We start from the raw sequence: 267,009 nt of genomic DNA, 5'->3' as shown, positions 1-267,009 counted from the left end.
GGGCTGAGGTGGGAGATAGGGGTAAGATGAGGGGGTCAGGGATGAGATGAGATATAGTGAGACGGGGATGGTGAGGCGGCATAGTTGAGAGACAGGGAGACAGGAATGGGTGGTAGGAGAATAAAGATGAGAGATGGCGGGTGAGGGGGCAGAGATGAGAGAGAGCAAGACAGGAATGGTTGGTAGAGGGATACAGATGAGAGACGGAGGGTGAGGGCAGGGTTGTTTTAACAGCAGTGTGGGCCCTGGGTAAAGCAATGCACTACGGCCCCTACCCATACATTCACGGGAAAATAATGTAAATGATCTATAAAATTAAACCCTCCTGCTTGCCCATCAGACCTCCATGCAGAGAGACTCTGTCTGATAAGTCTGAAGCCGGCGGATGAAGTGAAACTGGGACTGAGGTAAGTACACGTCACGAGGGGGGGGGGGTGAGGTGGGGGAGGTTAGATCGGAATACAGTGCAGCGGCGGCTGTCTTATAATAATAACGCAAATTTACCAACTTGCCGTGGCTGCAGGGAGGGCGCATTGGCGGGCCCCTACAAGCTTCGGGCCCTTGGGCAACTACCCAACAAGCCCTATGGAAGAGATAGCCCTGGGTGAGGGAGTCAGAGATGAGATACAGGAGGGGGGGGGGGAGTTTGGAGACAGAGAAGGGAGACAGGAAAGTACGGTAGGGGAATAAATATGAGATGGCAGGTGAGGGGCAGAGATGAGAGACAAGGAGAGGGGGAGGTGAGTGGGACAGGCATTAGATACTAGAGATGTGTGGTTTGGTTTTCCTGAAATACGAACACACCAGAACCTAGGGGTTTCAAGTCGAATCGAGCCAAAGTTCGGAAACACTTTGGGGTTCAGAGTGGAACAGAGTCCTGGTTCAGTTCTGCAGTCAGTTCAAAACTCAGATTTATTGCATGTAAACTGGTGCAAATGACAAGATTTTAGCTGTGTTATCAATTTTTAATGTTTTTTATTTTTTTAGCGATTTCTAGTGATAGTTAAGGAATCCAAAAATGAACCCAGGGGCTGATTCGGCAGAAAACGCAAATGGTGATACTCACACAGACTCAAGATTATTGGGAACCTTTGCAAGCTCAGGACCCATTCTGCTCATCTGCACGCACGCCCCCCCATGCCTCTGCCTGGTTGACAGGCAGAGGCATTTACAGAGCGGTGTGGGGGGCGGCCTGCGTTCTGGGAGGCTTACTCAGCTGGCCGGTGCTGTTCAACACCGCGACCTCGGTCGCAGCGCTGGGATCGCAGATGCTGACAGGAGGTCGTCTCTACTTCTGACGCCTCCTGCGGAATTTGAATTTTAGGACGGAGTTGCAAATCCCCTTGTGTGCGGCTTTGCAATTCCGTCCAACGCTGAATCAGCTCCCAAAACCGAAATCCGAACCAAATCACTTGAGAATGGTTTTGTCAAAACACGATGATGAATTAGAACCAAAACCAGAGGGTCCGGGCACATCTCTATTAGATACAGGGAGTTGGGGAGTGAGGGGGGGACAGAAATGGGAGACAATGGAGGACAGAGATGAGAGACAGGGAGAGGGGGGGTGGTTGAGGGGGGAAGGGATGAGAGACGGGGTAAAAAGAAACCTGCTACACTGGGCACAATAACTAGCGACCCAGCGTATGACACGTCCAAAATACTAGTTTGGAATTAATCCAGAAATGCTTTTGAATAATATTTATCTGTCATTTTCAGTTCCTGTGTAACACTGTGGCCATACATCAGCAGGTATTTTATTATTTAAAGAATGGATTCAGTCATTGCTGATTCACAGAAAAACAAAATGGTAATTACAATTAATTAAGGACTTCTTTCATTGTTTAAAAGTCACTGATTTATGTATAGACGAAAGGTCCACATTAGATTGTAAAAGGGGGGAGACTAAATTCAACTCAATGTTCGGTTGTGCCCATGACCAATTAGTACAGTAGCCAAAAGTCACTCATTTTTCTGCGCACCTCTATGGATAAGGAATTAGCAATGTTACTTTAACCCAGTCTAAATATGTTCCATCTATATAACAGCCCTTTGTATCCTATCCTTCAGTCAGGTCTCTATCAACATATATAGACCGCTCATCTTATGTACAGTACCAAGTGGTTACGTAAAATATAATCAGACGTTTCTGCAACATCATATTTATTGCATTATGAAGATCTAGTCTGTAACTTAAATCATCATCACAACGTATCATACTGTACTCCCAGGGGCATTTCTAGAGAGGAGGGGGCCTGTGTGCAGTCTCTGACACGGGCCCCCTCCTCTCACTGTGGCCACTGGGCTCTAGAATGTGCCCAAAGTCTATAATGAATGCACAGGTCACCGGGAAAATGGCCGCGGCTGCCATTTTCCCTGTACTGCGCATGCGCAAACAACCAGAAAATGGCTGCCACAGCCATTTTCCTGTCGATTTACAGCGCCAGACCCCCGCGCCAACATAGGACTCTGGAGCGGTAAGTAATATTATGGGTGCAGGGTGTGCAGTGCGGGGCCCCCCTGGACCCAGGGGCCCGTGTTCCCCGCACACCCTGCACCCATTATAGATACACCCCTGTGTACTCCCTAGGCATGAATGGTTCCTCTAAAAAACATGCAGACACTGTGTTACAACTGGACCCAGGAAGGCACCTGGATTGTTTTTAATAAAACTCCCTTATGTGCGTCGTTATTCAGAAAAAGTAATCAGAATCGTGTATTAGGAGCACGGCCTCTTTCCCAAATTCACAGATGCCCCCGAAACACCGCGCTGCCTCGCCTTCCTTGAATTAAAGACACTCCTAAGGGAGCATTATGGAAGACAGAGCTGGGCTGATCAGGGGGCTGGTTCTGATTCAGACGCAATACCGATATTTGCGCAAATAGTCGATGTTTATCAGCTGCGTATGCGTTTCAGTAGTCACTCAGCGCATACGTCCCCACATTCTGTGCACACAGAGCCACAGCGCGATCTCAGAAGTGTTTTAGAAAGGTATTGGGCGTTCAGAAGCTCAATTGCTCACACTCGGACAGAGGGCCTGAACCTAGCATGGGGCTGGTGTAAGTTTCAATGGTGCGACTGATGGTTTGCGTCTAGAGGGGCGCATCAGTCCTTGCACATTCAGATGCACGCTCATACAACAGGGGAAAGGCATTAACATAAAGTTGCAGGTGTGACTACATCAAAAGATGCTGCAGCGCATCAGCCCCCATGTCTCAGGGGCACAAAGACAGGAGAAAGCGGGTATACTTTACCCAGGCCCGGGCCTGTTGGAGGGGTCCATATCTTGCAGCCCCCGCCTACTGATTTGGTATTGGCAGGGTAAGAGAGGACTGACTGCTGTTGCAGTCTCTCTCCTCAGCCCAGTACACATGCTGCTGTCACACTGTGTGCTGGGCTAGGGAGGAGCTACTGCTACAGCAGCATACAGTCCTCTCTCTCCCTGTGTGATGGGTCGGGGAGAGTGAGCACACTTGCCCATCCACCGGACACCGACGCCCCTCCCCACTTCTTTTTCGTAAGGAGGGGGTCTAGCCATACCTCCCTGAATTGGTCACGCCGCCTCCTAGTACTGGCCCAGCAGAGTTGTTGGCTGGCCTGTTTGTACCTGGTGTAAAATGTGCTTAATGCCATGCTGTAGTACATTAGAGTGCACCCTGCTCTGTATATTGTTTAGCAAATTCATTATTTTCTACAATAGATTTTAGGTAAGAACCGCTAAGAAATCCTTCAGACGTTTACCCACGACTGTAGCCAAGCACCACTGTGGTAGTGACCCAGCTATGAGGAACTCTGTAACTATGTCAGTGATTGAACCAAGGGCCCAATTCAGAGATGATATTTATGCAGATCGAGCGATTGTTCGCCATTGCACGTACGTTTAAATGCATGCGCAGCAACTGCGTTGTGATTACGCTCGTAAGGAGGAACCACTCGCAAGTTGAGTGACAGGTGGTCAGCGTTTGGGGGGTGATTAGAAATACACAGGTGTGTCAGACCATTTAAACACTGTTACATGGGGGTGCATAAATCAGCCGTAGCAGCCTCCCTCACAGCATGAGAGCTCTCTGCCTGCGAGGAGAGCTGCAGTGTTTGCGGCTGGTCAGACTAGTCTTACGTGCTCCGTGACTGGCCGATGTGCGCCGATAGTACCGCTGTTTATGCTGTTGCACGTCGTCGGACGGATATGAGAAGACATTAGAGGGTGTCCCTATGCTCAGCTAAGCTTTGGGAGGCATTACTAACATATTAGCAACCGCGATCCGTTACAGAAAGAGAATGCAGGTGCGTTTGCAATAGCGTAAATCTCTGGATCAGGTTCCGTTAGCACGAATGGATGGATGCCGTCTAGTCCAACAAATATTCTTCCATGTAACTGTACCCCCCTCCCGTCACACGAGTAACTAAATGGTGTGCCTAGGTCAATGCTACACAACACATTAATTATATAAATAAAAGGTATTTATAGGATCAGCTCTCTCTTTATCGTCAATTAACTTTTTTCCCCAGTTCAAGATTTGGAAGCACGGTTGGTTATCAGTTGTATTTTTGGTAAAGTTTAATTACTTGAAAAATGTTTTGGGATTACACCTGGAATTTTTTTTTTGCAACCCCCCCATTGGCTCTATATTTGGGGATTACCATTTACATACAGAATTTCTATACATTTCTTGGATTTCCATAATGGTTTTTTAGTCCATTTTGGTTTTAGCAATTTAAATGCCCTTTTGTTCCCTTATATCCTCGCTATAGTCTATTGAACTACATTGGCTGCTTTATATTCCTGGAAATTGTGATGTCATATACTGTATTAAAAAATAATAATAATCTTTAAAAAAATAAAAAATCCCATGTGTGTTTCCTAGTCTGCAAACTAAGGAGCTGATTCAGGCCCGCTCGCTAGGAAGCGATCGCTCGTAGCTGGCCGATTTTTGCAATCTGCGCATGCATCGCAATGCACATGCGCGAACCACTGCGAAAGATCGGGAAGCGCTTGCTCGCCCAGCATAGACAGCCCAGTTGAATGAGTGACAGGAGAGGCCGTTTGTGCGTGGTAACAAGGGCAGGCCACTAGAAACGGGGGAGTGGAGGTGCGAATGCAGGCGTGTCTGAGTGTTTCAACGCCATTTCAGAGGCGTGCATAATTAACAGGCAGCGTCATAGGACTCGTCACCTGGTTGTATTTCACACTGAAGTGATCGCAGTGCTTGCGGAAAAGTATAGTCAACCTCAAGCGCTGCTCGATGTACCAATGTTTTCATGCACTTCCAGGAGATGACGTGCGCAAGTGGGCGCCTTATGAATGGCTGGTGGGCGTCTGCATACACAAAGTGATCGCACGCCCAGACATAGGGCTGTATTCAATTTGGAGCGAAAACCCGTTATGGGCAATACTTTAACGTAATTTTCGCTATTCTCACTTATCCCCGTATTCCATTTGGATGACTTTTCGCAGGTGCAGAAAGTCAGAGGTTCAACCCCCGCGAAAAAGTATCCCCATTGAATAGGTGGCGAGAACAAGTGCTGAATTGGGGTTTTGGGGTGCAGAGTTCTAAAAACCACCGTGCACCCCTTGGACAGGCCTAAAGTACTAAAGGTATTCTGTGTCAAAAAATAAATAAATACCACAGGACACCCCAAAAAAGGTACTTTCATTTTGAGGATGAAAAAAAAAAATAAAAAATGGGGGACATACTTTTAAACTAGCGAAATAGACTCCAGGGGGTCCCCAAGTATGCCTCAGGTGTTTTTTTGGTTGCAGATGCTTGCAGCAGGTGGATTTTTCAAGATTTTTACAAGTTCACTTGAACCACTTAAAAATATGCTAGCCCCCATTTTCATGTACCCCAAATTTGAAGGGACTAGTTATTTTTCTAAAAAAAAAGTTGCTAAATGCTATTCTTCACCACTATCTCAAAGGCGCAAAAAAGCACCTATTGAGACCATTTAAAAATCCCAAATACCTTTAGCAAGGCAATTCGGGGGTACCCATAGTGATCCCCCATGTCAGACCATCTTTTGGGGGGTCTCAGGCTGATTTCCCCAAAAATGACAGGAAGATTACCTTTTCACCAGGTCCCGTTTTCGCCGATTCCAAATTGAATACGGGGATACGCAGGGACGAACTTTTCACCGGCAACGGACTTTTCGCTCAAATTGAATACGGGCCATAGTGGGCATGCTAATGCCTTGCAGTACGATCGTCTGCCTTGCTGGGCATATGCTGGATTTGCATACGCTGGGAGCGAGCGAATGCATTTCTCGAGCTTCTAAGCTCCTACAATGGAAAGGGCCAGGAGGTCCCTTACAAGATGCTTGAATTAAACTCAAGTCGTGTTACTAATGTTGTGATTCCGTTATTGCCCCCTTGCCTGTTCATTAGATGTAATATCCGCTATTATATCAGAGATCCCCCTCTATTCAGATTTTCTACCACTTGCAAAGGATAAAAACATTTATTAAAACAGTTTCAAATGATTTCTCCTTTTTCCGGAATCACCATTTTCATTGTCCAATTTATATCTGGATATTTTCCCCTACGATGGGGACATTTTTACCTGCTGTCCATTCATTCTGTAACACTAACTTTCAGTACAATCATTTATTCGGGATGCCGGCAGTCGAAATACCAACGGCGGAATCCCGTCACCCGGCATAAAGCCACCGCCGATATCCTGAAGGACATCAGGACACCAGCGTCGGCATCCCGGCTTGGAATCCTGAACGGTGGGTAAGTATGCGCGGTTAGCCAGGGATGGGGGGGTTAAGATTAGGCACCCCCCCCGGGAGGGTTAGGCTGCGGGAAGGGGGGGGGAGGGTTAGGGTTAAGCACCAAAAAGTGGGGGTTAGGGTACTTATCTGCCCCGGTCGGGATTTTGTACCATTCGGGCTTTCAGCGTCGGTATTTGGATACCGATTCCATTTATTCTACATGGCTTAGAACAACCCCTGGTCAATACTACACGTGTATTTATTCCATATATGTCAACCCATAAATACTCTACATTGCCATAAGCTTCTCCGCTATCACTCAACATTTTTACATGCAGAAAACCCCCTTCTTTTCCTATATATTCTTAGCAGATTGTATTTTTAAAACTCCCTCGACAGTCACAACTTCCATCCACGCAGGTCTATTATTCCCAGAACATCACAATTGTCTTTAATCATAATTTATTCCAGATGACATACTTTGGTTTGGATGGCTCTTAGCAATTATTACCATGCATCCAATATATTGTGTACCTGGCACTTAACGTTACTCCCTGCTTACCACCTCTTCTAACCAGCCCACCTTCTTCCACAATATGCCAAACCGAAGCCCCCTGGAGACAACAGTTAAGGAGCGTACACATTAGACCAGGGGTTCCCAACCACGGTCCTCAAGGCACACTAACAGTTCAGGTTTTAGGGATAGCCATACTTGAGCACAAGTGACTTAATTAGTGCCTCCATTATTTTGATCTAACCATCTGTGCACAATCATGGATATCACTAAAACCAGGACTGTTAGTGTGCCTTGAGGACCGAGGTTGGGAATCGCTGCACTAGACGATATGCTCCCTGAGCGATGTCGACTAGTGTGTCCCCGGCAGGGTGTGCTCAATGTCGTTCATGACATTGAGCACACCCGCTGAACGATATCATTAACGATATCGTTCAGTGCCAGGCTCTCTCCCCCATTCCTCAACATGCAACAACCTGGTGACATCGTCAGGTTGGCCTGCATGTTTACTCGATGAACGACAATGACGAACGACCTGCGGGAACACGCATGGATGATAAAGTGGACAACTGAACGATAACGATATCGTTCAGTCGTCCACTTTAATCGCCCAGTGTGTACGCACCTTTTCTGACGTACGCGACCCTGGTGTCAGATGACTTCCTAATACTCACACCCTTTCTAACAGGTAAAGCAGCGATGGACCAAAAACTTCAATGTGGAACGCAGCCGCTCCCAGCTTTATTGTTAGATTTGTCAGGGCTTGTGGCACTTGTGTAAAACGCCTGCTGACATGTAACTACAGATAGGTGTCTCTTTCTTTGATGGAATACAGCATTCATATATTATTGAGATGAAGAGCAGTGTGCGGCCCTTATACATTGTCTAATACTGACCTTTGCGCTTTCATATACCTTTATTCCGAGCAGTCATTGCTAGTGGAAGTATCCTGCTGCAGCAATGCCACTTCTGACCGGACATCACTAACATTTACTAGGGAGCATTAGATCAGGGATAACATTGGAGGCACTCTACACCTTCTTCTGTTACCCAGCCTACAGTGAAAATAAAGATAATTATATGCATATAGATCATTATAAAGAAATAGCGTATTACATACTCGTGTCCTTACCTTGGGTTAATGAACAGCCCATGATAAAGCAAAATAGTTTTTTGTTTTTCTTAAAAATCCTCATTTAAAAAAAAAAAAAAATGGAACAAGGAATTTTCTTTCTTTTCTCTGGCATCTAGTAACTATCCAAGATGGTATGTCTGTGTATAAATCATTTATTGCTATGAGAAGGCAGGAATAGCTGCTGCTTACAGTGGATATGTACACAGGGGCAGAACTAAGAGACAACGGAGGCGCCTGGAGCCAGCACTGAAGAGGCATCTTCTCCATTGCCCACAATATATTCACCCCACTTAGGGCTGTAACTATGTACCCGGAGTGTACAGTCACAGCCGCCCAATACATGGCACCTCTTCCTGCCACCTGAGAAGCCACCATACACTAATGGAGAGCTCAGTGTCAGACCATCAGCTGCCGCCTCCGTCCATCTACTGTACTCAGCAGCTTATGTCAGTGTGACACGTCCGGAGCCTCAATCACCCACAACTCTTCATCCCACTACTCCCTGGCAGCAGCCCTAGCCACTCATACCCGCGCAGCAGTCCCGGTGCACCCCCTCACCAAAAACTCCCCGCCCCACTCCTCTCTGGTGACAGCTCTAACCGCGGAGCCATATGGCAGAGTCCTGAGTGGCTGGCCTGAGCATAGGTCCGGCTGCAGATCTTCTTCCAGGAGCTGGATGTCAACATGTATGCACCAGACAGAGCTGAGGGTATGGGAGGCGGGGCCTGAGGCACCAGCGACTGAGTCTGGGGGGGGGCAGATCTTTGGTGGAGCAATCGCCAGTAGACTGGGCATTTTGTGATTTGTAGTCCCACCAAAGTGGCAGTCTTACAGTATCTTGACTTAAACTCTGAAAGCCACCAAATCAGATGGTTTTCCCCTCCATCAGGGGTATCAGGAGAGCTCCCCACCCCACATCAGGTGGCTTTCGCCAGGAGGACTCTGAGCCTCATGCTAATTGCACCATACAGGTCACTATCTTATCTGTGACTAATGCATACAGATGTGTCCACACACATCTGTCCTCTATGCACTACAAGTCGCATTACACATAACGTGTGAGCACAGTGTGTTTCGGTAGAGCCAAGCATCTTTTCGTGCAAATGTTTCTCTTCAAATGCGTCTTATTTGTACAGCGTTGCAAATACTGTAGGACGCAGAAGCAGCTTCTGCTGAATAAAATGATATGCGCCATGCCTATATTCTGTGTGTGGGTGTATCTGCATGCAAAATGCTACATTATAGTGCCAGCGGCCGTGACTGGGGGGGCACCAAATTATAACCTGCCTCCGGACGTTTGGGATGAACTTACGCCACTGTACGTACACACTGTTTTGGAAATGTCATCCACCAGCTCACTGGCTATTGTGCCTGGGATTACATGCTGCTTGTGTTCTCTCTTCAAACCCCCCCCCCCCCGCCCCGCATTCCCTGTCTCACTCATCTCTGTCACTTCTTCCTGTCTGTCTTTCACTCGCCGACTCCCGGCGCTGACAGGAGAGAGCAGTCCTATGCATCCAAACAGCACATGGGGTAGAAGAGCGGCTGCGTCCAGGAGTCAGTCAGCCAGTGAGAGCTGTGAGGGTAGGTAGGAGCGGAGCCTACGTCCAGCTCTCACTGTACTTGTGCAAGACAGACATTTAGTGGGAAACCATAATATATAACAGTCAATTTGTCTATTCAAAAAGAGAAAAACGTGTAACTTCAACTATCTGCAGGGTGAGATTTATATTACATCTGCCTACAGGCAATATTTGTCAAGCTTCAAATTATGTGTAGAATTAACGTGTCACTTTTTAGCCCTTTAATCTGCATTAGCCTACAGACAAGTGCTTTAAACATTTTGTTTTTACATTTTTTTCTAATTAATCTAAATAAATAAAAATAAATATAAAGGACAAACACATTTACAAGTGTAACCAAAATTTATTTAAAAATGACAGAATATTCCAATAAAATAAGGGTGTGGTTTCTACAATAAAGGAGATACAAACTCTCAAAATATTCCGATGGCTCCACGAGATCCCAACATCTTAAATCACTAAGCGTTAATTTGTTAGTGCTTTCACTGAATATAAAAAGTTAGCCAGAGTGATGTTCAGATTCCTGTGAAAATCTAAAAGTTTAACTTGAATTCCAAGTAGTAACAGGATATGTTCTTGGTCTTCTTCATAGCCATTAGCGGCTCAGAAAGCGTGGAGAGGTCCATGTTTTCCATAGGTCTGTAGCAGCAAAGAGTAAACATGTTAAAGTGCAATGCGGAAGTAGCCATTTTGTGGGCTGAACCAAGAAGGGCCACAGTAGTGTCATGGGTCCTAGTGAATTTATAGGCTGCATTCTCCGGGATCTCTAGTCTGGCAAACAAAATGGCTGCCTCAAATGTGTGTATGTGACAGACATCATTTAAGAAAGTCACTATTAACTCGGGGGGGGGAGGGAAAACAAAAACATGAATTATAAAAACACTAGAGTGGTAATTGGTAAATAATTTGATACGAAGTACCAACTGCATAGCAATACTCAACAACATTTATTAAACCAGCTTCCTAACAATCCCGGTTAACACTTTCCTCGGTGAGGTCTGCTGGTGTGTCATCTTTTGTAGGCAGAGTATCCTGAGGTAAGTTTCTAGCTTCTGCAATTAAACGTTTTACTCCCACCATCCACTGGCCGACTTCGTTGACGTGGTCTACCATAAGAGACCTGTGAATTTCATCAGCGGAATCCCAGTTCTGACACTTCAGCTCTGAAAAATAGTGAGATTTATTGGAATGCTACTTATTAAAAAACACATGGCTGTGGAATTACACCATTACACCAACCAAGGCAAAAATGGCAAAATGCACACCACAGTTTTTTCCTAATCCAGCCTTTACTATTATCCATGTAATAAAACCTGTAGTGTACTCACATTATATATATCAACAAAGAGTCCATTCCCTGGTGACCAAGCAAACAATATTTGGAGACCTGTAACCTGCCACCTGTACGCTCATCCAAGTGGCTCGGGCATTGGGGGCAACCAGAATGCCCATTCCTTCTGACACTGTACAGGATTCCTGCCATGTGACAGGAAGCACTGCTAGCATTGGGTGAATTGCGCAGTACTCTAGTGCAGCCAGGTGGACAACCAAAATGTGATGCAAGATTCACTCAATTCCTACAGGCAGCGCTCCCTGTGCACATCACAGGGTGCACCTCATGAAAAATACTGTACCCAAATGAGTACTGAAGACGCTAAGAGAAGGACTCAGTGCACAGGCCCATTAAGGAGTGTACCCAGGACTACGCTAGACACCAATTTTCTAAGTGTTCAAATTTACATCTCAAAAGCTCTAGACGAAGTTGGTAGATGATGTAGTGGTGGCGGTGATAATTTATTAAATTATGCGCAATGGCCGAGATGAGAGATCCAGAACCGCACACTGCAACCGCCAACATTGTTTATTTTTCCCCATACCCCATAGCGGTGCCCAGGTGCATCAGTGATGGTACTGTGCGCATCTGCACATCGTCACATAACTGAATTGCCCCCTATAGAGTTTATATGTCCAACCCTGAAGATAGAGGATTATCACTTTACAGGTAATACACTATAATGAATAGAGGATAAAAAAAAATAAAATAAAAATACACTATTGATGTAAAATACCAGTTGGCGAGGCGTTGTAGAGTCAACCGTATTTTGGGCTGTATCAATACTCATTCAGAGCTGCGGAATAGGTGTGCGCTATATAAATGACTGGTAATAAATAAATACTCATGAGAATCAGTTTATAAGGAATCGGTGATACAGAGGCTGTTGTGGCAACCAGGCAGCTTGATTGAGTCACTGAAGAATGACAAGTATGGCTGAGGGCCTAGTGTTGGAAACTTTTGGATCTCCATAGGTTCATAAAATAGATAATATGGTTTCTCCTAAAAATATTCAGCAAAAAGACAAAAGCAGCAAGCGCTCTATTCATAGGACAGACTGGCCGCTTACCTCTCACCAATATGCTCATTCTCTTGCACACAGAATGAGAAAGCTTCCCACTGGTCCACATCTCTTCCAACAGGGTCAGCCTCCGCCCAATGTCAGTGTACACTTGTTTCTGGAAAATATATTCCAAGACTGCAGTCAATAAATATACAGCGAACAACACGGTAACATGTATGACACATCTTGTGCCAAAAGGTAAGAGACACCTTGGTTGTTTATCCAGTCTATTTGTACTGGATGAAATCTCCCATCGTTACCTAGCGATGCGACAACGTAATGCCTAGTAGTCAGTATATTTATAGGTACATATGTGAGAATCAACTAAAAAAGTTAATGACTTGTCATATACGAAATGTGACAGTTCAGATTTAGGATAAGTGTGTTCACGCTAGGCCCTTCCCTGTGCCCTGTCCTTTTAGCAGCACCCCGCTATAACAGCCTGCAATGTGCCTTCCCTGCAGGTGGGAAAAGTTGCGGTGACCGATAAGTGCTGGGCACGCCCCCATGTGTGACAAATTGGGGGCATGACACAAGGGCACGCCCCCTTCCCAGTCAGCCACGCCCCTATTTGGGAGCAGAGGGGGCCCTACCCACGAGTCTGCACCCTGCCCGCATTCAAGCGGGAACGCTAAGGATAAATCTATGTAATAAAACACTGCAGCAACGGGACAGTCCACCTGGGGAAAAGGAACGGGAACAAGGGGTAAGTATAACGGGACAGGAGGGGGCGGCTTAGGTGACCTGGCAGATGTCCCAAAGACCTCACTGATGCAATAAGGTATAAAACTATCAAAATAAACAGCAGCTTTATATTAAACATCTAGTGCTTTGGTCAAACTCTGAACCTTGCACATCAATGATATATACACTTATGTCCAGTAGTAGTTTAACGGACCAGCATAATTTGACTCCCAGATGACAAGAGGAATATTAGTAATTACCTCCTTATTACTGTACATAAAATTAATTTACACAATCAGACTGCTAGACCTGTCATTTCCGTACACTTTACAAAGAATATCACTATCATTACAGAGAGGGGGGATACATACTGCTTGTCGACAGTAATGTAGTCGACTACATCAAGTCGATGGGAGATTGCTGACACATTTGTAATATTATTTAAAGCATCTTAACCCAGTCAGCATTATAACTTTAGGCACATGCATATGCATTACATAACATTACAACTGTGTTGGCAAATTCCCGTTGACATAATGCTGTCGCCAAGATAACATTCACCAGAGAGGGTGCTATTATTAGGAGAGAAAGGAATAAGATGTAACAAAAATAAAAATAATAAAACACAAATGTCAGTAACGAATGTATACTGGAGCATAGTCTTTCCTCTATATGATGAAATAACCAGATATACTTGAACAGAATTAGAATCACCTTGATTAACTCTTTGCAGGCCTCTAAGGTCTGATTGAGTGGAGGTAAAATGTCCATTAAATCTACAGGAATGTCAGAGTCGGTGTGACTGGAACACTGCTTGGAGCCGTCCGTTCTCAGGGGTGAGATTACTTGTCCTGCAGGAGAGGGTCCAGTGCCACCCCCAGTACACAGAGGCGGCATCTTTGGTGGGGTGGAAGATGAAAGGGACGGTAGTGCAGGAGGACCTAAAGTGGAAAAGGAACATGTTACAAGGACAAATAAAACAATAAAAACAACTACACAAATATAGATATGGCAGGGATGCCACCCTCCTGCATTGACCAAGCAAAGCACCACATCCGACACCATGGAGGGAAAGGAAAGAATCCTCATTATGACTGGGTGGACATCAGCATTTGATTGGACAATGGTCATAAGAAATTAGCCAATGATGAATGCAGAGGACTGACGTAGAGCCTACGGGGTTTATTTATGAAGTGTTGAGTTGTAAAACCCAACACTTCTGTTCGTGTTTTTGCCCGATAGATATTTAAAAGGACAATGCTTTGATTAGCAAGACACGGCTCGTAATAGCACTGCCCTTCTAAATATCGGGCATAAACAACAGAAGTGTCATATTTTACAACCCGACGATTTGTAAATAAACCCCTAGTAACTAGCTCTAACAACTTCCCTGTACAAGCTTCACATAATGGAGAGCCAGCAATTCAGCAGAGTGACCGATGAGGTGGAGAGGACACCAAGGGCATCACATTATATACAGTCAGGTCCATAAATATTGGGACATTGACAGAATTTCCATATTTTGGCCTCTATTCACCACTACAATGGTTTTGAAATGAAACAAACAAGATGTGCTTTAACTGCAGACTTTCAGATTTAATTTGAGGGTAATTACATCCAAATCGGGTGAACGGTGTAGGAATTACAACAGTTTTAATATGTGCCTCCCACTTTTTAAGGGGCCAAAAGTTATGGGACTATCAACTCAAAAGCTATTTCATGGACAGGTAAAAGGTCTGGAGTTGATTCTAGGTGTGACATTTGCATTTGGAATCAGTTGCTGTCGACTCTCAATATGAGATCCAAAGAGCTGTCACTATCAGTGAAGCAAGCCATCATTAGGCTGAAAAATCAAAACAAACCCATCAGAGAGATAGCAAAAACATTAGGTGTGGTCAAATCAACTGTTTGGAACATTCTTAAAAAGAAAGAACCCACCGGAGAGCTTAGCAACACCAAAAGACCTGGAACACCACGGAAAACAACTGTGGTGGATGACAAAAGAATTATTTCCCTGGTGAAGAAAAACCCCTTCACAACAGTTGGCCAAATCAAGAACACTCTCCAGGAGGTAGATGTATATGTGTCAAAGTCAACAATCAAGAGAAGACTTCACAAGAGTGAATATAGAGGGTTCACCACAAGATGCAAACCATTGGTGAGCCACAAAAACAGGAAGACCAGATTAGAGTTTGCCAAACAACATCTAAAAAAGCCATTACAGTTCTGGAACAACATTCTATGGACAGATGAGACAAAGATCAACTTGTACCGGAGTGATGGGAAGAGAAGAGAAGGAAAGGAACTGCTCATGATCCAAAACATACCACCTCATCAGTGAAGCATAGTGGTGGTAGTGTCATGGCGTGGGCATGTATGGCTGCCAATGGAACTGGTTCCCTTGTATTTATTGATGATGTGACTGCTGACAGCAGCAGAATGAATTCTGAAGTGTTTCGGGCAATATTATATGCTCATATTCAGTCAAATGCTTCAGAACTCATTAGACGGCGCTTCACAGTGCAGATGGACAATGACCCGAAGCATACTGCAAAACCAACCAAAGAGTTTTTTAAGGCTAAAAAGTGGAATGTTATGCAATGGCCAAGTCAGTCCCCTGACCTGAATCCGATTGAGCATGCATTTCACTTGATGAAGACAAAACTGAAGGGAAAATGCCCCAAGAACAAGCAGAAACTAAAGACATTTGCAGTAGAGGCCTGGCAGAGCATCACCAGGGATGAAACCCAGCGTCTGGTGATGTCTATGCGTTCCAGACTTCAGGCTGTAATTGCCTGCAAAGGATTTGCAACAAAGTATTAAAAAGTGAAAGTTAGCTAAATTGGCAGATAAGATTGAGAAAGTTCAATCCGATATATCTTCTCTTCATCAAGGTCTCCAGCAGGTCCGCGAAAGAATCGGGGAGGCAGAAACATGTCTATCTAATCTGGAAGATTCCCAGACCCCACTACAGGCTCAAGTGGCCTCCCTGACATCCCAAATGTCCACAATGCAGCATAAAATTTCCGATATGGAGGGCAGACTGCACCGCAATAACGTGCGGTTCGTTGGTCTCCCGGAAAGAGAGGAGGGGTCTTCACCTGAAACATTCCTTGAGAAGTGGTTGGGGGATACATATGGCAGACACTCATTTACTAACCAATTTGCTGTGGAGAGAGCGCATCGGATCCCTACCCGTCCCCTGCCGCTCCACCGCGCACATTTATAGCCAAATTTCTTCATTACCAGGATCGTGATACTGTGCTTCGATTGGCTCGAGTTAAAGGGCCACTGGAACGCAACGGTGTAAAAATTTCTATGTTTTCTGATTTCGCAATGGATGTCCAAAAAGACAGAGCTAAATTCCTTCCAATAAAGAGTCGTCTCCGGGATTTAAATCTTCAGTACGCTATGATTTTTCCATCTAAGTTGCGAGTGGTTGCGGATGGAGAGTCAAAATTTTTCTCTACACAACGGGAGGCTGCGGCGTGGCTGGACCGGAGATCTCCTGGGAACAGGCAAATGGCACCGGAATGACTGTACTGATTGCATTTGCTGATTATATTTGTTTATGGCCAGAAATTGCTAGGGTCATTACGACATTAAATAGGCCTTTTTCTGATATTCCAATATTTATATTTCTATAATAATATTTATGTTGTGATATTGGTTGGATATTGTTCTATGTCCCGCTCCCCTTACTGGGAATATTTCTATTTGTTGTTTATGTTGATATTTCGGTCAAAATATGGCCGGAGACTTCCGTTGCATTGGTGGTTATTTTTATTCCAGTGCCTTTTACACCTATAAGTATCGAGTAGTTGTATCCTGTGGGTTTTAGTGTAGTTTAGTTTAGTTTTGGGTTTAAGTATGCCTAAGTTCGGGTGGGTATACAGGGTAGGGGTGGCTTTGGATGGGTAGTCCAGTTTTTTTCTTACAAATGTTTTTTTTTTTTTTTTTCTTTACCACACTATTTTTAAGGTAACTTCAATTATGCTTTATAGTTTAATGTATTACAATGGTGAAACTTTTAACATGGAATGTCCGGGGGGTTAATGATCGTTTAAAGTGCTCTTTGGTCTTTAAAATGATTAAGCAATATGGCCCTGATATTTCTTGTCTAATGGAGACGCATTTGGTCGGGAGTAAGGTACTAGCTCTAAAAAGACCATGGGTGGGATGGGCTTATCACTCCTCACATACTTCATCGTCCAGGGGTGTCTCCATTCTTATTAATAAATCTGTCCCTTTTTCTTTTACTGCGGTCCAAACTGACCCTTATGGCAGATATGTGTTTCTGGATTGTGTCCTGTATTCTAAGCCCATTTTATTGTTAGCAGTGTACATCCCCCCTCCTTTTTCATATGTTTTAAAAAAAGCTGCGGAATTTGTGGCCCGTTCTCCAGATACGCCAGTGCTCTGTTTGGAAGACTTCAATAATATAATGGACCAGTCTATGGATAAGTGGCGTGAGTCTTCAAGTTCTCTTTCTAAAGGTGGTGAGGGCTTTGCTAAGTTTGTAACTGACTTGGGATGGGTTGATGCGTGGCGAGTTAAACACCCTGGAGTACAACAGTTCTCCTGTTTTTCTTCCACGCATCACTCTTTCTCTAGATTGGATTTGGCCCTGGTGTCCCCATCTATTGTACCTAATATAACTAACATTGAACATAAAGCCAGAGGAATCTCAGATCACTCCCCACTTCTGGTAGAATTGAATATGTGTAGTCCTAGAGGTCTCCGTTTATGGAAACTACACCCCTCTTGGCTTCTTCAAATGGGTGCAGGTTCAGAGCTGGAAGTTATGTGGGATGGCTATTTCACTGACAATGTGGGATCTGCCTCTGTAGCTAATGTTTGGGACGCCTTCAAGGCCTATTTACGTGGGTCTCTGATCAAAAGGGTAGCAGAATTAAAAACATTTTATAGGGAAAAAGAACGTGTTTTGGAGATGGCCTGTAGAAATCTTGAGTTGGATTACTTGGGGGACAAGTTGGAATCTTCACGTTTAAAATGGTTGACTGCACAGACAGAGTGGACTGATCATTTGACAGATAGAATGAACCGTAGACTGTTATTCCGTTCTCATTTATATTATATGCAGGCTGACAGAACTGGTAGTTTTCTGGCACACTTGGTTCATGCTGATCGTCCTTCTGCTGTTGTCTCAACTAATTGGGCCTGAGGGCTCTATGGTCACATCTACACAAGATATTGCAGAGGTTTTTAGTTTATTTTATAAAAACTTATATCAAACACAGTTGACTGAGGACGTGAATGCTTTGTCATTATATGTTGCTTCTGCTAGGCTTCCAAAATTGTCATCCGAGGCTCGGGCGTATTTAGATGCCCCGTTGACCCTGGAGGAGGTAGATGCTGCGATTAGTTCCTTTCCCGGTAACAAGGCACCCGGATCTGATGGGATTCCCATAGAGATATATAAAAAACATGCTCGTATCTTTGTTCCAAGACTTTTAGATCTGTTTAATGGGCTCTATGAAGAAAGTTTGTTCTCTCCATCTATGTCTGAAGCCATAATTGTTGTGCTCCCTAAACCCGGGAAGGACCCTAGATATCCTGATTCCTATAGGCCAATTTCTCTAATTCCCACAGATGCCAAAATTTTGGCTAAGATCCTTTCTATTCGGCTAAACACTGTTATTACTTCAGTTGTTCACCCAGACCAATCAGGATTTATGCCAGGCAAGTCGACGTCGGAGAACATTAGAAGGCTGCACACTCACTTACAGGCCTCCCATGGCGAGGAATCGTCCTCTGTTATTGTGTCATTAGATGCTGCAAAAGCATTTGACTCTGTGGAGTGGCCCTTTCTGTGGGAGGTCATGTTATGTTTTGGGTTTGGGCCGGTGTTCTTGAAATGGGTAAAGCTAATGAATGCGAACCCTACTGCCAGGGTGTCAGTGAATGGGTTTATCTCCCCATCCTTCCCCCTGTCTCGGGGCACAAGACAGGGTTGCCCCTTGTCCCCAACCCTGTTTGCATTGGCTATTGAGCCGTTAGCCTGTATTATACGTTCTCACCCTGATATTACAGGTCTACAATTGGGTAATAGAATGGACAAAGTTTCCTTATATGCAGATGATTTATTACTTTTTTTGTCTGACTATGTAACAGCTATGCCTGTGGTTCTTCAAGTCATAGAACAATTTGGAATTTTTTCTGGTCTTAAGATAAACTGGGACAAATCATCTATCCTTCCTCTTAGGGGGTTGTATCCGACTGTTCCCATTATCACTCTCCCTCTCTGTTGGGTAAATAAATTTAAATATTTAGGTATCTGGATAACTAATTCCCCAAAGGACTATATAGTATTGAATGTTGAGCCCCTTTTTGTCTACTTAAAGGGCAAACTTCAGTCCTGGCGCCGGCTCCCTCTTACCGTTACTGGTAGAATTAACTTAATAAAGATGGTGGTGCAGCCAAAATTTGTGTACGTTTTGCAGCATTCTCCTGTTTTTATTACAGATACATTGTTTAGGCATTTGAATAGTCTTCTTTCTTCATTGGTCTGTGTGAATCGTCGACCACGTATTCAATTGGCAGCTCTGACCCGATCTAGGTCTGGGGGAGGTTTGGCTCTTCCAAATTTCAAATTTTATTATTATGCGGCGCAGATGGCACATATACAGTTATGGCTTCAAGATGACTCCCCTAATGCCCTGCACGTTTTGTTGGTTTCTCACATTTTCCCTAACTTTACACCATTACAGGCCTTGCTTGTGGACAGAATTATACAGAAAGGCCCTCCCCTGTTGATGCAAGATATTAAGATATGGAAATTGGTATCTAGTATTCTACAGTTTACGGGATTAGATCCAGACACTTCTCTATGTAGTTATCGTATATTACCTGAACTGGCCTCTTTACAGCTTGAGGTGACATGGGGTTCTAACGGTGTAACTACATTGGGTCATTTATATGACACTTCAATTCTTAAATCTTTTGCACAACTCCAAGAAGCTCATCATCTCCCTCAATCATATTTCTATAGATATTTACAATTACGGCATGCTCTCTCAGCTCAATTTTCAGATGGCCCTCCTCTAATTCAAATATCCCCATTGAAGTCATTCCTTTTATCTTTAGGTCCCCGGAAGACGCTTTCTTACTTATACTCCTATATATTGTCTTCTTATCATAAGGATAGTTTACCACATCTTAGATCAAAGTGGGAGAGAGATATTGGCCTTATAAGTGATACGGACTGGGATAATGCTCTAGAAGATCCTCGTATTTCCACGACTTCTATAAGATTTCAACAGATTCAACTGTTTATTCTACACCGTACCTATTTAACTCCTGTTCGTTTACTAAAATTTGGGGGGAGAGCATCTGACATATGCCCTAAGTGTAAAATTAGTAGCGGTACTTTCTGGCATCTTCTATGGGATTGTCCGGTGGCTACCATTTTTTGGAATAAGGTTCTGAGAATTTTGTCCAATACAGGTATTGCTCCCACTTTAGCTACGCCATTGATGTGCTGTTTAGGCTCTATGGACGATGGGGTAGTGGACAGATATCTTAAGCAATACATTGTCAATATGTGTACACTAGCTAAGGTATGTGTGGCTCGGTCGTGGATGGCTCCTACAGGACCAGATTATAATGCTTGGCTGTCCTTGGTCTGTACCACTGTTGAACATGAAAAACATGTGTTTATTTGTCGCAAAGCTGAGAAGAAGTATGAACGTATCTGGAGCAGTTGGCTTACATCCTGTTATGCCCGTGCACTGCCTAATGATTGACCGGTATATTATTGTTAGGATAGTGAGGTAGATTGTTACTTTGTTGGAGGTAATGTGCTGTGTGATAAATTGAGAGCAGAATTTATTGGGATCTAGTTAATTTTGCCAATTTTTCAGGTGTTATTTTTGACAATATTTGTATAGTGTGGTATATATATATATATATATATATATATATATATATATGTGTTTATGTGTGTGTGTGTATATATATATATATATTTTTTTTTTTTTCTCTATGTTTATTGTTTTGGTATACAGATTAATATTATATTTTTTATAAGCAATGGATCTGGGATGCAGTTTGTAGATCTAGGTTTTATATTCCAGATACTGTTATTTGATTATGGGTATATGTGTGCATAATCTGCATGTGTGTATATATATTACAGGTAAAAACGCTGTATATATAGAGATGGCGGCACTCGCGACGACTAACAAACCAAGTGACAGCCCGTTGTTTCAAACAACGGGCTGTTGCTTGGTTTGTTAGTCGTCGCGAGTGCCGCCATCTCTCTATATTATATATATATATATATATATATATATATATATAATTATATTTTTATTTTATTTTTTTCTATTATTATTATATATTTTTTATTATTTAATTTGTTTGGTTATTTGTTGATGTATATCTATAAACCAATAAAAATGTACTCAATCTAAAAAAAAAAAAAAAAGTGAAAGTTAGATTTAGGATTGTTTAGTTTGTCCCATTACTTTTGGCCCCTTAAAAAGTGGGAGGCACATATAGAAATCGTTGTAATTCCTACACCGTTCACCTGATTTGGATGTAATTACCCTCAAATTAAATCTGAAAGTCTGCAGTTAAAGCACATCTTGTTTGTTTCATTCCAAAGCCATTGTGGTGGTGAATAGAGGCCAAAATATGAAAATTCTGTCAATGTCCCAATATTTATGGACCTGACTGTATATATTGCATATACCTGCATCTATCGTTTGATGTCGTAAGCATTGGTCAGCCCGGCGCACAGAACATTTCAATGGACTGGCTCTGTTTTGTCATTTAAACATAATACTACAAGTGAAACTTTTTTTTATTTATTTTTTTTTTTTTTATAGTTTCCTCCGCAATCTAAATAATGTTTAGCATAAAAAAAAAAATTCTGATAAAAGACTGGAACTGGCAAACTAAAATGCCTAATGAGATCTAGATGAAAGGTGGCACTCACATAAAATGTTTTGAAATGATCAAATAAGGATTTTTCCTTTATAAATAACTTTTATCACAATCTTTTTCTTTATTCCACAATGGACAATTATCCACTTTTATGGGGCAAATGGACAATGGCACCTAAATCTGGCTGGTTATTATGCATCAATGGCCATAGACTGCCATAGATAACGTAGCCGACTGACACAGATGAAAGTACCCGATAGAAGTTCCTGCATTCACTACAGGATGTAGCCAGGAAGCCGACGGTCTAAATGCCAACCGCCGGCTTCCCGACTGTCAAATCCTGCGGGGGGGGAGGGTTAGGTTTTAGGGCTCCTGGTGGGACTCAGGGTTAGGCAAACCCCGAGAGGGTTCGGTTTAGGATAGTTGAAGGGGGGAGGTTAGGGTTAGGCACCCCCCCCGGGAGACTTAGGTTTAGGCTGCGGGGAAGGGGGGGGTTAAGTTTAGGCGCTAGGTGGGGAGGTTAGGGTGTAGGGTTAGCAGCACTTGCCTTAATTAGCGATCGGGATCTTCACCCCTGCCGTGCTTCTGCGGTCGGGATTTCAACCGCCATCCGCATACTACTACACCCTTCACTACACTGGAGGCGATCTCCATACACAGCCTGAAGTTGGCTGAACAATAGTTGGGTGCATTGATCACATATGATAACCAAACCCGTTTTTCAGCTGTTTCCAGGCTCTGACAATTATCAAATGTATCAAGGGATTGGGAAAGGGAAAAAGAGAACGCAGCACAGGTAAATGTAAATACGCCCTGTAAGATAGGTATAACAATAATTGATATGGTTATTGTGTGGATGACGAAGGTGCTGCCTGGGAGTAACTGATATGTACTAAGGAAAAAAGAAGAGAAAGAACAACTCCCTAGTTTGGGGCACACTCAGTCGTATTAAAAATGTACTTTTATTTTTATATTTTAAAAAATTATTTTAATTGGAACTCTGAAAACCAAAAAACTTGTTTGGATCCTTGAAAAAGACAAAGTTGTATTCCACCATAAATATAAGAATTGCTTCTCAAAATAAACACATGTAACGAGATATCCGCAATTTACAAACAAACATTAAAACATGTGAGACCATTAAATAATTATAATAATATTTCAAGAAGAACAATGATAGCAGCAAAAATACAATAATGCAATAATGTTAATCAAATATCACCATTTGATATTTATATAATGTAACGACAAATAATTTACATGACACCACGGACAAAGTTTAAATAACTCTCTGATATAGTAGCATGAGGCGTCCCTCTGCATGGACCTTATAATAAGGTGTCCCCAATAAGAGTGTGCTGAGAACATGTTTTCTTTGTCTTATAATGGGGTCTTCACATTCATATTCACAGGTCGTCATACCGATTTTCACAATCATTAAGTATAATTTGTCTTTACTTGATTACACAATGACTCACTTGGAAATCACATTGCATTGCACTGGGATTATGATTCACAATGTTTACTCTGAGTCAGAGCTGGTGACTCTACACCTGACTACTGAGGGCTCCTACCTGCCAGAGGACCTTGAATGGGAGCAGGCGCTCTCTTATTCAGAGGGGCGCGTTTTCCACTGCCCGATGTTTGCAAGCCATATGAGAATTGGGGAGGGTCATTCCAACCCCGCTCTTTGTTGCCTGTTAGAATAAAATACAAAAAAAAATAAAATTACTAAAATACTAAATAACAACTGTACTTTGCAAATAGATATTTTTTCCAATGAATCACTAACTCCTGTGGAGAAATTCAACAAGGCGCTACTGTATGTTTCATCAGACATCACCACGATATCCTTCTACGCACATTGTTGTCTGTTACGGTAACCAATGCGCAGAATTCCCCCCCTAAAGACATTTCTTTAAAGACATCATCCTGCTGTTTACTTATGAGACATGGAACTGCATTTAATAAGTCATTAACATCCTTATTGTACTGTACTTTTTGCTTGTTCATCAATAGAAATCGGTATATTCATTATTTTACCAACTAAATTTGCACAGGGTAGGAAAGGCAAATCCAATTAGCCACGGGTTAAAACTGGACACACACTATATGATGTATTGTATGATATAGCGTTCCATCACGGATCGGAAAGATAAATCGTACACCTCATATAGCGTGTAGGCCTGATCCATCGTTCATCGCATCGTCTCATCTGCTGCTCTGCGCAGCTGATGGGACGATGCAATGAACGATGTGGTACAACATGCAGCATGTAATGATACATCACGCCCTCGTACACCGAATCGTGCAATGACGTGCATGGTTACATCACATCGTTCCATCACTGGGTCGAACAGTTGTACGGTGTGTACCCAGGTTTACTGTAGACTTTTAGCAGTCAGGTTAAGTGCCGGGACCTATTCAATTATATCCCGCGGTAAGCCCTGAGGTTACCAATTGGTAAGGCATAGATTCTGGGTTAATTACCTGGAGCTATGCAGTTACCATGCACATTAATCCCACGAGGATGCACGCAACGCAGATTTTTATTGGCACCTTCCTGAGGTTCAAGCAAAAATCTGCGTTAAGTTAACTTTCGGGGCTTACGGAGGACAGTAATTGAATTGGTTCGGGCACTTACCCTGAGCTTTTAGCAGTCGGGTTAAGTTCCACGACTAACTGAATATGCCCCAGAGAGCGGAAGCAGCTGGATTTTCCTGTCAGCATCCTACATTTTTTGAAAACCTTCTATAAACCTCAATGTTGATATCTCATCCTTGCCTCCCCACAAACACTTACAGGCATGTACATTATAGATGCGATTCTGTAACACGCGTGCTGGTCCATACGCTGCTGCATTCGGAATACGGATATTTTGCTAACGGTATGCCAATGCGACTATAAGCATGCCTTCACAAGGACGCGGCGGGCTGATAATATTTGCAAGCCGTCATCCCTAGTATCGGCACTTACACCTACCCTATGCTGTCCACAAGGGACCTGTCTGAAACAGGCAGCATGCGTACGACACAGAATAGAACGCAACTGTGATTCGTCCAACTCAGAATCAGCCAGAATACGCAAAGATGCGCAGTTTGCTAATATGTGCTGCAGGTGGCCGGGTATGGAGCTACGCGCGACTGAGATCAGACTTTACATATGCTTAACACGCCACATCCGTACAACAATGCAGCCGGTCCCCAAAACTGACTACACACTGGGCACTGAAAATGCAACATAGATTAGATGGTAAGTTCCTCAGAGCCCCTCGGCTCTACACAACGCAGATCCCCAATTTCCTCTTATTACTGTATTACTGTGTTGAATGAATTTCCTTAAGCTAACCACTTTTCTCTTATACATGACACACACACTTATATATATATATATACACACACTCACACATACACATATATATATATATATATATATATATATTTTCACACACACACACATATAATATATATATTCACACACACACATATATTATATATATATATATATATATATATATATATATATATATATATATTCACACACACACACACACACACACACACACACACATAATTATATATATATATATATTCCCATTAAACTCTATTATCAGCTTAAACCACTTGGGTGAGTTAATCCTGAAGTTACCTGAGTCCCCATATACAGCTATAAATCACATTACCACCATTATTGGCACCCCTCTCTCCCGAGTCTGACCAAATGTAGGTGTCCTCCCCACTGTCCCCTTCCCCCAGCTCGGGTCTTACCTGGCTTGACATACAGCTCAGCCATGTCTCCCTCCCTCCCCGCTGCTGGTGTTGCGCCTGCGCAGATGATGACGATGAGCTGCCAGGCTGGAAGCCGCATATGCAGCTGCTGCTGTGCTGTCACAATCTCTTCCTGTTTTTTTTTTTTTTTCCTTCAAAGCTTTATTTGTGCCGTAGAAAAAAACATGTTGCTGAGTTTCTGATGATCCTTGCAATGTATACTACTCACTGTACTACAGGCAATGGCTTCAGCAGCACCTTGCTGACTATGTTATTGTTTAGATTAAGCATATAATACTGTAAATATAAAGGAAATTAAAATACATTTGTCTACTCATATAAGTCCAACAATTTGACAAGACAGGGCAACTTGTTTAGGATGCTCAGTCCAGTTTTCTGAGGGTTGATGCTAGATCATACTTGCTTTACTTTTGAAAAAGCATTTCAGGGAGATAGTGAAAGCAACACCCACAGTATGAGCGCGGCTGTAAAGTGGACGTGTACTGCTACATCTGAGAGGCGTGTCGTAAAATTGATGTACATCCATATGTCAGGTTTGCCTACCCTCCCGATTTGGCCGGGACCCTCCCGATTTTCAGGTGCCGCTCCCGGCCCCCGGAAAGGCAGGCAAGCCTCCCGGAATCCCCCAGCCCTCCCGACCTCCCCCCAGAATAAACTTGAAACCCCCGCTGCAGGGGGGCCGATGACGCGATTCGCGCTGAATCGCGTCATCGTAGCCCCGCCACCTGCTTCACAATGCTGAAAATAACGGCATTATGAAGAGCTCCTCCCCCCAATGTGATGTCAGTGACCAGCCACACCCCCAGTGTTAGCCTACAATCAGCTCCCTCCCGGAAGGAGGGAGCTGATTGTCGGCAAGTATGCCATATGTAAATGAGCCCCAAAGCAGTTGGTAAATTCAACTTATTGATGAAAACACGCTCATTGTGCCCTATAACCAATGCAGGGAAATGATAATAATGATCCAATTTGAATGTATACTCTATATATGTTTTATTTTAATATAACAGCTACATAATGGGGGTAAGGTGCAATCAGGAAGATTACTAGACTCTTCAGGGAGTCAGGGTGATTGCTGCTATTTCAGGCAGAGTTGGTAAGTATGATATACATTCATATTGTATATTCAGTATACCTCCCAACTGTAACGATTCCCGCAGGACAGTCCCGTTTTAGAGGCTTTGTAACGTTGTCCCTCCCGCGGGCCGCAGTGTTCCGCAGGCAGGGGGGAGTTGGGGAGAACACTGTCACACCGTTGCTCTGCAGAGCTGAGCAGAGGTGACTGGATGATGCGTACATGCGTGCATCTATATACACAGTGCCGGCTATGTTAGAGACTGGCGCCCTGTCCAGCAGGTCCCGGAGTGCTGGGCAAGTCCCCAGCATAATGAAAACAGGGGCGTGGCTTGTGAACACTGCACTTCTCGTGAGACAACACCCCTTGTTGACAGGCCACGCCCCCAATTTTCAGGCGTGCGCCTTTGGCACGAGCGATTGTCCCTCCTTGCTGGCTTCAAATGTTGGGAGGTATGCATTCAGTGCCATTTCCCTGCATTGGTTATACGGCACAATGATCCCTATGGCTACATGCATTTTCACATAAAGCTTCTCGTGGCCACTTATGCCCCTTTCACATTGCAAATGGCGGGTCGCACCCGCCCCCCACTGAGGGGGCTTCAAAAGTAATTGCGGGGGGGATAGGAGGGGTGGGCGGCAGCTGGGAGGATTGCCTGCCTTCCCGGGAGGTCAGTACCGGCACCCGATTTTCGGGAGGGTCCCGACCAAATTGGGAGGATAGGCAAGTATGACACTGCACCACGAGCCGAGTTGAAATGCCATTTACATTTGGATGTACGTCAGTTTTATGACACTCCTCCTCAGATGTATCAGTACATGCTCACTTTACCGCCACGCTCATAGGTGTTGCTTTCACGATTTCCCTGAAATGCCTTTTCAAAACTAGGTAAGTGACAGAAGGACCTCTGATGTCACAACCATGTGACCCGCGATGGCAGGGGGAGGGGCAATGCCTGTGAGCTAGCAGTTTTACTATCCACGTGGACATAGAGTGGGAATAGTAACCTATGGAGAGCAAAGCGAGCCTGCAAGGGTGCACTTTGGGTCCCATGTTTTGAACTTTGCTCCAGCCCCTACCATTGCAGGTCACATGGTAGCGGAATCACGGCGATGCCTATGTTAATCCCGATGGTGTAATGCCGAGGACGCTAGCCCGAACAAAGGTAAGTCCGAGGGGTCCCTACCTAAACAGCCGACGGCATTTCAATCCCATTCCGTCAGATGTCCTTAAGCCCACTTCACTTTAGACCTAACTGAGTCATCAGTGTTACTTGTACCATTGTGCCAGAAGCAGCAACTGAAATGTGGCCCTGCTCACCAATTGAGGTGATATCAGACAGATGCCTTCAATACTAGGGATGGCCACCAATTGATGGTTAGCACCCATAGATGGCATGATTCCGATGGTTTTGCCATCACTGGAGGAGGTTTGATGTTTCTGCCATTAACGGTGATGCAGCAATGTTTCTTTTTCTGTCACACAGCCCTTCTCTGATTGAGCCACTGCAGTCAGTGTCCTAATGACTGACTGCTAGGCAACTTGTTGTCATGGCGATGGTTGTTAGGCAACTGGTTGCCATGGCGATGGTCATCATTGCAATGGTTGCCAGGGAACTGGTAGCCATGAGGGCCGTTGCCAAGCAATTGGCTTTTAAGGTGATCGTTGTCATGGCAACTTGTTGTTATTTATACTGTTATGATGATTTTATAGAGAGAGAGAGAGAGAAAGAGAGAGCTCAAAGTGTGCCAGTATACAATGGTATGACATACCTGAATTTCACTTTTATTTAATGAGCTGACTGCTTCTTTGATATAATGGGACTGTCTTGGTCTGTGTGCCTGTTTACTGCAGCCTTTTCTCCTCAACCAAATTTCTAGTACATCTGCACGTCCTTATATATCCCTTTATACCATGAGCATTTAAGATTAGGGAGATCATTTGAATTTTGCTTGTATTCCCCTAATATATCTCTTCCCCCACCTCATGCCAATTACATCCACTGATTGCCATATTTGAACCATGCACGAAAGACCACAAACTCCATATCAATTATGATCCCTTTGGACAAATGACAAGGTAATTTGCATATATGGAAATGATTTGCCCACAAAGCACCAATGTTACAATTTATGCAATGTTTGCACTTTGCACTGTGCAGCTGATATTCATGAACCAAGAAATAAGGATCAGCACATAGCAAGAGGAAACAAAAGCATATAAAAGAGGAAATGTACCCATAAAAACAACAACAACAACAACAACAACAAAAAAACGGTCTCCCTAATACTACTGGTGTGTGATTTAAACTACCCCCAATGTTGTGTATTGGTGTTTTTGTCAGGTTGTGGGTTTTACCTTTTTGGGCTGTTCTGTATCTAAATCACTGATGTTGTTTCCTTTTTTTGAAGAGTCAAAGTGCTTATGTTGTAAAATGAAAGACTCTTGTTTTATGTAGAGTGTAAACAAATGATGGCTTGTAGATATAATGTGCAAATAGATGCATAACACGCCCTTATTGTGCAACTGGTTTCTATGGTGACCTTTGTCATGGCGATGGTTGCCAAGGCGATGGGTCGTCATGGTGATGGTTGCCATGGCGATGGTCATGATGGTGATGGTTGCCATGGTGATGGTTGTTAGGCAACTGGTTACCATGGTAACGGTTGCTAGGCAACTGGTTGCTATGGCGATGGTCATCATGGCAATTGTTGTAATGGCGATGGTTGCCATGGTGATGGTTGCTGGGCAACTGGTTGCCATGGCGATGGTCATCATGGTGACGGTTGCCATGGCGATGGGTTGTCATGGTGATGGTTGCCATGGCGATGGTTGCTATGGTGACCATTGCCATGGTGATTGTTGCTAGGCTACTGGTTGCCATGGCGACGGTTGCTAGGCAACTGGTTGCCATGGAAATGGTTGGCAATAGTCGACATGGTGATCTTTGCCATGGCAATGGTTGCTGGGCAACTGGTTGCCATGGCAATGGTTGCTAGGCAACTGGTTACCATGGTGACGGTTGCTAGGCAGTGGTTGCTAGGCAACTGGTTACTATGGCGATGGTCATCATGGCAACTGTAATGGCGATGCTTGCCATGGCGATGGTTGCTAGGCAACTGGTTGCCTTGGCGATGGTCATCATGGTGATGGTTGCTATGGCAATGGGTTGTCATGGTGATGGTTGCCATGGCGATGATTGCCATGGTGATGGCTGCTAGGGAACTGGTTGCCATGGTGATGGTTGCTAGGTAACTAGTTGCCATGGCGACAGTTGCTAGGCACCTGGTTGCTATGGTGATGGTAGCCATGTCGATCGTTACCATGGTGATGGTTGCTAGGCAACTGGTTGCCATTACGAGGTTGCTAGGCAACTGGTTGCTATGGCAATGGTTGCTAGGCAATTGTTTGTCGTCATGGCAACTGTTGTAATGGCGATGGTTGCCATGGCGATGGTTGCTAGGCAACTGGTTGCCATAGCGATGGTCATCATGGTAATGGTTGCCATGTCGATGGGTTGTCATGGTGATGGTTGCCATGGCGATGGTTGCTTTCGCGATGCTTGCCATGGCGACCATTGCCATGGTGATGGTTGCTAGGCAACTGATTGTCATGGCGATGGTTGCTAGGCAACTGGTTGCCATGGCAATGGTTGCTAGGCAACTAGATACTATGGCAATGGTCATCATGGCAACTGATGTAATGGCGATGGTTGCCATGGCGATAGTTGCTAGGCTACTGGTTGCCATGGTGATGGTTATCATGGTGACGGTTGCCATGGCAATGGGTTGTCATGGCAATGGTTGCTAGGCAACTGGTTGCTATGGTGATGGTAATCATGGTGACGGTTGCCACGGCGCTGGGTTGTCATGGTGATGGTTGCCATGGCGATGGTTGCTATGGCGACGATTGCCATGGCGACCGTTTCCATGGTGATGGTTGCTAGGCAACTGGTTTCCATGGTGACAGTTGCTAGGCAACTGGTTGCCATGGCAATGGTTGCTAGGCAACTGGTTGCCATGGTGACAGTTGCTAGGCAACTGGTTGCTATAGCGATGGTCATCATGGCAACTGTTGTAATGGCCATGGTTGCCATTGTGATGGTTGCTAGGCTACTGGTTGATATGGTGATGGTCATCATGGTGACAGTTGCCATGGCAATGGGTTGTCATGGCAATGGTTGCCATGGCAATGGTTGCTATGGTGATGATTGCCATGGCAACCATTGTCATGGTGATGGTTGCTAGACAACTGGTTGCTATGGCGATGGTCATCATGGCAACTGTTGTAATGGGAGTGGTTGCCATGGTGATGGTTGCTAGGCAACTGGTTGCTATGGTGACAGTTGCCATGGTGACCGTTGCTAGGCAACTGGTTGCCATGGTGATGGTTGCTAGGCAACTGGTTGTCATGGCAATGGTCATCATGGCAACTGTTGTAATGGCGGTGGTTGCCATGGTGATGGTTGCTAGGCAACTGGTTGCCATAGCGATAGTCATCATGGTGACAGTTGCCACGGCGATGGGTTGTCGTGGAGACTGTTGCCATGGTGATGGTTGCTAGGCAACTGGTTGCCATGGCGACGGTTGCTAGGTAACTGGTTGCCATGGCAAAGATTGCTAGGCAACTGGTTGCTATGGCGATGGTCGTCATGGTGATGGTTGCTAGGCAACTGATTGCCATGGTGATGGTCATCAAGGTGACAGTTGCTTTGGTGATGGATTGTCATTGTGATGCTTGCTAGGCAACTGGCTGCCATGGCAATGGTTGCTAGGCAACTGGTTGCTAAGGCGATGGTCATCATGGCGATCGTTGCCATGGTGATGGTTGCTGGGGAACTGGTTGCCATGGTGAGGTTGCCATGTCAATGGTTGCTATGATCATAGCTGTTGTAATGGCGATGGTTGCCATGGCGATGGTTGCTAGGCAACTGGTTACCATGGCGATGGTTGCTAGACAATGGTTGCTATGATGATGGTCGTCATGGCAACTATTGTAATGGCGATGGTTGCTAGGCAACTGGTTGCCATGGCAATGGTTGCTAGGGCAATGGTCGTCATGGCGACTGTTGTAATGACGATGGTTGCTAGGCAACTGGTTGCCATTAAGATGGTGATCATGGCAATGGTCACTAGGTAACTGGTTGCCATGGCAATGGTCATCATGGCAACTGTTGTAATGGCAACGGTTGCCAGGGTGATGGTTGCTAGACAACTGGTTGTCATGGCAATGGTTGCCATGGTGATGGTTGCTAGGCAACTGGTTGCCATGGCGATGCTTGCTAGGCAACTGGTTGCTATGGCGATGTTCATCATGGCGATGGTTGCTAGGCAACTGATTGCCATGATGATGGTCATAATGGTGACAGTTGCCATGGCTTGTCATGGCGATGCTTACTAGGCAACTGGTTGCCATGGCAATGGTTTCTAGGCAATGGTCATCATGGCGATCGTTGCCGTGGTGATGGTTGCTATTCAACTGGTTGCCATGGTGATGGTTGCCAGGCAACTAGTTGCTATGGCTATGGTCATCATAGCAACTGTTGTAATGCCGATGGTTGCCATGGCGATGGTTGCTAGGCAATGGTCGTCATGGCAACTGTTGTAGTGGTGATGGTTGCTAGTCAACTGGTTGCTGTTAAGATGGTCATCATGGCGATGGTTGCTAGGCCTCATGTTGCTATGGCGATATTCGTCATGGCGATGGTTGCTAGGCAACTGACTGCCATGCTGATGGTCATCATGGTGTCAGTTGCCATGGCGATTGGTTGTCATGGCGATGCTTGCTAGGCAACTGGTTGCCATGGCGATGCTTGCTAGGCAACTGGTTGCCATGACAATGGTTGCTAGGCAATGGTTATCATGGCGATTGTTGCCATGGTGATGGTTGCTATTCAACTGGTTGCCATGGTGACGGTTGCCAGGCAACTGGTTGCAATGGCTATGGTCATCATAGCAACTGTTGTAATAGTTGCCATAGCGATGGTTGCTAGGGCGATGGTCGTCATGGCAACTGTTGTAATGGTGATGGTTGCTAGGCAACTGGTTGCTGTTAAGATGGTCATCATGGTGATGGTTGCTAGGCAACTGGTTGCCATGGCAATGGTCTCTAGGTAACTGGTTGCCATGACAATGGTCATCATGGCAACTATTGTAATGGCAATGGTTGCCATGGTGTTGGTTGCTCGGCAACTGGTTGCCATGGCTATGGTCATAATCATGGTGATGGTTGCTATGGCGATGATTGCCATGGCGATGGTTGCTAGGCAACTGGTTGCCATGGTGATGGTTGCTAGGTAACTGGTTGCCATGGCGACGGTTGCTAGGCACCTTGTTGCTATGGTGATGGTAGCCATGGTGATGGTTGTTAGGCAACTGGTTACTATTGCAACAGTTGCTAGGCAACTGGTTGCTATGGCCGTCATGGAAACTGTTGTAATCACGATGGTTGGTAGGCAACTGGTTGCTATGGCGATGGTCATCATGGCGACTGTTGTAATGGCGATGGTTGCTAGGCAACTGGTTGCCATGAAGATGGTCATCATGGCAATGAGTTGTCATGGTTATGGTTGCTATGGCAATGGTCACTGGTTGCCAGGCATTATTGCCAGTGCCAAGCATTTGGTTGCCAGGGAACTGGTAGCCATTAGGGCCGTTGCCAGGCAATTGGCTTTTAAGGGGATCGTTGTCATGGCAATGTTTGCTAGGCAACTGGGAGTTATTTACACTTATTTTTATGTGATTTGTATTGGGATGATGATAAAATATATATATATATAGAGAGAGAGAGAGAGACGAACATGTGCTTGTATACAATGGTATGACATACCTGAATTTCACTTTTATTTAATGAGCTGACTGCTTCTTTGATGTAATGGGGCTTTCTTGGTCTGTTTATTGCAGTCTTTTCTCCCCACCCACATTTCTAGTACATCTGCACGTCCTTATATATCCCTTTATACCATGAGCATTTAAGATTAGGGAGATCATTTGAATTTTGCTTGTATTCCCCTCCCTAATATATCTCTTCCCTCACAATACCCACCTCATGCCAATTACATCCACTGATTGCCATATTTCAACCATGCATGAAAGACCACAAACTCCATATCAATCATGATCCCTTTGGACAAATGACAAGGTAATTTGCATATATGGAAATGATTTGCCCACAAAGCACCAATGTTACAATTTATGCAATGATTGCACTTTGCACTGTGCAGCTGATACTACTGGGGGCACTGCAAGGGGGGATTACTACTGGGGCACTACAAGGGGGGGAATACTACTGGGGGCACTACAAGGGGGAGGAAATACTACTGGGGGCACTACAAGGGGGGGCTACTACTGGGAGCACTACAGGGAGGCTACTATTGGGGGCACTACAAGGGGGGATTACTACTGGGGGCACTGCAAGGGGGGATTACTACTGGGGGCACTACAAGGGGGGGATACAACTGGGAGCACTACAAGGGGGAGGAAATACTACTGGGGGCACTACAAGGGGGGCTACTACTGGGGGCACTACAAGGGGGGATTACTACTGGGGGCACTGCAAGGGGGGATTACTACTGGGGGCACTACAAGGGGGGGATACTACTGGGAGCACTACAAGGGGGGGAAATACTACTGGGGCACTACAAGGGGGGATTACTACTGGGGGCACTACAAGGGGGGATACTACTGGGGGCACTACAAGGGGGGGGAAATACTACTGGGGGCACTACAAGGGGGGATTACTACTGGGGGCACTTCAAGAGGGGGACTACTACTAGGGGCACTATATAAAGGGCACTGCATAGGGGGTACCACTACTGGGGGCACTGCATAGGGGGGGAGTACTAATGGGGCACTATATAAGGGGTTTTCTACTAGGGGCACTGCACAGGGGGGACCACTACCGGGGGCACTGTAAAAGGGGCACTGCATAGGGGGTACCACTACTGGGGGCACTGCATAGGGGGACTACTATTGGGGGCACTATATAAGGAGAATACTACTGGGGCACAATGGGCACTGCAAAGGTGGGACCACTACCGATGGCACTGTAAAGGGGGCACTGCATAGGGGGGCACCAAAAAATATACTCCCTTACCAAAATATTTGGGCTAGGGCCGGCCCTGCGCCTATACAAACTGTATGAAAGGCAGTAGTGCAATTAAGGAGGTGTGGTGTACCATTAAAAAATTAGTAGCCGGTACACCGTACTGCCCGACTACCTTACCGCCGCTCAGCCCAGCAGCTCCTGGAGCACTGGGCATGCCCTAGAGAGCAGAGAAACGAGGCCGTGTTGTGCGGACAGGAACCCATGCTGCACAGCAATGCCCCTCGTGACGTGTGGCCATGCCCATTTTGCGTGTGCGCTCCTTTGGTGGGCGCACATAGTACCAGAAAGTAAAGATTTTACTTGCACCCCTGATGAAAGGGAATGTCAAGTAGACTTATTCTTTATTTTCAGTAGCCTGGCACCTTGGCATGTATTTTCCAGCAGGCTTTACTAAAACTGGGGCTCTCTTGCGAAAATCAGGACTATTGGCAGGTGTGGCTGTATTTCCTCACGACGTGACCTGTCATCAGCTTTAGTACCCTGTCTGGAAAAAGGGCTTCAGTTAATCCAGTTAATAGCACATTTATTTTCTTCTGCGTCCCTCTAAAGTTCGGAAACCATTATCAGCTTTTTTTATTCCTACGTGTATTGTCGGAATTGTTCCCCTCTGCAGTAATTAAATTAAGTGAACTTTTTGCTCTCCATTAGGCGAAACATTAATTTGACCGGAAAGCTGCCAGATTAAATTAAGCAAAGGGTTTGTCAGCATAAGAAAAGAATAAAGTGTCTTCTTCACCTAATGGTTTTCAATAAGCAGACAGGACAAATTTTATTGCAGAAGACTTTACTCTCTAATGTTTCTATATAATTGGGTTTCTAATAGAGCGCTCCTCACTGCTGCTGCACCTGACACCTACACCTATCAGCCAGGTGCTTAAAACATAAAACAAAGTCACAACTTGTATGTCATATAGCAGTGCTGCGCATGTGATGTTCAAAAAAGGCACAGTGCGTATTAAACAGGTAAGTGGTCGTCCTGAAGAAATCCTATAACACCTGAAAAAATCAGGATGGTATATCTCCCGGACAATAATAAAAATAAAATAAAAGCAAGAACTAGGGGACCAAACCACTTCTTCCTCTCCTTCTTCTGTGCTACTTGCCAGCAGTAAGTAAAATTTACTGACAACCGCTAAAAAAAAGTGTCATTGTTTGTTTTAAACATAGGGAAGAGTATAAAAAGTTGTAGTGTTGTTAAACTTTTATTCCCAACTCAATGCATCCTTGTTAGCTGCAGGGGGGTAGGGTTAGGTACCCCCAGGGAGACATAGGGATAGGCTCCCCCCCCCCCCCCCCCGTGAGGCTTAGGCTAGGGAAAGGGGGGGTTAGGTGCCACTGGGGGGGACTTAGGGTTAAGCACCACCCCAGGAGTTTTAGGGTTAGGCACCACCACGGGAGGGTTAGGGTTTTAGGATACTTACCAGCTGGCATCAGGATCTCCTCCTGTCAGGCTTCCACAGCCAGGATTTGAACCGGCTGCCAGTATTTCAATCCCATTCCCATAATTATATATCCAACCTTAAAATTATCATCTTATGATCTAATTATATATATATATATATATATCTATATATATATATATATATATATGGTATATATAAATGTGTAGTGTATACTGCACCATGAAGACATCTGGGTAAATTCTGATCTTGTCACTGTAAAATCATTGGTAAGTATGCATATGGTCTTATGACAAGTAGAATCTATAATGAGGTCCATATATCTACACTCGATGGGTTCATATATTTCTTTAGGCGTATGTCATTGATAACTTCTGGGTGGATCTGCTTTAGTTTCAGATTATGTAATTTGTCCATCTAGCCAACAGAGTAACAAGGTGCATGAAGTATGGTACTGCAGCCCTAGAGAGAGTAACACAGGGCATGAAGTATGGTACTGCAGCCCTAGAGAGAGTAACACAGGGCATGAAGTATGGTACTGCAGCCCTAGAAAGAGTAACACAGGGCATGAAGTATGGTACTGCAGCCCTAGAGAGAGGAACACAGTGCATGAAGAAAGGTACTGCAGCCCTAGAGAGAGTAACACTGTGCATGAAGTATGGTACTGCAGCCCTAGAGAGAGGAACACAGCGGATGAAGTATGGTACTGCAGCCCTAGAGAGAGGAACACAGTGGATGAAGTATGGATACTGCAGCCCTAGAGAGAGTAACACTGTGCATGAAGTAAGGTACTGCAGCCCTAGAGAGAGGAACACAGTGCATGAAGTATGGTACTGCAGCCCTAGAGAGAGGAACACAGTGGTTGAAGTAAGGTACTGCAGCCCTAGAAACCTCCAGAAACCCTGCCTTCTCTCTCAAGAAAACACTGAACTAAACTACATACATTTAACAGTGCAATGAAACACAGACATGACATACTGCACACAGCACTAAAGCTGTGTACGTCAATCTAAACCATTCCCAGATTCAACTTTTTTGCTTCCATAAATGACTTTTGCTTCCTCCTGCCTCTTCTCCGTCACCATAGCGATCCGAGGTGCCAACCTTCCCCATGTATCTTCATACATAACAAAAAAAAAAAAAAGGGGTAGGATAATAGAACAGGGAGCAGATTGCTGGCCCTATGTTTTGGCCACACTCGGCCCAGGCCAATGCAGCCTTTCAACAGATTTTTGGTTGGATCCTAGACACACTGGACAAAACACTGACAGGAACATTTCAATAAGACACACACACAAATGTAGGACAATGGTTTATTCGTGAATTATACACATTGGTCAGTTGCCACTTTTGCCGTTTTATTTTGCTCTACAAGTAGCACTTGGGAACATTTTGTTTTGTAGCGGACATTGCTCTTTGCTATATTTCTATGCTGTTCTCTTATTTTGCATGGGAAATGTCACATTCCTTGATGCAGCATGCCACCCCCATTGGTATACTTCTCCATGCTAATAACTTAGTGATCAGGCATGTTGTCCCTTAGGTAAAGTTATTATTTAATAGTTTACTTAAATACACTGCACTCCGAGACAGGTTTCGAAATATTAAAAGAAAAGTAATAATCAAGAACTAGATTTTTTTTTTGTACTGCCCCAAAATTTATTAAGAACAAGTCCAGTGAGAAACTAGCGGTGCTATTATTTACAATTAAACCATATTTTACAGTGCAGCTCTGCTTCTTAGATATCTAGCAGGGATTAAACAACAGTTGCATTAACTATTATTCACTATATATTCTTATTAACATGAGTTTATCTTACATCTACTACTTCATACGCCAGGGACAGTCATCCTTCAGGGGGTGGTTATGTGGGATCAAAAGTCACTACTGGGTAGATGTACTAAGCTTTGGCGAGAGATAAAGTACCAACCAATCAGCTCCAAGTTGTCATTTTTTTCAAACAGAGCCTGTACAGTGACAGTTAGGAGCTGATTCATTGGTACTTTATCTCTCTCCACAGCTTAGTACATAGGGCCTGATTCAGAGCCGCTCGTAAGCGGCCGCTCGTTCGCACTGAGCGATGTTCGCACATCTGCGCATGCGTACGGTTTGTAATACGCATGCGCGAACCAGTCAGTGCGGCCGAAAATCATTTGTTCGCTATATAGCGAATGCCTGCTACTTTGAGTGACAAGATGAGGCGTATGTGGGTGGTAACAGGGGAAGGTGCTTGAAAACGGGGAGTGGAGATCAGAACGCAGGCGTGCTTAAAGGTCAAAACAGGTGTTTTAAGGGTGTGCATAATTAAAACAGCAGCGTCATTGACCACGTCACCTGGTTGTTTTATAGTCAGAACTGCTCGCAATATAGTGGTAGGAAAAACCAACCACAAGAATAGCGAGCAGTTCATACGCTGTTCGATGTACTCGATTAATCTAATAAATAGCGGACATGACGTAAGGTGCGAGCGGCAAGGGGGCGTATTTTTCTAAATTTCGACCGCAAGTTTTGTTCGCTCGTTCAGACTTAGAGGCGTGAACAGACCGCAATGAGCGAACGGTTCATTTGAATAGCCACCCCTTGTTTTTGAACGAACGACCGCAAATAGCGAGCAGCTCTGAGTGAGGTCCATAGACCCCTATGTTGGCAGTAGCTGTATTGACCCTGGAATACAGGCGCCTGCATGTGGACGCGGCTAACATGCAACTTACACCATGTTAACAGGATCGGCATTACAACTGTAAATATCTGGAAAAGCAGCATGTTTAAAGCTGTACTGGCGGTACGGATAGCATGTTGTAAGTAGCATGTTGACCTTGTTGACATGTCAGCGGCTGCATTCCGGGATCGACATTGTCACTGTCGACATAGTGACTGTCAATCCTGTGACTACTTGCCGTTTATTGGACCTTGACCTCATGCACAGCCAGTTTTTGACACAGCATAAAACGACACTTGTCACCTACACTGGAGGCAGCCATTTTATAGGTGTAACCTATATTCATCTAAATGCAGACTATAAATTCACTTGGAAGTAGTGATGTCATTGAGGCATGAACTGTAGTCCATTCGGCACTAGTTAACGGATGGACAGATTTTGAACCCAGTGATCGCTTACTTTAAGATCAGAACATCTTTAGCAATCTACCTTAATTTCCTCAATAAGTAGAAGGATGTTGGTTGTGCCAGGGCCGCAACTAGGGGTGGGCTAGAGGTGCACGTGCACCGGGTGCCGGAATGCAGGGGGAGAAAAAGGGATAACTCACGGTGGCTTGGGGGCTGGAGAGTCAGAAAACGGCCATCCAAAAATGGCCGTCGCCTCGGAGGAGGCAGATGCTAGAGGTCCTTACTGGACCTCTAGTGTCTGTTAGGCCAGAGCAAGTGCCGGGAGAAGATGCTGAAAGCTGCATCTTCTCCCATGAAACCCCCTGGCAACGAGCATAAACCCCATGGCAATGAGCATGTAACCCCTGGCAACGAGCATAAACCCCCTGGCAACGAGCATGTAACCCCTGGCAACGAGCATAAACCCCATAGCAATGAGCATAAACCCCCTGGCAACGAGCCTGAAACCCCCTGGCAAAGAGCATGAAACCCCCTGGCAACGAGCATGGAACCCCCTGGCAATGAGCAAAAACCTCTGACAACAAGCAGGTAATTTTAAAGTAATTAGAAGCCTTTCTGTGGGGTATAAAATGGTGTCGGGCAAATATGTAAGTGGCACTTTGGTAATAGTCATTATAGTGTGTGGCATAATGTGTAATGCGCATTATTGTGTGTGGAATAATGTAAGTCACTATACCAGGGACGTTTGACTAGTGCACTGCCTTATGGAGGAGCAAGGACAAAATCCAGGTATGGGAAGGGAGGGGGCTCAAAAGTACTACCTTGCACCGGGTGACAGATATCCTAATTTCGGCCCTGGTTTGTGCACAGTCTTGATGGTATCGCTCGTGGATGTACTTCTCCAGATCACTCCTAGCACATTTTCCAACCAGCAAGTAACAACGGTTTTTAGATGCTGCTATGACTACGTTAAAAGGGGCGCACCTTGGCAACTAATGCTGCGAGCGACCAAAGATCAGGGCCACGATCTATTGATCTATATTTTGAACACCCTTGCACTAGTCTGCAGTGGAGGAACCCACAACATGGCAGCTCCCACAGGTACACTTTAAAAACTGTTGACTGAGAAAGTTTGACGATCTCTCATAATAACGTGTAAAAAAACATAAAAGAACACAATGTTCTAGGCTGTACATGACCAAGGAACACAGCAAAAGACTACCTGTTGGTAAGAAGGACTGCAAGGCATTATGGGGGAGATGTATCAAGCCTTGGAGAGAGATAAACTGGAGAAGTTGCCCAAAGTAACCAATCAGCTTCTAACTGTCATTGATCTAATGCAGTTTTTGAAATGAGTTAGAAGCTGATTGGTCGCTTCGAGCAACTACTCCACTCTATGGGGTCTATGTACTAAGCCGTGGAGAGTTAAAGTGGACGGAGATAAAGTAACCAACCAAAGTGTCACTTTACAGGCTGTCGGGGTTATGCATCAAGCAGTGAAAAGAGTGGAGAAGTGGATCACTGGAGAAGTTGCCCATAGCAACCAATCAGCTTTGAAGTAGCATTTATCAAGTACATTCTATAAAATAATAGGTAGGAGCTTATTTGTTGCTATAGGCAACTTCTCCACTGGTCCACTTCTCCATGCTTTTCACTGCTTGATACATAGGCTTTACAGTTAGGAGCTGATTGGTTGGTAGTAGGGATGTGCAGGCTCGGATAGGTTCGAATTTTCCAGCCAAGTTCAGATTTTTCCCGTCAAAAATCGGGTCTCAGAAAGAGGCCAAATGTCATCTTTCATGGACAGATATCATCATTCCTGGACAAAAGTCCATGGAAGATGAGGTTTGTCCATGAAAGATGATGTTTTGCCTCTTTCTTGATATATCTCCCCTTATGCATGTTTATATCCTTATCCACGATTGTCTTAAGATATTGGAGCTTATTTATTAATATTGCAAAAATCAATAATGTTATGTGGCCCACGTCAACAAATCAATATCCAGATTGCCCTAATCTGTGTATAAGAAAGTGCTCAATGCAAATAGGCCTGATTCAGAGATAGACAACGGGACTGCACATCTATGCTAATGCCGCAGTAGATGGAATTCGTACAGAAATCCCCACCGGCTGCATTGCTAATCCCCAGCTCGTGCACTAAGAAGCATCATCGTCCGCACATCGGCCCCACCATGGAAGATTGCACCAGCCCTATGGAGGCGCAGAATGTCCGTCTGAACATGGCCTCCGAAATCAAAAGCCGCAGTTGCTGCCCGCGACACGCCCGCGTCTGGAAAGCCACCCGCCTCTTACCTCACAGGAATGCCCACTGTAACTGCCTCTCACTGCGACTAAATTCATTCTGCGTCTCCCGGCTGTAACCATCGGGGTGAATGCACAGACTGAAAACATCCCCGCTTGTGTCCAATGCAACAACAGCGTCAGCTTTGGAATCAGGACCAATATCTGATTGGTTGCGATGGGCTATACTGCAGCATCCACCTTTGCGACATGTTATTATATGAACCCACTGTATTCTATCTTTACATTACCTGTAAGCAGCACAATATAATCTCAGCACCTGGATTGTCCCAGAGTTAAGTAGATATAATAAAGTAGTTAGTTGTGAAATTACAGTAAACAACAAACTGTCTAAAATATCTAGAAAACAGGCAAGTAATCAAAAAGGGGGGTCTGTCCTGGATCGTTAGCCTAGTTTAAGGGGCATGCCTGACATGTTTCTGTTTAAATGCTTCAAAGAAAGCCATGACTCCTCTTCTTCTACTCGTCCCCCCATTCTTCTGGAGCGTGTGACCTGCCGAGTTGAAAGAAGAAATTGGGGAGTCCACGGATGCAGTCCTCTTTATTTTCAAGAGAGATTTTCCAGGCCCACCTTTTGCCTTCATCCGTGATGATGAGGCCACCACACATTTTTGATACTGGACCTGAAAAGTAAAAAAAAAATCAGATATACATCATTAGGAACCAGGCACATTTTGCTGCTGAGGGTTTATTCACTCCTGTGTTGAGCCCATTATTCAACGTCCGCCCTTGTCACATTCCAATATCAGTATCACTTAATTATTCTATGCAGTACCCAGGAGGGTTAGGGTGCGAGGTGGGGAGGGTTAGGGTGCAAGAAGGGAGGCTTAGGGGGAGAAGGGGGGGGTTAGTATACTCACCCAACCCGTCGGGATACAGAGCATTGGGATGCCGATGTCGGCATTTTAACAGAAGGCATCCCGACTGCCGGGATTTCATACTCAACCCTGCAAATTATACCTTGCTATTTTCAAAAGACTTTGAATTTCAGAATAATATCTGCACCAAAATGACCATAAAATTTTTTTTTTTTTTTAATTTATTTAAATTTAAAGACGATGAACTAAAATTGTACATATATTCTTTATATGCTCATTTTCACTGTCTTGATTTAACGCTTACAATGTATAGTAGGAATAATTTGGTACTATACTGTTTCATGAACTAGAAGACCTACAGTACTTTTAAAAGAGGGGAGCTCTGTTTTTATATTTTTTTGTGTTCTTTGAGCCATGCTTGGAGAGCAATAGACTCTACCTACCAAAAGGGCACATAGGGCCTGATTCAGAGCCGGACGCTATTTGCGCTCGCTCGTTCAGAAAAAGGGGACGGATATTTAAATAGAGCGCTCGCTCTTTGTGGTCTGTTGACGCCTCTATGTCTGAACGAGCGAACGAAACATGCGCTCGCTATTATTTAAAAAACGCCCCCTGGCCGTTCGCATCCTACGTCATCTCCGCTATTTATTAGATTCATCGAGTACATCGAAAGGCGTCTGAACTGCTCGCAGTGCTTGTGGTAGGATTTTCCTACCGCAATCATGCGAACAGTTCAGGCTAAGAGACAACCAAGTGACGTGGTCGATGACGCTGCTTTGTTAATTATGCACACCCTTAAAACGCCCGTTTTGACCGTTTGGCACGCCTGCGTTCGGATCTCCACTCCCCGTTTTCAAGCACCTTCCCCTGTTACCACCCACAAACGCCTCATTCTGTCACTCAAATTAGCAGGCACTCGCTATTTTGCGAGCACACAATTTCCGACCGCAATGACTGGTCGCATGCGTATTACAACCCATACGCATGCGCAGTTGTGCGAACATCGCTCGGAGCGAATGCTTATGAGCGGCTCTGAATCAGGCCCATACAGTAGTTTGAAAGAGGAGATTCTTTTTCAAACGAGGAAATGAGGGTGCCTCCATTTGTGTTTGGGCAAGTATGGGATAAATAGGCCTTTCCCCTTTATGCAGCACCTCTATTTTCATATCAGGCAGGGGCGTACTGGAGCTTGCGTTCCAGGCGCCTTACCTACCAGAGGACGCCCTGCAGTCAGACTCCGGAGCAGCTATCAAAAAGCCGACAGCCTGTGCCGGGTCCGCAGCAGCAACAGCAGCTCCTGTCCTGCCTTTCTGCTCTAGTGAGAGACTCCTGGTCACTAGAGGAGCTTGTGCTGAGCCCTGATTGGTGGAGCTCAGCACATGTTCATCTAATCCCAGAAAGGGGCGGGGCTACAGCAGCATGTAGAGGAAGAAGCTGCAGGATCCACATTAAGGTAAGAGAGGATATAGGGCCTGATTCACAGCCGTTCGCTATTTGTGGTCGTTCGTTCAAAAACAAGGGGTGGCTATTCAAATGATCCGTTCGCAAATTGCAGTCTGTTCACACCTCTAAGTCTGAACGAGCGAGCAAAACATACGCTTGTTTATTTAATAAAAACGCCCCCTGGCCGCACGCACCATACGTCATGTCCGCTATTTATTAGATTAATCGAGTACATCGTACAGCGCATGAACTGCTCGCTATTCTTGTGGTTGGTGTTTTCAACCGCTATTTTGCGAGCAGTTCTGAGTTAAAAAAAAACAAGTGACGTGGTCAATGACGCTGCTGTATTAATTATGCACTCCCTTAAAACGCCCGTTTTGACCTTTAAGCACGCCTGCGTTCGGATCTCCACTCCCCGTTTTCAAGCACCTTCCCCTGTTACCACCCACATACGCCTCATTCTGTCACTCAAAATAGCAGGCCCTCGCTATATTGCGTACCAACGATTTTCAGCCGCACTGACTGGTTCGCGCATGCGTACTAAAAACCGTACGCATGCGCAGATGTGCGAACATCGCTCGGAACGAGCGTACTGCCGCTAGCGAGTGGCTCTGAATGAGGGCCATATACCACAGTAGTGATGTATATCACCACCCTGCCTGTATGTACTGTATGTGTGTATGTATGTATGTATGTATGTGTGACCCTCCCTGCCTGTATGTACTGTATGTGTGTATGTATGTATGTATGTATGTGTGACCCTCCCTGCCTGTATGTACTGTATGTGTGTATGTATGTGACCCTTCCTGCCTGTATGTGTGTGTGTATGTATGAATGTGTGACCCTGCCTGCATGTGTATGTTTGTATGTATGTGTATATATGTAGCGGTTATATTATATAGCACACATCTGTGTATAATATATATAATATGCATTATATGCTACACCTCTGATATCAGGGTGATATTGTCATAGGGATGGCCATCAACCATCGATGATTCGAAATCATTGATGGTTTTTGGCCAATGTTGAATGCTTTTACCATCAATCGCAGAGAGCCAATGGTTCTTAGCCATCGATAGACGAGTGGGAGTGGATTTTTTATTTTTTTTTGTCTGGACGGGACAGAGCTTAGCTCTGCCCCCGGCACCCGATAAGACCCACCTCTGTTTTAGATTGGCCCATGGCCTGCTGCTCCCCTCCGCAGCGGTGGCCATCGAATGGTGCAAACCATCGATGGTTCACCATAGACGGTTTTTGGACCCATCGATGGTAACCATTGATGGACACCCCACCGATTGCGTTCCCTATATTGTCATGTGTGTTACTGTCATTATAGGAGTGATAGGTCACGTAGTGACTTCATACTAATATTTGGATATGATCACCAGACAATGGCTGAGGGGCCCCATCATTTGAAACAGGGGAACCCACTGTTTCTATTGTGGGTGTCCATGAATATATGGAAGCCAGGAAGGGGGTGGGGTGCTCCCCATTTTTTTTTTTTGCACAAAAGTAAAAAGGGCATTGTGTGTGCCAATGTCACCTACCTGATCCTCACCCCAGACACCCGCAAATCCACACTAGTCACCAGGAGAAATGGGGATATGGTCATTTTTTGTTACTTTCTCTTTCATGTGACCCGTCTATGGTGACAAAGAGTCTTACTCACACTTGAGATGAATAAATGTTTCAATCATTCTTAACCCCCAAATAGGACCCTGATATAAATCCCGGAGATTCTAGCCCCAGTGCTTTCCTATAGATTGTTGTCCTTTCACTACGGTTTTTGTTTCACTGTTTGTATATGTCAATTTGAAATATGTCTCTGTACCTTTGTATCCCCCACTCCTTCCCTATCTCTCTGTTTTCCTGTAAAGGCCCCCATACATCAGCAATCTGAAAACCACAATTGAACAATTTGAAGATTTGTTTCCCGATTTTAGGATTTCCCAATCTAGCAATCTGCACCCATACACTACAGATCTGTTTCAGTGATTTGCAGATCATTTTCAGCAAACACAGGGCCTAATTCAGACCAGGTCGCAAGCGGTGAGCGCTCGCAACCGGGTCGATGGTGGCCCACAGCGCATGCGCATGACGGAGCCGGCTCCGTCGTGTGCATGCGCGAGACCCGGCTAGCGACAAGGCACTCCGTCGCTTCGGGTTTCGCACCAAAGTGGGCGAGCTGTCGATGTTGATTGACAGCTCGCCCCCTTTGGTGGGCGGGCCGGGGGGGTGGCTGCCCAAAGGGAGGTGTTCCCATGAGAACGCCTGCCGTTTGGAGGACGGCCCCACTGACATCACAAATGATGTCAGTGGAGAACTTCCGGCTCTGTTAGAGCCGAAAGCTCTCTGGGGCTTGCGACGAACGAGACCCTACCACAAGGGTCTCGTTGCAAGCCCGATGGTCTTGACCATCGCGACCATAATCATGGCCGCTCGCTATAGCTGTGGGTGTTCACCCACAGCTATGCGAGCGACCGAGAGGCCGCTCCAAAAATAAAAAAGCCCGGCCCTGATTCAGAGCGAGCGCTCTGTCAGAGCGACCGGGTCTGAATCAGGCCCACAGATCTGCCAATCTTGAAAGGCCCATCATTTTACTAGTAACGGTCTGCAAATCTGCTGATAATCTCCATGCACTAGCAATATACAGCCCCAATCCCTCTGTGAAATTCAACATGTTGGACGATCTGATTTAAAAAATTCCAATCACTTTTTGGTTGCAGTCTGCGATCTGTGAAGCCCATACATTGCAGATTTTTATACACGATCATCTGCAAATTGCAGAATTGCCACAATCGATTGCTGATGTATGGGGGCCTTATCTCTTCCCCATTTTTGCAAAATTCTCTCTAAAATTTAATGAGGAAAAAAAAAACCCTTTTAATTTATTTCGGCTGTATTTGTCGAGAGAAAACTGCATTTTATTCCAAACTAATTGCTGCTTAATGATTGGTGGTCTTCACCATTACATGTGTTGTTCTATTGTTCATTTTTTTTAGCATATGCATGTGATATTTAGGGGGAAAACAATTGTTTTAGTACTGATTCATTTATTTATAGTGAATAAATATTTGTGTACATATGATCATGTTTTTTTTGTTTGCATTTTTTTTATTGTGCCCGTAGCATTCTGACTGCAGTTTGTGGGACTGTTAGTGTTAGTGTCACACTCCCCAGTGACTCTTAGGAAAAAGAAAACCAAAAAATACAGTGTTTTTAAATTATTGCTGTTGTCCAATATCTGTAAAAAAAAAATAATTATGACCATCATACAACTGCACTTTCATTGGAAATCGCTGCTATTTTTGGTACAAATAGAGGGTGATCTCTAATACCTCTTTTCCACCTAAATTCCGGGTCTGACCCGGAGTTGGAACAAAGTTCCTATCCGGATCAGACCCGGAATTTTGCCGGCGCTGACTCGGGATATTCCCGAGTCAGCGCCGCTCACACCGCAGTCGGGTCTGCATAGACCCGGCTTTTGCGGAGTGAAAGTGGACGCTTGGAGATGACGTCATCTCCAAGCGCCACTGAAGCCGGACCAATCGGCCGGCTAGCAGCGCACTCCAGGTCATCGTGACCCGGAGTGCGCTGTTCCCATAGCAGGGTTTCACGGGCTACGCCCGTGTTAAACCCTGCTAGTTACCTGGGTTGGATTGCCGGGTTACTCGACCCGGCGATCCAACCCTCTGCCCTTTTACACCAGGGAGCTGCCCGGGTTAACCCTTCAAAAACCCGGGTTTTAGCTCCGGTGTAAAAGGGGTATTAGTGTCACACTAACCAGTGACTCTTATGAAAAAGAAAACCAAAAAATACAGTGTTTTTAAATTATTGCTGTTGTCCAATATCTGTTAAAAAAAAAATAATTATGACCATCATACAACTGCACTTTCATTGGAAATCGCTGGCTATTTTTGGTACACATAGAGGGTGATCTCTAAATAATAAAATGGGAATTTGTCTGGAAAAAAAACACTCTAGGATAGATTTACTACAGCTTCCAAAACATTTTCTCCAAAAATGGTTATCGGGCTATCCTATTTGCCGCGGTTTTCGCATATGTGAAAACTTGTATAGGAATTATTAAAATGTATTTTCACCACCTCTGAGCAGGAAATAAGTTGTGCAAAACCTTATTTTTGGCTACAAATGTCGGGACATGGTGCAGAACCACTGCAACACTCCCCTTAATTACTAATTATGTAACAATAAAATTTTAATTAGCTTAATTTGGCCAATTGTAATTTGTGGGATGGGACAGGTGTTTTAATCATTGTAGGTGCAAGTGACAGGTGTATTTTTAAAAATGTTTAAAAATCCCCTATAATGACACAAAAATATACTTATACCTTTACTGTACCCCTAATTTAACTACAGCATTTATTTTGGCCAAAGAATATTGCTTTCTATCATTTTTGCATTGTTATAGAAAAATGCATATAACAGCCATTTGACACAATTTAAGAACCCCAAACCCATGGATTATGGCCACTCTTACCTCTTTTCCACCAAAAACCCGGTTCCGATCTGGGTTTTCAGACATGATTCCAACCCAGGTCAGACACCGTTTACGCAGCACCATCGATCTGGGTTATTCTTAGGACAGCCCCGTTCACACTGAACCCAGTTCTGCCCTGCTGAACTTGTGAGGTCATAAAAGTGGGAGGTGACTGCTCCACAACCACCAATCAGCTAATTTTAGGTATGACCCAGGTCGTATAACTCAGGTTGCACTGTTTACACTGCACCATTACCCAGGTCCATCCTGGGTCAGACCCTGGTAGCTACCATGATTGCTGGGTCACTTGACCCGGGTTATTTTTCAGGGACCCTTTTACACTGAGCTGCGACCCGGATAGATCCAGCAATAACCCAGGTTTTTGCTCAGGTGTAAAATGGGTATGACACACTTCTATACCATTACCCTACCTTAGTTTACCTTTATTTGGGGTTTAGGATGATTTCCCCATTATCACCTGTACTTACCGCCTGTCATCCTTGCAAGAATTATTCTGCAAATTTGTAATTTCTGGTTTTGCAATAGAATAAAATAAAAATGCGAGAAGCGGCAAATGCGGGCGAATGGATCGAAAAGTTTTCTCCCGAGAAAACTTATCGTAATCGCGGCTAATTGGATACCCCACTATGTCCATCATTTCCTTCTGCGCATGCGCAGAAGGACGCGGGCCACAGGGGCTCATGGCCGTCGCGCTAAGAAGCCCATAGGCTTCTATTGGGTAACGCCACCTGCATTCTGCTGCTTAATACATACGGGGAATGCGGGAAAACCCCGAAAACTGCATTTTCAGGGGTTTTACCGCATTTTTGCCAATGATACATCTCCCCCAAAGTACCAACCCAGTCTGCTGCCGGCCACCAGGGAGAGAGGAGGGAGCCTCAGACGGGGAATGAACAAGGGCCCTCTCCTCTCTTAAAATGACCCTGACACACACACACACATATATATATACATATATACATATATATATATACAGTATATATACACATATATATATATATACATACACACACAGCGCCTGTATAAGACCACAACACTCAGCGCAGAACAGCACCAGAAATTACACTAACCTGTGGGATGCATATGGACTTCACATCACAGATGGTGACAGCTGCCCAGTGTCCAGGTGTTCCTCAGCCAGGTATCATCCATCACTCTACTTCTCTAAAGCTCATACTTTGTGGCTCCTTTTTTCTCATAAACTCAGTGGCCGAGGTACTCAGGAGGGATTGGGGGAAATTAATGCGCAGGGCTATAGGCGACATGAAGGCGGGGCTTAAGGTGTCACGGGTGGCCGCAGCTTTGGCAGCTATGAATGAATGGGCGAGGCTTCTGACTGCTCGATGAATGGGCAGTGCAGCCAGTGCATTGGACCTCGCAATGCCGCTGGTGGTGACAGGATTTTTGTTTCCTGTCATCACTGTCTAGACTACAGAAGATCCTGTGGGCATATTTTCAATGAAGAGCCTGGAGCTGGAGCTCCACCCTCCCCATTGTTAATCCGGCCCTACTAGGACGGTGTGGGGCTCAATGGGATAAAGCCGCCTGAAGATGGCACTACTTTCAGCAGTCAACTTTCAGTTTCGGGAGCTTGATGAATGGACTGCGGGAACATTGGGGCACTGATGATGAATTAAGGGGTCTATTTACTAATCAGTGTTAGGAGACAGAGTGAAAAGTGATAAGAAAGTGATAAGGTGCCAGCCAATCAGCTCCCATCTGTCATCTCACAGGCTGTGTTTGATAAATGACAGTTGGGAGCTGATTGGCTGGTACCGTATCACTTTCTTATCACTTTTCACTCTGTCTCCTAACACTGCTTAGTAAAAGAACCCTAATGTGTCTGTTACATAAAACATTCGGACGCTCATTCACTTGATGGACGGGCCCCTTAATCTGATCTACTTCTCCTTCCATAGTAATAACAAAAAAAAAAGAACAAAACTTACCACACACGCGGCCTGTAAGGCCTCAGATACATGTCCAGCGTCTGGCTCACACCAAAATACTGTGCACTGGAAACACTGCTGACCGACATCCACGATCAATGCGAATGTGTGAGGGTCTTTCCCAACCCCCATAAATGTCACATACCGAACCTGACACTGCCAAATAGGTTCCTCTTCAGCAGCCTAGAAAAGACATAGCACGCAATGTTACCTTATACAATATGTGTATGAGCGTTTTACATGGAGTGAGTCTATAGTCTATACGGACAATACAGAGATAATAAAATGGATGGCTAAGCAGATTGTTTTTGCTGTTTTATAGGAGGACTGCCAACCTTTACTTTACAACATTGGCCTACAGCAATGGCCTACATGCCATTAACCATCGCTTTTGTTTAAATGCCCCTGCAGAAAGTGGACCACTCACTGGTGTATTTAGTAGAGACATGCGTCGACCCCCCTTTTTTTTATCTGGATTTAACTTCATGTTTTGGTTTTTAAATCCGAGTTCCAAACCGGCAACAGATCCGAACCGGGTCACAAAAGTGAATCCGAACCTTGACCCGGTTCACCTCGGAACCCCTAAATTCGGGTGTGTTCAGATTTCAGAAATCCCCCACCCGCACATCCCTAGTATTTAGGGTACCAAACTTATGACAAAATAAATAAAATATTAAATGTAAAAAGAATCAGCCACTAGAAAACTAAGCTCTGGGGGTTAGTATTTATATTCCAATAAAGTGACTTGTGTTGCCTGGGTTCCATTTTGGTGAATTGTACTTGGGCATATATACAATTATATAAAGGGCTGCAATATAAACTGAAACATTGCAAATGTCCGTCGCCCGTAACCAAGTACCAACCAATCAGCTCACAACTGTCATGTTACAGGCTGTGCGCCTAATTCAGCCAGGATCGCACTTCTGCTTATAGGCACACAATGCAGTTGCTAATATCAGCGGTGATATGTAAATGTTTGCATTTGTAATGCGATCTCAGCCTAACATAAGGACGCCCACTCCCCCTTACATCCGTATACTTTTGCAATATAGCAAAACAATCGGTAACATCGAATAACATCGGACCCATACGCACAGTTAAGGCAGGTCAGACCTCACTCAGGAATTGCTAATTTCAGTGCACACTATGAGGCTTCATGCTGCGTGTGGTATCGTAGTGGATAATTTATGTACGCCCCTGCAACGCCGTCCCACCGCACTGGCACGCCATCACCACCCACAAAAGGCACTTCCTGTCAATCACTCTGCGATGGGTCTGCATACACACTGCGATCTCATTCCCGATTGCAGCACGAAAAATCATCCGACTGCGTGCGTCTTAGCACTTGTGATCCTTGCTGAATCAGGACCTGTGTTTAAAAAATGACATTTAGGAGTATATTTACTAAAGTGCGGGTTTTTAGAAGTGGAGATGTTGCCCATACCTGGAGTGCACCGTCGAGCTTGCACCAGCCCTACCACAGGTGCAGTTTCTCTGTCTGCGTATGGCCTCCTCTGCAAGTGGTTCAGCGTCTATGGACGCAGCCGCTTTCAGTGACACACCCGTGTCGGCTTAGCTGCCCCCCTGTTACCTCCCAGGGAAGCCCACTAATATCCACAGACCCTGCGCCCGATTCTGCGCTGCGTCTCTGAGCGGTAACAATCGGGATGTATGTGCAGAGCGACTCAGACGTCAGCTCAAACTTACAGCATCAGCCCCCTTGTGTGATGCAGGGGCAGCAGGGCCGTTTCTAGAGAGGAGGGGGCCCGTGTGCAGTCTCCGACACAGGCCCCCTCCTCTACGTCCGGTGGCCGGCAGCGCACTGAGCTGTGCGCAGCCAGCGGTGGAGTTATAGACTCTGGGCACTAGAGTGCGTCCAGAGTCTATAGAGTATGCACAAGTCACAGGGAAAAGAAAATGTCAGCGGCGGCCATTTTCTCTGCAGTGCGCATGCGCAAACGACGGGAAAATAGCTGCAGCAGCCATTTTCCAGTCATTTTTACAACGCCGCACCCCCGCTCCGACGTAGGACTCCGGAGAGGTAAGTATGCTATGGGTGCAGGGTGTGCGGTGCGGGGCACACGGACCCAGGGGCCCGTGTGCCCCGCACACCCTGCACCCATTATAGATACGCCCATGAGGGGCTGTATGATAATGAGAGGTGGGGGTACTGGAGGCAATCAGGAAGCGACAAACTGCAATTACACAATGGAACAGAGCAATGTGATGTTGTTGTGTACTTGTGGTTACAGTAGTTGATATATTGAAAATTTCACAACAGACCAGAGGCCAATTTGCAGAGGACTGAGGGCCCGATTCAGACCCGGACGCTAAGCCACGAATGCACACTATGGGCGATTGTCAACCATCTGCGCATGCGTTTGCATCGCAGTGCATGTGCGCAAACCAGTCATTGCAATCGGGAATCATGCGCTCTTAGCACAAAGACTCTAAGCTACCCTGAGTGACAGTTAGCGCCATTTGTGGTGGTAACAGGGGAAGGTACTTGTGAATGGGGGAGTGGTGCTGCGAACACAGGCGTGTCTGGGCGTGAAAACAGAGTTTTATGGGTGTGCATAATTAGCATGGAAGCATCATTGTACACGTCACTTGGTTCTATTTCAGCCTGCAGTGATCGCAGTGCTTGCGGTGGGGTAGGGTCTACCTCAGGCGCTGTGTGCAGCTCCGATGGCTCTCGATGGTTCTGATTAATCATACACTTCCTGGAGTTGACGTGTGTTAATAAAGAAAAGTGGGCGTCTTTATACCGACGTACACTCACTCTGCCGTCGCTCTCTAAGACATAGAGGGCGTCCTTACACCAGACAGTGCGGTCGCGGAATTTGCATACCCGGCCCCTTTTGGCAGCGAGAGAGCGCAGCTTAGTGTCCGGGTCTGAATCGACCCCTGAGCTCTGCTTATGCTTTGCCATTTCTATGAATAGAGCTGAGACGCCAATGGCCAACCCCTGTTTGCTGTGTTGCGCGGTTGGTTTGAGAGCAATTGGGCAAAATTTTGTGACCAAATGCAGCATGAGGCGGATACTTTACAGTTTTGGAATGTTAATTAATCTTTCATACTAAAGATGTGTAGATGTCTGATAAACTAGGAACTCCTCTCAAATGTGCGCAGTCACAAAATAAAACACCAATGTTGTATCTAAGCACACAATCGGGAGCAGTATTATTCATGTCATGTCCTTTGCCTAAGGACCAGCCACCATCTTTAAAAACCGTCTTATGGGCGTGTTATGGGACCCACCCCAGAAATGGATGAGACATGTCTGCATTTCTGCCACCACTCCCTCGTTATCTCCCCGACTGTCAATCATCCTGCGTGAAAATAGTCGCTACGAGCGACTACGGTAAAGCTGGCCACACATCTAAAGATTATCTGTCCAACCAGCCAACTTGTTGATTGGTTGGAATGAAAATGTGGTAAGGATGAAAGCAAATGACAATCAGCAATTTGCTCCCAAATGCCAGAAAATGGACAAAAACTGGTGTTTGAACAAATTGTTTAGATCAAACATTTAACAAACTTGTCTGACGACTATTTTCATCTGTTTTATGGCATTTAGGAGCAAATTGCTGATCATCAGTTACTCCCATACGTTACCAGATTTTCATTCCAACCAATTAACAAGTTGGCTGGTTGGATGTAAGTTGCTCTAGTGTGTGGCCAGCTTAAGGGACCAAGAGATATGTGCATTGTGACTCGGATGCATGCGCAGATTGACGATCATCGCTCAACTGCGTAAACAACAGAATAGTGATCATCTCTAAATCAGGCCCACAGACACATGGGGCTGGCGCAAATTTCAATCAATGGTTGCGTCGAAAGACGCGCTAAGCATGATAGCAGCATCTAAAGACACTGACAGTGGGCATCTCAGTCCTTGCACATGCAGACGCACGGCCGTGCACCGGGGAAGTGCTTAGCATAAAGTCGCACACACTACAGCTGCAAGAGACGCAGACACGGATGCTGTAGCATCGGACTGAGAATCAGCCTCTATGTCACAATGCAGGAAGCAACGGCTTTTGTTCTGTGCATCCACTTATTTCTGTATCTGTCTCAATGTGTGTTAGATATTCCAGCACTCTGCAGTCCTGGTCCTCCATCACTCGCAAGCCTACACCGCAATCTTGAAAAGGTTCCCAATTAATTTTAGTAATGGCATTGACTTTGGAAGAAGGATAAGTGTATTTGCAATTACACAAGACATTTTTTTATGAAGCTTACTTATATGAATCTAAGACAGTACCACCAAAGTGACTTTCCATTCCAGTAACTGCCTGCTGCCCTGTATCTAGAGGTACATAAGGAGCTGTTCGATATAACATTATGGAGCTGTCATTGTAACAGTTTCAGTTTTCCTTTGTAGCCATAGATATGCTGGTTAGGTTTCATGCAGCAGTAATTGTGTGCAGAATCATTTACTAACATCAATATACCAGAACTGAATTATTGGAATGTAGTTAGCTTATTGACATTCAGAATGTCGGCAAGCACAAGGGGGGCAACGGAATGCCTAGTACTGAAATGTAAAGCAGTTACCAGTTTGGCTTTTTTTTTATTTGATGCTTTACTATCTTATATAGGGGTCTATTTACTAAGGAGTCTGTTTACTAAGCAGTGTTAGGAGACAAAGTGAAAAGTGATAAGGTGCCAGCCAATCAGCTCCCAACTGTCATCTCACAGGCTGTGTTTGAAAAATTACAGCTGGGAGCTGATTGGCTGGCACTTTATCACAGACATCACTTTTCACTTAGTAACTAGACCCCTGAGTTTGAAAAATTACAGTTAGGAGCTGATTGGCTGGTACCTTATCACTTTTCACTCTGTCTCCTAACACTGCTTAGTAAATAGACCCCTAAACCTTGGAGAGAAATAAAGTACCAACCAATCAGCTCCTAACTGTCAGTTTATAGACTGTGCGGTCTATTTACTAAGCAGTGTTAGGAGACAGAGTGAAAAGTAATAAGGTGCCAGCCAATCACAGAAAATGACAGTTGGGAGCTGATTGGCTGGCACCTTATCACTTTTCACTCTGGGCCTCGCGACCATAAATATTGGGACATTGACAGAATTTTCATATTTTGGCCTCTATTCACCACCACAATGGCTTTGAAATGAAACAAACAAGATGTGATTTAACTGCAGACTTTCAGATTTAATTTAAGGTTAATTACATCCAAATCAGGTGAACGGTGTAGGAATTACAACAGTTTCTATATGTGCCTCCCACTTTTTAAGGGGCCAAAAGTAATGGGACAAACTAAACAATCCTAAATCTAACTTTCACTTTTTAATACTTTGTTGCAAATCCTTTGCAGGCAATTACAGCCTGAAGTCTGGAACGCATAGACATCACCAGACGCTGGGTTTCATCCCTGGTGATGCTCTGCCAGGCCTCTACTGCAAATGTCTTCAGTTCCTGCTTGTTCTTGGGGCATTTTCCCTTCAGTTTTGTCTTCATCAAGTGAAATGCATGCTCAATCGGATTCAGGTCAGGGAATTGACTTGACCATTGCATAACATTCCACTTTTTAGCCTTAAAAAACTCTTTGGTTGCTTTTGCAGTATGCTTCGGGTCATTGTCCATCTGCACTGTGAAGCGCTGTCCAATGAGTTCTGAAGCATTTGACTGAATATGAGCACATAATATTGCCCGAAACACTTCAGAATTCATTCTGCTGCTTTTGTCAGCAGTCACACCATCAATAAATACAAGGGAACCAGTTCCATTGGCAGCCATACATGCCCACGCCATGACACTACCACCACCATGCTTCACTGTTGAGGTGGTATGTTTTGGATCATGATTAGTTCCTTTCCTGCTCTTCTCTTCCCATCACTCTGGTACAAGTTGATCTTTGTCTCATCTGTCAATAGGATGTTGTTCCAGAACTGTAATGGCTTTTTTAGATGTTGTTTGGCAAACTCTAATCTGGTCTTCCTGTTTTTGTGGCTCACCAATGGTTTGCATCTTGTGGTGAACCCTCTATATTCACTCTTGTGAAGTCTTCTCTTGATTGTTGACTTTGACACATATACATCTACCTCCTGGAGAGTGTTCTTGATTTGGCCAACTGTTGTGAAGGGGTTTTTCTTCACCAGGGAAATAATTCTTTTGTCATCCACCACAGTTGTTTTCCGTGGTCTTCCGGGTCTTTTGGTGTTGCTGAGCTCTCCGGTGCGTTCTTTCTTTTTAAGAATGTTCCAAACAGTTGATTTGGCCACACCTAATGTTTTTGCTATCTCTCTGATGGGTTTGTTTTGATTTTTCAGCCTAATGATGGCTTGCTTCACTGATAGTGACAGCTCTTTGGATCTCATATTGAGAGTTGACAGCAACTGATTGCAAATGCAAATGTCACACCTAGAATCAACTCCAGACCTTTTACCTGCTTAATTAATAATGAAATAACGAGGGAATAGCCCACACCTGTCCATGAAATAGCTTTTGAGTTGATAGTCCCATTACTTTTGGCCCCTTAAAAAGTGGGAGGCACATATTGAAACTGTTGTAATTCCTACAACGTTCACCCGATTTGGATGTAATTACCCTCAAATTAAATCTGAAAGTCTGCAGTTAAAGCACATCTTGTTTGTTTCATTTCAAAGCCATTGTGGTGGTGAATAGAGGGCAAAATCTGAAAATTCTGTCAATGTCCCAATATTTATGGACCTGACTGTATATATATATATATATATATATATATATATATATATATATATATATTGTGTGTAAACTACTGTGCAAGCACATGTTCAAATCCAACAGTGGCACTGCTTGTTTTATTTTTTCCTTCAATAGTCCCCAATATGCTGACCAAACTCTCTCGCTAGATACACATCAGGGATATGTGGACGGTGCCATAATATGGTCATGCTGCGGGTGCCATAGCACTACGCTACGCCTCTGCCTACCACAAGGGTCTCATCGCAAGCCCGATGGTCGCGATGGTCTTGACCATCACGACCATCGACCTGGCCGCTCGCTATAGCTGTGGGTGGTCACCCACAGCTATGCAAGCGACCAGGAGGCCGAACAAGAAAAAAAAAACACCCTGATTCAAAGCGAGCACTCTTTCAGAGCGTCCGTCTCTGAATCAGCCCTCTGTCTCCTAACACTGCTTAGTAACTACACCCCTGTGTTTGAAAAATGACAGTTATGGTGCGTACACACGGTACGATTTTAATGAACGATATGAACGATATCGTTCATATCGTTATCGTTCACTTTTTTGCAGTCACCAACCTGACATCGACCAACGTTACGCGTTCCCACAGGGATGATAACGATATCTATGGTCTTCCGTACATGCAGACCAACTTGGATGATTTCAACACGATTTGCATGTTAAGAGATGACTTCACTGAAATATCTAACATAGATATCTATTGGTGCATACACATGTAGCGATTTTAAAGGACGATTTGAACGATAATGATATCAATATCGTTGTCATTACCGTTATCTATCAAATCGTCCTTTTAAATGGTACCTACTAACTTACCTTCGACCAGCGATGATCGGGCACGCATGGGCGATATCGATATCGAGCAGGTTACTATAGAGACGGGTCTCTATAGTTGGTGGTGTGTTGGATGATCTATATAGATCATCCAACACACCAGACAGGGGTGTATCTATAATGGGTGCGGGGTGTGCGGGCCCCGCACCGCACACCCTGCACCCATAGTATTACTTACCTCTCCTGAGTCCCAGGCCGGTGTGGGGGTCCGGCGCTGTAAAAACGACTGGAAAATGGATGCCACAGCCATTTTCCCGTTGTTTGCGCATGCGCAGTACAGGGAAAATGGCCGCCGTGGCCATTTCTCCCGGTGACCTGTGCAAACTATATAGACTCTGGGCGCACTCTAGTGCCCAGAGTCTATAACTCCAGCGCTGGCCGCGTACAGCTCAGTGCGCTGCCAGCCGCAGGACATAGAGGAGGGGGCCCGTGTCGGAGACTACACACAGGCCCCCTCCTCTCTAGAGACACCCTGACACCAGGGAGGGTGCAGTACGATCTGCCAGTGATATTGTATCGCTGGCAGATCGCTGTGTGTATGCACCATATCAGTGTGCAGGGCCAGCTCCAGGGTTCTGAGCACCCTGTGCCGGCTCTTGAGAGAGCGCCTTAACCTCGCGCGCGGCTTTGGGGGCGTGGCCTAAGTACCATAGGCCAAGCCCCCTGTGTGACGTTATTTGGAGGCGTGCCCGCATGGCACGCCTCCAAATAACGTCAGGCTGGGGGTTAAGCCCAGCACTCCGTCACTGGCTGTGCTTCCCCCAGCCCTCTCCCGTTAGTGAATGGTTGCCGCGCACCGCCGCACAGCTGCGGCGGTGGGGTCCCCAGCCCCCCGATTTGACCACCATCGGGCCACTTCGGCCCGCGGGTGGAACAGCGGGACAGTGCTGTCCTGCTGAAAACGGGATGCTGAGGAGGGGTGCCGCCCTCTATGGGTGGCGCCCCTGTGCGACCGCTCTGGTCGAACACCCCTAGAGCCGGCCCTGTCAGTGTGTACAACCAAAATCGTTTACCCTGCACTACAGAAAGTTGAAGGGAAATCTATCAGCGATATAGTTGGTTGTACAGGTTGTACCGTGTGTATGCACCATTAGGAGCTGATTGGTTGGTACTTTATCTCCGTCCACTTAATCTCTCTCAAAATTATATAGACCTCGAAAAGTTGTAAAGTCAAGACAGATAAGACACTTCACAACGCACTACCGCCATGTTGGAATGTCGGGTTTGGCATACTGCTGCCCTACTTGTGTTTGCCAACATTCTAAATTTCAGCAAGTGATACCCACTCCGAATTATTTACTACAGAGGCTCTAAATCACAAGTTTCAGTATAAAGCACATACTGCATATTATTACAGAAGGTGAATTGCATATTAACAGGTTGAAATTGTGTGATCACAATGCCTGCCATGCTAGGATATTGGATATCGGTATTATATACCTACAATATGATGCAGAGCTGGACGCAAGCCGGCAGTAATTACTCCCGCTTTACATGCACACGTACAATCACCTGTATGCAGAGTTGGGAACATCCTGTTGTGCCCCCTCCCCGTCCATATGCTTGGTTTGATACCCATAATCATCACCCATAATCATCATCACTGCTCACCAGGAGGGAGTGTTAGGGTTAGACAGTTAACCCAATGTTAGGGTTAGGAACTAGGAGGGACAGTTAGGCACTTACCGGAGGGTTAGGCACTAGGAGGGACGGTTAGGGTTAGGCAGTTACCGGAGGGATAGGCACCAGGAGGGAGTGTTAGGGTTAGGCAGTTACCCCAACGTTAGGGTTAGGCACTAGGAGGGATGGTTAGTCAGTTACCAGAGGGTTAGGCACTAGAAGGGAAGGTTAGGGTTAGGCAGTTACCGGAGGGTTAGGCACCAGGAGGGAGTGTTAGAGTTCGGCAGTTACCCCAACGTTAGGGTTAGGCACCAGGAGATAATGTTAGGGTTAGGCAGTTACCCCAACATTAGGGTTAGACACCAGGAGAGAGTGTTAGGGTTGGGCAGTTACCGCAACATTAGGGTTAGGCACCAGCAAGGAGTGTTAGGGTTAGGCAGTTACCCCAACGTTAGGGTTAGGCACCAGGAGGGAGTGTTAGGGTTAGATGGTTACCCCAATGTTAGGGTTAGGCAGCAGGAGGGAGTGTTAGTGTTAGGCAGTTACCCCAATGTTAGGGTTAGGCACCAGGAGAGAGTGTTAGGGTTAGATAGTTACCCCAATGTTAGGGTTAGGCAGCAGGAGGGAGTGTTAGTGTTAGGCAGTTACCCCAATGTTAGGGTTAGCCACCAGGAGGGAGTGTTAGGGGTAGGCACCAGGAGGGAGTGTTAGGGTTAGGCAGTTACCCCAACGTTAAGGTTAGGCACCAGGAGGGAGTGTTAGGGGTAGGCAGTTACTCCAACGTTAGGGTTAGGCACCAGGAGAGAGTGTTAGGGGTAGGCAGTTACTCCAACGTTAGGGTTAGGCACCAGGAGGGAGTGTTAGGGGTAGGCAGTTACTCCAACGTTAGGGTTATGCAGCAGGAGGGAGTGTTAGGGTTAGACAGTTACCCCAATGTTAGGGTTAGGCACCAGGAGGGAATGTTAGGGTTAGGCAGTTACCCCAATGTTAGGGTTAGATAAAAAAAAGTGTTGACCATATTTTTTTGTTTGGAAATTTTTTGTTTCGCCCTTTTGACCCTGTCGACCTTCATCCCTGTCGAGCTATTGCCTGTCTACCATCTGTGGTCTATCTAGACACTGTCTATCATTTTCTTGCAGATCTTTTATACTAAACCTGGTGGAATCTATTGGTACAATATGAATGGAATCTATTGGTACAATATGAATGGAATCTATAGTTACAAATTACAATATGATTATTCGGTAATAAAAGGAGAATGAGACAGGGTTACCTCTCTTTGGTGAACAGCCACCACTGTGTCTGTTACTTCGATGGTAGCTGCTGTCCACTGTTCCCTGAGTGTGGTGCTGGTCATGTTTTCTATTGTATCATTGAGCACATCCATCCCTACATGGCAGAGGAGACAGGCTGCTGAACATCCGTATTGTATTCACAACAGTATATGCACCTTTTATCCAAATGCTTAATTCTAATCAGTACAATCATAACAGGTTGGATGTAGAAGCTTAGCTTCACACAGGGGCATTTACAATCCCACAATATCCTGCTTCCATTTGGCAGGTATCAATACTCTCTGCTGTCGGGGAATTTGTGAATCTGTCAAACACAATGGCACAATCACAGGAGTGGACAGGGCCAGGGCCGCAACTAGGGGGGGGCTAGAGGTGCACGTGCACCGGGTGGGTATTGCGAGGGGGTGAAAAATCTGGCTCGGCCATCCAAAAATGGCCGCCGCCAAAGAAGAGACAGATGCTAGAGGTCCTACTGGACCTCTAGTGTCCTTTAGCAGAGCGCAATGCGCACAGCATTCCCGGAAGTGCCGGGAACGCTGGCGCTGCAGGGAGAGGATGCCGAGAGCTGCATCTTCTCCCTTCAAACCCCCCTGGAAACGAGCATAAACCCCATGGCAACGAGCATGTAACTCCTGGCAACGAGCATGAAACCCCTGGCAACAAGCATGGAACCCCTGGTAACAAGCATGAAATCCCCTGACAACAAGCATGAAACCCCCTGGCAACGAGCATAAACCCCATGGCAACGAGCATGTAACTCCTGGCAACGAGCATGAAACCCCCTGGCAACGAGCATGTAACCCCTGGCAACGAGCATAAACCCCCTGGCAACGAGCAGGTAATTTTAAAATAATTAGAAGCATTACTGTGGGGCATAAAATGGTGTTGGGCAAATATGTAAGTGGCACTTTGGTAATAGGCATTGCAGTGTGTGGCATAATGTGTAATGGGCATTACGATGTGTGGAATAATGTAAGTCACTATACCAGGGATGTCTGAGTAGTGCACTGCCTTATCGAGGACAAAATCCAGGTACGGGAAGGGAGGGGGCGCAAAATTGCTGCCTTGCACTGGGTGACAGATATCCTAGTTTCGGCCCTGACAGGGCAATGCGCTAATATACTATGTGCTGCTTTAGACATGTTGATGTTTGGCTACAAGTTCTATCCCAAAATCAGGGACATATTGTATAAGCAGGAGATATATACTGAATTCAAGAAGGGAGATGTAGTTAATATCCCTACGATCGGGATGCCGGCTGCCGGAATCCCAATCACTGAGAAAACACCAATGCCGGAATCCCGATCACTGAGAAAACACCACTGCCGGAATCCCGACATGACGTGGTATGCCGACGTCGGAAACCCGGCAGCTGGCATCCCGATCGTAAGGAGACCGGGGCAAGGTAAGTATCAGCCACGGGGGAGGAGGGATAGGTACCCCAGGGGGACTTAGCGTTAGGCTGTGGGAGGGGGGTGGTTAGGGTTAGGCTCCAGACAGGAGGGGTTAGGTTTAGGCACCACCGGGTGGAGGTTAGGGTTAGGCACCACCGGGTGGAGGTTAGGGTTAGGCACTAAGGGGGGAGGGGGGAGGTTTAGGCACTTACCAGAAGGGTTAGGGTGTGGGGTAGGGAGGGTTAGTATGAGGGTACAAATAAGGAAGGTTAGGGAGTAAATAGGACAGGAGAACACTACTAACCGTTCCCATGTCGGTATTCGAACCATCGGGATGCCGCTGTCAGTGTACTAACAGTCGGCATCCCCTTGGTCGGTATTTCATACTGATTCCCAAAAAGGTTCTATATAAATGAAGCGGATGTATAGTGTTGGAAGCACTGCCAATAGACTAGCCTGGAATTTAGTGTTTGTGGATATAATATTTAACTTTAAGAGTCAAGAATGGCAGATGCTCTTCAAGAAAAGGTATGGTGCAAGAATGAACTTGTGTGCAAAAATAAAATAAAAATGTGTAGTGTGTTTATGGACTTATATATATCCATATGTCATACAACGTTCCATCACTTCAGTATTGCTTGGAGAAATGTGTATAATGTAAGGAATAACACACTCCCTACTGTAAATTACAGATGTGTCCACATACATCTTACTTCCTTGCGCGTTAAACAGCCCTTCTAGTCTCGCCATGCCGTGGCGAGACTCGGCAGCCCGAGCGTATTTCGTGTGACTTTTTACCTTCAAATACGTCTGACTGATATGCAGAATGTCTGCATTCTATGTGTGCAACTGCGGGTCTATCCGCAATCAAAATGCTACGTCACAGCCGCTGATACTGTAACGTAGCATTTCGCATACACTTGCAGTTGCACACAGAACATAGGCATGCTGCATATCATTTTTATCAGCAGAAGCTGCTTCTGCATCCTCTTCGCATCACTTTGCGAATAAGAGAAGGGGAGGTTATGGTTAGGCTGCGGAAGGGGAGGTTAGGGTTAGGCACTAGGGGGATGGTTAGCGTTAGGCTATGGGAGGGAAGGTCAGGGATAGGCTGCAGGAGGGGACGTTAGGGTTAGGCACTAGGGGGATGGTTAGGGTTAGGCGACGGGAGGGAAGGTTAGGGTTAGGCTGCGGAAGGGGAGGTTAGGATTGGACACTAGTGTGAGGGTTATGGTTAGGCTGCAGGAGGGGAGGTTAGGGTTAGGCACTATGGGGATGGTTAGGCGACGGGAGGGAAGGTTAGGGTTAGGCTGTGGAAGGGGAGGTTAGGGTTGGACACTAGTGTGAGGGTTAGGGTTAGGCTGCAGGAGGGGAGGTTAGGGTCAAGCACTAGGGGGATGGTTAGGGTTAGGCGACGGGAGGGAAGGTTAGGGTTAGGCTGCGGAAGGGGAGGTTAGGGTTGGACACTAGTGTGAGGGTTAGGGTTAGGCTGCAGGAGGGGAGGTTAGGGTCAAGCACTAGGGGGATGGTTAGGGTTAGGTTACGAGAGGGAAGGTTAGGGTTAGGCTACGGGAAGAGAGGTTAAGTTTAGGCACTCCAGGTGGGTAGGATTAGTCATACTTACCACCGGAAGACGTGAAGGATCCGCAGGAAGACTGCTGGTCCTGGAAGACACCGCTGGTGCGGCCAGACCCACCGTACCATGTAAGTCACCATTAGGCCACCAGGGATGCTTTGTCGACATTCTAAACATGTCAACACTTCATCAGTGATGACATGATGATTATCTATGTGGTAAGTCGACATGCTCCATGTTATCATTCTCATGTCGACACAATGAATGTTGACAAAATATACCACACCCCACACCTCCTCTCTGTGACTTATAATATCTGTATAATTTACAGCATGGAGGTCATTATGCCATATACAGTATATGACTTCACCAAATGTACGCATATTAGTGTACCCATTATCTGCAGCCATATCTTCCTACAGCAGTTACACAAGGGGCCTAATACAGTATGCCTAAGTTAGGAGATGTCTCCCCAATAACTGGGCAAAATGTCATTATGTGCAATTACAGTTTTCACAGATTCAGCTGAACACAAGAAGTCATGCTAAACTCAGAGGTGGGTAGGACAAGACTGACAGGCACACGTTGTTTCTAGGTATTTTGTTAGTATATTGCAGTATAAAACTCTGTGGCGTAGCTGGTGCAGCACAGTCTTTTGCAATAACTCACCCATTGGCTTTGAGACGGGCAGGCTGCCAAGATAAAGCACTTCATATTTCTGAATGGACTCCCGCACTGTATCCAGAATATTAACTAGAACAACAGTGCACTTGAGATTGTCATCCAGCACTTATGCAATCATACAGAACATCATACAAAGCACAACTGCAGTCCTGTAACAGATGAACATTATATCTCCCCCATTATAGTTTGCAGGGCTTTATGGGTAATTATTTGATTGCAAAAGTTCCTGCACTCCAAAACTATAAAAACTATTTTCTCGGGTGATGTAGGCAGCAGGCTTTTAAAGACGTGGATATCTTTATATATATTTTTATACATTCTATATATATATATATATATATATATAGCAAATAACTGGATCACAAGACTGGAAACATTACTATATGTTTCCAATGGGGAAATGTGCTGATTGAGAAAGAAAATGTCCATCCATCTGTTTGTGCTAATAAGTGTGAAACTGAAGCCAATGTTCCCTGGTTAACTTTGGGCAACTTCCCAGTTCTAACAAGAGAGGAATAAATAATGTAATCATATTTTTTCCCCTAAATTTAGCGTTAAATATCTGTAATGCGGCAGCTATGGGTTTGCTTTAATAGCAGCGAATCTAGGCGCATGCTTGTAGTTTCGTAGTTTCATTAACAAAATAAACGTTGCCTATTTGACCAGTATTTCATACATACAGATGTGTCCTCATTGCCTAGCATTTTTGCGCTATATGACGCGAGATGTTTGCTACAACAGACGCTCCACCATGTGTTAAATTCATGCTTTTTCGTGAATTTGGCATTTTATTTGCATTGTGGCCGCATACAAAGTGTATTAGTCACACTAGATTAGTACTTTTCCGCAAAGGAATTGGTATGAAGTCACTGTTTAAGCATAATGGTACATGGGTGATAAATGGCGCCGTCGCCTCTGGAACTCTGGGCATGATTTATCAACGGGTTTTATCACTCACAACAAGTGATAAAACACATTGCGTATGATAAATGGAACTCCACCCAATCAGCTCCCAACTGTCATCTGTTTCAAAAATGACAATTGGGAGCTAACTGGCTGGAGCACCGTTTATCATATGTAACAAGTTTTATCACTCATTGAGCCTTTTTTTCCTGTTTAGCGACTGAGGGCCTGAATCAGAGATGTATGCTATTCCGATGTTTACGCAGCTGAGTGATAATCGTTAATCTGTACATGGGTCTTAGTCACACGGTGCATGCGTCAAAGTCCATTACCGTAGTCGCTGGCAGCGACTATTTTCACGCAGGGTGATTGACAGTCGGGCACCGTTTGGGAGAAGTGACGGGGGAGTGGCAGTAAAGATGCAGGCCTGTCGCAACTGTTTTCAGGGTGGGTCGCAGCCTGTGACTGTAATCCAGTACGCAGATAACATTGCTCTAGTGTCTCTGGGCCTGATTCAGAGCCGCTCGTAAGCGGCCGCTCGTTCGCTCCGAGCGATGTTCGCACATCTGCGCATGCGTATGGGTCGTAATGCGCATGTGCCAACCAGTCATTGCGGTCGGAAATCGAGCGCTCGCAAAATAGCGAGTGCCTGCTAATTTGAGTGACAGGATGAGGCGTTTGTGGGTGGTAACAGGGGAAGGTGCTTGAAAACGGGGAGTGGTGATCCGAAGGCAGGCGTGCCTAACGGTCAAAACGGGCATTTTAAGGGTGTGCATAATTAACAAAGCAGCGTCATCGACCACGTCACTTGGTTGTTTCTTAGCCTGAACTGTTCGCATGATTGCGGTAGGAAAATCCTACCACAAGCACTGCGAGCAGTTCAGATGCCTTTCGATGTACTCGATTAATCAAATAAATAGCGGAGATGACGTAGGATGCGAGCGGCCAGGGGGCGTCTTTACAAAATAGCTAGAGCATGTTTTGTTCGCTCGCTCAGACATAGAGGCGTCAACAGACCGCAAAGAGCGAGCGCTCAATTTAAATAGCCGGCTCCTTTTTCTGAACGAGCGAGCGCAAATAGCGTCCGGCTCTGAATCAGGCCCTCAGTGCACAAAGGCCATTCTGTGCCACCATAGGGTTACTCAGATGTATTATAAACGGGGGATCTGCCATCGATGCTGCATCTTTGTATCTTTGCTTGAATTTGCGACATTTGTACATTCTCTCATAATAGCTACGGATAAATATATACGTATGTAGGTGTGTGTATACAGTCAGGTGCATAAATATTGGGACATTGACAGAATTTTCATATTTTGGCCTCTATTCACCACCACAATGGCTTTGAAATGAAACAAACAAGATGTGCTTTAACTGCAGACTTTTGGATTTAATTTGAGGGTAATTACATCCAAATCAGGTGAACGGTGTAGGAATTACAACGGTTTCTATATGTGCCTCCCACTTTTTAAGGGGCCAAAAGTAATGGGACAAACTAAACAATCCTAAATCTAACATTCACTTTTTATTACTTTGTTGCAAATCCTTTGCAGGCAATTACAGCTTGAAGTCTGGAACGCATAGACATCACCAGACGCTGGGTTTCATCCCTGGTGATGCTCTGCCAGGCCTCTACTGCAAATGTCTTCAGTTCCTGCTTGTTCTTGGGGCATTTTCCCTTCAGTTTTGTCTTCATCAAGTGAAATACATGCTCAATCGGATTCAGGTCAGGGGACTGACTTGGCCATTGCATAACATTCCACTTTTTAGCCTTAAAAAACTCTTTGGTTGCTTTTGCAGTATGCTTCAGGTCATTGTCCATCTGCACTGTGAAGCACTGTCCAATGAGTTCTGAAGCATTTGACTGAATATGAGCATATAATATTGCCCGAAACACTTCAGAATTCATTCTGCTTCTTTTGTCAGCAGTCACATCATCAATAAATACAAGGGAACCAGTTCCATTGGCAGCCATACATGCCCACGCCATGACACTACCGCCACCATGCTTCACTGATGAGGTGGTATGTTTTGGATCATGAGTAGTTCCTTTCCTTCTCCATACTCTTCTCTTCCCATCACTCTGGTACAAGTTGATCTTTGTCTCATCTGTCCATAGGATGTTGTTCCAGAACTGTAATGGCTTTTTTAAGAGTGTTCTTGATTTGGCCAACTGTTGTGAAGGGGTTTTTCTTCACCAGGGAAATAATTCTTCTGTCATCCACCACAGTTGTTTTCCGTGGTCTTCCGGGTCTTTTGGTGTTGCTGAGGTCTCCGGTGCGTTCTTTCTTTTTAAGAATGTTCTAAACAGTTGATTTGGCCACACCTAATATTTTTGCTATCTCTCTGATGGGTTTGTTTTGATTTTTCAGCTTAACGATGGCTTGCTTCACTGATAGTGACAGCTCTTTGGATCTCATATTGAGAGTCGACAGCAACTAATTCAAAATGCAAATGTCACACCTAGAATCAACTCCAGACCTTTTACCTGCTTAATTGATAATGAAATAACGAGGGAATAGCCCACACCAGTCCATGAAATAGCTTTTGAGATGATAGTCCCATTACTTTTGGCCCCTTAAAAAGTGGGAGGCACATATAGAAACCGTTGTAATTCCTACACCGTTCACCTGATTTGGATGTTACTACCTTCAAATTAAATCTGAAAGTCTGCAGTTAAAGCACATCTTGTTTGTTTCATATCAAAGCCATTGTGGTGGTGGATAGAGGCCAAAATATGAAAATTCTGTCAATGTCCCAATATTTATGCACCTGACATATATATATATATATATATATATATAAAATAAAAAATCAAATGTCCTGACTAACTCATCAACGAACAGCCCAAACCCCTGGACCTAGGGACATGAAAATCGGGGAGGGTATCCCTTCCATGCCATAGGTGCCCAAAAAGAGGGGATTTTTTGAAATTCGACTCCTAAGGGGGTGAAAAGGGCTAAAATGTGTCCTCCCCCTGTGCAATGTCCTGCCTGACTGTGTCATCGTGGCTGCCTGCATGCATGGTGATGTCACAATGCAGGTCACAGCCCTATATAAAGGATACCCAGCTACTGGCAGCCATTTTGGAATGACATTTTGTCCTATATTGATACCCTCTGAGTAGTTCCTGCCTATATTAAGTGTCATTGGATAACAACCATCAAAAAGGTCTTTGGATTACATCTTTCAATAAGGTCCTAACCGAAAACATCATCTTCAGAAATCGACTTTGAATAAGATCTTAAGGTATGGACTATATAACAACTTAACAACTTTAGGGCTGTCATCCTTACCTTTTCAGACAGATCCCCCCATTTTTTTTATGTTTTTTAATTTAGAAACAATGAATAAAGCTAATTATTCATATAAGGTGACGCTGCATAACTAAGATGGTCACACACTTGTCTATCTATTAACGCCCAGCCCAAACCCCTGGAACTGGAAACATGAAAATCAGGGTGTATATTCCTTCCATGACGTAGGTGCCCATTAAGAAGGGATTTTTTTGAAATTTGACTCCTAAGGGGGTGAAAAGGGCTAAAACGTTTCCTCCCCCTGTGCAATGTCCTGCCTGACTGTCTCATCGAGGCTGTAGCACAGATCATGTTCAAGCACCAACTGTCACCCCAAGTGCTGCCAAACATCACTGGCAGTTGGTGTGGCTCCTCTATTTGTATAGTGAGGGAAGGGAATGTGTTACTACACACCTGAAAGATATCTGCAGATGATGGTTGTTCAAACAAACTGAAGAACTATCACTGCCATCTGGCCAGTAGTAATCCAGGCTGGTGGTCATATTGCGCCCCCCTCCCCGGCAGCAAGTGTACGAGCAGTCGTCTGACCGCCCATATACACAGCACAATATGCAAATATATCCGCCATTGGCTGTGCTACAAAGCCGATGCGATATGTCTGTGAATGACGTAGTTCACTGGCAAATCGTCTGCGCACACTGGCTGACGCACACACACGATGCACGCACACCCGATATGTTGGCCAGTGTGTGCAACAGCAGTGAGAGGGGATTGTGTTACTATGGGGTGAGGGAAGGGAATGTGTTACACACAGATGAGGGAGGGGAATGTGTTGAGTAGGGGTAATGTGTTACTCCAGAGGTGAGGGAAGGGAATAAGTTAATACAGGTGTGAGTGAGGGTAATGTATTACTACAGGAGTGAGGGAGGGATTGTATTTCTACACAGGTAAGGGAGGGGAATGTTGAATGTGTTACAATATGGGTGAGGGAGGGAAATTTATTATTACAGAGGTGGGAGTGGAATGTGTTAGTACACAGGTGTTGGAGCGTGATGTCCTACTATAGCAGTGAGGGAGGGGCTGCAGTACTATAGAGGTGAAGGATTAATGTGAAGGACTAATGTGTTACTGGAGTTGTAAGATGGAAATGGAAACAGTAAATCACTCTATCTATCTATCTATCTATCTATCTATCTATCTATCTATCTATCTATCTAATAAACTCATATCTATCTATCTATCTATCTATCTATCTATCTAATAAACTCTTATCTATCTATCTATCTATCTATCTATCTAATAAACTCATATCTATCTATCTATCTATCTATCTATCTATCTATCTATCTATCTATCTATCTATCTATCTATCTATCTATCTATCTATCTATCTATCTATCTGTCTGTCTGTCTAATAAAATCATCTATCTTTCTATCTATCTATCTATCTATCTATCTATCTATCTAATAAACTCATATCTATCTATCTATCTATCTATCTATCTATCTATCTATCTATCTATCTATCTATCTATCTATCTATCCCCACCCCTGACACCTTATTTCTGTAAAGAAAATTGAATATATTTAATATCTCTCATGTACACAGGCACATAATGTGGAAATTCTGTATTAATCAGGAGTTCCTACTCCCCCACCCTGTTTCACCCATCAAAATAGCTAAGATGAACTCATCCCATAGCTGCAGCCTGCACATGTAACAACATGGCCTGCAGATGATAACTAAGGGCGTCCATTCCCTCTGTATTCTCTTGGTAAATGACCCCTGCTCTGTGGCAGGAAAGCTATTGCACACATGGAAAAAAATATTAGACATTGACTAATAAATTGTACTAGGGCACATATATGCATTCAGCTGTATATGGGACTGCAAGCTGCTGCTTCGTCCTAAGCTGTTCTGCATGTCGGCTGTACAGTTATGTAGAGAACACATCAGAAAGTTTCATTCTTGTGGCTCCGCAGCAAATAGAGTTTCCTTCATCAACCTAGGCTCTCAGCAGAACTACAGAGGTACAGTAACTAAATAGCTGACCACCACGCACAGGCAAAATGATTCAGTTTAGACTTTGTTGATAGTAATTCCACATACCTTGTACGGGCAAGTCTTCCGGTGAGATGGTGTCTAGAGTGATGGACCGAGCCATAGTGTTATGGGCTACTGCTCTCTCTGCCATAATCTGGAAGGACACAAAACACAGATGATGGTACTGCAACCTATCTGCACCTTTTAGTCCATTGCAGTCAGAAACACAAAGTCATTAGAAAATTCTAGTTCTAGTCATAGATAAAGATAGATCGTGCATCTAACTGTGCAAGGACTGGGACGTCCACTTTGTGCCTCTTTAGAATCAATAATCCCACTTCTGATGAAACCATCGGATGGACCATCGAAAACTTGCACCTGCCCCATGTTTAGGTACAGATTATCGGTCAGAGTATGGCCTCCAATGTAAGCCATTAAGCGACTGAGGGCCTGATTTTAGGTTAGTACATAAACCCGCTGGTTTACGTACTAACCCGATGGTGGGAGAACTGCGCATGCGCAGGATCCGAGTATTGCGATTACACTGACAGCGCCTGTCAGTCAGGCACCATTAAATGGTCGTCACAATGTTTTAATATTCACACCATGTTTTAAACATAAGTAAGTAGTGACAGAAGTGTAAGGAATGGTGCATACGGTACCTTGGAGCACATATCATGGAGGGCGCCGGCGATGGCTTTGGCTGGGACGTCACAACGGAACACGTGGCACTTCAGCATGCATGTATCTTTGTCGTTAGCTACAAAGGCAAAGTCCCTAGGACAATATTTACACATATTTATAGGTCTATGGTTTGAAGGAAGGCATACTGGCGATCAACATACAGTAAGCTCATGGTAAAGGGCGCAATATATGTGGGATGTTTATATATCTATATAATAATTGTGTAAGGCTGCCCCGTCTCCCCAGTGCGCATGCAGTGGAAGTGTGGGCCTGCACCCCAATGGGTCCCACTGTGAGCGAGGGAGATGCTAGCTGCCAGTGTATGGAAGCGGGGAAGGGAGGAGGAGGAACTAAGCGACAAATGGGGGAGGGGTGCAGCCATGACACAGAGGGGGAAGATAGGTTGCAGCAGCAGCAAAGGAGTGGGGTCGGGGAGGGCAAAAGAGAGGGGGGCAGGGCGGCCATAGAGGGAGCAGGGCCAGACGGGGGTCGAGATTTGAGGTGCCGGGTCTGTTATACTAAGATAGATAGATAGATAGAGTTTGAGGGCCCCTCTCCTCGGCCCCGAGCAATCCCAATGCCTACACAAGCAGAGCTTGCTATTTATTTTTTACGTTTAGATTTGTTGAATGCAAATTTCAGTCTCTTCTAATGCTGTCTGTAAATTGGACAGCGACAATATTTTGCAGGCCCACCAGTCCTACATTTCATTTGTATATACTGTATGGTATGACATAGGGAGTGGAGGGTTATCACAATGTACTATTAGCAGGTAGATATGTCTGGTAGATGGTGGCTTACCTGTCCCTGCAGTGTCCAAGGATGAAAAGGGACAAGATAAAAATAGACAAAAAAAAAAAAGTTTTCAAAAGCTTGTCAGTGTACTCATACAGTCATAATTCAGTTGTCATAGCCCCTGAGCGTCACCTCTACGCAGAACATTTACTGTATATACACTACCAACAGGCTTCTGTCCGTCTATCTACAGTAAAACATGGTAGATAGTGAAATATATCTACATTAATAGTTGGCAAAGCACCAAAAGTTGTCTTGGCCAAACTACATGCGATCAGGAGTCGTTTCCCAACGACCACTCATTTAACAATTTCAAGATTAATGTCAATTTTATCCCAAATCCTATGTCTACAGTTATGTTATACGGACGTAAAGGTGCATTTGTAATAGGAAAGTGCAACACTATTCAAGTCCAGCCATTGCGACCAATACAAGTACTTCATACCTTCCGTTATTGCAGCCAACTCCCCACACTCGGATGTTGATAATGGGTTGCGAATGTATCAAACTATGATCTAGTGGATCCAACAGTGTCATTGTATCTTTCTTCAAAATCATGACCATAGTTTGCCCCTAGAATACAAATAAAAGAAATACTCGTGTGTGTAGCAGAAAAAAATAAAAGATCGAGACTAATAGGCTCAGATGTAAAAGTTTGCGAGTTGCGGCAAGTTACTGTATTTGCTTTTCATTGCTGTCCTGTGTTAAATTCATGAGAATTAGGGGACATTGCAGTGGCGTAACTAGAACATTGCTGGACCCATCACAACATTCTGAAGGGACCGGCAAGGCTTATAGGGACATCTCTCTCCCCCGCGCTCCACCGGAGTGGGCATGATTAGTACGGCCCAGGTTGGCGTGCTTACAGCCGCCTATCACTTTGATGCATTATCATCCTCTAGCCTTTTTATTGATCGGGCAAAACCGCCTTTTAAGTTATTGGCGATTTTAAAAATACGAGCAGTCTGGGCAGAGTTACACCCATGCCAGCGTTATCCAGGCTATTACATGAGGTAAGATCCGCTGGAGTTTTTGAAAAATATCATCCCACAATATAATATCCCTACACATAGAGAGAATGGGATGTAGTTTATAGACCGCCGGCATTTAGTCCGACAAGGGACTTGAGATAGGCGTCGAAATACTGACGCCTATCTTCATCCCGGCAGCTATTGAGCCGCCGGTATTTCATACCCAACCCAGAGAGAATAATGTGATATCTTGCCTTTAACCCGCGTTCAGTCGGGATCGCCGCAATCTGCCCAACTGCATCCATAACGGGACAAACTTATACACCACAGGTTCTTCAACTCGGTCCTCAGGACTCCAAGCAGTGCATGTTTTCCATGTCTCCTCACAGAATCACAAGTGAAATAATTATCTCCACATGTCTTTTAAAATGTATCAGTGAGTAATGAGTGCACCTGTGCACCTGCTAGGTGACCTGGAAAACATGCACTGTTTGGGTTCCTGAGGACTGAGTTTAGGAACCACTGTTATACACAATCAACAGGATTTTCACTAAACCAAGGCATGAACCTATATATACACAGACATGTGCAATTGTGTGACAACAGGTAATTACATTTGTACTGCTGGGCTACATCTCTGCAGCCTCATAAAAGACCCTTTGTATGTCTTTTGCATGACCATCGCAGAGACACCACGTGTGTCCCGTAAAAACACGCTGTAATAGTCTGACCCTCGACAGCATATGGGTATAATAGTTACTTACATCATTAGCTGGCATATCAACACCGTCACATTTAGTATGAGCAAGCTGCTGAATGCAGTTGTTAACAGTGATGCTGCTTTTCCCAGGGGCCAGGTCTTCTTCTGGGATTTCCACCCAACCGAGACAATGAACGGCAAAACTCTAAAACAACAGAAATCATGTCATTCAATTTAGTCTTTAAAATTATTGGTTTCTTTTAAGAGAAATCATAATACTATTAGCTACTGTCCTTGGACCATTTGCTTCTTTAAAAAAAAAAAGTTAGTTAAAAATATCAACAAGTCGCCCATTTTTTTGCTCAAACGTGGGACATTCTGCATAAGCCGACAGACCACACACATACAGTAAAGAGAAGCAAAACCACACAGGAGAAATCCACTGATCTGTCTGCTTTCGTGTAACTTACATTCTGCATGTGCTTAAGTGTGAAACTTGCACACGCGCAGAATACTCGGCAGCCGACTTTAGATGCTGGATGGAATGGTAAGTATACTAAACACCGCTTCTCAAAGTTTAATAAATTGAACATACTTTGCAGTCCCCATAGCAATCAAAGCTCAAATGGATGTGTGATATCTTAGTGATTTCCCTCTTCTTAAATAAAGAGAAGCAATGACAACCTCTTTTTCTGTGAAAACAAAAAAGTATTACGTCAGCTTGGTAAATAACCCCCCTTAGCGTTGCATTTGCACATTGCAGTGCTGCGCTTCATGTACAATTTGTACATGGGTGCAATTAGAGCTAATGTTTTGAGCTGTATTTATCTGGTATTCAGTCAGTATGTCAACATGCATAAAGCCGACAGCAGAATGTGTAATGAAGAAAATAACAACATTAGCATTAGGGTTACTGTAATTACTGACTGTCAACATGATCGCCATGTCAACATTTTGTCTGTGTCAGTGACAATAAATATGTCGACATGCTAACCACGTCATCATTCTCATGTCTGCATTATGAATGACATGGTGAATGGCGACATTATATATCAAACCCATTTTTCTAACACTATTCTGAGCAGCATGTATCTAACACTATTCTAAACTGCACGTATCTAACATTATTCTGAGCTACACGTATCTAACATTACTCTGAGCTGCACGTATCTAACACTATTCTACACTGCACGTATCTAACACTATTCTACACTGCACGTATCTAACATTATTCTACACTGCACGTATCTAACATTATTCTACACTGCACGTATCTAACACTATTCTACAATGCACGTTTCTAATACTATTCTACACTGCACGTATCTAACACTATTCTACACTGCACATATCTAACACTATTCTACACTGCACATATCTAACATTATTCTACACTGCACATATCTAACACTATTCTACACTGCACATATCTAACATTATTCTACACTGCACATATCTAACACTATTCTACACTGCACATATCTAACACTATTCTACACTGCACGTATCTAACACTATTCTACACTGCATGTATCTAACATTATTCTACACTGCACGTATCTAACACTATTCTACAATGCATGTTTGTAATACTATTCTACACTGCACGTATCTAACACTATTCTACACTGCACATATCTAACACTATTCTACACTGCACATATCTAACACTATTCTACACTGCACATATCTAACACTATTCTGAACTGCACGTATCTAACATTACTCTGAGCTGCATGTATCTAACACTATTCTACACTGCACGTATCTAACACTATTCTACACTGCACGTATCTAACACTATTCTACACTGCACGTATCTAACACTATTCTACACTGCACGTATCTAACACTATTCTACACTGCACGTATCTAACACTATTCTACACTGCACGTATCTAACACTATTCTACACTGCACATATCTAACACTATTCTACACTGCACATATCTAACACTATTCTACACTGCACATATCTAACACTATTCTACACTGCACGTATCTAACACTATTCTACACTGCATGTATCTAACATTATTCTACACTGCACGTATCTAACACTATTCTACAATGCATGTTTGTAATACTATTCTACACTGCACGTATCTAACACTATTCTACACTGCACATATCTAACACTATTCTACACTGCACATATCTAACACTATTCTACACTGCACATATCTAACACTATTCTGAACTGCACGTATCTAACATTACTCTGAGCTGCATGTATCTAACACTATTCTACACTGCACGTATCTAACACTATTCTACACTGCACGTATCTAACACTATTCTACACTGCACGTATCTAACACTATTCTACACTGCACGTATCTAACACTATTCTACACTGCACGTATCTAACACTATTCTACACTGCACATATCTAACACTATTCTACACTGCACGTATCTAACACTATTCTACACTGCACGTATCTAACACTATTCTACACTGCACATATCTAACACTATTCTACACTGCACATATCTAACACTATTCTACACTGCACGTATCTAACACTATTCTACACTGCACATATCTAACACTATTCTACACTGCACGTATCTAACACTATTCTACACTGCACGTATCTAACATTATTCTACACTGCACGTATCTAACACTATTCTACACTGCACGTATCTAACACTATTCTACACTGCACGTATCTAACACTATTCTACACTGCACTTATCTAACACTATTCTACACTGCACATATCTAACACTATTCTACACTGCACGTATCTAACATTATTCTACACTGCACGTATCTAACACTATTCTACACTGCACATATCTAACACTATTCTACACTGCACTTATCTAACACTATTCTACACTGCACATATCTAACACTATTCTGAACTGCACGTATCTGACACTATTCTGAGTTGCACGTATCTAACATCAATCTGAGCTGCACGTATCTAACACTATTCTGAGCTGCACGTAAATAATATTACTCTGAGCTGCACGTATCTAACATTACTCTGAGCTGCACGTGTCTCATATTACTTCGAGCTGCACATATCTAACACTACTCTGAGCTGCACATATCTAACACTACTCTGAGCTGCACATATCTAACACTACTGAGCTGCACGTATTTAACACTATACTGAGCTGCACATATTTAACACTATGCTGAGCTGCACGTATCTAACATTACTCTGAGCTGCACGTATCTAACCCTGGGCCTGATTCAGAGCCGGACGCTCTGACCAGAGCGCTCGCTCTGAATCAGGGCCCTCCTACATGAAAATGGAGCGGCCTCTTGGACGCTCGCATAGCTGTGGGTGACCACCCACAGCTATAGCGAGCGTCCGTGATGATGGTCGCGATGGTCAAGACCATCGGGCTTGCGACAGAGACCCTGCGGTAGGGTCTCGCTGCCGCAAGCCCTGGGGTGATTTTGGCTATATCAGAGCCAAAATCACTCCCACTGACATCACTATTGATGTCAATGGGGCCGGCTTTAGACGGTAGGCGTTCCCATGGGACCGCCTCCGTCTGGCAGCCACGCCCCTGGCACGCCCACCAAAGGGGGCGTGCTGTCAATCAACATCGACAGCACGCCCCCTTTGGTGTGAGACCTTGAGTGACGGCTACCCCGTCGCTAGCCGGGTCTCGCGCATGCGCACGACGGAGCTCCCTCCGTCATGCGCATGCGCAGTAGGGCACCATCGACCCGCTTGCGAGCGTCCTGCGCTCGTGAGCGGGTCTGAATCAGGCCCACTATTCTGAGCTGCATGTATCTACATTACTCTGAGCTGCATGTATTTAACACTATACTGAGTTGCACATATCTAACACTACTCTGAGCTACACGTATCTTAAGGCCACCATACATCAGCAATTGATTGTGGCAAACCTGCAATTTGCAGATGATTGTGTAAAAATATCTGCAATGTATGGGCTTCACAGATGCAGATTGCAACCAAAAAGTGATTGGAATTGGTAAATCAGGTTGTCCAACATGTTGGATTTCACAGTTCAATTGGGGCTTTAGATTGCTAGTGTATGGAGATGATCAGCAGATTTGCAGACCGTTACTACTAAAATGATGGGCCTTTCAAGATTGGAAGATCTGTGTTTGCGGAAAATGATCTGCAAATCACTGAAAAAGATCTGTAATGTATGGACGCAGATAGCTAGATTGGGAAATCCTAAGATCGGGCAACAAAGTTGTTCAATTGTGGTTTTCAGATTTCTGATGTATGGGGACCTTTACACTATTCTGAGCTGGACGTATCTAACACTATTCTGAGCTATAAGTATCTACCACTATTCTGAGATGCATGTATCTAACACTATTCTGAGATGCATGTATCTAACACTATTCTGAGCTATAAGTATATACCACTATTCTGAGATGCATGTATCTAACACTATTCTGAGATGCACGTATCTAACACAGGGCCTGATTCAGAGCCGGACGCTCTGACCAGAGCGCTTGCTCTGCATCAGTGCCCTCCTACCTTAAAATGGAGTGGCCTCCACAGCATATGCAAGCGGCCAAAAAGATGGTCGCGATGGTCAAGACCATCGCGACCATCGGGCTTGCGACGAGACCCTTGTGGTAGGGTCTCTTTGCCGCAAGCCCTGGGAGTGATTTTGGCTCTATCAGAGCCAAAATCACTCCCACTGACATCACAGTGGGGCCGGACTCAGAGGGAACGCCTCCGTCTGGCAACCACGCACCAGCACGCCCACTAAAGTGCTGTCAGTCACCAAGTGCTGTCAGTCACCATCGACAGCACGCCCCCTTTAGTGCGAGACTCATAACGACGGCTTGGCCGTCGTTATTCGGGTCTCGCGCATGCACACGACGGAGATCCCTCCGTCGTGCGCATGCGCATTGGGGGAACATCGACCCGCTTGCGAGCGTCCTGCGCTCGCAAGCGGGTCTGAATGACCCCCACTATGCTGACATGCACGTGTCTAACACTATTCTGAGATGCACGTATCTAACGTTATTCTGAGATGCATGTATCTAACACTATTCTGACATGCACGTATCTAACACTATTCTGAGCTATACGTATCTAACACTATTCTGAGATGCACGTATCTAACACTTCTGAGATGCACGTATCTAACACTATTCTGAGTTGCACGTATCTAACACTATTCTGAGATGCACGTATCTAACACTATTCTGAGATGCACGTATCTAACACTATTCTGAGATGCACGTATCTAACACTATTCTGAGATGCACGTATCTAACACTATTCTGAGATGCACGTATCTAACACTATTCTGAGATGCACGTATCTAACACGATTCTGAGTTGCACGTATCTAACACTATTCTGAGATGCACGTATCTAACACTATTCTGAGTTGCACGTATCTAACACTATTCTGAGATGCATGTATCTAACACTATTCTGTGCTATACGTATCTAACACTATTCTAAGATGCACGTATCTAACACTATTCTGAGATGCACGTATCTAACACTATTCTGAGATGCACATATCTAACACTATTCTGAGATGCACGTATCTAACACTATTCTGAGATGCACGTATCTAACACTATTCTGAGATGCACATATCTAACACTATTCTGAGATTCATGTATTTAACTATTATGAGATGCATGTATCTAACACTATTCTGAGATGCACGTATCTAACACTATTCTGAGATGCACGTATCTAACACTATTCTGAGATGCATGTATCTAACACTATTCTGAGCTGCACATATCTAAGACTATTCTGAGCTGAACGTATCTAACACTATTCTAAGATGCATATATCTAACACTATCCTGAGCTATATGTATCTAACACTATTCTGAGGCTGCACGTATCTAGCACTATTCTGAGCTGCACGTATCTAGCACTATTCTGAGCTGCACGCCTGCGTTTTTCTTCCCACCCCCCTGTTACCACCCCCAAATGCTGGCAACCTGTCAATCACTGTGCAATATATTCTGATATGCATCCATAATCGCAATGCGATCGCAGCGCATCGCTCGATTTGCTTACGTAATCGCCATTGTGTTCATCTCTGAATCAGGCCCACACCTATTCCCAGATCTGAATCAGGCTCAAAGTGCATTAGTTACGTCTATATTTAGTTATAGAATAATCACATGCGGATATGGGCCCTCATTCAGAGCCGTACGCTCTGAGCAGAGCGCACGCTCTGAATGAGGGCCGGGCTCCATGAAAATGGAGCGTCCTCCTGGACGCTCGTATAGCTGTGGGTCACCACCCACAGGCTATACGAGAGTGCATTGTGATGGCCGCGATGGTCGTGACCATCGCGACCATCGAAATTGCGAGCCGGAGCCTGCGGTTGAGGTTTTCAACCGCAAGCTCCGGAGTGATTTTGGCTCTATCAGAGCCAAAATCACTCCCACTGACATCACTAGTGATGTCAGTGGGCCGGCTTCTGACGGGAGACGTTCCCGTGGGAACGCCCCCGTCAGGGAGGCACGCCCCCGGCACGCCCACCAAAGGGGGCGTGCTGTCAATCAACATTGACAACACGCCCCCTTTGATCGGACACAACGAGCGAAGGACTTTCCTTCGCTCGTCGCGTCTGGCGCATGCGCACGACGGAGCTCCCTCCGTCGTGCGCATGCTCAGTCCATAACATCGACCCACTTGCGAGCGGACAGCCGCTCGCGAGTGGGTCTGAATCAGGCCCATAGTCATTTAATTTGCATCCATGCATATTTGAGAGCACAAACCCTCTTAATATTAAATTTATTTATTCATTCAAATTTATTAGTTAGAATACTAAAGGATTTATACAGTCAAGAACAAGGAGATCCTGGCTTCCTCTTTTGCTCCCTTCTGACCACAATGTTAGAGGCCGTCTTTGTCTCCGTGAGGACAGCTGTATAAGGCTGCAGGTTCAGGCAGATGTGAGGAATAAGTAAAACATTTTCTGTCTTTTTTTTGGAAAGTGTAATTTTAAAGATTTGGGGGCTCTATTCATCATCACTAAATTTCCACAAAAGCAGGTGAAAATGTGCAATTGTAACAATTAAGGGCCATTCATCAAGAAGGTATGGAAGGAGATGGCACAGATATCTCCTACTTACCTTCCTTTGGCGGAATGGCCCGCTGTCCTCATACACTAGTATAGGGACAGAATTCATCAAGCTCCGAAAATATTATATTTTAGGAGCTTGACTGTGGGAGCATTCACCATCTTCAGATGGCGAATGCTCCTCCTCTGGCATCGCAAACCCGCTCCCTCCCTATGGGAAGGAGGTCCGGGTTGCCATGAGGGATCCTTTCAAGTCCCTCCGCCCCTGTCCGGCTCCTTTCGCTGGATGTCGGTGCACTTGTGCGCAAGCGTGACTTGTAGGTCGTGCATGCGCAGTCCCTTCACTTCTCCGAAAAGGAGCAGGAAAGAGGCTCACTGGGACAGCTGATATCGCATCAGCTGTCACCGCGCCGAAGCAATGAGGAATTGCTCCGGTAGCTGCGGCGAGTCAGAGTGTTAATTATCGGGGTCCGTTCGGACCCCGAAAATAACATCATGAATAGGCCCCTTGATCTTGCTTATTAATCTAATAATGTAATGGACTGATAATATTTGCCCTTTTTGGAAGTGACAGGCAGCTGCACCTAAGAGCTACTGAGTCTCAGACGCACAGGCGGACGGATTTCGGAGCGCGCACCTTTCATGTAACAGTGTTATTGAATGAGATTTCTTTACAGTTGTAGATATCAAACAGATGGATAAAATATTGCAGCAACTCATTACCTTACTGCCAGGTTCATTAATATTGCGGAATAAATCCTCATCGTGCCACTGAAGAGAAGACCTAAAAACAGAGATATTTAATCAACTTGTACAGGTCTAGTTACTAAGCAGTGTTAGGAGACAGAGTGAAAAGTGATAAGGTGCCAGCCAATCAGCTCCCAACTGTCATTTTTCAAACACAGCCTGCGAGATGGAAGTTAGGAGCTGATTGGCTGATACCTTATAACTTTTCACTCTGTCTCCTAACACTGCTTAGTAAATAGACCCCTACAGTATGGTAAGTATGGCAAGTATGGCAATGTTGGCTTGTTACAAGAAAATATGTTAAGTTGTTTATAAAAAAAAAAGTTATAACCTATATCATTATCATCCCACCAGTATCAGGCAGAGTGCTCTACAGCAGTACAGGCATTGAGTAGATGTAAGGAACATACATGTAGGAAAGTTATCTATATAAATAAGGACGGGTTTCTTACCTTCTGTCTGAAACGGACGCTGTTCCAGGAAATGGCTGAGCTGGAAAAACATCATTCACTGAAATCCTATGGACTTTCTGAGCATGAGAAAAGCATTATATTCATATTACAACAATATCACAGATAAAGATAGATATCTAACACAGAAGTACAGTATGGTAGTATGGTGCACTGTGCAAGTGTGAAAGTGTTTTCTAAGCTGTATTCCTGGGGGGCAAGCGTGGAATAGTGAAGGCTTCATCTATACATCACTCAGACAGGAGTAGAAGTGGGTATAAAAAAAATACACAAGTCCGTGGCGCGATCAGGCAACGAGGGGGGCGAGCTGAGGTGCCATTAGCGGTGTTTCCACGTCGTTGCGACAGCAACTGGTGCCCCTCGCAGCTAATTTAATTGATTTACTTATATTAAAAAGCAATGTACTTTTGAGTTTCTACACAATCAGTTGCCTTTTTAGAGCTGGTACATCATAAGCATATATTGTATTTACAGTATATGCAATATCTTGAAGGAACATGAGCTGTTTGGAATATTGATTGAATAGATTCCAGGATCTCTCATTGTAGATCTAATATTGTGTGCAATTTTTGGCATTCTTTGTATGATTTTTTCATACATTGGGGGCGATTCAATGCAGCGCAATCCTGGGTAGCCCCCTGGAAGGAGTTCTCGGAGCTATTCAATTCAGTGTGCTGTTATGTCCGACTACAGGATTCCTGCTCGCACCCTCCGGAGGTGCAAGCAGAATTCCGATTTAAGTGCTGGCCGCGATGCTGTTTTCCCCGGCTTAGAGCTGCGCTAACAGCCACGCGGTTGACACTTTAGTTGGAGAATGCCAGTTACCGCGATCAAACACTCAGCTTATGGCGCAGTAATCTGCATTCTCCGATTTAAGTGGTTCTAGATGAAATTAACACCGCACTGAATTGAATAGCTCCTGAATCTCCTTCCCGGGGCTATTCACCCATTGTTTTATGCTTTTTATTTAGTAATATAGATATTTTATTCTACAACATGTTGGTTCATTGCTGCAAACTTACTTTATAAGCTGAACCAATATTCATGAGAATTAAGTTTTCAATTGTGATCCAGAGACGTCACTGAGCCAGCAGCCAATGGATTAACTGGGAATCAGTGATGCTACTAAGTCGATTGGTGATGTCATTGGTTCCTTGTGAGTGATAGGCGCAGGGGCGGATTAGAAGAGGAGGGGTCCCGTGTGCAGCAGCTAATTGGGCCTGCTCCTCTCTCCACCTCACAGTTTCTTGTAGACTCTGGCACAGTTCTCAGGAAACATGGCATCTACGCCCTGTTCCAGTTGATTTCTGTTCTGTGCATGCACAAATCTCCAGGCAAATGGCGGTTGCTCCATTTTCATAGTGATTTATGGAGTGCCGACATGACACTCCAGAGAGGTAAGTATAGTAAATGGGTAGTTTGGGTCCCCCTGGACTCAGGGGCCCGTGTGCTCCTCACACCCTGCAACCATTATAGATATGCCGAGACAATAAAAAATTCTTAGGGCGCTAGTCTATCTGGTGACAATACTTACTAGTCGAACTGCAGCCTTCCAAAGGGTATTGCTCCCCTTAAATAGTACAATCAAAAAAGGAACTTCAATAAAAAGAAGTGAAGGCGCTATTCAAGTAGTAGGAATAAGATATTCAATTTATTAAAATAAATAAACTAAAAAACAAAAATAAATAAACTAAAAAACACACACATTTCACATATAGGAATAATACGTACCAATAACTGAATTTTAGCACAGCACTTCCAATATAGATATAAATTAGTGCTCAATTTCCAGTGAAAACACTACAATTTTATAAACACTTCTGTTCACAAAACCACATAATCATTTCCAATCACTTATTAAGATGGCTTAAAAATTAGCATTCTTATAATTGATTATAAAAAAGAGAGCACTAAATGATTATCTATATTGGAAGTGCTGTGCTAAAATTCAGTTATTAGTACGTATTATTATTCCTATATGTGAAATGTGTGTTTTTTTTTTAGTTTATTTTTGTTTTTTAGTTTATTTATTGTAATAAATTGAATATCTTATTCCTACTAATTGAATAGCGCCTTCACTTCTTTTTCTTGAAGTTCCTTTCTCATTATAGATATGCCACTAGATAGGCGGCCTACTCATGCGCGTTGCTTCACCCTACACAGAGGATTACCCACTTTAAAGAGACAAACCTCTATAGTAAGAGCTTGGCGGTAGGAAAAGCACTGGAAATCACACCCGCTAATTGTCTATACCTAATGGTTAAAGCTAAATTACAAGAAATTTATATACCAGCTGGTATCCTACCTTCTCCTGAATGGTGCTTAAACTATGAGATTTTCCTGAATTGTACATTGGGTGCTGCCATTGAGTGGTTCCTGTTGGTACATGCCAGTAATAGGTCCCGGAAGAGTCATGGATTGTCCTCCATCCTGGAGGAAGGTCAGGATCAGCCTCAAAGTTCTGGTCACTCCATAAGTTATCTGTGCAAAGCAAATACAGGTATGATGGTACATCAGTGTGGGTAGCATAGGTGGGAGTACGGTAAGCCTTGATTAACATATAGATTTTCAGAGAGCATTTGAAGACTGTGGGAGAGCTTGATTGGATGTGGCAGGGAATTCTATAAATATTAAAAAGTATTTGAGTCTCATTTACAAATAAGGAAGTGTAACACATCACCACCTGCAAAATAAATAATCCCTACAACTTCCACCAATTAAAGCCACTTTAGCTTGTTTAAAGTGGACCCAATGTCTATGTGTTAGAATTTTGCTTTTCAGATAATTCATTGTGCTAGGTCCTCTTTAAGGCAGAGATGGATCAAGCCTTGGAGAGAGATAAAATAGAGAAGTTGCCCAAAGCATGCAATCAGCTTATGTCATTTCATAGACTGTGCTAGATAAATGTGAGTTATAAGCTAATTGGTTGCTTCTGGCAACTTCTCTGCCTTATCTCTGTCCAAAGGCTTGATACATCTCCCCCTAAGTAAGAGATATGCCAGTTCATGATTGTAAATGAACTGTATATGTATAAATTAAGCATTATTGTCATTTGTTAATGTCAGTAACTAGGTCTAATGGGGAGGGCAGTTGGTGCTACAAACTAGGCAGGATAATTGGGGAAGAGTGCAAACACTGACCCCCAGATTGTCTTGGCACTTGTTCGGCTACAGTAAAATGGCAAACTCCCTGGAATGCAGGAACCAAGACTATAGGGGACACGTATTAGTGGGATGAGGGGCTTAGTAAGGGTGACAATAGATATGTCTTTTACCACTTTTACACCTAAATTCCGGATCTGACCCGGAGTAGGAACAGGGGGCCTGATTCAGAGCCGGACGCTATTTGCGCTCGCTCGTCCAGAAAAAGGGGCTGGCTATTTAAATTGACCGTTCGCTCTTTGCGGTCTGTTGACGCCTCTATGTCTGAACAAGCGAACAAAACATGCGGATATTTTTTTGTAAAAAACGCCCCCTGGCCGCTCGCATCATACGTCATCTCCGCTATTTATTAGATTAATCGAGTACATCGAAAGGCGAATGAACTGCTCGCTATTCATGTGGTTGCATTTTCCTACCGCAATCATGCGAGCAGTTCTGGCTAAAAGACAACCAACTGACGTGGTCGATGACGCTGTTTTTTTAATTATGCACACCCTTAAAACGCCCGTTTTGACCGTTAGGCACGCCTGCGTTCGGATCTCCACTCCCCGTTTTCAAGCACCTTCCCGTTACCACCCACAAACGCCTCATTCTGTCACTCAAATTAGCAGGCATTCGCTATTTTGCGAGCACATGATTTTCGGCCGCACTGACTGGTTCGCGCATGCGTACTAAAACCCATAAGCATGCGCAGATGTGCGAACATCACTCGGAGCGAACAAGCGGCCGGTTACGAGCGGCTCTGAATCAGGCCCAGGGTTCCAATACGGGTCAGACCCGGAATTTAGCCAGCGCCGACCCAGGACATTCCCGAGTCGGAGCCGTTCACACCGAAGTCGGGTCTGCATAGACCCGGCTTTTCCGGTGTTGAAGTGGACGCTTGGAGATTACGTCATCTCCAAGTGCTACTGAAGCCGGACCAATCAACCGGCATGCAGCGCTCCAGGTCATTGTGATCCGGAGCGCACCGTTCACACTGCAGAGTTTCACGGGTCACTCCGGTGTTAAACCCTGCAAGTTACCCGGGTTGAATTGGGTCGAGTGACCCGGCAATCCAACCCTCTCCCCTTTTACACCAAGGAGCTACCCGGGTTAACCCTGCAATAACCCGGGTTTTAGTTCCGGTGTAAAATGGATATTTGATAGTCTAACTGGGCAGTGTGTGTGGGGGGGGGGGGGGTAAGGGAATTAGAGTAGAGGTTGATAACTAGGCCAGAGTTTCCCAAACTCCGCCATTACAGTCCAGGTTTTAAGGATATCCATGCCTGAGTCCAGATGGTTAAATCATATTGTCTGAGGTACTAATTAAGTCACCTGTGCTCAAGCATGGATATCCTTAAAACATGGTCTGTAATGTCGGTGCTTGTTAACCTCTGAGCTAGGCAAATAGTTGCTTATATTTGCAGTGTTTATTAACACAAATGTGACATTGCATTATTAAGGCTCATGGAATTATTCCTAGTATGAGATTGAAATGTTATTTATTATCCCATTTACTGTATACTAGTTCACTCCATTACAAAATAGACAATTTTTCATTATGGTAACAATGAGGGTTCCTCACTCCAAAATATCTCTAACATATCTGTAAGTCATGTAGTCCACCTTGTATGTTTCTCTGAGAACTGTAATTGTATCAGAGCATCTATTGAAGGAGGCTAAAAATATACAAAGGTTATAGCCTGCCTTCCCTGCTAAAGTGAATCACGCTGACACTCTGCAGCTTAAACCCTATCAGAAAATTGGAAAAACCGTCTCCTAGCGACAGGACAAGTCATGTCACTACCACACTGTGCAGAGGTTTGCTATGTTATATCACATATACCGCTGAGAGCAATGCACAGATGTGGGTCTTAACTAGGTAACAAGAGAATAGATATATGGGCAAATAGTAACACAGAGGGACATTTATAAAACCAGCAGCTGGTGCTCTGGGAGCAGGAATTACTAATTTCACTCATCTCTGGAAAAACATTTACAGTATTGCAGCAGGTATCATTTACTAGATCATGCACAAATTAAATAAACATTATGTACAAGCAGAGCAGAAACAATGATGTACTGCTACATTTTGGGCTTTCAATGTACCTCAGGGATGCCGAATGTGTGTCTTTAATGCCAGTTGCTGGGGTCTTGGTATCTGTATAATTATTTTAACTATTTGAATGTGAAGACCAAGCTGCAGTATTATAAGGGTTTGGGAACAGGATGCCGGTGGTCAGAATCCCAACGCGGACATCCCGACAGGGTTAGGATCCCTACACCTGTCGGTTGGTATCCTAACCCTCCCCCTCTCCCTACCCTCCCTTCCTGGTGCCTGAACCTAACCTCCTGCCTAGTGCCTAAACCTAATCTCCTGCTCCCCTCCCCGCACCCTAACCTCCCCCTCCCCTCACCACACCCTAAACCTCCCTCTCTCCCTAACCCTCCCTTCCTGGTGCCTGAACCTAACCTCCTGCCTAGTGCCTAAACCTAATCTCCTGCTCCCCTCCCCGCACCCTAACCCCCTCCCCTCCCCACACCCTAAACCTCCCTCTCTCCCTAACCCTCCCTTCCTGGTGCCTAAACCTAACCTCCTGCCTAGTGCCTAAACCTAACCTCCCCCTCCCCTCCCCACACCCTAAACCTCCCTCTCTCCCTAACCCTCCCTTCCTGGTGCCTAAACCTAACCTCCTGCCTAGCGCCTAAACCTAATCTCCGCCTCCCCCTAAACCTAACCTCCCCCTCCCCGCACCCTAAACCTCCCCCTCCTCCTAACCCTCCCTTCCTGGTGCCTAAACCTAACCTCCCCCTCCCCGCACCCTAAACCTAACCCTCCTCCCCTTAGTGCCTAACCTTAAAGCTCCCCCCAGTGACTGACCCTAAGGCTAACCCTCCCCCTAACCCCGCTACTTACAGTCAGGATGCCGGCGCCGGGACTCTGACATGCATTCTGAGCACCGGAATCCACGCAGTCGGTATTATGACCACACCCCCATTATGAGTACATTACAATAATGTGCCTAATTCACAGTGCCTGCTGTTGGCAAAGTAAATTCACGCACTTATAAATAAAGAGCCACAAACCCTACTATAAGTGTAACACAATTATTAAAGGTCTCTTTGAGGCATATTTACCAAAGGAATTACTGCATATCTCCAGGATTTAAAGGGAGGGGGGGAATGCGGTAGATATCACATGTCTTAAGCTGGGTACACACCTGAATGATTTTATAAACGATGAAACAGTCCTTCCACTTTCACTCACACACGATTTTGGGCGTACTCACACTGCAATCATCATTCCAGTCACACAATATATTGTGTCCCAGGATCGTAAGCAATTAATTAGTTCAGACGACATCTTCAAAGGATTGTCCAGTATATTGTGCGGTTGTGCGTACACACTACTATTCTTACAAAATATAGTACATCACATCTTCCCGTCTGACGGGCAGAACATCCAGTAGGACAATGTGACCTGAGCAATATTTACACAATTAATTGGTTGTACACACTATGAGATGGCTGATTGTATGATTGTCCAATATATATTGTGTAGTGTATACCCAGCTTTAGGCCTTTGCCCCTCTCTTAGAGGGTGGGATGTACTAAGCTCTTCCAGCCGTTACACATGACCTTCTCCCTCAAGGATACTTACAGGGTAAATATATATCCTTCCTGATTAGAGGTGTGTGGCACGCACTGTGTGTTAGCATGAAAGGGATATGATCCATCATTGAAAACATTCACATGACTGATGGTTTAGTCAATAAGAAATAAAAGTAGCATTACAACATGGGCTCAAATGGCTTATTCTGTGATTTAGTGCATCCTCATAGACTTGTACAGTATAGCAATTCCCACCATGTCATTTAGTGGTGCTTGTTCTATACATGCTGGAATTGATATCTGCCATACTTGAACTGATATATATATTTGTACATCTCTGTTGACAGGGGGGCAGGGCCAGAGTGTATATGTTAATTATCGTGATTCACGTTATTTTAGCCCCGTCGTACTCACGGACCAGAAAATTCCTAATAAAATCTCCCCATCATGCCCACTTTTCTAGGAAGTGGGTGTGATACGGGAGATTTGCATACTCTTCCGGGGGTGCGAAGGGTTACCCGAAAAATCGGCAGCCTCCCGCACTTTCGGGAGAGTGGGCAAGAATGGAGTGTGTGCGCATCTGGAATCGCAAATGCGACTCTGTAGGAACACAATCGGGAGGCGCGTGCGGTGCAGCTTAGACTCATGCACTGTAGCAAGAAATCCTTCAACTCCATCAACATCGGCAGTGTGTGCGGGTTAAAGAGTCAGGCCCTTTGTGGCTGATGGATATCACTGGTTTATTTGTGGCTCAGCTCATGCTCGCCTATTCTCCCGAAATTTCAGAGAGACTCCCAAATTTTGGGGACTTCCATCATGCTCCTGGGAGAGTAGATCAGTTGCCTAGGCTGTGGCACCACCACCCAATGTCACAAATCATGGCATTGTACCGCTGCACTGCAATGGGGTGATGAGGCGGTGTGCCGGGAATCGTGTCATGGTGCCACATAGAAATGTCAGGTGGCATGGACCACTCTTACCCTTAATCATACTTGCCAACTCTCCCTCATTATCAGGGAGACTCCCTGCAATAGCAGCAATCTCCCTGACTCCCTGAAGAGTCTAGCAATCTCCTTGATTGCACCTTAGCCCCATTATGAAGCTGTTATATAAAACATACATTCAAATGTGATCATTAGTATTGTTTCCCTGCATTGGTTATAAGGCACAGTGATCAGTGGCGTAACTACTGCCCCCGCAGCCCCCGCGGTGGCTTGGAGGCGCCGGGTAGCTTGGGGGCGACGGGGGCAGTGGTTACGCCACTGCATTACTGTGAGCGCTGGCCTCTGAAATGATCGGAGGCTAAGGAAGCCTCCGATCACTTCAGAGGCCAGCGTTCCCAGTAATGCAGTGCGCGGGTGACGTCATGACATCACCCGCGACCTGGGGAACCTGCGCGGCCGCGTCTGCTGGATCTATTTAGATCCAGTCAGCGTGGCAGCGGGAGAGACAACGCGGATGACAGCGCGCAAAGTCAGGTAAGTGAGGGGGGGGAGGGGAGGGAGAGAGGTTTGGGGAGGCCACAACTACAGTGGGGCACAACTAAAAGGGGCACAACTACGGGGGCACTACTAGAAGGGGCACAACTACAGGGGGCACTACTAAAAGAGGCACTACTGGAAGGGGCACAACTACAGGGGGCATTACTAAAAGGGGTACAACTACAGGGAGCACTACTTTAATGGGCACAACTACAGAGGGCCCTGCATAATTGGCACTACTACAGGGGGCATTGCATAATGGGCACTATTACAGGGGGCATTGCATAAGGAGCACTAGTATTGGGGGCATTGCATATGGGGCACAAATACAGGAGGCACTACTTTAATGGGCACAACTACAGGGGGCCCTGCATAATTGGCACAACTACAGGGGGCCCTGCATAATGGGTGCTACTACAGGGGGCATTGCATAAGGGGCACTATTACAGGGGACATTGCATAAGGGGCACTAGTATAGGGGGCATTGCATATGGGGCACAACTACAGGGGGCACTACTTTAATGGGCACAACTACAGGGGGCCCTGCATAATGGGCACTATTACAGGGGGCATTGCATAAGGGGCACTATTACAGGGGCGCATTGCATAAGGGGCACTAGTATAGGGGGCACTGACTTGATACACGCAGTTTACAGGTTATAAACTATGTTCCCAATAATCTGGTTCTACACGGACATAAAATCTGTGCAACCTGTCTTGAGCTGAGGTTTCAGACTGGCAGGAGCAGAGAGGAGGGTTGGTGAAGTAGATCTGTCAGGGTGGGATGTAATGGGCATTACTGTTTGGCATAATGTGTATTTGTCATTACTGTGTGCACAATGTGCTATTAGGGGCATTACTGTGTGGCATAATGTGTTGTATGTGGCATTACAGTGTGGCATAATGTGAAACGGGCATTACAGCGTGGCATAAATTTGTTATAAGGGCATTACTGTATGTCATTATGTGTTATACATGGCATTATTGTGTGGCATGTGTAAGGGGCATTGCTGTGTGGCATAATGTGTTGTAAGGGGCATTCCGGTGTGGTACACTGTGTTATAAGTGGCATTACTTAGTGTGTCATAATGTGTAAGGCACGTTACTGTATCATGTAACCACACACCTTTAACGTCATCTTTGGGAAGGGGGGGGGGGGCGCCTGAAACTTTTTTTGGCATGGGGGAGCAAAATTTATAGTTATGCCACTGACAGTGATCCCTATGGCTACATGCGTTTTCTGAAAAGTGTCAGTGTGTTTTCATCAACAAGTAGATCTTACTTATCGCTTTGGGGCTCGTTTACATATAGATGTATATCATACTTGCCTAATCTCCTGGGAGTCGTGGGAGGCTCCCGATTTTCCGGGCAACACCCCACACCCCTGAAAGAGTAGGCCGATCTCCTGCATCCCACCCACTTTCTAGTGAAGTGGGCAAGATGGGGAGGTTTTACGAGAAATTTGCGGGTCCGTAGGGAGTGAATTGCATCATTTAGACCCGCCCCCCTACCCGCAGCCCTGCGAATCGCAGGCTTTTCCCGTAAAGGGGGTGGGGCCTAATAATGGCTATAGTCTGGCTCCACCCCCTGAGGCTGAAAGCGGCTCTCCTTTCCAAGCTGCTCCCGGGAAGGATTCCTAAAAAAGTCGGTAAGTTTAGGTAAATCAATTTTATGATTCGCTTCCCAGATGTAGCAGTACACGCCCGCTTTCCCGCTGCGTTCATAGCATACTTGCCTACTCTCCCGAAAGTTGCGCAGGGCTCCCGATTTTTCAGGTAATCCTCCGCAACCCCCGGAAGTGTAGGCATATCTCCCGCATCCCGCCCACTTCCTAGTGAAATGGACAGAGAATGGGGAGATTTTACTGGGAATTTTCGGGTCCATTGAGGCTAAAATTACTTAAATCGCATAATTTAGCTGCAGACCCACAAATCGCAGCCTTTTCCTGTGGTGGGGCGGGGCCTAATGACATATACAGTCCGGCTCTGCCCCCCCCAAATTCAACATAATCTCCTCTCTGGGCTTCTCTCAGGAGGCTCACGAAAATCGGGTGACGCTCACAACCACCCGGAGGAGTACGTAAGTCTCCCGGAACAGGCTGCTGCCGGCCCGGACCAGCCTCACTGCTGCTCATCGTAGCTCCGCTCACCGCTGTACAGGGAGGGGCCACAATGACGCGGATGAGCCCCCCTGGACGTAGACCTGGCTGGCCCCTCTCCGAGGGGGCAGCCAGAACGTAGGTAAGTCTGCGGTAAGTATGGCATCATAGGTGTTGCTTTCACAATCTCCCTGAAATGTTTTTTCAAAATAAGGCAAGTATGTCCTTAATAGACCTAATAGAGGCTTGCTTCTTATACGCAGGTACAGAAACTTCCTTTCTCAATTAGCACAGCAATGATTTTGGTTCTAATATGCATCAGTGACTGATTATGCAAATTGTGTGCACTTCAGTATAATTTCCAGCAGCTAATTAACACATTCATTTTGCTTCAGTCTATACTCATTTACCTTCTTTATTTTACAATGTGTGAAGCAAGCACTGCATTATATAATACTGTAAATGTGTACCCCCAGGTCATGCGCCATGCCCCTAACAGTCCATTGATCCCTATCGTTACAGGAATCAGGATGTAGCCAGATTGTTAGTGACCTTTTCTCTTTAAAAACTGATCTGTTATGTGTTTAACTGGTGCTGGAAAGACAAAGAGAAAGCTGAATTATCACAGTGTGTAATATATTATGGTGAACCTGCCAGATTCTGGACTTGATTCTTTGTCGTCATCAGCTCTATTTATGGCGGCACCTAGCGAAACTTAGCAAACTGCGCATGAATACACGCATCTTTGCGTACTCTTAGCGAGCTAGACGGATATTGGCCGCTTCCCTTCATCTGTGAAATGGACGATACTGAGTGGCAACTGGACGGAAACAATGTTGATACACACAAAACAAGCGTCATGTCAGAGCGTCAGAGTAGCCAGAGTGCCGCCCCTTTCTGAGTTGCGCGAATGCCGAGGGGCAGCCTGTTTCAGACAAAGTGCTGAAATTAATGATGACCGCCGAGACTGTGGGCGTAAAAACAGTGGGCGGAGCATCTAAAAGCAGGAAGAAGTGAGCATATTCGCATCATACTTGCCGACTGTTTTTTACTCCTCCCCGCCCCTTCGCCGTTGGTGCAAATAGTGGCGGGGCTAAATTATGCTATTCTTGCAGAATCACTTCATTAAGCTTTTGTCCCTACATGGGGACCCGTGATCACCGTGGAAATTCTCCACATTCTGCCCACTTCACGAGGAAGCGGGCAGAATGCGGGAGAAATGCCTACTCTTCCGGGGGGTGCGGGGGATTACCCCAAAAATTGGGAGCCTCCCGTGACTTCCGTGAGAGTTGGCATGTATGACGCTACCACTATCCGCAACACGCCTGTAACACCCCATAACACGAGGATAAGATGCACCATCTCCGTGCGTTCGCTAAGCCACCTCCCAGTCACCGCCCACTGCGCCCAGGAACGCCCCATACACTTTCAAAACATTTCTGAGACAATGGGGTATATTTACTAAAGTGAGAGTTTTTAGAAGTGGAGATGTTGCCCATAGCAACCAATCAAATCCTGGCTATTATCTTCTAGAAGGTGCTAGTTAAATGTTAAGTAGATTCAGATTGGTTGCTATGGGCAACATCTTCACTTCTAAAAACTCTCACTTTAGTAAATATATCAACCTGCTTCTCCAGTGCACCTCAATTGCAACTCCGGCTCTTTGCGCACGCTGCGTGGATGCATGCGCAGTGTGGCTTAGACGCATGCATCCGTCATCGTCAGTGCGCCTTACTTATTATCAGGCCCAAAGTTTATTTTTAAAACAAATTCCTTTCTCCTGGCAGTAATATATGTCCTTTGCACTGAGCTAGAAATGAGGAGAAATAAATATGTGAAGCTGATAGATTTCTCATAAAACAGCACAAACAATACATAGGATTTTAGGGCAGCACTTAGGACAGGGAATAAATCTGCTCCACATTTCTGACAGTATAGAGGAATCAATCAAGAAAATGAAGGCTCTTAGCTGGAGGATTACTATGTAAAAATGCCATGCTTTAGGGTTTAGAAGTGGCCCTGTGTGTGTGCCCGAGCGTGTGGCGGAGTAATCAGATTGGGGTGGAAAACAGCTTCACATCTGTGCAGGAGAAATGGTAACTCACAGTAAGGGGGATATTTACTAAAGTGAGAGTTTTTAGAAGAAGAGATGTTGCCCATAGCAACCAATCAGATTCTACTTAACATTTAAATAGTATCTTCTAGAAGATAATAGCTACAATTTGATTGGTTGCTATGGGCAACATCTCCACTTCTAAAAACTCTCACTTTGGTAAAAATACCCCTAAGAATGAATTAAGTCCAGTTTGAGCTGTATTTTTTTAGCTATAAATTTGAGAACTGTAGACTGGTGTTGATATATGCAAAAGCTGTTATTTTTTTTATCTGCTCCAAAACGGTGGTAAGAGCGGCTACTTGTGCTTTTTCAAGGGATAGCCGGAAACAATAAGTATCCCCTGTATGTATCTGCTGCTTTCCTCTCTTTCTTGACAGCAAAAGCAGCCCCCACAGAAACCTAAAGGGGCTGCTATCTTGTCGAACTTACCATAGGCTACAGATTTGCAAAAAGTACCTGGAGATTGATCAATAGGACCCATCTCCCCAGCATTCACCACCGGTCAGCAGACCGCATGGCGCACATGTGCAGTAGTGCGGCAGCCACCGGCAATTCAAAGTAAAGGGATCGTTATTGCAATCAGTTTACTTTTACACATCGCAGGGTCGAGCCCCTGTTCCAACAATTGTTTATGATGATATATGCCAGCGGTAGATCCTGTCTTATTGCCACGAATAGTGGCGATAAGAAATTAGAATTATCGGGTCAAAAGCCTGTTAATTAGTAAATGAACCCCTTAGTGAAAAACCCCATAGCTGCCTATATTTACAGACCTAACAAACATTATGAAAGAAGGAATCAGGATATGAGGGCATGGCAGGGGCATTTCTAGAGAGGAGGGGGCCCGTGTGCAGTCTCCGAAACGGGCCCCGTCCTCTCTGTCCGGCGGCCGGCAGTGCACTGAGCTGTGCACGGCCAGCGCCGGAGTTATAGACTCTGGGCACTAGAGTGTGCCCAGAGTCTATAGAGTATGCGCAGGTCACCGGTAAAATGGGCGCGGTGGCCATTTTCCCTGTACTGCGCATGTGGACATTTTCCAGTCGTTCTTACAGCACCGGACCCCCGCGCTGATGTGGGACTCCAGAGAAGTAATACTATGGGTGCAGGACCCAGGGGCCCGTGTGCCCCGCACACCCTGCACCCATTACAGATATGCCCCTGGGGCATGGCCATGACATTCTGTGAGCATGACTGCATAATAATGGGCATGGCTCGCTTGGCACTTCTCTAATGCTAGCCTGCTCCCAACCTACATCCTCTCTCCCTAATACACCCTTAAACTGCTGCACGCACCTGAGACACCTGCTTCTAATATGTCTAGCACCTGGTCACTAAAAACACGCCTCCCAATTTACTGTAAGCACCAACAAACCAACCAACCGCGGGGCAGCGGAACATTCCAATCATAGTGGAACTTTCCCACCAAAATTGGGATGGTTGGGAGGTATGTAATTGGATCCCTGTCAGGGCATAAGAGCTTGCTGAAGTTTAGATATTTACAGTAGGTTCTATGGTACTGTGGTGTTGGACTACAATAGCCAGATGGGAGCCATCTGTGAAACATGGAATTGTTTGCATCTCTGCAATGTATTACAGTGGAAGATATCTGCACACTATGGGGCCTATTCATCATACCTAAAATGGACCGTTAACTATGCGGAAACGCTAGTTTCCCCATATTTTAGTCAACTAGCCATTCATCATCAGGGGTCCGATAGGACAACCTGACATTCAGAAAACTCTGAAAACGGAAAGTTTTCGGAGTTTGCCTGAGAGAACAAGCATCATCTTCAGATGGCGCTTGTTCTCGTAGCCCCGGTCCTTCCTATTGGAAGAAGTTCCAGGGATGCGAAGAGAGATCCCTCAACTGCCTCCTGACCGGTGGCTTTGTGCATGCATGACCTCAGGACAGACATGCGAAGAAGCCAGCGATGGGGATAGGTAAGTAATGCTGCTACTTGTGTAGCTGCGCTACTAATCGCGGGGACAAGCTGCTTTTCAGAGCAGTTGTCCCCACACCGGAGCAATGATGCATTGCTCTGGTGATAAGTATCCCCCGCTGCGAGGTGGATACTTACAGTCAGGTCCATAAATATTGGGACATTGACAGAATTTTCAGATTTTGGCCTCTATTCACCACCACAATGGTATTGAAATGAAACAAACAAGATGTGCTTTAACTGCAGACTTTCAGATTTAATTTGAGGGTAATTACATCCAAATCGGGTGAACGGTGTAGGAATTACAACAGTTTCAATATGTGCCTCCCACTTTTTAAGGGGCCAAAAGTAATGGGACTATCAACTCAAAAGCTATGTCATGGACTGGTGTGGGCTATTCCCTCGTTATTTCATTATCAATTAAGCAGGTAAAAGGTCTGGAGTTGATTCTAGGTGTTACATTTGCATTTGGAATCAGTTGCTGTCAACTCTCAATATGAGATCCAAAGAGCTGTCACTATCAGTGAAGCAAGCCATCATTAGGCTGAAAAATCAAAACAAACCCATCAGAGAGATAACAAAAACATTAGGTGTGGCCAAATCAACTGTTTGGAACATTCTTAAAAAGAAAGAACGCACCGGAGAGCTCAGCAACACCAAAAGACCCGGAAGACCACGAAAAACAACTGTGGTGGATGACAAAAGAATTATTTCCCTGGTGAAGAAAAACCCCTTCACAACAGTTGGCCAAATCAAGAACACTCTCCAGGAGGTAGGTGTATATGTGTCAAAGTCAACAATCAAGAGAAGACTTCACAAGAGTGAATATAGAGGGTTCACCACAAGATGCAAACCATTGGTGAGCCACAAAAACAGTAAGACCAGATTAGAGTTTGCCAAACAACATCTAAAAAAGCCATTACAGTTCTGGAACAACATCCTATGGACAGATGAGACAAAGATCAACTTGTACCAGAGTGGTGGGAAGAGAAGAGAAGGAAAGGAACTGCTCATGATCCAAAACTTACCACCTCATCATTGAAGCATGGTGGTGGTAGTGTCATGGCGTGGGCATGTATGGCTGCCAATGGAACTGGTTCCCTTGTATTTATTGATGATGTGACTGCTGACAAAAGCAGCAGAATGAATTCTGAAGTGTTTCGGGCAATATTATATGCTCACATTCAGTCAAATGCATCAGAACTCATTGGACGGCGCTTCACAGTGCAGATGGACAATGATCCAAAGCATTCTGCAAAAGCAACCAAAGAGTTTTTAAGGCTAAAAAGTGGAATGTTATGCAATGGCCAAGTCAATCCCCTGACCTGAATCTGATTGAGCATGCATTTCACTTGATGAAGACAAAACTGCAGGAAAAATGCCCCAAGAACAAGTAGGAACTGAAGACATTTGCAGTAGAGGCCTGGCAGAGCATCACCAGGGATGAAACCCAGCATCTGGTGATGTCTATGCGTTCCAGACTTCAGGCTGTAATTGCCTGCAAAGGATTTGCAACAAAGTATTAAAAAGTGAAAGTTAGATTTAGGATTGTTTAGTTTGTCCCATTACTTTTGGCCCCTTAAAAAGTGGGAGGCACATATAGAAACCGTTGTAATTCCTACACCATTCACCTGATTTGGATGTAATTACCCTCAAATTAAATCTGAAAGTCTGCAGTTAAATCACATTTTGTTTGTTTCATTTCAAAGCCATTGTGGTGGTGAATAGAGGCCAAAATCTGAAAATTCTGTCAATGTCCCAATATTTATGGACCTGACTGTATATATACTTAAATATCAACTGTGGTGCCCTGAAGATGAATAGAGCCCTATATGACTAACAGGCCTATTTATTAGTGTAATTTCCCTCAAAAATCATGCAGAGATCTCAGTAATACCCCTTTTACACCAGAGCAAAAACCTGGGTTTTTGCTGGGTCTACCTGGGTCGCAGCTCAGTGTAAAAGGGTCCCTGAAAAATAACCCAGGTCAAGTGACCCAGGAATCCAACCTAGGTAGCTATCAGGGTTGGACCCAGGATGGACCCAGGTAATGGTGCAGTGTAAACGATGCGACCCAGGTTATCCGACCTGGGTCATGCCTAAAATGAGCACATTTTTTTTTATGACCTCACAGGTTTAGCAGGGCAGACATGGGTTTAGTGTGAACAGGGCTGACCTGGGAGTAACCCAGATCGAAAGTGTAGTGTAAATGGGGTCTGACCTGGGTTTTTAGTGGAAAAGAGGTATTACTAATGCAGTAATGCAGTACTGACCATAATGGCTAGTTCGCGTACACGCACTGCGATGCATACGCATGCGCAGTATGCAACAATTGGCCGATTGCATGCATATTAGCAACTGCGTTCCTTGCTGAATCAGGCCCATAGTAAACTAGTTGATGTATCCGGTTTCACCCGGGTAGACCTTAGATTTTTACTGTTTCCATTTCCATCTCACATCTCCAATAACACATTAATCCTTCACCTCTATAGTAATGCATCACTGCTATACTAAGACATTACCTTCCCTCACCTGTGTACTAATACATTCCACTCTCTCGCCTCTGTAGTAGCAAATTATTCTCCCTCGTCCATGTAGTAACACATTTGACATACCGCTCCCTCACCTGTGTAGAATTACAAACTCTCTCTCACACCTGTAGTAACACATTACCCTCACTCACACTTATAGTAACTTATTCCCCTCCCTCACCTCTGGAGTAACACATTCCCCTCCCTCAACTCTATAGTAACATATTACCCCTGCTCACCCTTGTAGTAACAAATTCCCCTCCCCACCTGTTACCACCGCTAACCCCTGTAGTAGTAACGCATTCCCCTTGCTCATCCTGTAGTTACACATTTGACATTTCCCTCCCTCACCTGTGTAGTAACACACATCGTTATCGCTCAATCGTTCAAAATATTGGCTAGTGTGTACGCGGTCTAACCCTAACTGTCCGCTTTGTCAGTCTAACCCTAACCGCCCCCTACCGCAGCCTAAGCCTAACCATCCCCCTAGTCCCTAACCCTAATACTCACCGTTGAGATCCATCTGTATTTTAACCCGTTGGGATTCTGCTGCCGGTATTGTGACCGTAGGAATCCTGACTACATCCTACCATAAGAAGGGATGCGTTATGCAGCATTATCATATTAATATGTAAAATACCTGCAGAGATTTAGCTCACAAATAAATACAGATTAATGGACCCCAAAACTGAAATGACACCGATTAGTGATAATTACTGCTACCTGTAAACCAATAAAATACAGTATTACCTCCTCATTACATTACCGATAGCAGAAGCCAAAGATTGCCTTTATGTGCCCTAATGGAGTCGATATATAGTTTTTAAAAAGATTATTCTGAAGGCCTTTGGGTTTCTGTGACTCTCCTTTCCCCTGTGCATAAATCAACCAACTATCACAGTGCAAGGCTGCCAAGATGCCAGTCACTGTCTGCTTTTGTACTTAGAGGAGCACCTTCCTCCCTGTAGCGGGCACTACCAGGTCACTACTAAGGAGGCAGGAAAGTTACAAGCATATGTGTTTTATTGTAAGAGATAGAGGAATATTGTGATTCATTTGTATTATTTTTGTTCATTCTTTTAGGAGGTTTAAATTTTTCCCAATATCCTGTCTCATGCCAAGTGGGCAGGACCACCAGCACTAGGAGGTATGGAATTGCCTGGAGCGTCCTGAGGACGTTTCGGGCAGCTCCGGTACCCTGCCAGCCAAATGCAGGTGTCATGAAGCGATATAGAGGCCGATCCGACGAATCAGAACGATATCGCAGCTATATCATTCTGTGTGTGGGCATAATATAATCCAATGCACGCTCCCGTGGGGTCGTCCGTCGATCCAACGGATCTTTCTGCATGCACAAGAGATCTGGAGAAGCGATGAACAATCCCATGCTGATATATGCAAGTTCGGCATATTGTGCGGTCAGGCACCAGATCGCTCCGTGTGTAGGGTCCGCCCGATATGTCGGCCTTCAGATCGTGGATCAAATCGCTGGGTACACATCGTACCGTGTGTACCCAGCTTTAGTTATGGCCCTGTCATAATACCTGGTTATATTTCCAGATACAGTATATTGTAAATTTTCCTCTCTCTATCCAATGTATATTAGAAATAACAGTAATGGAGATGATGTTTTAGAAAATAAGCTTACTCTTAGAGGTCAATACAATCAGGTGCGAGTTGGCTTGTACAAGTCGTTTTCACGGCAAACTCGCACTGCTAAGTGCAGTTGCAATCCAATTCCAAACTCGCATTTTTTTTCAGAGTTTTTTGCACAAACCCCCCTGAGGATGTGCGATGGTAGAGAAAATCTTTTATTTTAAGGTAAAAAAGTTGACTAATTAGATATTTAGAAGTTTTCAATTAGCTTAATTGGCACAATAAAACCATGACATGACTGGGTGTTAAAAAAATGGCTTAAAATTACCCCCAAATCAACTTTATTGGTGTACCACTTTCACACAGAATATGTAAAATATCCCAGCATTTAAATGCTGGGTGGGTTTGCCGGTAAAAGACTTACCCCCCTTTCACACAGAAAACAAAATTACTGGGTGAACCACTTTTATACCCCTTTTACACCAGAGCTAAACTCGGGTTATTGCAGGGTTATCCCGGGTAGCTCCTTGGTGTAAAAGGGGACAGGGTTGGATTCCCGGGTCGAGTAACCCAGGAATCCAACTCAGGCAACTGGCAGGGTTTAACACGGGAATGAGCCGTGAAACCCTGCAGTGTAAATGGCGCGATCCGGGTCACGATAACCTGGAGTGCGCCGCATGCCTGCCGATTGGCCGGCTTCAGTGGCACTTGGAGATTATGTAATCTCCAAGCGTCCACTTCCACGCCGTAAGAGCTAGGTCACTGCAGACCCGGCTCTGGTGTGAAAGGCGCAGACTCAGGAATATCCTGGGTTGGCGCCAGCTAAATTCCAGGTCTGATCCGGTTTGGAACCCTGTTCCAACTGTCGAAGCTGGATACTTGGCTGAGACAAGATCAGTTTAAAATTGGATCGCAGCGACGCCATCTTGCGACTGGCCGCAAGACGCCATCTTGGAAATGAGATCGCAAGACGCCATTTTGCGAATGGCCGCCTAAGCACCATTTTAGATAAACTCACACTCTAGTACATGTGGCAATATTACTATTAGCATCATGCGATTGCATCTTTCACCATTTCTCATACACACATTAATAAGCACAATTGCGCTGTTAACTAGTCGCATATTAGCGAATGCATAAGACCCTGTATGAAAACGCTGAATATTAGCTTCATGCACATGCATCTGCCCCAAGTTAACTAGCGTCTTTACATCAAACCCCACATACTCACACATTACATATTCACATACAAGGTTCCATAAGCTTTAAGGTATAAGATTCAAGTATGCACATTTACTATAATTGCTATGAAATAAAGATTATTTCGTAACTAAGGTTTTATACGTGATAAGTAAGCCATGTTTGGTATTGTACTGATGCGTACTCTCTCAACAGTATTCCGGTAATATCGATGGAGAGATCGCAACATGCATTCTCAACTTATGGACCGCAGAGACTTCAAGCAACAAAATGTACATTATATGAACAACTGTTAGGACTTGCATGAGGCGGGAAACCAGAGACCTCCAGTTGTTAGAGGCTGGACTGTGTCTATTTGAACCAACCTGTTAAATTCCTTGTAACATATGCCCTCTCCTTTAGGACCAATGGTATTAGCAACAAACTTCTCTATTGTGTTGTTTATTCCTGGGGGGTATAAATATGTGTGCTGACCCTGGGTTCCTAGTCTTCGTGCTGAATGCTGATTGATGAGGGGTTTCTTGCTGATGCCTAACATCTGGACCAGAGAGCGCTGCGTATGTATAATTGTACTTGGGTCTGTATAATCTCTTTGCACTAAGATTATATGAAGATCATAGTGTGTAACTGTTGTACTTTTACTTGAATAATACTTTGTGTTTGGAACCACAGGTTCTAGGTCTGGAGTCTTTATTTACTGTATGACTGCGTACGCAAATTAGCGTCATCCTTAGAGGTTTATAGGCAGGATATTAGAAGGTATAAGCAGGGGTATATAGAGGTTCAAAGGCAGTAACGTTAGTTGGGGGCTCGTAGTGAAGTCACTTACCCGCTCACATGGCACTTACGGTTACCGATTTCTCACCAAAGGGTGGAGTGGCCACATGCAGGGTTTACCTGCAACTGCTCGGTGCTGAGAGATCGCTACCCATTTTCGTGTGAGCCAGGGACGCTGACTAGAATCCAGGGACAAGAGAGGAAAAAGTTTGTTTTCCTTTGTCGATAGAACCTAACATTTAAAGGGGTGCCGCAGTATTAAACACGCGGCTGAGTCGCAGTTGTCATACAGTTGTGTGGTAGTCGCATTATTGTGTATGCGACTGGTCGCACAATAGCGTATACGTACTTCCGGTCGTGATGCCATGTGTTTAAACAAAGCCGTTGAGGTTTACATTCTTTTCAATTGTTGTCAATATCTGGGTTAACGTGTATTTTTCTGCGCAGGAAAAAGTGTGTAACAGTGAGTATTTGTTGGTAGGGGTAACTTGTTCCCTAAAGTTAGAGGTACCGTATGACCTTTAAGGGCTAAGTGCTAGCCGCTCGGTAAGCAGCTTACCGTTCTATACACAGTAGCAGGTGTACATGTTGTCTTTGTTGTAGAGAGGTGCGTGGAAGTAGCCGACTTAAACTTCCATAGGTGTGGAAGTTGCCTTCTTAAATCTTATCCGGGTGGATGGAGTAGCCTTCTTCAAATCTTCACAGGTGTGTGGGCGCTGCCGTTAAATCGTCCACAGGTAAGTGAAAGTATCTTGAGTGTCTTTCACCAGTTTAAATCTTTATTGAAAAACATAGGAGTTGTCTCAGAATGGGGGCCATGCAAACAATAGAGATGTTAGACAATGATGTGCTGCTAATGGAAGCGCCGTTTGGATCGGCCCGTCGTATTATGCATACTAAGTACGGTACTTATGCAATAAGGTATTGTGATGTATGGTTTAAAATGACGATGAAGAGTGTTAGACCGTTTCCCAGAATTGGTAGTTTTGATAAAGATGTATTAGATAATGTCTGGGATCACATCAGTCTGATGCGCTCCAGAGAGAAGAAGGTCAAATATTATGAATGTTTAAAGTTGTGGCAGCATGAAGGGGATGCGTGGCTTTAAAATGCGCAAGCGACGCAAACTAGCATTGCGAGCGCATTGCCAGAGAATACATCCGCGACGCTGAATTGCAATGCGGGTGAGCCGCAAAATGGCGCGCACGTGCAGTTCACACGCACCACCCCCACCTTATGTGGATGGAGGTGCAAGTACAGTTATCAAAAATACCCATAAAAATGTAACAAGCAATTTGTACCTTCTCTTAAGCAACTGTAAAGAAAATGTTCATGATGTGGATGATGAGCCTATTGTAATGTCTGCCATTTCCCATGCTGTACAAATGATAGATGCTACGCCACGACAATCACGAGTGGTGCCGCCATCTCCATCGGTAACAGCAAGGGAAGTGCTAACACCCTCTGCACCCGTAGAGGAAGTTGTTAATACCATACGTAGCAGCAACAGATTAAACCCCGAGCCAAGTAACAAGGTCAAAGGTAGCAGCGCTACCGGTCTGCATCCCATTCGGACAATAACTGTTCCGAATGGGAATGCAGATGCAAGCGGTGTAGTGCCCACGAGGGAAGTGGTAATGCATTGTCCTTGGACAAGAGCAGAACTAAATTCCATCATAAATGATTTCCCCGATCCCAAAAAGGAACTAGCCAAATGTCAGAGATTTTTGAGGAATTTGGGTAGTTCTCATGAGCCAACTAATAAAGATTGGCGTGTGGTGTTAAGGGCCTGTCTACCACGCAATACCGACGTGACAAAATTTATCACGGATTGTGTATTGGATGGTGACGTTCCCTTAACGGACCAAGTAAACCAAGGTAACATTTCCCGCATTGTAACTCAATTGGTTATATATTTTCCAGTAGTAGTTAACTGGAACAAAATTTTCACCATAAAGCAAAAGGAGAGTGAATCTGCAGAAGAGTATTGCGACCGGGCTCTGCAGGCTATAACCCAGTACCCTGGGATAGAAGATATTAAAGATAGCACTCACCACAGGGGAATGATAGTCACGGTACTCATGGACGGTCTTAAGGAAAACTTAAAGACTCGGGTTCAGACCTCACAACCTGGCTGGAGGGGAGTCACAATAGATACACTCATAGAATCTGCCATAGAACATGATAAGAACATCTCAAAGAAGAGGTGAGACCCAGAGCGAAAAACTAATGGCTGTCAGTATTCAAGCTCTGGAAGGAATGACGGTAACATCACAACCAACAGACACACTTGCATCTACACACACACCTACACCTGAACAGTTATATGCCCTCACTAATCCCACGCAACAGCAAACACAGCTCTATTCTACTAACCCTACACAACCACAGGTCCCACACTACTCACAAACTTCATATCCCCCACAATACCCTTATCCTCCATATCCCTACCCATATCCACCACCTCTTCCCCCTGCTCAAACCTCACAACAACCCGTGTCTTCATCCGATCCATGAATATGTTTTAATTGTAAGCAGCCAGGACATTTAAGCTGAACCTGCAGAGTAAAAAGGGTAGGACCCCCAAACCAGAGAGTACCTGGATATCCCCATAAGGGATACGCACAGAGACCAGCAAATATCCAGCAAGCACCAGCTCCAATTGTGGGCGTTAATGCTTTATTGGAGAATGGTAGCCAACGCTAGGGGTCAGGTCATACCTGTAGTCTACAGATAGTCAGGTTAACGGGAAGTACTAGGGAAGAACCGGTCATGATGGTTGATGTAGCTGGTACTGAATATCCTTTTCTTGTAGACACAGGGGCGACCAGGTCAGTGATAAAATCTCCCGTTAATTTACAGGTGACCAACGAGACAGTACCAACAATGGGTGTAACAGGTAAAGTGCAACATTATCCTTTAACAAAGTCCACAGAGGTTACTATTGGGCCGTTGCATACCAGGAATTCTTTCCTTCTGGCTGCTGCGGCTCCGACTAACCTGCTGGGTAGAGACTTGTTATGTAAGATGGGATGTATTATATATTGCACCCCTGATGGTGTATTTTTAGACATCCCTGAGAGAGTTGCGCACGAGGTGCGGTATAAGTTGGACACTCCCCAAAGGATAATGTATCACTCTACCAGTGTAAATGAAAATCCATCCCAGGTAGATCAAATGTTGTCCCAAATTCCAGATTCCCTTTGAACTAAGGATGGACAGGACACTGGATTAATGGCAAACGTAAGCCCAGTAAAGGTAAATTTAAAAAGCGGTAGGCAAGCTCCAAAAATTCCCCAGTACCCACTAAAACAGGAGGTAGAATTAGGGGTTTTTCCAATAATTGAGCGATTATTGCAACAGGGAATTTTAGTTCGTACAGCTAGTGTAGCCAACAGTCCCATCTTTCCGGTGAAGAAGAGTGGTGGGCGGGGTTATGGGCTGGTACAGGACCTTAGAGGTGTTAATAAGGTAGTAGAGAGCCAATTCCCCGTAGTGCCAAATCCAGCTATCATTCTTATGCAGATCCCTCCAAACGCAACCCATTTCACTGTCATTGACCTCTGTTCTGCTTTCTTCTCTGTGCCTCTCCACCCTGACTGTCAGTATCTATTCGCATTTACATACAGAGGTGTGCAATATACATGGACACGGTTGCCCCAAGGTTTCATAGACAGCCCCAGTATCTTTTCTCAGGCATTGCACAACTGTTTACAATCTTTTCAGCCTGCAAATGGATCTGTTCTAATTCAGTATGTGGATGACTTATTGCTGTGTTTTGATTCGTTTATGTCATGTTTGAATGATACTAAACTTTTGTTGCTTCATCTCTCGCATACAGGACACAAGGTGGCTAAGGACAAACTACAGCCGTGCCAATCCAGAGTAAAATATTTGGGACACTGCCTAACCCAGGGGTTAAGACATCTCACAAATGATAGTATCCAGGCCATACAGAACATGACACTGCTGCAGAATCAACAGCAAATTCGTACCTTCTTGGGAATGTGTGGATATTGTAGAATGTGGATCCCAGGTTTTTCTATTTTGGCCTTGCCTTTACAGGACTTAATCTCTTCCTCAAAGCCTGATCGTGTCATACACACAGAGGAGTCAGAGCAGGCTTTCCTTAATCTTAAGGATAGTCTGACCAAGCACCTGCATTGGGAATACCCGATTATGAAAAACCTTTTGATATGTATTGTACGGAAGCCGATGGTTGTGCTGCAGGTGTCCTCACACAAAAACATGGTGATGCCAGTAGGCCCGTAGCATACTACAGTGCCCAATTGGACACGGTGGCGAGATCACTCCCCACCTGTTTGAGAAGTGTAGCAGCTACCGCTCTATTGGTGAGTAAAAGTGAGGACGTAGTATTGGGTCATGATATGATTGTCTATACTCCCCACACTGTATCTACTCTGCTGAACTCTGCTCAAACCAGACACGTCTCTTCGGCTAGGTTTACCAAATGGGAACTAGCTCTAATCGCACCTGCGAACATCACTGTTAAACGTTGCAGCACGCTGAATCCAGCAACGTATTTACCATATGTACAACATGATGTACAAAGGGTGGAAGGAGACGAGTTGCTGGCGGAGGGTGAGTTCAGCGGACATAATGATACACACGATTGTATGGAATATCTGAATCAGACCTTTACTGCTAGACCTGACATACACAACACACCTTTAGAGACTGTAGATGTGACTTTTTACACGGATGGGAGTTGTCATAGACAAACAGACACAGGTGAATTATGTACAGGTTATGCTGTTGTAAATGACACAGACATCATAGAAGCCAAACCTCTTGGTCCTCCTTACTCAGCCCAAGAGGCAGAGTTAGTAGCACTAACTAGAGCGTGTGAACTTGCAGCAGGCAAATCTGCTAACATTTACACTGACTCGAGGTACGCGTTTGGGGTGGTGCACGATTTCGGGGCTCTATGGCATCTGAGAAATTTCATGACAGCAGCAGGCACACCAGTTGCACATTCCCGACACATAAAACATCTTTTAGAAGCAATCCAACTGCCCAAAGCGGTGGCAGTAATCAAGTGTAAAGCCCATACATGTGAGGATGACCCGGTGTCACTGGGCAACAACAGAGCCGATGAAGCTGCAAAATGGGCAGCAGGGTTAAAAATGTTTTCTCCCACTGAAAAAATTATGTCTTTCCAAACAATTGATATGCTGAAATTAATTGAGATGCAAAATTTGTGTTCAATTCAGGAAAAGTCCATTTGGAAGTCCAAGGGATGTGGGCAAGAGTCCTCCGGGCTCTGGAGGGATGGACAAGGTAAGCCAGTAGCCCCCAAGGCATATTACCCCAGCCTGGCTGAGGCAGCAAACGGTCTGACTCATCTGGGAAAACAAGGTATGTGCAAGTTGGTGAAAGCATACTGGTGTGCACCAGGTTTTTCTTCACAAGCAGAAAAGATAGCAATGTCCTGCCTGACCTGCTTGAGGAAGAACATAGGGAAAGCGATCCCTACCGAACCATCCCACATTCCACCGACTGATGGACCTTTCCAGGTGATACAAATTGATTTAATCCAATTACCACCCTGCAGGAATCTTAAGTATGTATTAGTGTGCACTGATGTATTTTCTAATTGGGTTGAGGCCTACTCAGTGGCCACTAATACTGCTGCGTTTACTGCCAAGAAACTAGTTCAGGAATTTGTATGCAGATATGGTATCCCTAAAATCATCGAGAGTGACAAGGTTACTCATTTCACAAGTGATGTTTTTCAAAATATGTGTAAGCTGATGGGTATTAATAGTTCACTTCACACCCCCTACTGACTGCAAGCCAGTGCCAAGGTAGAGAGGATGAACGGGACTATTAAAAATAAGTTAAGTAAAATCATGGCAGAGACTTGACTTGGTTGGCCAGAAGCATTACCGTTGGTCCTGCATAGTATAAGGACCACTCCCAGACCCCTCTAAATCTGTCTCCCTTTGAAATACTGTTCGGTAGACAACCTCATTTGATTATAAGTCCACAGGAAGACTTGAAAGGTAACAACGAGGTAACTGTAAAGTATCTTATATCAATGAGTAAGCAGTTAAAACAACAGCAGCAGAAACTGAAATTGTTGTCCAATGATATGCCTGAAACTAGCTGTCATGTTGTTGAACAAGAAGAATATGTTATGATCAGAATTTTTTTGCGTTCAGGTTGTTTGACTGATCGGTGGGAAGGTCCGTACCAGGTGCTGCTGACAAGTACTATATCTTTGAAGGTGGCTGAGAGAGATACCTGGGTCCATTCCACTCACTGCAAAAAGGTCAATCAACCGGTGGAGAAACAAGTTGGAGACAAGGCTGATAGCGAGGACCTGTCACTCGCGAACTTATTCCGGGAGGATTGAAAAGGTTGTAGTGAGATACCTGAACTAAAAGAAATCTGCAGGTCTTGTTGTGGCAATGGACGGGTCTGCTGTGTTCATTATCATGTTCTCTTTTAGAGTGTTCATCATCCTGGTCGGTTCGGGAATGTCCAGTTTCTGTGAAGGGGGACCGATTGTGGAGAGGAGAGTTGATGGCAGCGCTGATGGAGTGGAGTCAGAAGGAGTGCAATGTCAATCAGGGGAGTGTCTGACCAATCTTAGTACTGTTATTGTTAAGAGAGCTGTCATTCCGGATACTCTGGGACGTTGTGGAGGTTTATCGTCTGAAGATTCCTGTATTTGTGAGCTTTGTGGGTCCCTAGTTGATGAGAATTGTATCCAGCGGTGCCAGCCTAAATATAACCCGTACTGGGGTGGGTATCCTTTAGAGTATTATCATAGCATGGTAGGCAAAGTGTTAAATCAAACTGATTGCTGGGTGTGTTCACATGTACCACAGGGACAGCATAATGTAGGGTTGGTGCCATTTCCGCTGAATATCATGGAAATTTTAGAATTACAGACAGGGAAAACCTTGGATGGAAAATTCCTCTCATCCAAACCACCTCATTTCAAACTCTATCAATTCCAAGTAGATAGACCACTTTTGTGTTTAACATAACCAATCCCAATAAACCAGGGAGTTGGGAAGTGACAGGGAATAATCAGACGATGACCTTCTTACAAAGAGCTGATAATGAGTCCATAAACCATGATCTGTTACGCTCAATTAAATCTAGTGGGAGACATTTTAGGTACCGGTATGCATTGATTTCCACCAAAGAAATGATTGGTAAGGTGCCAGATGGTTATTGTGCTAAAATAATACAGCCAGAAACTTGCATGTACCAGATGGAAGACCTAGAAATAGGATTGTTTGCAAGGGAAATGTGCTTAATGATAATGATGCATACAATTCCTTATGTTCTCCCTGATAATGTATATTTTATATGTGGAAGAAAAGCGTATAAGTGGCTCTCCCCGAGTTCCGAAGGTTTGTGTTACCTGGGAAGAGTAGTCCCAGAAGTTATGACCCTCACACATGTTGAAATGCTTGGTATACATAAAAACACACCGTCACCATATCTTCACACACAATATGAACACAGAGGTAAACGAAATATGATACCTGGTGACATGCAGAAAGCCACTCAGTTAATTAGTGAGACAACTGGCTTTCAAGTTTTAGTCGCATTGGATCCCACCAGGATCGCTCGGGGTACATTAAACTTTAGATATATTCAGGAACTTGCTAAATTGATAGATAATATCACCGAGATGTACGATGACACATTCAGGTATACAGGGAGAGAATTGCAAGCATACAAGAAAGAACTGGTGCTACACAGGCTAGTGTTAAATTATTTAACTGCTGTTACTGGAGGGTATTGCGTAACGTTGGCCACCCAATTTGGAGTAAAATGCTGCACCTATGTCACCAATGATACCAGCGACCCCAAGGAGGTGATAGACCGAAAGATGTATGAAATTCTGCAGCTGAAATGGGAATTTCGTAAGAACCATAATGCTTCAGTGGCTGAAGTAGGGGAGAAGATAGAAGGATGGGTTTCATGGCTGAACCCAGTGAAATGGTTCTCAGGTCTAGGGGAATGGGTCCAGGAAGTGATCGCCAGCATCGGCAAATTCTTAATCCTTATACTGATTGTCATCTTAATAATTGACATATGTGTCCGGTGTGTTCCTATTGTTTTGAAGTGTGGAAAATGTAAAAATAGAGTAAAACGAAAGAACGAAATTATGATGGTGGTCAGAATGAATACAGAGGTAAATACAGAACTGCATTACAACCCTGAACTAGGAAATACCATCATTTAATGTATTATATTTAGACATGCATAGAATGTATTATTTAAATGTTATTTTAAAACACCTCAGATAATGTAAAGTCTCAAATTTACCCTTCAAGACTGCCTTTATAGGAATGGTGTATCCCCACACCTTTCACATGATCTTCCAAGATCTGCGGTGTGCATATAATAGTAGTTTTATGTCCCCACTCAGAGACACATTATTGATGGATTAAGAACCACCGTGTGCCATCCCATAATAACACTAAATAGTATATAAATGTAAGCCTAAATTATATTTTTAAATCAGATTGTGATAGCATGTTGTTCGCTATCAAAGGGTGGACTGTCGTAGCTGGATAATTGGCTGAGACAAGATCAGTTTAAAATTGGATCGCAGCGACGCCATCTTGCGACTGGCCGCAAGACGCCATCTTGGAAATGAGATCGCAAGATGCCATTTTGCGAATGGCCATCTAAGCACCATTTTAGATAAACTCACACTCTAGTACATGTGGCAATATTACTATTAGCATCATGCGATTGCATCTTTCACCATTTCTCATACACACATTAATAAGCACAATTGCGCTGTTAACTAGTCGCATATTAGCAAATGCATAAGATCTTGTATGAAAACGCTGAATATTAGCTTCATGCACATGCATCTGCCCCAAGTTAACTAGCGTCTTTACATCAAACCACACATACTCACACATTACATATTCACATACAAGGTTCCATAAGCTTTAAGGTATAAGATTCAAGTATGCACATTTACTATAATTGCTATGAAATAAAGATTATTTCGTAACTAAGGTTTTATACGTGATAAGTAAGCCATGTTTGGTATTGTACTGATGCGTACTCTCCCAACAGTATTCCGGTAATATCGATGGAGAGATCGCAACATGTATTCTCAACTTATGGACCGCAGAGACTTCAAGCAACAAAATGTACATTATATGAACAACTGTTAGGATTTGCATGAGGCGGGAAACCAGAGACCCCCAGTTGTTAGAGGCTGGACTGTGTCTATTTGAACCAACCTGTTAAATGCCTTGCAACATATGCCCTCTCCTTTAGGACCAATGGTATTAGCAACAAACTTCTCTATTGTGTTGTTTATTCCTGGGGGGTATAAATATGTGTGATCTGACCCTGGGTTCCTAGTCTTCGTGCTGAATGCTGATTGACGAGGGGTTTCTTGCTGATGCCTAACATCTGGACCAGAGAGCGCTGCGTATGTATAATTGTACTTGGGTCTGTATAATCTCTTTGCGCTAAGATTATATGAGGATCATAGCCTGTAACTGCTGTACTTTTACTTGAATAATACTTTGTGCTTTAGAACCACAGGTTCTAGGTCTGGAGTCTTTATTTACTGTATGACTGCGTACGCAAATTAGGATCATCCTTAGAGGTTTATAGGCAGGATATTATAAGGTATAGGCAGGGGTATATAGAGGTTCAAAGGCAGTATCGTTACAACCTCCGGGTCAGACCCGGATATTACGTATGAGAGCGGTATTACACGGAAATTTGCAGATCAACATGGGGTTTTTTTCTGTGTGAAAGGGTCAACATGAGTCAAAATTGCCAGGTCTCGACCCGTGATGACCCTTTCAGACAGAAAAAAAACCTGTGTTGATTTGCAAATTATAGGGTAATACTGCTTTTATGAACAATGAAAAAAAGAAAGGACCTGCGCAGTGGAATTTAACACATTACCAGGGTGTCTCACATATAAAATTTCATAAATAACAGTTCTAAAAAGAATATATACTGTTACAATACCACACTATCTAAGATAAACATTGTATCTAAAAAGTATCTAATTATGAATAGTCACAAAGGTAATGCACATTTAGATCAGGAATAGTCTATTTCATTGGACTTTGAGAATAAAAGGGAAGGAAATGTCCAGTTTGAGTCTTTAAATAGATAATCCACCATAGAGGAATCAAAAACAAAGTTCCAAAAAATTCAGCAATCTGCTAAAACAGGGATATCCCTTATTCCAGTGTTCAAACGACCATGAACCAATTGTTAATGAAGTATCATGATACCATCCAAGACAATGTTATAGATATATAATTCCGTAATTAGATTGGGAGGTGTTAAATCGTTGGTCTATAGCAGTGGGGAGATCTAAGCCCCGTAAATAACAAGTAGCGGCAGGTAACCAATAACTCACAGTTCCTCCGTATGATCCCGGAGTGCCGGTAATAGCAGCGAGCAGCCCGGCACTTGCTGTAGCAAGAAGGAATCTGTGCTGAGTGTTTCTTCAGCTTTCGGCTGCAAAGAACTTGGGGAGTCAGGAAGAAAGACAATCTGGTCTCCCTAAGGGCTCCACTACCTAAATACCCCGCACACCGGAGAACCAGATTGTCTTTATTTATTTATCAACAAGTAGCTCTTACTAACTGCTTTGGGGTTCATTTACATTTGGATTTTATGACACGCCTCTAAGATGTATCAGTACACGCCTACTTTATGCCGCGCTCATAGGTGCCTGAAATGCATTTTCAAAAGTAGGCAATTATGGGGTAGGCAAGTATGGCACAGCCTCGGGCGCCCTGTGTGTGTGTTCTCATAAGCAGCAGCTCTAGGGAACTGCCTCTGAGAGATGCACAGACAGTCTCGAGAGATGTTATCATTTCGCAAAACAGCAGCGCAGTGAGCTCCACGGCGGCCTCTGTATATGGAACAGCTGAGCCGCCGAAGAGAACCAGAGTGCAGGCAGTAATATGCTGCTCTGCCCACCTGTGTGACCACCCCCCATGCCCCAATAATCTGGCCCTATCTGAATCTTGTTTGATAGGGAGTGTGACACAGTTTCCTCCAGCCTTGGAAGAAGCTACATACACTGGGAGGAGGCGGAGCACAGGGGGGAGGCAGCTGCAGCACTACCCGTTGTAATGTGTTTAGAGAAGCAGCCGGGCACACTGCTACTATTATACATCTTCGGGCAGCCGCAGTAGATGAGAGACAAGCTAAAAGGGGGTGATCACGGATGGATGCGCCTGGTTCCACCCACAGGGTATGTGTGCTCTGTGCGGGTGCACCAGCTGTACCACCTTAGTTATGGCCCTGCCGTGGCGCAGCAATGGGCCACCACAGGGCCCTGCACTTACACAACCCTAGTTATGGCCCTGTCGTGGGGCAGCAATGGGCCACCACAGGGCCCTGCACTTACACAACCCTAGTTATGGCCCTGCTGTGGGGCAGCAACGCGCCACCACAGGGCCCTGCACTTACACAACCCTAGTTATGGCCCTGTTGTGGGGCAGCAATGCGCCACCACAGGGCCCTGCGCTTACACACTCCTAGTTATGGCCCTGCCGTGGCGCAGCAATGGGCCACCACAGGGCCCTGCACTTACACAACCCTAGTTATGGCCCTGTCCTGGGGCAGCAATGGGCCACCACAGGGCCCTGCACTTACACAACCCTAGTTATGGCCCTGTCGTGGGGCAGCAATGCGCCACCACAGGGCCCTGCACTTACACAACCCTAGTTATGGCCTTGACTGTGCCAGAGTCTTTGCTTCTCTCCTGCGCATACGCCATCTTTCGTGGTTCATCTTGCGACTTTACCTGTCTAAAAGTCGTAAATGTGATATCTCAACTTTTAAATGGCAACGAGACTCTTTTTAAAATTCCGTCAGGAAAAGTGTTAGATTATAAATATGTTATGATTACACTGATAACAACACATTGGGAAATGACGGCCTTTTGGGGCATGATACAAGAAGTACTTGTGAAATTATAACATTTTTCATAACTAGGACACCCACGCAAAGTGACACATTTGTAATTAAGTACTTGGAAGATGCTAGAAACCTAATTATTGTCTAACTACCAGTGGGATGTTTTGTGTGTTTTTTTAATTTGTACACTACAGGGAAACTCCAGGAAAGGTTATAACTTTTACTGCTAATTCCCTCTGCATCTAAATGGTAGAGCTGCAGGAGCACCATAAGCTGCAGCCCCTGTAATTGGTGCTTAGCCCGTGACCATCCGGAGTAAGATACATTTCCGAGTTTTGCGCAAGACCAAATGCAGCCGCATCTCACAAATTTTAGCAAACTGCGCATGAGCCACAGCCGACAGACCATACCTGCCTACTTTTGAAAAAGCATTTCAGGGAGATTGTGAGAGCAGCACCTATGAGTGCGCTGTAAAATGCGCATGTACATCTGAGAGGCGTGCCATAAAATGTATTTAAATCCAAATGTAAATGAACCCCAAATCAGTTAGTTGATGAAACCATGCTGATACTTTCCAGAAAATGCATGTAGCCATAGGGATCATTGGCCCTCATTCAGAGCCGTTCGCTATTTGCGGTCGTTCGTTTAAAAACAAGGGGTGGCTATTCAAATGATCCGTACGCACATTGTAGTCTGTTCACACCTCTAAGTCTGAACGAGCGAGCAAAACATACGCTCGTTTATTTGTTAAAAACGCCCCCTGGCCGCTCGCATCCTACGTCATGTCCGCTATTTATTAGATTAATCGAGTACATCGACCAGCGTATGAACTGCTCGCTATTCTTGTGGTTGGTGTTTGCTACCACAAATTTGCGAGCAGTTCTGGCTATAAAATAACCCAGTGACGTGAACAATGACGCTGCTGTTTTAAATATACACACCCATAAAACGCCCGTTTTGACCTTTAAGCACGCCTGCGTTCGGATCTCCACTCCCCATTTTCAAGCACCTTCCCCTGTTACCACCCACATACGCCTCATTCTGTCATTCAAAATAGCAGGCACTCGCTATATTGCGTACCAACGATTTTTGGCCGCACTGACTGGTTCGCGCATGCGTACTAAAAACCGTACGCATGCGCAGATGTGCAAACATCGCTCGGAACGAGCGTACTGCCGCTAACGAGCGGCTCTGAATGAGGGCCATTGTGCCTTATTATAACCAATGCAGGGAAATTAAACTAATGATCCCATTTGAATGTATATATCTCTGGGTTTTTTTTTATATGACAGCTTCATAATGGGGGTAAGGTGCAATCAGGGAGATTGATGGAGTTTTAATGAAGAAATGGAGATTTCTACTATTTCAGGGAGTCTCCCTAACAAATGGGACAGTTGGCAAGTATGCGACATACACAACTGAGACCAGTTACGAGCAGGTTGGATGCAACTTATTTGCTGCTCACCAAATGAGTGTCACTGAGTGAAAACTGGTGCATTTGCACATAACAGAAGCAACCTGTGGACATGTTATGGGCATGTAGTCAGCCAGAGTTGCAAACTGTTCTGAATTGAGTGCACACCATTTTTTTATTGACTAACACTACGATGGTAGGTGGCAGCGATGGAGGTTAGTGTACACGGCAGATCAACTTAACCAGGGGATGGTTTATTGACCAGGTAGAAGCAGGTAGCAGGATCTTACAGGGTTAACAGTAATATTCAAGGAGTTCCCAGTTGCAGCCAGGAGTGTATAGCCTATGCTGGGACTTATGGTGCGCTAGTAGTACACACTGTAAGCAGATATATGCACGGTGGTGGCAGTGGGATCTTTAATATAAAGCGAGGGCAGGGGCTATGATAACCACCCAGCCCAACACTTCCTCCCCACCTCTCCTTCTGTGATACCCAGGACTCAGTGGCCTTTCCTACCGACACAAATTGTTGTATTTACCAGTTGAATAGTAAGAGGTCTACTTTACCTCAGAGACAGACGCAATTGGACTTTACCAGTGAGAACTCAACTTTATTGTCACAACACTTCTATATTGCAAAAGTTGTTTTGAAAGTCTCACAAAACACTTAGGGCTCTATTTATTAACATTATTTTTACTAAAATAAAGTGAAAAAGGGTGTTTTCACACCCTTTTCACATTATTTTAGTATCACCTATAGTTATTACAGGGCAATTGGAGTAGAATTTGTAAAATTCTACTCCAACCCCTAAATATCACTTATTTTTAGTAAGCAGATCGCATTTCCCATAATTGTAATGGGAAATATGATCCGACCAAAGTTACTAAAAATAAATAGTAAAAAAATACCGGGGAAAGCCCTGTGATAATAACGGCACCTGGAGGTTGCGTTATCCAGGGCCACCCCCGGTTACCGGGCTCCTACTCTGCTCTAAAAAACACAGGAGATATCACTGATATCTCTTGGTTAAGTCCGCCTGTGTTAATTTCCACACTCCCCATACATTAGTACATTAGTACAGGGATGTAAAAATTAGGCTATTCATCAAATTCCGAAAATTATGTATTTTCGGAATTTGATGGTGTACTATACGTCACTCTCGGGATCTAACGCGTATATTTGACGGCTCCACTACAAAGGAGTCACTAACAAATTTGGATATTACCTACCTAGACATAAAATTGTGTAGATTAAAACATTTGAGGACATTAAGACACACTACATAATAGTTTCATCCATACTTCTAGACACCACAGAGCGCTTTCCTCCTTTTCAATTTCAATTTATGCTAAGGAAGTAGGGACACTTCCCGAGGTAGCAGCTAGTGGTAACCTTTTATCGCCCTTCTGTGAGCGCTGACCGACTACTCTTATTATACTACAGTTAGGGAGTCTCTGGCAGTTTAACTGTCCTCTCTGCTGCACATGCCCACCAAACCCATGCGCAGAATACCAGGCGTCCCAAATAGTTAGCATTAGTGCAGAGTCCAATATTTCCCTTTAAATGCAAACAGTCCCCTTTAATACAATAAATGAATGCTTAGTTATTATATAGTATGGGCAGTTCAAGACAACCCAACAGACTAGTGAGGTACCACGCTTCTCCCACTGTCTCTCTGTCACTGCCCTCTTATTCTCTCCTGTGCATCACTGACGCTGCTGGGAGGTGTCAGAGGTCAGACCGACTGGCATTCGCACATTCCAACCTGTTGGAAATATATCTGCTATCAGGGCCGGCTCCAGCAGGAGCCGCACCCTGTGCCGCACGAGATGGAGGCGCCCATTGTCCTTCGCTGCGCACGACCAGAAGGGGGCATGGCCTAATTAACATAGGTCACACCCCATAAATGATGTTATTTGGGGGCGTGCTCGCACGGCACGCCTCCCGTGTAGCATCAGGCTGGGGGCGAGCCCAGAACTCCGTCACTAGCTGGGCTTCCCCCAGCCCTCTCCTGGCACTGAATAGATGCCGCGTGCATGCGCGTGGCATCCATTCCTGAGTTTCTCCGGGGTCCGGCACCGCCGCAGCTGGGTGCCCAACCTCCCGACCACCCGCGGGACACTTCAACCCACAGGTGGAACAGCGGGACAGTGGCCGAAAAGTGGGACTGTCCCGCTTAAATCGATGGTTGGGAGGGGTGCGCCCACTATGGTGTGGCGCCCCTGTTTGATCACATTGGTCGAACATGCCTCGAGCCGGCCCTGTCTGCTATATACCCTCAGCTAAACCGAACAATGCAATAGCATTTTGCAAAAGGTATCAATGTGAAAACCTCACCAATTCTACACCAGAGTTGCCTACCTTTGAAGATCTCTTCCCGGGAGAAGCCCGGGTAAGAGAAGCAGGAGGGAGGCAATGGGGGGCGGGGCCTGACAATTCACGCCATTAAGCCCCGCCCCCGCGATTGGCTACAATTTGCATAGGGGGCGGGACCAAGTGACGTGATTCATGTACAATCAAATTTTAAGCCCCGCCCCCTACCGGGAGACCCGCGATCGCCGCGGGTATTCTCATTCTGCCCACTTCACTAGGAAGTGGGCAGAATGCGGGAGAAATGCCTACCCTTCCGTGGGTGCGGGGGGTTACCCGAAAAACCGGGAACCTCCCGCGAAAACCCGGAGGGTAGGCATGTATGTTCTACACTATGTAGACAAAATTGATTGGACACTGGGCCTGATCGCGGCAGCAAGCGTGTACGCAGTTCTGCTGCGAAATTATGCAAATGACTGTGATCGCAATGTCGCCGCATCACAACATAAAGACCCCCACTTCCCTTACTAACATCCATAATACCTTGCAAGTCTGTGAAAACATTGGTACCATCGAGTACCATCGGAGCCTCATGCACAATTAAGGCAGGTCAGACCTTACCGAGAAATTGTTAAACTTCCTGTACGCAGCTAGAGCTACTGCTGTGTATGCCGACGCTACGGCTAATTTATGCACGCCCCTGTAACAGCGTTGGAACGCACTGGCACGCCTGCGTTTCTCCGATCACCCCCAAGCGGTACTTCCTGTCAATCACTCTGCAATAGGTCTGTGTAGTCACTGCGATTGCAGTCCCGAGTTAAACTTAAACGATTGGAAGCATTGGGTTGAGTACCAGCTAATACAATTTTGTGTAGGGCAGATATTGTAAGCCTATACACTTGTACACCACACACAGAAGGCACTGATGCGGTTAAACAACTCATACAAGGTAATGTGTTATGATAACTGGTTCTTACAAGAAACAACTTTATCTTTGATGGTAGGTTTTACCTACAGAGGCAGGGCTGTGCCATGGGGTCCAATGTGCAGAGGTATTGAGAGGGGGAGGCGGGTACAAATTTCCCGGGCCCGGACTGCTGAAGGGGCCCGGCGTGGGGCCCGGTTCCGGCACTGCTCCCTCTCCCTCTTAAATCACAGCAGCCCAGCACACGCTGTTGTGTGCTGGGCTGCAGTGGGAGCAGCCACGGCAGTCTCCTATGCCTGTGGGGAGGAGCGATCATGCCCCCCGCGCAGCTTTGTGTCGGGCTGGGGTCGCCCCCCTCCCCAGCGCGCAGTGCCGCAAAAGTCTTTTATTTTTTGTTTGTTTTTAAAAATGTAGATACACCCTCAGACGCACAGAGAACATAGGCATGCTGCATATCATTTTAATCAGCAGAAGCTGCTCATGCTATCCACTATAATATTAACGCTGCAATACTAACATTTCAATTGGTGTTAAAAGAGCTGTGCTACTATCTTCACATTCATTAACCCTCTATTAACTGGGTATAAGTGGATACAAACACTAACAAGCCATTAAATCTATGCTGATTAGTTGTGACCAGTGACTTTTACATACGCTTCATTTCATCCTAATGTGTGTATTATAGAAAGACTAACTTGCATAAGTTTTTGGAGGAATTTTTTAATAATTATTATTATATGGTGGAGCCGGCTCCATGCTCTAAAAAATTGTGGCATTTTAAGCCTAATTAATTATTTCCATCTGCATTTCCATATTTTGTTGTTTTAAATGTATTGGGACTAGTGTTATATGCAATATAAAAATATTAAAATAATTTTTTAAACCAGCAGCCACTGTCAGCGCTCCCATTTCTCTTTTATATTTTGACTGGTAACAACATTGTGTGAGACCGTCCTGGCATGTGGCCATGTAGTAACTTGGGTTGTCTACAAATCGGTTAGATTTTATATAGCTGAATGTAACAGGGCCACGGGTCACATATTACCATTGATGAAGGACAGTTGGGAAGCTAAGTTAATGAAGTTAACGGGCCAGCTTGGTCTAACTCTCCTTATCCGCCATTTCCCAGGAAGGCCTGCAATGCTTCCCAGCCACACACTCACACGGATGATTGGTTTGGCACTAATAAGATAAATAAGAGCACAGCTATAAACTAGCAGCAAGGTGCTGTAAAATAAATGAGCCTTAACAAATCCTTTGAAACCTGCTCAAGAGCTGATTGCATTAATAGTGCCCACAGTCATAAAACTCCTATCACAATGATTATTACAGTAAAAATACAACACTGACTTGTGTTTTTACCTGATGATTCCCTATGGCAGTGATTTTCAACCTTTTCAACTCGAGGCACACTACACAAGATTTTAAAATTGCCAAGGCACACTGGACCTCATTCAGAGTCGGTCGTTGCGGCCGCACGGTCGTACGGCCAACGACCGCAAATTCCGATCGTACAGCAGGTCGATCGTAAACAAAGTGACACCCATTCGTTAGCACTGCACCTCTAGCTACCGACTGATCTGATCGAACGAACGAAACAATCGTAGTCAGGCGCTGTCAGTCGCTGTATGCTAATTATGTTCTGATGTTTGCGGCCATATGTGTTGTTTTGATGGTCACATGTCATGTTTTCATGGACTATCGATCAGCTTGTTATGAGCTTGTTGTCAATTATTTAATTAAGAGTGTTTAACTCTTGCTGTTCTTGAAAACGAGTTTTTTTATCATGTGTCAATAAACTTTATTGTTCAATAGGTGGGTGTTTTCTCCGTTCTCTTTTTTTAACACAATTTAAAAAACAAAGTAAGATTTATTATCTGTGACTGTACTGTTGATAAGTGTGTTATCTTTAAAAATACATGTGCATTTTGCGTTAGGATCATTTTCACTCTTATGTTTGCAATTGCACACTGCGTGTTGTAGCCAATCAAATGTGACCTTATTTTTCGGGCCACATGATTAAAGGATTGGCCAATAGTGGTGTTTTTTTGGAAAATGTGTAAATATTTTAGCCAATCATCTTTTTTTTACCACATGTATAATTCATGTTTTCTGAAAAATCGGCCATTGCCATCATGAGAGCCGCGGCCTTTACCAGGAGAGAATTGTTGGTCCTGGTAAATATCCTGGACAGGCGGATTACGTCCGCAGAGCCGCCCATTTCAACCGCATAAAGCGGGCGGCCTATGCGGAGTTGAGGCGAACGCTGAGAAGTGCGGGCTACAGGCGCAATATTGCGCAATTAGAAAGGCGCTGGTCTGATCTGCGCCGCCGGTCGCCTGCACTTCTGATGGATTTGCGGACGCAACTATGCAGCCGTAAGTATGAGTTTGTTTAAAAGTAATAATTAGTGGACTGTTAAAAATGTATGTTCCTTTGCCAATTATTTTAGTCAATGTTATAAAACCCTCCTGTATGTTGTCCCTATTGTCCTGAATGTGTAAAGTGTACTTGTATTGTGTAGCCGAAATTCAAAACTAAACTTTTTTTTTTAATGTTTACATTTTAGAAGCACAGCGGAGACAGAGAAGGGCACGCAGAATGCGAAGAAATGCAGGTGCCAACCTGCAGCCCTCACCTTCACCATCTCCTCAACCCAGCCCTACCTCCCCACCACCATACTCCCCCAGTAACCCTCCCTCCCTCTTCCAATCCTCCACGAGTATTCCTCCCTCCCTTGCCCACTCATCCCAAATTTCCCAAATATCCCCTCCCTTGGATCTTTCCTGCTCTATTTCCCCTTCCACCATTCCCCCAACTCCACAGTATTCCCCTTCTCCGGAAGCATCTCCGGGGACATCTGTGGTTGTGCCCGACCACTCTGAGGGTATGTTTTTTTTTTTTTTTTGGGTGTTGTTGTTATCCATGTATTTGTTCAAATTTTTTACTGTTGTTTTTTTTGGTGTAATGTCAGTATGGGTGTCAAAAACATTGCGCAGTAATGCAGTTTTTCATAATTGCGACCTTAGGTTTTGTGCCTGGGCCTTTTTTTTTATTGTGGGCCACAAAAATATAAGTACTGTGGCCTTTAAAAAATGTTTTGTATTTTTAGTAAATAATGATTACATTAGGATTAGTATTTTACAATGTAAAAAAACATGTCACACAACTTGGCAAGGTGCTAGGAACCAGACTACCCTTGTTGATGTTGTGTACACTGTGTTTAAAATGTATTAAGATGTAACTTCATTAGAAAAAGTGATGTTTGCCATAGCAAACGAACACATTGTATTTTAGGATTATCAAGAACATTCTAGAAGTGAATACGTGCATTGTGTTTTAAGGATATGGCCATCATGACTTAAGAATACACCTCCCATTATTTTTAACATCATCATAGTGGTTTTTGGCTTATGCCACATAGTGTTTCAAATTATTTTAACAACATAAAAGTATAAACCTATTAATAATGTTGTGTGGCTGATACTTTCAAACACACCGTTAACATCGTTGTGTTTAACCACTTTTTGGTACATTGAATAATGTGTAATGTTCAAATGTTTGTAATTTTAATGAAGCATTTAATCCCAAAAAAAATTTTTTTGTCCACAGATCTAACCCACATCCTGAGGGAAATAAGGGAGGAGCTTAGAAACACATCTGGCTATTTAATGCAGGCCTACTGCTGCCTCCAAAGAATTGTGGGGCGTTTGGAGGATTTTTAGTTATTTTGTTTACATACAGTCAGGTCCATAAATATTGGGACATTGACAGAATTTTCATATTTTGTCCTCTATTCACCACCACAATGGCTTTGAAATGAAACAAACAAGATGTGCTTTAACTGCAGACTTTCAGATTTAATTTGAGGGTAATTACATCCAAATCCGGTGAACGGTGTAGGAATTACAACGGTTTCTATATGTGCCTCCCACTTTTTAAGGGGCCAAAAGTAATGGGACAAACTAAACAATCCTAAATCTAACTTTCACTTTTTAATACTTTGTTGCAAATCCTTTGCAGGCAATTACAGCCTGAAGTCTGGAACGCATAGACATCACCAGACGCTGGGTTTCATCCCTGGTGATGCTCTGCCAGGCCTCTACTGCAAATGTCTTCAATTCCTGCTTGTTCTTGGGGCATTTTCCCTTCAGTTTTGTCTTCATCTAGTGAAATGCATGCTCAATCGGATTCAGGTCAGGGGATTGACTTGGCCATTGCATAACATTCCACTTTTTAGCCTTAAAAAACTCTTTGGTTGCTTTTGCAGTATGCTTCGGGTCATTGTCCATCTGCACCGTGAAGCACTGTCCAATGAGTACTGAAGCATTTGACTGAATATGAGCACATAATATTGCCCGAAACACTTCAGAATTCATTCTGTTGCTTTTGTCAGCAGTCACATCATCAATAAATACAAGGGAACCAGTTCCATTGGCAGCCATACATGCCCACGCCATGGTACTACCACCACCATGCTTCACTGATGAGGTGGTATGTTTTGGATCATGAGCAGTTCCTTTCCTTCTCTTCCCATCACTCTGGTACAAGTTGATCTTTGTCTCATCTGTCAATAGGATGTTGTTCTAGAACTGTAATGGCTTTTTTAGATGTTGTTTGGCAAACTCTAATCTGGTCTTCCTGTTTTTGTGGCTCACCAATGGTTTACATCTTGTGGTGAACCCTCTATATTCACTCTTGTGAAGTCTTCTCTTGATTGTTGACTTTGACACATATACATCTACCTCCTGGAGAGTGTTCTTCATTTGGCCAACTGTTGTGAAGGGGTTTTTCTTCACCAGGGAAATAATTCTTTTGTCATCCACCACAGTTGTTTTCCGTGGTCTTCCGGGTCTTTTGGTGTTGCTGAGCTCTCCGGTGCGTTTTTTCTTTTTAAGAATGTTCCAAACAGTTGATTTGGCCACACCTAATGTTTTTGCTATCTCTCTGATGGGTTTGTTTTCATTTTTCAGCCTAATGATGGCTTGCTTCACTCATAGTGACAGCTCTTTGGATCTCATATTGAGAGTTGACATCAACTGATTCCAAATGCAAATGTCACACCTAGAATCAACTCCAGACCTTTTACTTGCTTAATTGATAATGAAATAACAATGATAGTCCCATTACTTTTGGCCCCTTAAAAAGTGGGAGGCACATATTGAAACTGTTGTAATTCCTACACCGTTCACCCGATTTTGATGTAATTACCCTCAAATTAAATCTGAAAGTCTGCAGTTAAAGCACATCTTGTTTGTTTCATTTCAAAACCATTGTGGTGGTGAATAGAGGCCAAAATCTGAAAATTCTGTAAATGTCCCAATATTTATGGACTTTACTGTATATTTGCATTTTTCATTAAAAAAAATACATTAAAGTTTTTGTGTTTCAAACATTTGTCCTCTTTTTTGCCACATATTAAAGGGTGTAATTCTGCATTTTAAAAACTTTGTGAACAGAGGTGGGTGCCTTTCTATAGTGTAAGATCTGCAAAAATGTATTAGTAAACCTTAAGAACATTTGCAGTAATGTTGTATATTTTTTATTTAGGGGTTGGCATACATTATCCACCTCAAAATGGCTTTCATTTAAAAAAAAAAAAAAAAACACCATTTGTATTTAATTGAAAACATTTATTAAATAACAAACATGTTGCCAACAGGCTTTTACTCATAAAAATAATTTCATAACAGATTCACACATAACAAATGTCCTCAGGGTTTGGCCAAATAAAACATCTGGCTTAGTCAAACATAAACAACTATAGTAAAAAACAAACAGATTTTTGAATGGGAAACATACAAATTAATAAAACAAAAGGCAAATTAACTAAACATGTTGGGGTATATCCGTGCAAAATGTGTTAGTTGTCCAAAAACATACAGGGTATTGCCAATGGGTTCCATTACTTTTGCAGGTTTTGGAAAGTGTTGTGATTTGGTTGGTAGGAAAAGAAAACAAAAGAAAAAGGTACACATTAAAATACATTTGCAATAAGTGTTTTGTTTAAAAAAAAAGTAAATATTCCTACCTAAAAAAACGTGAAACAACATAATCGCGTCTGGCCCCCCCCAATAGCATCACAACACCTTCCTCCGGGGGGCCATCCTCTGGCAAGTCCTCCTCTGGCTGCATGGGTACTCGACTCCTTATTGCAATGTTGTGTAAAATCCCACACAGGACCACAATGCGAGAAACCATACCCGGCGAGTACATGAGTGCACCACCAGAGTGATGGAGACACCGGAACCGGCCCTTTAAAAGGCCGATACAGCACTCCACCACCTGCCTGGTGGAAGTAAATGCGGCATTATAGTGAGTTTGGGCCCTGGTGTGGGAGTCAAATAAGGAGTCAGCAGCCAGGGAGTGCAAGGATATCCACTGTCACCTGATGGAAATGGGACACCAAAAGATACATATATTTACCATGAAAACATGTTTACACTATTACTAGAGAAAAATACTGGATTTTTACTTACCAATAATCCACGCGTCACCAGCTTGCAGTGTGCTTAATTTTGGCCAAATCCCTGAATGCTGGATCACATACGTATCATGGCTGCAGCCTGGGAATTTGGCATTCAGGGAGAGGATCTGGAGGGAGGCATCACATAGCACCATTACATTTAGGGACTGGAAATGTTTTTGGTTCCTATATATTTGTTCCCTGCATGCAGGGGGCTGAAGTGCTGTGTGAGTGCCATCCACTACCCCTATGATGTGTGGAAAGCCTGCAATTTAAAAAAACTTCTGCTTTACCATATCAAGGGCTTCCGTATACAAAGGCATACTAATAAAATGTGCTAGATGATTGAAAAATGCATCTAGCACACGCCTCAGGATCCGTGAAAATGAGGGCTGGGAGAGGCCACCCACCAGCCCCACAGTGGCTTGAAGGACTCTGAGGCGCAGAAATGTAACACCGCCAACAACTGTGTAAGTGGTGAGATTGCTGTTGGAATGTGAATCTGACTTTCTAGATCATTCTTTATTATTGAAAGAGTGTCTAGGATAATATTTGGAGGCAGGCGATAAGTGGTTACAACCACATCATCAGGCATTCCAAAAAGGGTGACACGTGTTCTATATATCTTGGCCCTTGCACGCCTCCTATGCCTGCGCCCAGGAGGAGGCTGAGGAAGGTTGGTGGGGGGCAACATGGCCACTATTAGCTGTCCAACATCGCTCTGTAAAGTTAAATTTATATTTAAAATTGGTTCTACAGAGTGTTTTTTGATTATTTGTTTAAAAATACTTAGCTTTATAATAATGGTGCATATTCTTACAGGGTCGGGCAGTGCCATCTTCAGAAATCCCTACATGTGTATTTATTGTACGGTTGTTTTTTTTATGGAAGACAAAAATTTTTGAGAATTTTTTAGTCTAAACAAATATTACTACTATTATTGTTAAAACAAAGCTTAACTTTAAAATTGGGCAATATGAATTGTTTTTAAATGTACGAATTTACATTTACCAAATAGAAAAAAATAACATTATTAAAAGAAAAAAAGTAAAAAAACAAACAAAACATAATTGTAGGTTTTAATAAATAGACACTTACCTGATCCAAGTACATAATGGACTGTTAAACACCTTTAATAAATTAAAAAAAAAAAAAAAAATTAGTAACAAAAAATGTTATTTTTTTAGGATTGTAGAACAAAAAGAAAATAAACAAAATGCAGTAGGCTGCCACACTTACTTGAGTCTTCTAATCAGGTTGTTTATTTAAGGCTACAAAAGCCCGGCCACCCAAACAGAACAAGTAACCGGCTCAAACACAACAAGTAACGGGGTTTTGTAACTGTCTGCACCAAACAAATTAAAAAAAAAAAAAACACCACCAAAAAAATAAAACTATAAAAAAACCACCACCAAAAAAATAACACTATAAAAAAACCACCACCAAAAATAAGGGAACACAAAAAAACCCACCAAAAATAAAGGAAAAAAATAAAAAATAAAGGAACAAAAAACCACCACCAAAAATAAAGGAACAAAAAAAACACCCACCAAAAATAAAGGAACTAAAAAACCACACAAAAAATAAAAGAACAAAAAAACCATCCACCAAAAATAAAGGAACAAAAAAACACCCACAACCAAAATAAAAAATAAAAATAAAAAACACAACCAACACACACACAACACACACAAGCACCTCTTAAACAACTCACACAAGCACCTCTCAAACAACTCACACAAGCACCTCTCAAACAACTCACACAAGCACCTCTTAAACAACTCACACAAGCAACACTCAAACAACTCACACAAGCACCTCTCAAACAATGTAACCACTAACAATCCCTTCCTGCACCACAAATCACTCCAACTACAACCCACAAGTAAGGGAACATTTGGCTTTGCCTTAAATAAAGAAATAAAACACCAATTATTGAATCATTTAGGAAAGGTGTGCATTTGTAGTTAGGTAAATAAGGATGCACGGGTAACCAATCTAGGGATGCGCTCACATCTAGCACAACCCACGCAGTAATTACGGAATGCAGGAAAGGTGTGCATTTGTAGTTAGGTAAATAAGGATGCACGGGTAACCAATCCAGGGATGCACTCACATCTAGCACAATCCACGCAGTAATTACGGAATGCAGGAAAGGTGTGCATTTGTAGTTAGGTAAATAAGGATGCACGGGTAACCAATCCAGGGATGCGATCACATCTAGCACAACCCACGCAGTAATTACGGAATGCAGGAAAGGTGTGCATTTGTAGTTAGGCAAATAAGGATGCACGGGTAACCAATCCAGGGATGCGCTCACATCTAGCACAACTCACGCAGTAATTACGGAATGCAGGAAAGGTGTGCATTTGTAGTTAGGCAAATAAGGATGCACGGGTAACCAATCCAGGGATGCGATCACATCTATTAAAAAGTCTGCACAAGCAGTATTCTTTATGCTCTCTCACAGGTTAGCAGAATGTCAAGCGAGGAGCATGGTGAGCAGAGGCCAACTGAGCCAGGTAAGTGCGAATCACATTTCTTCGACAACACAAGAACTGTTCATATTTCCCTTAAATTTTTTTTATAATTTTATCTAATTTAAACAATGTTGTAGGTGCTGGGAATCAAATTCCACCAGTAGAGGAGGAGGAGGCGGGCCCAAGCAGGCCAAGGCCAAGAAACCCTCCGTTTTCACGGATCGAGCTTGAGACATTGGTGACAATGACAATGGAGAACCTTGTCAATGCCCCAAGAAATATGGGGGATGGAGCCAAAGACAGGATTTGGGAGGAGATATCCAGGGTTGTTAATGCTGTGGGGACAACCTACAGAACCATGAAAGTCGTTAAAAAATGGTAAGAAAATTATATTGTGAGTGTACTGAAGTCCAAAGCTTGATCTTATTTAAATAAACTAACCCTTAAAATTTCTAAAATCACATTGACAGATGGACGGATTTCAAGTACCAACTGAAGAGGAAGCTACGGAGTTGGGTGGACCATGCTGGGGGACAGGTGGTGGTCCCATCCCTGAGGAGCTGGCCTTGACGAGGTTGGAGACGTTGGCTCAGGGATGTGTGACGGAAGAGGAGATAGTTGGCGTGTCCACTATGGACACTGACATGGCCGACTTCAACGCTCCACATGTGCAAGAAGGTAATTTTTTTCTGGTAGCCAAAAAGTATAAAGCTCAAATGTCTATGCATTTTTTTTTTTATGAAAACAAATAAAAAAAAAAATTTTTATATTCCAGACTCAGAGGAGGTAGTGCCTGCTCCTGAGGTCAGGTCTGGGTCCAGCACAGATGGAGACTCTGCAGGGGAGGATCCAAGTACTCCATCTGGGGACCCTGTGGAGTCTACTCCAGGGCAACCATCAGACCGAGCAGTGCCTCTCCTCACCAGGTTGGTCTCCCAAACTCAGGTGAACAGATGTGTTCTTCTGAGGATGGAGACCACTCTGGTGAGGGTGGCGGTGGCCCTGGAGACCATTGCTGGGGCCCTAGATCGTTTGGCCAATACCCAGGAGCAGGCCAACCCACCTGCCATGATGGAGCGAGACTCCCTTCCTCCCAGGACCACCACCTCTGGCAGCCCAACAGCCACCCCCGCAAGTGTGGAGAGCCCTATGCCTAGGCCAGAGGAAATCCCATCTACCTCTGGCCAGGCCAGTCGGCGTGTTACACGCCAGTCAGCTGTCCGTAGCTTACCTCTTCCTCCGAGCCAGCCCAAACGACGAAAGTAGCCCTGGATATCTCCTCCCTCACCTGTTGTCCAGTCCCCATATTTCTTGTCACCAATGTCTCGAGCTCTTTTTTTTTTTTTTTAATTTATGTTTTTTGTTTTTTTTAAATTATTTTAATTATATACAAATGTTGCAGTAACAATTATTTTTTAAATTGTGCTGAAAGGCAAATTTCCAAAAAACAAAAAAAGGTCTATCTTTAACTATATCAATGTATAAAAGGTTTAAAAAGTGTGGTATCTGAAAAGGCTGCTACGCAAACACAATGCTAGATGTTTTAAAAACCGTTTTACAAAAAAAAGGTTTAAAAAGCACAAATAAACATTTGTGTTACGAATTCCCTAATGCACACGCAAGTGAAATGAGTTACAGGGTAATTAGCAGTGTTAATAGTTACAATGCAGCAATCTTAGCTGCTTGGTTTGTGTGGTTCCAAATCGAAACATCGCAGGTAACATCAGATTAACGATTGTACTGTTGTGGCTTACGGACGCTTCTTGCCTACCTTAGGCTGGACGATCATCCTGTTTGTAGAGTGACGTTTTCATGTATCCGCAATTCTTGGTCGTACGAAGCAGGTAATTTATGCACTCCCCTAAAACGCATGGAAACGCTGAAGAACGCCTCCGTTTGCAGACCACCACCCCCGTTTACTCCCACAAATGGTCTTACCTGTCAATCAACTTTAGCAATCCACTTCCGTGTCGGAAGCCCTACGACCGTCAGTATTTTTCATCGGTAGACCTCGTACGCACATGCGCACTGCTAGCCGTGCGCAGGCGCAGATAGAAAAATGGCCGCAACGACTGACTCTGAATGAGGTCCTCTATCCGGCTATACGATGTGCGTGACCAATGAATAAACATAACCATTAGCTCCCACTTAAAAATATACACACATATTGGCCTCCACAGGAATAAATCACACTACATTGGCCTCCTCAGGAATAAATCACACTACAGTACAAGTGCGCTGAGCTGACCACCGCGGCACACTTGACAGCCGCTCGCGGCACACTAATGTGCCATGGCACAGTGGTTGAAAAACGCTGCCCTATGGGAACACCATAAAGCAGGTGTGGGCAATAAGCAACCCGCAGCTGCTGTGGGACTACACATTCCACCATGCACTGCCACAGTTTTGCTTTCAGGGCATGCTAAAACTGTGGCAAGACATGCTGGGATGTGTAGTTCAACAGCAGCTGTTAGGTCGCTTATTGCCCACCTCTGCCATTGAGTAATACTACTTGCTATATAAACATGACTAATTTCCACTTAAATAATATATCCATAATATTAACTCTTACACATAATTCCTGGGGTTTTATGACCGGTCATCTGTACTGGTGTTGTTGACATCCATGCCTTTCACTATATAAACCAGCAGAAGCTCCATGCTGAGGTCACGGTGTAGACCCGCTTGCCTTTACACCAGGGTTTCCCAAACTCAGGCCCTGATTCACTACGGATTGCTATTGCGATTGCAGCTACGAATACGCACGGAGGTCTGCTGTGAAAATACACTAATGAATGCACAATCGCAAAGCCGTCGCACAGCCAGCATAGAGATGCCCACTACTGCTCACATTCGTACTACCCTGCAGTCCTGCGTATACATCGAGTAACATCGGCCCCACACGCACAATTACAGTAGCCCTGACTCAGAAATTGCTAAGCTCGTTGTACGCAGTGAGTACTCAAACAGCGTATGCCGCTGCAGTAGCGAATTTATACACGCCCATGCAACAGCGTTCAAATGGACAGGCACGCCTGCTTTTCTCCGACTACTCCCACTTCACCACCCCCAAACGCTGACCTTCCGTCACTCTGAGATGGCTTTATTTCTGCGTGAGTGATCGCAGTGCAAATGCTATGTTAACTCACGCACGCTCACTGCAGTGGACATACACATGCGCAGTACGCACCATCGACCGATCTGCGTACGCTGTTGCAGTTGCGATCTGTGTTGAATCAGGCCCTCAGTCCTCAAGGCACCCTAAGTCCAGGTTTTAAGACTATGGGCCTGATTCAGCAAGGATCCCTGTTGCGATTACACACGGAATCAGCCCATTGTTGCGTTCTGCGCATTCGAACAACCCACTGCGATAGGGACTTCGATCGCAGTGACTACACAGACCCATATCAGAGTGATTGACAGGAAGTACCGTCTGGGGGCGGTCGGCGAAACACAGGTGTGTCAGTGCGTTTGAACTCCGTTGAAGGGGCGTGCATAAATTATCCACTGCGATGCCATACGCAGCCTGGGCTCTCACTGCGTGCGATGAGGTTAGCAATTTCTGAGTAAGGTCTGACCTTGTGTAAGTGTGCGTGAGGCTCCGATGGTACTCGATTGTACCGATGGTTTCGCAGACTTGCAAAGTATTACGGATGTGTGTGAGGTGAAGTGAGCGTCCTTATGTTAGGCTGCGGTGGCATTGCGATAGCAGTTATTAGCATATTTTCGCAGTGGGACTGTGTGCGTAACCGCAACTGCGATCCGCAATGAATCAGGCCCTATATCCATGCTTGTGCACATAAGGTCTAATCAAATTGACTGAAGTATTAAGTCATCTGGGCTTAAGAATAGTAGTGTTAAGGAGCTTTTAGGACAGAGGTGCTCATTCAGACCCTCTCGCTATGATGCGAACGCTCGTAGCTGACCGATAGTTGTGATCTGCGCATGCATATGCATCGCATTGCACGTGCGCGAACCACAGCGAGAGATCGGGAAGCGTACGGTCGCCCAGAATAGACAGCCCGGCTGGATGAGTGACAGCAGAGGCCATTTGTGGGTGGTGACAGGGGCAGGCCACCAGAAACGGGGGAGTGGAGGTGCGAACTCAGGCGTGTCCCCGAGCGTCTTAACGCTATTGCAGAGGCGTGCATAATTAACAGGCAGCGTCAGTGTACACGTCACCTGGTTGAAATTCACACTGAACTGGTCGCAGTACTTGCGGCAGGGCATGGTCTACCTTAAGCGCTGCGATCGCATCCGATGGTGCTTGATGTACCAATGGTTTCAAGCACTTCCTGGAGATGACGTGCGCAAGTGGGCATCTTATGAATGGCTGGTGGGCGTCTGCATACACATAGTGATCGCACGCCAAAACATAGAGGGCGTGCTAATGCCTTGCGATCGCCTGCCATTGCTGGGCGTGCGCTGGATTTGCATCTAGCGAGAGGGTCTGAATGAGCTCCAGAGTGTGGAAACCACTACTTTAGACTATGCGCTTTGTAATAACTAGCAACATCGGCTAACAGAAAAGTAGGTATACTGTATAAATCATCCTGGCTATTATATTCAGCTTGCAGGAATGTGCCAATATGTAACATTTTTGGAATATGTTACAGTGTTACCTATGATTTAGCATATGGTATATACTTTTGTTGTTGCTTGCAGTAGATCAGCAGTATTGGATGTAACCTCTTTTGCGATATCTTTAAATAAGCAAAGTCATTTATCTGGAATGGGCAATCCGGGGCACATAGGACGAGATTCACTGCGAATCACGTCAACGTGGCCCCTGATGCCACAGGTGGTGAGACGCGATGTAGGACACCATACGCTACGCACCCCCCTATTTCTACCTCCCTTCTTGGTATCTCCTAGAGGGGAGGATTTAAAAGTCGTCAATTAAGGTTAATTTAATTAAAGAGTCATCTCTGCTCATACTCCATATAAAATTCAAAGAATTGCAAAAACTGGGGCTAATGCAGAGTTAGTACCATATCGGTTTGGACAGCACCACTTGCATGAAATCGCTCTGCATACGTTCTTAAAGCCAAAGCACAAATATTACCTATGCTCTTCTGGCTCTTATGATCTCTAAAGATTATATAGGCCGGAAGGGACAGTACAGAATGGGCGTGCTAACTGAAATGTCGCTCATGCAGGCACGTAGAAACAGCTAGAGAGCAGGTGCTATAATACACGCTCACAGTGATGACTTGGTGTAGACCTGGTGCATGCAGAACCAGATGCATCTTACTGGATGCAAACTGCTGCATATGAGCCGTAATAGCCTATTTTTTGCAAGAACTTTTTTTGTAGAGTAATTTGCTCCCATTTTGCAAACAACTTTGTATGAGCCGCACTGTAACTGGGCTGAGACTTCGTGCATGATTCAGAGATGGACGGTATACTGCACAGCTGAAGTACGCCACCTGGCCGGGTCCTGGTCACTTTCAAAGTTAAGAAATCTGCGTCTGCCGATGTAGACCCTGGCCTCGTCCCTCCCGGAAAACGGGGGGCAGCACTCCCAAACCCTGCCCCATCCCCCAAACTATGCGGCATGTCAATCAAGCTACGGTTTAGTGGGATCTGTGAGATCACAGGGCCCGTTCTGCACATGCGCGGAACCCTAAACATCGAAGATGTGCACTTACCATCGGGTTAGCGTACAATCTGATTCAGGCCCTTTATTATTACCTACACAAGATTCTAGGCCCCAAATAAATATGCACAGCAAGCAGTAAGCAATCTTCAGCGGAATGGGTATGAAGTCCCGGCGGCTGAATAGCCACCGGTTCATATCCCAACGCCGGCATCCCGAAGGGAGAAGATGCCGACAGGGCAGGTAAGTACCCTATCCCTACCACTCTCCCCCCTAACCCTCCCTTAGTGGTGCCTAACCCTAACCTCCGCCACTAGAGCCTAACCCTAACCTCCCCCACTAGAGCCTAACCCCCCCTTGCCACACCCCCTCCTGGGGGGTGTCTAACCCTAAACTCCCTGGCCGGGGGTGCATGACCCTCTCCCCTAGGGGTGCCTATCCCTAACCCCCCCAAAACCTAACCCCGCTACGCTCCCTAAAGCTAACCCTCCCCCCCAGGGGCTAACGCTAAGGGACACTCAGCTTGCACACGGTACATGGAGAAAGCACAGTATTTTATAGTGCTGGTGGCCCCCCCTCAGCATAACATCACAATGTCACCTATTGGGGGCAGGGCCGACACACGGCGCAAAATCACTTAGCTCTGGCACTGTACTGCGCAAAAGAGCCTTTCAAACTCCATATACATAAAAGAATACGTCCAGAGAATCTATATGAAATGCTGTGATCATCTTCGTCAGTCACCTGTTAGATATTCTCAATTTCATATGCACAAGAAAATAGGTAGAATTCTGTATTGTGCTCTGGAGTATGGAGTGAGACTTTTGCATGACTAATCCACAGTCTAGCTGTGACAATGTCCTGCTCATCTACTAGTTATTTAATAGTTTTGGCGCTGTGTGCAGAAAATAACCCACAAAATATCTCCTATTAGAGTATTCTACAGTGAAATTTAAGTATTTAAAATACATAATTAAATACAATACATCTGTAGATGAGGATTACATCACATAAACATTGTGTTAGAATTACCACATTTACTAAGGACAGACCTTCATAACTGTACAATTGATATGATTGGTGGCAAGATGTAAATACAGTAAGTACTTCGCAAAGTAAAACTTATATTATTTACATACTGGCTATATTAGTCTACACTATTGTATCCTGTTGTCAATGTTATCCCCTTGTACGGCGTGACAGAACCCTTGTGGCACCTGATAAATAAAAGATAATAATAATTATAATAATAACTAACTAAAGCTATACAAAAATCATATGCAGAATGTAAGAATGCCATCTTTACTAATGCAATTTTTCTATAAACCATCCATCTGGCTGTCCTTATGTACTCAGTCACAGTGTCATGACTAGCATTGGTAAATGTACGATAAAGATTAAAGAGCACATCACTTACAAGTAATATACATAACAATTATGCTGCATAAAGTCATTAAAAACCAGAGATCCCCCCAAACGTACTTTGGGCCAGATTAGCGTATGCAATAGCAATTACGGTTGCAATCATGAGTATTGATCGCATTGCAATTACGGTCGCACAAAGGAATCTATCGCAAAGTGAGTGACAGCCTGTCAGCGTTTGGGGGTGATGACGGGGGGGGGGGGGTTGGAAAAACGCAGGTGTGTGTCTGATTGAGCGCCGTTTCATGGATGTGCATAAATTAGCCACTGCGATAGCATATATGCCACTGCGATAGCATACGCGGCATGAGAGCTCTCTACGTGCGATGAGACTTGCAGTGTCTGTGGCTGGTCAGACCTTGTGTAAATGCTGCATGACTGGCCGATGTGCGCCGATGGTACCCATATTTACGCAGAAGAGCGTCATTGGACGGATATGAGAAAGCAGCAGTGGGCATCTTCATCATAATTTCACAGCTGCTTTCTGTACGAAATCACAGCTGCGATCACAATTGCGTAAGCGCAGGAATCAGGCCCTTTATGGCCAAATATTCATGAGGAACTGGTACCTAGTGAGTTACTGTAACATCTCCTGGATATTATTTCGATGTGTGTAGATAACAAATTAACTTTTATCTATCACATTATTTTGTGTCATTTCTTTTATATTTGACTTTTCAAAACCTGTTATTATTGCAGTAAATAATACAATACAAAGACACCACATACTGACTGATTTACCATTTAGCAGACTTTTATTCATACACTACAACATTTTGCTACATTTTTGCAGCTCAAGAAAAGCACAAAAATTATTTCCTCTATCCCTCCGAAAGCCAGTCTGACAATCTGTCCCAAAGCCTATCTGTTGCCATTAAGTTTTATGCATCAGAAATATATAACCGGCCATTTAGGACAACAAGCAACTTCCAGATTTTCTCTCTTTTTTTGGGCTTTGACATTAGCCAGCTAATTCTAAATTATTATTTTTTTTTTTTTTTAAACTCATAGTGCACATAAAAATATCAACAATTCCTCCTTCTCTGTGTAACTGAGCGCAAAAGTGAAAATAATCTATAAAGTTTGTATTACGTATGAGTATTAAATACTGTCAGGTGCTGAAAATGCATTTACAAACAAACAAATAAACAAAAAACCCTAAACAATCAATGTGACCTACATATAACGCGATCTTGCATTACACTAGTAATTATAAAATGATAACTGAACATGGGAAAACTATTATGCTATTGTGAAACAGCATTAAAGCGTGAGCCCATTAAATTGCAATTGAAGTGCATTAGTCTAATTAACATGATCTCTGCAACATAAACAAAATAAAAGTAGGTGTCTATATCCATCCTTTCTTTGGTGCTTATTTGGGAGCCATCATGAAAGTCTGCATAGATACAGCAACACCTTTAACTACTAATGACCCTCATGCCTGGCAATGCAACTCTTTCTGTGCTTGTGCAGGAAGAACCTTGTGTGGGAGATGGCAGGGAATTCAGGGCTGTAAAAAATCAAAATCAACTTACCATCATAATTCACAATGATGATAGCCAGCATGTAGTCCTTCCCCAACATCTTCAGGGAGCCAGGGATGCAGCTGACCTCCACCAAATACTAGTGTGATGTTTAAAAACAAATCAAGCTGAGGGAAATAAACAGAGATGTCAAATGTGGTTTGTCAGGTCAGCCTGCTAAGCAGCACCCATTTGTGTGTTGGTGGTTGTGACATGCACACTAGACTGGGCAGGGAGGAGAGCCAGCAATGTAATGTAAGGTGGGGGAAAGGCTGGGAGAGCAGGAATGAGCTATTGGTGGGTGTGTAGCATTGTAGGAGGAGCTGTCTAGTGCTGATGAATGATGCTCTCAGTACAGTAGCTCAGTGTAACAGACTGTACTTATTCAATCAGGCACTGCTACAGTACATCCTGTACATTCAGACAATGCTGCCTTATGCAAATAGCAGCAGTCTTTAGAATATTAATTTTTCAATCTGCTCTTCACACTTTATAGCAACTCATCTTAACAACAATATCCACCTCTGGAATTTTTAGGTTTTTTTTAAAGTTACATATTTTTACTGAGAAAAATAAACCCCCCTCCGCTATTGAAGACATGGGCAGATCCTTCCTTGGGAAATGTGCTATATTTAGAAGTTCACCTGCAGGATTCCCTGGGCCAGCACAAGCGATATATACACAGTATAATGATCGGGCTAAAGCAACTGGCGCTACCCGTTGAGTGATGGGATTTTTTAATGACTGGAAAAACTATATGTAGGTCGTAGAAGGATTTAGAAATGGAAAAAATAAGCCAGTTCCTTATTCTGAATTATACTGCTATTTCTTTACTGAGACTGAATTGTATACATTTGTAAGTGTCCTACATTGTAATAAAAAAAAATCTTTGATGCTGCACAGCCATCGATTGCGGAGAACCATCTGATAGCCAACATTAAGGGCAAAACCATCAACCATTGGAGGCAACCCATTGGATGGTTGTTAACCATCGATGGTCAATGGCCATCCCTAGTTGTTAATTAAAATATATATTAAAAAGAATAAGTTCAGGTGATAAAAGAAAAAGTATTGCATGATAAATCATCTATGTATCCATGAGACCTAGGGGATAATGTAATAGGTTCAGAGCGTGATTTCGGCGAGTTTGACACTAAATTTTTTAAGCAACAATGAGTTATAAGGCAAACTCACTGGAATCACGCCAGTTCCTTTATCTCCGAACCTATTATCCCCTGTTCTTGTGCTCCATATGTCTCAGTGCCCACCCCCACTTCATGTGACTTCATGTGTGCTTTGTTTTTCATTATACATACTTTGTGATTGGGATTTAGATGTATGTACGTGTATGATCATACACAAAAACAGTTAAATGCTACAGTACTTGCTGATTGGTTACTATAGGTTACTGGGTTTTTCATCCTTGTTACGAATTAACCAGTCGTTGGTGTCAAAATGGTCTATTTACTAAGCTTTGTTAGGAGAAAAAGAGAATGGAGATAAGGTACCAGCCAATCAGCTCCTGACTGTCATTTTTCAAACACAGCCTGTGACAAGACAGTTAGGAGCTGATTGGCTCCTTACCTCCGTTCGTTTTATCTCCTAACAAAGCTTAGTAAATAGACCCCAAAGTATTTTGTGAGTGGCTTTCAATACTTTACTAAAAGTACAGATGAGATAATTGCCCACCGATTGCCTAGATGTTACTTTCACAATCTCCTTGAAATTATTTTTAAAAATAGCCAACTTTTCATTAACCTGTTTTATTTTACTTTTTATTATTAATTATTGTTATTATTATATGTCATTTTTACTGACAAGTATTTTTGGTGGTAGGTCCTCTTTAAATTGATAGGTGCATTATGCTTACTTGTCATTACTAAACACACCTTTATTATTTAGGACCATTTTGATTTTCTCCCAAAATTGTGCACATTTTGAAGACTTAGGGGTAAATTTACTAAGAATCGAGATAGGTCGAGATGACCATCTCGGGTGATTTATTGATTCTTTCCCTGCTTGCAAATTTACTGAAGGCAAAGTCGGGTGAGTTAGAGAGAGATTTCTCTCATCTCACTCGTAAAACTCGGGTGAGATTGCAATCTCGAATCTTATCACCATCGGGCCAAATCGGAAGTACTTTTCACCTAAAACATACATCTCTCAAATTTACCAAAAATCAGGATGACAAGCTCGGGACTGGTGCCAGAGCCAGGGGTGCCCTTTCACCGGGCCCCACAGCCGCATCATCAGCCGTGACCGTTAGTCAGTCCAGGCCAGGGATTCCTGGGGAGTTGGTAACCCCCCCAATAAAGGGGTCACCCTCTCCAGGGCACCCCTGGCCTAGGCTGATAGCCCGGGGCTATCCCCGCCACCCCTGGGTGGGAGGAGGTGGGTAGAATGTGTTAGGTGTAGTATAAAAAATAGATTTATCATCATTGTCTTTACAGTGGAACTACAGGTCCCAGCAAGCCTTCCCCGCATGCTGGTACTTGGAGAACCACAAGTACAAGCATGCGGGGCATTAAGGGCCCACTGGTACCTGTAGTTCACCTGTAAAGAAATGGTTAAAAAAACACACAACACACCGCGATAATAAAGCTTTATTACATACATACATACACATACATACTCACCTGTTTCCAGATGTTCACGTCCACTTGTCAACGTAAAGTATCCCCACGATTTACCTGTAAAAAAGATCCAATACTCACCATTACGTCCCATGATGTTCTCCGCAGGAATCCAAGACGGGCCCTGATACAATGCAAAAGCATGTTACTGCATGCTGTTACATTGTGCTACTGTCTGCTCGTGGGAACAAGCAGACTTCAGTCCCGGGCCACCGGCAAATCAGCGGCGGCTAACATTAGCGGCCGCTCATTGGCTGGGACCCATGTGGGCTTAGCCAATGAGCGGCTCCTCCACGTGGGTCCCAGCCAATGAGCGGCCACTAATGTTAGCCGCCGCTGATTGGCTGGAGGCCCAGGACTGAAGTCTGCTCGTTCCCACGAGCAGACAGTAGCGCAGTGTAACAGTATGCAGTAACATGCTGTTACATTGTATCCGGGACCCCTCTTGGATTTCTGCGGAGAACATTGTGGGACATTAAGGTGAGTATTGGATCTTTATTTACAGGTATTTCGAAGGGATACTTTACGTTGACAAGTGGACGTGAACATCTGGAAACAGGTATGTATGTGTATGTACAGTCAGGTGCATAAATTTTGGGACATTGACAGAATTTTCATATTTTGGCCTCTATTCACCACCACAATGGCTTTGAAATTAAACAAACAAGATGTGCTTTAACTGCAGACTTTCAGATTTAATTTGAGGGTAATTACATCCAAATCAGGTGAACAGTGTAGGAATTACAATGGTTTCTACATGTGCCTCCCACTTTTTAAGGGACCAAAAGTAATGGGACAAACTAAACAATACTAAATCTAACTTTCACTTTTAAATACTTTGTTGCAAATCCTTTGCAGGCAATTACAGCCTGAAGTCTGGAACGCATAGACATCACCAGATGCTGGGTTTCATTCCTGGTGATGCTCTGCCAGGCCTCTACTGCAAATGTTTTCAGTTCCTGCTTGTTCTTGGGGCATTTTCCCTTCAGTTTTGTCTTCATCAAGTGAAATGCATGCTCAATCGGATTCAGGTCAGGGGATTGACTTGGCCATTGCATAACATTCCACTTTTTAGCCTTAAAAACTCTTTGGTTGCTTTTGCAGTATGCTTCGGGTCATTGTCCATCTGCACTGTGAAGCGCCGTCCAATGAGTTCTGAAGCATTTGACTGAATATGAGCATATAATAATGCCCGAAACACTGGTATGTTTTGGATCATGAGCAGTTCCTTTCCTTCTCCATACTCTTCTCTTCCCATCACTCTGGTACAAGTTGATCTTTGTCTCATCTGTCCATAGGATGTTGTTCCAGAACTGTAATGGCTTTTTTAGATGTTGTTTGGCAAACTCTAATCTGGTCTTCCTGTTTTTGAGGCTCACCAATGGCTTACATCTTGTGGTGAACCCTCTATATTCACTCTTGTGAAGTCTTCTCTTGATTGTTGACTTTGACACATATACATCTACCTCCTGGAGAGTGTTCTTGATTTGGCCAACTGTTGTGAAGGGGTTTTTCTTCACCAGGGAAATAATTCTTCTGTCATCCACCACAGTTGTTTTCCGTGGTCTTCCGGGTCTTTTGGTGTTGCTGAGCTCTCTGGTGCGTTCTTTCTTTTTAAGAATGTTCCAAACAGTTGATTTGCCGACACCAAATGTTTTTGCTATCTCTCTGATGGGTTTGTTTTGATTTTTCAGCCTAATGATGGCTTGCTTCACTGATAGTGACAGCTCTTTGGATCTCATGTTGAGAGTCGACAGCAACTGATTCCAATTGCAAATGTCACACCTAGAATCAACTCCAGACCTTTCACCTGCTTAATTGATAATGAAATAACGAGGGAATAGCCCACACCTGTCCATGAAATAGCTTTTGAGTTGATAGTCCCATTACTTTTGGCCCCTTAAAAAGTGGGAGGCACATATAGAAACCGTTGTAATTCTTACACCGTTCACCTGATTTGGATGTAATTACCCTCAAATTAAATCTGAAAGTCTGCAGTTAAAGCACATCTTGTTTGTTTCATATCAAAGCCATTGTGGTGGTGAATAGAGGCCAAAATATGAAAATTCTGTAAATGTCCCAATATTTATGCACCTGACATCTATCTATCTATCTATCTATCTATATATATATATATATATATATATATATATAAAATAAAAAATCAAATGTCCTGACTAACTCATCAACGAACAGCCAAAACCCCTGGACCTAATATTTATGCACCTGACATCTATCTATCTATCTATCTATATATATATATATATATATATATATATAAATAAAAATGAAAATCGGGGAGTGTATCCCTTCCAATGTCCCAATATTTATGCACCTGACTGTATGTATGTAATAAAGCTTTATTTTCCAGGTGTGTTGTGTGTTTCTTTAACCATTTCTTTACAGGTGAAGTACAGGTACCAGTGGGCCCTTAAAGCCCCGCATGCTGGTACTTGTGGTTCTCCAAGGACCAGCATGCAGGGGAGGCTTGCTGGGACCTGTAGTTCCACTGTAAAGACAATGATGATAAACCTATTTTTTACACTACACCAAACACTATCAACCCACCACCCACCACCCAGGGGTGGCGGGGATAGCCCCGGGCTATCAGCCTAGGCCAGGGGTGCCCTGGAGAGGATGACCCCTTTTTTTGGGGGGGTCACCAACTCCCCAGGGATCCCTGGCCTGGTCTGACTAACGATCAGGGCTGATGCTGTGGCTGGGGGGCCCGGTGAAAGGGCACCCCTGGCTCTGGCATCAGTCTCCCGCTAGGGTCCAGGGCCGGTATTAAATATACGGTGGAACTCAAGTAATTTTTTTTCTCCGTATATTTAAAACCAGCTCTGTCCCTGCTGCCTTGTGTTGGTTCTTACATTACAGGGGATCCATACACATTTTTTTCCCTGTAATGTTAAGAACCTGGACAGGCTGGAAAGCCCGAGGCTGGTTAGTGTTTTGGGGGGGGAACTCACGTCATTTTTTTTAAGACATTTTCTAATTTTTACAAGGGAAAACAAGCAGCAAGCACATATCTCACTGATATGTGCTGGCTGCTAGCTCGGGAGAGATTTGCAGAGAGAAAACACTGCAATCTGGGGTGAGTAATCTCCTGCAAAACGAGTTACTCGGGAGAGATATCTTGTTCTGCTTCACCATCGGCTAACTCGTTTAGCCTCAAATTGCCTGTTGGTAAAAGAAAAGGGATTAAATCACCCGAATTTTGGCGAATTCCAGCTAGATAAATCACTTTGAAAATCGGGACCATCTCGAATCTTAGTAAATTTACCCCTTAGGGCCTGATTCAGAAGTGCATGCGATGTTTGTGCAGTTGAGCGATTATTTGCTACTGCACTTGCTCAAAAAGCCCTGGAAACCCCTACGGTGCATGTGTTCTCTTGAGTGTAAGCCGAGTCTGTTGTTGTGTATGAAAGGGCTGGCATTGGAACCGGCAAGACAAAACCATGGGCGTTTCAGGGCAGAGTCTGGGAAGTGGCCTGAAGTGTGTGCAAAAAAGGCCGTCTCACGGGTGTGATATGGGAGTGTCACAAGCGTGTTAGTGAACGCGGCTGTGTACCCAAATGCGGAGCCGCAGCCACAGAGGCCATTATGAGCCGGAGTTCAGAGTGAGACCCTGTGCCAGCCATAGGCTGGTGCAAGTGTCAACAGTGGACGAGATGGTGCACCAGGGGTGGATCTAGACTTTTAATTTAGGGGGGGCAGTTTAATGATAATAACAATGACTCCTCCTCTTTCCTATCCTGGCACCTCCCCTTTTGGGTCCGGTGGGAGCACACCTTAGTGCAATTGTGAACAGATGCATGGAAAGGTATGTGTTCATTATCCCGGCGGAGGTGATGCCGACGCTTACAATACAGGCATCAGAATACCGACACCGGTCAGTATACCGGCGCCAGCATCCCGTCCGCCAGGATGCCTAAGGTAATTAGCGGGGTGGGGGGGGGTGGTTAGGCACTAAGGGGAGGGTTAGGTTTAGGGTGCAGGGAGGGGTACGTTAGGTTTAGGCACTGAGGGGAGGTTAGGTTCAGGCACCAGGGAGGGAGGGTTAGGGTAGGAAGAAGGTTAGCATACCGACCAGCAAGTGTCGGTATGTTAACCCTGTCGGGATCCACATGTCGGGATTCTGACTGCCTGGATCCGCTCCCCATGGAAAGCACTTATTTATATACATACTGTACATATTTATATAAACACACACTATATATATATATATATACTGTGTATACTATCTATGTATACATACATACACACACACATACATATATACTGCCCCCACACCTCCACAGTTGCTGGAGCCGGCATGCACATCACAAAGTGACACACACAGTTTTTCGTCAAACCCTCCCCAGGGCTGCAGACACTGGCTGCTCCCACAGTGTGCGGCACTAATACCGGGGGGGCAGAGTGGCGGGAGGAGGATGAGGGTATGCTCTGAAGTCTAGCAGGAGGGATAGAGAGGTGATAAACGGGGAGGAGACGCTCTCACTCATGGGTCCTTTTGTGGAGCCTTCTTTTACCTCAGAGGCAGAGCTGCTTCCCTTGCTAATGCCTGGCCCCAGAGCCGCTGTCACGTCGCGATAAACAGCGAGCATCAGCAGTGCATTGTGCCCGGAGTTGGAAACAGACAGGAGCAGGTGGTGGAGGAGCAGAGCTGCAGGTGGGACCACCAGCCAACACTGCAGCACTGCCACTGAAGTTACAATACTCTGTGGTCGCCACTCGTAGCTGGACCATGAGGCTGCACACTGTCTGGGGGAGTGTCTGGCGCTCGTGCTAGGGGGGGTCGATCGCTCCAATCGCCACTGTGGTGCAATGATGGTGGAGTGTTTGGAACCACCGGTGGATGTGCACTGTCCATGGGCATTGAAAGTGGATGTCTCAGGGCATTTAACTGTCTGGCACACACTAGTACACAAGGGGAAGGCTTAAACTACAAATTGCTAAATCACTGCTGCAACTCTGCAAAAAAATTGCAACTGCGGTGGCATTAATGAACCTTTGAATCAGGCCTCATTGTGCAGAACGGGTCCTGCGTGATTGCATGCAAAGCACCAGCAGACTGTCAGATAATCCGATGTTGCGTCCATGGACACAGCTCAGATCATTAATGCATGCCGAGGCATGGTGCCTCCTGCTGCATTACCATAATTGCAAGGACGGAATTGAAAAGTTGCTTGCGTGCAGCTTTGCAATTCCATCCACTGCTGAATCAGGCCCTGAATGCAATACAGATTATCATTAATACATTTGAACAAACTGAAGATGTTTATAAAGTAAATCAGGTTGCAGATTGATAGGACTTGGTGGCCCCTGCCATGGAAGTCATTCAGCAGCCATTTTGTAAGCCACTCTGTTGTTAGTATTCCCACAGTAAAGACGCGTTTTGCTCAGCTGCGCATCCTATCATTTTTTTAGGTGATCCGGTATCATCTACATGGTGTCAGAAGAGTGGGTGCAAGATCTCCGCCGCATCCATCCTCTGGTCTTCTATGAGCACATATTGGGCTTTAGGTTGAAGGAGCAGTGCATGACCTGCTATACGGGATTGGCGGGCCGACACATCAAAGATAAAGGAGAGTTATGTTAAAAGTACCTTCGTTAATTCTCTTTCTTCGAAGTCCATAGGTCCACAGGGAGACATTGTGGTGTAGGTGGGACCAGACACCAACAGCAAAGCTTTTCAATCCCAGGATGCTCTAGTCCAAACTCAAAATACCAACTGGGCCGAATATTCAAGGTCTACAAGTGTGTGGGCCGCAACAAAAAAAAAAGCCTTATACACAATTATTAAAGGCTTATTATTAATAAAAACCAAAGCAGTGCCCCCTGTTGTAGTGCCCCTTATGCAATTCTACCCTGTATTACAGTCCCTTTTGCAATGCCCCCTGAATTTGTGCCCCTTATACAGTGCCCTTAGTAGTGCCCCTTTATGCAGAGCCCCCAGTAAAGCCCCTTTATGCAGAGCCCCCAGTAATGCCCCTTATGCAGTGCCCCCAGTAATGCCCCTTTATGCAGAGCTCCCAGTAATGCCCCTTTATGCAGACCCCCCAGTAATGGCCTTAGCACTGCCCCTTATGCAGAGCCCCCAGTAATGCCCTTAGTAGTGCCCCCAGTAAGGACCCTTATGTAGAGTCCCCAGTAATGCCCCTTATGCAGAGCCCCAGTAAGGCCCTTAGTAGTGCCCCCATTAATGCTCCTTATGCAGAGCCCCCAGTAATGCCCTCAGTAGTGCCCCCAGTAATGCTTCTTATGCAGAGCCCCCAGTTATGCAGAGCCCTCAGTAATGCCGTTAGTAGTGCCCCCAATAATGTCCCTTTTTGCAGAGCCCCCAGTAATGCCCCTTATGTTGTGACCCCAGTAATGCTCCTTATGCTGTGCCCCCTCTCAGTATAGAAAACGCCCCATTCACCTGTCTGTGTTGTACTTACCTTTCTTCATGATGGCCGTCCTCGCTGTCCCGAGTAGATGCTGCCGCTGACTGGATCTAATTAGATTCAGAGCGACAGGTGAAGGCTCCGCTCGTCACGGGTGACGTCACCCGCGCGCTGTATCACTGAGGCTTCTGATCGCTTCAGAGACCACTGTTGCCAGCCTGCACTGCCCGATCGGAGCTGTGCCGTGCTGATCCACGCTAGGCCACACTAGAACCTGTGTTTCCATTACTAAGGGATCGTGATAGCATCCTCCACAGGTACACCTATGGCTCCCATCACCGTATGAGCTCTCAGGTACTTACATTTGTGTCTTGCAACACATTTCAGGAATCTACATTATTTCCTGATACAGACCTGCTCGTGGTTCTTCATGCTTAAAATTTGTTGGGGATAATCCACGGTATCCGGGACTTTGTTGCACGTGTTGGACTTAACACCAAAGACCTTTGTCTTCTTTAATGGGGAGAGCTACCATTAGCTAGATTGTGTCAATGTTTTCATTTCACTTGCATTGCTAAATACACCTGAATTAGGTTACTTACCTGCAGCAATTAGCATTGCTTTTGGCACATATTTTTTAATCAATATATCTTCAGTCCGATGGATTGAGATACTAGTATCGGAGGCTGATCATCTCCTATATCTGTATTCACAATCTTTATTATCCTTCATTGTTTACATTCTATATAGCTTTCTCAGCTGAATTTATGTGATTATTATGTGTTTTTATATGTAATTTTTTTATGTGTGTCTTTTCATCATTTTAATATCTTCTTTATAGATAATACATTGAGCCTAATATACTAAGGTGTTACTCATATGTTTCCACTTAATTATCAGAGCGCAGTGTATTTTTCATACAGCCTGAAGAAAGGCAAGAATTCGAGAAACCTTAAAAGACTTGCGGGTCATGGTTTCTTGGAGCACACCATTGGAAATACGTATGCCATATTCTGTGGTAAATCCTGGCTGAGGCCGGTTTACGTGCTCTAAGCATGGTCTGGACCACAGAGCTGGAGAAATCCTTAGCCGTTAGGAGGGATGTCTCAAGAGCCAAGGTCATTAAAGACAGACAGGCTAGGTCCGGATGTAGACATGGACCCTGAGACAACAGGTCTCGTAGAGGAAGTTAAAGGGGAACGTCTATGGAGAGCCTTTGAAGATCGGAGTACCAATGACATCTGGGCCAAGCTATGAACAGGACTGTGCCCCCCTGCTGTTTGAACTTTGGAAGCACTCGAGGAAGTAGGGATATTGGAGGGAAGAGATATGCCACATGGAAGTTCCATTTCACCAACAATGCGTCTATAAAGGCCGCGTTGGGGTCTTGTGTTCTGGCTCCATAAATTGGAAGTTTGTTGTTGTGTGTTGAGGCCATGAGATCCACTTCCAGTAGACCCCATTTGTCCACTAGAAGTTGAAAGACTTCTGGATGTAGAGACAATTCTACTGCATGCACGTCGTGACGGCTGAGAAAATCTGCTTCCCTATTGAGAATCTCCGGATTGAACACTGCAGAGATGGCTGGGAGATTGCTTTCGGCCCATGTGAGAATGTGGGACACTTCTGTCATTGCTGACTGACTTTGAGTGCCCCCTTGGCGATTGAGGTAGGCCACTGCCATAGTGTTTTCAGACTGAATTTGTACTGGCCTGTTTTTCAGAAAATTCAGAGCCAGAGTGAGAGCTCTGTAGATGGCATGAAGTTCCAGGATATTGATTGGTAACACTGCCTCGACTGAGGACCATTGGCCCTGGAAGGAGTGCTGGCCAGTAACTGCACTCCACCCTTGGAGGCTTGCGTCTGTGGTGAGGAGAGCCCAGTCCGAGATCCAAAAGGGATGACCCTTGTTCAAATGGGAAGTCTGTAGCCACCAGGTTAGGGACAGGCAAACCTCTGGGGGGGGGAGGCTCATCATATGGGATATGAGCAGATGGGGTAGCCCGTTCCACCTGGAGAGGATCAGGTGTTGTAGGGGCCTGGAGTGAAACTGGGCGAACTCCACCATGTTGAAGGTGGTCACCTTTGATCCCAAGGCCTGCATTGCAGAGTGAATTGACACTCTGCACTTGTGAAGCAGTCTGCCTAGTCTGTGCTGGATTGCTGAAATCTTGCTGTTAGGAAGATTATCTGAACTCGAGAGTCCAGGAGGGCTCCCAAATGTACCATCCTTTGAGATGGTGTTAGAGAAGATTTATTTCCAGTTGATCAGCCAACCGTGCGCTTGAAGAAAGGCAACAGTTACCTGTAGATGGTGGTGAAGTGTCTCTGAGGAGCTGGCCAACAGCAAGAGATTGTCCAAGTATGGGAGCAGTTTGATCCCTTGATGGCGAAGAGAGGCCGCCATAACTGCCATGATTTTGGTAAAGACCCGGGGGGGGTCTTTGAAAGGCCGAACGGCAAAGTCTGAAATTGGTAATGTTGCTGTAGTATAGTAAACTGGAGATATTGTTGATGAGAAGATGCCATACGTACATGTAGGTAAGCATCCTGAATGTCTAGAGATACCATAAAATCCCCAGGCTCTATAGCTAGGATAATGGAATGGAGGGTTTCCATACAAAATCTGGGCACACTGATAAACTTCTTCAGAGATTTGAGGTTGCGTATAGGCCGGTGAGACCCATTGGGTTTCTGAACTAAGAAAAGGGTAGAATAATAGCCCTTGCCCTGTTGTGAGGAGGGGACCCAAATTATTACTCCTGAATTCAGTAAAGACTGAATGGCTTTTTGGAGCAGTAGGGCCTTGGTTGGGTCTGATGGAGGTCCTGTGCAAAAGAACTGCTGGGGTGGTCGCTTCAGGAATGAGAGGGCGTATCCGTGGGAGACCACTTTCCTTACCCAGGCATCTGACGTGGTTTGATGCCACACCTGGGCAAATTGAAGAAGTCTGCCTCCCACCCTGGGAGCCCCCAGGGAGAGGCCCACCCTGTCAGGCTGTAGTCTTGTCCTCAGACTTGGCAGGTGGACGTCTAGTAGCCCAGGCCTGTTTGGCCCTAGGTTTGGAGGCCTTGGCTGATGTCTGCTGTCGTGGAAAAGACTGACCCTTGGCTTTTCCTAGAGGGTGAAAGGACCGTAAGGATGTCGTTCGAGGCTTTGTATTATATGCAGAGGGCAGGAACGCTGTTTTGTTAGCCACCAAAGTACGTAGTCACAATTTTATCCAAATCTGGACCAAATAGGATGTCTCCTGCATAAAGCAGAGACTCTAGAGCCTATTTTGATTCTGAATCTGCTTTCCATGAATGTAGCCAAACAATACAGCGGGCCACTACCGAAGTGGCAGATATCCTGGAGGCCAGGAGAGCCGTATCCCTAGCTGTTTCACCTAAGTAGGAGGCTGCATCTCTAATGTGAGATATGTAGGACAGCTGTTCCCTTGAAGCATCAGGGGGAAATATCTCTTCTAGGACCTCTGCCCAACTCTCAATGGCTTTTGCCATCCAGGGAGTAGCCATAGCACGACAAGTAATAGCTCCTGTAAGAGAGCATATAGATTTATGACTAGCTTATATACGTCTATCTGTAGTCTCCTTCAAGGAGGTTGCAGTATGAATGTGGCATTTTTAACAAGAGGTGTTACATGAGAATCCACTGCTGGGGGAACTTCCCCTTTAGTACAATCAGTAGCAAGAAGAGGGTAAAAGGAACTGAACCATTTTGGAATTTGAAACCTTTTATCGGGCATATTCCAAGCTTCACTCATGGGATCAGAAAGCTGGTCAGAGTGAGGAAACCCTGGTAAAACAACCTTTTGTCACTTAAAAAGTGCGTGTTTTTTCTTAGGAATGGGTTCATCCTCTTCTATTTGTAGAATAGTTTTAACAGCTCTCACAAGAGCAGGTATATTTAGTTTAGAGGGTGGCTCCTCTTCTCCTGAGTCAGAGTCAATGACTAGAGAGATCTGCGTCTTTTGCCTCCCCAGATGATATATCAGAATCAGATAACTGTGGGGATTGGGAAGTTATCATAGTACGTTTAATAGGCTTAGTAGGTAAAGGCTTTTCTTTTTGCAGCATTTGCTGAAAAACTGTAGAGATATTAGTCAAACTCTGTACTGAGGTAGACAGTACGTCTACCCATGGGGGAGGCAAAGGATTGCAGAGAGTACCTGCTGTGACCATCCCATAGGGGGAGCTACAGTACCACTGGGAATGCTACTTGGTCCGCAAGTTTTGCCAGCATTTGTGAAAAGGCAGCCCAGGGTGAGTCCTGAGGGAGAGACACTGGGGCTGATGGGCCTGGGGCTGTGTAACAATTAATACAGAGACCATCCTGAATGAGGTCCTCTGTGGCTAAGCCCGCAGAGCAGGACTTACAAGACACCAGAGTAGGAGGATCAGCATCAGGCTGATTGTTATTCTTTCCTCTGCCAGCCATAGCCACAAGAATAACAAAATACACAGTATGATACAGTGCAGTGAACACCCTGGATAATATGGCACAGTGTAGCGTGCAACTGCATTATAAAGTATGGGATAGCCCTCACAAGTATATGGGAAATGTGAGGTACAATGAACCCCCTATACCTTAGTATGTCAAGGTATAGTAGAATAAAGGGAAAGATATAAGCGGACAGTATAGAACGTAGAGATTACCGCCAGCACAAGTCACATACAAATGCAGAAAATCATTACATGTTTACAATGGGCACTAAAATCAACTACACAGACCACAGTGACTGGTAGGATATAGCGCTGTATGACCAGTCCCATTGTTGGCCAGATTCAATTATCCCAATTGTGGTTTTAGCGCGGTCCACCCGCTCGCTTTTTGCGAGCGGCTCTGAATGAGGTCCTAAGTCCACACTCGCCTACTCTCTTGGAATGGCCGGGAGGCTCCCGAAAATCGGGTGGTGCTTCCGGCCACCCGGAAAAATGGGCAAGTCTCCCACACTCCCTCCACCCGCTCGCAACACCCAGCTGCCGCCCACATACAGAGCACTAGTGGGCATTCAGGGAGGAAAGACGTGTAGTGCGGACGGGATGGGGGGGGGGTGCCATGATGTGATTTGCGCTGAATGTAGTCATTGTAGCTCCAACCCCTGCTATACAATGTGTGTTTTCTCATCACTGTATAGCAGGGGGGGGGCACTACCACATCCCCTCTGTGCCGGCCTGGCTGCCTCCCGCAAAGTTGGTAAGTATATTTAAGTCACCTGTGCTTGAGCTTTGATAGACTTAAAATCTGGACTGTACGGGTGCCTTGAGGCTCGAGTTTGGGCACCACTGTATTAGTACAACACAGCAAACAGTACTTGCCGACATTCTGGCCGCCCCCTCTGGAAGAGGGCTGTCAGGTGTCAGGTCGGTGCAGCCTGTGTGGAGGCGGCTAAAGTGGGCTGTGCAGGAGCGTTCTGGCGTGATCGCGTCATTGCCCCTCACTTTATAATGCCGATATTACCAGCATTGTAAAGTTGGGTGCGGGACTACGATGACGCGATTCAGTGCGAATCGCGTCATCACACCACCCTGGACCGCCCACTTTCATGTGTGGGCTGCGGCCATTCCGGGGGACTTACCTACTCTTGCAAAGGAGGGAGGTGGTACCCCATTTTTGGGAGGCTCCCGGCAGTCCCAGGAGAGTAGGCAAGTATGCAACACAGGTGACTGCAGGAAGGTAGTGCAGGAACAAAGCATCTTGCACACGATGGAAGGGGTCATGTTGGAGGATTTGCATTATGTTTGGCTAAATAAGTGATAATAACAGTAACTGCAATAACATTCAGGCTATATATACCACTTGCACTTGCTGTATGTTGCATTGCTGTAGTAGCATTGCTGTAAGCAGCAGCATTGGTGTAAGTAGCATGCTGTAAGCAGCATTGGTGTAAGTAGCAGGTCAGTTTTCCGAGCATAACTTGTTATTGTTTAAAAATGAGCTTCAATTGTAGTTTGTGACTGATATACAGCTCTGTATGATTGACAGGCCAAATGGGAGTCCAGGGAACTTAAACGATCCCCAAATCGTAGCTCGTCACAACACTTGTGCAATCTATCTCAGAGTTAATCGATTCACCGGCAGTGCTGTTGCAGCCGTCTTTCTCTCACTGCGCCTGCGCTGGCCGGACAAGATGTCGGATGACAAGGTGAGTGGGAGAGAAGCGCAGAGGGGGAGTAGTGACCCGTGTGGTAGTTGGTATGGTATCTGCGATTTGGGTTTTCATACGATTCTTTCAACTGGGTGCTCACATGGAGTTATAACGCGGCCGAGTTAGCAGTTGAGCGACTTTCATGTAACTGTTTTGTGAATAAGGTCCCACGGCGTGGGGGCCGCCATCATCCTGTAGTCCAGGGGGGTCTAAGCCCAATAAGGCTCTCTCTGATGACTGTGCTGTGACTTGTAGTTCCTAAGGATCTGCGGGCACACGGGTCACATGTCTGTAGCCATGGTAGGAGCTGGATAATGTCAGCATACAAACCGTGTGTGTGGGCCCACATCATGGCTCATCACTGTATTATGTCTCTGGGGGTAATGAATGGCACCTTCTGCAATGATTGCTACTGCGTGTGCTGGCAGGTTACATCCCCTATAAACCCTTAGTCCACTGCTTGAGCTGGATACACACTACAAGATGGTGTACCCAGGCGACGGGACGACATGATATGATATATTGCGCCGTCCGTATACATTGCGCGATGCAGTGGCATGCGGCCCGATGTATCGTTATATGCCGCGTTTAGCAGCATGGTGTTTGCAGCATCGCTCCCAGCAGATGGGACGATGCGATGAACTAACCGTGGGCATGCCCAGTTGGGTGTAGGCACCATGCGATCAGCGAAGTATATCGTTCTGATTTGCGTCGGGATGATATATTGTACAATGGATCATATAGTGTGTACCCAGCTTTAGTTGCCCACATTCTGGAAGTAAGGTGAGGGAAATTATATTTCAAAAAATATTATGAGTCATTGCCATGCCGACATGCGCCTATTCAGGAGGGTTCATGTCCGAGCTCTCCGCCATGCTCTGGTGACACAGTACATCTCCCCCTCTCTTAAATCGACCACCACACTTTCTCCTTGCTAAGCCTGATACATGTAGTATGGGATAAAGCTTACTGGTGACTGTGCAGAGACCTAAGATCGGTACATGCAATGCAATAATCTGGCTAAAATCAAAATAATCTCAAGAGTGTGTGCACAACACCCGGGTTGACTATAATTCCAAAACCTGTTGGATGTGGCCTGCTGCACAATGTTTTGCCAAAGCGATGAGCAGTTGTCGTAGTGTGCGGGAGATGTACTAATCTCAGGAAAGTGATACATTTGTAAAGTGATAAACTACCAGTCACTCCGCTCCTAACTGTCATGTTATAGTGGCATATTCAATTGGGTGCGAGGTTTAGCAAGGAAAAAAAACAAATTTGGATTACCCCGTGTATGCGCACTCCCAATACCTGCGGTATTTAAAAAAAAAAAAAAAAAAAAAAAAAGCGGTCACTGGGTTTTCAGAGCTGAAAACCCTGCGCCGCATGAAAAAAATTCTACACTTACCTGCCCGGGGTCTCTGCGGCTCCCGATGGCCTCCTCTCACTGGAGAAGTATCTGCTGGGAGCCTCCAGGGGCTGGTGGGAGGAGCAAGGGCTGCTGGGAGATCTAGTTCTCTTAGCGCCCATTACAGGAGGGTGGCACACAGACACTGGGAACACACACTGGGGGTCACACATACTCACTTGGACACACTAACACTCACACACACTGACATACTCACCCTGCTGCAGAAGACCCTGCTTCCAATGCTGGATGCAGAAGACAGCGCTGCAGAAGGTAAGTAATTAAGGACTAAGTTAATTGTAAACTTCCAGTTGCTTAATTAGTCCTCAGGGGGGGTGCCGCAGGGGCCCCAGAGAAAGTTCCACTGATTTTTTCCTAAAATTAACGATTTTAGAAAAAAATCAGACTTGCTCTGGAGGTGCGAGAATAAAAACCTCCCGGTGCTCAAAATATAAAGAAAAACACGCACCTAATTGAATAGCAAAATTCCTGCACCTGCAGGAAAAACCTCACAGGTGCGGGATTTATGCTTTTCTTGCCCCCAATTGAATATGTCCCCATAGGCTTTATTTGAAAAATGTCAGGAGCTGATTAGTTGGTAGTTTATCACTTTCCAGAGCTTAGTACATCTGCCCTGTGTGTGAATTTCCGATCTGTCTGACATTTTTGCTGATAGTTCTTTTAAAAATGTCACCTTTGTGGCGATCTAAGGACCGATGATCATTCGGAATGATAAATCACTAGTGTGTACGCTCGAAATTGTATGTTCTCAAGATCGTTTCTACGCTCAGGAAATTGTCGTCAGTCGGATCATGAATGGAATGCTTCAGGTGTCCATCTAGCATTACTCTTTTATGAGAAAATACGGTCTGCTCTGTTGTGCTGGGAATTAGCTCTACCGTGGGATAGAAATCGTACCGGCAGGAGATAAGAATTGGCTTGCTAGTGAAAAATCTTTAATATTAACCAAAATATCTAAACATCTCCAATAAAATAAATTCACGCTAATTAGTTTAGGACCTCTCTTCTGTCGGGACACATAAATAAAGCTAATGTAGTCTCGTCAGGAGCCTATCTTGGCAGCTAGAATTCCCATACAGTAAGATTGTTGGTAGCACAATCAGGTACATGAGTTGTCCGCACTGTCATCAGCACACATTCCTATATAATGGTAATTCTGGTCTGCCGTACCCAGTGTCCCTCCAGCCCCCCCCCTGACTGCTGCAGCACTTCCTCTCTCTGCAGGGTCCCCTCTCCTCCTCTGGGTGCGAGCTTGTCTCGTCTGTCACGGCAGTGGGCGCTGTTGGGGGTGCACCTGTGGCACGCGCCCTGGCTCCAACTGCACATGACGGAAATGGGATACATCGGGATTATTATATAGATACCTTCCCAGAACATGGCTATTATCATACTATGCTTAAAGGTAACTTTAGATAAATCTATACATCCATCGCATACGGCCATTTTAACTGGATGTAGTCACAATCCCGCCACATGGGATGCTGGCGCTTAGAATACCGGTGCCAGAATCCCGACACCTGTCAAATTTCTGGCGCCTGCATCCCGAAGGTAAGTAGTTGGGGGACAGAGAGGGTTAGGGTTAGGCACTGGGGGGGAAGGGTTAGGGTTAGACACTGGGGGGGAAGGGTTAGGCCCTAGGGGAGGAGGGTTAGGGTTAGGCACTGGGGGGGAAGGGTTAGGGTTAGACACTGGGGGGGAAGGGTTAGGCCCTAGGGGAGGAGGGTTAGGGTTAGGCACTAGGGGAGGAAGGGTTAGGCACTAGGGGAGGAAGGGTTAGGCACTAGGGGAGGAAGGGTTAGGCACTAGGGGAGGAAGGGTTAGGCACTAGGGGAGGAAGGGTTAGGCACTAGGGGAGGAAGGGTTAGGCACTAGGGGAGGAGGGTTAGGCACTAGGGGAGGAGGGTTAGGCACTAGGGGAGGACGGTTAGGGTTAGACACTGGGGGGCAAGGGTTAGGCCCTAGGGGAGGAGGGTTAGGGTTAGGCACTGGGGGGGAAGGGTTAGGGTTAGACACTGGGGGGGGAAGGGTTAGGCCCTAGGGGAGGAGGGTTAGGGTTAGGCACTTGGTGAGGAGGGTTAGGCACTAGGGGAGGAGGGTTAGGGTTAGGCACTAAGGGAGGGGGTTAGGCACTGGGAGGAAGGGTTAGGCACTAGGGAGAGGGTTAAGGTTAGGCTCTAGGAGGGAGCTTTGGTGCAGGGAGTGAGAGTTAGGATACCTACCGACAGGTGTCTGTACCCTTAGCCTGTCGGCGTCAGGATTTTGACCGCCGGCATCCCGTGCCCCAACCCATTTTAACATATTTGTTCTGATGTTGTATTGGTGTTAGGAATACATTTGCTTTCATGGTACATGATTTGCTAACCCTGCATTGAAAGTTATATCTGAGCAGCTAGATACTTGGCTGGACAAGACTGGGGACTATTATAATAGCCTGCAATTTATATTTAAAGCGCCAATTAAACTAATTGCCGCTTTAATGTAGCAACTAAATTGTTTTCGGCTTCCGCAAATTTCGGGGTGTTACATTTGGCTCTGGGAGTGATTTCACGAAGAGGAACCGGCAGCTCCTCCCAACGCAATGCAGGAAAGAATACGACTTCACCCAGATCAGTGTTAGCCAGACATATTGTTCACATATATCCAGTGATAACTCATAACATACAGGTGTGAAATTTAGTTTTATGTTGTATATTACAGGTACATACATACCAGTGTAATATAAATCTGCCACCACCTCCCCCTGTCTTATTACTTATTCCCTTCTATGTGGATTAAGGTTGTGTTTTGGGAGATAACGAGTAATACAGATCACTGCTGTCTGCCAGCGAGTATCGAACTGGAGCTTAATCAAATCTCGTCCTCCAATGATCTCCTCCACCACAGTTTGAGTTTACCCATCTGCTTTGCTCCTTGTTATCTACACAGGAATGATAGATAAGCCGGTTGATAGGGAGTTAATAATATGCTGTAAATGTAACTACTTGGCAACTGAGATTGGTGGTTGCTGTATGTTGCCGTAATCCCAGGTTGTCCTGAACTAAAATAAAATAGCTGGTCTGCAAATGAAAGCTCAGTCCAGCTTCAGCCTCCTGGCGATCGGATGCTATTGGTGATGTCTAACCCTGTACTGTTCCTGTCTCTGTACACGCTGATGATTTATAGAGACAATGGATGTATAGCTGGGTACACACCTATACAATCATTGGGCCGTTCCTCCAATATCGAGAGAACGGCCATTGGATTGTATAGGTGTGTACGCTGTCCCGATGCAGGAGCATTAGCCGATAAATGGCTTTTAACGCTCCTGCAACGGTCGGGATCGGGAGGTCGCAGCTTATGTACAGTTTAATGTTCATCGGGTCGACCTCCCAATCCCATAGAAGCCCGTACACACTGAGCTATGTCTGCACAGTGTGTACGCTGCTAACGGGGTCACACTGGGGACAGACTGCACGGCTGATCGGGACAGTTTTAACCGATCAGCTTGCAATCGTAAAAGTGTGTACCCAGCTTATCTCAGCAGTTTCTTGCATTAGCTGAGTGTGCTAGAAGCACCAGAGCAGTGTGTGACACCCCAGGCAGGAAAGAGGAACTGCACGGGTTGTGACAAGGCAGGTTCCAATGTTGGCATCGTCTGCACTATTCGATGGCCATCCCTACCATAGAGTGAACAGGCCTCCTGGGAGGAGTACTATAAATCTTCTCGGGAGGAGCTACACCACAAAAAGACACTAGATTCTCTTCAGCCTAGCTTATAAATAGCCAGGCAGCCAATAAGGAGAGGTCTCTTATGACAGCCAAATACTGATAGTTACACTTTGATTGGTTTAGCTTAGCCAATGACAGATGGCAACTCTCCCTTTAGTTAATATAAAGTGATACTTGCATACTTTTATATTTGTGTTAATGTTCAGTTGAAAAGTATACCTCTGTGCAAGGCTATAGAAATTATTGAATAGATAAGGGGCCGGAAGCCTTTGACACTCCAGCTGCTGTAGAACTACACTTTCTAGCATGCACTGCCACAGTTTAAGCATACTCTAACAGCAAAACTGTGGCAGGGCACGCTGGGATATGTAGTTCCTTTTATCATGACTTTAATCCCATGGGCCATTTTTTAGATTATTGAAATAGGAAATCTGTGAAAAGTTTAATATGAACTCCGACGTACCTTTCTCTTATCAAAATTCTCCCCAGATTTGTCAGACAATAATTGCTCCATCCAGCACTTTAATCTCACACACTAGAGCATGGCTGAACAATTCACCACATTTATAAAACTTAGAAACTCATCATATCAAGGGAACAGTCCCCTAGAGTCCCATTTGATGAGCCTTTTCATGTTTTCTCTTTGCTATTCCTTTGTGCTACTGTTTAATGTTTTTTTTCGATCTCCTCAGTCTGCTGGCATTACCTTGTAATGGACAGTACAAAAGTGCAGTACAAAACCATTCTGCTGAATACCGTTTTCATTGTGTCCTTTTGTATCATAGACTTCTCTCATGAAAGTTCTGACTTCAGATTTGTGGCTTCCAGTTTCCTTGTTCAGGGCTGGATTCTACCTTCGGAGCTCCTCTGAGTCTTCACTAGTTTTCCTGTTCGTACTTCCTAGTATTTAACTTGAATTTTCTGTTATCAACAGGGTGCCCCAAAGTTAAAGGATCTCGCCTTTCTGAAAGATCAGCTGGAAGGTCTGCAACGTAGAATAGAGACTGAGGTCCAGTCTGGAGTATCTCAGGTAAATTAATATTTTATCCTTTGTCTTTTGAGAAATTACAAATGCAAGTACTCCCATTTAATTGTTTTCTGTTTTGTTTTTTCTTCAAATTAATCCCCCATATAGCAGAACCGTGGAGTTCTACTCCCAGTGACACCAATGGTTTGATAGATCCTCACCTTTGCCATTGGTCTGCATCCAATGCTTTGGAAAAGTTTGAATGTAAACTGTGGGCAAGGGAAGTTTGCTTGTCCGACTATCGGCAGCATTAGCTTTCCTTTGCCAACAACTTCCACTTCTGAGATTCTGGGGGGTAATGCAGTAGCCTTTGAGATGCCGGCACCGTTGCGGGTCTGCCTGATGTTTTAGAGAGGCAATCATTTAAAAAGCAAAACAGGGTGTTTTTGCCTTTTATATTATATGCCGCTTTAAAACATTGGGCAGATTCGCCCTTATCGTTCCGATGCCGGCACCTCGCAGGTAATTCCACCTCTGCCCTGGAGAAGCTTCATGTGCAGGCGCTGTTAGGGGCGGAGTAGCTATTAAACGCCTGGCGCCTTTTCTGCAGATTGTGAAGTTTGTACCTGAAGGACCTGAATCTGCGTAGGATGCAGCAGCCTCCGACGCCAAATGCCACTGCATAGCCCTTCCCTGATGTACATCTGTGTGTGCGAATGTACAAGGACGGAGACGCCCACTTTCAGAGTTCTTAGACGCTCCAGTAGCGCAACTGCGACTCTGGGCGCAAGCGCAGAAATTAAAAAATTGCTTTACTGCGTCCGACATCGGCACTGTGCCTTATTCCGAATCGCCCATAAAAATGAATTTTAATTTTTTTTTTTTTCATTTGCGGCTCAATTGTACAGTCTTTATAATACTCCAACGTATGTTTTCTACCGATAAAGGTTTGTGCTCTCTGGGGAGGGGGGGTATATTTACTAAAGTGCAGGTTTTTAGAAGTGGAGATCTTGCCCATAGTAACCTGTCAGATTCTACTTATCATTTATCTAGCACCTTCTAGAAGATAATGGCTAGAATCTGATTGGTTGCTATGGGCAATATCTCCACTTCCTAAAACCCCACACTTTAGTAAATCTATCTCTGGGTGTATATTATTACGTTATATCCTACCTTACATCTTATGATTTGATGCTGAGATAAACACACCTCTTTGATATAAAGCTGTCGGATGAGGTTATATAACATTACCAGGGGACTAAAAATAGTAAAAAAAATTGATTTGCCTTAATAAACACGGTTGTAGATGTTGCTTATTTTGCTCTCATGCACTGTCTGTATTCCTTTAGGAAGCATATATGTGAATTGTAGTCTTATGATCAGCATTATATATCATTTCCTGAATAGCTTTTCAGAAACCACCTCTTCCCATTTCCGCTTGTTCAGTTTGCCATATTGCGCTTCGGTGTGTTACTGTAAGAGGAAGGCGACGGGTTACTGAGCGCCATCTGCTGCCTGTCGTCGTCTGATAAGACTGACATAAGAGAAGTTACTGTCCGTGCTCTGCTGAGGCCGTAAATGAGCAATAATAACAGACTTAATACCACCTTATTAGTTCTTGTTTGTGATCCCGGCATCACTCATGGGAGTCTTTGACATTTTGCTGATGTCTGTTGCTGGTTTATTTAAGACGTGACCGCAGCAACAATAGAAAAAGTTCTGTAGGTGGGTTTATTACTGTATTATTTTTATTGTCTTGTTGTTTTATCATTAACCGTTACATGCCCATCCTGTGTCAGCCTTACCGCGACTGCCCTCCTCACTGCTAGGATACTGGAATCAGGATGAAAGGAAAACGTTTCAATTGTTCTCAATCGTGAAGGAAATGGGCTTAGCTGTTTTTGTCTATTTTATGGTGAAGCTGCATATTATTCATTTTTATACTGACTGCTTATGTATGTTATAGTCGCCGGTGCTATTTTCTGTCGGGCAGGTGGCACAAAGCATTCCAGCGATAACAAAACAAGTAGCATTATATACGTTCTATTCTAATCTTCTCCAATGCAAACGTGCATTAAAGATGTCTCCCCATACACCTAGCCTTGATCCGCACGTGGATGTATGGTGTAGCATCTTTTTTGCCCGAAAACTCGTCTTCGTCGCAATTCGATGCGACAAACCGCTTCTCGAGACTGCACTGATTAATTTGATTTGCGAGACTTGCATATCTGTGTGAGTCTGAATCCGTATACGATGCACAACGGATCCTGGCGCGGAAAATAGCTACGAGCACTGCATCGGAGCACTTCCTATACAGATTCAGACCTGGTCGCCCACAGATATACATAGTCTTCATTCTAGCACCTGGTACAACCCATGCAGTTCCTCTTTCCTGCCTGGGGTGTCACTCTCTGCTCTGGTGCTTCTAGCACACCCAACTGAGCAACAAACTGCTGAGGTCCTGACCAGAGTGTGATGGATGCAGTAGAGCAGAGAGCGACACCCCAGGCAGAAAATAGGAACTGCAGGATGCTAGAGTGAACACTAGATATACAAGTGTCACACATCAAATTAATCAGAGCAGTCTCGTGAAGAGGTTTTGTCGCATTCGATTGAGACTAAGATGCATTTTCTGGGTAAAAAGATGCAAAAAAGAAGCTCTGCACTAGAAGAGTCGCAAGGGATCTGATGTGCCGAGAAAGGCTGTTTTACCCGACCTCAGCAATAGTGTATGAGGACACATCTCGCATATGAATAACCATATATGACCGATTTTGCTTCACACCTAAAGCCAAACTACTGAGTGACTGGATCAAAGCAGTCATGTGGCTGGCGGAGGACTGGCAGCGCCAATTTGTGGTTGTATTCAACCAGGTTTTCAGACCAATCAAATTCTAGTTATAATTTTGTAGCCTGTACTAGATCAGGCATGTCAAACATGCAGCCTGAATAAACATTTTCTGCGGCCCCAGAGTGTGGGCTCACATAAATGTATGCGGCGAGCATATTACCCGTGACGAGCGGAGCCTGCGCCTGCCGCTCTGGATCTAATTAGATCCAGTCAGCGGCAGCGTCTACGCGGGATGGCGTGGACTGGAGCGGTGCCCAGCTTCCGTCGTGAAGAAATGTAAGTACTGCACAGACAGGTGAGTGGGGCCTGTTCTATACTAGGAGGGGGCTTTACTTGGGGGCACAACATAAGGGGCATTACTGGGGGCTCTGCATAAGGGGCATTACTGGGGGCTCTGCATAAGGGGCATTACTGGGGGCTCTGCATAAGGGGCATTACTGGGGGCTCTGCATAAGGGGCATTACTGGGGGCTCTGCATAAGGGGCATTACTGGGGGCTCTGCATAAGGGGCATTACTGGGGGCTCTGCATAAGGGGCATTACTGGGGGCTCTGCATAAAGGGGCATTACTGGGGGCTCTGCATAAAGGGGCATTACTGGGGGCACTAAGGGCATTACTAGGGGCTCTGCATAAAGGGACATTACTGGGGGCACAACGTAAGGGGCATTACTGGGGGCTCTGCATAAGGGGAACTAAGGACATTACTGGGGGATCTGCATAAGGGGCATTACTGGGGGCTCTGCATAAGGGGCACTAAGGACATCACTGGGGGCTCTGCGTAAGGGGCATTACTGGGGGCTCTGCGTAAGGGGCATTACTGGGGGCTCTGCGTAAGGGGCATTACTGGGGGCACTGCGTAAGGGGCATTACTGGGGGCACTGCGTAAGGGGCACTATTAGGGACATTACTAGGGGCACAACATAAGGGGCATTACTGGGGCACTGCATAAGGGGCATTGCATAATGGGCTCTAATACGGGGTGGAATTGCATAAGGGGCACTGCATTGGTTTTTATTAATAATAAACCTTCAAAATTGTTGGGGCGCGCACACACTCATAGACCTTGAGTATTCGGCCTGGTTGGTGTTTTGAGTTTGACATGCCTGTACTAGATAAATGACATCTAAAAATGAATTGGCTGCAATGGACACCCCCCTCCGCTTATCCTCTTTTCTCCCTATTGGTCTATTAAATAACATTTGGTTTGGGACGACCATCACTTTGGAGCCCACACATTGTAGTGGTTGATGGTCATATTTATGGACATATTGTGAAAAAAGTATCTTGCACCCTACTTTATTTAGCATAATATCCTAACAAATGTGTATTTTATAAGTGATCTCTTCCTTTAAAATGTATATCTGTTTCCAGAGCTGGATTAAGGGGGGTACGTGCCCTCGGTGCCCCTGGACCCAGGGACGAATTGTCACGGTACAGATGACCACTGGTTGTCATCCCTGCCTGTTGTGTGATAATCAGGATCGAATAATCCGCTATTTTTGCACTATTGTATTGGGGTACATTTTCAATAAATATTCCCTTTGGAACTTGTCTAATTGTTACTTACCTACTTTTTCTCTCATGCATAATGACACTATGCACCTTATTTTGGACCATTGGGGTATTAAGCGCCCCTTGCGTCCCCTAAGTCTTAGTACAGAGTTGTCTGCATTCAATATAGTTTTTGTTAATGAGATTTTAACATTGATCTAAAAAAACCAAAACTAAACTACAACTTCTTTGACATTTGCAGGAAGGCTCCATTCTGAGTTCCCCATTCCTGAAGGGATTCGTGGCCGGTTATGTTTTTGCCAAGCTCAGAGCCTCCGCTGTGCTGGGCTTCGTGGTGGGTACCTGTACCGGAATTTACGCTGCTCAAGCCTACGCAGTACCAAATGTGGAGAAGACCATCAAGGACTACCTAAATTCTTTAAGAAAGGGACCTGATTAGACTGGAGCAAAGGTGCTGACAGTCTAATAACTGCACCTTTCATGCTTTAAGTGCTATATTGGAACTCTATACAGTATTGGGTACCTCCTTTTACAAACTATGCAATTGTCTCACCTGGATCTGCCGTGAGTAGCAGGAATTGGCTCAGCAGGCCTGTTTAACTGTTTTCTCTGTATTTACTTATGTTCATTCAATGCAAATTGTGTTTTAGATTTATCGTTTAAGCGCAAAAGTGATGAGGACATCACCCCTTATTTGCACACACTGCACTTGCTGAGCAATCAGTGAGCTGAATGGGCTACAAGACTTTCATCTCTGTATTGTTCATTTAATTTTAAATAACACTGCAGCATCTACATTAGACTATATTGCTGGTCAAATTTCATATACATATATAACCTTCGCTGCTGGGAAATGGCTTTCATTTAGCAGATATAGCATAGTAACCAAGCCTAGGACCTTTTTTTTTCCTGTATCTTTGAATTGTGCAAACATATTTTAATGCAATATGAATAAACTCAACTTGATGCCAATTTTGTGAGCATCTGCATAACTGCCTTTATGTAGCTCGCTGGTTCTGCAGGGATGTTTATTATTGATAATGTGGGGCCAGTGGAATCGCTGAGTTCGTCCACTGGTAAGATACTCAGGCGAGTGATATGGGGACTGATGTTAGTAGTGTCTGTCTTCATCTATGGGTCTCATGCCCCTTTGATAACCCTGTGTAGAGTGGGTGGACAGATCCCGTTCAGTTCATCTGCTGTTGTCCTCCTTATTGAGTTGTCCAAATTCTCAGTGTCCATCGTCTTGCTGCTGATCTGGGATCGGAAGCCGTTGCAGATATCCGTCTCATGGAGGCTGGCTGCTCCCTACGCCCTGCCTGCTATTCTGTATGGCGCCAACAATAATTTAGTGGTTCACCTGCAGCACTTCATGGACCCCAGCAGTTTCCAAGTCTTGAGCAACCTGAAGATTGTCAGTACGGCCCTGCTTTACAGCGTCTTCTTACGTCAGAGGCTCTCTGCCCGCAAGTGGTATGCCTTATTTCTGCTGATGGCGGCTGGCGTGTTCTACAGCTATGGTGGGATTCAGGATATAGAGGAGCGTGCTGCCGATACCCACTTATACGTCAGTCTTCCAGGTCTGCTGCTAATCCTACTCTATTGCGTGATCTCGGGACTGTCCGCTGTTTACACAGAGGTCACGCTAAAGACTCAGAAAATCCCACTGAACTTGCAGAACATTTTCCTGTATTCCTTTGGCATAATCATCAACTTGCTGGTTCATGTAACCGGAGGTCACAGCCAAGGCTTCCTGGATGGCTTCTCCATTTGGGTCCTGGTAATCATCGTCAGCCAGGCCCTCAACGGCTTGATTATGTCGGCTGTAATGAAGCACAGCAGTAACATCACCAGGCTCTTCATCATCTCCCTTTCCATGCTCGTGAACGGGCTTTTGTCATACGTGCTGTTCCAGCTGCAGCTGACCGTCCTTTTCTTCTTGGCTGTCCTGCTCATTGGCTTCGCTGTCTATTTGTTTTACGGCCTTAAATGAAATTGCAAGATGCAGCTTGGCATTTACGCCCGTGTGATCGCTCCCTCTCTAATTCCGTTTGCCAGCTCCTCTACTTCACTGTGCCAGCAAAATCTCCATATCGTCCCTGTTTATTTTTTACTTTGTATTTTCGTGCTTTACTCCAAGATAATTGATTTTCCACAAATGACTAATATCACTTATAACAATTCTCCATTTAAGCTGGTTTATTATTAATGGGGATATCTCATTCGCTATAACTATATTTCTATTATTCCAACTGTTGCCGACTGCAGCTTTAATGGAATTTACCACTGGTGCAAATAAAGTACGTGTCCACCCAACATTATACTATACTACCAGGAATTTCAGTTGATGGTTACGGGGCTGTTATAAGAGAGAAGATTTCTCAATTACATTAGGCCAGGTTCAGTTTTTTTTATCGGAGAATGAACAGATCGTTTTCTATTTGTTGGTTTATTTCATGTACAGTGAATAAATGTTGAATGATTGCCATTGATTCATAGTTATTGTCTTGTTACGGTGCTCTCGCTGTGTAATCTGCAGATGTCGCTGTTCAATCAGGCAGTTTGTAGTCCGTAACTCCTCCATTAATAGCAGACAAATCATCATAACAAAAGACATACAATAAATCACATATTAAAAATAATAAATCAGCCTGGCAGATCACAGCGTTGACCGTGATTGGGTTTGGCTACAAGAATCAAGTACTGGCTGCATGTTGTGAGTAAAATTATAAATCAGATGATGAACTCTGGATGTTCCAACACCTAAGTCCATAAGGATATATATTCAGAAATACCCAATAAAATGTATTTTTCTAAATTCTCTTACTGTGCCCCATTGATTTTATTTGTGTTTCAACCCACTTTAATAAAGTTGATGGGGGAAATGTGAATTTATTGCACTAAAGCTACCTGTGCACACCTCAAGAACCCAATCACGTTTGCTTCGTTTTTAGGGGTGTTTTTCTGTGATCATACGGGAATGCCCCACGTGCCTCCTATAGGAGCTGATGACCCCTATGCACCTATTCTCTGCATTTACCGCAATGCTTCAGAAGCTCAGGTGTAAGTGTCAGGGTTTCTCAACCTTCAAACGAGCGCTAAGGCTTGTGAGTTACTAGTGCTAAGCTAAAAAGTGCACATGTGACACCATTCTTACAATGAAAGTAAAGCACCGTTCTGTATGTGTATACTATAGGGCAGGTGTGAGCAAGAGACGGCTCTCCAACTGATGTTGAACTACACATCCCAGCATGTCCTGGAACAGTTTTGGCGTGGCCAAATAGCAAAACTGTGGCAGGGTACCCTGGGATGTGTAGTTCTACTGCAGCTGGGAGGGTGCACTTATTTCCCACTCCTGCTATAGGGGCACGAAAAGCGAAGGGCCTTAGTTCATTTTAAGGATAGATTGTAAATCATTAAAAGCAAATATAAACTAGCTGAGAAACCAATCAATAGTTACATTCAGTTATATATGTATCATGTACAGTACTGTACACTAATGATTCAATCATTTTGTAATTCGGGATGTAGTTATGAAACTGGCGGACGCGGACTCAATACCGACAGGGGAGCCGGCATTACATACCCATTCCTATAATACATCACAAGAAAGCGGTGGCCATTTAATAGCAGCAGAATATCATGTGACAAGTAGGAACTGTTCGTTTATATATAAATATACAGCAACAAAACAAAACCCATAAAAGTTTTTTATATGCATTATAACGGGGACAAAAATCTTAGATAAAAAAAAGTTGACTATTTAAGCTGCTCCAATTCAGGGTATAAAATCCTTATAACCGTTCCAAAACTATTACACCAGTGGTTCCCAAACTTTCAGTTGAATGCACCCTTAGGGTCTCCTTCATTTTTTTTCAAGGCACCCATAAGCCAAATTACGTGTAGTACTGCCCTTTAAGTAGTGCCCCCTGTAGAACTGCCCATGATACAATGGCCACTATAGTAGTGCCTGTTATGCAATGCCCTCTGTGGTAGTGCCTGTTATGCAATGCCCACTATAGTAGTGCCCCTTATGCAATGCCCCCAGTAATAGTGCCCCTTATGCAATGCCCCCAGTAATAGTGCCCCTTATGCAGTGCACCCTGTAGTAGTGCTCCTTATGTAAAGTCCCCTGTAGTACCGCCCATTATGCAATGCCTCCTGTAGTTGAGCCCATTATGTAGTGCCTCTTAGGCAGTGCCCCCACTAGTATCCCCCACACCCCTGTGCTGAACTTACCTGCATGAAGTTCACGCTGGGGACCGCTCCACCTGCTGTGTCTGTCTCTGCCGCTGCGCTGACTGGGTCAAGCTGGATCCAACAGGCGCGAAGGATGCTTATAAGTACCCAGTGATGCATTGCACGGGGCCGCGGGTGCACAGATGACGTCACCTGTGCCCCCACGCACTGCATCACTAGGAATGCTGGAGCGATCAGAGGTTTCTTTAGTCTCATAGATTCAGAGGCCAGCGATCCACTCTCTGAAGGAAAGTTGATCGCGATCTACCGGTGCGGCTCTGCGAGCTACCGGTAGATCGCGATCATCATTTTGGCCAGGCCTGCTGAGATGACAGCAGGTTCCTTCCGGCTGCGGCACCCTGGCGCACAGTTTGGGAACCACTGTATTACACATCAAAGTGCCCCCTCGCTCTCTTGTTTCACATATAGTATTATTGTTTATTTAGAAGACCTTTATATTGGACCTATGGGTGGTAGTTAGAACTTTTTATTTTTTTTACATATTGAAGGATCTGCAAGTGGAAATGTAGTATTAAGTTATTGTCACTTTCACTGGAAGCTTTATCACATGGTACATGCAGGTCCTGCATTGTTGTCTATTGGTCATGAAGCCATTGACCCTGGATAGTAACATCCAGCAACAGAAAACAGACAAACAGTAATTAGCGGAAAGTCTGCAATTGCAGAACCAATGACATTGAGCTGTTTTCTTGCTTGTTTTGTGTGTTTGTTTTTTTTTTTTTTTTTTTTTAGTTTTGTTTTTTATAGCTTCTGATGTGACCTATACTGATGGTGCTGCAGTAAAATTAATATATCCAAAGGCTTTTTTTTTCATCCAATTATCTGGGCGTTTATGTAATAGGGTGCGAGTCGTGGAAAAGATCACAATTTGGGTTGCAGATTTAAAGCGGCAATACCGGCATGGCTTTGCCTTTTAAATTATTGCCGCTTTAAATCTGCAGTTGGGATTGCTGCTTCACACAACTCGCGCCCTGTTACATAAACCTCTGGTGTTTGCATGTGTGAAATTTATCATACAGTTCCAATATGCCGAAATGTTTTAAGACTGTTCATGTCATACACCTACCTTCATGCTTGAGAAATTGCATTCTTGAAATTAAAAATAATTGAGCTAATTCCAAATATATAGCAATGCAATGATAAGTATACTTGGCCACGTTGTAAGATGCAGTCTTACACACAGGTTGCGTTCCAGATCTGTATAAAGCCTGTTTAGCGTTTAAAATGGCAATACACTGGTATGTCCTCACAACTGCCCCAGTCCCCACTCTGTGACACACTCACTTCTCTGGTTGCAGCTGTGCCATTCACTGGTAGAGCCGTATTCAACTTGAGCCGAGCCGCAATACTTTTTCGCGGCCCGGACTTTCCGCCTACTTCGCCTGTTTTGCAGGCGGAAAAGTATTGCGGTCGTCCCTGCTTTATCCCATATTCAATATGGAAGTACGTGAAAACTGGACCCAGCATATAACCTCAACAGGCGGAAAGTACTGTCAAATTTGTGGAAATCAGCCTGACACCCCCCAAATGATGCTCTGACATGGGGGTTAGCTATGATACCCCCCGATTTGGCTTGCTGAAGGTATTTGGTGTTTTTAAACGGGCTTAATAGTCGCTAAATAGCATTTTTTAATAAGTAGTGCAGAATAGTATTTTGGAGGTTTTTTTGATGAAAATAAGTTATCCCAGCAAATTTGGGGTACTTGAAAATGGGGGTCAGCATATTTAAAAGTTGCTAAAGTGAAGTTGAAAAAATTGTGAAAATTCCACCTTCTGCAAGCACCTGCAATAAAAAAAACACTTGGGGTATACTTGGGGACCCCCCTCCAGAGTCTAGCTAGCTAGTTTTTAACTTTGACCCCCAACATTTTTTTTTTTTCGCCTCCAAAATGAAAGTGTTTTTTTTGGGGTGTTCAAAAGTGTTTTTAAAAAATTTTTTGACGCAGTTTACCTTTGGGGGACTGTCTGAAGGCTGCAGGGGGGTTCCTACAATGTTGCACCCCAAAACCGCAATTCTGCACTTTTTTCCGCCCGCTATTCATAGGCAAAACTTTTCCGCCTATTACATTGCATTGACTTGACTTTCCGCCTAGGCGGAAAGTCTTTCAAGTTGAATACAGGGTAAAACCAAAACAGGCGAAAATGACGTCATCGGCGAAAAGTTTCCGCCAAAAACACGTGAAAACTGACTTTTCGCCTCATATTGAATACGGCCCTTAAATTGTAAGCTCTGCCATGAGCAGGGCCCTCCATACTACTTGTATGTCTCAATTCTATTCATGTCCTGTAATCCTCTTTTGTCCTATCTGGGGGACACTGCAGAGTGGATTTAGAGAGGAAGCTGAGGAGTTGGCACTAAATAAAAAAATCAGTGATTACATTCAGCCCACTGAAGAGCAACTCAGGGCAGATACATGTATCTGTTAGGTACTCTCAGCTAGATCAGAGGTAAGGTGTTTTTTATATGAAAATAGTGATTTTGGGTCTCTTGCATACTTAAATCTCACTTTCCTCATCAAAAAAGTTAGAGGGCAAGGACTTTCTTACCTTTACCCAGTAGGTGTATGTAATGCGGTGCAGATTTTGTGGGCATCCGCCAAAAACCAAAATGACGTGCAATTCTAATTTTTGACAATCGCAGTTTTAAACTTTACTTTGAGAGGCAACTTTTTTGTTATATATCTTTTATACCCTTTCTTTCCATGTCTCCTTTTTTCCCATCTTCGCTGTAGAATTTATAGCGTTGTTGTGTCAGAAACCAACCGTGTTTAATAAGCCAAAGTGTCCAAATGTAACTCTGAGAACCAAGATTTGTAGTGATGAGCCACGTTCTCTCTGCAATAAACCTGCTAGTGAGAGATCTATTGTCTCGTCAGGGCCACATGCAGAAGTGCGAGACTCGCTCTAAATTTCCAGTGTTGTTCTCCTCAGAAACAATTGTCTCAAGGGAAAGAGGATAAAACAAACTTGTAAACAAACCTGGAGGAGTTTCTTCCTTTTGTAATCCCGATAATATAATATAATAGCAATAAATGAGAGAAAAACTGTACGGAACTACAATAAAAGATGGCATGATAGAACTTTCAGTTACAAAAGAAACTTGTGCTCATGCTAAATACAATAAACATATATTTCAATGAAAGGCCACTGTATGTGAAGTCAGGCCTCCATTAAACTTCTAGAATAAACCTATCAGAGTACTGCATTTAAAGGAATCAATTCGGGGGTGAGCTGCTGTTGTAACGGGGCATAAATGCCAGCAACGGCATCAGAACTCACATCCCTCGCGACCTCAGATGAGTGGATTTTTGTACGCAGCCCGCAAACAAATCTTGTGGTACTCTAGAGCCGCATACACACTAGACTATGTGTGTATGCGTCGATATAGCCTGCGGTGGGGCCCAGCGGGGGTGCCGACATTGGTAGGTGTATACACACTATCTGCCACGATGAAGGACGGCGTGGGGGAGGAGGGCGTGCTGTATTCGGCATCATTAACCAAATCCCCAGATCGAGCTGGTCGTTAAGTGCAAAAACACTGGGCGATGTGAGCGATAACGTTGTCATTCATAAAAATCATCTACTGTGTATGCCCCATAAGTGTGTCTCATAGTCGCCCTTACTTGCAGGGGCAAGAACACCGCATCTAATTGGATTGAGCCCAAAGTGTTCCTGTTGCCTTAAAACAGCTGAGGCTCTCATTTTGTTGGCTGACCCAGTAGTTATGAGTGTGCTTACTATTAATATCAACCGGTGATAACCCTGAGACATGAGGCACTTCGGTCTTAGTGAACAAAATGTCAGCCTTCACTGTGAGTATGCTATAGGTATACTTAAAGGATTTCACCGCTGAGTAGTGTCTGTGTGCATCATCAGTATCCTGTTGCTGTGCAGTACTCTGGTTATGATGTCATAACAGGGGCCAATAGAGAAGAGCCAATCACAGCTGCTGATTACTTGGTTGGCCGAGGACCTGCTTTGAGGGGTGGAGTACAAAATGTTGACATGTCAAATGTCAACAGTATGAATGTTGACAGTCTGCATAATGACAGTGATTTTAGGGCGATTGTTACCCTAACATTCACAATTTCGATATGTCTGTCGACATTCTTACTGCTGACATAATGACTGTATACTGTCAGCTTTGTTGCTTCACCATACTGGATTTATACTACTAATGTTTGCATCTGTATTTCTGCTAAGGGTGGATAAGGGGTTATGTGAAGGCAGATCTACATGTCAGTCAAAAAAAAATGTTTAACATCGATTACTGTAGGAATACATTCATTGATATATTACAGAAGGGGATCGGTGGAGGATAAAGCCACGCTCTAAGGCGGCACAGCAAATAGGGGCAACAAATCAAATGTAAATCTGTAGGTGCTTGCACCAGTTATCCCGAATGGTATCTAATGTTATCACAGATAGTTGCCTCTGAAACCATTGGCCAGGCTACATTCCCATGTATAATTTCAGTGGCTTATTTTTTGGGGTAATAAGATTGGAGGCTAGATACTAGTGAGATCAATGAAATAACCAAACTGTTTACAATAAACTATCATACACCTATGCAAACCAGGAACAACTCTCTCAGTATTGCATCAGTTTGTGCTAGTGCAGAAGACAAAGTATAAATGATAGTTGTGTAGATTACAGGGATTCTGTGTAGACTGTTAGAGGTTATTAGGTGCGAGGAGACGAGTTGCTATTGCACAGGCGTGGAATGGTCGGTAACGGCACTGCAACTTGCCCCACTCGCGGCCCGAGCCTGCCCGGACTCTCAGATTTCTGTACACACCCCTAGCATAATAGTTATATAGCACTCTACAGTACAGTCTGGATAATTTTTTCTCCCAAGTATCCCATCATCATCTTCCTTGTTCCAATCCCGCAGATGTGCATTTATTTACTTGGTTAATTTAACATTGTGTATGTGTAGATAGATAGATAGATAGATATATATATATATCTATCTATGTAATAATTGTCTTAGATCCGCCCATCATATTAGTACTTTTGTTTACAAATGTTGGTTAGAGACACCCATGCTGGGTTCCTATTGGAGGTTAGATTGAAACCCCGTAATGCGATTGGCTTGTTCTCCTGATAGTCATGCATGTTGTGTTTGCACGAGCATGGGAATGTGGCGCTGCGGTTACGTGCTTCGTTATGCCGCTACCGTGGTGCGTGATGGGGTGGATTTGTTATTGGTGCTGTTAGGCTGCGTGGTATGCAGGCCGCTACTGTTGGTGATGACATTTTACTATAAATTGTATTGTAAGGTGACGTAGTGGGTGCCCGCCCCACGTGACCTCAACAACATGTGACTGTCCTCTCCATTGATTGGTTGTCTGATAGTGAGGCTTGGCTGCATTTCCTCCTAAGTGGGTTGGGCTACTCGGGCGTGCGTTCCAGTACGGTATGCACGCTGGGCAGCAGTTACATGGCTCTCACCTGGTAAGTAGTGCTCATGGTATTTAAATTGTGGTGATTATCTGTGACGTCTTTCAACCTTGACAAAGATACCACATGGGACCGAAACGTCGGACATAGCCTGAATATTATGATACTGGTGGTATGTAACAAATAAAGGACTTGTTTACTTTAGTGATGGTGAATGCCCTACAAATTTGGATTTTTTTGTTGCATACAAGTGAACCTAATTTTTTGGTGGTCACATAGAGGTTGCACCCCAAATGGATGAAAATGCTGCAGTGAGTGCCGGCTTCAATGGATTGTTTAAAAAAAATAAAAATAAATTATATATATATATATATATATATATAATATTTATTTTGTGGCAGTATCACCAGAGGTGGCACTGGTGGGCAGCAGATTGTGTGGGGCAGGACAGATCCGCCCACACACAGTAGAAAAGCATTGTGGGAAGATGTATAATGGCTGCCGTATGACCAGAGCCCAGGTGAGGCTGCTGGTGGACACAGCCAGACAGTCCAGGTGGGGCTGCAGTGTGAGTGAAGCAGACCAGGTGGTCAGGATCATACCTGCAAGGAGGCAGGCAGATCCATATACCTCTGACACTGTCCTTGTGAGAGGCGGCAGCAAACAAGCTGCGAAAGCTATACCAGGCCAGGAGGCCAGTGTCCAGACCTGCATGTGGCAGGAAGGACCACAAATCTCAGAGACTGTGAGAGACTTTCATGCAGATTAGCTGCTTCTATAGAGAGGGCTCAAGAAGTGAGCTAGTGCCCTAAGAAAGGGCTAGGTTGTTTATTATTTTATTTCTGTTTCCTGATGACCATGCTGAAGTAAAAGCACCATTTATCATTTGTTTTACTGGAATGCAATGTGTGGACTCTAATTCTGCATCTAATCACTGCACCACTAACACCAATCTACCAAGCTAATAACCCCAAGTGTGTGTGTGTATATATATATATATATATATATATAATATATGGCATTTCCTGCAACAGCATTCAGTCGTGTATTTTTTTTTTTTTATTATTATTATTTTTTTTATTTTGTTTTTATATATAAATATTTGCTTGTATTATAATTCTCGCTCTTGTGTGCTATATTTCAGCAGCAGGGATCTGCAGCTCTCTGGTCTCTGCGGGATGTAGTTAGGAGACCTGCGGAATGTAGGCATCTGGGTCTCTGCATACAGATTGCATCCTAGGATTTCTTCAGATCTTTTCTTCTTAGTTCTGTGATAGCTGAAATCAGAGAGTTTGCATTAATTACAAAGCGAAACCTGATTCATGTTTGAGAAAACTGCACAAAAGTTCTACATCGCAAACTTCAACAATCCCGCAGTACGTGTGTACCTGTGTGCAAATCATGAAGCCGTAAGAAGTGCAATGCAGGACATTTGCCAAAGATATGGTATCTTTAGATGTACATTGCTGTGATCATACGGCTTCATGGCTAGATACCTGTGAGTAAACTACCTGAAATGTGACACATGTAATCACCATGTTCGTTTTACCTGGAACTTTTCATATCATGACCATTTTCAATTTCCAGATTAAACACGCTGAGAAGAGGTGGGTTCCAAAATCCCCCACTTAGTAAATTTACCCCTTGGAGGTGATAAGGGCAAATTAGAATAGAACTAGTTTCGTAGGTGCCCGGCCAGGAGTCTGTTCACCATTACAGAGTGGGGCTTTTGCTGCACATCTAGAGTAGGACAGCATGGAACGTCTGTACAGACGTCCATGCCGTTGCTCCTTCACCCCGCCGGACCAGACCACCGTTACTGATCCGGGGAGCCTGGTGGGTGTCCAGGGTCCCAGCTAGCGGTGTCCCCAGAATGTCCCTGACTGTGGCCGGATTCACAGGGGTTCAGGTAAGCGGCGGGGCCTTGCAGAGGGTACCCGCCGATTCACAGTCATTTAGTCCTCAGGCAGGAGGCTCCCTGGGGACAGGCTGCGCGTGGATACAGGTACTAATCCTGCGCTTTCCACTAGACCACCAGGGACAGCGGGCTGTAGCATTAAGGACATGTTCCAGCATCCATGCGGTTAATAGCATGCCAGTGGAAGAGTGCCTTCCCTGTCTGACAGGCGGCGCCTCCCCCGCTGCACAGTGCCTCTCCATTGCGGTCTGGCTGCCTGTGTAAGCGCTCCTACCACAGGCCCGCCTCCTTTCAGTTCCTTGGTGGCCATTTTCTTCAGGAAAGTGCGCGAACGCTGCTGGATAGTGATGATGGTGGCATCGTGGTCAGGGTCCCCCGCATACCTCTCCTCTGATTTAAAGGTCAGAGTATGCTGCTCTGTCTCCTACCAGGCTCTGTGTCTGCGTAGTTGAGGGAAGTGCTATTAGTGCAGGTCATTATTCTGCATTATATGTGACTGTGTGCTAGTGCTGTCTGACTGTGTGTATTTCTTCTATCAGCCTTTTTACTATCCCTGTTCTTTCTGCTACAAGCCCTTGTGGTGCGGTTTTGCAGGGTGCTTATTGCCTCACAGTAAACCAGTTTTTCTGTGTGGGGAGTCACATTTAACCCTTCATTGGCATCATGTCTGCGAGTGAACAGGATTCCCCCCTCCAGCCTATGTGTACTTTATACAAGATACATACAGCAGAGGGGGAGGGAGACCATGAATGGCTGTGTAAAGTGTGTGCAGCTAGCCCACGCACTGTGGTAATCAAGGAGAGCAGCAGTGGCAGCTCGGTACAGGAGCCACCCTGGGCTAGTTTTGCTACTGCACTGTCTGCCATTATGGGTCATATATCTGCCCCTCCTACACTTTCCCAGGTGGGGCCCGCGCAGCAGGTGTTTGCCTCCTCACCCATGCAGGGGTTCCTCAGGCAGTTGATTATACCCCAGTGTCTCCCATTATCGCCCCCTCAGGCTTCTCAGGAACCTGTGTGGGTTAACAAATTGTCCAACATGGTACAGCACCTGACGGACATTTTACAGGGAGAGTCACCTTTGTGGCCTTATAAACGGCCATTGCAATTGTCACAGACTGCTCAATATGATGATGACATGACGTCTGATGATGGTGAAATGCATGACTTATCTGACTCAGAGCTCCTTCAACCTAAGGAGGTGGAGTCCAAGTCTAGAAAATCTATACCAAGCCTTATACAGGCAGTCCGTGGGCCTTGGTTATTGATGATTTGGATCCCCCAGTGGCTAAATCCCAATATGCCTTCTTTGAGGATGTTAAAGGAGAGGAAATACCGTGGCATCCATCAGGTCAATTGATGGATCATTTAGAGGAGGCGTGGAGAACTCTGGGTAAGAGATTCCAGCCTCAGAACAGGTTGGCAGTTGCATACCCTTTTGCGGAGGATTATTTCTCAAAATGGGAAACTCATTCCTAGGTGATTCTCATGTTGCACGCCTAGTGAAGAGTGCAACATTACCCATGCCCTCCATGTCTTCCTTAAAGGATGTTACGGATCGCAAAGTGGAGCTTTGCTTCAAATCCATTTATTCCCTTGCTGGCGGGGCTTCCAGACCGCCTATGGCCATGAGCTGGGTAGCCAGGGCATGGAAAGCTGGATGGATGCCATGGAGGCGTCTCTGGACACGGATCTCAGAGACACGGCTACATATGTCAATGAGGCAGCCTTAGATATTGGTCTCCTCACTTATAGGATTTCTTCGGCAGCAGTGACAGCTCGCCTCTCCCTGTGGTTGCACTCTTGGAGAGCAGATGCTGACTCCAAGAAAGGGTTGGAATGCTTGCCCTTTAATGGCGAGGTCTTGTTTGGCACTGATCTGGATAAGATCGTGAGCACATTGGCTGCAGCCAAGTCTGCTTGTCTGTCTTCAGCCGCGGTTGCTTCTGGGTCTGGTACTCAGTCCTTTCGGCCCTATCGGGCCCAGGGTAAGTCCAAGGTAAAGCCCTTTCCTAGATTGTCAGGTGTCTGTAAGACCACCAAGCCCAAGAACAGGCTTGGAGTGCAAGACGTCCGGCTTAAAATCTGATGATAAGCCCTCCGCCTGATGGGTCGGGCCTCCCCCTGGGGGACCCCAGGGTGGGACGCCGGCTTCTTCATTTGGCCCAGTGCTGGTATCAGACTACCACAGACACTTGGGTAAGAGAAGTGATCTCTCACGGGAAAGCCCTCTCCTTCTGCAAAAGGCCTCCCAGACGGTTTTTCGCCACAGGCCTTCAGTCAGATCTAGACAAGGCCCTGGATTCCAGAAAGTTGTGCACTCTATGCTCCAAGCTGGGGTTATAGTGCCAGCCCATCTACAGGGCTTCGGGGTATTATTCCAACCTCTTTTCTGGTTCCGAAACCCAATGGGTCCTACCGGCCTATTCTCATCCTCAAGTACCTCAACAGGTCTTTGAGGGTCCTGAGGTTCAGGATTGAGACCCTGCGTTCCATCATATTGGCTAGGAGCCTGGGGATTTTATGGTGTCATTGGACATTAAGGATGCCTACCTGCATGTCCCTATAGCTTCGACTCACCAGCGTTTCCTCTGGTTCGCAGTGGTCAATCAACATTTCTAGTTGCAGGCACTGCCCTTTGTCCTTTCCACAGTGTCTGGGGTGTTTACCAAGGTCATGGCAGTTATGGCAGCCCACCTGTAAATGAAGGGGGCCCGCCTTACCCTATCTGGATGACCTTCTGCTGTTCGAAAGGTCTCCAGAGATGCTTCAGCGCCATCTGCAACTAACCATATCTGTGTTGCAGAATCACGGCTGGCTGATCAACTGGAAGAAGTCATCCCTGTACAGGATGTTCAATCTCGGAGCCCTGTTGGACTCGCAACAATTGATGCTCTTTGTGACAGAGGATAAGATCTCTGCTTTGCAGGCAAGGGTACGCACTTGCCTTCAGAGTCGTCGAGTGCCCATTCACTCGGCAATGAGGCTACTGGGATCCATGGTGTTGACGTTCAACATGGTGGAGTTTGCCCAGTTCCACTCCAGACCTCTGCAGAAGTTGATCCTCTCCAGACAGAATGGGTTACCCCATCGGATAAAGGCACAAACAATGGTGCTTTCTCCGGAGGTGCGTCGGTCTCGGGCCTGGTGGATGCAGACATCTCACCTCAACAAGGGACGCCCCTTTTGGATCTCGGATTGGGTCCTCCTGACGACGGACGCCAGTCTCCGAGGTTGGGGGGCAGTGACAGGTCCACACCTGTTTCAAGGCTGCTGGACATCAGAGGAATCTGCTCTTCCAATCAACATATTGGAACTTCGGGCAGTATACAGGGCTTTTCAGCAAGCAAGACTTGAATCTTCATGGAAAACCTGTGCAAGTCCAGTCAGACAACGCCACCACGGTGGCTTACATAAATTGCCAAGGAGGAACTCGAAGTCAGGCGGCACTGACAGAGGTGTCCCGCATTCTGACTTGGGTGGAAGGCACTCCCCCAGCCATCTCGGCAGTGTTCATTCCAGGAGTGTTCAATTGGGAAGCAGACTTTCTCAGCTGTAAGATGTCCACCCAGGGGAATGGCCTCTTCACTAGGAGGTATTTCAATCTCCTGGACAAGTGGGGCCTTCCGGAAATAGACCTCATGGCATCCCGTCACAAGCAAAAGCTGCCTGTGTACGGGTCAAGAACAAGGGACGCGGAGGTTCTCCTTGTCTACGCTCTGTCGGTCAGGTGGACCTTCCAGTTGGCGTACCTATTTCCTCCATTCTCCCTTCTTCCTCGAGTGCTGCGAAAATTCAAGCAAGAGGGAGGCACGCTTCTGCTGATCGCTCCAGCGTGGCCCAGTCATTACTGGTACTCAGATCTTCAGAGTCTCTCCATAGACACGCCGATGCTGTTGCCTCAACGTCCAGACCTGTTGTCTCAAGGTCCTTGCCTTTACCCGGTCCTGAGTCGGCTGTCTTTGACGGCGTGGCTCTTGAGACTCCCCTCTTAAGGTCCAGGGGATTTTCTGGCTCTGTGGTTAACGCAATGCTCAGGGCTTGATCTGCCAGAATTTACCACAGGGCGTGGCATACTTTCTTTGAATGGTGTCGCTCTAAAGGTTGTGATCCCCAGGTGTTTTGGATATCCAGGATTTTGGCTTTCCTGCAAGCAGGCTTAGATAAGGGTCTTCGCCTGGCATCCCTCAAGGTGCATGTTTCTGCCTTGTTGGTGTGGTTTCAGAGTAGGTTTGCTCCTTTTCCAGATGTCCGCACCTTCCTGCAGGGGGTGCTTCGCATTCAGCCTAAATTTGCCCCTCCTATGGCTCCTTGGGATTTGGCTGTGGTCCTGAGGACTCTCCAAGGACCTAAGAAAAGAAGAGAAAAAAGTGGGCGCTACCAATGTAAGTCACCAATTATGCTAAAATCGATACCATTCCTGCTGCCCCCACACAGTGGATCTGGAAGTCCACCTAATTAAAATAAAGACAAAATAGAAAAAGAAATGGGAGTGCTGACAGTGGCTGCTGATTTAAAAAATTAATAATTTTATTGCATATAATACAATTCCAACAATTATTTAAAACCTCAAAAATTGAAGGTACAGATGGATTTAATTAATTAGGCTTCTAGTGTCACACTAATAAAGATGGAACCGGTTCCACCATAAAATATTAATTAATATCAATATATAAATTCCTCCAAAGACTAATACCAAATATCTTTTTAAAACACACACATATTGGAATAGAGCGGAGCGTAAATAAGTGATTAGTCACAGCCTGCCAGCATGGATTAATTGCTGTTAGTATTGATATCTACTTATACCCGGTTAGTATAGGGTTAATGAGTGTGGAAAAAACAGCACAGCTCTTTCAGCACAGTTTAGAATGTTAGTACAGGTTGAGTCTCCCATATCCAAAATGCTCGGGACCAGGGGTATTTTGGATATCGGATTATTCCGTATTTTGGAATATTTGCATACTATAATGAAATATCTTGGGTATAGGACCCACAACTAAACACAGAATGCATTTATGTTCTATATACACCTTATACACACAGCCTGCAGCTCATTTTATACAATATTTTTTATAATTTTGAGCATCAAAAAAATGTTGTGTACATACATGAAATTCATTTATGTTTCATATACACCTTATACACACAGCCTGAAGGTTATTGTATACTGTATTTTAATGAATTTGTGCTTTAAAACAAGTTTGTGTACATTGAACCAACAGAAAGCAAAGGTTTCACATTCTCAGTCATACTAAAAATATTCCGTAATTCGGAATATTCCGTATTTCGGAATATTTGGATATGGGAGACTCAACCTGTATTGCAGTGGTAATATTGCAGTGGAAAATAGGTAATTCCTATAATAAATACATTACCATCCAACCATTTGGGTAGAAAGAACAGGATGTATTGTGGCAGTTAACCTCTACCCCAGTCCCAGGGGGAGGATGCTTATGCAATGGTCGCCTGCTCACAAATTTAGAATAATATCAGCCAAAAGTTTTACCACTTTGTGCACCATGTGGTCCAGTGGTGCTTGTGTCCTCAGGCAAAGGGACCTCTACTCCTGGATCCTGGCACTTTTTACCGCTCACGATGAACCAGTAGGCTGTATAGACAGGCTGCTGCACACTGGCTGATGACCGCTCCGTCACTTCCGGTGGTGAACTTCCGGCTTTCGGTATGCGTACCACCTGCGTTCCACGAGTCAACTGATGCATTTCTCCGCCCAATGACGCGCCGGTTTCATTAGAGGATTTTTCTATTCTTCTGGCCATGGCTTCGGCCAGAAGGGTGTCAGACTTAGGGGCTTTCTCATGTAGACCTCCCTTTCTGATTTTTCACCAGGACAGGGCAGTGCTTGGGACTCGCCCTGGTTTCCTACCTAAGTTGGTGTCTAGCATACACATTAATGATGAAATTATAGTGCCAGCCTTTAATTCCCCAGACCTCTCAGCTGGTGAGGCCTCATTATATGTGGTGTGGTATGTACTCTCAAGATATATATCGACCGTACCAGTTCTCTTCGGAAATCGGACTCCTTGTTTGTCCTCTATGGCTTCACAAGAAGTGATGGCCTGCCAATAAGCAAACATTGGCTAGGTGGACTCGCATGGCGATATCTGAGGCTTATCGTCATGAGGGTCTGGCTGTGCCAGCCTCTGTAACTGCTCATTCTACTCGGTCTCTGGGTCCTTCATGGGCAGCTCGCCGTGGCGCCTTAGCTATTCAGCTATGCAAGGCGGTCACGTGGTCTTTTGTCCATACCTTTGTGAGGTATTATGCATTTGATACTTTCGCCTCTCAGGATGCTTCCTTCGGGCAGCGGATTCTCCTTTCTGCACAGGAGCTTCCCCACTCTTAAGGATACTGCTTTGCGACGTCCCCAATGTATCCTGTGGATACCCTATGGACTCTGCAGTAGAAAATGAGATATGGTAAGAACTTACCTTTGTTATCTCTATTTCTACGAAGTCCATAGGGTCCACAGGACTCCCGCCCTGTCGCACCTGTTCTGCAGATGGGTTTGTTTCTGGGTGAGAGTGTGATACTTGTGTGTTCCAGACTTTCTTCTCTCTCTTTGTTCTCCTCCGATGACCTATGGCTTGCTACGTAACTGAGGTGCCTGGGCTCGGGGGCGGGGTATAGGAGAGGGCCCCGGTGCATCCTGGGAGATGAAAATGAACTCTGTGGTGACCGATGTCTGACGTCATCCGCCTATACCCCTAGGTATCCTGTGGACCCTATGGACTTTGTAGAAATAAAGATAACAAAGGTAAGTTCTTACCATATTTAATTCTTTTTTTTTTTTTTTTTTCCGGAAGACTTTATATTTTCAGAAAATGACATGAGTCGTCTTGTTTTTACATATTCTAACACCTCAAATAAATTTAACCCATATGGCCAAAAAAGTTTTTATTGAAACTTCAAGAATGGTAACCAAAAGCAAACCTGTATTTTGTTTGTGTGATAAACACCACAAACAAATGCTTTGTGGTTCTTGTTTTGCCAATAATCCACTTTTCCTAAATAGTAAAAAGCAGGATTCTTATGTGTAGGTTTTGATGAAAAATAATCTGCACTTTACAATTTAACATTTTCGCTGTCTCTATTTAAATACTTCCTATGTGTGGGAAGAATATGGTAGCCCAGCAAGGCCTGTCATTTTAAAAACTAGACAAACTACCGCAATAAGGGCCTGACTTAGAAGTGCACGGAAATGGCCAATGTTTTTAGCCTGCGCGTGCATCCCAATGGGTACGGGGGGTGGTTTGCCAGACATGGACGTGTCGGTCATAGACTGCTTTATGCCACAGTTCTACTGATTTGGCGGCCATGTTCAGATGGACATTCTGCACCTCTGTAGGGCTGGTGCAATGATACATTGTTCGACCGATGGTGCGTTTTAATACGCACAGCGCCGCAGTTGGTGGGTATCTTTGTAAGATTACCATCGTCTGGGGCATTAACATAAAGACGCAGGCAAGGCTGCATTAGCGTGCACCTCTGTATCAGGTTCTAAATGAGGGATTACTTCTTTTTTTTATTTGACATAAGATGGGGGAGATGAGGGCTTTAGATCCCCCACCCATTGGTGGAAAATGTTATTTGTGTTTAGGGAGGCCAATCATGAGATTGGAATCCCGGGATTTTGAGTTAAAAATGGCCGGGATTGGAAGCCTCCAATCCCGATCCCCGAACTGGCCATAACTCTTTTTTTTTTTTTAAATGCCAGGCAGCGCTGAGCAGCTCCAGCGGAGTGCTCAGATGATATATGGCTCCCCCTTCCCCCCAGCTGGCACTGTGAGGTCACGCTGCTCAGCCCGACACCAGCTGGACCAGACCCACCGCAAGCCCCACCGGTAAGTAACTGTGGGGGCTGGACAGGGGGCATTTTTTTTTTAAACCAGGCAATCCCGGGTATCTCGGGAATCCCAGAATTTTGTTTTTTTTCAATCCCGAGTCCCAGGATTTAAAAAAAAAAAAAAAGCCCCGGGATTGGCCTCCTTATTTGTGTTCTGTTATTGGTACAGGTGATAACTAGACAATAGCTGCTAAGGAGGCCACAATTTGAAATCGGGGTCTCCCATCTTTCATATGTGGATTACCCCACATTTACAGATGTTTTTATGGGTGTGATAGGGCATATCTGCTTTAATTAGCGCTGGGTAATTTTGTTTTCTGATTTCCAAACAATAGCTTCTAGTGAACCCATATGATGTGAACGTGGGGACTCCTCACTTTCAAATATGGATGCCCCCTTGGTTGCAGTAGTAATTATGGTGGGATGTGATGGGGCACGTTTTCAGTAGCTTGGGGGTAACAATAAGTACTAAGGGGCCCCAATATATGAAAGAGTGGACCCCTCTCTCTAAAATAGGTGCCCTAAAATAATCGAAGTAAGGTTGAGGGAGATTGTCCAGGCTAAGAGCCACTAAATTGGCAGCTGTCGCTGTGTCATTGCCGTACCAATTTACATGCTTTTCCCAGCATCAACAACCAGAGCCGTAGCTAGACTTTTTGGTACCCTGTGCCAGAAAGAGCATTGGCGCCCCCCTCATTTTTCAAAGGGATATAATGCAACCAAAAAAGAGCCATGGCTTCATGGGGAAGGGCCAGGGCAGAGATAGGGGAGGCCAGGAGATGCTGGGGATGAAATAAGAGGAAGCTACAAGTGAGAATGATAATAAACAGAAATTTGACACACCCAAACAGCGCCCCCTGACCTGTGGTGCCCTGTGCGATGGCACCGGCCGCACTACCCTAGCATGTAATGTGACACGTGTGATGAAGGCTTATGTAGCCAGCCCGCACAACATTTCATTTTCAGTGTACTGTTAATTTGTCTTCTCGAACACACGTGATAACAACTGGTCAAGTAGACACATGAACCCCATCACTCACTGTTCTGCAGATATTTGTTCTCTGTTTCCAGCTCCTGGTTTCTAGCGGAGAGTTGTACAGTGTCCTGAATGGTCTCCTCTAGGAGTTTCCGATACCGGTGTTCCTGCGCATCCATCTGTTCCTCTAGCAATCCGCGGTAAGCGTGAAATATCTGATCACACAAGAATCACGGATACACAGTAAACACTAAGCCAGAGAGGATACACTTACCTAGCCCAGAGCAGTATATGTACATGGCTTACTATGGCATGATTCCATGGTGTGACGATACGCCTTATGCAATGGCATAAAAACTGAATGTACCATTGTTACCTATGGACTCACAAAGTACTATACAGTGTCCACTTTCAAACATCATCAAATGTCAAAGTCGTTCATCGGTTTAACAAATGGGTTCTCAAACTCGGTCCTCAGGACCCCACACAGTTCACGTTTTGCAGGTCACCCAGCAAGTGCACAGGTGTATTCATTACTCAATGACACATTTTAAAAGATCCACAGGTGGAGCTAATTATTTCACTTGTGATTCTGTGAGACCTGGAAAACATGCACTGTTTGGGGTCCTGAGCACCGAGTTTGAGAACCTGTGCTTCAACATAAAGTGGACAAGTGGGCACCTGTGTTTGTTAACCATTGTTGGCACATGAAAGTGTTGTCCACATGATACCGGGTATGGGGAACTATTATCCAGAATGCTTGGAATTCTGTGATTTCTCCTAAGTCGCAGCCCTACGTCTAAGATTTCATAAATTAAACTTAAATTATTACCCCAGTAAATGTCTGCCTTGTGCCTGACACTTATCTCCTCATTTAATTGTGTGTAGGGCTCCTCACAGTGACTATGTATTTATCAAGCCTAAAACCAAGCAGAAATGACTGTTTAAGCAAACTAATGCAACGGGCCTCTGAGACGGGTTGGGTACGGGATGCCGGTGCTTGGGATCCCGGCGGTCAAAATCCGACGATGGCATCCTGACATAGTTAGGATGCCGACACCTGTCGGTAGGTATCCCAACCCTAACCCTCCCTGGTGCTTAAAACTAACTTCCCTAAACCCAACCTTCCCCCCTTAGTGCCTAACCCCAAACGCTTACCCTAACCCCGCTATTTACCATCGGGATGCTGGCACCGGGATTCTGACAGGTGTCGGGATTCCAGCGCCGGCATTATAATAATAATTGAGGCATTTCATTCACGAGTCCCGACTAGTCTGCTAGTATTTAATGGATGCTGGTATCTTATGAATATTAATTCAGCCCACACAAAATGGCTGCCCTGACTTTATCTAGGGTTTGTACTACAGGGTCCATAGGGTATCCACAGGATACCTTGGGGGTATAGGTGATGACGTCAGGTAGCTGTTAGAGGGGGGCAAGAATTAGCCCCTGAAGTTTTCTACAAGTTGATAGGCAATCTCCGGGATTCGGCCACTTACATTAATGAAGCGGCTTTGGATATCAGTACCCTGACTTCTCGGAGTTCTTCGGCAGCGGTGGCGGCTCGTCGCACCTTATGGTTGCGATCTTGGAAGGCAGACGCTGATTCCAAAAAGGGCTTGGAAGCATTGCCTTTTAATGGAGAAGTCCTATTTGGTCCGGATCTGGACAAAATTGTAGCCACGCTGGCGGCAGCCAAATCGGCATGTCTTCCATCTGCTGCAGTTCCTTCCAGTTCAGGTACCTTGTCCTTTCAGCCTTACAGGGCCCAGGGTAGACCGAAGGCTCATTCCTTTCCCCGACAGGCTGGCCCCAAGAAATCGGCCAAGCCCCAGGGATCCCAAAGTGGGAGGCCGCCTGCTACGGTTCGCCCAGTGTTGGTTGGTCACCACGACAGACAGTTGGGTTCACGAGGTGGTTTCTCATGGTTATGCCCTCTCCTTCCGGCACAGGCCCCCGTCCCGATTCTTCACCACGGGTCTTCCATCAGACTGGAACAAAGCCACGGAACTGCGGAAGGTTTTGCACACTATGCTCCAGGCTGGAGTTATAGTGCCTGTTCCTTTCTCCCAGAGGGGCCTGGGTTTCTATTCCAATCTGTTTTTGGTGCAGAAACCCAATGGGTCGTACCGTCCGATCCTCAACCTCAAAGCACTCAACAAGTTCTTGCGGGTGCCGAGGTTTTGGATGGAGACCCTACGGTCCTCCATTCTGGCGCTGGAACCTGGGGATTACATGGTGTTGTTGGACATACAGGACGCCTACCTGCATGTCCCTATTCTTTCGCGCCATCAACAGTTCCTCAGGTTTGAAATCCGCAACGATCACTTCCAGTTCCGGGCGTTACCTTTTGGCCTGGCGACAGCACCACGTGTGTTCACCAAGGTTATGGCGGTCATGGCGGCTTCCCTGCGGCTGCAGGGAGTCCGCATGTTGCCGTACCTAGACGACCTACTGTTGGCGCAGAAGGAGCTCCGGAGATCCTGCTACCATTTGGATCTGACGATTGCAGTACTGCAACGGCATGGCTGGTTGATAAACTGGCAAAAGTCCACCCTGATCCCGTCTCAGAGGATTCTGCACCTCGGAGCCTTGTTGGACTCCAGTCAGCAGCGGATCTTTGTGACGGGGAAAAGATCTCTGCCTTGCAGTTGAGGGTGCGCAGTTGTCTGCAGAGTCGCCGGGTGTCTCTTCATTCGGCAATGAGGTTACTGGGCTCCATGGTGTCCGTATTCGACATGGTGGAATATGCCCAGTTTCACTCCAGACCTCTGCAGCAATTGATCCTGTCCAAATGGAATCGACTGCCTCAGAGTCTCAAATCCCAGACGATGGTGCTCACTCCGGAGGTCACGGGTCCACACTTGTTCCAGGGCAGATGGACTCAGGCGGAAAAGGAGCTTCCAATAAACATCTTGGAACTCCGTGCCGTTTTCAATGCTCTCCAGCAGGCCCATTGGGTTCTCCAGGGTCATCCCGTACAGGTCCAGTCGGACAACGCCACCACCGTGGCTTACATAAATCGGCAAGGAGGAACCAGAAGTCGGACGTCACTCGTAGAGGTGTCCCGCATCCTGATCTGGGCGGAGTGCACTCTCCCGGCCGTATCAGCGTATTCATCCCGGGAGTCCTCAATTGGGAGGCCGACTTTCTCAGTCGCCAGGACGTTCATCCGGGGGAATGGTCTCTGCACCAGGACGTCTTTCAACTTCTGGTGGAAAGGTGGGGTCTTCCAGAGATCGACCTCATGGCGTCACGGCACAACAACAAGTTGCCGGTGTACGGGTCTCGCACATGAGACGAAAAGGCAACTCTGGTGGATGCTCTGTCCGTCCGGTGGACGTTCCGGTTTGCTTATCTCTTTCCTCCATTTTCCCTTCTTCCACGGGTAATCCGGAAATTCAAACAGGAAGGAGGGACGCTCCTGTTGATAGCTCCCGCGTGGCCCAGACGGCACTGGTTCTCAGACCTTCAGCGTCCGTGGACATTCCTCTGCGGTTACCGCAATGACCCGACCTACTGTCGCAGGGTCCTTGTCTTCACCCGGACCTGACTCGGCTGTCTTTGACGGCGTGGCTGTTGAGACGGCCATGTTAAGGTCCAGGGGGTTTTCCAGCTCTATAGTACGCACTATGCTGAGAGCTCGAAAACCGTCTTCTGCAAGAATATACCATCGTGTGTGGCATTCGTTCTTCCAATGGTGTCGACCGAGAGGTTATGCACCTCAGGAGTTCCGTTCCATTTGTCTAGAGTGCTAGCCTTCCTACAGGCGGGACTAGACCATGGGCTTCGCCTTGCTTCTTTGAAGGTGCAGGTTTCTGCCCTGTCTGTCTGGTTCCATCGTAGGATTGCTACGATCCCTGATGTGCGCACCTTTATGCAAGGTGTTCTTCGAATCCAGCCGCCATTTGTTCCACCGGTGGCGCCTTGGGATTTGGCGGTGGTCATGAGGGCTTTCCAGGGACCGCCGTTTGAACCACTGGGCTCAGTGGATCTTAAATGGCTGACAGCCAAAACAGTTTTCCTTCTGGCCATCGCTTCGACCAGACGTGTTTCTGATTTAGGGGCTCTATCTTGTAGACCCCCTTTCTTGATTTTTCATGGGAACAGGGCGGTGCTGCGCACTCGTCCTGATTTTCTTCCCAAAGTTGTTTCCCGGTTTCATATCAACGAGGAAATCGTTGTGCCGGCTTTTAACTCACCTGACCTTTCAGTGGGTGAGGCCACTTTGGACGTTGTGCGGGCCTTAAAGATTTATGTTGACTGCACTTCTTCGTTTCGGAAGTCTGACGCCTTGTTTGTCCTCTATGGCTTCCGTAAAAAGGGTTGGCCTGCTTCAAAGCAAACTTTGGCAGGCTGGATCCGTATGGCAATTTCAGAAGCTTATCTTCATGAAGGCCTACTGGTTCCATCTTCGGTGAGGGCTCATTCCACTAGGTCTGTGGGTCCTTCATGGGCAGCTCGACGTGGTGCCTCTGCAGTCCAGATCTGCAAGGCGGCCACATGGTCCTCTGTCCATACCTTTGTGAGGTATTACGCGTTTGACACCTTTGCCTCTCAGGATGCTTCCTTCGGGCGGCGGATTCTCCTTTCAGCACAGGAGCGTCCCCACCCTTGAAGGATACTGCTTTGGGACATCCCCAAGGTATCCTGTGGATACCCTATGGACCCTGAAGTAGAAAATATGAGATATGGTAAGAACTTACCTTTTGTTATCTCTATTTCTACGAAGTCCATAGGGTTCCACAGGACTCCCGCTCTGTTGCACCTGTGCTGCAGATGGGCTTTGCTCTGGTCACCGGTTTTTCCGTCTCCCTCTGGTGAGAATGTGATTCTTGTTTGTGTCCAGATCTTTTTTCTCTCTCTTCCTTCTCCTCCTCTGGCCTATGGCTTGGTACGTAACTGAGATGCCTTGGCTCGGGGGCGGGGTATAGGAGGGGGCCCTAGTGCATCTTGGGAGGCTGAAAACTTAACTCTATGGTGCCCAATGCCTGACGTCATCACCTATACCCCCAAGGTATCCTGTGGAACCCTATGGACTTCGTAGAAATAGAGATAACAAAGGTAAGTTCTTACCATATCTCATATTATTTATTTTAATGATCTCCCCACAGTCAGGCCTAGTAAGTATATATGATATACCTGCAAGATATGCTGCTTATGTGCCTGAGCTTCTTCCTTGTAAAAGTGACAAAGTAATTCCAGGTCCTTCTCTGCTTCATTCCTTTCCCTCCTCAGAGCTTCCAGCTGCAGAACCAAAACTGATTTCTCCTTTGTCAGCTGCTGCACTTCCTGCTCTGAGGTGGAAATCTGCAAGAAATAACAATATGGCAGGTGACGATAAATTCATGAGGAGAAAGCGTCTGCTTCTAACCTGGTTATGTAAAAGGCATAATCCTTTTAGCTCAGAATCCCGACCTGCAGGTCACGTTGCCTCTTTATTAATGCATGGATGGATTGGCTCTGTCATTTGGTGTGATCTCACTGCTTGGCACCATTTCTAATTCCCCAGTGCCTTCACACACTATTTTATATATGTGAGATTATTATTATCCTTTCTTTATAATCCCCAAGATATTATGCAACGCTGCACATTGAGAGGATCGTGATACAATTTAATATTGTATAATGACTTTAAACAGAAGGTAAAAACTTTCCTACCCCAATGAGTTTACAATCTAAGAGGTTTATTTACTAAGCAGTGTTATGCTGCCCATCCACTAGCAGACCATAGAAATGACAGCACGATTACGACATTGTAATCGTGCAGTCGTTTCTATGTCTGTGATAAGCCTACACTGAACGAGCAGTCGTTCAGTGCAGGCTCATCAATCATCTAGCAACATGTTTAACCTGACGTTATCGTCAGGTTGACCAGCATGTTGGAAAGATGATAGATGTCTAAACGACCAGCGGGCAGGCGCATCGCTGTTCGTTTTAGACATTTTTGCAAACGATTGAACGATCGTTATCGTTCAATCGCTCAACTTAATCGTCTAGTGGATGGGCAGCATTAGGAGACAGAGTGGAAAGTGATGAGATGCCAGCCAATCAGCTCCTAACTGCCATCTCACAGGCTATGTTTGAAAAATTACAGTTGGGAGCTGATTGGCTGGCACCTTATCACTTTTCACTCTGTCTCCTAACACTGCTTAGTAAATAGACCCCTAAAAGATTATGTGGAAGGTTGGGCAAAGAGCTGATGTAAAGTGCAGACGTAACTAACTGCATCCCTCATGTTGAAAGCACAACTATAAACAGTGGCATTAGCATACACTGTTTGTACGGGATGCCGGTGCTCAGGTCAAGGATCTCGACGCCAGCATCCCGACAGGGTTAGGATACCGACACCTGATGGTAAGTATCCTAACCCTACTCCTAACCCTCTCTCCCTGCAGCCTAAACTTAATATCCCCTCCCCCTAGTACCTAATCCTAACCCCAATACTTACCGTCGGGATGCCAGTGCCGGGATTCTGACTGGTGTCATGATTCCGACGCCGTTATTCTGAGCGCCAGCATCCAGACTGCCGGGATCTAAACTGTATCCCATTTGTACAGATATTATTTAGGATAGTTTATTAATACTTTTGCATCATTTACAGTATGTGTTGCATAGCCCTCCGTAAATGACTGAAACTATGTCACCACACCCCCCACCCATACCACAGCATAGTAACCGTGATTTATGGCATTGGGCAGCAGGGTACAGGGCCACAATGAACCATTACACCACATATTACCTCATGGAAAGCTTCATGAAATGCGGGAGAGTAGGCAAATATGACATATTACAGCATAACCTCATAATAGAAATGTAAAGATGGTGTCATAGTTTTGGCCAATGCTGCATTTTGAATAGCCAATGTTTCCAGTTCACTCAAAAATCCATAACACTCCCATTCCACAAAGCAGTGGTGACCCGCAATAGGCTAGCACTGTTGGTCTACAAATACTTCATATGTAGGTTGGTCCTGCAGCGATAACGGTCCAGCCCATGGGTCTCAATGCCATTCCTGGCTTCACAAGGCCGGCACGGTTTAAAGTACAATAAATAAATGGTTAAAAACAGTTCCAATGTATACTATGCTATGTGTAAAGAAATATTTTAGAAACCCGGCAGCACCACCTTTTCCCCTTCTCATACCTTTTCTATGAAATACTCATCCATGCTCAACAGTAGACAGACTGGGCTGGTTTCCACCATAACAGAGAGACCACAAGCCTTGGTTCCACTTGCTTAAGTGAAAACCAGTCCCAGAATCAGAGCCGTAACTAGACTTTTTGGTACCCTGTGCCAGAAAGAGCATTGGCGCCCTCCTCATTTTTCAAAGGGACATAATGCACCCAAAAAAGGAGAATGACATCATGGGGAAGGGTTAGGGAAGATAAAGGGGTGGCCAGGAGATGCTGGGGATGAAATAAGAGGAAGCTACAAGTGAGAATGATAATAAATAGAAATTTGACAGACCCAAACAGCGCCCCCTGCCCTGCGGTGCCCTGTGCGAAGGCACCGGCCACACTGCCCTAGCTACGGCCCTGCCCAGAATAGTCAGTACAGGACTGGTATGTATCTGGACCCCTACTAGATGGGTGGCATTTACTTCAAACAGCATGGGTCCCGTGAAATCAGGTCAGGCAGGGCCAGGGGCGGTTTGGAAACTTAAAGTGGCCCTGGAAAAAATTCTGAGTGGCCTCTTTCAAATTTAAACTGTAGGCACCCCAACATTAACCTAAGTAGTGCGAGCAAACAGCCAACTTGACAACCATACAATACAGAGAGCATCTTTGTGCCTGCCATACGGCACGAACAGCATTCCAGTTAAGGACGTAGTTATAGTAGGTTCTGAGAGTGCGGCTGCTCTGGGGCCCAGACTGCCTCTGGGACCCGGCCCTCTCCCTGCACTGAGTTGCACTGCCATCTCTTAAGCCTTGGCTTTTCTATTCTCACCAGAGTGCTGCTGCAGTGCATCTGTGCCCAGAGCTGATCCCAGCTACAGCCATCTCCAGCTGCTGCCTGCATGCATTGTGATGTCACAATGCAGGTCACAGCCTATATAAAGGATGCCCAGCTACTGGCAGCCATTTTGTGGTGACATTTTGTCCTACATTGATACTCTCTGAGTAGTTCCTGCTTTATTTAGGCCACTTTGGATACCAACTACTGATATGAACTTTGGATTACATCTTCCAATAAGGTCCTGAACAGCAATGTCTTCTGAAAAAGAATCTGAACAACATCTTCAGGTAAGGGCTTTACAACAAATTTTGGCCTGTTGCCCTTAACCCTTCAGATATCTTCCTCCATTTTAGCTGCAGTTTTTTAAAAATATATATTTTATTGAGTTTTTCACATAGATAACAAAGTACAAAATATAGAGTACAGTCCCACTTGTCAAATGTTCACGTATCATCATATAAGAACATGGAATGTATTATTTTGCCAGAGGCAACAGCAAAGTATAACTAGCAATGACTGTAAAGTTCTTACAATCTGGGTTGATCAGAATAAAGTGTTTCAGAAGAGAAACAGAAACAACAAATATTTTTAGATCTCTCGTATTTGAGTATAGAAAGCAAAACACAACTATAACATATACATGACTTAGATAGACCAAATCGTTCAAGGATGGAGATGCAATATCAAAAATATCATAAATTAGACATACAGTCAGGTGCATAAATATTGGGACATTGACAGAATTTTCATATTTTGGCCTCTATTCACCACCACAATGGCTTTGAAATGAAACAAACAAGATGTGCTTTAACTGCAGACTTTCAGATTTAATTTGAGGGTAATTACATCCAAACATACCCCATTTATGTTCAAAACAGATCACCCCTTTTTCAATGTCTGGGTGAGTAGAATATCTGTCATAATATATCAATCGCAGTAAAAGTTGTTTTGCCAAATTAATGGCAGGATTCGAGTGGGAAGTCCGCTTCTGCAAAATCACCTTCTTTGCCCTAGTGACAGCCACTATAAGGAAATAAGTCAGCATTTTTTATCTGGCCCTAAATTTCATGCTGTGAAATTAGCACATAGAAGAGCCAATGGATCTAAAGTAAGTTTCAAATTAAATAAAGCGCTAAAGTATACTATTAATTGTTCCAAAGCTTTTTAATAACCCCACATTCCCACATGCAATGGATAAAAGAAGCAAGCCCATAACCACATTTAATACAGGCTCCTGTTTCAGTATGTATCATATGACGACGGTTACTGTAGATGGAGCAATGTATGCTCTATTATTTGTTTTGATATGAACCTCTTGTTACATAGACGTTTGTACCCAGTGGAAACCCACGCAAGCACAGGGAGAATATACAAACTCCACACAGTTAGTTAATCCTGCATGTAGGCAGTTACCATCAAAATGGATAAACTGCAAAATAATTTGCACGGGGCTTTGGAAATTTTGGTATGGGGCTCCCATAAGTCTTGCTACGCCCCTGATCCCAGTGATCATCATACAGTACAGAGAGCATCTCAGTCACTGCCACAAGCATAGAGACCAGCTTTGTTACCATCATAAAGTACAGAAATCATTCCAGGGACTGCCACACATTAAATTGAGCATCTTAGTGACAATACAGCTCAAACAGCATCCTAGTTACCACCATACAGCAATAACTGTATCCCATGATCACCATACAGCACTGACCGCATCTCAGTGACTGCCATACTGTACAGACAGCATTCCATTGAATGTCATACAGTACATTGAGCATCAAGGTGATGCCATACAGTACATCATAATGTACAAAGCACCCCAGACGTAATTTGATCACTTCTGGATGACAGGCTCATGGAACAACACTCCGGCCCGTGTTCAACAGACTGGAGACCAGCAAGGTGGACCGCCATGCTTGAGTGTCTGCTGATTTGGACCCTTGTTGCCCAATTCCTGTTACATATTGGACAAAACAAATTACATACATCTACCAGTGAAGCCTACGACCAATCCGCCCTGCTGTTTAGGTGTGCATAGTAATTCTAGTCTGCATCAGTAGTTTAAGTAATTGTTTCCTATAGTTTAGAAAACTTAACCAGTTATTTTGGTTTAATTATTATATAGAGGTACGTTTTCTCATAACTTGCCACTAGCTAGTTTTATGCAGACTAGAGTACCAGAAAGCCAAATTAAGTATCCCTGAGTTGGTTTAATCACAATTTTATTTTGGTTGCTGGAAATCTAAATAGTGTGTGTTTGTTAGTTTGATAAAGGGATCTTCATATGTGCGCTGTATGTCTGATTATGTAACATTTTCACTCAATCCATTTATGAGAGAAGAGGAGGAATCAATTAAATGTTGAGGAGGGGAGGTCTTGTTGGCTGGGACCCAAACTGTTAATTCCCTGAGGTGCATCCTCTAGCTGGTTGGTAACCGAGCAGACAGGACTTTCCTCTCTGTAAGGGAGTTTCCCAGCTGCTGGACTTTCGGCATTTGTTCTCCTCCTGTCAGCAGGGCCAGATTAACAAGGATGTGGATAGCCACAGCTCCAGGAACAGGCCTCCACATAAAAATAGGCCCTTCATCATGGCAGTATGATAATGACCAGCTGCCTCAAATAGTCGGCCATAAATCTTAACTATTAAAATGGTATTTCTATTTTCTTTCACAAAATTCGGCAATTTTTCTATTTTTATGTATTTATGGAGACAGTGGGGCTGAGAGTGTAGGGGGTGGCCACACCCACAGAGCACTGGCCACACCTACCCAACACTGGTCACAGATTCTCCCCTTCTCAATATAAGCCATTGAACATTTACAACCCCAGGCCCATTTAGCCCTTAATGTGGCCCTGACCGTCTGCTATGGTTAGGAGAAGCAAGGCTGTTTTGGCATCTTATTCTTCAAAGGGGGCTGGGCAAGTGGTGGAACTTCAGCTGGGGTGCCGGGACCGGGCAGAGACATTTACACAGTAAGTGCAGACTGTGTTATACAGCCTATTTGAATGGCGGCACACAGGGGAGTTATACCACTGGGCAGCATAAAAATATTTACACTATATACAAAATAAAACACAAAGCAGCACACTTGGAATTACTGGTGAAGCTATCACCAATCTGCCCATGTCCTCAGCAGTGAGTGTACAGGGGCCTAACCCCAGTGTAGTTACCCCCTCAGCAGTGTGTGTTCAGGAGGCTGCCTCAAGTGTAGTTGCCTCCTTAGCAGTGAGTGCCTCACTGACTGTCCCACCGGAAAAACTCCCGTTGAGGTCTATGGCCAATCCGCCCCAGGCAGGGCCGTAACTGGTTGTGGAAAAGGTACCATTGTGCTGGGCCCTGGCAGTGGCACTGTCGCTGCCGCATGGTATCTGCATATGGCTTGCAGGGTGCTTGGAATGGCACCCTGCAGCCAGTAGCTCTACTGTAGAGCCACCGAGGACAGGCACTCTGCAGCCTGTGGAGGTCTGCAGAATATCCTTAGGACTCTCCAAACCAGGCATGTCAAAATCCCAATCGGCCCGAATATTCAAGGTCTAAAGCTGGCCACAGACTAGACCAACTTACATCCAACCATCCAACTAGTTGATTGGTTGGAATGAAAATCTGGTAAGATATGAAAGCAAATGACAATCAGCAATTTGCTCCCAAATGCCGGAAAATGGACAAAAACTGATGTTTGAACAAATTGTTTAGATCAAACATTTAACAAACTTGTCTGACGACCATTTTCATCTGTTTTCTGGCATTTAGGAGCAAATTGCTGATCATCATTTATTCCCATACATTACCAGATTTTCATTCCAACCAGCCAACTAGTTGGCTGAAGTTGGTCTACTGTGTGGCCAGCTTAAGAGTGTGTGGGCCGCAAGAAAAAAAAGAAGCCTTATATGCAATTTTGAAATGTTTATCATTAAGAAAAACCAACAATAAATTTTAAGCAAAGACATGTCAAGTATTAACTTTAATGTTTTCTTCCCGATATTTGACATATTTTTGTTATCACCAATTTTCCAGTCTCAGTAGAGGGGACACAGGGGGCATGTGGCTGAATAGATATATGTTCAAGGCTTACCTATATGGTGGTTTCTCGCTAACATGGAACATGTGTCCCTTCCAGCCCCCTCTGTCCCTCCAGCCACATGCCCGTGTCCCCTCTAGCTCCCTGTGTCCCCTCCAGCCACATGCCCCGTGTCCCCTCTAGCCACATGCCCCGTGTCCCCTCTAGCTCCCTGTGTCCCCTCCAGCCACATGCCCCGTGTCCCCTCCAGCCACATGCCCCGTGTCCCCTCCAGCCACATGCCCCGTGTCCCCTCCAGCCACATGCCCCGTGTCCCCTCCAGCCACATGCCCCGTGTCCCCTCCAGCCACATGCCCCGTGTCCCCTCCAGCCACATGCCCCGTGTCCCCTCCAGCCACATGCCCCGTGTCCCCTCCAGCCACATGCCCCGTGTCCCCTCCAGCCACATGCCCCGTGTCCCCTCCAGCCACATGCCCCGTGTCCCCTCCAGCCACATGCCCCGTGTCCCCTCCAGCCACATGCCCCGTGTCCCCTCCAGCCACATGCCCCGTGTCCCCTCCAGCCACATGCCCCGTGTCCCCTCCAGCCACATGCCCCGTGTCCCCTCCAGCCACATGCCCCGTGTCCCCTCTAGCCACATGCCCCGTGTCCCCTCCAGCCACATGCCCCGTGTCCCATCTAGCTCCCCGTGTCCCCTCCAGCCTCAAGCCCTTTGTGCCTCCTGTCCTGTGTCTATTTAGCTTCCAACCCCTGTGCCAGCCCCCTCCAATTTACCACCTTCTTTAACAGCCTCTGCAAGGAAGCTCCTCTTCCTTGCAGAATGCAGAGGAGTCCTCCTGCTCTTTGCGGGCAGCTGGACACACACTGAGGACGTGGACAGCGTGACGTGATGAGTGGTCCTGAGCAGGCTGGCTGCGGTGGGAGGTTTGTGAAGTTGGAACTGCAAATGCCCATGGGAGTAGCTGTTGCAGCCAGGCAAGCGCAGGCACAGCAGCACCCCCCGCAGACAGTTTACCGTCTCTACATATAGCTTCTGCACATGCACAGATGCTTCCTCTGCAAGCAGAAAGGTGAATGCTGCCCGATCAGAGCTGTGGTCTATTTGTGGCAGCCGAGCCTGCAACAGTGTGAGTATACCGGCCCAGCAGGAACTCACCCGGTTTGCCACATTCCACTTGTTTTATAATAGTAAATGTGGGGTCGCAAACATATGCGTTTGGGGCCGCATGCGGGCCATGAGTTTGACCAGTCTGCTACAAACAATGCTCCACTTCCAACAGCCAGCGACCCCGTCCCTCAGGCGTGAAATCATGAAGTCACGGGCTTAGGGGGTGGAGCTGGAAGAGTGATCACTGCTGCCCCGGGACGGTGCTGAGGACAGGCCCAAAGATCAGGAGAGTTATTTTATTTTTGTTATTATTTTCCAATCTAAACATAATTTGCAGTGAATTGTGACTTTTGAGCCAAATTGCGGCTGATTGACAGTGCACAGAATTTCTGTGGCTTCAAACAAAGCCATAGAGAAGTACACGATGTGCATATGTTCAATTTTAGCTATGTTCAGTCAACAAGTCCTGATGGGGAATGTACTCCACCCAGGACTTCCACAGCGGTGCTGTATATTTTATATATTCCAAATACGTAAATGAGCACAGGCATCCTATGTCTGTATCACACACAGTCAGTATTCCCTATTGCAATTTTTTTGTTTTTCTTAAATGTTTATTTAATGGTCTGCTCTGAAGCAAGTGACGATACTTCATGATGGCTCTTTTGGTGTTTCGAGACTCTGAGCCTCCATCTAATGTCACAGATTATTTCAAGATGTATCGTGCTGAGGTTCTGTGGTGACTGCGTTATGTTTCCCAGATTTTATATAACAATGCTGCTCTTTTCAATGTGACTAACATTAAGCACAAGTTTATGACAGTGTTGACAAAATACCAGCTTCCTGTTTATATATTAATAGCAAACATTTTATACAGATAGCTTAACTACCAGAAAGCATTGTAAAATGATTATTCTGTTTCATTCTTGCCTAAACTCCAGGAATGTCCCTTAGACTTTCACATACCGTTAACGTCTACAGGGAGGTCGGCAGGGCTGTGATGACGCGTTTCGCCATGAATCACATAGCGCACCTCCGGCTGCAAATTGCACCCTTTTACAGGAAAATTTCTATACTCTTGTCAATCATTCCAAACTGCAGAAAAAAAGTGCCATGATCCTGCCCTTCTGAAATAACTCGTGTGCCTCATGTAATTTTAAAACCACCTAAATAATTCAACATTTCCCTTACCTCTGCTATATAATTAGATTCTTCTCCAGACAATTTGACTTACATGTTGTGCAGAGAACCAGCTATGGCTTTTTCCCTTCTGTCCTTATGTAAATGCCTACTGCTTCTAGCACTAAACTTGGCCCTGCTTCCAGGAACTCATTAGTAATGCTTTAATTGCAAGTGTTTTATTAGCATAGCTTTCTTACACAGATTGAAATGTCGGATACTAGAAACCAGTGTCTTTCCTTCAATATTCCATGGCAGCTGTTACAATGGGTCGCTTTACTTCTAAAGGCAAATTCAGTTATCCGCAGTACTATTTTTGTTTACCGAGGCTTGATTTAACGCTCCTATTGTCTGTTAATTTCATTTAACGTGTCTGTGCACGCTTCTGATTTACTATGACCAATTCAATTGGCAAAAGCACTCACCTGTACTCTAAACAGTTCAAATAAATATTGGCTAACATTATAGAAGTCTATTAGTGGCCAATAGCAAAATATTTGGGGCTCTAAAAAGGTATCAATTGGCTGATTTTTTGCTTATTTAATAACCGTTTAAATATTATTGTAAGCAAGTGTTTTTCTCTAAATGCATTAGATTAATGTAGGGTGCATAAAAATGCATGTAAAGTTTTTTTTTTGTTGTTATGTTAAGCAAATTTTGAAACATTTGTTTAAAAACACCTGTAACTCCCACCTGCAATTTTAAAAACACCTGTCACATCCATATAATGCGTACATATACATGTTCCACATCTTTCAACCCATTATTCTACACTTTGCAAAGATATCATCCCAAAAATGACATGTAATTATTGGCCAAATTCAGCTAATAAAAAACTAATAAGTGCCTAATTAATCATTAGAGGGAGGGTTATTGGGGTTCTGCAGAAGTTCTGACATTTGTAACTTTAAATATCGATTTTCCTAAAGTTTTCACCTGCTCAGGGGCGCGGGTCAACTTGCGTGCCTTATTGAATAGCAAAAAATTTGCGCCTGCCTGCGGTAACTTGCAAAACGGGTTAACACAGCTAATTGAATATGCCCCTTACTTGGGTAGAGACAGGCAGATAATAAATGCAACCGGATGGAATACAATGCAGCTCTTCTTCTCGTATGTTTTTATTTTCATTTGTGTATTTATCTGGTCTCTAATAGGTAGGGTAGTGTTTGCTATTTTTCTGTAGTGCTGGAGCTTACCTTCTCTACAGTCCCGGCGATGCATCACCTGATGCTACAAGCTCGGAGAGGGCTGGCTACCTGGGAGGCACCAGTCTGCTAACACTAAAGCTGCATACACACACACAATGATTTGTTACCAACGATTTTATGAACGATTATCTGTCATATTATCTGTCAGATTTTTTTAAAGTGTAATGAACGATTTTTTTGAACTACAAACGATTTTTGCATATTCCCTTAATGAAAATAGTTGAGTTGACAAGTCTGACTGAACTACAAACTACCAACGTGAACGCGCATGAACGCAAATCGTTCATCGTTTGACTCAGAAAGTGAACGATTTTTTCAAACTAATATCGTTAAACGATATCATTTAACGATAATCGTTCAGAAAATCGTGTGTGTATGCAGCTTTAGAGCAGATCTGGTTGTAAAATGTGAAAGAGTGCATCTACAAAGGTGCCAGCGTCTTTTCCAGCATGCGCGGGTACTGTTTCTTTTGAGAAGCACTGAATATGGGCTGCGCAGGTGAGGATGGATCCTTCTGTGCATTGTCTTCTCATAGTAATGGAGTTGGACTCTGAATTTTTGCCTTTTCGAAATGTGCTGATTGGATTTTCCCCACCTAATCTATTAAGTATGGTGCCAGAGAGTTCTCTATGCGTCCTTGTGATTATTTGCTATAATATAATATAGTTGAGAGAGAAAGAGATATTATCCCTGGGCTAATGCCAGATACGGTTCTTAAAACCTGGGACAAAGATGCGTCTTTAATTTCCTAGTTTGTGGGTGATACCCAAAGATTAATATAGACATTGTACAATGATTGGTAACTCATATAAAAAGCAATTACACTATAAAATTTATATAAAAAGGTCTGCTAAATACTTTTATTTAAAATTATATATACAGTCAGGTGCATAAATATTGGGACATTTGACAGAATTTTCATATTTTGGCCTCTATTCACCACCACAATGGCTTTGAAATTGAACAAACAAGATGTGCTTTAACTGCAGACTTTCAGATTTAATTTGAGGGTAATTACATCCAAATCAGGTGAAAGGTGTAGGAATTACAACGGTTTCTATATGTGCCTCCCACTTTTTAAGGGGCCAAAAGTAATGGGACTATCAACTCAAAAGCTATTTCATGGACAGGTGTGGGCTATTCCCTCGTTATTTCATTATCAATTAAGCAGGTGAAAGGTCTGGAGTTGATGCTAGGTGTGACATTTGCAATTGGAATCAGTTGCTGTCGACTCTCAACATGAGATCCAAAGAGCTGTCACTATCAGTGAAGCAAGCCATCATTAGGCTGAAAAATCAAAACAAACCCATCAGAGAGATAGCAAAAACATTAGGTGTCGGCAAATCAACTGTTTGGAACATTCTTAAAAAGAAAGGACGCATCGGAGAGCTCAGCAACACCAAAAGATCTGGAAGACCACGGAAAACAACTGTGGTGGATGACAGAAGAATTATTTCCCTGGTGAAGAAAAACCCCTTCACAACAGTTGGCCAAATCAAGAACACTCTCCAGGAGGTAGGCGCATATGTGTCAAAGTCAACAATCAAGAGAAGACTTCACAAGAGTGAATATAGAGGGTTCACCACAAGATGTAAACCATTGGTGAGCCTCAAAAACAGGAAGACCAGATTAGAGTTTGCCAAACAACATCTAAAAAAGCCATTACAGTTCTGGAACAACATCCTGCGGACATATGAGACAAAGATCAACTTGTACCAGACTGATGGGAAGAGAAGAGTATGGAGAAGGAAAGGAACTGCTCATGATCCAAAACATACCACCTCATCAGTGAAGCATGGTGGTGGTAGTGTCATGGCCTGGGCATGTATGGCTGCCAATGGAACTGGTTCCCTTGTATTTATTGATGATGTGACTGCTGACAAAAGCAGCAGAATGAATTCTGAAGTGTTTCGGGCAATATTATATGCTCATATTCAGTCAAATGCTTCAGAACTCATTGGATGGCGCTTCACAGTGCAGATGGACAATGACCCGAAGCATACTGCAAAAGCAACCAAAGAGTTTTTTAAGGCGAAAAAGTGGAATGTTATGCAATGGCCAAGTCAATCCCCTGACCTGAATCCAATTGAGCATGCATTTCACTTGATGAAGACAAAACTGAAGGGAAAATGCCCCAAGAACATGCAGGAACTGAAGACATTTGCAGTAGAGGCCTGCCAGAGCATCACCAGGGATGAAACCCAGCGTCTGGTGATGTCTATGCGTTCCAGACTTCAGGCTGTAATTGCCTGCAAAGGATTTGCAACAAAGTATTAAAAAGTGAAAGTTAGATTTAGGATTATTTAGTTTGTCCCATTACTTTTGGCCCATTAAAAAGTGGGAGGCACATATAGAAACCGTTGTAATTCCTACACCGTTCACCTGATTTGGATGTAATTACCCTCAAATTAAATCTGAAAGTCTGCAGTTAAAGCACATCTTGTTTGTTTCATTTCAAAGCCATTGTGGTGGTGAATATAGGCCAAAAAATGAAAATTCTGTCAATGTCCCAATATTTATGCACCTGACTGTACAACATATAGTTGACTAACTGAGACTTTAAATTAGGAAAAAAAGACCAAGGATAAAATAAATGAAAATAAAATACTTCCCTTCTGCTCCAATTGCTCCACGTTTCCAGGACACACTGTCCTCTTCCTCGGGCAAGTCAGGACTACTTTCTCACAACTATATATAGCGACACTTTGCCTGACTCAGAGGTGCACCCAATCTGCGTCTCTTTGCAGCGGCGATAATATGCAAGTGCTAGTTTCAGCCCTCCCCTTGTCTACCAGAGTGCGTCAGAGTATGTAAGCCCTGTGACACCCACTTTCACTGCATTTGCACGCTGCAACACTGTTTGTCATTCTGGACAATCCACCATCGGTGCATCAACACACCTGCTCCTCTATGGCAGGTGCAGTGTCTACGTATGAACATGTGTCTACATGGGTAATATGTCGACATGGTCTGTGGACAAACAGTCCCTGGTGATCTAGTGCTGTCTCATCTTGTCCCGGTGGCTGTGACGGCTCCAGCTTCTTCTGGGTCCCAGCAGTCACATGCTTATCATGGTCGGCGGTGATGTCTCAACAGCAGAGTTCCAGTGAGTATTTTTACCCAGTGTCCCTAACCCTCCATCTAATGCCTAACCTTCCCTACCTCCTGCACCCTAACCCTCCATCTAGTACTTAACCTACGCCCCACTCCCCTGCAGCCTAACTCTAACCCTCCAGCTAGTGTCTAACCTTCCCTTCACCCCCACTCCCCTGCAGCCTAACTCTAACCTTCCCAGTGGTGCCTTTCAAACTGTCCACAATTCAGATGTCGACATTGTGAATGTTGACATGTTTACTATCGACCTTCTGACCGGATACCATGATGTGGGGGTATGGAGATGACAGCCTTGTGATTGGAACATGTTGTAAATGCCAAGGCAGTGCATAATCATTTTGTCATAGGCATGGCTGGATTGCAAAGAGGACAAAGAGTTCTTTGTTTCCTCACAGTAAATTAATGTCCTGGGTGTACAAATAAATGCCATGCAAACAAGATAACTCTGTTAGAGGAAAACTGTTTCAAAATCCAGTACTTGGCAGGTAAACTACAGATCCATCAGCGAACAGTAGTAAGGAAAGTGTTGGGGATGTTTGCTTTCACCATAGGGGTTTGATGGCATATGTGCAGTCTTCAGTTAGTCGCTAGCCCTATGGGCCTCTGCAGACCACCATATCCAAAACCATCAATAGTTCTCACACTTGGCAAAGCCCAGGATTACAGAGACAGGGAATGTCATACTTAGATCCAGAATGGCTAATACTGACATATTCCAATGCTACAAGCTAAGGAGCTCACCTCCTCACAAAAACAGCATAAGGCACCTGGTCAGTAGAGTAAAATAAATTTTGCATAAATGTCTTGAAATAATAGCAGTAATGGTTTCAGGATTAGATACTGGGAAAGCATCTCAGAGTGTTTTCAGGCAACAGGGCAGTGGGGGCCTTCATAAATTCTGGAGGCATCAGAAGAACAGCTTTGATGCTGGAGGTACTTTCTGCATTCCGTGTAAATTGACCAAGAGGAATGTCTTCCAATATTGGAGACAAAAACTTGGGCATCCTCAGGTGGACCTTACAGCAGTAAACCAGAATGCCACTGTTCCCTGAACCTTCTTTCTTACCTGTCTTGATAAAGTATAGAATGAAATGCGATGACACATTGTAGAGCCCACTGTAGAGAAAGTCTTTGAGTGAGCAGTGTCACATGGCAGAAAGAGGACTTTATATACTTATCCAGGACAAAGAATATTGAGAAAACAGGACACTTCATACAAGGATGCCCACCGCCTGCGGCACAGATCCTCACCATCGGACATAACACCAGCCCCATGTTTGTCCTAATATGGCCGCACAAATCATTGCAGCTGCAAAAAAAAAGTCACAGTCGCTGACTGCAACACTCTCGCGTCTGGGTATCCACCCCAATTGCTACCTCCCAAGGAATGCCCGATGCGGCTAATTTATTTCTGTGTCCCTTGGCGGTAACTATCGGGACGCATGCAAAATGCGGCTCGGATGCATGCGCAGACTGAAAACATTGCCTGCTTGCGTCCGATGCCACAACAGCGCCCAACTCTTAACCGGGCCCAGTTTAAAAATCTAAGCAGTCTCCTAGCACTGACTGAGGTTATATTGTATAACATTAGAGGGTGGAGATTCAATTTAGAATGGCTGCCAGCTAACAGCGCATGCTACAGTAGTTTACAAGACACCAGAGACTGGGCCTTCACACCAATCGATCCAAATAGCAGAGACCCATATTCGGGGACTATTTAGTCCCGATTTGTCATGTGTAAATGTGGGGAGGTGGTGGATAGATCTAGTAGTAGCATTAGATACTTACAGTGAAATAAAGATTAAAGTTAATCCAAAGCGCAGAGGTTGTGCATTCATATAAGCTATAACTATGGACAGATTGACCAACCTCTCGTGCCTGCTTGTCTTCCTCTAGGCCCATCTGCTCTTTCTGGATCAGCGCTCTGTGCTGCTCCTTCAGCCACTCCCTTCGTGCTTGTGCCATGGAGAACTCCAGCTCCATCCCCAGACAGTCGGACAATACGCTCTGCCAGAAACAAGCTGCTAATTGTAATGAAATGAGTCACACAGATATAGAACTGTAATACTTTTCTAATATACACATAATACAGTAGGCTTCGTTCATTTCTAGTGTGAGGAGAGCACTGCCACCTCCTCCATTATGGACTAGCGGCCTCTATTATGTATTTTCCCTCATTCCACCCTGATTTACCTCGTGTTTACCCCTTTGTCACCTCAGGCTTGTCTTGCCTGACTATGTATATTTTTTCTCCTGGCTCTCCTGTGCCTGTCACCATTTTTCTAATGTTTGCTGCTCCCTTGTCAATTGTTTGCTACCCCTGTCTACTGTTCCCCCCCACCCCCCACACAACTTTCCCTACTTATATAGAACCATGTCCATGACGCCATTCTATACACAATAAGCACTATTTATTATACAAGCCTGAGCCCATCACATTATACTGCAGAACCATTATGCAGGCCTCATGCCTGAAACGGATTATACCAGCTGTATGACGCCACACATATCATCTGTGCTAATCACACCCACCCTGAGATGGCAATACCAATTAGAAGACAGCAATTGTATTTGTAATGTTGCTGTCTGACAAATGGCTTCTTCAAGGGGAAGCATAACCGCAAACCCCCATTGAAGGCTACCATGGCCCAGAGCCGCAAGTAGACTTTTTGGTACCCTGGGCCAGAAAGCGCATTGGTACCCCCCCTTATTTTTCAAATAGGGACATAAGACGTGCTCCCGAAAAAGGGGCATCTGAACTCACCAGTAAGGGTACTCAAGGGAATGTAGTGAATATGCTGGTGGACGGGATGTCGGCCGTCCATATAACCGATGCCGGAATCCCGCTGCCTGACAAAATGTGACGCCGCTATCCTGAAGGGGATCAGGATACTGGTGTCGGCATCCCGACTGCCGGAATCCCGAGCAAAGGATCCGGGGTAAGTATGTGTATTAGCCCACAGGAGGGAGGATTAGGTTTAGGGGCCCCAGGTGGGAATTAGGGTTAGGCACCTCCTGGAGAGGGTTAAGGTTGGGCACCCCCATGGGAGAGTTAGGTTTAGGGTACGGGAATGGGGGTAAGGGTTAGGTACCACTAAGGGAGGGTTAGGGGGGGAGAGGGTTAGGTTACTTACCACCGCTGTTGGAATTCTGCACCTTTGGGCTTTTAGCATCGGTATTTAGCCAGCTGCCGGTATTTTATACCCAACCCTACTCAAGATATGCTAGTAACACCTGGGTCGGGAATCAGTGGCTGTGTTCAGGGCTGCCATTAGAAATTGTGGGGCAGAAAGCTGTGTGTGTTAAATAAAAGGATGTGATTAAAGGTGCTTGGGGAGGTGGCCACATGAAGGAGGAGTTGGCCAGATAGAAGATGGGGATGACTAAAAGATGCCGGGAATAAAAGAAAAGGAATCTACAAGTGAAAATTATTATAAACCAAAAATGACAGGCCCGAACAGCGCACCCTGCCCTGCAGTGCCCTGTGTCATGGCACATTTTGCACCACCCTAGTTACGGCCCTGGCATGGCCTCTCTCAACATTTGACATGTGCACGAAAAGTGGGTGTGGTTTTGCAGTATGGGGGTGTGTCCTCATTGGGGGCCTGATTCAGAGGTGTGCGCAGTACCAATGTGTGCGCATTTGAGCGATTTGCTACTGCGCATGCCCAGAAATTCTAGAGATCCCTTACTGCGCAAAGCAATGTGTTCGATAGTGTACGCATTTGCGCATGACATCGCTATGACTTCAGACGGCATCTGTGATCCATGGGCGTTTCAAAGTGGAGACTGGGAGGTGACCTAAAGTGATTGCAAAAAGAGGAGGTGGCATGGGGGTGTTATGTGAGTGTCATGTGGCTGTTTCGGCATGGGGCTGCATTCTCTTATGCAGCACCGCAGCCATATTTTGAGAAAGTTACGAGGGAGGCTCTGTGCCAGGCAGGGGCTGTTTAAGGAGTCAACGTTGTGACTGATGGTGCGTCGATGGTGGAGATCGTATCCACCCCGCACAGTTCAGCATTGATCGGCTTTGCAAAGTGGCTGTTGCAGGGTTTGCTCAGTCCGGTGCACGGAAGTACACAAGGAATGCTCAAGCTGATATTTGCATATTTTCCCACTTGCGAATCCATGAGAAATTGCAACCACGTTTGAGCTGCGGGCACCTCTAAATCAGGCCCTGGATGTATTTCATCACACTGACATGTCCAGCTGTTGTGCTGCCCCAGCCTCTCTCTAATGCTACAGTATGCAGAGCAGCAGGTGAGAGAGACATCTTCCACCCTTTCCCCACCGCCGGATACTACAGGTGGGACAGTGCCCAAATAGCTGGACTGTTGGGAGGTTCTCCATTGGCAATAGTCATCACTAGTAGAGGAGCGTCATCACTAAGGACAGGAGAATCGTCATTAAGGAGAGGGACTTTGATAAATAGGCAGAAGCCCTAAATGCTGTGGAAACTGGATGTTTTCATTTCCATAGAATTTAGGGCTTATACATTTCGATAAAAAAAAGACCCTGATGCCTGAAATGCACTTTAATGACCAACGTTGTATGCTGTTATTTATGGTTGTTGTTCCTCAAGGACATTACATGATTGTTAGTCTTTTTCTGCTATTTAAGTACTAGTTATGCCATAAAGGTGATTGCACCAGAGATTGTACTTCTGCTTTTTGGATCAGTACAGCAAGCCTCCCAACTGTCCTATTACAACAGGTCATCCTGATCTGAGGGGGGCCTGTGATACGGTTGTCACCGGCATGCCCCCCGCTGTTCAGACACATGTATTGCGAAGAGTGATTATATAACAGAGGGTTGTTACTGTAGGTCAGCAGCTTAGTGCTTCGGAAGTACATGGTACGTTACCCGCACTGATCAATGCTTTACAAGCTGTACTGACTGTGCCTCTCCTCTGCTGCTTTTTTTTTTAAATACATTGTGTCTTTATGCTACTCTGTATACTGGGCCTGGTTCAGACGTGGACGCAAATGCCATCTCTCACGGATTCGCAATTGCGAAAACATGCTAATGAGTCACTCACCGTCCAGTTCTTAGAGACGCCCACTGACAGCATCTCACCCACGACGCTCACACAAACAAAACCGGAAACATTGGAAACAAACACATATCAGACGGCCACTAGCCTTCTGAGCAAGTTAGCGGCCACGGACATAGCGGGTCTCCAGACACACAGTGGTCTCTGGGCCTGATTCAGAGCCGGACGCAATCAGCCGTTCGCCCGCAGTAGGTACGACCGTCCAAATGTCAAACCAAGCTCTCAAAAATTTGCATGGTATGTTAACTATTTTTATTTGTAAATCATACTGTTTTTCTTTTATGTTTTATTTAAAAAATTCACATTTAATTAAAACACATATTTGTCTTTCAACAGACCCAAAGAGGCGGGATCAGGAGATTTTGGCCCATATTATGGAGATGAGGGGCCATTTGGTCCAGCTGCTGGTGTCAATGGACCATTTAATAGTATTTTTGCCCCATTAATATGTTGTTTTTTTTGTTTTTGTTAATAAAATGTGTTTATTTAAACAAATCTAATTTATTGACTCAAACATTAGCTCACAAGGTCAATCAATGTGTTTGTTTTTGTTTTTTTAATTTGGATTTTTTGAATTTGCATATGAAAATGGAAACGATGTGCCAGACTAAATTTTTTGATTAATTATTCTTTAAAAATTAAAAATAAAAAAAACAAAGAGTGGTATCCAAGAATTTAAAGACATATTTTGTCATTCAACTAATTTGGACAATTAACATTAACTCCATAATGTTTCGCTAAAATACCCTTATGTAGTTATTTAATTTCTTAAAAATTATCAATGCAACTCCCAAAATAGGAAAATAAAGAAGAAAAAAGGCTGGGCAAACTATGCAAACATGTTGTTAATTGTTATTTTGTTTAAAATAAATAAATAAATAAAAACACTTGGAAATTAATTTAAAAGGTACTGTCCATTTGCTGGTTTTTCATGTTAAAAAAAAACTATTTAATATCAAAATTGTTTATTACACATTATCTCACAATCCAAAAAATATACACACAAATAGTTGAAAATCAATATCAAGAACTGGTTGAAGATGGTGCATGCCAACATGTTGTCCCAAATCAGGTAAGAAACACATTTGTCCATGTGTAAAGGTCATTTGTGAGTCATTATTGTCACAGGCGATCAATTTCATGAAGTAAGCAGGTTGTTGTTTGGATTTTGCAAAAAAAAAAAAGGTTAAAATTCAAAACATAGGATAGTTAACACACATAATTTTCATTATTCCCAATGTCAACAAATGAAAAAAAAAGGAAAATCAAATACCTGCAAAAGCGTGTAACTACCTCATCACGTATGGCCCCCCTGACACTCTCCTCTGACCAACCTCGGGGGGGCCATCCTCAGGCAAGGCATCCTCTGGCTGCATTGGGACATCACTCCTTATGGCGATGTTGTGAAATATCCCACACAGGACCACAATTTTGGAAACCATAGCTGGCAAGCACATGAGGTCGCCACCAGAGCTGTGGAGGCATCGAAATCGGCCTTTTAAAAGGCCAATGCAACGCTCCACCACCTGCCTGGTGGCATTAAGTGCGGAATTATATTGACTTTGTGGCCCTGGTGTAGGAACCAAATAAGGAGTGAGCAGCCAGGGTGTGCAAGGGTAACCACTGTCTCCTGTGAAAATAAAAAAACAGTCAGTACCATTTCTAAGTAAACAGTGTTTGTTTTAAAAGTTAAGGGTACCACTTACCCAGAAGCCACGCATCACCAGCTTGTAGGTTGTTTAATTTGTGCAAAAGCCCTGATTGCCGGATGACAAAGGAATCATGTGCACTTCCTGGAAATTTGGCATTCAGGGACAGGATCTGGAGGGAGGCATCACATACCACCATTACATTCATTGAATGGAAATGTTTGCGGTTCCTAAATATTGCCTCCAGCGCTGCTGGAGGCTGAAGTGGTATGTGAGTGCTGTCCACAACCCCTAAGATGTGTGGGAAGCCTGCAAATTCGAAAAAATTTTGCTTAACCACATTAAGGGACCCCATATCCAATGGCATATTAATAAAATGATGGAGGTGCTTAAAGAGTGCATCCATTACCGCCCTCAGGATCCTTGAATAGGAGGATTGGGAAATGCCTGCAATGATGCGAACTGTGGTCTGGAAGGATCCTGAGGCGCAAAAATGTAACACCGACATTAACTGCGTAAGTGGTGGTATTGCTGTTGGATTGTTAATTTGCCTTTCAAGATCACTCTCTATTAATGAAAGATGATTTGGGGTGGTAGGCGATAATGCCTTAAAACCACATCATCAGGCATTCCAAAAAGGGTGACACGTGTTCTAAATATCTGGGGCCTTGCACGCCTACGATGCTTACGCCTAGGAGGATGTTCAGGTTGGTCGGGGTCGTGGACCATCGCCACTATAATTCGCCCAACATCAATCTGAAATGTTAGACAATGTAGTTATTTTTCCAACATTTAACAATGAGAAAATATACTTATCTTTTTTACACATTAAGAAGAATCTTTCAGGGTTAGGCAGTGACATCTTGAAGTAAACCTACGAATTAGATTTTCCATACAAAAAATGTAAAAATTAACAAGATAAAGACAGCCTAAGGCTAAAAGATAAAGAATGCATGCACTACACAGATGATGTTGTTATTCTAGGTTTTTACAAGAAAATTAAAATGTACGCTAAAGCCACAGACAGGAGATGAGCAAAATATACGCAATAGAGGTGATAAAATAACGCTAAATGGTACGCTAAAGCCACAGACAGGAGATGAGCAAAATATACGCAATAGAGGTGATAAAATAACGCTAAATGGTATGCTAAAGCCACAGACAGGAGATGAGCAAAATATATGCAATACATTTTGCTTTTATTATTGGAAAAAAAACATTGGCAAAAAATAAAAAAAATTAACGTACACCTATCTGCATAGTGTGACCCCTTAAAAAAACATGATAAATTAATAAAAATAACAGGGTCTAATGTATGTCAAAAAACACTTACCGCACAAAGACGATCACAACAAAATAAACACGATCCACAACACGAAAGCAAAATAAAATAAAAAAAGGAAACACGTATTAACATTAAAAAATAAAAAAAAAATTGCAATATTAAATCGACCCAAAAAGCGAACCACAAAACTTACTTCAACACACAAAAAAAAACTGTTAGAAAAAAAACGCAAAAATGCGAAAGAAAAAAAAACCCAGAAAACTCGCACCAAATCCAACGGGAAGCAATCGGGAAGCCGACTGCCTATATAACGGCAGCCAGCTTCCCGACTGTCTTATCCCGGCAAGGGTGAAATGCCGGGCGTCTAGATGTAGACGCCCGCATTTCCCCGACGGGCGTTCTACATCTAGACCGGCGCCCGGCATCACGATCGTAGTGATGCCGGGCGCCGCGAGCGGACAGCCGCGGGGGTTGAGGGTTAGGTTTAGGGCTCCCGGGGGGGACTTAGGGTTAGGCACCCCCCCGGGAGGGTTAGGGTTAGGCTAGGGGGAGGGAGGGTTAGGGTTAGGCACCCCTGGGGGGGACTTAGGTTTAGGCAGCGGGGAAGGGGATGGTTAGGGTTAGGCACTTAGAGGGGGGATTAGGGTTAGGCACTTGGGGGGGAAGTTAGGGTTAGGCACCCCTAAGGAAGGTTAGGAGGTTAGGTTAGTGGATACTTACCTATCCACGATCGGGATTTCCAGCGCTGTCGAGCTTCCGCTGCGTCGCACTCTGCTCCTGTCGGGCTGCCGCTGACGGAAATTGAACTCCCGGCCATGCGGCCGGCGGTATATCATACCCATTCCAATCCAACAAACTCCGCAACCAACCACTACTCCGCAACAATCTCAAACTCCAACCACTTCAAACAACCCACCCCGAAACAAGGCCACAAAAAAGCCTTAAATAGACCAAACTTTCCCGCTCAAATCAATGACGCACAATAGATGCGCCCGTATAATGCACACGCATCTATAAAAACGTCACGAGAGCCCACAATGGGTCTGCTGAATTCAAGGGTTTAATCATGTCCACTGAACAGCAGCAAAGCCAAAATCCAGGACCTCACAGTAAGTAGCTCCAAAATTAAAGTTACCACAAAAAAAATATATATATTTTTAATAATTTTTTTGTAAGGTGTTGAGACTGACAATGAGGAGGCTGCGGGGCCAAGTACCCAGGCCAGGGCCAAACTCAAAAGGCAGCCGCAATTCACAAGAAAGGAGATGGAGGCTTTGGTGCAAAAGTGCCTTGATAACCTGGCACAGGCACCCCAAAATATGGGTGCAACCCAGAGATGGAAACTGTGGGAGGAAATAGCCAGTGCTGTCAATGGGGTTGGTGATTTTGTCCGTTCAACCAAAGAGGTCAAATGCCGGTACGTAAATGCTGTAACCTATTTCCAAATTTCAAAAAACTTAGTAAAAAAACTAACCATACATTTTTAAACAACATGGAGCAACTTCAAATATCTAAAACAAAAACAAATCAAAACAAACAAAAAATTGCTGATAGGGGTAGGCATGCAGGGGGGACAGGTGGTGGACCAACCCCTGTGTCATTGGAGCTAACAGATTTGGAGGAGCTGGCACAGGGGTGTGTGCAGGAAGAGGAGGTGTTTGGCGTGTCCAACATGGACACAGACATGCCAGACTTTGCGGCTCCAGATGTTGCTGCAGGTAATTTAGTTATAAATGATTGAAAAACTTGTTTGAATAAATATACAAATGTACTAATATTTTTATGATCTCTCTTTTTCACACAGGCACAGAGGAGGACGAGTCTGCTCCAGAACTGAGGTTTGGCCGCAGTAGATCTGCTGGCTCCGCAGGGGAGGAAGCAGTATTTCCGGCTGGGGACCCTGTGGCGGACAGTCCAGGGCCTTCCCCCTCGCAGGCAGTGGCCCTTCTCAAAGATCTCAATGATAAAACGGATAAAAACACCGAGATTCTGATGAGGATGGACGCCAATCTGCTACGGGTGGCGGACGCCCTGGAGGCAAACGCTGCGGCCAATGTCAGAATAGCTAATGCCCTGGAGCAGCTCATCCGCCTGCGCATGTTGGAGCCTGTCTCCCTTCCTGCTGGAACATCAGGGCCCTCCACCTCTGGCGCAACATCGGCAATCCCTCCAAATGTGCCTAGCCCTATGCCTAGCCCAGAGGAAACACCAGCTACCTCTGCCCAGGCACGCCGTACAACCAGACAGACAAAGTCATGCTCCCTCCAACATCAAGCCAAGCGGGGGAGAAGTCGTTGACAGCACTGGCTAATTGCCCCAAATTCCATCTCTGTGTTTGCCCCATATTTTTGCTACACCAAACCTCCCTCTCCTTTCTTGTGAATTGTTTTTTTTTTACATTCATTTATTTTTTGGATGTAAAAAAAACAAAACATTTTGCTGAAAAAAAAGCCACATTTCTAACAAAATGTGAACATTTAATTTTTGAAAAATAAAAATCCCTAAAAAAAAAAAAATGTGTGTCAAATTCATTAGCAAATGGCTAAAAGGGACTGGAACAAACATACTTAAATACATAAAAAAAATGTCATATACTTTAAAAAAAATTTAAATCCAAAAAACATAAGGTAACAGGTAGGTAAACAATAACACAAGCAAAGCAGTTAGTAGCTGATTGTCTTTCTGTATTGTAACCAAAATGTAAAAAAAATGTGTTGGGCTTTTTAAAAACAAAATAAATCTGACAACAAAATGCATACGGAATATAGCAAAAAAATCAAGCATTTTTACCTTTATTTAGACATTTATTTTGTGATTGCTGTGATTTCAAAACACAAACATAGGAACACAACATGCGTTCCAAATTTAGCTAATAAATCATGGACATTGAAAATCACCTTCTCGCAAGTGATCCACTTATTAGGTGATTAGTCTTGTGCCTTGTAAAGGAGAATAGCAAAACATCGATTCGCTAAGGGAGCTACGAAGAGACCATCGTCTTTGCGAGATCTAATACCCTACCACAAGCTGAACGAGCAGTCATAATGGAAACTGGATCACACGGTGATGTATCCAAAAGACCTTCCAAATTGGACGTTCGCACAAGATAATACATGTATGCCCACAAAACGGCTTGCCACGCTTGCGTTTTCTCATCTCCACCCCCGTTACCACCCATAAATGGAACATTCTGTGAATCAAATTACATAGGTCACTTCCTGTTCATTGTGTATACGAGCGAACGAAAAATGACCGCAATGATCCGGCTGCACATGCGCAATGAGAACCGGACGCATGCGTGGTTTAAAACAATCGAATGCGTACGAGCGAACGGTTGATTGTGTCCGGCTCTGAATCAGACTCTCTGTTCCTACGAGCAAGAACGCAGCGACTAATTTATGGACACTCAGAAAATGGCATTTAAACAGTCCGACATACCTGCGTTTATATAACCACGGCCCCCTTACCTCCCCCACACACTGGCTACCTGTCACTTTGTGAATAAATACTCTGTGTGAGCGTAATCGCAATTCAATCACTACTGGTATGCAGGGTGGCTTACACGCATGCGCACTGGCTAACAGTCGCTCAATATCGACACCGCGTCCACAACTGAATCAGGCCCACTATACAGATATTGTGCTGCCATTACCGGTAATAATTTCTGTTTGGAACCTATGGCCTGATTTAGGCCCGCCCCCTAGGCTGCATTCGCACGCAGCCAGCCGATTTTTGCAATCTGCGTACGCATTGCAGTGCGCGAACCAGACCGAGCGATCGGGAAGCATTTGCTCGCTGCGCATAGACACCCCGGCTTATTGAGTGACAGGAGAAGCAGTTTGTGGGTGGAGACGGGCTGGCCGCTAGAAACGGTGGAGTGGAGGTGCAAACACAGGTACGTCTGAGCGTCTTAATGCCGTTTCAGAGGCGTGCATAATTAAGAGACAGCGTCATAGTACATGTCACTTGGCTGAAATTTACAGTGAAGTGCTCGCAGTGCTTGCGGTAGGGTATGGTCAGCCACAAGTGCTATGAACGCTTCCGATGGTGCTCGATGTTACCGATGGTTGCACACACTTCCTGGAGATGACGTGCGCAAGTGGGTGTCTTAAGACAGGCCGATGGGCGTCTGCATACACAATGCGATCGCACGTTAAAGACATAGTGGACGTGCTAATGCCTTGCCTTACGATCGCCGGATTTGCATATGCTGGCTGCGTGCGAACGCATCTAGCAAGCGGGTCTGAATCGAGGTCCTAGTTTTATACACTGATGCAATTTATTCAGTATATTTTGTGCATCATCGTATTAAATATATGTATTGCTAATTATTTATCATTGATTATTTAATCATTGCTATTTTTATTTATATAATTATATATTTGTTATTATTTAATCACCATTAGGAAGCTTCTTGATATTTTCTCCTTTGCTTCTTTGAGTTGTAGGCAGACACTAGAAAACATTCTAACGAGTTTAATTACTAATATACAGTTCTGTCTTTGAGACTTAAAAGGGCAATAACATTAAAGGTGGGTACACACTAGACGATGCGTGTACGCAACGATATCGACATCGGTGGGACCCAGCGGGGGGGTGCCGATATCGGTAAGTGTATACACACTTGCCGATGCCGGCAACGAAGAACGCACCTTAAATGCGAAAGACTCCTGGCTTAGTAAATATACCCCTAAAAACATTTTTTTTATTAGTGAATTTGAATACAATTCGATTGTTAACATAAAGTATTGCCTCAATTTTACTTTTTTTCCCCAGTGTGTCATATGTATTATATGTACTGTATGTTTTCAAGTATTTCTATATACAGTATCTATGGTTGGAGAATCAACTGTATAAGTGTATATAATACTGTCTTTAAATGTACAAAATGCAGCACTCAGGCTACTGGCCGAATCCGACCCTGGACCACTGGAGTGTTTCATTTGGCCACATGGCAAGCGGCTGGCACAACTGTATATACTGTATGGTAAATTTCAATGTTCCTTGTACCCCAACTATTTTGCAATAACCAATAAATACATCTCCCTACGATAACTGTAAAATTAAAAAAACAACCTAACTCAAAGCTATTCTTCCTCTTATGAAACCGTATGTATCATTGGGGAAGTCCTTCCAACCACATGCAATATGCCACTCTAAAGGTGCCCATCCACTAGCCGATAATACTGAGCGATTGCCCGATTACGACCTCGTAATCGTGCAATCGCTCAGGTATCGGCTGCAAATCGGGCATTTAAATGTTTAAAATGACCAGCAAGGCGTGCGCCTGCTGGTCGTTTCCGACATCTATCATCACCCGAACAAGACGGTCATCCTGATGACCGTCGTCAGGTTGCCCATGTTCGGGGATGATTGATGTGCATACACTGAATGTCTGAACGTTCAGTGTATGCACTTCACCCCGCGGGAGACGACGGCGCGATTACGATGTAGTAATCATGCTGTAGTCCCCACATCTACAAGTGGATGGGCACCTTTTGGGGGGAGATTTATCAAACCTTCTAAAGAGGACAAGAGCAGATCTTTCCCTTAGCAACCAATCAGCTTCTAGCTTTCATTTATTTAGTAGATTCTATAAAATTATAACTTCTCCTCTTTAGAAGATTTGATAAATCTCCCCCGAAGTAGGATTTTTATTTCTATACATGTTCACAAATATAAGAGCAATGTTATATTTGTATCTCACAGCATGATCGGAAGCTAACATGCTGCATGTTAGAGGTATATACGGACATTAATGAATACGTAACTGTGCAGATAATGAATTCCTATGATGGATAGCAATCTCGCACAAGACCTGTCTATATAAGCTCAGTAGAAGCATACTGTACCTTTTTAGGTGCTGTGTGTTGGGTGCAAGGATCCCCGGCATTGGACTTTACATTGTCTCCTTGTGTTAGATTACAGTTCCTTCTGGATTGTTTCGGGTCTGTCTCACCTTGATTGACAAGTTTGAAAAAGTATTTGTCAGCTGTTGCATTTATTTTCTAGAAGCTCAACACATTGCCTCAAACAAGATTCCAGCCAACAGGTGAACAGATATAGGGCCACATTCAATTAGCCGCAAAAAATTTATGTCTGATCATTTTTCACACAATTTGTGCGTGTGCGTTTTGGTGCAATATTTTTGCGTCCTTTACAAAAGATGCAAAAACGCATTTGTGTGAAAACTGCACATGGTAAAACAAGCGAAAAGTATAGCACATTATGGGAAAATCAGTCTGTACCCCATAAAAAGCCTAACTGACATAGGAAATCAATATAGAAGTGTATTAGTGGACCTAATAAAACTAATTTGGGGTTTTAAATTGTGTCAAATGGCTGTTCTATGCATATTTGTATAAGTGTGGGAAAAATGATAAAAAGCTATATTTTTTGTAGAAATGTATTGCTGCAGTTAAATTGCGGGTGCAGAAAATGGGTGCAGGTATATTTTTGTGTCATAAAAGTGCACTTGTAAAATGTTTTAAAAATACACTTGGTGCAGCCACCTGCAATGTTTAAATCACCTGTCCCATCCATACAGCACCCCGAAGTACCTCACCCAGTACTTTAAACCCAATTTCAAACACTTTTTAAATGTAAAGGTTGGCCCCGTTTTCTGGCCGTGCTGACACAAGTGACTTGGATACAGTTTCACTGACCCCGGCAGCCTAGTTTTACCGACCATCCTGAGCAACCTGAGGGTTATTCAGATTTCCGATGGCCGCCCAAAGTTCACACAGTGGAGCTGTTTTCGCATCTTTGGACACAGCTATAGGATCACAGAAGCCGGCAGTGGGCGTCTTTTTTACACAAGATGCCTCCCGCGGCTTTCGCATAGCACAAAGGTGTAGCAGCGGTGCCCTGTACCGAACATCTCAGAAATGGACCCCTAACCCACATTTACTATATATAGATCTACAGATGCTCAAAATGTGTAACCAGTTCAAAATGCAGGTTTGACGGTCGCAAACGGGTCAGCGGAATGATTGCCTCGGCCATGCTGGCTCAGTAAGGGTTAACTGCCTGCATCACCAGCCATAGTGTAAAGATATAATTGCATACGTGACCCGGCTAGCCGATTCCTGGATGTGCCATGGAACTGAAAGCAAAGACTTCAGCTTTCAGTTCCTCTTAGCGAACAACAAAACTAGTAATTGTAAACACTTTTATAAAAAAATAAAAATACATTTTAAATACTTGCCATTAAAAAAAATACCTTGTTCAAAGAATATTGGAAATTGGCTACTGCGCACGCGTCAAAGTCGCAGCGTGCACGCTTCCCAATTGTATCCATGTAGAGTGGCAGTTGTAACTCTACACACCTATCAGTCTTACTGCGTGTACGGACGCTGACAGTGGGCGTCTCAGTCCTTGCACAGTCAGACACACACATGTACACAAGGAAAGGACTTTGTATAAAGTCGCAGACGAGCGAGCGCCAATAGACGCAGCTGGGTGTCTCTGAATTAGGCTCCTTGTCACGACATTGTTCCTGTTATATAACTGTACGGTACAATGCATTTTGATCTTGTACAGTACGTCACTCTTTTGTCATGCTCGTATAAGGTTTATCATGCAGTTAGAATATACCAGATTAGATTTCGCTCATGCCTCTTGGTTATTATACGTTAGCAAGTATAGTGCTCCTGTTGTATTACATGTACTGTAATGTGATTTAATTGTATTGAAATGTAGGTTACTATGGCACGTCAACAAAATATTGTTTTTAAATAAGTTGTCAAGTTAGAAATATTGTTTTACCTGTTGCTCTGTGCTTTCATACATTCATGCAGAGTAAATACCATCTTCTTTTGCATACACTCCTCCCAAATCTTAATCTCTCTGTACATTTTACATCTGCCCCACCTATAGTGCAGCCTGGTTTTACCAACACCAATCAGCCCCAGTATTTGTAAAGCACATTTTAGTGATACCTGTACATTTGTCCTTTCCGGCCAATTCACCATCTTTATTAAGCTGTTGTTTTCTACTCTGGTTAATGAGATGGATAAGCCGCTGGTGGGGAGACTGGTCATATCTGGACTCAGACAAGCCTTCTGATATTCTGTTACACAAACAGTTCTGGCATTCCTAAATAATATATAGCACATAGCATATCACTGCACTCATTCTGCAGAACAGACAGGTAAAATGAAATTATAATTTCCATTATTTTTCTATTTTAACATTAATAAATAGCTAAAACACACATTATCTGGAATCCAACAGACAGGATGAGTCCATACTCTGGGCAAAAGTAGACACAGTAATAAAGATGGTCTAAGTTATCCTTGTTTAAACACAGCTTCATCCTGTGCTTTCCACCAAGGCCTTGACATCATCCAGACAATAACTCTGGTTGATAAAATGGACATTTACAGACAATTAAATAAAGTTTGTCTGGATGTTGGAGGCTGTCTTTAATCTTAACAGACACTCATATTACAAAGTGGCGAGTACTTTATGTTGGGTCAACCAGATATCCTTAAGGTTTAAGTGATGAGTTGCAGAGACAGCTTGGGGTATATTTACTAAAGTGAGAGTTTTTAGAAATGGAGATGTTGCCCATAGCAATCAATGCCATTAAAAAAAATACCTGTCCTCTTTTATCAAGCAATCTAAAGAGGACAGGTGGAAAGTTACCCACAGGAACGTAGTGAGCTTTGCTGAGCCTGGGAATAAATAGGGGCATGGCCTAATGAATGTAGGTGTGGCCACAAAAAATTTATTCACTCTCCACAGAGGGGCGTTGTGTGCCCCTCAGCCAGGGGAAAATTCCGGTGGGTGGGGGTGGAGTGATTACACTGACACAGGCAGAGGAGAGTGCTAGCAGCCTGTCTACCTTTTCCGCACATCACCAATCAAAACTCAGCACATTTCCAGCACTGTATACTGCTGCACCTTTGTATAATGGCCCACATGAACTCTCGGGTTCATATATGTATGTGTAAACCTGGCTCTGATACTAGCCAGCGCCTCCCGAGCCATTTACCTCACCACACGTCACTGGTATAGGGGAGGGGTTAGGATACCTACTGACAGATGTCTATTTTCTGACCCGGGCCGGGATCCCAAGCGCAGGCATCCTGTACCCAACCCGTATTATTCACGTTGTATGCGTATAATAGTTTTGTGAGGGGTGTAGTTCAAAAGGTCAACAGTATAATGGTTAACATTCAGAAGGTTGACACATTCTGAATATCAACAGTAAAAAGAAAGGTCGACATGGTCATTCTGTCAACTTGTATGTAGGCCGACGGGGTCAAATGGTTGAAAAGGTCAACATAACATGTCAACACTACAATGCAGACACATTTTTTTCTTAACCCTAAACCTAACCCCTAACTCTAAACCTAACCCCTAACCCTTAAAATCAGAAAAAATCATGTGTCAACATGTTAAATGTTGGCCTTTTAACTGTCGTGCATTTATCCATGTCGGCCTAAATACACATCAACAGAATGAGAGTCGACCTATTGATGATGTCGACCCTTTTACTGTCGACTTTCAGAATGTGTCGACCATCTGGTGTTGACCTCAATGTCTGCATTTTTATTGTGGACTAATCGACCGGTATCCCTTTGGGAGTGGGACTCTCAGTAAGGTCCAAAATAGGCAGAATATAGGACCCTCATGCATTAAAATAAGTTTGACTCCAGAAAGTGTATTTGAGTGATAAGCAATAGAGGGGCTGACATTCCAAGTCAGACATGAAAAGTTCATGCATGGACTCTGCAATTTTTCTCCCTTATTGGGCATGAGTCCTTGTCCGAGATCTTGCTTTGCACATGCATCAACTTAGCAGTCCAAAGTCACATGCATCTCTATCCATGTGCATTCGCGAGCGATAACAGGTTTACGTGTTTTGGGAGTGCCATGGGGGTATCCTGGATGGGTATTCAAATATTGTTGCGTCTTTGTACTTCTAGTGGTCTCTCTGTAATCTTGACTCCTTTTCTGATAAATAGTTTATAGCAAGCATGGGACTGGCAGAGATTCAGATACTGTCATAACAGAGTACATGGACGCTAACACAGCAGGTGGGATGGGTTTCTCTATTTAATTGCACAGACTACCGACACACCATGTCGGATTGTCGCATTGTCGTACAAAGGCGCACGAATGAAGAATCGCAGATGCATCTCGCTCAGAAGCAGCCGCAGAGTGAGGAGAATTGAAGGCTTTGTACATATGTCTAAAGTCCATGTACCCACTTGGTTCTAAAATACAATGGAGAAGACTTTCATAAAGCTGTTCCATCTCCTCACCTCATGGTGGCACTTTCTCTTTTCTCCTAGTTGTTTGGAAACTTCTCGTTTTTCGTTCCAACTTTGCTTTTTCACCATCTGTGCAGAAAAATAGAAAATCAGAGGAAATGTATTTTTATCTGCATTTTATGGATGCGCTGCCTGGCTGCGACCAAGCCAGAAGTAAGTTATTTCCTCAATAATCTGTAATGTACCCCGAGTATGGGGAATTGAAGCGCAGAGAGCAGAGAAATGACTGTATTATCAGTCAGACTAGTCTCTAACAAGTGTTAGTACCAAGCCGTGTGTATATTGGCCACTATAAACAGCTTCAAGCAGATGCTGCTTTTTAGAGGCTTGCGGCAGAGGCGACCTAAATGTATTGGCTGAGTAGTATCTTGGGGGTTTATACAGCCACCGTCTACAGATTTCTCTTTATACTTCAGCAAGCACTATACACATGTCTGTATTTCTTAATATACACCTATACTCACAGATACGTGCAGCATGGGTAAGTCACCTAATGCATCTAGGTGACATGTAGAGAGCAATTTCCTCCCAGTCCTCTCCCACAATATGCCACTCAAGCTGGGTACAATGTGTATCCAGCGATGCGACACAAGACCCCCGCCAACGGGCCAACATATCGGGTGGTCAGTACACACTGGGTGATCCGGTGCCCTGCCGCTCTATATGCCGGCCCCCGCCGCATCGCCTGATTTGACTGCATGTACAAAAGATCAGGTGATGCAGATGACGACCCCATGGGAGCGCTCACTACATGACGTAGTGCACACACACTGCACAATATTAATGATTTGTCCTTCCGATGCATCGGAATCAGCCAAATCATTAACAATATAATGTAGTGTGTATCCAGCTTTAGTTTATATCCCTGCCCCCACCACCCCACCAATATAACTGAGAGGGGCTACCAGACTGTACTATTTTAGGGCTAGAAAAACAGGGTGCTGTCAAACCTAGTGGCAGGCCAGTGCAACTAAATACAATCTGTTAGAGTGAGAGATGTATACAGGTTGAGTCTCCCATATCCAAAATGCTTGGGACCAGGGGTATTTTGGACATCTGAATATTCCGTATTTTGGAATATTTGCATACTATAATTAAATATCTTGGGAATAGGACCCAAATCTAAGCACAGAATGCATTTATGTTCTATATACACATTATACACACAGCCTGCAATTATTTTATACAATATTTTCGATAATTTGGTGGCTCAAACTAAGTTGTGTATATACATGAATTGATTTTATGTTTCATATACACCTTATACACACAGCCAGAAGGTACGTTTATACAATATTTTTAATGTTTGTGCCTTAAACAAAGTTTGTGTACATTGAACCATCAAAAAGCAAAAGTTTGACTATCTCAGTCATGCTAAACAAAAATCCGTATTTCGGAATATTTGGATATGGGAGACTCAACCTGTAGTAGATAGGGCAGTAAATGAACATAACCAATAAAAATAATATCCAGTACGTTATCACACATTAGGGGGAGATTTGTCAAACCTTCTAAAGAGTACACATGAAGGAGGTGTTGCTATAATTTTATAACATGCTAGATAGGTCATAGCTATAACATGATTGGTTGATATGAGTTACACCTCCATTTGCCCTCTTTAAAAGGTTTGATAACTATGCCCATTGGAATAAAGCAGATACCCAACACCATCTGGCATTTAAAACTCACTGCCCCGAAACAGCACAATCTAGTGTCTCTTCTATGGTCAACTAGGGCGGGTGAGGTTAATGTGGCTGGTGTAGAAACACATGGAAAGCTGAGGCCATGGATAAACACGCAGAGAGGGGCTGAGGCCATGCAGAAACACCAGATGGTGGGGTGAGTTGAGGGAGGCCATGGAGTTACATAAGGGGGGAGGGGGGAGCTGGTGTCATGGAGATTCATGTAGGAGAGGAGGAGACAAGGGGGGAGTTGAGGCTATGGAGAGACACAGGAGGGAGGAATCTGATGCTGCTGGAGAGACACGGGGAAGCTGAGACTGCTGGAGACACAGGGATGGGGCTGGAGATTTTTCTCAACTATTATGATTAGCAGGAAAAGGCTGGGGCACAATAAACCATATTACATCTGTTGTAAGATTATGACATTGGTTATATTCCTATGCAAAAAAATGACTTCTGGTTCATGTGATCGCCTACATGAATAATGAATACCAACTGAAATTAATGTCAGCCCATGAAGGATCATTGCAGAGAAAACACCATAGAGGTAAGAAAAGTTTCAAGCTGACCTGTACCTAGAGGTGTACCACACCCCAAGATATCTGTTGCCGGCTATTTTACTATATTACTCTAACCCGGACACTACATCACCCATCCTCTACCATCAATGGTGTTCCTGTAATATGAGCTCTACACCATCATTTTCACTGTATGCTCTCCCTGTGACAAATCCACAATAACACTTGTTTATTTACAGACACATATTCCAGTTCTGCTCTTCCAGTGCACTCAGGGCCATAACTAGACTTTTTGGTGCCCTGTGCCATAGAGAGCATTGGCACACCTCTCCCCCCCTTCATTGGGGAAGGGTCAGGGAAGAGATAGGGGAGGCCAGGAGATGCTGGGGATAAAAGAAGAGGAAGCTACAAGTGAGAATGATAATAAACAGGAAAATTGACAAGCCCAAACAGCACCCCCTGCCCTGTGGTGCCCTGTGCCACCCTGAGTGCACTATTTTATTCTACATCATAATTCTGTGCAATGAAGAAAGTGTGCAGTGTGCCCACAATGACTTACACTGTGAATGCGACAGTTCTGCTTAGCAGAATGTATTAATTGAAATTCTGTGCACTAACTACAGGGCCAGGAGAGTATGGGCATGGCCCAAGGCCAAGACACTGCTTCCTAGACTGTAAATGACACTCAGGGGATCAGGTGACAGTTTTGCTACTGACTGCAGCCAGAAAATTCTAATTTTCATATGTTTCTTCCTCTCTTGGTAACTGGTCGCTAATTATGACGCCACAAACTGGAAGCTACTTTGGCATGTTGACGATCCCGATTCATTGTTGATCCATAAAACTTCCAAAACTGCCCACAGGAAGCGTGGGAGCATTTACCACATTAAAATTAATTTAAGCGTAATTAAAAAAAATAAAATATTTCAATATATCAATTTGATATTTTTAAAGTGAATGTCTATGGATCTAAATAAAAGGAGAATACATATCAATTGCCCTAATTAGGTCTTTCTTTGTATTTCTCCATACAATTAGTGCTTACAAGATAATAACAGGCTCTGCAGTACACATAATTTATTTACCTTCTGTAAGGGGGAGGGTGCTTTGAACTAAAGCTATATATGCCATTTTCCTTTTGCCTTAGACAGGCTGCCATGGCAACTAAACTAGATGGCCTTTTGTTTAGGAACAATGTCCCCCTTAGGGACATTTCAGAGCAAGCAGGAATTCAGAGATTTATGATCTCAGGAACTATGCTCCCAATAAAACACCTGAAAACAATGAAAGGGGAATACAAGTTGTTATATGTGATTAGCAACCTTAATGCTTGTGCACAGCGGAGTCAGTATTCAAAAAGAATTGATAGTCTCAATTCTTATACCTCAGTGATGTCAATGAGTTCTAGAGGATTGAAAGCCCACGTTCTAATATGTATTGGCTCAAGCCACTAAATAGCACAAGGTTCCCTTGATGAAGCTGAACTATAGACGAAATGTGGACGCTTCAATCTCAGGGGCGGATCTAGACTGTTCTTTTAAGGGGGGGGGGGGGTGTGATTTAATGATTAACTTCCAACTCCTGCTCTTTCCTGTACTGGCACCTCCCCTTTCTGGTCCTAGCTCCTCCCCTTCACATGTTTTTATTCCACATTGATTATTACAATTCATATGTGTTTATGTATTCACTATGTGTGAATACACCGTTTTAGCACCAGCAGCCATCTCCCTGCTCCCCCCTCCATCTGTCTGGGCGCAACAGAAGCAATCCACCCCCTCTGTGCAGGGGCAGAAACAGCCATCTCCCTGCTCCCCCCTCCTCCTATCTGAGGGCAGCAGAAGCCACCCCCCCTACCCTCTGTGCGGGGAAGGAGCAGGCATCTTTGCAACTGCGATCCTTGCAGATATGGTAATGCACAGGAGGCATCACGCCTCCAGGCCATAATTGCTGCCAACATTGCTATAGGATGGGATCATGCAGCCTGCCAAGTCCTAGACTTGAGGAACAGAACTGAAGCTTCTTTTGCCCCCAGGTACCTCTTTTAGAGAAACAACACGCTAAAGGCAGCACACAAAGGGCATGACATTTACTGAGTGTCCGAGGGGTAAAGCTTTATAAAAAAAAAAACTAAAATTTTTATATATTTTATACATTTAACCACTAAAAAAAAACAAAAAAACACGAGGCTTCATTCTCTTGCTATGAAATACAAAACGGCTGTCAAAGCGAAAGACAAGGAAGCCCTTTCTCATCCATGATGAGATTTGGCCAGCCTTAGCACTGAAATCTCCAGCCATTCAGATAAACTACCGTATATACTCGAGTATAAGCAGAGTTTTTCAGCACATTTTTTGTGCTGAAAAAGCACCCCCTCGGCTTATACTCGAGTGAAGTGTGTAGCGCTGACCGGACGGAGCCGGCAGCTGTGTGTTTGTTGTAATCAGCAGCCGATGAGAGTCTGTCAGACTCTCATTGGCTGCTGCTGCTCCCACTGCGGGAGCCATCTTCCGGCTCCCGCAGTGGGTAATGGGAGAGACGTCATGAGTAATGACGTCTCTCCCATGCAAAGCAGCCGGAGGAGCTGTTAGCGGCGGGACCAGGAGCGGGGGTTTCAGGTAAGTGATTTTTTTTTATTTTTTATTACGTCTCTCTACTGGGAGGGGGGGCTACAGGGGGCACTACCAGGGGGGAATTACTACAGGGGGCACTAAAAGGGGGGATTACCACTGGGTGTACTACCAGGAGGGGATTACTACTGGGGCACTAAAAGGGGGGATTACCACTGGGGGCACTACCAGGGGGGATTACTACTGGGGGGCACAACCAGGGGGAATTACTACTGGGGGCACTACCAGCTGCTGCATTTCCCACCCTAGGCTTATACTCGAGTCAATAAGTTTTCCCAGTTTTTTGTGGTAAAAGTAGGTACCTCGTCTTATATTCGGGTCGACTTATACTCGAGTATATACGGTATAAATCCGAAGGGAGCTTCATAGGATTTTGAAGATTGAGGATCCCAATGATGGGGATCAGCATAAGAAAGTCTTACTATCTTGCTTGCAATAAAGTCATCACTCACCTCTAGTTCCCTCACCGCTTCTGCCAGTTGCCTCACTGTGCTCTCTTCCAAAGCGTTGTCTGAGAGAAGCTTGGATCGCTGACTTTTAATTTGTCCTCTCAATTTTCGAACACTTTCCTCGGGATTCCAGAGATTTGCTGAAACCTTTTTGGATAGTCCCCTGACACGATCAGCAACGGAAAGGGCAGAGAGGATTTCCTTTCCAGAGAGTTCTATAAACATAAAATATTACAAGCATGTCAGATTGGACAGCACACAGGGTAGTGAGAAAGTAATCTAGTAGGGTCGGTCAGTGTATCAGCCATACACTAGTACGATCAGCATAAGATAAGATTCATCTTACCGTTTTCCCTTGAACTTCCCGGCAGCTCCCTGGCAGTCCCGGCCACACACTTGACACACTCTGACATACAATCCCACCATACGATGCATCGTTCGTCATTCGTCTGAGTGGCGTCATTTGTAAGAAAAATATTAAAAAAAGACTGATGCACGCACAGGGAGATCCGTGATACATGCATCTGTCTGTAGTGAAATAAGCACAGATGCAGGGATGGTTCAATGAGAACATCCGTGTATCTGTGAAAAAAAAAAAAAAAAGGTTTAAAAAAAAAAAATGTGTCCCCCCCAAAAGAGCAACCAGCCCCTGGCTTTTAGGGACCTTGGCTGGTTGGGCACCATACGGGGGACAAACGATGTAGGGGTCCCCCCGTATGTAAGCACCAACCGGCACCGGGCTAGTCAGAACCAGCCCTGGTTGCCAAAATTTGGGGGACAAATGATGTAGTGGTCCCCCGTATTCTGCGCAACCAGCACTGGGCTCTGACCTGGTCCTGGTTCTGGAAATACAGGGTAAAAAATTAGTAGGGTTCCCCTGTATTTTCCAGAACCAGCACCGGACTTTTTCTAGCGTGGACTGATGCCACAGCCACGGGAGCCCTTTCACTGGGCCCCCAGCCACAGCATCAGCCCTGAACACTAGTCAGCCCAGGCCGGAGATCCCTGGGGAGCTGGGGACCCCCCAATAAAGGGGTTCCCCTCTCTAGGGCACCCAAGGCTGATAGCCCGGGGCTATCCCTAGCACCCCTGGGCAGTGGGTCCCAGGTTGATTATGTGGTGTAGTATAAATAAAGAATAGCAAACATTGTCTTTACAAGTAGAACTGCAGGTCCCAGCAAGCCTTCCCTGCATACTGGTACTTGGAGAAAGCGGGGCATTAAGGGCCCGCTGGTACCTGTAGTTCACCTTCAAAGAAATGTTTAAATAAACATAGGAGTCGGACACACACACCGTACATAGTATAAGTTTATTAAACATACATACACACTCACATATACTCACCTACATTACCTGGACTGGTCCCTTTCTCCCTGTAGGCATCCAAGGTCTTCTTAAAAAAAACAAAACACGAAAATCCCAATCCACGCAACAGGTAACAACCAGGATGGTTGTTACCTCCTGACTGAAGCGCTCAGATGCGGCTTCTTTCTTTGAAAGGCCGCGTATGAGCGGTCATTGGCTGAGAGAGGTCAGACCCCGTCTCCCAGCCAATGAATGCTCCCTCCATTGAAGTCAACGGTGGGAGCTGCAGAGTAAACTTTAATAACCCTGCGGCTCTCCATTGACTTCAATATAAATGATAGGTATAAGCTGATTGGTTGCTATGAGCTACTTTTCCACTTGTCCACCTCTCCATCCTTTAGAAGGCTTGAGTCCACTACCCTTTTCCATTTGCCAAGGTACTACATTTTTTTCATGAAAGATCCAATAGCCCAATCTCTTCTACAATTAATTCATCACATCCCTGAATCCTGATGGAACTGAGTTGTATGAAGATGTCGGCGATGCTGGATTGAATTCTGACACAAGGAATACAGGGTAGACACTGGACACTAGGCATAGTAGTGGAAAGATGAGGTGTGATGGTGATGGTTAGGCTATGACAACAAAAGGTCCAATAAATCTGTTGGCAAATGTAGGTGATGGCAGTCCTGTACTGAGGTTGCTTGTTGACATCTTGACAGAGCTATTAAAGCCTATTTGCTTGACCTTGAAGTGTAACTTTCTTGTGAGTCATGACATTTTATAAACGGTTCCAACTGTCTTAAAATCTCTTGTGAAGATACGTGGACATAAGGACATCACAGTCCGAGTTTGTAGAAGGGATGGAACAAGGATGACACCCCCAGTTGGCATAGATTTGGCTCTGTTTGGTTGAAGTATGTATAACAAGGTGGTATGCTAATTTTTCAGTGGGGATCAAAGCAATATATCAAAACTGACATGAGGAGACTTCTAAAAAAAAAACACCACATAACTTAACCTAAGGATGACAGGTAAGCACAAATTACTTAATCTTTTTTTTCTGAATTTCTGAATAACAAACTTTTGGCTTAGGGGTGCCAGGAAAAAAAAATGTTGATACTCTAGGGTGCCGTGATTCAAGAAAGTTTGGGAACCCCTGCCTTAAGGGGAAAATAATTTGCTGTCTTAGTAAAATTATTGATTGATTGTCCTAATTAGGTCTTTCTTTGTCATTCTCTAAACAATTAGTATTTATAAGATAATAACGGTGTTTGCAGTACACAGAGTCTGAATTCCTTTAGTAAGTGGGACGGTGCTGTACTCTAGAGCTATTCACATATACTGTATATGCCACTTTCTTTTCTCCTTAGATGGGTTGCCATGGCAACTAAACTAGATGGCCTTTGTTTAGGAACAATGTCCTCCTTAGAGACATTTCAATTCAGTACCAAGCAGGAATCCAGAGATTTATGATCTCAGGAACTATGCTCCCAAAAAACACCTGAACACAATGAAAGGGGAAAAAAGTTGTTATATGTGATTAGCAATCTTAAGTGAACCTGTTGCTTGAACACAGCGGAGGCTGCCATTTTGTCAGTATTCATAATGAATTGATAGTCTGCATTGTTATATCACAGCGATGTCACCGATTTCTACAAAACTGGAAGCCTACAATTTTATGGGGTGTGGTATATTTTGTCAATATTCATCATGTCGATATTTGTAATGACAACATGAGAATATTTACATAGACGTGCCTGTCTTGTCAAAATTGACCGCGTTGAGTTTCGTGATGACACAGATGAAGTGTCGACATGATTAGAATGTTGACAAAATGTCCTTGGTGGTTCAATATCAACTCGCCAGGTACGGCAGCTCCAGTGATGTATTTTGGGTCCAGCAGTGACATCAGAATGACTTCTGTATTCTGAGTCGCTTCCAGCTCCAAATATGAGTAACCCTAATCCTCCCCACCCCTAGCCTACCCCTAACACTCCCCTCCCATAGCATAGCCCTAACACTCCCCTCCCATAGCCTACCCCTAACACTCCCCTCCCATAGCCTACCCCTAACACTCCCTTCCCATAGCCTACCCCTAACACTCCCCTCCCATAGCCCATAGGATTAAGCTAATACTAATCCTCCTCTCTCGTTGCCTAACACTAATCCTCTCCTCCCGTAGCCTAACACTAATCCTCCCCTCCTGTAACCTGACCCTAACCCTCCCCTCCTGTAGCCTAGCCCTAACCCTTCCCTCCCGTAGCAAAACCCTAACCCTCCCCTCCCATATCCTAACCCTGACCCTCCCCTCCCATAGCCTAACCCTGACCCTTCTCTACCGTAGCCTAACACTGACCCTTCCCTCCTGTAGCCCAACCCTGAACCTCCCCTCCTGTAGCTTAATTGTAATCCTCCCCTCCTGTGGCCTAATCCAAACGCTTCCCTCCCATAGCATAACCCTAACCCTCCCCTCCCATATCCTAACCCTGATCCTCCCCTCTCATAGCCTAACCCTGACCCTTCCCTCACGTAGCACAACCCTAACCCTCCCCTCCCATATCCTAACCCTGACCCTCCCCTCCCATAGCCTAACCCTCCCCTCCCATAGCCTAACCCTGACCCTCCCCTCCCATAGCCTAACCCTGACCCTTCTCTACCGTAGCCTAACACAGACCCTTCCCTCCTGTAGCCCAACCCTGAACCTCCCCTCCCGTAGCCTAATTCTAATCCTCCCCTCCTGCGGCCTAACCCTCCTTGCAGAATGTCACGTCTACATTGTGAACTTGTCGACATTCTGCAGATGCCAATGAGTTAAATGTCAACGTTTCAACAATGTTAACATCATACTGTCGACATTGCAAATGTCGACATTACAACTACTGTACATCCCGTTTTTATATATATTTGTTCAGGTTATATTGTCTTAGTGATATCCATGCTTAACAGGATAATACTTTTTTGTTTTAGAAGTTCAGTGTCCAAAATAGACCCTTTGTCTAATCATTTGCTACGAATGGTTCTTTGTCCCTCTCCACCCACTTTGCTTTATCTACATATAAAGGCCACCTAATTGGGCAGCCCTGCTTATCCCAAATGTCACTCCGCAAACTCAGATCTGTCCTTCTGATTTCAGGTCTGGACATTTGCTACTAACATGTTAGTAAATTATGCCCTATTTACCCTGGACTATGCTATTCTGGGGATTCTACCACCTGGCATTACAGTAGCTAAAGTTGTAATAATTTATGTGGCATCACGTAAGAATGTTCTCCAGATATGGATCGAGATGTTTCCTCACTTCTTTTGAGTTGTTTCGAAATTAATTGTATTTAGCTTTTCGCATGGATTGGCTTCATGACACTTGGCAACTCCATCATACATGGGTAACCTTAACCACTCCAACGTCCAAACTGTGGTCTGATCAGTGGGCCAAATAGAAGTAGATGACAGGTGATAGTATGAACACCCCCCGTACTAACACATTACTGCTCTTTAAAGGAAGGTCTAGCTATTGTCCAAATGGTGTCCGCAGACGGGTGTGGAAGCATTGGTATATTGTACATTACAAAGTAATATAGATATAATAAAATATAAAATTGCTGATACTTTCCCTTAAACGATTTACCTTCAATGTTCACACACTGTGGGGGTGATACAGATCAGCAATGTATCACAGCCACAGTGTGTAAAGTTATTGACAGAAAGGCACCAATCATCCCCAAGCGAGCGCCGTATAACCCACCTTCAGTGTTTAAGCAGGTCAGCAAAACAGTCAGACTGTTCCCCTCTAAGGCCTCTTTTAGGAGCAGTGGAAGTAACCTCTCATTCCTTTCCAAATCAACTCTCTCTATCACATTCAATAGCGACCACGTACTTCTAAAACGGAAAGTACCCAGTTAGTAAAAGTAAGCACCATTTCACTGACTTGTCATGAGCAATCATACATTGGGGTCAGCTGTATACACCTGAACTAGCATCACACAAGAGACAAGGATGCATTAAGATCTATTAAGCGTCAATCCCTCAAAAAATGCAGTTTTCAGGGGTTTGCCAGCATTTCGCACATGCATCAAGCTTTGGAAAGCAAAGCTTTCCGCAGCTTGGAGCCAGGTGGTAACGTCATCTTTAGATGGCGTTGCCCAATAGAAGCCTATAGTCTTCTCTTTACAAAGTTCACTGAGAGGGTTGCAATTGCATCCCTCCCAGTGTCCCTTGCGGTGCACGTCATTCGCAGAAGGACACCAGAGGGACTTCTGGGTCATAAACCCAGGAGTCCCTCTCTCGCAGAGGACAGCTCTTATGGGGAGATGCATGCAATGAGTGGCGATATGCATTGCATTGAAACTACGAAGCTTGATGCATCCTGCCCATTTTATTTAATGTTGAATGGTACTTGATCTTGAACATTTTATATGGCCTGATTCTGAGTTGGGAGTAAAGTACCAGGTAATCCGGATCTCCCAAAGCTGTAAATGGGACCGGGTTACCCGTTTACACTGCAGGGTTCCTGTGTTAAACCCTGCAAGCTACCCATGTTGAATTGTCGGGTCACTCAACACACGTATCCGACCCTGGACCCTTTTACAGCGAGCAGCAACCAGTATTATCCCGGCATCAACCTGGGTTTTAGCTGCGGTGTAAAAGGGGTATTACTGGGCACCTGGACAAACCACGTTACAATGCAAAGTGTGCAAATACATTTATTTGTTGTGCATGCGGGGTAAATACTGCTTTTGCATGTAGCCGACAAATGTTGGACAGCTTTAGTTTTACACTGCAATCTAGATCTGCGTTTGGACTAGAGATGAGCGGTTCGGATTCTGTGGAATCCGAACCGCTCCGAACATTGGGGATCCGAGTCCACCCGAACCCTGTTCGGGTGTTCACCGCCTGACTCGGATCCCCGTTCGGGGCCGAACGGCGGCCGCCTGATGTCGGATTCTCACTAGAGAATCCGACATCATGTCTCCTCGCGTGTAGGGCAGAGCGCAGTGATAGCGCTCTGCCCTACACAGACACAGACACACAGCCGCCAGCGGCAGCTGTGTGTTTGTTACAGCAGCCAATGAGAGTCACACAGACTCTCATTGGCTGCTGCACGGAGGGAGCCGGCTGGAGCTCACACATGAGCTCCGTCTTCCGGCTCCCTCCTCAGCGTGTGACAGAGCGGACGGCGCGGGAGCGGGGATACAGGTAAGTTTTTATTTTTTTATTTGTGCAAGGGCCGGGGGCGCTACTGGGGGGGGGGGTCTGCTACTGGGGGTGCGGGGGGGCCATACTACTGGGGGGGTCTGCTACTGGGGGGGCTATACTACTGGGGGGGCCATACTACAGAGGGGCCTGCTACTGGGGGGGGCTATACTACTGGGGGGGTCTGCTACTGGGGGGCCATACTACTGAGGGGCCTGCTACTGGGGGGGGCCATACTACTGGGGGGGCTTACTACTACTGGGGGGGGGCCTGCTACTGGGGCAGCCTACTACAGGGGGGGCCCATACTACAGGGGGGGCTACTACTGCGGCAGCCTACTACTGGGGGGGGCCTGCTACTGGGGCAGCCTACTACTGGGGGGGCCATACTACTGGGGGGGCCATACTACTGGGGGGGCATACTACTGGGTGGCATGCTAATGGGGGGCATACTACTGGGGGGGCCTGCTAATGGGGGGCATACTACTGGGTGGCATGCTAATGGGGGGCATACTACTGGGGGGGCCTGCTAATGGGGGGCATACTACTGGGGGGCATTCTACTGGGGGCACTGCATAGTGGACCCTACTACTAAGGGGACTGCATAGGGGGCACCACTGCTGGGGGACATTGTGTAAGGGACACCGCTACTGTGGGCATTGTGTAAAAGGGTCACTACTGTGGGCATTGTGTAAAAGGGGCACTACTGTGTGTCGTAACATAAATAAGAGACACTACTTTATGGTGTAATGTGAATCAGGCCCTATGTGCGGTGTAATGCGAATAAGATTGTGCACTGTGACTCCTAGGGCCGTAGCCCACTTTGTAAACAAGTACTGTGACTCTGCTGGCCGTACCCCACTGGGTGGGTGCACTACTTTTCATTTCTGCCACTGCTGTGTTGCAATGTGTCATAGATGTGCTTTATACTGTGGTGTCTGTGTCGTTGTGCCGCTGCTTTGTCGCTTAGTAACCAGTCAGCTCACTGCAACCTTTGGCCAATAATGTTGAAAACAATATTATAAGCTGTGATATGGTCTAAATTGACTGGAAATTAATGTTATTGAGGTTAATAATACTCTAGGAAGAAAAAAAAGACCAATTTATGTGATTTTAGCTTTTTTTGTCAATTTTTGTAAAAAAATCCAAATCCAAATCTAAATCCAAAGCCAGTCACCGCAGTTTGGCAAATCCAAATCCAAATCCAAAGCCGGACGACGAATTAGAACCAAATCCAAATCCGGCAAAAATGGTCCGGCGCACATCCCTAGTTTGGACACACCCCTCTTAATTCTAGTTCTGCCTGCGGATTTTACATCTGCCCCACTTGCAGTGCATGGTTTTAACAAGGTGCAATGTTACTTGCTCTACTCCCAACGCATAATCCATTATCTATCAGAAAATATTGTGTTTTTTTTCTTTAGTACATACACACTGCTATTTCGCATACAGATATAAATATTAATGATTTCAATAAAGATTACAATCTGCATTTTTGGCAAACCTTACTCATGCATTTCCTATAAAGAGTATAATTTACAGATTTGCCAAACATGTTACTATCCATGTGAACTATGTGAACAGTAGCACAGGAAAAGGATTGTATACAGTATTTGAGTGAAAAAATTTATAATGTTCATCCTACCATATTACAGAAATGACACACTCAGGAATGACCAACAAATATAACCCATTAAAAAATACAGGGCAATAATCAGCAGAAGCATTACACTTTGGTGACTCATAGACAATAATAAAGTGAATACTATGCTCTCCGCAATTTGGTTTTGGTTTCAGTTCTAAAACCCTTTTTAGGTTTTTGTTTTGGCAAACCACCCTTGAAAACGGTTAAAACAGGTAGAACTGTGTATTTTTGTTCATCTACTAATATATCTGTCATTAACATTTATGCAAAGTCATTTAGGGGCACATCTACGAATTATCAGATCCTATAATATATCGGGTAAATAATTATCATTTATTTTTGCCATGGCAATAATAAATTAAGTTACGCCAGGATGCGCTATTGTACACATGCAGGGACAGGGGCTTAGATGGGAACCTGTCGCTGAGATGTGCAAAAGTAAAGTGGTCGCATTTAGGAGAAAAACTTTAAATTTCGAATTAGTGAAGGAGGTGAGAAAGTAGGTAGCTTCTCAACAGAAAGTAGGTAGCTTCTAAACAGAAAGTAGGTAGATTCTAAACAGAAAGTAGGTAGCTTCTAAACAGAAAGTAGGTAGATTCTAAACAGAAAGTAGGTAGCTTCTAAACAGAAAGTAGGTAGATTCTAAACAGAAAGTAGGTAGATTCTAAACAGAAAGTAGGTAGCTTCTAAACAGAAAGTAGGTAGCTTCTAAACAGAAAGTAGGTAGCTTCTCAACAGAAAGTAGGTAGCTTCTCAACAGAAAGTAGGTAGCTTCTAAACAGAAAGTAGGTAGATTCTAAACAGAAAGTAGGTAGATTCTAAACAGAAATTAGGTAGCTTCTAAACAGAAAGTAGGTAGCTTCTAAACAGAAAGTAGGTAGCTTCTAAACAGAAAGTAGGTAGCTTCTAAACATAAAGTAAGTAGCTTCTAAACAGAAAGTAGGTAGCTTCTCAACAGAAAGTAGGTAGCTTCTAAACAGAAAGTAGGTAGCTTCTAAACAGAAAGTAGGTAGCTTCTAAACAGAAAGTAGGTAGATTCTAAACAGAAAGTAGGTAGCTTCTAAACAGAAAGTAGGTAGCTTCTAAACAGAAAGTAGGTAGCTTCTAAACAGAAAGTAGGTAGCTTCTAAACAGAAAGTAGGTAGTTTCTCAACAGAAAGTAGGTAGCTTCTAAACAGAAAGTAGGTAGCTTCTAAACAGAAAGTAGGTAGCTTCTAAACAGAAAGTAGGTAGCTTCTAAACAGAAAGTAGGTAGCTTCTAAACATAAAGTAAGTAGCTTCTAAACAGAAAGTAGGTAGCTTCTAAACATAAAGTAAGTAGCTTCTAAACAGAAAGTAGGTAGCTTCTAAACAGAAAGTAGGTAGCTTCTAAACAGAAAGTAGGTAGCTTCTCAACAGAAAGTAGGTAGCTTCTAAACAGAAAGTAGGTAGCTTCTAAACAGAAAGTAGGTAGATTCTAAACAGAAAGTAGGTAGATTCTAAACAGAAAGTAGGTAGCTTCTAAACAGAAAGTAGGTAGCTTATAAACAGAAAGTAGGTAGCTTCTAAACAGAAAGTAGGTAGATTCTAAACATAAAGTAAGTAGCTTCTAAACAGAAAGTAGGTAGATTCTAAACAGAAAGTAGGCAGCTTCTAAACAGAAAGTAGGCAGCTTCTAAACAGAAAGTAGGTAGATTCTAAACAGAAAGTAGGTAACTTCTAAACAGAAAGTAGGTAGCTTCTAAACAGAAAGTAGGTAGCTACTAAACAGAAAGTAGGTAGCTTCTAAACAGAAAGTAGGTAGCTACTAAACAGAAAGTAGGTAGATTCTAAACAGAAAGTAGGTAGATTCTAAACAGAAAGTAGGTAGGTAGCTACTAAACAGAAAGTAGGTAGCTACTAAACAGAAAGTAGGTAGATTCTAAACAGAAAGTAGGTAGCTTCTAAACAGAAAGTAGGTAGATTCTAAACAGAAAGTAGGTAGCTTCTAAACAGAAAGTAGGTAGCTACTAAACAGAAAGTAGGTAGCTTCTAAACAGAAAGTAGGTAGCTACTAAACAGAAAGTAGGTAGCTTCTCAACAGAAAGTAGGTAGCTTCTCAACAGAAAGTAGGTAGCTTCTAAACAGAAAGTAGGTAGCTTCTAAACAGAAAGTAGGTAGATTCTAAACAGAAAGTAGGTAGCTTCTAAACAGAAAGTAGGTAGCTTATAAACAGAAAGTAGGTAGCTTCTAAACAGAAAGTAGGTAGATTCTAAACATAAAGTAAGTAGCTTCTAAACAGAAAGTAGGTAGATTCTAAACAGAAAGTAGGTAGCTTCTAAACAGAAAGTAGGCAGCTTCTAAACAGAAAGTAGGTAGATTCTAAACAGAAAGTAGGTAACTTCTAAACAGAAAGTAGGTAGCTTCTAAACAGAAAGTAGGTAGCTACTAAACAGAAAGTAGGTAGCTTCTAAACAGAAAGTAGGTAGCTACTAAACAGAAAGTAGGTAGCTTCTAAACAGAAAGTAGGTAGATTCTAAACAGAAAGTAGGTAGGTAGCTACTAAACAGAAAGTAGGTAGCTACTAAACAGAAAGTAGGTAGATTCTAAACAGAAAGTAGGTAGCTTCTAAACAGAAAGTAGGTAGATTCTAAACAGAAAGTAGGTAGCTTCTAAACAGAAAGTAGGTAGCTACTAAACAGAAAGTAGGTAGCTTCTAAACAGAAAGTAGGTAGCTTCTAAACAGAAAGTAGGTAGCTACTAAACAGAAAGTAGGTAGCTTCTAAACAGAAAGTAGGTAGCTTCTAAACAGAACGTAGGTAGCTTCTAAATAGAAAGTAGGTAGCTTCTAAACAGAAAGTAGGTAGCTACTAAACAGAAAGTAGGTAGATTCTAAACAGAAAGTAGGTAGCTTCTAAACAGAAAGTAGGTAGATTCTAAACAGAAAGTAGGTAGCTTCTAAACAGAAAGTAGGTAGCTTCTAAACAGAAAGTAGGTAGCTTCTAAACAGAACGTAGGTAGCTTCTAAACAGAAAGTAGGTAGATTCTAAACAGAAAGTAGGTAGATTCTAAACAGAAAGTAAGTAGCTTCTAAACAGAAAGTAGGTAGATTCTAAACAGAAAGTAGGTAGCTTCTAAACAGAAAGTAGGTAGATTCTAAACAGAAAGTAGGTAGATTTTTTTTTCCCCATAATTTCTACCATGGGCATTTTCCAGAGCACAAGAAAATGAGCCCTTGTATTTGGGGCTTTCCAAAGCCGGGCAAGTGTGTGCGTGCATTTTGAAGTGCACCTCTCAGAATTTTAGGGGCTTTAAAGCAAACAATGAAGCTGTGCAGGCCTGCAGTTTGACAGTTCTTGAATGAGCCATAAGATAACAAGATGGGGAAAAATATGGTCATAAAGCACACAGGCTTAGATTTAGCAACAAGTGATAGTCTTGTGTTCACTTTAACCTTACAACCTTAAATGATGCTCCAACCAATCAGCTGTTAACTGTTAGGAGCTGATTGGTTGGAGCACCATTTAAGATTAGTAACTAGTAATAACAAGAATATAACTTGTTCTCCTTCGGATATTGTGACTTACTCTTCCTCTGAAGATGCTGCCATGACTATAATATATTAGAGGTAGGTACTGCGGTGGTCCTGATAAATGCTTATTTCCTACCTAGATTCAGATACAGATAATGACATCTGGGTTTATTTCCTATTAATTTGAAGGAGCACAGGCACAATGTATAAAGAGATGGTTCTCTGTGTGCACTTTGTATTTATTTTCCTTGGTTTACAAGAAATGTGTAAATTTAAACCAAGCAGTGTACAAACAGTCGCTGTCTGTACTGGAAGCCCCTGGGATGTCTCAGCCGTTTATGGCTGCTGTCTGTCAACCTTTCAGTGACTTCAAGGGTAAGTATAGAGGAAGGTCTGCTCGTTCATTAGGCCGGGTACTACGAAGTGATCAGCCGTTTGGGCTGAGACAAGCACCAAATGTGATTTCCATAGTGATAGTCTGTGTTGCAGTATTTTATAAATAACATTGTACAAAGGATTTATATAGTAAAATATATTTCGCATTTGGGGTGATTGGGGATGGGGTGAAGGTGATGCTCTGTATTCTCGCTGACATGCTCTAAATGAAACCAAAGTTCCTGTTTGTATTTTCTGCTCTTCAATTCGGAGTCACGATTGGGCAGAGAATTGAGGGGAGACACAGGCAAACTAGCCATCGTTCACCCCTATAAGAAAACATGCAGCCAGTTCACACAGGCCTCTTAACAACCTGCAGTACAGACGTCAGACGTACAGCGCAAAATATAGACACAGAATAGGACATACTATTTATTTTATTTTTATTTTTTGCATTCTCTCCGGGCCAGTGCTTTATAAAGAAACGCTAGTGAATATGATGAACGTCTTCTAATAGGGATTCATGATCCTTATAGAGCCTGTACCACTCCTCCTGCAAACCAGACGAAAAATAGGACATCATGTAATAGTTTTTAAACTCGGCCAATGTAATAGAGTCTGAGAACATGCAAACTCGCATGTTTTTATACTAATAAAAACCTCACGATTTAAACTCTCATCCAGATGTTTTCCCATTTTGAAGATAAAACTCGACCAATGTGAGAGTTTATTGCTGATGTCACAGTTTCTAAACTCTCAGCCTATTACATTTGGCCCAACATAGGAAGATTAAGGTCAGTTACCAACTGCCATTAAAACAGTTTATACTAGCGTTTTTTAATTTATAGTGCCAGCTTGTAAATGGGTATGGTGGTGGAAGTTATACCCGCTTTTACTTGCACCTGTGGTAGGGATCTGTTGTGGCACAGCAGCGCCTTCTGATGCTGGCCGCTGCAAATGGCAGTTGCAGCTGTCATGTGCAGTCACTGGAGTTTCCTTAACGCCATTGGGATGCAGACTAAACAAACTCAATTGTGCTTAGCCTATGGTCATTTACACATAGAGAATTAACCGTCTCAAAATCAGGCTGCTGAATATTTTTTTAACCGCACGTTGAACTTCTCTCAGTTTATCGGGTACGGTTCGGATACCTAGATAATGGAAAACAGGAGACCCGTAATGCTCGCCAATAATACACTCGGAATGCTACGTAACACCATTAAGCACATTGCCTGAAATATAATTACTAATGGGTTGGTTCAATTAGCTCTGAATTGGCTGAAAATTGCTTAACGTGGCTGCAACTTTTTGATATTCAATTAGAAATCTGATAGTTAACGCACGCCACAGTAGGAGTTAACGCGTATTTTTGCTCACACCTCCTAGACTATGTGAAAAGTAGGGAAAAATCCTTAATTTAAGGCAACAATGTCCAGACACAGCATAGTACCCCCAGGACATCCTCCTCAATGAATATTAATATATTTAAAAGTTTTAAAATCAACCATTTGACACCATTTAACTACTTCCAGTACTTATGGCCACTAACAGCCTTATACACTGTCCTGCTATCTTATTTGCCACTTTTATGGGGGCTGCAGGATTATTTGCCCCTCTTCCATGCACTTCAAAGGTCGCACACTGCATAATTATTGTGCGACATAGGTGACTTGGTGTTTGTAAATGAATTGCAATGTAATCAAGGGTACATGTCACAAAAACATCCCACAAAGTACGTGACATGGTAACCCGTGAGCACAGGGCACGGAAACCTCTGCTAATTGATTCAGCCCCTAAATGTAACTCGCCATATAGCAGAGGCCTTTGCATCTGACATAACAGTTGGAGGCTCCCAGCTGAGCAATACTCAGATATAAGGTACAGTACATACATATTTTCCGTGGCCTGCAAAGACTTCTCACTTAGTTCAAAAATCTTCACCACAGAGCGCACGTAAAGGGACCTTCCGCTGTTTCCTCTGTCGCATCTTTCTACTGTGATCTTAAATAGTGTACTGCAAAGGAAGAAAACACCTGCTCATAGCAAGACATGTACCAATGTCTATTATTTCACCATCACATGTTCATAAAACAAATCAGCAAGAATAAAAAAAAAATGTTTGAACTTTATAGGGAAGCTTACCAAAAAATACATCACCGATACTTATATCTCCAATACATGGTCTTGCACTATTGATTTGTATTACTATTGCCACATACAGAACATGATCCTTTTTTTTTTTTTTTTAAAACACATTGGAATTTCATATTATCTTCTATCTAGAGAACGTTTTTTTTCAATAACAGTGCAAAGAGCATTGCACTCTAACCAGGGCTGTTTTTAGGTGCATATAATTTTTTTTAAATATCTTTTCATTTAAAAATTTTGAAATATGAAGGAAGGGCTACAGAAAGAAAAAGAGGGGTAGGATAAGGGGGGTGGGTCCATCGTACAAGCAGATAAGTAAAGAGTACAATAAATTTGCTAAAATGCACCGTTTAACGGAAATAAAACCAATTGTGATATACAGAAGTCAGATATAGGGCTCTATTTACTACAATCCTCATTGGTAATGCAGATTGTAGTGTGATATTACCGAGTGAATTCGCATTGCGAATTCAGGCAATATCACAGGGATTTACTACAAATCCCTTACAGGGCATACTTGCCTACTTTTAAAAAATACTTTCAGGGAGAGTGCAGCAGAATGCGCAGTGCGCCGTTGAGGGGGCGTGGCCTGCCCCAAAGGGCGTGTCTAGCTCCACCCATGGGACACCCTAAACTGACACCCTAGTTCCCCTACTGACATTAATATATTCCTGCCCTACCACATTCACATTACTAGATGCCCTACACACACACATTCACACATACATACATACATACATTCACACACTCACACATACATTCACACACACACTCACGCATTCACACACATATATACATTCACACATTCACACACATACATTCACACACACACTCACACACATTCACACATACACACATTCACACACAGGTTAGTGCACTCACCTTGGGACCGGGCACTTCTCCAGCCTCTCCACCGAACAGCACTGTCTCTGCCAAACCAGAGCTTCTCTCTGCTGCTCCAACAGGTCTCCACCATGTCTCAGTCGTAGCGGCTCCCATGTGCAGGTAGGACTCGGAGAGGGGGAGGGATCCGCTGCTACGGCCACTGCCGCTGGAGCCAGACACTGGTGTGTGGTCTGAGTCTCCATGTGGCTGCAGTGCTCACAGATGCCTGACACCTGCGCTGCTACCAGGCTCCGCCCGCCACCGTTGTCGTGCCCAAGCACACTCTGTGTGCGCACTTCTCACTAGCGCCGGCCACCTTTAAGTAAAATGTCGTGCCGTCATGACGTCCCCCCGCAGGCCCCGCCCCAAAACCGGGAGTTGAAGTACACTTTGCGGGGGAGCGGGAGGCTTCATTAAAAACCGGGAGCCTCCCGCTAAAATCGGGAGGGTAGGCAACTATGTTACAGGGACAGAGCTTGCGATAAAGCTCTGTCCCTGCTAATCCCCTTCGGAGCCTTATCACGGTATTTTCGCAAAAACTACCACGCATGTGCCGAACGGTCGCCGCTGCTACCCCCCCTCAGGCGCTAAGCACCGCCCCCCGGTGCTAAGCCCCGCCCCCGCGATCGCGGACCCGCGATCCCCCCTCTCCCTTAATTACACTTACACTTACCTGCATGCTCCAGGCCTCCGGTGATGTTCTCCATTCCTCCGGTCAGGTGATCTCCCATACTGCACTGGGGCCCGATCACCTGATGACCGGGCAGCAGTGCACTGTGGGAGACCAGCTGACCGGAGGGGAGTCATCACCGGAGGCCCGATCACCGGTCCCTGGAGTCAGGTAAGTAATTTTTTTTTTTTACTATTTTTTTTTTCTTTTTTTTACAGTAATCAGCTTGCGGTCTGTTTAGACCACACAGCTGATTACAGGGACCGACTCCCGGCTCTGCTCTCCACGTTAGAGCAGGCCAGGAGTCTGGTAACCGGGGGAGACCCTGGACAGCGCCACCTCCAGGTGGCGTTAGTATCACAGGGCTTTCCCCGATATTTTTTTCACATTTATTTTTAGTAACTATGGTCAGATCACATTTCCCATTACAATTATGGGAAATGCGATCTGCTTTACTAAAAATAAGTGATACTTAGGGCTTGGAGTAGAATTTTATGAATTCTACTCCAATTGCCATGTAGTAAAAATAATGTTGATAAATAGAGCCCATAGAGAGATCTGGGAGAACTTGAGACCCACACGACAGTACAGCTAATCAAGGAGAGGAGCCTGCAGTCATAGACACAGGGAAAAGGGAGGAGAAGCATCATGGTAGACTAACCGCGACTACCATATGGCTGAAAAATCCAGATGACTGATTGTCGACAATACAGGTAATATGTTGCATTTGGTATGCAAACCACACCGCCTCCTTAATAGAGGAGAGGGTGGTTGGGGATGTTGATTTTCACTTTAGAGCAATACAGATCTTTACTGCATTTAGTATATAAAGCAAAAAGGGGGAAATGGCAGAAGACGTGGTAGGTGGGCATACATCTTTGGCCACAACATGTACTAAGTACCTTACTTGAAAAACCATGTTAATTGTTGGAGTTTATTATAAATATTTTGATCATCAGAATTCTTAGTGCTTAGAGTGTGCATCTGCCATTTGCCCCATTTTTCTGCTGTAGTACTACAGGTCTCAGGCATGGTAGCGCCTCATATTTTGTTTAAAATTAGGATGTGCCGCCCAGCCCCTTTTTCCTGCATTTAGTATATGCCAGATACATTTTTGGGTGTGTTTGGTTACCCCTGGGGCCGCCCGTGGCAATAGAGAGTATGTAGAGATGGAAGGCATAGTGATGCCAGTAATCTGAGAAAGCAGAGCATGCACGGTTATTGCACGCTAGGCCACATGGGCGTAAGTTTAGGGCAAGTCCAGAATATATGGTGAAACTAACCAATCTGTCTGCATACTTGCCAACACATTTCTGAAGAGGTGGGGAAAATTCTATGCAATCACTGAGGCACCAAATACCATCGTAGATAGACTTTCAATCTAGGGTTGTCCCATAATGAGTGGAGAGAGGGGGGAGACAATAAGGAATACGCACAAATAAGCCTATCCCAAACCAATATCGTAAAGGCCACCGTAGGATCGTCAACTAGTCGGGGTCTCTCTAGAGGCCTGAAGTTCCACAACAAGGAAGACACAGAGATAAAGTCAAGCAATTCATGCATCTATCTGGACCCAGACTTTGGAGGAAGGGGCCGAATGCCATAGCACAGCTTGGGTAAGGTGGGCGGCATAAAGTTGAAGATTGGGCACACTCAGACCTCCTTCCTTAGCTGATTTATATAGCACTCTCATTTTTTTACACTGGGACGTCTACCAGCCCATAAAATATGAGATATGGTAAGAACTTACCCTTGTTATCTCTATTTCTACGAAGTCCATAGGGTTCCACAGGATACCTTGGGGTATAGGTGTGACGTCAGTCGCAGGGCACCAAAGAGTTAAGCTTTCAGCCTCCCAGGATGCACTAGGTCCCCCTCCTATACCCCGCCCCCGGGCCAAGGCACCTCAGTTAGTTACCAAGCCATAGGCCGGAGGAGGAGAAGGAAGAGAGAGAACAAAGATCTGGACACATACAAGAATCACATTCTCACCAGAGGGAGACGGAGACCAGAGCAAAGCCCATCTGCAGCACAGGTGCGACAGGGCGGGAGTCCTGTGGAACCCTATGGACTTCGTAGAAATAGAGATAACAAGGGTAAGTTCTTACCATATCTCATATTTTCTACTTCAGGGTCCATAGGGTATCCACAGGATACCTTGGGGATGTCCCAAAGCAGTATCCTTTAAGGGTGGGGACGCTCCTGTGCAGAAAGGAGAATCCGCCGCCCGAAGGAAGCATCCTGAGAGGCGAAGGTGTCAAACCTGTAATACCTCACGAAGGTATGGACAGAAGACCACGTAGCAGCCTTGCAGATCTGAACTGCCGAGGCACCACGTCGAGCTGCCCACGAAGGACCCACAGACCTAGTGGAATGAGCCTTCAGAGAAGGAGGGACCGGTAGGCCTTCATGAAGATAAGCTTCAGAAATAGCCATACGGATCCAGGCTGCCAAAGTTTGCTTTGAAGCAGGCCAACCCTTTTTACGGAAGCCAAAGAGGACAAACAAAGCGTCCGACTTCCTAAACGAAGAAGTGCGGTCAACATAAGTCCTTAAGGCCCGCACAACATCCAAAGAGGCCTCACCCACGGAAAGACCCGGTGAGTTAAAGGCCGGAACAACTATTTCCTCGTTAATATGAAACTGGGAAACAACTTTGGGAAGAAACTCGGGCCGAGTGCGGAGCACTGCCCTGTTCCCATAAAAAACCAAGAAAGGGGGTCTACAAGAAAGAGCCCCTAACTCAGAAACACGTCTGGCCGAAGCAATGGCCAGAAGGAAAACAGTCTTAGCTGTTAGCCATTTAAGATCCACTGAGCCCAGTGGTTCAAACGGCGGTCCTTGGAGAGCCCTCAGGACCACAGCCAAATCCCAAGGCGCCACAGGTGGAACAAAGGGCGGCTGAATGCGGAGAACACCCTGCATAAAGGTGCGCACATCCGGGATTGTAGCAATCCTACGGTGAAACCAGACAGATAGGGCCGAAACCTGTACCTTCAAAGAAGCAAGGCGAAGCCCATGATCTAGTCCCGCTTGCAGGAAGGCGAGAATCCGAGACAGACGAAACTCCCGCGGTGCATAACCTCTCGGTCGACACCACTGGAAGAACGTATGCCACACGCGATGGTATATCCTCGCGGAAGACGGTTTCCGAGCTCGCAACATGGTACGCACCACAGAGCTGGAAAACCCCCGGGACCTCAGCATGGCCGTCTCAACAGCCACGCCGTCAAAGACAGCCGAGTCAGGTCCGGGTGAAGGCAAGGACCCTGAGACAGAAGGTCCGGTCGTAGCGGCAACCGCAGAGGAATGTCCACGGACAGACCCTGAAGGTCTGAGAACCAGTGCCGTCTGGGCCACGCAGGAGCTATCAACAGGAGCGTCCCTCCTTCCTGTTTGAATTTCCGGATTACCCGTGGAAGAAGGGAGACCGGAGGGAACAGGTATGCGAACCGGAACGTCCACCGGACGGACAGAGCATCCACCAGAGACGCCCCTTCGTCTCTTGTGCGAGACCCGTACACCGGCAACTTGTTGTTGTGCCGGGATGCCATGAGGTCGATTTCTGGAAGACCCCACCTGTCCACCAGTAGTTGAAAAACGTCCGGGTGCAGGGACCATTCCCCCGGATGAACGTCCTGGCGACTTAGAAAGTCCGCCTCCCAATTGAGCACTCCCGGGATGAAGACCGCTGATATGGCCGGAAGATTGCGCTCCGCCCAAACCAGGATCCGAGAGACCTCTACGAGAGCCGCCCGACTGCGAGTTCCTCCTTGCCTGTTTATGTAGGCCACGGTGGTAGCGTTGTCCGACTGGACCTGCACCGGGCGACCCTGGAGAAACCGCTGTGCCTGCTGGAGAGCATTGAAGACCGCACGGAGTTCCAAGATATTTATTGGAAGCTCCGCTTCTGTCGGCGTCCACCTGCCCTGGAACAAGTGTGGACCCGAAACTGCTCCCCAGCCCCGAAGACTGGCGTCCGTTGTCAACAGGACCCAATTTGGAACCCAGAACGGACGTCCCTTGTTGAGGTGGGTCGTCTGTAACCACCACGTAAGGGACAGGCGAACCTCCTGGGTGAGCACAATCGTCTGGGACTTCAGAGACTGAGTCAGCCCGTTCCACTTGGACAGGATCAGGTGCTGCAGAGGTCTGGAGTGAAACTGGGCGTATTCCACCATGTCGAACACCGACACCATGGAGCCCAGTAACCTCATCGCCGAGTGTAAGGACACCCGGCGGCTGTGCAGACAACTGCGCACCCTTGACTGTAAAGCAGAGATCTTGTCCTCCGTCACGAAGATCCTTTGCTGTCCCGAGTCCAATAAGGCTCCAAGATGCAGAATCCTCCGAGACGGGATTAGAGTGGACTTCTGCCAGTTGATTAGCCAGCCGTGCCGTTGCAGCAGTGCAATGGTCAGGTCCAAGTGGCGTAACAGGAGCTCTGGAGATCCTGCCACCAATAACAGGTCGTCCAAATACGGCAACATGCGGACTCCCTGCAGCCGCAGAGAAGCCGCCATGACCGCCATCACCTTGGTGAAAACACGTGGTGCTGTTGCCAGGCCAAAAGGTAACGCCCGAAACTGGAAGTGGTCGCTGCTGATTGCGAACCTGAGGAACTGTTGATGGCGCCAAAGAATAGGGACATGCAGGTAAGCGTCCTGTATGTCCAATGACACCAAGTAGTCCCCAGGTTCCAGCGCCAGAATGATGGACCGTAGGGTCTCCATCCGAAACTTCGGGACCCGCAAAGACTTGTTGAGTGCTTTGAGGTTGAGAATCGGACGATATGACCCATTGGGTTTCTGTACCAAAAATAGATTTGAATAGAAACCCTGGCCCCTCTGGGAGAATGGAACCGCCACTATAACTCCAGCCTGGAGCATAGTGTGCAATACCTTCCGCAGCTCCGTAGCCTTGTTCCGGTCTGATGGGAGACCCGTGGTGAAGAAGCGAGCCGGGGGTCTGTGCCGGAAGGAGAGGGCGTATCCGTGAGAAACCACCTCCAGAACCCAAGTGTCTGTCGTAGTGGTCGACCAACACTGGGCGAACTGTAGCAGGCGGCCTCCCACCCTGGGATCCCCCAAAGGGAGGCCCGGACCGTCAGGCCGCAGGCTTGTCATCTGGCTTGGGGGCCGGACGTCTGGTACTCCATGCCTGCTTCCGGGGCTTGACCGATTTCTTAGGGCCAGCCTGTCGAGGAAACGACTGTGGTTTGGGCCTGCCCTGGGCCCTAGATGACCGAAAGGACGATGGTCCCGAACCAGAAGGAGCAGCGGCCGACGGGAGACAGGCAGATTTGGCTGCCGCCAGCGTGGCCACAATCTTATCCAGATCCGGACCGAAGAGAACTTCTCCGGTAAACGGCAACGCTTCCAGACCTTTCTTGGAATCTGCGTCCGCCTTCCAGGATCGCAGCCACAAGGTGCGACGAGCAGCTACCGCTGCTGAAGAAATTCTAGACACCAGAGTACTAATGTCTAGAGCCGCCTCGTTGATGTAGGTGGCCGAATCACGGAGATTGCCAATCAACTCCGCCTGATCGGCCGGACAGTCGGATTCAAAAGAAGCCTCTAATGAATCCGCCCAGCGCTCCATCGCTCTGGCAACCCAGCAAATGGCCACAGCCGGCCGTGCTGCCCCCCCTGCAAGGGAATAAGCGGACTTCAGGCAGATTTCTACCTTGCGGTCCGTAGCATCCTTAAGGGAGGACATGGATGGCATCGGCAATGTGGCACTACGGACAAGACGGGTCACGTGAGAATCCACCTGTGGAGGGGATTCCCACTTCGCGAAATAATTATCCGCGAACGGATAAGCCACCGCCAGGCGTCTCTGCGGCTGGTATCTTTTGCCAGGTTGTTTCCACGCCTCCTCTAAATGGTCCACCAACTGACCCGAAAGAGGAAAGACTGTGGCATCGCCCTTCACATCTTTGAAAAAGGCATACTTAGATTTAGCCGCTGGGGGAACTTCGTCCTCAATCACCAAGGCTGTGCGGACCGCCCGAATAAGTCCAGGAATATATACTTTGGACTTAGCATCAGCGTCCTTAGTATGGAGAGGTTCCTGATCGTAAGGATCTAGAATCTCCCCATCATCAGACGTCCCTTCGTCATCCTCATAAGGAGCGGACAGAGACGCCACCGGCCTTTTATGAGACCGCATCACAGACTCCCCTTGCAACACATCCGACAAGTGCTGTACAGAACTCGTCAGGGAGTTAACCCACGCTGGCTCCTGAGAACCCGGGAGCGGGGAAATAGGGAGACTGTGGGGTACCACCAATTGTCGTGGGAACCCCTGCATGGGTGACGACACCACAGACTGCTGGGACAAACCCATCGGAGTAAACGCGGGCTGCGGAGCTAACTGGCCCACTAAAGCTGTTAACGCCTGAGCGAAACAAGCCCAGGGCGGCTCCTGTACCGGTGCTGTAACCGTAATAGGCCGCGCCATGGACAAACACTGCCGGCAAAGGCCCTCCGCGCTACCCTCCCCCTCCGCTAACGGTACTTTGCACGTGGTACACTGTAGCCGGAGGGGAAAATCACTTTCAGACATGATGGCACCACGTATGTGACCTCTCTCACCAATTAAGTATTAAATAGGCGAGAGACCACCCTGCAGCACCGCACCGCAAGGGCTTTAGCAGAAAGAACAGGGACAGTAATAAAGCTGACAGTTTAGATGAAGAAAAGATTACAGGCAGCAGCGCTAGCACAGTCACATACAATGCAGAGAAATAACAATTCCTGCACTAACAGCGCTGATCACTCAACTACACAGACACAGGGCCTGGTAGGACACAGCGCTGCATACACAGACCTGACCACAGCGGAGGAGAGGTATGCGGGGGGACCCAGACCACGATGCTTCCGTCCAGCGCTTCCAGCAGCGTTCACCATGCGTTCTGGAGAAGATGGCCGCCGAGGAGCAGAGAGGAGGCTGGCCTGGGGGAGGAGCGCTGCCACAGGACCAGTCGGCAGCATGCAGAGAGGGCTGTGTGCAGCGGGGGAGGCGCCGGCTGTGAGACAGGGAAGGCGCGCTCCCCTGGCATGCATTTAACCCCTGGGACGCCGCAGCGCTACCGCTCTGCTGCGGTCCGCTGTCCCAGGGGGTAGTGGAAGCGCAGGTTGGTCGCCTGGCTCCACGCTGCAGCCAGTCCCCAGGGAGCCCCCTGCCTGGGGACTTAGGACCATGTGATCAGCGGGGACCCACCGCGGGACCCCGCTGCTTACCTCTGTCCCCCTTGAATCCGGCCATGGTCCGGAGCATCTGGGGTCACCGCTAGCTGTGACCCCAGACGCCCACCAGCATCCCCGGATCAGTACCGGCGTTCTGGTACCGGCGGGGTGTAGGGAAGACAGCATGGACGTCAGGACTGACTGTCCATGCTGTACATCCAGTTGTGCAGCCACAGCTGCATGAAGAATAAGCTTCAGGGGCTCTTCTAGCCCCCACTCCAACAGGTGCACCCGACTCCGGCCGGGCACCAAACTAAACTGAGGTGCCTTGGCCCGGGGGCGGGGTATAGGAGGGGGACCTAGTGCATCCTGGGAGGCTGAAAGCTTAACTCTTTGGTGCCCTGCGACTGACGTCACACCTATACCCCAAGGTATCCTGTGGATACCCTATGGACCCTGAAGTAGAAAAATTGTTAATGCTTATGCTGCAGAGAACGGAGAGCCTTAGGAGGAATCCTTACTGAAAGGGCTTGAAAAACATATAGGAGTCTGGGAAGGACATTCATTTTCAATTCATTAGCCCTACTGGACACATGAGATCAATTGCGTCATCTATTTGGAAGGATCATATATGATGTTGTAGAATAAGTCGGGATAGTTAGCAAAAAAGAGGTCAGAGTATTTTCTAGTCAAGTAGACTCCCAAATATTTTGTACAGTATCAAATTAAAGATAATTTATGATAATATCCTGAATTCCTTTAAGATTATTTGGGTGCAATGTACATATCAACATGTACTGTACATATTTTCTTGCAACAAATGATCCATGTGGAAATTTGTTTTACTTCTAATGTATTATTTTAAATAGTCTTCAAAGAAACAGGAACCACATCCTGGCAAAAAGTAAACTTTTACTATCCGCGCAGACTCCCTAGTACCACTCGGAAAGGATTGCCATGACAGAACATCCAATTATGCTGAAGATTATATGTTCATATTGTTGACATTTAGAATGTCGACACCACAATGTCAACATGGTCTAAATTCCCATAACCAGAATGTCAACATTGACAGAATATCGACATTCAATATGTTACCATTCACCATGTCAACAATGACAGAATGTTGACATGACAAAATGTAGACATTGTAAATGTTAATAATAATATAATGTCAACAGTCACTTTTTCCCCAATGTTAGGATTAGGCTGCGATTAGGGTTAGACTGCGATTAGGGTTAGGATGCGATTAGGGCTAGCTGCGATTAGGGTTAGACTGCGATTAGGGTTAGGCTGCGGTTAGGGTTAGGATGCGATTAGGGTTAGCTGCGATTAGGGTTAGACTGCGATTAGGGTTAGGCTGCGGTTAGGGTTAGGCTGTGGTTAAATTTAAGGTTAGAGATACTCACCTCACCAATGCAAATCTGCATGGTCGACATGCTGACTGGATGTTGACATTGTGAATGTCTAAATGTGTACATCCAGAAAATTTCGACGTTCTAGTGTCAACAGTCTGAATGGTCGACGTTCTGAACCACACCCTGCAGAACAGGTAACTTTCTCTTCCAATACTGGTGCAGTTATATGATGAAGCAGCCAGTCATGCCGCTTTAACAGCATAATGGGAGGTAAAAAACACTGGTGGTCACAGTAAATGGACAATTCCTATCTAGATACAGTTAATAACATTTGGGTTATTTTCTATTACATTATCGTATGAAGAGATGTTTCTATGGGCACTTTTGTATTTATTTTCCAGGGATGACATAATGTGAGAAATGTGTCTTTTAAACCGAGCAGCGTAAAAATAATCGCTGTCTGTACTGGAAGCTCCTGGGATGTCACAGCCGGTTATGGTCGCTGTCTGCCAACCTCTCAGTGACTTCAAGGGTAATGCTCATTCATTATCACTTCCAGATAAAAAGCAAGTGATAAGTAATTTGGCCAGAGCCAAGCACCAAATATGTTTTTCTAAGAGATAGTGTATGTTGCTGTATTTGATATATAACAATATAATGAGGTTTTATATAGCAACATATACCAGGTGCTTGTGAAGTGAAATTGTCTGTATCCTTACTGATGTGATCTAAGAACACCCTGTATGTTTAAAAGAAAAAAGTTCTCACATTTACTATTCCCTCTTTATAGTTTAGAATAACTAGTTATTATATAAGTATGTGTTACTACTTACTAAGGGGTAGATTTACTAAAGTACGGGTTTTTAGAGGTGGTAATGTTTCCCATAGCAACCAATCAGATTCTAGCTATTATCTTCTAGAAGGTGCAAGATAAATGATAAGTAGAATCTTATTGGTTGCTATTGGCAACATCTCCACTTCTAAAAACCTGCACTTATATAATATACCCCTAAGACTTCTGTGTTTCATTTACAAATAGAAATCATCTTTTTTACTGGTTGAAAGAATGTTGTAAACTAATATCTTGTTGACTAAAACCTGACAAGATGAATGGTTTCCAACAGTGCAAAAACATGCCTTCAGCATAAATACTTTTTGGCTGGATTTACGAAGCAGCGGCTTTTGCAAATTGCAGCCCCCAGGCCGATCTGACATGGAAATCTAAAGTGACAATGATATTAAGTGCTAAACACGACATTCTTCGAACTTAGGGCCTGATTCAGACCCACTCGCAAGCGCTATGCGCTCGGGAGCGGGTCGATGTTTGGTCACTGCGCATGCGCACGCCAGAGCCGGCATCGACATGCGCATGCATGAGACCCGGCTAGCAACGGGCGCTCTGTCGCTCTGGGTCTCGCACCAAAAAAAGGGGGCGGCTGTCGATTTTGATCGACAGCTCGCACCGTTTTGGAGGCGAGGCTGGGGGGTGGCTTCACAAACGGAGGCGTTCCCAAGTGAACTGCCGTTTGTGGGCGGCCCCACTGCCACTAGTAATGTCAGTGGGATAGCTTCCGGCTCTATTAGAGCCAGAAGCTCCCTGGTGCTTGCGGCATCGAGACCCTACCACAAGGGTCTCGTCGCAAGCCCGATGGTCGCGATGGTCTTGACCATCGCGACCATCATCCTGGCCGCTCGCAATAGCTGTGGGTGGTCACCCACAGCTATGCGAGCGGCCAAGAGGCCGCACAAAGAAAAAAAAGAAAACCGCTGTGATTCAGGGCGAGCGCTCTTTCAGAGCGTCCGGCTCTGAATCAGGGCCTTAATATTATTGGCACTTCAAATTTCTGGGACAAATTCGCTAGCTTTGCAATATAGCCATTCATATGAAGCTATGGCCCTGATTCAGAGCTGGACACTCTGAAAGAGCGCTCGCTCTGAATCAGGGCATTTTTTTTAAGCGGCCCCCTGGCCGCTCTCATAGCTGTGGGTGACCACCCACAGCTATTGCGAGTGACCAGGATGATCGGGCTTGCGACGAGACCCTTGTGGTAGGGTCTCGTGGACGCAAGCCCCAGAGAGCTTCTGGCTCTAATATAGCCCTATGTTCCTGTTTTTTTTTTTAGTGAACCACATTGCTTAAATAGTGCAACTGCAGGAGGTTCAAGATTTGATGGAAGGAGCTCAGCAAATATGTCCTGAATTTTGGATAAGTGCATGCAGTAAACTAATATAGTGCTTTGCAAGAAGAGCTATCTAAATAAGACTAAAGGGGGGGGGAGACGTACATTTAGAGGGGTGTTTAGTGTTTAACAAGTGGCTGTAGACTAGAGGCTCTTTTCTTCCTCCTCAAAAGCGCCACATTTTTTTATGGGTGCCCTGGAGCTGTTGGAAACCTTGTGCATCACACAACCACATACGATGCCAAGTGTATTTCTATGCACAGAAATATCCATGTTGCTATTCAATCAGTATAGTGACACACTGCCCTAATGGACCCTCATTCTCATAAATCATAATTTATTTACACTTTCCACCATGCACAAATTGTAGGACTACACTGTGGCACGATCACACCCACCTGGGCGACATGGCCATGCCCATTATGACAAAGTCACACCCACCCACAGCCGCAACCCCCAACTCGATTCACCACGTCCAACAGTTTGGAGGTATGTACTGGTGAAATAGTACTTACAGTTGATTAAAGGGTGCCATCTTTGGACAAAGTGCTGGTTACTGGCCATATGGTGCTGATTATGATCATAAGGGGTTCAAATGGTGCTGCATTACACATATATTGTATTTTATCATTGCAGTTTTAGCAAAAAGGAGCAATAGCGTAAAATAAAAAAAGAGAGCTGTCTAAAGAGACGTGTTACAATAATGCAGTAGGAGCAGTGGGAATTTTTTCTTGAGAACCACTGGTTCATCAGAGATACCTGCTGACTAAGTAGAGCACAGACGAAACTTAACATAGCAAATAAGACAAAGTAAAACAAAATACATCTTTCAAGTATATTTGATTTAGACATTACATCCAAAAAAATTTTTTTAAAGTATATGTCACCGTAGTATGTTGTGAGTGTGCTATGCTATAAATGTGTAACACATATACCCTATGCCATCTGAAACAGATTTATTTCTTACGCACCTGTAACTTTGGTCCTCTAGCTGTTCCCGTCCACAAAGATACAAACTATAGGTATCCTCTGGGCTGGTTACAATGATTTCACTGGCTCCATCAATTGTCCTGGAATGGTGTATCAAAGAGTTTACTGGTTATTTTATTTGAAGTGTGGTACTCCCAAGTTTGTTCCCAAATAGGGGTCCCCCAATATTTTTTTTATGTATGTACACATAGATATACTGCAGCCCTATTCCACATAATAGGCAGGTATAGTGAACTTTGACTGACCTTGTTCTCCCTAAACCCCACTGAGCATGTGCAGACAGGGAGGTAGAAAGTGCCCCTTGGTCAGCGACCCATTTTTGGAGGGAAAATCCTGCCCCATTGATTGGTAGCCTAGGTGTCCAGGCAGAGATCCCTGTAGGCGGCCTGTTGCTGGATCCCCTCTGTCCACTCATAGATGCCAGACTGACAGGGAGGAGAGTGAGGGAGAGCTTATATAATACCTTCCTCAGGGCTGTCAGTGCTGAGTCTGGGAGGAATTTCTGAAAAAGGATTGTCTGTGAGGTGCTTCTGTGGAGTGTCCCTGGATATGTACAAATAGGGGAGCAGTAACCCCTCTCATTTACCCTGGATTACAAATACTGCACCTGGTATGCTGTCTGTAATGAGTTGCTGTGGAGTGCCCTTGGAGCTGTAAAAATAAGGATGTTATAACTTTTATGTTTGCCCTGGATTACAATTACCAGACTTCACATTAGCCCGGAAGGCTACCTATCCAATCTGCCAGGAGAGGTGCTCTGATGCTGGATGTGAGCCCTGGAGGAAGCTTGCCTGGGGATTTGCATAGAGCACCCTGCTTTGGAAAAAGCCCCTCTGAATAAAGGACTGCCTTCCTAAGTGCCTGTTATCAGGAGTCGCTGCATATGGTAGTCTGCGCATTCTGGGAGAGAAGAGGAGCTGCCTGGGAAGGAGGTCTCATCGCTCCATCGTCGCGGATGAAGCCCCAGCTGAGGAAAAGGTCCTGCCAGTGATGAAAACCCTGCTGGCACCCGCACGGGCAGAAGAAAAGACAGCCCCAGAGGAAGAGTGCCTCAGGACCCCTCCTGCTGCTGTGTGTGTTTGCTGGACAGAGCCCCTGTGGAAAGGGATTTTGCACCTGTTGCTCCTTGTAAAATACCTGCTGGAGGTCTGCAGCTGGGAGCTCTGGTGCGGTGCTGTGCATCCCAGAGTTTCCTTGGACATCGTGAGAGGCTGAATAGCCACTGCCAGGGGTGAGATCATACCAGAACCTCCCTATACTCTGTCCCTCCACAGCTCCTATCTTCCCTCCATTAAGGCCCTGCCCCTTTGTACACCTATGCTATCTGGGTCCCCTGGGTCTATTGCATTATCCTTTACCTTGCGGCTAACCATGATTAGGCTGGGAGACTAGGTTTTGTGTAAAAGCTGCGACCGAGAGTTAGTCTCCCACACAACTGGGTGTAGAAAGGGGTCATAGTGTTTTAAATTAGGTAAAGTGTGTGTGTAGTGATGAAATAGGGGGGAAATAAAATATAGGTCACCCCCTCTTTTTCCCAAGAGTTGCACTGGTGGTCATTTTATTTCCTGTGAACCTCTGGCTCATGTCCAGGAGGGGACCTGCCTTATGGGTGTTGGCTTATGTCCGATGCCACTGTGGGTGATGTATAAAGTATTTTATGTCTAGCTTTAAAGTAAATGTAATGCCATGTGATATGTATTTGGCTCTGTTTACTGTTTGACTCGTGTGTTAGCTAAAGGGTTGATAGTGGCCCTCCATGGCCCTTTATCTGTTATAATACTCTGTAAAGCTGTTCACTGCTCGCTGTGTTATTATTGTCAATGCTGATTAATATTTTGCTTGCATGAAATGTTTGAGTATTTACCCATATTGGTGTTGATGTAAATTGTTTCTTATACACTATTTGGCCCAGTAACCATTTCAAAGTCCATTCATGCTGATGTAATGTATATTACTTGTTTATTTAGCCCTGTGTAATCCCGGCCGGCAATTCTGGTGATAGTAATTTGTGGCATAGGCAATTAGGAAGACTGTTGTCCCTATTTTCTCAAGGCTAAAGGACTGTGTTACATTATTGCAAGTGGCTGGTGAACTACTGCTACCAGCATAGCTTTAGTTGTCCTTATTTTCTCAAGGCCCAAAGACTGTGTAAGTTACTGCAAGTTGCCGGTAAACTACTGCTATCTGCATAAACTGTTAGCCGTTTTCAGCTGATGAACTGTATTTATAGACTATTTGTTGTTACAGCTGGTGCACTACAAGAACCTATCCAACCTACATGTGCATAATCCTGCTTGGAGCTAATTATTTTGCATAGACTATTTGTTGTTACAGCTGGTGCACTACAAGAACCTATCCAACCTACATGTGCATAATCCTGCTTGGAGCTAATTATTTTGCATAGACTATTTGTTGGTACAGCTGGTGCACTACAAGAACCTATCCAACCGGCAGCTGCATAACCCTGCTTGCAGCTAATTATTTTGCATAGACTATTTGTTGGTACAGCTGGTGCACTACAAGAACCTATCCAACCGGCAGCTGCATAACCCTGCTTGCAGCTAATTATTTTGCATAGACTATTTGTTGTTACAGCTGGCGCACTACAAGAACCTATCCAACCTGCATGTGTTTTCCCACGTTTTTCTCAGCAAAAAGGGAGTGTTAACCCAGACTGTATTTCACAGCTGTAGACTGCCGGAGCACCATTGATTCAAGCTAGACCAGCAGGTTTCATAATTATGTCTCTCATTTGTTTTTTGGTAAAGTAAAGTTCTGCAGGAATTGTGATTCTTGTTGGTTTCACATTGCTTGCCAGCTGGGGTCACCGGTAGATGACGGAGAGGTAATAAATAAATACCTTGTCATTGAATAGTGTAATTAATTTCATTCCATCTGTAAATGGTAAATATCTCCTGTCATTTGTTGTTAATTATTAAGACATAATAAAATTGCGTTGCACCTTCCCTCCTGACTGGTCATTGTGTCTGCAAAAGGGGAATTCAGGCTTGCCTCTCTGTCACGGTGTGTCCTGTCTGAACACGGGGAAATCGGCCACCAAAGCAATCCGAACACACCTGAACCTGGTGCTAGTGGTGCAGCACTGTACAAACCAGTCAGTACATCACAGAAGGCAAACCCAAAAATGGACATTCAGTCTATGTACTAAGCCTTGGAGAGAGATATAATGGTTGAAGATAAAGGGGCCCATTTATCAGCGAGTTTTATCATACGCAACGAGTTTTAAAACTCGTTGTGTTTGATAATGATGCTCCAGCCAATCAGCTCCTAACTTATCTTTTTGAAAAAATGACAGTCGGGAGCTGATTGGCTGCAACACCATTTATCATACGCAAGGAGTTTTAAAACTCGTTGCGTATGATAAAACTCGTTGATAATTGGGCCCCAAAGTACCAACCAATCAGCTCCTGTCATTTTTCAGTCTGTAAAGTGAGTTAGGAACTGATTAGTTGGTACTTTATCTCCATCCACTTTATCTCTCTCCAAGCCTTAGTACATAGACCCCATAGAATCCAATTGTCCTTGTGATGATTATGTTCAACTGGAAGTTATACTACACAGTAATGCAGCCTAGTGATTCATCAGGAACCGGTGGGGCATTACTAGAGCACAAAGTATCCAAAGGGCCTGATTGTGAGTCGCAAGTAAAATCGCCCCACAATTCCGGCACTTTTAGTGATCGGAAATCCATACGAAACAACCACCTGGGTCAGCCGCATCTATGTGACAGCTCCGCCCCCAGCGCTCTGCTTGTGAGAGCAGCCGTCATCACTATCATCTGCATTTGCCCAGTTCCGTGGTTGCTCCATTCTCCATGGTGCAGGAGACCTGACTGAAATCAGACAGAAGTGTACCAGTGATGTCACTAGTTCCTACCAAACTGGTGAGCAGCTGCACTCTTGCCACATGAATACTGGATCAACCCACAAAATGGCTGCCTCCGCCACATGGCTATGGCAAAATGTGGAAGATCTGAGTGATCATGCGTTACCTGATGAATGTAATCATGAAAGTAACTGTGTACAGCCTAAAGGGGTATATTTACTGAAGTGCAGGTTTTTAGAATTCTAGTTGTTGCCCATAGCAACCAATCAGATTCTACTTATCATTTATGTAGCACCTTCTAGAAGATAATAGCTAGAATCTGATTGGCTGCTATGCGCAACTTGCCCGCTTCTGCACTCTTAGGAAGGCTTGATACATTTCCCCGTAAAAGTTTTAAATTGCTACCACAGAATGAGTTGTGTATGGTCTCGTACTGGTTTACTGTTCAAAGAGCCAAGACAAACGTGTACTACTAAATTTCCAGTAATTGAAGCATTGAGTCAACTAGTATATATATTCTGACTACATTTATTTACTAATTCTCATGATATTGTATATTTAAATAATGAAAGTTTACAGACATCGAGCTACCAAAATGTTCCTGTCACAGTGTTGTATATTTAGTATGAACTGTTTGGCCGCTGTTGGTTTTAAAATAACATTTTTCATGGTTTCATGTTTACTCGCAATATAATCCTTTATGCTGGCCATACACGCTGCAATTATCGGGACGATCCGCCCGATATCGGCGGATCGCCGCGATAATTGTAGCGTGGGGGGGGCGACCGAGGGTTAAATATTGCTCGGTCGGGCATGCTGGATTGTCCAGCATGCCCGTCCGATGCAATATTTTCCAGTAAACTGTCGGCCGCATCGGGCAGTATATGCCCAGCGCAGCCGACAGGCAGACTTTCCCTGTGTTCCTTCCTACGGAAGGAACAGGGAAATGTCTCCTCCGCCGGGGGCGGAGCGCGGATGTCGGGCTATACACTGTGAGATTTCTCTCACAGTGTATGCCGCGGACATCTGCGGCTGGCAGCAGGCCAGATAAAATGTCTGTCGGTCTTACAGACATTTTATCTGGCAGTGTATGCCCAGCATTAGTAGTGAAAACATAGTAGTTGTATCCAGTGGTAGCTCCAGGGGTGAGGCTGCAGCACAGTCCAAAATCCAAATAGGGGAGCCACACCAACTGCCAGTGAGTCCCGGCCAGCGATGTTGGGCAGCGTTTGAAATGGCAGCTGGTGTGGTTCCCCTATTTGAAATTTGGACTGTGCTGCAGCCCCGCCTCTGGAGCCGCCACTGGCTGTGTCATGTATCCGAAACAGGTAGATACTATCCACTGGCAGTGATGCCCACCATCCGCGGCCAGTTTAGGCTGCTGAATATATGCATGCCAGACCCACCATTTCTTGCCTGTTTCCGAGATGGTTGCATTGCTGATGTTTGCGCAGTTCAGCGATTATCGTGATCTGCGCAAGCAGCTGAGTCGCACTGCGCATGCGTCAAGCTTCATTACCGTTGTCGCTTGCAGTGAGGTTTTATTTGCAGAGTGATTGCCAGGCAGGGACCGTTTGTGGGCAGCAACACGGGGTGGGGACTCAAACGCAGGAGTGGTGCAACCGTTTTCGTGGCGTGCGACTGCGATCCTATATGCAGCGAAAATGGCTCCGGAGTCTTGCTGAGTAAACATAGGGTAACTCAGAACTCTGATAATCAACTGATCCGTGACCGATGCTGCGTCTTTGTACGCAGTTGCTTGGATTTGCTAAGCTGCCAGGGTGGATGCCTCAATACAAATTCTGGCAGCAGTGGGGGCATTAGCGTCCATCTCTGAATCAGCCCCAATGTGCGGCGCAACGGACACTTGGTGGTGCGATGTAAATAAAGGATAACAAGTAATAACAATGGAGTGTTGCTTGTTTTGTATGCTAAGTAATATTGCATGCATCTCTGAAGATTATATACAGTATATGCTTTTCCTGGCATTTATGCTGATGTGTAGCATTGTCACTAAGAAGCCTATATTCTGATCCCTGGAAGATGGGGCTGCAGCACAGTCCAAAATCCAAATAGGGGAGCCACACCAACTGCCCTTCCAAACATCGCTGGCCAGGACTCACTGGCAGTTGGTGTGGCTCCCCTATTTGGATTTTGGACTGTGCTGCAGCCCCACCTCTGGAGCCGCCACTGCGGGCTGAGGTAAATCTCTCCAGCGCCAGCCTCTGTAATCTGCATTAGTTCTCACCGCACAACAGCTAGTCTATAGTGCAGAGGGTGAGATTGCCGGGAGACCAGATAACACCCAGGTATTAGCGCTCTGAGGGTATTCGGACGTAAAACAGCCGCAAGTGCGGGAGCCAGATCTACCCCCTTATGCTAATGTGAACATCCGTGTGACTTCATGCGAAAGGCCGGGCCACCCACTATATTTCTCTATGCAGCCATAACCATCATCATTAGTATCCGTAAATTACCCCAACCCCATGCCAGATACCCGTCCACGCGTCTCAAGTAGGCATGGAAGCCGTCCTACACTCCCATGAGACTCCCACGGGACAGATCTGTTCTGTGTGTCTGTATGTTACTTGCTTAGTTGCTGCACAGAAACACCCATTTCACCAAAAGGGAGATCTGGGAATTATCAGATTGAACTGTCCGTACTGCCAATCTCCATTTATGTGGCTATGCAGGGCTGCGGTGTATGCATGGTCTGCGATTGCTGGCTATGGTGCATGTGCAGTTTGCAGATGCCCGCTGGATACAGTGGCTTCACAAGGGGTGTGCGGGCCGCAGCTGGGTGTCACCCGCCGAGGGGTGACACCAAAGTGCAGACTCCTCCACAGTGACAAGATCCGGGTGCTGCACTGTAGCATTACATACAGCACACGGCTCCTGACACAGTGAGGGAGGCAGCACTGCACACAGAGTGAACCTTGGGGGCGGTCCGCACCTCCGGCATCCCCCGGTGTGACAGAAACAGGGGGCACGGGTCGCGAGGCCATACCCCCTTTCACGAGGCCACCCCCCCTTTTCTCCCGGCAAGCTCAGCAATCCCTGCCCGCACTGTGTGTCTGATGAGGTAGCGATGACACTGGCGGGATACGCCCACTTTTGGACTTGCGGCTCCCTCAGAATCAGGCCCTAAGTGCACCATTTGCATTTACAAGCATTTCTAGCATCTTACACATAATAATACTTCATTTTAAAAAACTGACGTCCCCTTGGTGGTAGGTCACCTTTACATTGTACGGATAGTTCATAGCTTCATATAATTTAATACTCACGATCCAAGCCCAGAAATGTACACTGCTGCCAGATCTTGATTGCAGGGGTTAAATAAATCCATGACTTTTCCATCTGGATTAAACTTAATAAACAAAATATTGAGGGTTATGTGCATTGTAAACACACGACAATGTGATTTTGGGTGCTATAAAAGGGAATTCATGCTAAACAGCTGGACATACGCATCTTGTTTCATGCTGTTCTTTTTAATTCTTGTAACACTACTCTGAATTAAGTAAAGTTGGCTAATTGTTTTAATGGATATACAACTATGCCTGGTGCTCAGCCTTTTGTTATGGTGACCGGATTAATAGATCACTATTAGGGTTGCATATTATGTACTCAATGTAATTTAGATGCAGGATACGCCTTGGTCACAGCATGTTCTATATTTGGACGCCACTACAGTCAGTATTGTCCATTCGATCCTACTGGTCATTTATCAATCAGCCATTTCCTATTCACTTAGGGGGGAAATGCAATTAGCCGCGATAAAAACCATTTATACGGGTTAACACATGTAAATTCAACAGCCAGGCACAATTTTTTTTGCTATTCATATAACCGTGCAAGTTAACCAGCGTAAACTTTCCATGGGATTCAACGCAGCTTTTTCTTTGTGGCCACTTAGCAGAAGCAGTCTCCTCTCTCCCTGCGCGCTGTGCCGATATAACTATGTTACAATATATAATGGACGTATATCATAGTGGTGCTTTATAATAATATATAAAGGTTTTGGTAGTTACTTTATTCCGATTTTTTTTTAAATTCATTTCATAGCCAAAATACCCACCTGAATCTGTCTGCCAGGCCCACATGTACAGATGGCGTGTGATCTTATGCGCACACTTAACACATTTTAAAACATTTGTGACATGCAGAAATGTTCATTCATGCTTCATGCTACACTCGTGTGCGTCTAGGCTCTGTCATGGAAAGATTCAGTGTAATCTACGTCTACACCAACAAATTTCAGTCTTGGCCACTAAATCTCAGGAGATGAATCCCTGCAAAATAACATAATGCAACTTTCCTAAGTGCAATGTTATTAATCTCATGAGATAAAATCCCGTATACTTGCTGCAGAGGCCGTCGGTGACTGACATCCCAACTGGGCGGGTACATGTAAATGCCCGCCCAGTTGTGAGGTCAGGCCCGGCACATCGGGCTGACGATTGGTACGTGTGTATGCACTTACCAATCATTAGATAGGACGGTGGATCGGGTGAATGGCCGATTCGTCATCCTGGTTTGTTCCCAGTTTAAGGAGATTAATCTCTGGGCGGCATTAGGAGGTTGCACCAGAGTTACACGTATGCATGTATACGGAGAAAAAAGGATGTCACACTGTGGTGCACATTCATGTGTTTAGATTAAATTATATGTTTTCTTTAAATTCTCTGCAATGACTTAGTTTAGGAATAGAATAAGTTGATCACATGTACAATAAGCAGGTGCCGATCCTTCCTGTGTTGCCCTCCTTATTGCTTTTGGCTCTATAATCACACTTATAATTTCATACAGCATTTTTATTCCTTTACTATAGATATTGATGAATTATGGGCCTGATTTAGTAAGGAACGCACTGATGCAGACGCACGCACCCAGCTGCTGCGAAAATATGCTAATGAATGCACGGTAATCGCAGCAGAATAAGCAAACGCCCAGCGCTACATAATATCAACCACTTCCCTATACTTGCGTCCTCTACACCTGGCAAGACAGTGGAAACATCGGTAACATCGAGAACCATCGGACCCATACGCACAATAGTGGTTGACCTGACCCTCCCGCAGACATAGCGAGTCTTCCTGTATGAAAATAGAGCTCAGGCTGCGTCCGCCGCCACAAGGGCTTAATTATGCACGCCCCTGAAACGCCGTCCAGCGCGCCTGCATTTGCACGACCACTCCCCCGTCACCAGCCACAAACGGCACTTCCTGTCAATCGCTTGTCCCTGGGACTGCGGACTCCCTGCGTACGCTTACTCCATCGCCCTGGCGGGTTCGCGCACACAATCTGCGATGCATAGGCAGTGCAAAACCATTGACCAATTGCGTGCATCTGCATCGGAGCGTTCCTTGCTGAATCAGGCCCTATGTACGATGTATATCACCAAATATTCTCTTATGGGTGCCCTAACTATGAAGGAAGAAAATACAATATTATTTATTTAGTCTGAACTACTGCTCATCCTTTCACGTAGCAACCATGTAAGTAGCGCAGTTATTTTCTAAACCAGAGTTTACCAAACTCCGCCATTACAGCTCAGATTTTAAGGATATCCAAGCTTGAGCAAAGGTGACCTTATTAGTACCTCAGCCAAATTGATTTAACCATCTGGACTCAAACATGGATAACCTTAAATCCTGGACTGTAATGGCAGTGTTTGGGAAACTGTCCTAAACACTTAAATTTATCCTACACATATAGAGAATGAACAATTCCTGCACAAGAAACTAAGCACCTTATAGGGAAAGCAATCACCTTACTTTTAAAATGTATATAACAGATATGTTCTGCAAGGTAGTTTGGCGCTGTAGTCCTAGACGATGCTTCCAAGATATATTCCCAACCATAGAATAAATCTAAAACATATATATATATAGTGTAATACATTATGACACCCTAGTCCATATAGAAAATATGATGAATTCCCTCATATCCATATAGACTCTAGGGGGTATATTTACTAAAGTGCGGGTTTATAGAAGTGGAGATGTTGCTCATAGCAACCAATAAGGCTCTAGCTATTATCTCCTATAAGGTGCTAGATTAAATGATAAGTAGAATCTGATTGGTTACTATGTGCAACATCCCCACTTCTATAAACCCGCACTATAGTAAATATACCCCCAGATGTAGAAAGCATTCTGCCACTAGCAATCCCCTGTTTTATAGAATATGTGGGAAATATTTTTTGGGAACATTGTCTATGACCACAGTGCCCAACTACCTTGCAGAACACTTAAGTTATACAAGTAATGGTACCTGGCATATGCCGGTTCCCCTCAGACTGCCCTCAGCTCCGCCCCAGCCCATCTGGCCCCGCCCCCTCTCTATCCGCTGCTTAGCCAGACTCTCTACTGCTCTGTCTCGGTTCCCACTTTGCATGCATGTTGGAGATGGAACAAACCTTATATTATTATACAGATTGTCAGTGGCAAATTTTGCCTAGGGTCTGCGAGGCTGCAGCCCCCCAGTAAAATCCGCCACCTCTGTGTAGTCAGTGCAGTCCGTGACTGCACTCGCTACACTGTGTGACTGGCAGTGGCTTCCTATTAGAAGCGCTACCTGCCAGTCACATACACCACAGGTAGCCCCAGGGGGAGGTGTCTCCTCCCCCTGAGACTGCCAGTCCAGGCTGCTATTAGCAAAGAGCGGCTTCCAGGAGTAAGCCGCTACTCTGCCTTTTCTCCAGCCCTAACCGGCTCCTAAGAGCTGCAGATGATGCAGCCCTTTGGACGCCGGTGGCATGCGCGTCTCCCCACCGATGGTGCGCATGCGCCGGTCCCCAGCGCCTAACAGATCAATTGCGCAGGCGCCGGTACCCTGCCAGGAGGAGCGACGGCGGGTGCGTGATTGCACCCTCCCTGCTCCCTCTTGTTTTCAGCGACGGCAGCCCCCCTCATCTAATAGGGTAGGAGCCGCCACTGCAGATTGTCATTAGCTGATCGTATTTCTCAAAATTGTGTCTATATATACTGATTGTTCTTTTCACTATTGTTTTCCTATGATACATACAATGTTTCCTTATTCTCCAGACTCAGGGCCTCATTTATCAACGAGTGCTAATACTCGATGGGTATGATAATAGTGCTCCAGCCAATTAGCTGCCAACTATCATCTGTCTGAAAAATGACAGTTGGAAGCTGATTGGCTGGAGCACATTTATCATACACATTGAGTTTTATCACTCGTTGGGAAAACCTCGTTGATAAATGAGGCCCTTAATATTTTCCCTGAGAACAAGACAGTATAGTCAGTTTGGGATTTAATTTTACCTCAGTTTTTATTGTTCCTCTGACCATTGTTTCATTGTCTAGTATTCTGCGAATTAGCTAAGCAGCTTAGCATTATTTTATTATGAGGTTATCTTGGGTCCCCTGTGGTCCTCCTTACCACAAGGTCAGATTCTCTATATCTCTGATATAGACGTATGACTTCTGACCTTGAGGATAATTATCTCAAGTGGATACATTGGAAATAATTATTGTAAGATTTCCTTATTAATACCCCAGAGATCAAAATCTTCCAACAAACTAAACTATCTCTCTGATAATTGTTGGCAACTGAACTCTGACCCTGAGAGTGGCTGTGTAATAATAATGCACTAGACCAGGCAGTTATTAGATTTTCTTGTCCAAACAGACAGATATGATACACACTTTCTCGCTTATTATATAGATTACACAGGCCAGAAACCATTGCTACATACCTGCATAAATGCTACTGTAATGAGGAATTCTTCATTGTTCATTGAACAAACTCCTTGAAAAATTAGCTCCAGAGCCTAATAAATTATATAAAGAATAAATTATGGTCATTAACAAAACATTATGGGCCTGATTCAGAGCCGGACGCTCTGACCAGAGCGCTCGCTCTGAATCAGTGCCCTCCTACCTAAAAATGGAGCAGCCTCTTGGACGCTCGCATAGCTGTGGGTTACCACCCACATCTATAGCGAGCGTCCATGATGATGGTCGCGATGGTCAAGACCATCGCGACCATCGGGCTTGCGACGTGATCCTGCGGTAGGGTCTCGCTGCCGCAAGCCCAGGAGTGATTTTTGCTCTATCAGAGCCAAAATCACTCCCACTGACATCACTACTGATGTCAGTGGGGTCGGACCCAGACGGTAGGCCCTCCGTCTGGCAGCCACGCCCCCGGCACGCCCACTAAAGGGGGCGTGCTGTCACTCACCATCGACAGCACGCCCCCTTTGGTGCGAGACCCGGAGCAACAGCTTGGCTGTCGCTCGCCGGGTCTCGCGTATGCGTACGACGGAGCTCCCTCCTAATTCATGCGCATTAGGACACCATCGACCCGCTTGCGACGCTCGCGGGTCTGAATTAGGCCCTATGTTCCAAATTTTGCTGCATAGGATATAAGCCCCCTTGTGAGCTACCAATGATAAACTACTGCACTTATTGTGGATGAATAGTCTGAGTAATGACAGAATATAGATTTAGATTCTGGGAATGAATCACCAGTACCACATGATTATATAGATACACAAGGTGGTCCTGCCATGTATACTCCGGAGAGGGTACACATGCTTCCCTCATCTGTCCCACATCCAGCAACTATGCTATAATAAGACTAATTAGGGCAGTTAAAAAAACTTACAGCTTTATACCTCTTTTCCACCAAAAACCTGGGTCTGACCTGGGTTTTTGGACATGGTTCCAACCCGGGTCAGACCCAATTTACACTGCACCTTCGATCTGGGTTACTCCCAGGTCAGCCCTGTTCACACTGAACCCAGGTCTGCCCTGCTAAACTTGTGAGCAGGCCCGCCAAGAGCTGCGGCGGGTCCGGGTAACAGGGGCGTGTCCTAATTGCGGGAGGCATGGCTACGCCCCCTTCCCAGGAAAAAAAAAGTTTGCAGCGCCGCTGCGTGCTGGGGAGGGGGGGGCGCTCTGAGCCCCCTCAGCCCTGCTCAAAGCATAGGAGACTGCTGTGGCTGCTGCTCAGCCACGAGCAGTCTCCTACTGCAGCTCAGCACACGGAGGGGGGGGCGTCACCGGACCCGGGCCCCTGCCGGTCCCCTCAGGAAGCCCGGGCCCGGGTAATCTGTACTCGCTCCCTCCCCCTCCAGGTCGGATAACCCGGGTCGCACCGTTTATACTGCACCATTACCCAGGTCCATCCTGGGTCCAACCCTAGTAGTTACCTGGGTTGGATTGCTGGGTCACTTGACCCGGGTCATTTTTCAGGGACCCTTTTACACTGAGCTGTGACCTGGGTAGACCCAGCAAAAACCCAGGATTTTGCTCTGGTGTAAAAGGGGTATAAGTTGAAATTCCCATGACAAAATGGAAAAATTATTCTTTTTATTTTTTAAGCTTTTAACAACTCCAGCAGATAACATGTACATTTCCATGTTTCCATATTGCATTACCTACTGGGAGGTCAATATATATATTATTTTAGTGCATTCATTGGACATAGGCTGCGATGTAATATCACAAACTGGATCAACACTTGTGTACAGGTTTTTAGCTTCAATACCTGATATATTAATCCAAACTGATTGCCATCTTCACCACATACTAGATCCATACCGTGGTTGCGACATCCATGCAGCAGAATAGATACATTGTATCCTGATGTGATTGTGTTAAACATGGATGAAATGAGCTCAAAGAACATCTTGTCCTACAAAAAGCAGATTGCAGGGAAATACTAAATTCCTGACATTTTATCTGCTTACACAGCAATGATAAAGTACTATTCAATGTGACAGTATATCACTCAATTACTCATGACAAAAAGTTTTATGCAAATCTAAGTGTTGGAACATAATGGATACATCACAGCAGTAACAATCGAATAATAAGAATGTAACAGAAAAGCCAGATACTGACAATCAGATGCATCTAAATGTCTCATCAGCAGCATAATCTGCAATTAAGAAACCAACCCCCATAGCAGTCAGACAGGGGTCCTTCCCAGCACACTGGAATTAAGATGTAATGCTCCCATGCATCGCTAATACCCCTTTTACACCACAACTAAAACCCAGGTTATTGCCGGGTTAACCAGTGTTGCTGCTAGGTGTGAAAGGAGCCAGGGTTGTAGTATGCACTGGTCGAATGAACCGGCAATCCAACCAGGGTAGTTTGCATTACCCCTGTAGCCCTGCAGTGTAAACAGGTAACCCGGGTCCGACCCGGGTCCCATTTACAGGATGAAGAGTTGCGGATTTTCTGGTGCTTGAAGATGATGTCCTGGGTCTGACTCGGTTTGGAACCCTGTGATTAACAGGTAACAAGAATAACAATGTGGTATGAGCATATACAGTAACTAGCAGACTTCATGTCTAGAACTTAACATAATAAACAAAACTCAGGAGGGCAATTTATGACGGATGTTTTGCAGGATGTTTAGTTATCACCTGCTTTTGTGCTATGTGTTATCTTTGCATTGCTGCATGCATGGCATGGGAGCAACACTGTAACAGGGCTGCAGAATCCCACGTGCCGTCCCCCCCCCAAAAAAAAACTTGTGACGTCATGATGTCATGCCTACTGGGCCGGGCCAGGCTATTCATGTCATTTTAGCTCCACCCCCTCCATACGGGCCTGCGATTCCTGGTATTATCTCCCCATCCTGCCACTTCACTAGGAAATGGGCAGGCTGCGGGACATCCTCCCACTCCACCAGGGGTCCGAGGACCTACCCCCCCCCAAAAAAAAAAAAAATCAGGAATTTCTCCGGACCTTCCGGGAGAGCAGATAAGTATGATGTAGCTGCAGGTAGATATCACATGTTGTTGCGTACATTCCGTTATGGAGCACGCACAGTGAGAAAGCATGAATGATACATCCAGTATTCATCACTGCAT

General features: G+C 44.9%; 5 protein-coding genes across 5 annotated transcripts; 2 read left to right on the top strand and 3 right to left on the bottom strand.

Moving 5' to 3' along the window:
* Window positions 1-10,264: 10,264 nt before the first annotated feature.
* On the bottom strand, window positions 10,265-25,820 carry SRA1 (steroid receptor RNA activator 1). Its single transcript, XM_088475050.1, has 5 exons — window positions 25,699-25,820; window positions 23,506-23,628; window positions 13,736-13,962; window positions 12,344-12,452; window positions 10,265-11,104 (listed from the first exon to the last, which is right to left on the bottom strand). Exons 1-5 carry the CDS (start codon window positions 25,796-25,798, stop codon window positions 10,905-10,907), a joined length of 759 nt encoding a protein of 252 aa, XP_088331176.1. The 5' UTR covers window positions 25,799-25,820; the 3' UTR covers window positions 10,265-10,904.
* Window positions 25,821-37,599: 11,779 nt separating this feature from the next.
* Window positions 37,600-136,898, bottom strand: APBB3 (amyloid beta precursor protein binding family B member 3). Its single transcript, XM_088475027.1, has 12 exons — window positions 136,697-136,898; window positions 84,440-84,615; window positions 82,117-82,193; window positions 81,641-81,701; window positions 73,956-74,096; window positions 72,666-72,793; window positions 71,404-71,518; window positions 70,808-70,895; window positions 64,523-64,606; window positions 60,862-60,977; window positions 50,425-50,607; window positions 37,600-42,312 (listed from the first exon to the last, which is right to left on the bottom strand). Exons 1-12 carry the CDS (start codon window positions 136,743-136,745, stop codon window positions 42,085-42,087), a joined length of 1,446 nt encoding a protein of 481 aa, XP_088331153.1. The 5' UTR covers window positions 136,746-136,898; the 3' UTR covers window positions 37,600-42,084.
* Window positions 136,899-151,744: 14,846 nt separating this feature from the next.
* On the top strand, window positions 151,745-163,336 carry LOC148521502 (SLC35A4 upstream open reading frame protein). Its single transcript, XM_088475049.1, has 3 exons — window positions 151,745-151,857; window positions 157,929-158,024; window positions 162,566-163,336. The coding sequence occupies exons 1-3, from the start codon at window positions 151,843-151,845 to the stop codon at window positions 162,761-162,763; spliced, it is 309 nt and encodes a 102-aa protein (XP_088331175.1). The 5' UTR covers window positions 151,745-151,842; the 3' UTR covers window positions 162,764-163,336.
* A 12-nt stretch (window positions 163,337-163,348) lies between these two features.
* SLC35A4 (solute carrier family 35 member A4) lies at window positions 163,349-165,147 on the top strand. The gene has a single exon (XM_088475048.1). It carries the CDS (start codon window positions 163,349-163,351, stop codon window positions 164,315-164,317), a length of 969 nt encoding a protein of 322 aa, XP_088331174.1. The 3' UTR covers window positions 164,318-165,147.
* A 7,956-nt stretch (window positions 165,148-173,103) lies between these two features.
* LOC148521500 (uncharacterized) lies at window positions 173,104-259,515 on the bottom strand. Its single transcript, XM_088475047.1, has 12 exons — window positions 259,439-259,515; window positions 252,287-252,385; window positions 238,776-238,898; window positions 229,928-230,061; window positions 224,881-225,092; window positions 219,593-219,670; window positions 217,259-217,415; window positions 215,171-215,277; window positions 203,201-203,338; window positions 187,890-188,057; window positions 182,812-182,962; window positions 173,104-173,264 (listed from the first exon to the last, which is right to left on the bottom strand). The coding sequence occupies exons 1-12, from the start codon at window positions 259,498-259,500 to the stop codon at window positions 173,224-173,226; spliced, it is 1,470 nt and encodes a 489-aa protein (XP_088331173.1). The 5' UTR covers window positions 259,501-259,515; the 3' UTR covers window positions 173,104-173,223.
* Between the last annotated feature and the right edge of the window lie 7,494 nt (window positions 259,516-267,009).

The sequence above is a fragment of the Taudactylus pleione genome, unplaced genomic scaffold (genome assembly GCF_031769625.1).
Source record: "Taudactylus pleione unplaced genomic scaffold, aTauple2 ptg000161l, whole genome shotgun sequence".
In the NCBI taxonomy this organism is placed as follows: Eukaryota; Metazoa; Chordata; class Amphibia; order Anura; family Myobatrachidae; genus Taudactylus; species Taudactylus pleione.
Note: the sequence above shows the minus strand (reverse complement) of the source record. Positions and strands in the feature narration are given on the sequence as shown.

Excerpts from the sequence above, each read along its gene's own strand:
- SRA1 (XM_088475050.1), bottom strand. The coding sequence starts at position 25,798 with ATGCGGCTTCCAGCCTGGCAGCTCATCGTCATCATCTGCGCAGGCGCA. Across the intron at positions 23,629-25,698 it reads TGAGCTGTATGTCAAGCCAG|GCAACAAAGAGCGGGGTTGG; the intron begins GTAAGACCCGAG and ends TTATTCTAACAG. Across the intron at positions 13,963-23,505 it reads CATTCAAGGTCCTCTGGCAG|GTCCTCCTGCACTACCGTCC; the intron begins GTAGGAGCCCTC and ends TTTCCACTTTAG.
- APBB3 (XM_088475027.1), bottom strand. The coding sequence starts at position 136,745 with ATGTTGGGGAAGGACTACATGCTGGCTATCATCATTGTGAATTATGAT. Across the intron at positions 84,616-136,696 it reads CATCATTGTGAATTATGATG|ATAACTTATGGAGTGACCAG; the intron begins GTAAGTTGATTT and ends TGCTTTGCACAG. Across the intron at positions 82,194-84,439 it reads TAAGCACCATTCAGGAGAAG|AAAGTCCATAGGATTTCAGT; the intron begins GTAGGATACCAG and ends TCTCATGCTCAG.
- LOC148521502 (XM_088475049.1), top strand. Across the intron at positions 158,025-162,565 it reads TCCAGTCTGGAGTATCTCAG|GAAGGCTCCATTCTGAGTTC; the intron begins GTAAATTAATAT and ends TGACATTTGCAG.
- SLC35A4 (XM_088475048.1), top strand. The coding sequence starts at position 163,349 with ATGTTTATTATTGATAATGTGGGGCCAGTGGAATCGCTGAGTTCGTCC.
- LOC148521500 (XM_088475047.1), bottom strand. The coding sequence starts at position 259,500 with ATGGATTTATTTAACCCCTGCAATCAAGATCTGGCAGCAGTGTACATT. Across the intron at positions 219,671-224,880 it reads AAGCGGTGAGGGAACTAGAG|ATGGTGAAAAAGCAAAGTTG; the intron begins GTGAGTGATGAC and ends TTTTCTGCACAG. Across the intron at positions 217,416-219,592 it reads AGAGAAAGTGCCACCATGAG|GAATGCCAGAACTGTTTGTG; the intron begins GTGAGGAGATGG and ends TATATTATTTAG.